Source organism: Tetrao urogallus (genome assembly GCF_951394365.1).
Source record: "Tetrao urogallus genome assembly, chromosome: 1".
NCBI lineage: Eukaryota > Metazoa > Chordata > Aves > Galliformes > Phasianidae > Tetrao > Tetrao urogallus.
This window is the reverse complement of record NC_136813.1, coordinates 58,501,502-58,732,060: the sequence shown is the minus strand read 5'-3', so window position 1 is coordinate 58,732,060 and position 230,559 is coordinate 58,501,502. Positions and strand designations below refer to the sequence as shown.

At 41.2% G+C, this 230,559-nt stretch overlaps 3 protein-coding genes across 4 annotated transcripts; 1 reads left to right on the top strand and 2 right to left on the bottom strand.

Annotated features, from left to right (window-relative positions):
• Nucleotides 1-678: 678 nt before the first annotated feature.
• On the bottom strand, nt 679-18,853 carry CDC16 (cell division cycle 16; the record flags this gene model as incomplete). 2 transcript variants are annotated; one of them, XM_079542430.1, is made up of 18 exons in its annotated part: nt 679-944; nt 1,421-1,511; nt 2,542-2,677; nt 4,658-4,719; nt 6,233-6,296; nt 6,735-6,887; nt 6,979-7,104; nt 8,677-8,750; nt 9,375-9,424; nt 10,908-10,987; nt 12,858-12,991; nt 13,593-13,687; nt 14,363-14,522; nt 16,412-16,552; nt 17,037-17,075; nt 17,731-17,828; nt 18,403-18,457; nt 18,806-18,853. In XM_079542430.1, 18 exons carry the CDS (start codon nt 18,851-18,853, stop codon nt 679-681), a joined length of 1,872 nt encoding a protein of 623 aa, XP_079398556.1. The 2 variants fall into 2 exon arrangements, with proteins under 2 accessions (XP_079398556.1, XP_079398557.1); XM_079542431.1 differs by lacking the exon at nt 6,735-6,887.
• Nucleotides 18,854-28,311: 9,458 nt separating this feature from the next.
• On the bottom strand, nt 28,312-59,123 carry LOC306950889 (uncharacterized protein; the record flags this gene model as incomplete). The annotated part of the gene is given in 6 exon segments (XM_079541287.1): nt 28,312-28,383; nt 45,219-45,386; nt 47,241-47,262; nt 47,264-47,306; nt 51,918-52,046; nt 59,084-59,123. Coding segments are annotated over 6 exon segments (474 nt in total).
• A 5,613-nt stretch (nt 59,124-64,736) lies between these two features.
• On the top strand, nt 64,737-191,287 carry RASA3 (RAS p21 protein activator 3; the record flags this gene model as incomplete). The annotated part of the gene is made up of 24 exons (XM_079549311.1): nt 64,737-64,791; nt 99,577-99,694; nt 111,478-111,581; nt 123,506-123,600; nt 136,550-136,626; nt 157,870-157,950; nt 160,733-160,805; nt 164,813-164,892; nt 168,736-168,840; nt 169,365-169,521; nt 170,359-170,507; nt 174,356-174,470; nt 175,376-175,450; nt 175,851-175,974; nt 177,270-177,376; nt 177,975-178,052; nt 178,869-178,946; nt 179,516-179,589; nt 183,371-183,477; nt 184,436-184,518; nt 187,757-187,968; nt 188,740-188,843; nt 190,620-190,803; nt 191,212-191,287. 24 exons carry the CDS (start codon nt 64,737-64,739, stop codon nt 191,285-191,287), a joined length of 2,511 nt encoding a protein of 836 aa, XP_079405437.1.
• Between the last annotated feature and the right edge of the window lie 39,272 nt (nt 191,288-230,559).

Sequence of the window (230,559 nt, the reverse complement as noted above, 5' to 3'; positions counted from 1 at the left end):
TATTTTCGCCATTCATATTGTTGTCCCATCAGCTTACCAGAAACAGTTCTCACACGACCTCTCAGTAGCACAATATAGAATAACAACAAAGAAGCCAACAATAATTCAGACAAGGCATAACAAAGTAACATGCTTTGTCATCAATTTAATGCACGTCCAATTAGAGTCAAGTGATGGGAATCCACTGAAATCACTCTGTGAAGAAATATATGAAGTAGCAAGTGTAAAACCTCATGGATTTTTTGGTCTATTTACTAAGAAAGCATTCCTCACAGACGGGATGAAAACTCAGAAGCTACAATAATACTGTGTTAGACCTTGGCTAATCCATTTGGCAATACTGTAAACTCTTCCATGTTAGGTATTATTTTTAAACCTTCACAGTCTTACTGATGGCAGACACAAGGATCAGTAAACAGTTTTAAAAACATAATGTGCATTTATTTATTTGTTTTTACTTTATCACATATGATTAACTTTGTAGAAATAATAAAATTGGAAATAGTCCCTCATGTATTTTTTTAATCATCCTTAAGGCAAGCATTATTTCTGTGGTGTTAAATACAGCATAGTAGTATGAATTCATATAAAAATAGCAAATTCCTGAAAGTATAACACCATAACAAAAACACTAAAACAAATACTTAGACAAAATGTGCCCACTATCAGAATTTATGGTCACGTACTGTGGTCTGACATTGATGTTTCTAGCATCATATCGCTTTCATTCATTTCTATCTCAAATGTTTCTTCCAATGGACGGCTGGTATCAGTATTTGTCCTTTGATGTGATGTCTCTAACGTTACTATACCACTCTCATCCAGAGTCTGTCTTTCTATGTCAAATTCTCTGAAATCCCAGGCAGGTGAAATAATGTTCTTTAAGGTCTTCATTGTGTGTACATCAAAGTCATAACATCTTAGTTTGTCTTTGATCTCTGTTCCTAGGAAAATAGGAAAACAAACCATCAGTTTATCCCTAACAAACATTCCCAAAACATATCACGAAACAATATCCAGAAACGACTCTGGTTCTCTGTGTATTCAGACCAAGGTGTTGTCAATGCTTAATAACTAAAGTTTAAGTGTTGGTCTGACAAAAATCTAGCAGCCTACTACCTACCTACCCACCTACCTACACACACACAGTAAAATTCAGATTCAAAGTCTATTGCTAGAAGCAGCTGCCAATTCCCTTCCCAGCTTTCTATGAGGGTTTCTTCATTGTTTAAAGTTGATACAACCCATGATGCATGTAAGGTATTTAACACAGCTGCATCGTTCTTCCAGATGTATTAACTGACAATATTGAGAAGAAACATCTGCTTTAATTGTGTGAAAAATTTGCTGGAAAAGCAGGATGACAGTAGACAATCTTTTTTTGATGCAAGATCTCTCTCCAAGGATTCAATTGACTTACCAATGTAAGCTTCAGAATCACCAATATACATTTCTATGCAGTGTCCGAGCATTGTGACTGAAAACGTGTCATCCCTCCTAAGTCCAAGGGCCTATTAAAAAAAATAAAACAATAAAATAAAATCAAAACAGGAAAAAGTCTTGAGCTGCATAGAAAACCATTCGCATGTTAAGTCCGCTATTCTGAGTTTGTTGGTTGACAATGTGATCAAAGTAGTCCCTGCTGTAAAAGCAAAATACCGTGCAACCAAAATATTTTCATATGAACTGACTTAAGAAAGCAAACCACAAAAATACAACTAGAAATGGAAATGTATCCAGACAGAGAATCACTCATAAGCCATGAAGATACACTAACAAAATAATTCTAAAAGCTGCGAGAAACTTAATTTTACATAGCTAAACTACAACTGATAATGAAATAGACTGAGACATACTTAAGTAATTACAATTAAATTTACATGATACTTCTAAGTACATATAACTGCAGCTAAATTCTCAACCCTATCAACCTGAATGCTGAAAAATCTAGCACTCATTGAAATTCACTGTTACTCAGTGAAGACATGAAATATCCAAAAACTGTCCTGGAAATAATAAAATACAATCACAGAATCATAGAATTGTTTGGGTTGGAAAAGACCTTAAAGATCATGGAGTCCAACCACAAGCTAACCATCCTACCCTAACTCTAACAACCCTCTGCTAAATCATGTCCCTGAGCACCACATCCAGTTTTTAAACACATCCAGATAAAGCCATGACAACAGAAAGCAGCCTATTTTTAAAACCTACACTTAGTGCAGAATTTCTTTGAAGCATAGGTTGGAATTACTTCAAACCATTTCAGCTGTGGAAGTTGTTAATGTACACATAATGTGTAGGATAATTCAGTTGGTTTGCAAGAAGGATCCACCAACAGAGTTTAAAAAAGTGGCTTTAAAAAAATAATTATTAGACTTAACTCATAGAAAACTAGGGAAGACTTCTTAAAAATAAAATAAAATAAAATAAAATAGACAATAATTTGGGGGTTGGATAAAACATTCAATCTGTTCCAAAATCAAAACCAAATGAAATGGTAAATACAGACTCAGCGACCAGCACTTTAAGTATACATACCGTATGAAAATAGTCAATTGCACTTTCAAAATTGCCCATTAGACTGTGTATGTAGCCAATGGCAGAGTAAGTTGAAGCATTTTGAGGAATCAGTACTAGAGCCTGGCGATGGTATTCCAGTGCTTCTTCGTACTTCCTGATGGGGTTAAATACAGAATATCTATTAGCAAGCTTCAGAGTGGAAGATGTTGTTATAGTATTCTGTTGATAATTTCCTTACCTCTGAGACAGACAATCCTGTCAAGAACTTTGAAGTTTTTGATTTGTTTTCTTAACATAAAAAGCACACAAGAGTCACAGATGTTGATAATTTTCTTCCTCGGCATAATTGAGAAATCACTGTTCCCTTTATGTAGCGCAATAGCTGTCTGCAGGTAGGTCCCATTTGGAGAAAATTCTAGTCATTAGATATGGTAAATTTCTTTAGATATTTAATGCTGCTCACTGCAAAATTAGGTTTCTTTCTGTAGCTCTCATTTTTCTTCCCAGGGGAGTAAAGGAGCAATGAGACTGAATCACTCATTGTTCAAAATGAGAGAAGCTCTCCAAGCAGAAATTTCACAACCCTTTAGTGCTGCATACAGGACTTTTCTTACTTCCACTTTGACACTGTTTTCATTAGAACAGCAAGATTCACACCTAGTCACAATTTCTTTCAAGTGAGCCATGCTTTCTTTGAAAATTCTCTCTTACATAGACTGCTTATTGCATTTGCTTTTTTACAAACTAAGGATTAAGTGTACGTTATTGGTGCTACTCTGCAAAATTTCAAGTGTCACATTTAGCATCCTATGGTACCAAGCTGGCAAAAATAAAGACAGCAATTGTCTATTCGAAAGAAATTTTAATGTCTCTAGCTGTAATGAAATTAAGCAAACATCAATACATAATGTTGTTAAAGACATAAATCAAGGCATAAAAATTTGCAGCTGCTTTCCTGTTGCACAAAACTTTCACATAGCTTCAAATGTTAGTTTCAGTACACTATTGACCTGTCTGACTACCTACCACTCTATTTTAATGTGCTGTTTTCAAATTTCAACTACACAGACCAGTCAGATTTTCAGACACGGACATTCTACCTTGTCAAAATGTACGTGCAGCTGCCTAAACTCTCATCTTACTGAAAGGCAGTTTACAAGGATGCGGAAATACACTGGATTGGCTTTCTGAACCTGAACAAATAGTAAAATGCAAGTCGCCCTGAATAGGATGTAATCAGTAACTAAGTTACTGCAAGAAATTAAAAAAGACAAAAGGAATTATAACTGAATTATTTGAAAAACCAAAACACATTTTTTCTTTGATTTTGTGAGAGCAGGTAACTATTATACATCAGTATTTCCCAACAAAAATGACGAATAATTGCAGTTCTAACACAAAACCATTACTATCAAAGCTAAAGCAGACATACAGCTTATATCTAACTGGAATCTTCTCATTGGCATCTTACTAACACGAACTGCAGTTAAAACCACAGCATTAAAAAATATATGGTGCTGGTTAAACATAAGACAACACTTGTTAAAATTAAAGTAAGAGAAAACATTTATCAGCGTTAAAACCACTAAAGCTTTCATATGTACTTCGCACTTCCTTTTTCTCTTCTCAGAGATGCAGATATGAAATGAAACATGAAGCAGTGCTGTCCTTAAAAGCCATAGAATAACATTTTATTGTTAAGGTCACTGAACACTGAGCTAAAGTAATAAAATAGAAGCTTAAGCACTGATCCAAGCAATGAATAGCATAAAAGGTGGTTTTGTGCTGAATTAATTCACTGGACATAGTCAAGCATGTCAGGATTGTGACAGTAGCTCATTTGCTTTCAGACCCATCTGAAGAGCTAAAAGCCTATGACCAGCTTTCTATTTAAGAACCAACAGCTCAGGAAAGGCTTTCACATTAAGTACTTTAACTTGCACGTGAAAGACTGTCCATAAGGAGCAATCTGCGTATTTATTTTACACACGGATCTAGGGAACCTGGCTTTTCTTATAAGGTGCTTCTACATTGCCCTCATGTGGTATAAAATCCTGATGAAAACAAGGAGGCCCAGAAAAACACATTTTCTGTAGTATTAGAGATAGTTGAAGCTCCTGTGATATCTACTTACTTCAGTTTTCGGCAGACGTGTCCTAAGTTGTTCAGTAAAGGCTCCCACTTATCAACTGTTATCTGCAAAATAATCAACAATTCAAGTAACTGCAGCTTGCTAGATTGTAAATAAATCTTACAGGACTACTTAAACAACACACAAAAAACCCACACCCCATAACAAATGAAACAATTCAATCACAACCAAGAAGAACTTCACAAAAATATTCAGTTGTTTCAATAATGTATTTAAACTCAAAATAAACCTGTTTTCAACTACTGACTCCCCAAACCCAATTACATTTCTTTCAAGTTTTAGTATCGCTGACACTTTAATACAAACTAAACAAAGTTTGTTTTCTACTTAACAAGAAGTCATACTTCAAGGTCTCAAAGCCTAGGAGAATTAAGACTCACAAATTAGATATTCATATTAAAAAAAAAAAAAAATCATAAGTGCTGCAGGTCTTTCTACTCTCTTCTCCATAGTCTAACTTCATCTGCTCTAAATAAATGAGCTCATTTATAAAACACACAGAAAAATATCCAATACAACAAAATCCTTAAAACAATCTTCACTGAAATTGAAAAGTCATTTATTTGACTTGATCACATTAAGAATTTTCAATTTAATAGAATAGTATCTCTAGTTCTTTTAGGTGCTTCCTACTCTAATTCTAAAATTCTGAAATTCCATGTGTGTGCTTCTGCACATAACATTTAGTACTTCTATAAAGAAGAAAAAATGCCACACAAAAGAATTGAGGCTTCTGCATAAATTTAAGCCTGATCTACAGTCTGTGGCTTTTGCACGTACAACAGTACAACCATAACTAAAATAAAACAAATCTATTTACACATTAGAGAGTTTATAAGTTAGCATTTGTCCGGTTTGTTTTAATAAATCCACGTCTTGTCCACATAGATAGGACTGTGGTTTTTCAGTGCTTTCTAATTGTCAGAGGTTCGCTGTTCTCCAGAAGCAAGGTTGTTATCTTGGTAGGAGATACACTGCTAACAAGTACTGCAGCATGAGGTAGTGTCCTCGTTAAATAAATTTCAGCTAAAAATCATTAGAAAGCTATCTGTAAGTTCACAGCTCAGCTAACTTTCAGGAAGTTAGTTAAGCATCCCTGGACCCACTCCCACACTGTCTCCATCTGGTAGAAAGAAAAAAAAATCCACACCTACAGACTTCCAAACAAAAGTGGAAGTGATTCAAGAACGCAGTTCCACATGGTAGAAGCTATCTTCCACACACGTACCCAATTCTACCTTCAGGCCAAAAACCATTCATTTACTAATACCTAAGACTAAGAATGCAACCTGGGTTCCATGCTTCCCAATCAACACTTACAGTTTTGTTCTGCTTTTGTTATCATTTGTTTTTAATTTCAAATTAAAACATACTTTTGGCCATTTCCAGTAGCATTGAAAATAACACATGATGACTTTCATCTGTAAAACTGAACACATAATTACAGTGAGTTGGTCCAGACTTTGAAGTCATTCTATTGCATTGCTTTTGCCTTAATAAAAAAAACTTCCTGGAGTTGCATGGATTTATGATCACGTGTATTACGAGGAAAAATACCTCATTTCCAATAGCTTTGATTTTTTCCAGTGCATCGAGAAACCACTTTTCTGCAGTTTTCCAGCTAAATAATAGGGGAGAAGAGAAAAGTGAATTAGCAAAGAGTTCTAATTACCAGTATGAGAAAACTGTATTACAATCAACAGTTCTTTGATCGTATTTGGTTGTATGAATGCAATTATCATTAAAAATGAAGCGATTTTGCCAAACGATCTTAATGGCTGACGAGACAAAGTTAAAAAACAAAACAAATCAGAAGCAAACCAAGGATGTTCAACGAACGACTTCTATCCGTTATATTTTTTTCAGAATATATTTGAAATCTCAAAAAGCCTTTACATTACCTAAACGAGGTAAACTTAGGTAAACATAAATATCACCTAACCAGGTGATACTTTACACTGTAGAATACAAAGTAAGAACTTTAATAGATATATCAGCACATCACATTTCAGAATAATCCTTCCTTAAAATTATATTTTATCTCGTTTTGTAAGCTTACTCTCCATTTTGAAATGCAACCACTCCAACTTCATGCATCACAAAAGGATCTTCAGGTGCAATACTTAAAGCTTGGCTAAAAAACCTTTCAGCTAGCTTCGAGTTGTTGGTCAAACCATATTCCAGTCCAATATACAGCATTGGCAAATGACACCTAGAAAGAAAAATTCATAAGACACAGGTCAATTTTCTCTACTACTTAGGGACCAGCTTCAACTTTTCTGAATATGGCATTTGTGACATACCCCTTCATGAGCTGTGCAGCTGTGAAGTATGCAGCCATTGCTTGGTCATGTTCACTCTCAACAGCAAACGAATGCCCGTACGCTATCCAGGCAGGTCCGTAGGTCCTCTCAAGCGTAGTAGCTTTGCTAAAAACAAGAGCAGATTACAAGCAGACATTTGAAATTGAATTTCATCTGCTTCAGACAGTACTTACAAAGCAACATCATATGACATTAGGTATCTATTAGGATAATCTTTCATGACTGGATGTAAATAAAGGTCATTTTAAAAGTTTGAACTGTTCAACACTTACTAGTATCAAACATTTTCAAGAATTGCCTGTATTATTTCTATTGCTGTTCATGGACACCAGAAATTACTTGACACTACTGAAAAGAAACAATTACATTAGGCAAACCGGGTAAAATATAGGAAAAGTCAGTAGTGACACACGGCGTATAAAATATACGTAAATTAACAATTAATGACAGACATGTCATATCCTTTTTTAAAAGTTTCCGATGTATTTCAGAAGTAATCTATTTGGTTACTTAGCCATCCTTAACAACCACTCCGTCTAAATCTTGCTTTGTCACAGTTAAACTTATTATCTTGAAGATCCTGGAGAAGAGTTCTCGGTCTTCTGGGACAAAACCTGACACAAAACATTGGCATCTTTCCATCCTACATCTTAGGCAGCCTAAATCACTTCAAAAAACTTGCCCCATGAACCACTTCATCCAAAACTCTTGTTTGCTGCATTCTCTTAAATTCAATTCAAATGCCTCATATTCCTCCCAAGTTCTTTACATACATTGACTTGTTGACATTACAATACAGCTTTGCTACGTTCTGACAAAACCTTGTTTTCTTACTTGGTGCTGAGCCCTTTCGCAAATCTGTAGGAATAGATGAGCATGCAGATACCTCCATCTAGAGCAGTTGGAACAATCCTTTCCTTACATATTGCTGGCATAGTGCAGATCTGCCTTCTACCCTGTTCTGTGATGTCCCGTGACTCCAAAACAATGGTATGGGATGGCAGCCTGTGTTTTTATCCATGGTATCTCCAGATACTTTTCTAATGAACTACTGCCTAGCCTACAGTTAAGGCTAGCCTTGTAGTAGTACACTACCAAACCAATCCACTGCAGGTTGGTTCAAGGCATCTCAATTAAGCTTACACTATCAAAACAAATGCTGTAACTTCACAGCTCTCCAACCAGTGTTGACAATCAACACACATCTATCACAGGAAAGAGCAGTGGTCTGGCTGACCAGCCTACAAGTACAAGCCTGTTAGTGCAAAGAGAGAAGCAGATAGCCAAATGGCAGGATTTTCTGTTTAACTCTTCAATTTTAGATTTGAAATCCGGACCTGGGAGAATGCCCAAGTGTCCTTAAGCTAAAAGCTGAGGCTGGATTACCTAGCCATAGTTAGCTAGGTGGCATGAATGAATGTGAGGACTGCACCTGCTCATAATAGGAAGGTGACTGACAAGAGATTCCATGTAAGCCTGTAAATAATTATTTTATCATCTGGAAGGTTCAGGTCTAAATTGTTTATACCCTGTTTCTGGTATAGCAAAAGAAATATTGCAGTATTGACCACCATATGAAACCTTCTGCTTACTCTGAGTTATAATAACAACTGTGAACACTAAATATTTACTTAGCGAATAAGAAACAGATATGCAAGTGAGAAAAACAAGTTTTACCTGAGGTATCTTCTGGCATGTTCATTTTTGTGGCCAACCATGAGATAGTAGCAACCTACTGCAAACCACGACACCTACAGATTACAAATCAAGATAATTATTAGATACATAACACTGATTTCAGTGAAACATCATAGCAGGTTATACTTCACAGGGGAACAGTGTATAGCAGATAGAATGCTGGCACGTGTACATCATTAAATGGGTTTGTTCAGCCTCAAGAAGAGAAAGTTAAGTGCAGAGCTAACTGCTGCCTTCAATTTTAGCTAATGATAGGGAATACAAAAGACAAAAGCCAGCCTCTTCTCACAAGGAGCACAGTGACAGGATGGGAGGCAGCACGGACAAGCTGCAATATGGGGAATTCAGACTAAATAAAAGGAAAACAATTTTCACAATGAAGCCAAACACTGAAACAGACTGCCCAGAAAGGCTTAATTTATTATTATTATACACTTTGAATGATTATTCAAAGTGAAATCCTCACACTGAATGTTTTACAACTACTCTTACACCAAGAAATCTCTATATAAGAAAATTACAACGCAGAGAAAAAGGTGTGAACAATTTTACTCAGTTCTGATCATTATTTATTTATATTTATATTTACACACACACACCTCAAACTGACCATTACCACTTTTGCTTGCTTCTATTTAAGGAAAACTACCTGGTAATGGAGGCTTAGAACAACTTACAGGATTATTTGGGTACAAATCCACCAGTTTATGAGAAAGATAGAAGAGTTCTGCAAAGTAGAAGAAACAAGAAAATTAAAATATGCTAAAACATTCAGATGTTTCTTGCCTCTTAGCTTCCTACATGAATATGCAGCATGTCTAGTGCTATTAATACACCATGTACAAAAATGTTTTAGTGGTCGTGCTTCACATTGCCTCGATACAGAGGCACTTCTGCAACTAGATAAACCAAACAAAATGTATATTTGCAGTACACAAACAAGCAGCTACACATCTCGCTCCTTAAGAACCCTGCAACAACTTTGGTAACTACCATACATCAAAGTAAATGCCTGCAGAACTACACTTAAATCTATTGTGTGAAGGTAAAACACAGTTCAGCTTTCTGCATCTAAAAAGGTATAATGTATCGGCCAGATCAATTTCAAAATGAGTGTTCTATGCACTAACATGCCAAAGACATGACAAAACCAACTTAAATATTCCATGCAATTACTTCTTTGAATAACTACAATTATTTCTATTAGAAAACTGACCGCAGGTTACAGGAAGTAATCAGACACAGGATAACAATTTCAATGCCTTTTGAAATTGCATTACAGTACATAAACCAAGTGTTTCCTCAGAGCGTGGTGTTTTTAAATTGATGAGTTCTGTACTTGAGTGCTCTGCATCAATTCCTCTGTTTCAGAAAAATATGAAATCATATTCATATCAAATATGAAAAAAAAAAGGCTTAAAAAATACCAGCTTATTTACGAAAAGTTCTCAATGCAGACTTCAAATAACTGAACACTGGAAATAACAGTACACCTACTGACCTATTTGTGTACTACAATGCACTATCCTCAGAGAGACTGCGAAACACACGAGCTCCTTATTCTATCTTCCAATTGGCATTGAAGACTTTCAAGGCCTTCACTTGATTTGCACGTTTATATGCAGTTTGAAGTGAGCAGAATCATCCCAACTGCAAGTGAGCTATTCTCATAATTTCAAAGGTGTTTTCTGGTTATAGATTTATTTCAACTAAAAACAAACCTTCACAATAACAAAAGCAAGAAGAGAACAGAGGCTTTTTAATATGGAAAAAGCACCACCACCTAAGCATACACACTGCTGAAGATTTCCTCCTACTTTAAATTAACGTATTTTGTTGCTGGAGAAAATTACACCTAGATACTCTAGAAGAACAACTGAAAACAAGATAAAACAGTTAAAGTGGAACAGTAGAGTTCACAAACTTTTTGGGTACGTAGCCCAGGAATTGAAAGACAGTGACACTTGTGATCACAAGTGAGTACAGATTCTTTGCCCCGTCCTTCACCATTAGCTCTAGAACTCCATTCTTTTCCACTTAAGCATTATCACAAATAAGAAGAGAAATACCCGTTATTTTTCACATCATATTTTAGAAGTGGCTATTTTTAAAATGGCTTTTAAGGGAATTTCTTGACATCTTTAAATCTTTTTTTAAAATTGAAGCCTGGCAGTGTTCTTTTAACTGTCATTAAACGTTGTGGTTCTTACCATTTGCTTTATTAAGTTCCACAAGTGTCCCTATATGGACAGGTAAACAGTTTGCATGGAAAGGATCCTTTTCCATCACTCTAAAATAAACAAACAAACAAATTGAAATGCACATTTCAAAAGCTTTAACGTGTTTGAAATAGGCTGCTTTTATATTGTGTAATGTTCCAGTTAATTACCCCTTTCAGCATTAGACTACCATTTGTAACTAGACTGTGCCTATTACCAGCACAATAAAGGTTTAAGACCACAAAAATAACCATTCATTTAACTTAACAAGACTAACACAACATCTTGGCAAGCTGAATATACAATTAGAATAACTACAACAACAAGAGAACACAGTATGTGTTTGCTTGCAGGTCACCTGTGATTTAATTAGCAGACAACAATATTACTGTTCTCTGTCCTATAAATTCCACGGGCTTGTCAGCAACTTTCCTGTAACGCTACTGTATTTTCTGAGCTTATGGAAATAGGCTCTACAACGTTAAGCAGCATGCCAGAGGAAACACAGTTAGCTCAGTTTTAATATTTTTATTTATAGTGACATTCAGAAATGGATTAGGTGCAGGACGCAGCTTGTGGGCTTGCACCCTTTTTCTAAGCACTGCCATTTGGTAAAGTAAGCAGAGGGAAGCAAATGCCTTGAAATCTGCAGAATCTCTTCTATCAGAAGTACAAGAGCTGCGACTCCGTTTTCCAAGACGTACACCTTCAGATAGTTAAGAGTTCTGTTGACATTTAAAAATAATTCAAAGTATTTCAAATTAAAACAAAAAAGTATAAAGGTTCCCTGTAAGATTCAAGCCATTTTTATTCTACAGACTTCTGAGATTCCCATTTGCAAGCTCTAGAATGTGTGATGGTCTCCTCTTTGACAGTCACGTGCTCCTGCCACTTTCTGCTAGAGGAGTGGCAATAATGAAGTTTCAGAGGAAAAAAAAAAAAAGATTTAAGTGACTTCATTGGAGTCATTTATTTCAGCAGAAATAAATTTTTCTCAGTTGTTTAAGCTCACTAAAGCCGTCAGCATTCTCTGCAGCCTTTCCAGAAATCTTGCCTCTACTGGCTTCTAAAGGACACTCTATGCGGTGATGGTTTGAGATAAGAAAAAACTGTTCTGTAAACTGAACCTTTACAAGACTCATATTCTGAGACTATGCAGTACACACACAAAACTAGTTTTCTTATGAGGTCAGCAGACGAAATAGCTCCAGAAGTAAGTATTGAGCGTTATGTTAGTTGAGAAGCAATCCATGTTGTTCTGACCCATCTGACAACCCAACAGTTGTGCACACCCTGGCTATGTAACAACTGACAGGCAATTTCACCACCAGAGAAATCATACTCTTTAACTAATCAACTGAACCAGATCTGTTTGTTCTGCAGGCCAGATCAAAAGCAGGCAGATAACATGAAAGAACAGAATGAACAGAAGAAAACAGCACAACGCTGATAAACTGGAGTTTTGCTCTGGATAATTTTGCTACAGATTACAGAAGAAGCACGTACTACTGGGCACAAACTACCCATTTTAACTGTCTGAAATTCTGTATCAAACTTATGCATGAAAGGGACAGAATAGCAAGGTCTGTTGTGCTAGGACAAGGGGAAATGGTTTCAAACTAGAAGAGAAGAGATTTAGATTGGATGTAAGAAAAAATGATGTTTTTTATGATTAGGGTGGTGAAGCACTGGCACAGGTTGCCCAGAGGGGTGGTGAATGTCCCACCCCTGGAGATACTCAAGGTCCGACTGGACAGGGCTCTGCACACTCCAATCCAGCTGCAGATGTCCTTGTTCACTGCAGGGGAGTTAGACTGTCCCTTGGCCTTTAAGGGCCCAACTCAAACGATCCTATGATGAATTGAACAGTCGCTCCAGTTATAATTACTATTCCACAAGACATTGCAAAAACACTCTTAAAAAATTACTTTGTATACTTACAGTGAAGTACGCTTATAACACATCTTGAAGTCACAGTTATAATAATGTCTTTCAGCTAAAGACACTACTACATCCAGGTTTTCCTGAAGACCATTTACTGATTCAGGAATCAGTGTTTCACTGGGTTTATTATACTGCAAGACAAAAGAAACACAACTTGCAAATCCAATCTAATATCAGATATTTATTTAGTTCTAAAAGAACGTAGCTACATAAAGCTTACCATTCTTCGTTTTAAACTGAAAGTGAGTCAAATCTGTATTGGATAAAATGGTTCTTTATAATGTACTTTAAAAGCTCATTTGGAGCACAATAGATGCTTGATAATGTCCATATATGAAGTATGAGCTGTACAAATGAATATTGACTTGGATAAAGCTGGCTTCCAGTACTCTCACTTTCTCTTCAGAAAAAAAAGATTTTGGAAGGCTGTTGTTATGACCTGTTATTTTTAGGTAATGGACATTTTGCCTACATTGTTGATGTACTTTTCCTCACCTAACCATTTCTCAGGAAATAAAGCTAAACCAGATGGGATTATATAAAACTATCATACCATCTTCCATCAAATGATATCTACTGCATCATAAATCATAAAACAACAAAATAATGACCAATACTACAAAGCACTCGTATTTCTGAAGTTCAGAGTAAAAACACTAACAACGAACATTTTCACCTGGAGTCAAGATTTAAACACAACTGAACAGCTTTTTAGTCAGCTTATGGTTTTACCTTTTTCAATTTATTCTCGAATAAAAAGTGCAGCAATTCTTGTTCTTCTTCTGTACATTGTTTATTAAGAGGTAGAGATTCAAGAAGTTCCTTTTCTATAGAAATTAAAGAATAATTTAAAACAGTCACATTAGGGAAAAAATGACAAGAACAAACATAGTAAGAACTCAGATGCAAAAAAAACCAAAAAACCAGTACAGATGCATTAAAAAGAGAATATTAGTTATGGAAATTAATTATCAAATTCTCACTTCCTTCTAGACTTTTAAATGAAACTTAATGACATAGCACACCATTACTGTAACTCATTTTATATGTCAGTTTACCTCTCAGAATGCTCTATTAAATAACACCTACTAACAGACAAGCAAAAACTAGTAGGATTTTGTGAATTCAAAGGCTGTGAAGTTGAAAACAAGAAAAAGCATTGGTCAGGCTGAACAAAAAGCATGGGAGCTTCTGCAGCTAACAAATGAGACAGCTGGGTGACTCTGTTCCTTTTAATTCTTAGAACTGCAAGACTAAAAACTAATGTTCAAATATAATCTGCTCAAACTTATAATTTTCATTCGTTTCAAAACAAAAACTTTTAATACGATCATCACCTAGTACTTTCCTAGCAACTGAGGACAACTTTTACTTCAGCTTTTAAACTCTGTACTGCCTTTTTTTTTTTTTTTTTTTTTTTTTTTTTTTTTTAATGCAGGAAAATGGCATATTAAGAAAGCAGATAAATTTTACTTGTATTTGAGAAATACTGCCATCCAGACCTTCTTGTGCAGTCAGCATATGGTGCGATGTTAAAAGATCAAATGCTTCAAAGCAGTAAACGTCAAGCTTCAAGGCTTCTTTGTAGCTGTGTGTTGCTAGGGTTCTATTATCCAAAGCATCATAGATCTTCCCTCTCAAAAGGCATATAGAGCTCTTGATCTGGTGGAAAAGCAGGGCTGGAGGTCAAAGACTGAATCAATGTTTGCAATTTGCTTTTGAGCACAAATCAAATGGGCTCCCTGAAAAGTAAAAAGCATTCATGTATGATGGAACCTGGTATTCTAGCACTGTTTTCAAATATAAAAGTTTCTATGAGTTTAAGAATCAAATTAATACATTTTGAGGTTATTTACAGCCAAATACACACTTGAAACAAGTAGAGGGAGGACAGGAGTCTGTATTTCCTAATTTGAGCATCCAACCTCTGCCACTGAATTGTAAAATAGATAAAATACATTCCTGTTACACTTCAAAGGGAAATGGACACTTCCACACCTCTTTCTTTTATACAACACACTTCTCATAAGACAAGAATGTCTTCAGTGAAGATGAAAAAGACCAACTCAGCAAACTCAGCTACTCTGGGTAAACGTATTTTTCTTTTCAATCTAAGACACAGACAGTAGTGAAAAGATAATTATTACCAAATAAGTGCTAGGGCATCTAATAACTAACGTGTTCTTTCAAAACTCCAACCTTCAGCTCAATTAGAAGGCCACAGAACTGTCATCAAGTTACTTACAAAAAGGTTGTGAATTATGCATATATGTTGTCACACTAACCAGGCAAATCAGCTTAGAAGTCTGCATACTAGAAAGAGTACAGCTGTTTTGACAACAATAAAACCTGGGAGGCTGGTAAAGAAAGGGTAATATTGTTCCCAGCTCACTCTCAGTCCAGAACAAGCATTGGTGCACATCAATCAAATAAGTACCTTTTGAAAAAGCTACAATCCTAGTGAGGAGTTTGATGTAAATTCCTTGTAACAGTTTCAACCTCACTAGTTCCCTCCTTTGGCAAACCAAACCTACTCACGAATGTGGGGAGAACTAAATTGTCCTAAGTATTCACGAAGAGAAGGGCTGAGGAAGTTGAGTTTTTTGACTGCATTATTTTTCAGACAAAATAATTGCTCAACTTAGTTCAAGAATCAGTCAACTAGATGCTAGGGCAGAAGTACCACGAAATGGGGAAAACACCAAAGGATGAAGAATGAACACTCAAAGCTGGGTTTTTTTGTTTGTTTGGTTTTTTAAACTTTGTTAGCCTGGCTAGCTTAAATGTATCCATTAGGGTGCAACAGAGTAATTCAGTCTAATCCTCCTCTGGTTAAGTCAATAAATATAATGTTTACATAACGCAGTATTAGAAAAGGGAAGAAAAAAAATCAGTTCACATTGACAATTTAACTCATTTTGCTGCTCCTGTTTTTCAGGGAAAAAATCTGTTTGTCAGCCCCCCTGCTGTAGTTTCAGTTAATGAACTTCATTTCACATCTGCACAAACAAACTCTTCAACTCTAAATACACACAGAGAATCCCCTCTGTGTGCCTACACAGAATTTTGTCCACTTAACTTCAAAAAACTTCACTCAATTGCCACATCATTTCCAAGTGTGACAACGTGGAAGAAATTCTTTCATTAAAACAAATACCTACAGGAGAGGAAAACCTGCATTATCATCATCTTAGAACCTGAAGCACAACTGAAAGAAATGTTATTTTACATTACCAAGACAGAAACTGCACTACAGAGCTAAAAGACTCTAAAAATCAATGCCAGATTGAGAACACCCTTCTGTAAATTACTGGCAGGCACTTTGCAGGATGTTTCTGTAAAATGAAGATTTAAAGTTTTTTTCATACATGCAAGTCAACACCTGACTTTGGGTTGAAAGAGGAATGATTCAGCATTTCTGAAAGCCACCTTACGCAGAAAGGAGTGCTTAGACACCTACAGCTTCAAAATTCGTACAGCTGCAAAATCACTTTCTGACTTCACACACACTTTTTAGTTATAAAAGTAGTTATTTTTAAAATGTCACTTACGGAAGATTGTGACATCTCCCAGTCTGTGGTAAAGTCTTTCAATCCACTTTCATCCTTCATGTACTTCTCAAAGAGTCTTTTGTTGATTGGCTCTTCCATATCAAGGATATCCAAGGCCTGTTGATGTTCTTTGGCAGCATACTAGCCACAAATATGTGTGTGCAAAAAACAAGGTTGGGATATGAAACATCTGTACATTATGTGTCAATATACCTAGTGCTACATTTCAAAGGCACAGATTATAACAACTAGTATTTGCCAGTAGGGTTTATGTCCAAATTTGAATTTACATGCATACATCATTTTACTGTTACTATCTATTAAATAAAACCATTTCACCAGCCACTTATAATACAGGACTTATATTAAAAATCATTCACATGCTTTTCCCACAAAATATTAGAGAAATATTTTCTTTTCTGTACAAAGGGTCAATTGGATTTCAGCACTACAGTACTACAATGGATACTCCAACAACCATACTGAAGGCTAAAAGTTGAAATCAACTGTCCCAAAATTTAAACTTGGTATTCCAATGAATGTTGAGCCTCAAACACATTTAATCTTCCCAAGACACAGCTATTATTTAGTTTGCTTCCAATAAAGGCAAAAAATGTGTACTCACATGACATCTAGCCGCAAGGTAGCGACATGCTTCATATAACTGAAAGAGAAGTTGCATTCATGTTAGTAATAAAGAAAGAGAACTCTCTCATTTTTCAATTGTACAGCTTCTCCTGCCCTCCCACCCAAGGAAAATCTTCCTGTTCAAAATGACTACTTAAGTCTGTAACTTCTCATACTCAAAGGACACTGTGTTCACTCTTGACCACACTCATTCGCAGAGCAGAGGACAACTGAAATAACTACACTTTAAGCGACACCCCATCCCTCCGCATCTGCTGCTGTTCCATCCTTGGACCCCTACCTTATCTGCGACCCACCTTGGGCCAATACATGGAACAGTTATGTTGGGAGAGATCTATGAAGATCACTGACCAACTGCCTGACAACTTCACGGCTAAGCAGAAGTTACAGCATGTTACTGAGGGCATTGCCCAAATGCTCCAGGAACACTGACAGGCACAGGTCATCACCCATGTTGCTAGGAAGCCTTCCAGCACTTTATCTCCCTCATGGTAATGTTTCCTTATATCTAGTCTGAAATGTATTGCTGTATTTGGTGCAGGTAAACTGCATTATGTAGGTTTTATAATCAATATTCCTGGGGACCTTAACCTCTGACAGCAAAGAAGCTGCTGTGGTTAACAACATTAGTTTGTAAGTGGAACAGCAGTAATTCGTCTAAAACGACTTACCTTATCCAATTTACGAGATCGAAGGGCATGTGCTGCCCTATGATATTGAGCTGTTAGGTAAAGACACTGGGCTAACCAGTAGATATCTTGAGGTTCCTCTTAAAAATAAAAAGGAAATTATAAACCATCAATTGACACAGTATCTTTAAACATTTTCATACAGAATATTTACTAGAAGAATATCGGTTTTCCACTATTCCAGCACACCACGATGTAAAGGATAATATGTATATAAAAACAACTTTCTATCACTGCAAGGTTAAAATGGAAAAAGTTTAGATTTCAAAACTAAAGACATGAGTGCATAAAAGAGCGAATACAATGAACTACCAGAAGTGCACGAGAAGGAGATAACAGTGATATAGATTTGAGAAAAAAACATCAATAAACAGCTGTCTATTGGAGCTGTAAGCTACCCTGCCCTTGGAAATAGCTGGAACACAAAACACAACTCAAAACTGTCTCCTACTGAAAAGATCAATGGAAAACTGAAGTGAAAGCTGATCAGACTTCTGCACTTCTATCCATGCTGGCTGAAGCAAAGCGTAATAATATAAAATACTAGTAGCCTAGGCTTTTTTGTGATGAAAGCCCTATCGCCATTCAAAGAAACGTAAGTAGACTTAACCAGAAAGAGGCGACTGAAGAACAAGGCAACACGCTAATGCTTACCATGAGACAATGAAGCCACTTTGTCTGCCCAGAACAGGGCACTCTGATACTGCTGCTGTAAAGGAATGATAGAAATTACTATGATGATTTACTGGAAATTTGTTTACCTAGCTTACCTTGAAATCTATTACACGTTGCTTGCATTTAATGTCGGATTACGTATGCAATGCCTAATGAATGGTGAATGCCATCTGAGCTCCTCACAAGTTCAAAAATCAGCGTGAAAGGGGCAGTCCCACAGCATCGAAGGACACCAAGGTCAGCAACGTGAGACGGGGCAGTTCTGCAGTCGGTCCCCGCTGCCCCAGCTCAGCTCAGCTGAGGGCCGAGTGCTCAGCCTGGGGTTATCCCGCGCCGGGCCTCAGCGAGGCCCCAGCCCAACTGCCGCCGCCCCGCGCCTCACCTGGTCGATGTAGTGCCGCACCCGCTTCCTCAGCCGCTCCAGGTTCATCCTCCCGCGGACCGTGTGAGAGCGCGGAGCCCGCCTCGATGGCAGCGCTCACCGCTCCGCCCGGCCGGGCGCGCTCCTGCCGTACCGTGCCGTGCCGCGCGGAGCCGCCCCTTCCGGCCCCGCTCGGCGCCGACCGTCCCCTTCCTGACGGAAGCCGCACCCCGAACGCCGCGTTCCGGGAGCGAGGCGGCTGCTATAGGGTTGAGGACACGAAAGACAGCCAGCTTCCTTTAAACTCGGTTAAGTCGTTTCTGCCTTACACGTGCCGGTCTGCTGACCTCTCACACGTGTACAGCTTCTAAGCAGGACCCCAGAGGTCCGTCGTGGGTCCGGTAGTGTTTAACATCTTTATCGGTGATGCGGATGATGGGATGGAGTGCATCCTCAGCAAGTGTGCTGATGGCACCAAGCTGAGAGGAGTGGTTGGTAAAGCAGGAGCGAGGGATGGCGTCAATAGGGAGATTTAGATTGGATGTCAGAGAGAAGATTTTTACTGAGAAAGTGTTGGAGAGGGTCCAAAGGAGAGCCATGAAGATGATCAGAAGGCTGGAGCACCTCCCCTACAAAGACAGGCTGAGGGAGCTGGGCTTGTTCAGCCTGGAGAAAGGAAGGCTGCGGGGTGACTTCATTGCAGCCTTTCAGTACCTAAAGGGAGCCTACAAACAGGAGGGGAATCAACTCTTGGAAAGGGTTGATAACAGCAGGACAAGGGGAAATGGTTTGAAGTTGAGGGAGGGAAGATGTAGGTTGGATGTCGGAGGGAAGATTTATGTGGGATGTCAGGGGGAAGTTCTTTACAGAGAGAGTGGTGAGGTGCTGGAACAGGCTGCTCAGAGAGGCTGTGGATGCCCCGTCCATCCCTGGAGGTGTTCAAGGCCAGGTTGGATGGGGCCCTGGGCAGACTGGTTTAATATGTGATCCAATGGCTGGCAGCCCTGCCTGTGGCAGGGGGTGGAACTTGACAGTCCTTGAGATCCCTTCCAACCGAAGCTGTTCTGTAATTCTGTAATTCAGTGAAAAGAAGCTCAGCTGGGATTTTTGTACTGTTTACAAACGAGTGGTGGAGCCCACAGTTTGCTTAAAAACATCACATCCTCCTCACAGATCAAATGTAGTGGTAGCTTCCCAGAGCTCAGTATTTTCTAGTAGACCAGTGAGCTGGTGAACCTGAGGAAAGAGCAAGGGATGCTTAACTATCTCAGCAGGACAGAAAGAGATAGGAGCTGGTGCTCATCTCTAAGGTAGAAGACTTGGTTGGGGAAGGAAAAAAAGATACACAGGAAGTGTGGGGGTTGGAAGAGAAGAGTTTGCTCTTGTTGGGGTGGGTGAAGATGCTGATCATCTCAAGAGGAGCTGGTGTGACCTGTGTAGAAGATCTGCAACCTACAGCACGCCGGGCAGTCCCAAGAAGTGCTCTGCTTAGGTGAGAAAACTGAGACGCAGAAATGCATACAGGATATGTTATTCTTTTATCTCTATAGCTCTTATGTTGTCATATCAGAGTCCATTATCCCAGGTTGCTCTGCAATGCTTGTGTGTCATGTGCTGCTTTCTTGTGTTCTCATGAGAGCTTGGCTCATCCAAGTGAGTCACTGCACGGGTGGGAGCTGTGACATGGATGCCTGAACTGCGTGAGGAGGCTCAAGCATGGCTGCTCTACAGGGCTCTGGCAGTTGGGATCCAGGCCCCTTTCTGCAAAGGAGAGCCTTTGCCTTGCTGATCATGAAGTACCTTGTTGTTCAAAGAGCATCCATAGGCAGGCTAGTCCTTCTCTGGAAGTGATGGAGGAGTGTGGTCAAAGCAGGCTGAGCCATGGCACTGAGAACAACAAGCTGTGAGACGGTGATTGTGAGGTATTGGTTGAGAGGGGAAAATTGAATTTTAAGTTTTCTCACAACTATTTCAGTTTCTCTTTCAAATTCCAAAATAGTGTTGTGCTATTGTGGGTAGAGCTCATGGATTGAGATAAAAACTCTCTACTTAGACAAAAAAAAGAAGGGGGAAAAAGAGTAATAGTAATGATAATATAATGTATATCTATACATCTCTCTCTCTCTCTATATATATATACAACAAACGATGCGCAACACAATTGCTCACCACCCTCTGACCAATGCCCAGTGAGTCCCCAAGCAGCACCTGCTGGTCCATCCAACTCTCCTCTTTTATAGTTTTTTTTCACATGATGTCATATGATGTAGAATATCCCTTTGGTCAGTTTATGTCATCTGTCCTGATTCTGTCTGCTCCCAGCTCCATGTACCCAACCCCCCTCCACCCCCAGACTTGCTGGCAGGATACCATGAGAAGCTGGGAAAACAAAATGTCCTTGGCTCTGCATGGCTCTGCTCAGCAGCAACTGAAACATTGGTGTGTTCTCAACATTGTTTTTCTCTGCAAGCCAAAACATGACACCACAAAGGAAAAATCAGCTCTGTCCTAATGGAAACCATGATGTGCTAAACTATTCTGATGGTGAAGTGGCATTGATATACATACTGCTTTGCTAGTAGTACTCAGAGACGTGAAGGCAGAGAGAATCAGCTTAAAAATGCTTTAAAAATTTGCATTCTAGTATCTCAAATCTTGAGAGGAGGGGGAAGGATGCACAGTCATATTAAAACTTTCTCACTCTTGGAACTTACTGTATTTTATCTGCACTGAGAACCTTCTTGCTTTTCTTTTTCTTTTGATCTAAAAATATCTTTAGGTGCTGTGTTCTCATAGCACACAGCAGCACACAGCTTCCTGCTGATGCTTTCTTTTTTTCTTTTTCTTTTTTTTTTTTCCTGAATCAGTTGCATGCTTGTTCATGTAAACTGGTTCCAGTTAAGGTGTGAATGTTCACTTTGGGTTTTTATGTAAAAAAGTTTTATATTGGAAAAATAAGTTCTTTTTCAGACTTGGGTATTGTAACTGAAGTGAGGTGGTACATCAGGGCTTTGGAATAGTGGACTATGTTGTGGTGAGAGAGATTTCTCAAATGCTCCAGCAGCAGATTGTCTTTCTGTGATGGTTTCAGAAACAGTTCCAACTCAGCTGTTTTGTGCAGATAAGAGGAAAATTTCCATCTGAACATCAGGAAGCACTTCTGTGCTGTGCAGGTGACAGAGCTCTGTGTTGTCACAGGAATTGGCAAATATATTTCACCTAGTTATGTTCAGCAGTGATCTAAGATTTTTTCATTAATATGAGACAGATCAAACGATTGAATTTTGTTGGCATTAATCATTAATTAATTTAGAAATTAATAAGGTCATTTATTGAAATATGTAACGATTAAACTGCGACTTGATTACAGTTTTATGGATGACAAGATTTGCACTAACTTACTAACAGGATATCCTGTTAAATCAGTGTAGAAATGTGAAACAGATACTCACAGGAGCACACATGGATAACCAGAGATATGTGGATCCAATAAAATATCTCAGCATCCACACTTGTGAAACAAGCATGTATCATTAAAGAACATATATGAATCGGGAGGTGGATGGAAGAAGAGTAAGCTAGCCTATCCTTAGCATTTCTCTCTAGTCGAGTTCAGAACAATACTCACAATGCATTGGCATTCCTCTGTGGGTGATGACTGAGGCTGACTCAAGTGAGACAACTTTGCCCTGGCCACTGTTGATAGAGAGCCCTGAGGATTTGGTAACACGTGGGAGGCATGTATCTCAGGGAGATACCGTTCACTGCCTGTTGTGATCCATGAGAGCTCAAAGGGTCTCCCTTAGAATCGCTATTTATAGGAGTATTGACTTTTGATAGGTGCTTTTTCGTACCAGCCCCTTTGGATGGCAAAGTGTTCTGTTATTTGTCACAAGTTGCATCAACCCCAGAACTTGTTGGACTCACAAATTCCTACTGCTTCCTTGGGTCACAGTCTGGGTACAGATGTACTAGTCTGTCAAGAGATGATTGATTGATTCCACAACTGTTCCCAGGCAATGAGATGAGAAGCAGGAGGCAGATGCAATGAGAGGGTGCCTTAGTGTTCCAATCCTTTGCCCCTCCCAACCCATGGGCAAGCAGGGGCCAGGCACAAGGAGTCCCTTCACATACTCATCCTCCACATTCCATCCAAGGAGTTGTGTCGCACCAAGCACCAAGAAGTCTAATAGAAGGGGGAGAGTCGTTGCTCTACCACATGCTGGCACAGGCTGCCCAGAGGCTGTGGAGTCTCCTCCCTGGAGGACTCCAAAAGCCACCTGGCTGTGGTCCTGTGTACCCTGCTCTGGATGGGCCTGCTGGGAAGGAGTTGGGCCAGAGGGACCAAACTAATTCCAGCCATCCTGTGTGATTCTGGTGTATGTGAGTGACCTTTTACTGCCCTGATTTTGAAGGCAGCGCTTGTCAAATAACTTGTGGGGATGCATGACTCTGTTCCTAGGAAATAAGTCTTTGTTGGGTCATCTGCTGCTTGCTGTTTATGGTTATCTGAATGATGTAAACCTAATTATATATATATTTTTTTTCCCTAAAATAATAATTTTAATAGTTTTGATATTTAGATTTGTTCTCTGCAGCAGGTTTTGATTTGTTGCGGTGGTGGTGAGTGCAGAGTGATTCCATTGAGTCCTGTGGTTGGTATCAGAAGTAACCAAAATCACATTTGGATTCAGTTTTTTTTCCAAGAGTTTAATTTTAGAAGACTTTTCTCTTTAAAACATGCACCAGTATGGTTACCAGAGGTGCCAGAGATGCTTAAGGATGCTGTATGGGAAGTGCTGAACCATGGCCTGAACCTCTGATTGATCACCTGAGATGAGCAATGAGTCAGCCACGGAAGCACAGGTGAAGGCAATTCACCCATTTAAGACCCATTTAAGAGCTGACTACCAGTGAGAAAGGATCTCTTCTGGAGTTCCCTCCTCTGGAGTTTTGTAGTGAGCCCAGGATGGGGGCAAGCCTTCTATCTGTTTTCTTTTTGTTATTATAACCTGCTTTGCCAAACTCTTTTGTTTATTTTATAATTATAGCATCTTTATATTCATTGAGTATACAGGTGCTTAATCTTCCTTGCTCAAAAGTCTTCAGAGAAACTTGTTTTAAGTCAATAAAGAAAACAGAATTTCCTTTTGCTTCTTGCTACTCATAATAAAATATGAAGCTGTCTAAGTTGAATTTTAACCCTACAAAAAGTATTTTGCACTGTAAAAGGCACCATTTATTACAAAGCTCTACTACTCTCTACAGATAGGCTCCTCCATATGTAGAAGCTGTGGCATAGAAGTAAGACTTGCTCCTAAGAGATAATTTCTGCTTTGTTTAGATTTTCTTTTGGATTCTGTGTTGCTCAGATTTCTTCTGAGAAGCATATGAACTGGTTATGTTGGCTAGTATGCAAAGTAATATGGTTCCATAGGGGCTACTGAAGTAGAGGTAAAATCCGGAAAAAGTAGAGGTGATGAGCCAAGCTGGGTGTGCTGGGAGACTGAAATGCTCCTGGCTTCCTTTGCCACCAGTCTAGATTATATCAGTGGCCTTGGTTCAGGAGGCCAAAGGAGTCCACAGTAGCCCCTGCACTGACCCTAGGAGGCTGTGTTTGAGGAGTGTGTGTACACAGGCTAGAAGGTATCTCAGTTAGAAGAGGATTCTGTGAAGTCCTCCCTGTAGGGACCCAGCAGCCTGACCTTTTCAAAATAGTGACTGCTCCTAAACCCTCCATTACTCAGAACTGAAAATTCTTTGTGCATGTTTTCATACACAGAGCTACAGCACTGAAACAAACAAAAAAAACCCCGCAACTATTTCGTATGCCATAATGGTAGCGCTTACTATTTAGTACAGTAAAGGTACAGGAACAAAGAACAGTGGGATAACTGGATGAAGAGCGAAGGAAGGAAGCAGACCATACTTGTGAATCATAACATATGCATGGTCTGATATTTTAAGATTATAAGATTTTTGATGCTTGGGGCATGGGTCTGAATGGAAGCGTTTAAGTAAAAAAAAACCTGTTGTTCAGTTGAAATGTGCATGTAATTGTGTGTGACAGGACTGTGTCTGCTTGATTAATTTGGAAAATTTGCTTTCTAAATTCACTAAAATAGTGAATAATATGAGAACTTTATCTCTTGACTATGAGATTGAGTCCCTATTGCAGGGAGTGCAGCTGGAGCAGATGCACACTTGATATTCATCTCCCTTGGCTTTGATGAGTACTGCTTGCTACTGCAGGTAGCAGCATGGACAAAAAGTAATCCATGGCACTCTTTCTGGTTAGCTGATATGAAATCCTATTTGTTGACATTTCTTTTGAAGAAGTAAGTGTTTTGATTGTTCTATTGTTAAGGTGCAAAATTTGAAACAATTGTATACAGAAAATAACTTGTACTTCTCTCAGGTCACTGTCTCAGAGATGCAACCTGCTTACAAGGTGTTATACCTTGCCATTTCACAGAATCACAGAATTGTAGGGGTTGGAAGGGACCTCCAGAAATCATCGAATCCAACCCCCCTGCCAAAGCAGGTTCCCTACAGCAGGTCGCACAGGTAGGCATCCAGGCAGGTCTTGAACATCTCCAGAGAAGGAGACTCCACCACCTCCCTGGGCAGCCTGTTCCAGTGCTCCGTCACCTCACTGTAAAGAAGTTCCTTTGTATCCTTCAGTTCCACAAAGAAAATGAATCAATGACTGAGTGAGGTGCAATGTATGCAAAGCAGAAATGTCCACAATTGACTAATGTAAGCTTATCTACTTCAACTTTTGGCTTCCTTTGAAAGCGATTTTGTGGCATCTTTGGAATCATTTTTCTCCCCCTGTCTTTATTGGTGTGATTATCATCACCCTCTGAATGTTCTCTCTTTACTGATAGAGCTGCTTTAATGAATGTGTGGTCCATATCTGACCCTTGCATATGTCAACATGTATGTCAGAGAAGCACTTTTCTATTCATAGTTAAAAAAAATATTGCCATGAGCAGTAGATTAAAATCTCACATTAGCTAAGTGTTAGAGACATCACAATCACTGGACTGGCAGGTGCACTGAGTATTTTGCTTAATCACATTTGCATTTGGGCAGAGTTGTGCTCACAAGGTGAATCCCCTCTTATGACATCCCTCAGTGCATGTTTAAGAGTGAGAACTGAGCATGCTTTTTCTCCAGACAGATGGCTGAGTCTGTGATTCATTCACTGGGGGCTCTGCTGACTCCTGTGTTAAGACAGCACTGACTACTGCAGACATTAACCTGAAGTTCCAAACTGTTTTTTGCTTCTTTGCTTTAGTTCCAATTTGCTGGTTTAAAGATGGTCTGATGTGACAAATAGGCATGGCTCTGCATCCTATAAATAAATGAGTACTCTGATGTTCTGTCAAAGACACAACTTCTCACCGAGGCTGAGTTAGATCACATCTTTACTGTACAGCAGAGAGAGATGCTTGTGAGCCAGGAAAGGCTGTCAGTCCTTGATACATATCAGTCCCAGCCATGTGTATCAAGGAGATCAGTAGTGAGAGGAGAACCTGATGATCCTCTGCATGAGGAAGGAAGTTCAGTAAATAGGATAAATACAGATCTCTCTGCAGTTGGCTACAATATATTATGTTATGTATATACACTTTTTATATACAATATATAACAATATATAAAAATCCTTTTCAGGAGAAGCCTAACTAAACATTAACTAGATCTGCCAGTAGTGATTACGTAAATTACATAGGTGACTGGAGGTGTGCTAGCGTATGTTCTAAAACAGCATGTTGTAGTGAAAGGAGACTTTATTGTTCATTTTATTCAGCTTCAACTGGCATTGCTTTGCTTGCACTAACAAGTAGGAGTAGGAAACATGATAATTTTACTAGATGTAAGTAGTCCTTAAGAATAGAAATACTATTTCTATTTTCTTACCAGACCAAAGAGGAGTTCTGCTGGTGAAGGTTAACTGCTGGAACTGCAATACTTTGATTTAAAGGATGCTCTCCTGCCCTCTAGTGTTGAAGTCATTCCAGATTACTGTGCAATGCAATTCCCTGAGTTTGTGTGTGTGAGAGAGAGAATTTCTGTTGTCTCTGGGAAAGCTGAAAACTTACAAATTGATCCTTAGTCTAAGTGGAAAATGACATGGGGAGATGAAGAGGTTTTGAGCTTTCAGTAGTTGTCTGAGGTATTTCCTTTCTCATAATTATTACTGCATTCTCTCTCTCTCCCCTGATCTTTCAAGAGGATGACACAGTAGGTTGAAAAAATGTGTGAAGATGTTTATTAGGCAGTGATTTAGAAAAAAACCCAACACATTTAATAACATTCAGTTTTCTGTTGATCCAAATTGCTATGTAAGTGTCAAAAGAAAATACAAGTAGAATAGTTCTGTCTTTAAGAAATCTGTATAGAAATAAAAGAATGAACTTTGGTGTTCTTAGCCAAGAATAACTGTGAGTGTGTTATTTATACTTATTGACTAAGCTTGCCTTTGGAACACAGAAGGAAACTTGGAAATCTGATTGATGGCACCATCAGCAATGAGAAAACTTGCAGAGAGTTTCTGAGGGAAGAATAATAACTGGTTTGCAGGAACTGAGTATACTTTTAACATGGATAATCTCATCCTTTTCAAATAAAGATTAGTAAGATTAGGAATTACATATTTTTAATGCATGGAATAACAAAATGTATATTCAAACTCAGCTCAGTGAACTCGAGCTGATCTGGCGAAGGCAACACAAATTTAAGCATCTGTGAAACACATGCTGTGAAGCATGTCTTCCTTCATTTGCCCTGGAGTCAGTCTGACTGCAGTGCTGCACCTTTTACAAGTTCAGGCTCTTAATTAGCCACTTCTTTTGCTGTGTTTTTATTTGTTCATTCTTTCTTTATTTGTGGTTTGCTAATGGAAGTCCTCATTAAGTGCAAGTCAAACCAGATACTTTACATGAGGTTTTGGCTACATATGGTTTGTTTAATCTGGATTTGCAGTGGCAATTGTAGTCTTTGGAGAACTGTACCTATTGTCTTGAATGTTTCATAAAATCATCATAGAAGATTTGGGTTGAAAGGGAACTTTAAAATCACCTGGTTTCAACCCCCTGCTATAGGCAGGGACACCTCCCTCTAGACCAGGTTGCTCACAGCCCCATCCAGCCTGGCCTTGAATGCTTCCAGGGAGGGGGCATCCACAGCCTCACTGGGCGACCTGTTCCAGTGTCTCACCACCCTCACAGTAAAGAATTTATTGCTAATATCTGGTCTAAATCTACCCTCTTCCAGTTTAAAACCGTTTCCCCTTGTCCTGTCACTACATGCCCTTATAAAATGTCCCTCTTCAGCTTTCCCGTAGGCCTGGTTATCCTCATAGATAACAAAAATATTGTAGAGCTGATGATGTTGTCAAGCTTCGTTTTGCTATGTAAGTATGTTTATTTATGCAGCCATTATGCCTAAGATCTGAAGTTTCTCTTCCACTTACTTTCCAGATTCTTCTGCCCTTGCTTTTTACTCTCCTGTACCATACTTTAGATGCAGTTCAGTCTCTTCCTTTTTGGTTTTCCTAAACGGTTGTCATCATAAAGAGCTGACATGTTGCACTATACAAGTGATGTAAAAACGTGAGCAGTAAGATCATGTATTGGTCACATTTGTAGCAATAGGCCCGGCTGGGGAAAAAAGAAATTGTATAGAGACTCTTTGTTCAAATAAAATGTCATCAACAAATCTGTCATCTGGATCTCGTTTAGATATCCATATTATGTGCCAATAGCAGATTTTGCTAGTGGGTTCTTTTTTTTATTTCTGTTTTCATTTTTTATAAGCTGTAGAATAATCCTCCAGCAAAAAGCAAAGGTGCTGCTAAAGAACACTAGGGGTCACTGTTAAACGCCATTTATTGAGCCTCGGGGCAACTTAGAAACGGAACCTGTGTTCCTCACATCGATATATTGAGAATTTCAAGAGCTGGATATATTTTGTTTCACCCGAAGGAAGATAAGCAAACAGAAAGCAAGGCTGAGCTAGGAAGACAAAGTCTCTCTTCTGTTCTGTGAGCTGTCTTTACAAGGGCAGAACTTCTGTTTGCCATCTTCTGTTTGCTTGTTTGACACTGCTTCCAGTGACTGTACAAATAATTCTTGTCCTCTTGTGGTGAGCAAACAGAGAAGGACCCTGCCTCCTGCTGGGTGCATGGAACCAAATGGGACCTGGAGTGCCATGGAGTGATATCAGCCAGCAGGTGCTGAGAAGTCTCCCAGCAGTGGTACCTTTAGCTCTTGTTCAGCATGGCCTCGCAGGCAGAGCCCCGTTCCCTGGGCATTTCATTTTCTAACAGTGATTAATGAATTCTTCACAAGTATTTTAGGTTTGGAAATAATCACCTCTATTTTTTTTAGGCTAACAAGAAATGGGAGTTGCATCAGCCCCAAGTGTTTGTCCTGAGTACCATGGGAAATTAGAAAGCTTTCTGTAGCCTTCATTACTTTCATCTTGTGCAGTGTGGGAAGCTGCAGGCGCTGGCTTGCACTGCAAGGGCACACCTCTTTGGGTCATATGTCTTTCCTCAGCAATATCACCTTGTGCGATCAAGATGTACTGCAGGGGAGAACTGCAACCCCAGAAAGTGTCTCTGCCAGTGTGGGTCCTTTTGGCTTGTGTGCTAAGTGGAGGGAGGGGGGAGATCTGGTGAGAGGGATGGACAGTGCTGTGCTGGGGTAAAATCCCCTCTCTTCTTCTCCAGATGGATGAAGGAGCAGCTCTGTGTATAAATGCTGGTATCGGAAGTTTCAAGTGCTCCTGGTGTTTTGCAACTGTTGAGTAGCTGGCGATCTTTTGTGATTTTAGAGATCTTTAAGCTGAAAGTGAGATGAGCAGAGAAATAGTGGAGCCCTGCCCAACAGTGCCTACAATATGTGGTTGCTTCCTGAGGAAAGCCAAAGCTGTAGTGAGCTCTTACAGCAAGGCTTTACAGTAATGCCTCTGTTTTACTTGCTGCTCATGCTTGTGAGGCCCCACAGTATTATCCCTCTGTCAGCTTGGATTTATTAGATTTAAAAGCTATGCCCAATCAATGCAAATATTTTAGGGAATATTTTAGGGAATGTTTTAGGCATCAGTGGGTAGAACTGCAGTGGTTTGGTCATTAGGCAGGAAACGAGACAATTGTTGCTCCAAGCATTTCCACAGATGTCTATAGGGAAAAACCTGGTTTTGATGGACAGCTTATAGGATCCTTAACTCATCTGTTCTTGAAATTTTACATGGTAACCCTGTGATTAAATTATCTTCAGACAGGAGATAATAAATTTGAGAGAAATAAATATGACAAGTTGGAAGAAAAACACAGAGCTCTCAACATAGGCATGAAGGAGATGGAAGTGTTGCTCAGGGAGCTTCTGGAGGCAACAGAGGTGTGTGTAATAAATACAGTCCTAGAAACGTTGCTGGTCTGTAAGCCCTTAGCAGTTCAATTCATTGCACTCTGAGACGCTGAGGATATATTTTTTGCTGCTTTTAGAAAGCAGAGGAATAATGTTATTGGTGCTATGATTGCTCCTGCAGTAAAGGCAGTCAGTAATACAAGTTGTTATATCTGGTTCTGTTTGTGAGCTGGTAAAGAAAATGCAAGCATACTTTACTACTCATACTGATCACAAAATGTAAAGCAGGTGACTTTTCACCTGGGCTGAGAGTAAGTTCCATGCTTTACTCTTTCAAAGCAAGACTCGTGAGCTTTATGTTAACATGCACTTGAAACTGCTTCATTTCATTTCTGCTAGTGGTATTTCTCAAAGCACCATGGCTGCCAGTGCTTGCAAGACCTGTGTGAGTATGGGACCTGCCTATGTTTTGGATTGCACTGTGCAACAGTTAGATACATTTTACAAAAAGCAACAAATTCCATTGAAGAATCTGCCTTAAAACACATCTCACCAAAATCATAAGGCAGCAACTGGAATGTTGTTTGTCGAGTTCAGGCTTCATATCTCATTTGTTCCTATTGGGTTCATTAGTAGATTCTGCACTTGCCTCAGGCAATAGCAACATGTTTCTTCGTGATGAAATGTGATCAGTTATTTGGATGTTGGTAGTAAGAATATAGGTGGCGTTTCTGTTGGTTTGGCATGAGTCTTAAGAGTTGCTTTTTTTCTAACTATGGACTTGGTTGTTTTAGCTTCTAGAATAATGCACTGGAAGCCCAGTACACCAGCCTTGTGTGCTCTTGTTGTATGCTTTATGATCTTTGTGAAGTGACTCACTTTTAGCATGTGTTCTCCTGCCCAACGGTTCTGGCAAAGCCTTCACCTGTTAACTTGATTGGACTTCACTCTTGTGATGCATGCAGATCTTCATTTCTGTATGGACTTTGCTTAAAATCTGCTTGGAGATCTTGCAGATCTAGTATCACAGAACGACCCGGGTTGGAAGGGACCTCAAGGATCATGAAGCTCCAACCCCCCTGCTGCAGGCAGGGCCACCAACCTCCCCATTTAATACTAGACCAGGTTGCCCAGGGCCCCATCCAGCCTGGCCTTGAACACCTCCAGGGATGGGGCATCCACAACCTCTCTGTGCAGCCTGTTCCAGCGCCTCACCACACTCATAATAAAGAACTTAAAGGTTAAGCTGACACCTCAGCACTATCATACTAAAGAACAGCAGATTACACCTGGAGGACCTGGTGTGTGCATCTGAGGAGGGACCTGCAGAGAGATCCCAGGTTCTGTCTCTCATAACCAGCTTTCTCTCAAAATCACCAGATTTCACTTTTTTTTTTTTTTTTTTTTTTTTTTTTTTTTTTTCAGCAGATGCAGGGATTGTTTTGTGTTTGCAAATAGCCAGAAGGGAATTCCTCTGGAGGAGGAAAACTTCTGTTGCCATAGAGCCAGATTCTGCATGATGCTCTGTCATTTTCCCTCCTCTTGCGTGGAAGCAGATGATAGGAAAGGACTGAGGCTTGACGTATCTCAAGGTCATTGCATGTGTGTGGCCATGCTAGGTTAACCACAACAGCAGTGGGGTGGGAGGTAGAAGGAACATATCTGGCAGGCCTTTCCGAGCACAGAACCATGCACAAGGGGCAGCTTTCTCCAACTTTTTGTCCCAGTCTCTACAACCTAAGCAGCCCTATGCGGTCTTCTGAATGAGCTCATTCTGATATTCAGGCTTTTCATTCTCATGAACTCAGCTAAGTTGAATTGTTTAGTCTTGCAGAAACTGTGAATTTGAAAACCACTTCCTAGAGCTTCACATGTTGGCCACAATCAAATTAACAGGGTCATTCTGTACAAGTGAATCACAAGTAGCAAGGCTTTAAATGAAGTGGGCGTTTCACCTCCCTGGAACACAAGTTCCTCATTTGGAATCTAGACGGAACGTATTTTTCTTGTGTGAAGAGAAAACTGTCATTTCCTTTTCTATTTATGAGATTTGCTCAATATGTATTACAGGAGACACATGGCATTCAGCAGCGATCTCGGTCACCTCTGTAGAAAATATGGCTATACTTAGTAACTTCCCAGTCCCTCTAAGGACATTCAAATGTGTTTCCAGAATTGTAAGCTGTCTATTGCACTCTTTACAAATTTATTTCTCCATTTGCATAAATGAGCTTATATTTCAAGTTATATTTCAAGTTAAACAGAATGCTGCTTTGAGAGGACAGGGAGCTGAAAGGGAGTTTAGCGAATTGAAGTAATCAAGAGAAATCCAAAGCTTTTTACTGCTTACCACATTTATGTTGACCAGTCAGTGCATGGTTTAAGGGAAAAAGTTAAAGGTGTAACACAAAAAATGTGCCTGGGAGCAGTGAAGTGGCTGAAGCCTCCTCCCATCCACAAAGGTCGAAGAATAAAGCTGAAAGGTGGGACATGACATGCTTAGAGATGCAGACTCCCCATGAGCTTTTGTTAGGTCAATTGAAATGCAGTACTTCTCCCTCTTAATTGTTAGTCACACCTGTCCCCGTATGTTTGCTCAAGTTTATTTTGTGCAGCTGCTGCAAGCCCATGCCAGATGGTAACCTAGCTCCTGGAGTGTGCAAAAAAGAAGTGAAGGAACGTGAAGGTCCCAGGTCCTCTGCAACTGCCTCTTCTTCTCCAAGGCCCTGATCCTTGAACTCAAGGGGACTTCTCTACTGGAAGAGATAGTAAAGTCAACTTTGCCTGCTTTAACCCAATGTGATTCCCTGCCCTTCGATTTTCGTGGCTTCAGCTTCTTGTGGTTGAGAGTGTGGTCAGATAAGGAATGTTTTGAAAATAGAAGCAAACATTTTGATTTGAATTTGATTACCTAATTAAGATGCAGAACCATATTTAGCCAGCCGACAAAAGCTAGTTTGATGTTTTGCTTTTGGTCTGACAGCACAGTGTGCTTTGAAACAGTGCATTTTACTTGGGCACCTGATTTTAAACTTCCAGATTGCTTTTTCCTTTAACTCCCATATGGTTTGTCATATAAGCCAAGTATGTTGTGGTGAGAATGTTTGTTGCACAGGATATGCAGACCAAATGCATCTAATTCTAATATCGGAGGTAACAGCATGCAAAGTAAAACTTAGAAGACCTAATTACCAGCAGGATTTTTACAAAGGGTATATGTTTACAAACTCAGCTGGAGAAGATATTTATCATTCTGAGAAATGATGAACATAAAGTCATGTTTACAGTGTAATAATTAGTTGCATCAGGATAATATGTTATGTAATGGAAAAAATGTGCAAGTGTGTACCTATACCAGCCTTGGTCCTTTTCTCAGAAAGGTCAGAGGATGAAAGTGTTGTGCCCTGTCAGGCAGCCAGCACCATTTTACAGCTGTTACTAGCTGCACTTGGCACAGAGGAAATAGGCCCTTGCCTACAGCTCACAAAATCGAAGTCTGAAACGAGTTGCACAAAGCATTCAGCTCAGATCCCTAGCATACTTACATCAGTCTAGGTTCGAGTCTAGGCTGGCTCTGTTTGCCAGCACCTGTCTTCTGGAATTTCGTTTGATGTTCAGCAAAGTTTTGTATGGATCTTTTTTTTTTTTTAACCCATATCTGAAGACTTACAAACTTTTGCAGGTTTTCATTACTGGCATTATAATATGATCTATGTTTTATACTTTTTTTTTTTTTTTTGGCTGGTGTATTTAAGGGTTTGCAAATACTAGTTTTTATTTCTCACAGTTGAGGTGAGGCTTGCTTTGGCTGATGTTCCAACATAATCTGAGGGACAGGGAGCTGACTTCATTGTTAGTGCAGATACACCTGAATGTTACCAATTACATGGTCTGGACTGCTTCCATCTGCCAGCCTGTGCATCTTCTCATGCTGTTACATTAATTAATTGATCATGCTTTGTCTAGCCTAGGATATAGCTGTGGAAATAAAATACTTTAACTATTGGCTGCTAATATCTCCAGAAGCGCAATTTAGGTTGTAAGAGTACTGCGAAGCACCATTAGAGGTCTGAGCTTTATCTTAAATCAGCTATTCAAAGTTCACTAACTCAGGTCAAAACAGCAGCAAAGATGAACTAATATGAACTTTAATTTCACATAAGAAGATTACTTTAAAGACTGTATGAACGTGCTTAGCAACATGGAGATCAAACCGTTGCAAAAGACATAAGCTAGCAAAGCTGCAGAGACTCTGTCTGGTGGGTAACCAGTATTTCCTGAAGGTTATACCCTCTTTGCTTGCCTTTCACAGTGGGTTTTCACAGGTGTTTCAGCTACAGCTGCATGCAGTTTGTTATGTACGTGTCCCCAGCAGCTGGCCCCAAATTCAGTTCCCATTGTCTCTGGGAATGGAGCTATGTGTGGTGAAGACTCAGTGTTTTGCGCTGTTAGCTTCTTGTATGTGTTCTGGTTTGTGTTAAGCCTCGTGGTAAGGAGTCTAGAAGTGAAATGAAGCTTGTGCTGTGCAGCCAGCCAGCATTGCTGTGCATGAGAATCCTGGCAGAGATGGAGATGTGAAATTAAAGTAATTATCGGTAACATGCTGTTCAGCAAATCCCACTTTCTGTTTCTGACACAGCAGCGGGATCAAATCAAAGGCCGCAGCCCCCACAACAAAGAGCTGGCAGCGCACAAAGGATGCAGCAAGCAGAGCCACGAAGGACAGCTCCGGGGAGGGGGAGGTGGGGGCCAGGAGCAATCGTCTGTCTCCTGATAATGACACCGATTTTCAGTGCAGCTATGCCAGCTGAGCTCCAGAAAGGCACCGGGGAATCCAGCTCAATGGCCTTTAATTTGTGCATATGTGTATAGATTATATATGACAGGCACAATTCCAAATGCTTTCCAAATCATGCCCCTGTGCTTAAACCCTAATACATAGATAATGCAGTTACGTGATAATCAAAGCAATCTTTCTCATATGGAAAACTGAAGCTCTTGGGGGGCAGAGTTTAATCAATGCATTATTGAAATGAAAATTCCAGCCTTGCTGCAGTGATTATATTACTAGGTGCCATATTTAATTCATGAAGAAAACTGAGTTTAAAATTGAAATGCTACTCAAAATTTGCTGGTTGATGCAGAATGAAAGATTAATTTGATGCAGGTTATGGGTGTCGCTGAAATAGATAAGAACAAAAATCTTTCTCATCTTTCTTGCTTTCTCATCTTTCTTATCTACGTTGTGATTCTTTTTAATCAGATTCTTAAAAGGCTCAACAGTTACAAGAAAACACTACAGAAAAGTAGCTGTGATTTACTGCATAGGCTCCATCTCTGTTTTTACTGAAGAAGGTGAAGGTTTTCCTTCCTTTACCAGCATGTGTAAATCTCAAACTTCTATTTGTTGAAGAAAAATGTCAACATTATTTATATGTATATATTTATTAAAAATGATTACTAGTTTGTGATATTCCCCCGTTTTCAGACGGGTGAATTGCCAGGAGATGGTACTGTGATACATTGCTTCTACATATATATTTCATGGCAGTAACCCTGCCTCTTGAGTTTCTGTGTTTTCCTACAGATTTGGCATGATTTATTTTAATTGAACAACAAAGAATCTGCTGATTCAAAAGAAAATACCACAGTGAAACAAATCTGAGTTATATTTGGCTAGTAAGGAAACGGGGGATGATGCCGGATGTGGAGGTGACCAGGACGTTCCATCCCAGCTTTCCTTCCTCATTTAACATTTCTTTGGCTGCTGTGGGTAGAATGATGCATGAGGGCTGAAACAACAGTAGGCATAGAGGTTTTGTCATTGCCTGTGCCTCTGGCACAGTAGCAGAGGAGTTACAGCACCTCCATCTTCCTTCCTGTAGGCTTCTTCTTTCTCAGCCTGGCAACATTCTTTCTCCCCCTTGCCTGTTCTTTGCCCAGATTTCTGCTTTTGCCCTGCACTGTGGGGCTGAAGCTGAAATCTGCCGCTGTCACCATGTGCTGCATCACCTGCACATAGCATTGCTCTGCTCCTGCCTGTTGCACTGTGCACACAACTGTGAATGCGACTGTGTGCTGCCCTATTAATATTTTCAGCCTTGCTCTGCAAGAGCAGCCTCCTCTGCTTGTGGGAAGGAAAATGCTGCAGTGGGAATAAAAGCAGTATGGTTTTATAGATACCATGTGCAAAATCCCAGTAGAAGTTGGCTTGTAATTTGGAGAGCTGTAACAATGCTCCAGGATGACAAATTACGTAGTGTCTTCCTGTAGCCCAGTGAGATCTAGTGCTTCCCCACATTGTGGTTCATATGTTTGCTCAGACTCTAGATTTTCATCTGCAGAAGAGAATAATTGGACCTCTTGTTGGCAAGGAAGTGGCGTCCACAGATGGTATTCTGAGCACCAAACTCTCACTGACTTGTGAATGTGGGCCTTGAACTCTGTGGATGTCTGCCTGCAGATTTAAGTAAACGTGCCTGAATTTGCAGAATGAAGTGTCTGGGGACAGCTGAATTGGTTTCATAGTTAAGAATAGAGTTTGAATTCTTATAGCAGAGCTCCTTGCTTGGAGCTGGATTGTTCTGAAATGTAAACTGACCTTCAGGAAGCAGATGTGAATGGGGTGTTGGGAGTCAGGTGCATGTGTGACCCTCAGATTAATATGACAGCCGTTATGCTGGAGTTCCTCTTATCAATGATAGAGATAACATTTCTATCCTTTATGGTAGGCTTCATGAAGGGATAAGCACGTTTTAATGCTGAAGGGCTAAATCAACAGCATAAACTCCAGGTCTTAACAAATTGCCATGCTGTTCTCTGTCTTAGAAAGCTCTGGATGACTCTGCTGCTTTCTTTACATTACCTTTTTGCAGCTGAAGTTTTAAAATACATCTAAGTTAACCTGTGTTAGTGTAGGTACATGCACATGTACTGTGTCCCTACTAAACAAACTGCCACATCTAAAACATAGGGTAATTAAGCTGACTTCAGCAAGGTTGGCCATGAGAGTCGAACGTCCGTGTTGGGAAGGAAGAAAGATCCTTATCATTACAGCTTTATTGCTACATTGGTGATGTTTTCTTCACTCTGTCTTTCCAATTCTCTGGATTCTGGGGCATCAAGTGAAAATCCTTCCAAAGAAGATTTCTTAGCTTCATAAGAGCAAACTGGAAAACATGAACTCTACCTATTCTATACAGATTAACAATTCGGTTTTCAGTGTCACAATGTTGTATTTTAATACAATAATACAATTGCAACAGCTCTTGAAAGCTTGGTTAATTTTTTTTGAAACCACAAGCAATATGTTCACAGTTTGTTGTTTTTCCTTAAATCCAGGGCGTGGAAGTCCAGGTGAATGATATTCTCCAGAAATCATGAAAACTGTGTTTAAAACACAAGCAAGTGGACAGGAACTAGCAGTTCAGGAATATTTAAGTAATATCCTCTTCTGTATTGTGATAAATTTAAAGAAATAATAATGAATATACTTGTATTTGGTGTTTGTCCAGATAAAAGAGGGGCGGTGGTGGTGAATATGAGATTACTCATTCCTAACTTGGACAAGCTCTGATTGTGTCCATAGTCATAGTTTTCCATGGTAACCGGTAGGGATTATTGAGTGGTGACAGTTTTTGCTGTGCTCCATGTGTTTCTATTGACCCTTAAAAGAGCTATTTTGGTGTTAAATACTGCCAGGCAGTGAGTAACCATTTTCCACTTTACTGAAGGAGTATGTGGCTTTACTCCTTCTTGCATCAGCTGTGGCCTGATCTTAAGATGAATCTTTAAGATGAATCTTAAATTCATCTTCAATGAACTGGTTCAGCTCACTAACACAGTGAAAACTATTTTCCCCTCCTATTTTATTTACATTTCTTTTGATGTGATTTCTTAATGTAAGGTTTTTATATCTACATTAATTGCAATAGTGGCTGTTTGCCTGGATTTATAGTAGTGAAAACAGATGCAGAATTTGACACCCAGCTTAACGTTTCTGGTAACTCAACACCTTTATTTTTTTAAATAGTGGAACTTTAGTTCTAAGTATTTGGCTTATAATCATGTCAGTGTTTCAGCAGTAAAGTGTTTCAACTTTGAAGACAGGGATTTGAAGAGAGTAACATACCTGCTTAATTATAAGGCAGTTGCATGCAGACAAACTTATTATCCTCTAGTTTGAAGCTTTTAAAGAATTTAGCTTGCTTCAATCCATAGAACTTGCTAAGGAGAGCCAGCCCCTCACAGAATGCCCTGACGATTCAACCTGGAACCATTCAGAGCATGGGACTTTGTGACTGTTTGACTATAGCCATAAAGGCATAGGACATAAGAAGGAAAAAAAGTATTTTCTGTTGAAGCCAAGCCAGCCTCTTCCTTCTGCTAGTGAAGCTTTGATTCACTAGATTACTGTCTCATGGGCTCTTGCTTAAAGGGTGCATGACCCTTCTCTTAAGAAACAAAGTGCAGTTGGATGGAACAGCTGGCTTGTGCTTGCCTGATGTGACTGCTGGAACAGGCAAGCCCCACAGCAGATGAGCCTGCCTGCCCTGCCACCCTCCCATTGCAGCTGGTGGCTTGAGATGAGCCCTAACCGGCTGGATGTGGGATCACCCCACCTGCACTGAGTCTGGGCGTACTCAATATGTTGCCACAGTGTGTCCTACTATTGCTTTGAGCAAACAGGGATCCTCTCTCCCTCTTGGCCCATGCACTAAGGTGAGATGAAGTTTTTCTGTCAAAGTGTGATCCTGCCATTGGAAGCTGCAAACTTTCTGAAGTCTGGAGTTCCCGGTTATACGGCACATTCACTGGCTGTGATAGCTGTTATTCCTGTCACAGGTTCAGTGCAACAGACTTGTATTTCAGAGGTTCTGTGCTTCAGGGAATGGGTGGTCATCATTAGTGCTTTGGACATTGTTAATTGAACTGAAGTTAAAATGAGGAAGGAGAAAATGTCTTAAAAAGCATTCTCAAGTTCCAGGAGGCAAACAGTTATTGCTGGGATGTCTGTTTCAAGAGTTGGCAGCCTCCAAAATGATTAGAGATGAAATCCTACTTAAAGCAAGAGCTGCCATTTATTCCTTCCTGCTTTGTTTCATTTCGTACTTCATCTGAAAGAACTGATGCTTCCTTGCTTTGCTAAGCTGAGATCGTTTTGTGATTTTTTTAATATACATTTTCTTTTGAAGAATTAAAAAAAAGTGAGTAATATGCATTTAAGAACATGAGTTTCTGTGCCCTGAGCACTGAATCAGTGATGGTCTAGAAGTGGTAGACTGTAACATGCAGAGAGCTTATGGGTCACGTGGTTCTGTTCCTCTTTCTTTCAAGCTGCTAAATCCCATTAAAAGGGAAACTAGAAACAAATCTTCTGTATTTTTAGTATTTTCTCTTAGGGAATGCAATCACCGTGACTGACACAAAATTGCATAAAATCATGAGTAAAGAAGGAAGTGGTCTCTGTAGCTGTGCTGGGAGAATGTTGGTCCACTGAGCACTGTTCCTTGTAGGAAGAGGCTCACTGAGCCTCTGAAGGCATTTCAAAGCGCTCACTCTAAAGTATTTATCATCTTTCAGCTGGGTTTTCACTGGCAAGTTTTTCATACTGAGATGAAAACCATCACAAGGAGAAAAAAAGCCCTAATCTTACTTTATTAGTAATGCTACAGTTCTTCAGTGATGGTCCTTTTCCCAGTAAGGCTCCTTCGTTGTCATCTTTTATAAATGCGAAGTAGTTTCGTTAGTGATTATAAAAGGAAATGGCTTTTATACCATCTTGCTTTATGCTTTTTTCACTGTAATGAAAACATGGTGCATTTAATATCTACACTCCTATAGGACACTTAAAACTACAGTATTCTAAACCATATGGCCCCTTCTACCTGCTTCCCCCAGACAGCCCAGCTCATGCTGGAATTTCTCTCACAATTTTTGCTGCAAATAACAGTGTAGAGGAAAGGTTACCACTCTCACAAGACCAAGGAATCAAATAATGCTAATGCAATGTATGTTGATTTGCAATCCCAAAAGCAACTAATGAATCCCTGATCTACTGGACAACTACGCCAGAAAAGGAGAGACTTCCAGAATAAGTCAAAGCAGAAGGCTGAGGACAGCAACATTTCCAAATGCCATAGTTACCCAAGGGAGACTTTGAGTAAGAGCCCTTTGCTACTTCCTAAATTTTCACAGGAGACAGCTGGAATAATGCTATTTCTGGAACTCTCTTATTGTAGTTGATCTTTTCCATTTCAGTGGTGGACATAGAATCATAGAATGATTCGCGTTGGAAGGGACCTTTAAAACCACCTGGTTCCAACCCCCTGCTATAGGCAGGGACACCTCCCTCTAGACCAGGTTGCTCACAGCCCCATCCAGCCTGGCCTTGAATGCTTCCAGGGAGGGGGCATCCACAGCCTCACTGGCAACCTATTCCAGTGTCTCACCACTCTCACTCCTTTCTAATATCTAGTCTAAATCTACCCTCTTCCAGTTTAAAACCATTTCCCCTTGTTCTGTTGCTACATGTCCTTATAAAACATCTCTCCCAGCTTCCTATAGGCCCCCTCCAGGTACTGGAAGGCTGCTTTGGAGTCTCCCAGAACCAACTCTTCTCCAGGCTGGAGAACCCCAGCTCTCTCATCCTGCCCTCATAGGGGAGGTGCTCCAGTCCTCTGATCATCTTTGTGGCCATTTTCTGGACTCCAGCAGCTGCATGTCCTTCTTGTGCTGGGGGCCCCAGAACTGGATGCTGTACTCCAGGTGGAGTCTTACAAGAGCAAGTAGAGGGGCAGAATCACCTCCCTTGACCTGCTGGTCACATTTCTCTTGATGCAATCCAGGATGTGGTTGGCCTTCTGGGCTGTAAGCACACATTGCTGTCTCATGTTGAATCTTTCATCCCCAAATCCTTCTCCTCAGGGCTGCTCTCAAGCCATTCTCTGCCCAACCTGTATCTGTGCTTGGAATTACTCTGACCTAGATGCAGGACCTTACACTTGGCCTTGCTGAACTTCATGAAGTTGGCATGGTTCCACCTCTCAAGGCTGTCCATGTCCCACTAGATAGCATCCCTTCCCTCTAGCAGGTTGACTGCACCACTCAGCTTGGTGTCATCTGCAAACTTGCTGAGGGTGCACTTAGTCTCTCTGTCCATGTCATCTACAAAGATGTAAAATAATACCAGCCCCAGCACTAATCCCTGAGGAAAGCCACTCATCACCTGTCTCCACTTGACCATTTTGCTGCTGACCGCAACTCTCTGTGTACAACCATCCAGCCAATTCCTTATTCTCCTTTCCTTATCCAGCTAGTGGTCCATCCATCAAATCCATTTTTCTCCAGGATGATCCCATTCTTTTTCTCTCATTTTCTCTTTTTTTTTTTGTCTTGTTTCTTTTTAAATTGTTCCTTCTGCCAGAAAAGAAAGAAATCAGTATAAATTTAGGTAAAATAAAGAACATGACGATACCTTGATTTCATAAGCCTCTATGATTTACTTTAAATTTATATCTTTATTTAAAATTTATTTATGAAAAATATTTATGTATTTAAATTGTAACAGAGAGAATGGTTGATGAGGAGAAGCATAACGTCATTTATTAGTGATTGACCATGGAGTGGTGAACTATAAAAGCAAAAAGAAATCACTCAGTAGCACCATTGCAGATCTTGCCAAATACTTCCAGTGATCCTATGCTCAGCTCTAACTTCACTGCATTTCTCTGTTTAGCTGAAGAAATCTGTGGTAGATATTTCCAGCCTTCAAAAGTTCTTACTGGACTGGAGCACAAAGGGTGGTGGTGAATGGAGTTAAATCTAGCTGGCAACAGGTCACAGGAAGTGTTCCCCACATGTTGGTACTGGGGCTATCCTGTTTAATATTTTTATTGGTGACTGGGACAAGGGGACTGAGTGCACTCTCAGTAAGTTTGTAGATTACACCAGGTTGGAGAGAAGTGTTGATGTGCCTGAGGGTAGGAAGGCTCTACAGAGGAACCTGTTCAGGTTGGATTGCTGGGCTGAGGCCAATGGGATGAAGTTCAACAAGACAAAGTGCTGGGTCCTGCACTTTCTTCACAAGAATTCCATGTATCGTTACTGGCTTGGAGAGGCTGGAGGGCTGCATGGAGGAAAGGTATCTAAAAGTGTTAGTAAATACTCAGCTAAACATGAGCCAGCAGTGTCCCCAGGTAAGCAAGAAAGCCAATGGCATCTGGGCTTTCATCAAAAATAGTGTTGCCAGCAGGAGCAAGGTGATTGTTATCCTGGACCTCAAGTACTGTGTTCAGTTCTGGGCTTCTCACTACAAGAAAGACATTGAGGCCCTGGAGCATATCAAGAGAAGAGCAATGAAGCTGTGAGGGGTCTGGGGCACAAGTCTTGTGGGGGATGGCTGAAGGAATGTTCAATCTGGAGAAGACGAGGGTTGGTGGACATCCTCCTCTCTACAACAACCTGAAAGGAGGGGGTCAGCCTCTTCTCCCAGGTAACAGTGACAGGACAAGATGTTGTGCCGGGGAGGTTCAAGTTGGATATTAGGAAGAATTTCTTGTCATAAGGAGTGGTGATGCACTGGCACAGGCTGCCCATAGAGCTGGTGGAGTTACCATCCCTAGAGATGTTCAAGAACCATGTGGATGTGGCAGTGAGGGACATGATTTAATGAGCAATATTGATGTAGGTGGACAGTTGCACTAGATATTCTTAGTTGTCATTTCCAGCGTTAATTTTTCTGTGATTCTTCACAATTGCTCAGCCATTTCTGAAGTGGAGTTTAGTAAAAGGATTTACTAGTGATAACTTTTTACAGATGTTCCAGTACCTACTGTTTATGGAGCACAGTCAACGTGGGGAAGGTTGCAGGTTGTGTTTACTTCTTTATAAGAATTTATTTAAGCACTTGTTAAAATCTGCAAAAATGAAAATATGGTCAAAATATAAATCCCTGGGGAAAAAATGTACTACCATAATTTTAGTACTTTCTCACTATGGAGCACCTGGCTTTACAACAAACTGTTTTTGTATAATTCTTCAGTTTGTAATGATAGTAATTAAAGCTGCTTAATATTTTGTAAAATAGAAGTCTCTCTTAATAGTTTCTTATTTCTCTGTCAAGTCTTACCTGTTTGGGTTGAAGCCTCCTATACTTTCTTTCTGCCTCATACTGAATAATTTTGGGAAGTGTTAGTAAAAGAGATATAGCTGCATTCAAGAATGGTCTCAGAATAAAGTTGGTGAGAAGTTCTGTGTCTTGTTTGCAATGCTAAACATTTTTTTATTGCTTCAAGTGCCTTGCGTCTCCTGAGAAAATCCTTAGGAACTCGAATTGGGACCAAATCCTATGGCAGAAGGATAGTCCTGGGATAAAAGAAATACCATTTACTGTCCTCAGGAAGCCTCAAGTAGATTTGGATGAGCTGCATCTTTGAAAAATCTATTTGCATATGTTTGGAAGGAACCGGCTTCAGGAAGATTGAATTCAGTGTCCTCAGGCTAGTGGTAAAGGGTAATGTAGGGTGGAAGGGGTCTGTACCACACCCGTGTAGACTGAGTCATACTCTCATGACAGAGGACGCATCCCAAAAATCAGCACATACCACCCGGAGGCCCAGCAGGACTGGGTGATGCAGAGGGTGAGTAAAGGCAGAGGTGATTTCAGCTCTCTGCCTAGTGGGCAGTGCTGCCCACCTCTGTTTCCCTCTGGTTTTCAAGGAAATCTGGGAGTCTGAGTCGGCAGGCTCAAAGCCAGAGAGTTTGGTCGTGGAAAGTTAAAGACTGTCAATATTCTGTTTCTGGGAAAGCCTGCTAATACCACATACAGTGGTTTTGTGTTGGTTTTTATTGTTGTTAAACTTATTTCCGTTAGTAATGAAAGTAAGAAGTGGATTACTTTGTGCAGAGTGGTCAATGTAGGTTTTGGAACCCTCAGTGATGGCCAAATTCCATTTGGTCACTGCAGACATTGCTGCAGTGTTTGGCTGTTTCTCTCAGGGAATTGTTAAGCCACTGCTTTAATGAATTAAACATTTTCTATTTAACCCATTTAACAAATGAGTTCAATGTTTTCTGTTTCTAAGAGCTGTCTTTCTGTGGAAGATAGCCTGACTGTAGAAAGCACAGCACTTAAAATCTAAAACTAAATGAAGTCTGAAAAGCACTCACGGATTCACGGTATCATAAAATCACTTGAGTTGGAAGAGGCTTCTCAGGATTATTCAGTCCAACTTTCAGCTCTATACAGTACCACCCAAAATCCAAACTGTGTCTGAGAACAGTGTCTGAATGCTCCTTGCACTCTGGCACTGGGCTCCGTGCCCACAGCCCTGTGCATCCCGCTCCATGCCCACCGCCCTGCGGTGCAGCCCCTTTCCCTGACCCCCAGCTGCCCTCCCCTGACAGCCCCATGCCGTTCCCTCGGGCCCTGTCGCTGTCACACAGAGCAGAGCTCAGCGCTGCCCCTCCGCTCCCTGTGAGGAGCTGCAGCACGCTGCTGGCTCACATTCAACTTGCTGTCATCCAGAACTCCCAGATCCCTTTCCATGGAGCTGGTCTCCAGCTTCTCATCCCCCAGTCTGTACATAGATCCAGGGTTGCCCCATCCCAGGTGCGGAAGGTCACACTTGCTCTTGTTAAATTTCATACAATTGGTGATTTCCAAGCCTTTTAATTTGTCAAGCTCTTTTTGCAAGGCCTCTCTACCCTCAAGGGAATCAAGGGCTCCTCCCATCTTAATGTTGTCCACAGAATCAGTACACCTGTCCCCAGCTCATAGATGAGACCATTAAGGAGAACTGGTCCTAAAATGGAGCCCTGCGCAACCCCACTAGTGAGTGGCCACCAGCCTAACGTGACCCCATTTTCTGCAACATGTTGGCCAGAGGTGAGGCTCTCTGAGCCCAACCTTTCAGCCAGTTGTGAGCCCATTATGTTTTCGTCTGCTGGATGTTTTGAAAGAGACTATATAAAGCCAAAAGCACAGCAAAATGCTCTGTGTGCACTTCCCATCCAGAAATAAACGGGAAGGAAAAACAGAAGCTCAGGATTACCTTTTGGCTCTGTGATTTACACCGCCCACAAAGATATCTTACAACGTTGGCCGTGTATTTTTCAGCCCGTTGCCAATCCTCATGCCATCTCTGAACTCGATACTGCGGCTTAGAGTTTGTAACTCTATCCAGTATGGCACAGTTCTCTAGGTTCACTCTTTGCAGCTCCTGGTTTCATTGGTCTCTGTTTAAACTAGAGGGGAAAAACATATAAGCAGAATCAAACTTCTCAACAGTTACTCATGTTCCCACGCCTAGGAAGCCAGAATATGAAACATCTGTCAATCCTCTGTCATAGGAACGTTTGCCTAAGCTTTTCTACTTCTCCTACGGGGACTTTCTCCTCTATGATCTGCATTAACCAACATTTACAACCCAATCCTTTTGTCCTCCTTAAAAGGACAGGTTTTGTTCATGGTCTTCCAAACAGAGAAGAGATTCGGTACATTTTACAAGAGGAAAAACTGTGGGTTTAATCTTTTATCTCGAATTAGCGCCTGCCCTCCAGCCTGGAAATTGCTTTATTGCTGCAATGTAGGTGAGGACATGACTGGTGTCTGAGTTGCTCAATAAATCTGTTTCAGTTGCTTTGGTTTATGCCTTTATTTTGTTTACAAACCTGATGAACTGAGATGGGAAATACGAAGATAATCGAGATAAGCATATTACCGCAAACTTCTCGGAGTCCTCATCCTTCTGTGACTTCTTACACTGAAATTTCCCAGGCAGCTAAGCTGATCTCATAGCAGTTTCCTATTACCAGAAAAGGAAGGACTTGGCTCTTTCCATTTCTCTCCCTGCTCCTTTCCCCATTGCTGCCAGCTTTGTGGTCTTCTCTATCCCTGGAATTCATCAGAACCTTTGTGGAAAGTGGCAGAAGAGCTGACCAGGGTTGTTTGGTTTTATCTGGTAGTTTTGTGCTGCTTTCTCAAGTTTTGTTAGGTTGAGGAGAGATTTGATAAAACCAGAATTGATCCAGTGTGAGTTTGCCACTTGAATTAGGAAAGGAGAGAGGGACTGGAAAGAAGGAGGATGCTCTTCTTCCATAACCTATGGAATCATACCTTCAGCAGCATATTTTACTGATGCTTACTGATGCCTATGCTGATCTGGGCATTTGTCACTAGTGACAAGCGTGTAATGTCCAAGACATGATGTGGATTTACATGATATGGACATGACAAACTCTATCTCAGATCATTCCTGTCTTTCCAAGGAGCCGTTCAACTGTCAGGATGACAGCACTGAGTTGTACCTGAGTCAGTGGCGCCTGAGCTGCATTTTGCTGTCTGGAAACACTTTAGGGCCTGATGAGCAGTCAGTCTGTGATGAAGTAGTCTGTAAACGAATAACCAGAGATAACAACTATAACCTAAGCTATATAAACTATTCTCTGCTGTACAACCTGGGTTTTACCTTCACTTCAGAAGCCCATCCCCTTACTGCACACTTCTAGTGATATGAATTTCCTCATGAATCAAAAGTCTGTGAGGTGGTTCTCTCGTAATAAATTTTCAAGGGATACTTTGCGTAGTCTCCTTTGAGGAGTAAATTATACCCTGAATTCTGCAAGTTTCCCGTTCCTGTTTTTTTAATTATTTTTAATTTCATCTCATCTGTAAGCTTTGGACCTCCTTCTTTCCAGTCATGTCTGTAGGAACAACTGGCAAAGTCAGTAGCGATGACTCACTTAGCAGTAACAACAGCTTTGCTACGTAATAGATTTGCTTCATTTATTTCTCTGAAAGTAGGGCAATGTTCTCTTTCTTTTTTTTCTTTCTTTTCTTTTTCCTTTTTTTTTTTTTTTTTTCACTCCCTTACTTGTTAAATTGAGAAACTAATTTAAAGGCATTGGATCTTGTGTGACAGGGCAAACAAGTGACTTGCTGAATTGCTGATTATACCTAAGGCTGCCTTTTAAAGTAGGTGTCCTCACAAGGCAGGTTGTGTTATCTACACTTGTCACTGAAAAGGTAACTTGATCATTAGATAGAAATAGTGCTGCTGATGTTACCGTTTTGCCTCATAGTCATTTTTGTTGTCCTTTTGTCCTCATGATGCAGGACACCTCCAGCAGCGAGCGGTTGTCTCTTCAGATGGCTGCCAGTTGATCTTTCTTCAACTGTGTGTACAGAAGGAATAAGAAATGCTTCTGTTTTTACAAGACCACAATAAACAGCAGTGATGTATTGTGTGTACCTAAGTGTTCACCCCATCACCTTTACACACAGTGTGACAGACAGTGGTTAGATCAAACTCTGTGCTAGCGTTGAGAGAACCTTTCTTTCACCACTGCACTGGTGACCTACTGAGAGCAAACACTTTGCAGTGCAGTGAATTTGACCCTAAACCACCCCCCTGTAGTCACAGCAAATGCATTTCATAAGTATAAGCAGAATTTCTATAAATATTTGTCAATGTATATTCTAAGCTCATCATTATTCTTTATTCTATAGCAGCGTATATAGGCACTCATCAAAATGTGGGATTGTGATGAACACTGTACAGACAAGTGATGGGACTCATCCAGGCTCCTTTGAAATCAATAAGAGTCCTTCTGTTCGCTTGGGTGAGCTTAGGATCAAATTGTAATTTTTCCATTGACTTAAGTGAGGTTTGGATTCGGCCCAGTTGCAGCTCATTTTTGTCTTGGAGGAGCTGCAAGCAACCACTGGGTGTTAAAAACAAATGGAAAGAGATGTATGAGGCAGTACAAGCTAGTTCTGTTCATCATTAGAAGGATTTCCTTGATTAGCCTTTTTCACTTTAGTTTTAAAACAGACACTGTTCATAACCTCAATTATTCCTGTAATTAATTATAATGGGTAAAATTGTGTCAAAAGTGAGAGTTGGAAGTTACTGCAGGGCATCTACTGCACCTGCCTTGTTTGCTAGGGTTTGTAACCAAAGCAGGTCAGACACTGGCCACACCATAGTACAAATGTACTTAAATACTGGTGCATTAAGTAATCCCTTCAGACTCTGAATTAACCTGTAAAGAAGAGCCTTTGGAAGTGATTTCTTTCTTTCTGGAGCACATTGATAAGAAGGAAGATGAGAAGGAGAGTAGGAGTGTAGTCTCACTTCCAAGTAATAGGACCTGTACTTCAAAGGAACTAATTGGAGAGCAGCAAGTTCCTGTTTGGTTTGGTTTAGTTTTGTTAACATGTAGGGGGTTTGCCATTTCCATGTTAACATGTAGCAGTTTTCCATTTTCAGAGGAATTTTACCGGTGCTATTTTTACAGTAATAGAAAAACGTAACAACAGCAATTGAATCCTCATCCTAATATAGCATATGATTTTATGCATGGGGAAGAAATGAGTTGTTTTGATAGTGAAATGATTTTAGAGTGCCTGGGGATTATTATGTCACATGGTTTGATGATAAACAATTTTAAGGAAATTAATTCCCAAGTCCTTATATGGGCAATGCTCCCACTGCCTGAGGGGCACCGTGTTATAAATTAAGTCTTTAAAAGGGTTGAGGTGCTCATATTTTTTACTGGTTTTTTTTAACTATTTTTTAAAATTGTTGTTGTTTCCTTTTTGTGAGCACTTAATTAGGTAACAACTGATTTTCCACTCTCATCTTTTAATAAAAATTTACCTCTTGGGAGCAGTAAGATATTGAAGGATAACTGCCAGTCAAGGCTACCCATTGTTATTTCTTGTGCACTGAATCTGTTCACATCCTATTATTTAGCTCATTGCTCCATGTGCATCTTGATGATCGTGTTATTTATTCCTGATACATGAAAAAAATGTGTCATTTTTTTCCATGATTGTGCAGAAGTACCTTTTAAAAGGATACTTGAATGCTTTATTGCTTGTCAGTCTGAATGGATTAAATCAGTAATCAAAAAAGTAGAATAATGTATAGCTGAGAGTGTGCTACCCATGGTTCCTGGTAGTCCTGTCACAGCAGTCCCTGGCAGAGGGAAAATAATGAAATTTTTGGCCATCTGGTAGTCTCTTTGTTTTCCTTGAGAGGAGATAATGAAGGTAAGCCTGATAGCACTAAGTGAAACACCCGACAAACACTTTCAGCTTCCCCAGCTTCAGATAAAGGTGGCTGTAAGCTGCACGGGCACTTGTGTCTACTAAGGGTTTTGCTGCCTGGATCTGCAAGAGAAAAGGAATGTTTATCCATTTTTGTTGGAAATACCCTTGCATATCATTACAGGAAATCTTTTAATTGTCATGTTCTGTTTTGCTAGCCAGCAGTAACCCTACTAAACATATGATTCATTGTATCAGCAAAGCCAGACTTGCTCAGAAGAAGAGTAGTGGGAAATTAAAATGTTAAAGGCAGCTGTTTCAAGTCTGCTGGTGCAGTCAGGTTACTGTGGTGGTGATAGAGGAGTCTCTAAGAGAAGGCAGACAGTTTTCATTATAGAACCACAAAGTTGTAGGAGTTGGAAGGGACCTCTGGAGATCAGCCAGTCAAAAAATCAGCCTGCCTAAAGCAGGTTCCCTACAGTAAGTTACACAGGAAAGAGTCCAGGCGGGTCTTGAGTTATCTTCAGAGAAGGCAGCCTGTTCTGATGCTCTGTCACCTTCAAAGGAAAGATTCTTTTCCTTGTGTTTGCATGAACTTCGTGTGTTCCAGTGTGTGCCTGTTGCCCCTTATCCTGTTGCTGGGCACTGCCAAAAAGAGCCTGGCCCCATCCACTTGACACCTGCCCTTTAGATATTTATATGCATTGATAAGATTCCCTCTTATCTTTCTCTTCCCCAGGCTGAACAGCCCCAGGTCTCTCAGCCTTCTAACTAGTGTAAGAAAGCCCCGGGTTTCCTGAGCTGTGCCAGGTTTTCCAGAGGGATGCAAATTCAGGATGCTGCCAGAAAGAAGTAAGCAACACTAGAAGCAACTTGTGTTGAAATTATTCCCAGGCCTCTTCTTATTAGCATTTTAAAAAGATTGTTAAAAACAAATTCTGGATCTAATTATTTTAATGAAGTTAAAACAATAGCAGTACCTGGGCAGGAGGAATAAATTTTGAGTTGTCTTGAGCCGAAGAAACCACATGGAATAAATGGTGGCAATGGGGAGTAGAGTAGGAGGATTTAGAGAGATCTTCCTCTGGCTGGGCTTCTGCGGGGACTGCAACAATGCCATGATTTTTGTCACGAGATGCATGTGATAAAGAAGGTGCGTAATTTACAAAATTAATTGTGACTGCTGCAGTTTTCATCTTTGTCCAAAAACTTCTCAGCTTCTTGTGAAAACATTCAGCTGCTTGCTTGTGGCAGTGGTCTGCAAGAAAGTGAATCTGCAAAGTAACTCATTTCTGCTGGGTGGCGGAATTGAATTCAGCAAGTCTGAGGGTTACAGTGAGTCTGGTTTCTGGCCCTGCTATCTCCTCTGCTTCTTCAGGCAGTATTTACTCTACTGATATATTTTTTTTAAAAGAAGTAATTTTAATAAGACATGGAGTTTGTAAAAGAAGATTGTTATTGTAACAATCAGTGGAAATCAGCAGAGTGAAGAGGAAAATGTTATAATTATGCAAGATGTGATTTTAATGTACAGATATGCAATTTGTTACAACCTTGGAAAGCAAAAAGTGGCTTTAGAAACAAGACTTCTTTGGAGTTCATATCAGTATAATTTTACTTTCTGTGAAAGTGATATGATTAATTCCCCTTCTGTCCATTGGTGCTGTGGAACTTCAGGGCAGCCAGGTGAGACCTGAGGTGTCCACACTGTCTACCTGGAGAGCCTACTCCTTGGCCAATCCCATTGGGCACTTCTTGATCCAGGTGAGAACCCCACAGTAAAGAGCACAACTCTACCCTTGGTAGGCCACCCTGTGCCTGACATTACAGTCACTTGCTTTTCTTGAAGAAAAAATTCAGAAATGATCACTTGTGTTTACTCCAAGAGCAGTTGAGCTGTGGGAAATGTTTTGTTCCCTTTAAATACATTTCTTTGCTATATAGCAGTGGGATATCTAACCTCTATTCTTGGCCTCTGAATGCCCTTGTGTGCGCACTCAGTGCTCTGTATGCCAAACAAAGGAGAGTTCTGTAAGCATGATGGCTGCAGGGAGCATTTCTGCTGCGCTTCAACCAGTGCCCTGGTTTAAAAGAGAGGCTGTTCAGGCGACCATACCGGTGTCCTAGCAAGCCTCTCAAGGTTAATTCACGCAGAAGGAAATGTAATTATTTATTTCAATATTGCCCATTTGATTAGGAAAATATCTCAAATTCAGTTCTCTACCTCATCTTTAACTTTTTCCCACCTGCAAGTCAAATTATGGGAACAATGCAAGGAAGGAAGGAAGGAAGATATTTTTATACAGTTAATGAAACAGACCCGGTTTGGAAATAATGAAGAACTACTTCTTCATATTAAAGCTAATTTTATTGTGATACAATCTTCCTAAGGTAGCAATACAGTTGAATCATCACTGATTGTATTCACTGCTTATGTATTTTCAAAAGGAAGCAGTAATGTGTTATGGAGCAGATGACTGACCATCTTTTTCACTTCTGGTGAACATCACTGTGATAATTTTAGACGGACACAAAAGGCATACCTACATTTGTGGGATATTCTCTAAACACGTCTCTTGTAACTTAGCACTGATTGTTCGCTTCCATAACAGTACTAAGAATGAGCAGAGATGAGCTGGAGCTTTTAGGTAAGCTTATTATTTCATGAAGGCTTTCGTTCTTTATCAGACAATTGTACCTCCCCTTTTCCTGTGCTCTTTGTATTTTGCTTTGTCCCATTTTAGCTGAAGATATTTACTGCCACAAGGTAAAACTGGCTGGTGGGCTCGATGCGTCTTGCACAAAGTGAAGCATCTCTGAGTCTGGGCTTTGGGGGGGAAAAAAAAAAGAAAAAAAAAGCATGAGTAATATCAGCCTAAGCCTTCCTAAAGCAAAGCCCTGGAGACTTGTGGTATGTTTGTAGCCAGTCACGTGATGGTTGTCATGGTATTCTGCTAAGAAAAAGAATGAATAGCTGTGGTAGCATTTCAAACAATACATTTAACAACTAGCAAATGAGAACTGAACCTTGCAGCAAAGCATTCCAATGAGTATTTTATTCGTATATAAAATAGATCACCAATTATGCTTCACTAGGCAGACCTGCCTCCTGCCAGTTAAGGAAAAACAAGGTGTAAACTATTAATAATGCTTCATACATCTCTGTAAATAAGCAGAGTACTGTATAGGAGACTATCTTTTCTGAGTTATTAATTGGAAGGTATGCCTCAGTTAATGCAATGAACAAATCCACAGTGTGAGGTGTCATTTTTGCACTGCAATAACTTGTTTAAAACATTCTTTTTTTTCATCTGTATGTATGCACATTGCAAAAGCCACAGCAAAAAAAAGCTGCAGTGTTTATAGCAAAACATTTCTGTTTTTTAATAGCCTCTTCAACTTTCTTTGTCCATGTCCATGTACTGTCTGATGGCTGTTGAGTTACTGAAAGCTCAAACAGGCCTGCAAAAGTCAGTTATTTACAAAAGTGACCAGTGGCTCTCGTGCAAGGCTGTCTTGAATTTCAGGCTTCACTGGTGATGTTCAGCAGGGAGCCAAGAGGGCAAAGATGTTTCCTTGGGCCCACACAAAAATGGAAAAGCTGATTCTACTCCTTCAGCTCAGCTTGGTCTCCCCAGAACTGGACCTCAGCAGACAGTTTGCTAGAGGTTTGATTGAGAGCTCCAAACTTCCCTCACCAGAGCTGCTCTGTGCCAGGAAGGAGAAGGAACAGCCCACTTGAGCACAGGGTTCTTTGTACTGATCATCTTACACACAGTGTTTTATGTAGATGCAGGGGAATGGCAACACCTCCATCATCTTGCTGTCCAAGGCAGCTATTGCTGTGGAATTGAGCTTAGCACTCCCTTGAACCTGTATCTTGATTAACTTATCATAGAATCGTAGAGTCATGGAATCACAGAATGGCTTGGGGTGGAAAGGACGTAAAAATCATCTACTTGCCATAAGCAGGGCTGCCCCCCCCCCCAGCTCAGGCTGCCCAGGGCCCCATCCAACCTGGCCTTGAGCACCTGCAGGGATGGGGCACCACAGCTTCTCTGGGCAACTTCTGTGTTTATTTCTTAAACGTATTGTGAAATGGTGCTTAAACAACAGGAGCAGACATAAAATTAAAATTTTGATGTATACTAATTTTGATTTGTAAAACAATTATTTTCAGACAAATGATGAGAGAATGTAAAGAGTGTTTTCTTCCAGCTGCTGGGGCTTTTATTGTTTTCTTGTTAATGTAACAGAAAGATATGGAGACTATCAATACAAATACCAAGGTATAGAAAGCTGAAATGCATCTCTTCAAATGTATATGAAATCTAATGCACAATAATACAATGCTGTATTTTCTTCTTGGATGAGTAGGAGTGCTTAGACCCTCATCTGCTTGGCAGGGTCTCAGACTCTGTCTTTTAAATGCTGCATGTGTTATTGAGAGATGCAAAGGACACTAAATCCAAAAGAATTCAAAGGATTATCTTAACTGATGGTGATGAATCCCTTAAAAAAATAAGGAAACATCCCTAATGTTGATGGCAGTGTGGCCTGCCAAGAACTCCCTACTGCTTCAGAGCTATGGTTCGTGACAGAAGGTATCATGAACAAACCAAAGGACTGGAGCTGCTATCTCTACAAGATGAAGCAGATATTCATGAAACATTTGTTCTTTAGATTTTACAAGTGTATTAAGTAATATTCATGGTAATTTCTGTGGTATGTGCAAACAGACTTGCATATGATTTCTCAGAACAGGTAAAGAATAAGTAAATATTGAACATAAGATTTTTGAAGAAAAAAAATTGTTTTCCAGTACATAAAAGGTATGCATATGTGCAGCTTTCACACAAAGCAGAAATAATTGTGTATCCTGTAGCATAAAAGAGGTGTGTCAATAGCACTGCTTCTTTAATACATTAAGCTCAGAATGTGCTAAGCTCCCTTCCTGATACCTCAGCACCTAAGGCTCTCATAGGTTTCTTTTTTGATTTCTTTTTTAATTATTTTTTCTGATTTTTGTTCATACAAAACATAGGGCTGTAAGTTCTGCAGGGTGGTGCTGGTGCTAGGAACTGGAAGCGTGAGGTTAGCTCCCTCTTGGATTCTGCTGCAAGGTTAATGAATTGCTGGCCCTTCCACCTTCTTTGCTGAAGAAATAACCTGGCTCTGGTGCTGCCAGTTCAGCACCTGCTTATGTTTATGGCCAGGTACTAAAAAGGTCTTTGGAGATAATGTTGTTTACTATGAACAAAATCCCATTTCATGCTATCTGCTTTTGCTTTTAACTTTGTATATATAGTAAGAAAATATAAGAAGCTGAATATACATTTTCTGAAGTTTAAATGTTTTCTGTATGTTTGAAGAGGGCAATAATATTTTTTGTTAGTAGCTTTCCTGGTTGTTTCACAGTCATGACAATTCCTCGCTTTACTTTATGAAGCATCTTAATGTGACCAACTCTGAGCACTTGAACAGACTGAGCTGCATGACTGAAGCCACTTGTGGGTGTGCTTGAGGATCATACCCAGTCTCCTTTCATTCACTGCCTTTCCCTGGATGAGCATTTGGAGATGCTGAGAGAAGCCAAAACGTTCTTCTGCCAGTTCAGTATGTTACATGATAGGATCCAAAGCTGTGACTTTGACCCTGCAAAGGCGCATACTTATCATATAACTCAAAAGCAAACCACCCGGCCGAGGGGTTGAGGAGTCTGTCTATAGTCAGGGGGATAAAAAAAGCAACTGGAAAAAGCTGCTGGGGTGAGAGGGCATGCTCTGTCCCTGTGTGCAGTATACCTGGACACTTCTATCTAAGGGCTGAGTGCTGTCACGATGAAGGAGGGAGGGCTGGGCACCTGCTACTGTACTAAAGCAGATTGCCAGATGCTCCCTTTATGCTTGACCCTTTATGGAAGCTTTGAGCAGGCATTAATTTTTGGTTGGGAAGAAAAAACTTGTTACCCACTTGTCAGAGAAATTGAGCGGAGGGACAGGGGGTGGGAATGGAAAAACATTGCTGTAATTAAGTTTTATATATATGTATGTATCCATCAATCTTATATATATGATTTTAACTCTTTTGGACAATATTCAAGACCTACATACAAAATGCCAGATAGCCTGGTGCTGACAGCTGGAGACTGATTTTTTACACGGTCTGGTAGTGATAGGACAAGAGGATATGGCTTTAAACCAAAAGAAGGAAGACAGATTAGGTTTTTTTTTTCATTGAGAGGGCATTGAGGCGCTGACACAGTCTGCATAGAGAGGCTGTGGTGCCCCATCACTGGAAGGACTCAAGGCCAGGTTGGATGGGGCTCTGGGCAGCCTGAGCTGGTGGGGGGCAGCCCTGCCCATGGCAGGGAGTTGGAATTGGATGGGCTTTCAACCCTTGCAGTGCAAATAATTCTGTGATTCTGGCTAGAAACCAATGCCAACAGAAACACTGCTTGGTATGTGTGCAGGTGGGTGCGTGCTGGCATGCAGCAATGGGCTGTGGTTAGTGCTCACTGTGTGAGTATTGCTGCTCTGGAGCAGCCTGCTCAAGAAGCGTGTGTTGCTCTGCCCAGTGGTGTGTGCAGAAGAGCAGATGCCAGCATTAATCCTTACTAATGTGTGTTGCACTGCATTTCAGATTTTGCTGTAAATTGCTAAGTAGTGCTTTCAGGGCTTATACTACTTCTTCCTGCTCTAAACATCTAACTGCTTTAGTTAGTGGAGAAAGTTAGAAATTATAAATGTATTAGATGCCTGGATGTGAGCATTATCAGAGAGAGTGTTTTTCTTGCCTTTCCTTCTCTGCTCCATCCCACAGACCCAGATAACCTTCAAAAATCACATGCATGACCAGAACTGCTGGACTCACCTGCATGTCTTGCCAGCCTCATCCATGCAAGGCAGAGGGGAAAGCAGGTCCTGCAATGCTGCTTTAGATTCACCCTCTGGCTTACTTGGATTCTTTGCCCTGGTTTACTGGCACCGAAGTAGCAAGTTGCAAGGCTCTGACGTTCTAAGAAATACCGCATCCAGATCCAAACCTCCCTCTTTTATTTTTATTTTTGAGTAAGAGCAGATGTTTTGGACAGGCGGGTTTTGTTCCTCTGAAGGGTTTTGAGGGACAGCCATAATGGCAGAATGGCCCATCTCTCTTCAAATGAAGCTCAAAGCCGGTGTGGTTAAGGGAATAAATTCCCTGTGATCCCCTATGGCAGCACTATGCCAGTTTGGCAGTAGTTGGATGCTTTAATTTCAGTTTATATATCTTGTTTTCTGGTCAAATACAAGCAAATGACATTGTTCTCTGCAGATTCAGTTCCTATTTGCTTAAACAATGTCACAATAGTCCTTTTCAACCCAGGTCATTCTATGATTCTATGAATATGGGCTTTGTGTGAATGCACTAACAGCCCCTCATGTGCAAATCAACCTTCCCCCTGCGTGCAAGAGGAATATACTCTTGTCTTTAAGGAGGATATTCTGCTCTTTGGCATCTGTGCTTGCTTGATGAGTGACCAGAGCTCGCATCTGTGGAACTAAGTTGAGATATCACAGCTATTTCCAGCAGGTGGCGGATGATAATCGTGCTAGTAACCAAATCTGGGTACAAATGATGTGTTTTCCAGACTGTTTGCTCAGATATTTACTTAAATATACACATTATATAGTAGCCATAAATGTGTTTCCAACATCAATAAAATAAGATTGCATAATTGGAGCAGATTAGTAGTTACCCATGATAGTATGTAATTAAATGCTTGGGAATCAAGTGTGATATGATTTTTTTTTTTTTTTTTTAATTCAGCTTTGATTTTACTTTTTATCTCACAGATCAGAGAAATTGCTTCTATTCCAAAAACTTCCAAATAACCATCTGGCTAATTGTGTTTCATGCTATAAGATTATCTTTGCTCATGCACTGTGATGGGAGAGAGCTCCTCCATGCAGTCATTCCTGGATAATTAGCCTCTGCTAGAAAAAAATCAGCCTTAAAGCACCGGTGCCAAATTGTGCTGCATTGTCTTTCTTAGGTAGCACCTTGCCAACAGAGTTCCCTGCGCAAGTGGTCCTACTGACTGAGTGAGGTATGTTTCCATTTAGCAGTCCCTAATGAGGACCGGATTTTGCTCCTTTTGCCCTTGTTGGATGTTACTCATGCCCATGACTAATCCCAGAGAGCTGAATGGAAGCTATTCACCAAGGAGAGCGAGCCTGGCTTTCACATGCTGACCCGCCACTGTTGACTTCAGTGGGAAATGGGATTTTTGACCAAATCGAAGACAACAGGATCTGACCCACAGTAAATGTGTGACTACATGGAAAAGTCTATTAAAAGCTTAGAGCCTCGTGTGGGATAGCTGTGTTACTCACAGTGCTGGTTGTGCATAAATCATGCAGAGCTTCTCCAAATTGATGTAAACTTTATAGCATCTGTCATATATCTTTCTTATGCCACAAAACTGGGTCATAGCTGAGAGCTGAGAAGTGTTTGCTTTATGGGTGTTTTCAGGTAGGGGCTGGTAGTGTAATCCCTATGGCTTCCCCCTGGGCACTGTACCGCTCCCTGATGGTGATGGGAGGGAGAAGCTGCAGTATCAGCTATCCTAAGGGTCCCCTTGGAAGAGATACTGCTGGCTCTGCTAAATTAAGGCAATCTGAAGCTTTGCCTTACAGTTGGAGAATAAGGATAGAGTCTTGCGTTGTCCAATTAATTCTCATCCAGAACAGGAAAGAGCGTAAGTGAAGCAATGACATTAAAAAAAAACAACAAAAAAGGAAAGTGCTGATTATGGCTACCCATATGCAATGACTTGTGAAATTGGAACATTTATATGCCTGTTTGCTTAACCACGTATTTATTGTAAACAGCAGTATCCAATATTTTAAGAAAAGGCAGGAAGTCCCATTGCTGCTCAGTTTTTCCTTCTTAGGATTATCTGCTGCTGCTTTTGCGTGCTTACAGCAGGTCCACAAAAAGCTGATGTGGGAGAGATGAGAATGGGTGCACATCTACTAAACTGCAGTAAAATTTACCACATTTCATTCTTGTATGTGATCACTGTGGGGTTGGTTTTTTTTTTCTTTCCCTGTAAGATTTTAATGCAATTTCATTACATTATAATCTTTTATGGAAGAATAAAGGGATTTGTTCCTTAATAGGAAATAAAAGCCAATGGGCTCAAGTAAAGCAGATATAAGCCAGGACACAGTGCTTCTACAAGTTTAACTTGAAGATATTTCATGTTGGTAAATTTCATCAGGATACTGAATGTTCTGTGCTAGCTGGCTGTAGTGACTTGGATTTTAACACAGTTTCAGTTTTTAGAAGGACATCAGGCTGACAGATTTTTAGAAGTGCTGAAGAAAGAGCAAATTGTTCTTTTAAAAAATAATTTAAAAGCATACAACATGAAAATAAATTGTCCTATCTCGGCTATTGTAACAACCAGTTCTCACTGGCCCCTTTTTCCTGTAATTAAAGTCATTTTCTTTCTCTCTCCTGGCCTCTTCCTGGCCCAGCATTGCAGCAACAACCAGCAAAAATGCGAGATTTTTTGCAAAGGCAAGTGGTAGGAACAATAGGTAGACTTCTCTTCAGCATCCAGGGACCACAGTGGAGATCTTTGCTTTCTTCAAGTGTAGTAACCACAGTGTGAACCCCAGTTGTCCTCTTTCTAATGCATAGATGTACTATACTTTTATCCTGGGTGTATACACTGTATGCGTGTATCTATGGCGTGCACACAGAGCTCAGTAACAGCCATCGCAGTAATGCCTGCTCTTTTCTGCATTTCCTCTTCAATTAAACTTTGTCCCTTCTGTATTTGTGTGAAATCTGTATTTTCTTGTTGTCACTTACTTGCTCCCTTGGCCACATTTTGCTGACAAAACCTTTTCATCGTTCTCTTCCTTTCCCTCTTTCATTCCGTGTAATGGCTGAAGTGCTTCTCTTTGCCAGACTGAACATACAGGCTGTTTCTTTAGTCTTTCTTCATTCCTCTGTAGTTATGTCAGATGCAGGCTCCTAATTTGCAGAGACACAGGTAATCCCAGGCTAATTCTTCATTTCCTCCTTTTGTAGGTTCATTATACTTCTGCCATACTTCAGTATGCATGAGGTCTGGGGGAGGGCTGGAGCGCTTTCCTGACCAGTTGATTCTAAGGCTTCTGGAGCAGATTTTTATTGTATTTTTTAACTTTTATTCTGAAGCCAGGCATCTGTGTGCTAAATTGGATATTCCCATATAGTCACACTTCTCTAAAGGCCACTGTTTTAGTAGTATCTTACTATTAAGAGATTTTGACCAAAAGTGTAAAGAATCTTTTGATTATTTTATTTTTTTTCCCTTTCCTGGTAGCATTCTGGAAATGTGGGTCTTCACTGTAACAGTATGGCAACAAAAGCAACTCTTTCAAAACAAACAAAAAAAACAAACACCCAAAAATCAATGTTCAATGTTATTAACATGGTCAGTAGAATGTTAGAAATTGCTAGAAAAGGAAAACAGACCAAAGAAAAGAAAAATCGTCATTTCATTACATCCATTGGTGGTATCCTCATATTTGAATACTTGTTTCTTTCCTGTTCTCTGCACCTTCAGGAATGTTAAGTGTTGCGAAAGAAACAGAAGATGATCAGAGGCTTTTGTACAAGAAAAATAAGTGGGCTTTCAGGTCAGGGAAGAAGTGTTGGGGATGGAAAGGAAGTATAAAAATGGCCTACAAGTTCATAACTGCTGCAGGCAATTATAAACAGTTTGGTTATTGGCCAACACTTAAACACACAGAGAAGAATATTTTCATGCAGTTCATAGCTAAAGCTTGTATTAGGAAGGAGAAAACTATGAACGGATTAAAAAAGTGATCATATACAGTCACTAGAAAAGCTCTCTCGAGATAAATGCACAGCAACAAGCTGTAGATGAAGAAATGGCTTATCTGGAGGTTACTGCAAGCTAGGTAATTATGTTGAAAGAAATTACTTGTTCAGTTCCTATACCACGTTACGAAGTATCTGCTAATGCACACTTGAAGACTGAGGACACTGATCTAGGCAACAGTCTTCCGGTACAGCTCCTTACGTGACGTGGTCCTTGCAAAGCAGCCTGGCTGTCTATAGTTAGGTGTCTGGCAGAATGGAGCACTGTGGTCAGCGCTGCACAGAATTGCAATGGTTTCTCCAGCTTTCTCCAATATCACAGAATCATAGAATTGTAGGAGCTGGAAGGGACCTCAGAGATCATTGAGTCCAGCTCCCCTGCAAAGCAGGCCCCTACAGCAGGCTGCATAGGTAGGCATCCAAGTGGGTCTTGAATATCTCCAGAGCAGGAGAATCCACAACCCCCCTGGGCAGCTTGTTGCAGTGCTCCCTCACCCTCACTGTGAAGAAGTATGCTTGCAGTATGCTTGCCATGCTGGCAACACTTTAGTCTTTGAAATGTTTAGTTGTGGGTTTGGTTGCTTTTTTTTCAGATTAAAACAATCTGTAGCGATTTTTCAGATTAAAATGATTTCTATAGCATAACACAGATGTACAGCATAAAACATTTCACAAAAGCAAGGGAGTTGCCACTTCACTTATGGGAAATCATTTGTGGGAAAATGAATAGCACATACATTTCCCTAAGATTGTTTAGCAACTCAGGGGCATAATTGAGAGTAGATTCATGATATCTCCATTAGCCTCTCTATTAATTGTGCACTTTATTTTCTCTCAATTTCCTGAGCACTTCATCTTTTCCCTTACAGGACAATGTCCCTGGTGTGGTTTGCCTGTTTGTTTGTTTTAATCTCTCATTCCCTCCTCTCTCCCCCCCTCCCCCCCCTTCTTTTTTTTCCCATTTCATCTTGTTTTGAATGAAAGTTTGCTCATGCACACTACAGGCAGATCTGCTATGGACCTTTTGCTTTCTGGGGCTCATGATAAGAACCTGCGAAAATGCTAAGAAGCAGTAATACCACATAGATATAGGTAGCAACTCTGTAGTACCCAGAGGACAGTGGGCTCATATTTTGTTGGTTCCTTGCATAATGCAAAAGGAGATTAGAAAGCTTCTTATATTCTCTTTCCTCCCGAGAGAAAGCTATCACGGAGATCAAGAGAGGAAATGATTTTCTTGCCTGGCACAAATGAGTCACAGAAAATGACCTTCTTTGTAGTCTAATTTAGACCGAAGAATCCTCTGAAGGGCTGGTAATATAAGCCCATATGGCCTGGATGAACAGAAGTTGGAAGAGATATTGTCATTAACAGACTCATTCATGTCTTAAAAAGCAGCATTTCACTTCGCCTGGATTTTTTGATCAGAATGCCAGCAGCTGCAAACCTCATGTTGCATGCACATGTTATCTGTAATACACATATATATGTGATATGTTGGTGCTGAGGTTTCATTTCAACAATGGAGATATTGAAAAAGCAATGCGCGTTCCTCGGCTGCTTCTTATAATGCATTTAACATCTTTAAAAATACATATTCATGCAGTTTGGGAGCATTGATTTCATTTACATTGTTGGACTGCACAGCACGTAGATTTGGAGACAGATGTTTGTTACTGAGGAAGCAAAGAGCTTTTAGCTTCATGTCAAGAAACTAGAGACAACACAAAATAAACTAATACACTGATACACAGAAGGACTCCCAGAGATCTTCAGCAGAAAAGGGCTGGTAGGAAACCTGAAGAGTAGCAGGGCAGCACAATGAACTAGAAGTAACAATTTGGAGATTCTTATATGAGGAAGCTAGATTATTCCATGGTGAAGAGGGTAAGAAGGCACCAGCCTTTTTTTCCTTCTCTTTTTTTCTTTTCTTTTTAACTTTCTGTACTTTTTGAGCAGTGTTTTGTTTCCAGTGTTGATCTACTCTGACTGTTGGTAATCGATTTCATAGGCATCTTCAGCGTTTCTTTTATGGTGAGGCACTGAAGTTGGTGGCGCTGGACTGTTTTAAAGCAAAGTCTGTCTTTACTGTATTTATTTTTGCCACAGCCTCCCCAGACATATCCATGGTAAAGCCAGGTCATTCTGAAAACCAGCCTTTATGCTGTCCCTGCAGTGAGCCTGGAGGCATAGCCTCAGGTAAGCACTAAAGCTCCCTAGACTGCTACTGAGACCCAGGCACACTTTTGGAGTGGGAAGCTTTCTTTTCAGGTTGCATATAGTTATATTTATGAGCAAAGCATTTCAAAGTGTTTGAAGGACCTTTTGTTGTACATAATAAACAAATGGGAGTCATGACAGCTTTTTTTAACCAACACCACACACCCATAAGAACACATAAGGTTGGAACATGAAGGGACAACTGTCACAGCAGCAGGGTGAACTTTTCCTGGGCCAAATTTTGAGAGTAATAGGTTCTGACTGAAAGTTGGGGTGCATAGATAGGAGTGCCATGGCTAACTGAGAAGAGCACAGCTGCAAATTGGGAAGGATAGTCTGCTGAGTGTCTGCTGAGAGTAACTCTTACAGCAGCCAATGCTGGGAACAGAATTGATTTTTTTTTAATGACTATTTTGGGGTCAACTTTCAGCAGATGAGAAAAGCTTTGACTGGGAAACAAGGTCAATTGAAGTCTTTATGTCCCAAAGGCAAACACAGAAATCAGAGAGAAGTAAAATATTATGAAATATCTGTAGTATTTACAACAAGGAAACAGGTTTCTCCCTGGTCTTTTTGGGGAAGATTTATCAGTTCCCAGTATCAGCATGTAGAAGTTTCATTACTGAATCACCATAAGGATACCTTCTTATTTATTTATTTATTTATTTATTTATTTATTTATTTATTTATTTATTTATGTAAGCTCAATTTGTGAGCTTGAATGGGGTTGGCTTATAGGGATCCTGATAACAGAAGGAGGGAGTGCATCCATTTGTCCATTTGCTTATAGCTGAAAGTCCTTATTTCTGCCCGTGTACAGCATGGTGCACAACACTTGTTTGCCATTCATCTTCAGTGAGGTGACTCAGTGGGCCTGCATTTATTTTGTGTAAATATGTTCAAGGTGGTGGCACATGTGTGGTGAAGGAGCAAAATCAACAACCACTGTATATCCCCCTTCTTTTTTTCTTTTTCTTTCTTTTTTTTTTCTTTTTCTTTTTTTTTTTTTTTCTGTGAGCATGTACAGAGTGTTACAGTGTGCATCCTCAAAAACTGTTTGACATACCCAGCATCTGAGAAGCTCAAATGGGCTGGCCGGTCTGGCTCAGCATCCTTCTTAAGCATCTTTGCCCAAGGAGGCTGTGGATGCCCCATGCCTGGAGGCATTCAAGGCCAGGCTGGATGTGGCTCTGGGCAGCCTGGTCTGGTGGTTGGCGACCCTGCACACAGCAGAGGGTTGAAACCAGATGATCATTGTGGTCCTGTTCAACCCAGGCCATTCTATGATGGCTCTGATCAGCATCCTTGTAGCTTCTGTTCAGGGCGTTGCTTGCGCTGGTTCTTGTCCAGCTAGAAAGTGAGGCAAAAATAGAGGAGTTAGGGTGACTGTGAGAGGTGAAATTGGGGCTATGGTGGGAAAATGGCAGAGGTTGTCAGGAGTGGGAGAACTGGGGGTATCACAGATAGAGACTCAGCAGGCAGAGGTGCTCTGGTGCTTCCAGTGAGCTGGAAGCGTGAGGGGGAACAGGCTGTATGTACAGGGTGGGTAAGACTGGGATATGTCACGGAGAGCACATTGCTGCGAGGAGGGAGTTGTGGAAGGGATACTGGCAAGTGGAAACCTGTGCTTTATAAAACCCCTTCGGTAACGTGCACAGAATCTGCTGTCCTCTGTGGAACTTTGTGCCACAGTCTGGCAACGAGTTCGTGCGCTCCTCAGCCCCAGCAACCTGGGGACTTCTGGGGACTTCGTGGTGCCGATTTAAGGACTTGGACTGGCAGCGCCGTCCGGCTGAACATGCGGGCTGCCCTGCCGCGGCTGCGTCCCGCCGGGACTGCAACACGGCCTTCTCCGCTAAGGAGCGGCTCCCAGACAGAGGCCGCCTTCAGAGCGGCTCTCCCTCGGCTCTGCGGGGAGAAGAGTTCCAACACCGCTGCGACTCTCCTTCCCCTCACGCTGAAGCGCGGCCGCTCGCAACGGTCGCTCCGCGCCGCAGCCTTTGCCAACCTCCGGGCGCCGCGGGGCGGTTCCTCGCCCCCCTAAAACCCGGCGGGATGGAGGGGGGGGCTGGAGGGACGGCTGAGGCGCGGCGCTCCAGCTGTTGCGGAGCACCGCAGCTCTCCCAACAGTTCCCCCCCCCCCCCCCCCCGTCAGGCAGCGGCCGCCGCCGGGTGCCCTCTGACCAATGAGGGGGCGGCGGCGGGGCGGGCGCTGCCAGCGCGAGGGGCGGGAGGCGGGCGCTGCGCCGCTCTCCGCTCTGTTCCGTTCCGTTCCGTTCGGTGCTGGCTGGCGGCTCCGCTGCGAGCCGCGCGCTGCCTGCTCGTCCGCAGCGAGCAGCCCGCTGCCCCGGCACGGCACGGCCCAACGAGCGTCCGCGGCGAAGGAGCCCGAGCGCTGCCGAGCGGCGGCACCATGGCGGTGGAGGAAGAGGGGCTGCGGGTCTTCCAGAGCGTCAGGATTAAAATCGGTGAGGGCCGGGGGGCGGCTTCCGCGCTCCCTTCGCTCGGAAGTTTGAAGGCGGGCGCGGGGCTCCTCGGGCGGCAGAGGAGATGGGAGATGCTGGTAGCAGCGAGGGGTTGGGGAGTGCTCCGATGACTGCTTGAAGTTGTCCTGCTGCTGACTCCAGTTACCGGAGTTCCTGCACAACGGCAGCGAGGGCTTTCGCTGCCTTGGATCGTGGGCAGCGGGTAGAAAAGCGACGTGCTTCGCTCGTGCGCGCTGCCTCGCTTGCACTCCCAGGCTGAAGGTCCGGGTGCGGGAGCGGCGCGGCGCTAAGAGGGCTGCAGCCGGTGCTGTATTGGCAGCCAGCAGGGGGCGGCGCTGAGCCCGCGCGGAGGGGACCGCTGTGCTCGGGGGATCGCGGCTGAAAGCTTCTGCGGGCTGGTGTTGGAAAGTTCAATGCTTCTCTGTCGCTGATCGCCTCTGCTGAAATCTGTCAGAAGAACGGAGGTGGCGGGAGTGGTTTGCGGTGGGTCGAGGGGGTGATTCTCACGGGCAAACCTTGTGAAGCGATTGTCATCTTGGAGCCTCCACCTGCAATTCCTTTTAGGCTTGTAGGCTTATTGCAGAAGACACCAGTGGGGGGGTAAGGAAGGTGTCCTGGGACGCTGCCTTGGCCAGCTATTCCCAGCAGCAAATCCGTTTGTCTTCTAGCAGTTCCCATTCTTGTGTTCTTCAGTTCTTTACAGAGAGAGTGGTGAGGTGCTGGAACAGGCTGCCCAGAGAGGCTGTGGATGCCCCATCCTGGAGGTGTTCAAGGCCAGGTTGGATGGGGCCCTAGGCAGCCTGGTCTAGTATTAAATGGGGAGGTTGGTGGCCCTGCATGTGGCAGGGGGGTTGGAGATTCATAATCCTTCCAACCCGGGCCATTCTGTGATCTGTGTACCCCTCAGATTGCTCTTTTCTTTAATGAGAGGAGGCTTTGATAGGTCTTGTGACAGCTAAAGGGTAAGTCTTTGAGGGGTGAAGGATACATTACTTTTCGATTTGCTTTGATTTATCACACTCTAGAGGTGGTCAAGCTTACAGTCAGTTCTGCCCTTTGGAAGACTGTTTCATGACTGATCTGACCAACTTCCAGATGTTCTCGGCTTGATTCTCCATTGCCTGTAGCCTGTTTGTTGCAAATCGGGACTGGGGCACTGGTACACAAGTGTGCTTGGTGTGAATCTGGTGAAACACGGGGCTGATGCTTAGAAGAATCAGTGAAAATGCACTGCTAGGTCAGCATGGAGCACCTGTGGCTGCATCCCTTTCTTAACATAGGGGCCAGTGCAGGGTGCGGGCCCTGAGCTGTGCACCGATTGGTAGCCTGAAAATGTTCATGTGTCCAAATGTAACGTATTGCTATGGCTGGATCTTGTGTTGTTTCCAAGGAGCTGCAGATAAATGAAGCTGTTTTCTGTGGCTGCTGCTGTTATCAGTTCTTCTGGAACTGATTTAGATGGGGAATGATATCCCCAGATTTTCTAAACATTTCCCTGTTGTGAATAGTGCCGTTTTTAGTCTTGCTTGGATTTGTCCTCAGCCATCTGTTTGATCTATTGAAAATGTGAACCCCTGAGCTGCTTAGGACCCCGTGTTCCCTCATTTGGTTGTGTTACCACCAATGTGCCATTTCCAAAAACATTCTCCTTGAGATACTGAAGTCATGGACCAACACCTTGAATGCTGTCAGTCGCTGTGGGTAGCACTGGTAGGGGGAATTGTTACTGTGCTGTCCTTTGTCCAATTTCTGGTTTATTCCGTGGTTTGTTGAATTGAAAGAACTCTGTGCCCCGCTACTTCTGCTCACGTCTGCTGCAAGTAAGTGATGTACATTGAAATGAAAAATGAAATGCATGTGCTAATGACTCCACTTTTCAAATGTCTATTCGAAATTGATTTATTCTGGCTTTCCTTAGCTGAAACTGTTGTCCTCTTGTCTTTTTTTTTTTTCTTTCTCCTTAATAGAAAATTATTTTTACCGGAATCCCTTATGCATAAACAAAACAATGTGTCATGTAAGACTAAACAAACACTTCCTATAAGATTGCCACTTTGAGGAAGTGTGCAGTGCTGATATTTCCATGAGTCAGTGTTTCAAAACCTGAAAGGAAACAACAGAAGACTGTGGCTGACGATTGGCTGGAAAAACTACAAAGAGCGTGCTTCTGCTTGACAACATGACTTGTGTTGTGCTGTTAATAGTATTTAGTAAACATACTGTACCTAATTGCTCCTTTTTTCTCCTTAAATGGCATCAAATATTAAACATTCAGCTGAAAAAATAGAAGCTCATATTCATCATTTCTGCATTGGAAGGCTGCATCCTGGTTAGCGGAGAACTTTCTGGCAAGTTTTCCTTTGTGAAATTATTGAGCATCTAACAAAACCACTCACTTGTCTCCCTGTAAAGAAACAAGTGTTCCATGATTCCTAAAATCTAGTATTTGTGTCTCTAAGAGTATTAGGCTCCACTCTAAGATTGTGTTTTCTAGCTGTAACTAAGCTTGTTGTATAGGTTAAACTGTTCCATGGCTTTGGAACAATAATTGGGGTGGGGGAGTGCTGTATGTGACAGGAGCCCCAGGGGCCCCAGTTTACACAGTAGGACACCTTTGCTCATCGTTTGACCTCAGAGGTCACAGTGGGCCGCTCTCACAGTGCCAATGCTGCTAAGAGTGTAAGGCATTCGTGAACTTCTGAAGCTCGTTTGAAATGGCCAGAGATGGACCTTGTGTAGTTACAGTTGTCAGGGATGTGGTCTAACATGTGGGACTGCAGGCAGCATAGTTTCTCCTGAGTGCTGTGTGGGATCAGAGATGCAAAACTGTACAATTTTCATGATAGAGGTTGGGTGCTACCTCATGTGAGTTGGCACTGCATTCACAGCTTATCCCATTCTAAGGATAAAACCACTGCTTTTGAGGCTTCTGAAATCCCATTTATGTTGTGCTGATCCAGTCGACTGTTGGTCTATAGACTGTGCTGTCTGTTTGACCCCTAACTTTGCTGTGCCTTCTTTGCTAACTCATAGAGAGCAACGTAGCTTCAGATATTGTGAAAGGAATTGAACTTTTCTTTGGAAGCTGAGTTGTAGGTGAAACCAGGGTATGAGTATTTACTGAAGTGCTTGTATCCTAGTGCTTAAACAGGTTGGTTGCCAAGAGAAGGTATTTGTTGCCCCTCGATCATGAAACTTGATCTGGAATAAATCAATGAGAGGAACATCTCTCTGCATTTCTGTGAGGGTATGGAAAACCTGTCTTGACTCTGACAAACTTTAGGTTCCCATCAGTCTAATAATCCTAAGATTGATCAGGGAAATCCACTTTGCCTTGAGAAGATGTCCCTCGTAATGTTGTCTGTTGGGATTTACTGCCTTGTCTTAAGTGGTTACTCATGGAAGCAAGTAAGTGTGACTAAATATGCTCACTGCATAATACTGTAAAAGGATTTATTCCCATTTAAGTGGGGGGTGAAGTTGTTTGGTAGATATTTTTAGAAAAAGAGAATTTTTGCACGAATGCCCTGTATATAGATTTATCTCATAGTAGACGATTATTTAGGAAACGGAAAATCATTGACATCTTTATAATGTTTCAAAGTTAGTGGACCAACAGGTTAAGAAAGGAAGAAGAGTTATTTGCATCTCACCCTGAAAATATTCAAATCTTCTCAAGACTGTTTCTGCACGTCGGAAGGTTATCGAGTGCAATTCAAACTCACGCTGCATTAAAATAAAGCGGTAACTTATGCTATTATTAATTGTCACTCTGAAAGCTATTCAAGGCTTGAGTCTGACGGGCCGTGGAGGGTGCAGAATACATTATGCAGATTTTTCACCTCTGGCTTAATAGTTCAAACTGTGTGGAGTTTGGTAGCTGTTGTGTTGGGTGTGCTGAATGGCGTGGGGTTGGGAGCGGTGATGTTTTAGAGAAGGGGATGTGGGGCTGCCTGCAGGCTGTGAGGGACAGCTGGGGCTGGAGCGAGTGTGGGGAACAAGGTGCAGTTTCTCCAAGTAAGAGAAAGAAACTAAAGTGGCACTGGAAAATACATCAGTGAACTTATTTTGTGCAGAAATAAAGGATGCTTGTCTTTGGGGCAGCCAGCCTGACATCAGGTTATTCACAAATTAACTAATTAACTCTTTTTTTTTTTAAGGAAGAAATGATTCTGGGCGAGAATGGAAGGCAGTGTGATTTGGCTTGTAGGCTATGTAGAGTTAAATTCCAGTGAATGGAACCAACCATTAAACATCTGCTCAGAGCCTCTGATACCAGGAAGCACATTTTTTTTTTTTTTTTTTCTTTTGGAATTAATAAATTTGGAAAAAGTAATCTCTGCTGTGAGAGCTAATGGTGTTTTCTTGTGTTCTCATTGCGGTGATTATCTGCTGGTCTGAGTACCAAATGCTCTTACATGGGGACGTTATGTAAGTGCTGGATATCTTGGGTTCCTGGTTTTCCAGCAAACGCTTTTGAAAACTTTTCATTGCATTGGAATATTCTCCAAGTTCTTTTGTTCTGCTTTGTTTTCTTTTAAAAATGGATTAAAAACATATTCCTTAAATTATTGGGTTAAGTAGGTCCCAACATTAGCTTCTGTGTTACCTCTTCTTTGGTCTCTGATGCCTGATGCTCATCTGTGTTTGGCACATGGCTTTGTGATATGCTAACATGAGTCAGTGGTTTGTGAAAAGTCATTCACTGCACTCGTGCTCCCATTTAAGGGATGCTTTCCCATGCCTGAAAGGTGTTTCATCCCAAAGCAAGATTAGAAAGCAGATTTAAAAGAGCAGCCCGCTGCTAAAGTACCCTTGATCTCATGCATTGGGTTTAAATTCTCAAAGGAGTTAGGTAGAGCAGACTGCAAATGGGCCATCAGATATTCTCCCTGTACTTTCTCAATCTGTGATTGATGAGGGACTGACAGATCTCTGTTGTAGGAGCCTGAATTGTGAATAATTGTGTTGGAGGCAGTAGTTACATTTCTCTGAGAGCTGAATTAAATCTCTGAGTAGCTCATGTAGCAGTTTGTCTCTTGGGGAGGAGCAGAAGGATGAGGCAAAATCCACTTAAAGTTGTTACGGAGTACTTAATACCTTTAATTTTGTCACAATTCACTTGTGGGTAAGTGCTCTGCAAACTGGCGTTGGGAGAATAAATCTTTGGGCTTTCATGAGCGGAGGAAGAAGCTCAGAGTAAAAGATGAAAGATTGTAGTTTGCTGGATATGCGGAAAGATGTAAATAGCAGACGTCATTTCAGCCCAGCAAAAGCTTAGCCACAGATATATAAAAGAAAAACAAATGTTTGCATGGCGGTGGGCTATCAGTGCATCTGAGGAGAAAGTCAAGCAAGGGATATATTAACAATAGTTACAACGTGTGCTGTTGTGTCTTACTGTTATGCCTTCAAACCTGCTAGCAGCAGGACTTTGGCTGTTTTGTGGTTGAATCACAGAGTTTGAGATACAGTCGAAGGTACTAACGGATTGTATTTTATTAAATGGTAAAGCTGGTCACACTCTTGCACATTCTGAATGGATATCTCAGCTTCTGCTTTTATCAACATCTGTTAAAACTTATGGAGAGGCAGTTCTTTCACCGGGCCTTTTTCATTTCTTCAGCATGGTGGACTGGTGACTGAATTTAGGATGCAACTAAAAGCTTTGTTTTGGAATAAAAACAAAACAAATCTAACTTCCTTCCTCCCTCTTCCTAACCTCTACCAAGGGAAAGCAACTTCCCTGAAACTTCATGTGTTGTTTTCCTCCTATAGAAGAACTTTCTAGGTGAAAGTTTTTGCAAGATGAAATGTGAATCTTTAAGATTATAAAGAACTGGATTTATTTTTTTCTGTTTTCATTTCTCAGAATTGTGAATGGGTCATTACCAAGTGTTAGATGTGTTACAGATTCACTGGAGATTGTGGGGGATTTGAGGCTTTTGTTTTTTTTTCTCTCTTTTTTTACTATATGAGAAGAGAAGAAAGTGTTTGGATATCTGGGTTTTTTTTTGAGGTCTTATGAGGAAAGAACAAAACCGTTGAAGCCTTACAGCCTAGTTTGACCTCCTTTCCTTCTAGGTTTGGTTGGGAGTGCTGCTCTTCAGTTGTACATTCCAAACCTCAAATGTTTTACCTTCTTCTTTCTGGCTGGAGACTGCACTGCTGGTCGTTCCCTCTCCCACTGAGAGCACCAGGGCGAAATGAAGAGCTCTTCATTAGCCCAATAGCTGTATCTTGCTGTTCCCTACTTGCTGCGGTGTCTGTGTGACTGCCTGCAATACGTCGAAAGCAGGAGTAGTGTGTAATGGGGAATTGCAGCAGTGGGAAAGGGGAGGCAGGTTCACGTGTGTGTCAATGACTGTGGATTTGGGCAGGTAGCACTTGATGCATGTGTGTGTTATTGTACCTTACTTGTATATGCCTGCAGCAGGGGGATGAACAGTAGATGAAGCTTCTCGGATGAGCCATCTGTGACAAATTTGAGAAAAGCCTTGAAGATCATTTGAAAAGAAGAAATAATTTTCCCAGTAGTGATAGGAGGACTCTTTTGATAACGTAGGTCTGCGTCCCATAAGATGTAACCTTCAGCTTTCTTTTCATCTTTTACGGTGTCTTTGGGAGGAAACAGAATCGTCTGTTTGTCACTGTAGTTGTTACTCAAAAAGATTTCAAAATCCAGTTAGAAGAAATCTGCCTTGCAAGGGCTGAGTTCGTGTTTCGAAAAAGGAACTTACAGCTCTGGAGACATGGGGTTACACAGGGAGCAGAAAGATGCTTGAGCTTGCAAAGGAGCTCTTTTTCCCAGGGTTCTACTGCTCTTTTTATTTTAATTTGTAAACTGAGGGAATAAAGTTGGAGTGATTGATGACTGCTTTTTTTTTAATTATTTTTTCAGTTTATAAATGTAAATACCCATTCAGTTCCAATTCTGCAGAAGATGCATAATAGAAATGAACTGTGTGGTTCTTGGTTGTCCTTGCTTTCAAGTTTCAGTCGGCTTTGGTGTTCCAAGAACTGGAAAACTGGCAGCTTGAAATACTTTTACTTACAGTTGTGCTTCTGTTATGGCTGCTTATATAGAAATCCTGTGTTTAAAGAATCAGCTCCAAAAAAACAGATGCTCTGACACTTAAGTTTCAAACTCTTTAGGCGAGAGGGGAAGAAGTTTATTTTTACTTCTGTTTCCAATTTCTTCCAAAAATATTTCTATTTACAAATTGTTTACAGCTACTTAGTTTTGTTCAAGAAGTCTAGCAGAAAACAGTGAGTGGTAGCCTCTGACAAGGCTGCAGTTGATTCTTGCTTGTGTTTCCCAGCTGGTGTTGGAGTACATCTGGAATCTATGAAATTCCTTTCTTTGTTCCTCATTTCCTGTTCCATTCAGGACTGCACTGCAGCTTTCTGAAAGCTGTTTCTCTCGGTATCTTCTTCTGAGTTGTGTGTTTTAAAGCATTTAGCAAGGTCCTAGAAGCGGTTACTCGTTCCTTGTGTTTAACAGTGGAATTGAAGCATATCAGGCAACTTCGAAAGTGCTTTGTTTCATAATTTCAACGGAAAACAGTCTCAGTGATTTCTCTGGCAGTCATTCAGCTTCCAAAATTGTAGGCAGGAGGGTGGTAGGAAGAGAAGAAAAATCTGCTCTGTAGTATAAAAGCTCCCTTTCTTCCCCCCTCTCTCTTTCCCCTCTAGAACAATCGCCGGTTTGTGATACAAAATTAGATCTATTTTGCAGGCGACACAGAGTGTGACATTTTACAGTTGCTCTTAGATTTTGGCTCGAGAAGCTGGTGAGTGCTGCTGGGCTCAAGAACGCAGCCTTGGAAAACTGAGCTGGGGGTGTGTGGCAAGGTGTGTGAGCGGCGCGCTGAGCCGTCCCTCAGCCCCACAGTGCTTAAAGAAAAGATTCACTGGCATGAATTGTGTTGTTGCACATATCTAATAGTGACTGAGAGGGAATGCAGAACAGAATTGAGCTTACTTTTGGCAAGGCCGTTTTGTTCTACCAACAAAACACCTACCAGCAACAACAAAACAGGTGCTTTTATGACTGCTTTACATCCTGAAAATATCCGAGTGGCTGGCCTGAGTCTTCCAGAGCAAATCATGGAATCCTAGAATGGCTTGGGTTGGAAGGGACCTCAAGGATCATCAAGCTCCAACCCCCCAGCGGCTGCTTCTTTGCTTGTTGTCACCTGACAGCTGTGAGTGCTGCTGCTGAGATGGAGAGCCAAGCTGCTGCGTGCTGGCTGTACCCATGAAGATGTGCGGTGGCATCATGCCAGATCAGAACCTTCATGAGACACCTGCTATCGAATCTGGTTTGCATTAGGAGCATTGTTTCTCCTCTTCACACTGGCTCTTTTCCCTTCCATTTCTGAATTGCACAATCTCTCTGAAGTGGCAGCATTTTCTTTCTCATGAAGAACTTCACTATCACAGAAATATTTGTCTTATTTTTAGCTGCCTCTTCTAATGCAATCTAGCAGAGAGAAGCGAGGATTGCTGGCACTGTGAGACCTGTCAGGTCTCTGGAGATTGCATTTTCATATCTGCTGACTCCAGTTGCTTTTTGGCTTCTCTTGATTCTTTTTTTTTTTTTTCAGAAACTATATCATTGATTACAGGAAAAAGCTTGTAAAGGCAGGTAGTTGTGCATTATGTTTATTCCTTGTTCTTATAAGAAAATTGGGGCTAGTGCTACTTGTTTCCCCTGAGAAATGCAAAAATAGTGGAAGAGCTGTGAATCCAGCAGTTGTCTGAAATGCATCCTTCAACAGAGCATGTGGGGTACAGTATAAAATAACATATCTCCTATTTTTAGGGTCCTTAAACCTTCTGCAATTATACAGAAGTAACGGTACTGCTCAGCATGGCTGAGAATTGGATAAAACCAAAGTTACTTTGCTCTGTAGGTACTGATTGTCCCTCCCAGGTTGTGTTGAGCTTTGTTTCAGGGAGGCAGCATACATCCTAGCAAACGTGCACCTGCTCTACTTAAGTTGTAGAAGAGTTGTTCTCCCCTAAGGTTTATGTCCTGCTCTGACCGTCAGCGAGGTCCTTCTCTTGATGTCTGCAGATTCCCAGTAGCCTATGCCCAGTCTGGGTGTAGAGGCCTTCTTCAGGCCTCCAGCTGTACTTGGAATGTGCCTCTGCCCTTGCTTGCCTCCCAAGATCCAAGGAGTTGCGTTTTGCCTCCGTGCACCTAGTGCTTAATTTCTACTGGTTGTGTAAGCATTCCCTAGTAGGTAAGCAGAAGGTACCCATTAGCTGTTGCTGCAAACCCTCTGAGATATGTTCCTCTTTGGAAAACTGTAGTTTTATAGTGTAGTTATTTGACATTTAGGGCTTTGGCTGATATTGCGGTGTCATGTTGTTAAGCCATGAAGAAGCACGTTTGTGTTCTGTTAGCATCTGTTGGCCCAAAGTTAAGGTAGGATTTGACCCCAGCAGGTTTTTATTTCTGCAAACATTAGTCGTGCCCTCTGTAGATTGTTCCAAGCAGTTACATTTGCTACATGCTCTTAACCAACAGCTCTTGGCTATTCCACCTGACTGCTGAGAACACCAAAGTGCCACTAGCAGCAGCGTAGGCCAATGTGGCCACGATACTGTAGAAGAGGAGCTCCAGGGAATTCCTGCACACCAGGTCTTGCTGTCAGTGAGGAGAAAGGAGGTTGTGGTCACAGATCCAGTTTTGACCAGAGCCAGGTCTGGTCCCACTCATTAGGAAGCAGAGAGCCAGGCTGGAGTGGTACCTGGAAATTGGGGTTGGTGCAGGGTTGGAGGGAAGTGCAAGACAGTGTAAGTGATATTCTATATTTGATTCCCCTTCCTACCATTATATGTTTTTTGTTGTTTTTTTTTTTTTCTTTTTTTTAGACCTACTAAGCAAAATTGCTCCAGGTGGAGAAAAACCCGACGAATGTCACATTTTTTTATTCAGACCCGCTCCTGCCTATCTGTTTTTAGAGTATTGAGGCAGGAGCTTTTGACAGGGAATTAAGAAGTGCTTGGGGGAATTGGGATGTTGGGATGTAGCAAAATAACTTCAGTAAAAATGAAGCTCTAACAGGCTGATAATTAGTGTGTTTTGACACCTGCTTTTGTGACAGTGTTCCAGAAAGCTGTGGGTTTGAAAGTAAAAAATATTCAAGTGAATGACTGTATTAAATCAACTTCAGGACTGAATGTAACTGATCTCTGTGATAGTCTAGCTGGAAATGTTGCATATGCTGTCATTACTGGAGTTTCATAGTGACGCCTACAGAATTTTTTCTATGCATCTGGTAATGGGAGTCAGTAATCCTTCAGGTAACAAAAAATTTGTACCTCATTCTCTTGAATGTAGACTTTTCTTTATAGTGCGAAGCGAATCTCTGGAATTGAGAGTGTAGTTTGTGCTCATGGGCCCTAATTTGGTGTGCTGGAAACTGAGTGTGCTGGGCCTCTGTATCTGGAGGAGTAGCAGGGTGTGGGAAGGATGGGCTGAAGCCCAGTCACTGTGTGCTACATTTTTTATTTTGTGGTGCTTTGTTTGCTTGAATGATAGCTTTCTGTAGAGAACATGAGATTAATGTTAAAATAGGCCAGCATAGGATGAGGGTGATGGGAGTATAAAGCTGCAAAATGTCACTTTGAGCCCGTGGGTTGGCTTTATTTTAATCAGGATTTCTATTTATTTATTTTTAACAGGCGTTAAAGTAAAATTATTGCACAAAAAAAAAAAAAAGCTTATTATCAAGAGCATGCTGAAGTATTTTTTGGGGGAGTGGAATGCTTAGTTGGTAATGTGAATTGTGTTGTAGGGCTGTGAATTGAGAGTGCCTAGGGGAGAGAGGGGAGGAGGTTGAGGCTTTACCTAAATTAAAAGTAACTCAAGAATATGCTGTTCCAAGTCTTCTGTGGTATTGATGGCGTCTCTAAATAGTCTTTACTTATGCATGGACTTCAGGATCTGATCAGCACTTTCTAGGCTTAGCTATAAACATTGTATTCACACTGATGTGGGTTTGTAATCCTTTGAGCTGTCCAGATGGTTTGGCTCCAGACGCTCAAGGCAATTGACGGTAAGTTTGACCTGGCCTATTTTACATTCTTCTCAGGTGGTTTTTATTTATTTTTTTTCCCCCTAAGATCATCAATTCCTTAATTAACCTTAATGAGTCTTTGTAATAATTATTTGAAAGACAGCCTGATGTAGGATAGTCACTGAAACACATAGGTGCTGTTCTGCCTGTAAGACAGCATGGATACTTGACTTATGTGCAGTCACAGCATGGTTTGGGCTGGAAGGGACCTCACAGCCCAGTCATCCCCAACCCCTGCCATGGGCAGGGCTGCCCCCCACCAGCTCAGGCTGCCCAGGGCCCCATCCAACCTGGCCTTGAGCACCTGCAGGGATGGGGCACCACAGCTTCTCTGGGCAGCTGTGCCAGCGCCTCATTGTCCTTTGAGTATATGACCTTATGACATAGATCATCATTCAGGCTTATGAGCCAATCTGAGGCCAGTATACAGAAAGGAGTTTGCACTTCTGCTAAGCACTGGTGAGCTTCCAAAGTGAAACATTTGAAATTGAGTGGTACCAGCATGAGGGTGGTCTAGTGGCCTCTTAGTCTGATGTCTATGTGAACATGAAACTCCAGCTATATGGGAATATATCTTACAAATGAAAAAAAACCACTGTGCTTCTTAAAGTCCATGCGATGGAAGGTACTTCATGAGCAGTTCTGAACTCTGCTCCTGCACTGAAACACGCGGCTTACGGCACATCTATCCAGTTCAAAACCTGCTCTGAAAACACTCGTGATGAACTCTTTTGTTGTCCTGCTTGGCATGCTGTGGAGTTGTTTGAGTTCTGTTTCTGCCTTTTTTGAGTTTGAAGTGACTATCTTAAGTGGGAAACAGGGTTGAAATCTACCAGGCATAGTGACAATTGAGGGCTAATTCTGGATTTTTCTACATGCTTCTTTTCTCCCCTCATCCTAAGCTTGGCACAAGCTCCCTGCACAGCTTACTTCAGCTACCACAGTGACTGACTGGTATTTTTGCAAGCTGGACTTGGGGTTTCACCTCACGTTCTTCAAGAAGAAAAGTGCTGACTCTACAAACACGTGAGACTGGGACATCACTGTTGTGCTTGGTGGTCCTATTTCTGCTTTGTCTGCTCCCTGTGCGCCTTTCCCCTGAGAAAAGAAGTGAGGGGCAGGTAATTCCCAGAAGGGGCTTCCAGCTGCAGGGGGAATGGAGCTGCTCTGGTCAAGCAGTGCATAGGGCAACAAGAGCCCTGCTAGGGGACAGTGTGGCAGAGCACAAGGAGGATCCTATTTCTCTGCCTGGCCAAGTCTTGTTTCCTTCCTTTTGAGATCCTGTTCTTGTCAATCTGCATTTTAATGCCTTCTGCGCCCTCCTGGACATCATAGGGTTCTTGCAGTGAAAGCCCTGCCTGGCATATTCACTGCTGGGAGAATTAAATGCAATACAAGAACAAATAGATCTCCCAAGGATCAGAGAAGACCCCCAATTTCTGTTTTCTGGCATTTATTTTTTCTGTTTTAATGAAATCCCTATTTTAAAGCCTTTTTGAAGCAAGGGGCTGCCTAGTAGCTTTAACATCTCCAGGAGGAGCTGACTTCTCCTGAGTCGATGCGACTGCTTTAGTTGAAATTCTTAAGGAGGGCAGGAGTTCAGCAGAAAACAGCTGTAGTGACTGTTCGGGTCTGGAGAATAGAAAGTAGGGAGGAAGCTATTATTAGGAAACCAGTACTAAATTGTTCCTTTCCCTTTCCTTCCCCTTGCGTACCTCTCTCCCTCCTGCACCAGGACGTGTTCAGATGTTTCCCATCCTTCTGCAAGTTTTCACTGCAGTTATCGCCTTATGTAAGCTGACAGCAATGGGAATCCTAGCACTGCGCTACCACATGGAGGTGCCCATCCAGGTGTAGGGCATTGTTTTGTATGAGGGTAAGACCTGTGCTGCGGCTTCTCTTCTACTTTGTGGAGTCTGAATGGTGCAGAAAAGCCTGCCATAGCCTTAATAACAAATCTGACTTCTAGATGCTTACCTTTCTGAAGAGCCCCTGGTCACTTAGGGACTAGGGGCCCAGTGAGACTTCTAGCAGTGCTTTGTCGCACAGCTCCTTTTTCCCATCGGACTGCTCTGAGCTCAGGAGCTGTGGATCACAGCTGGCCTCAAGCTGAAGCTTTGGAGCCTGAGGACTGGGGGAGAACTGGTGCTCAGGGCCCTGGGACCTCTGATGTGTTGCCGTAAGGGCTTGTCTGGACCAGCGTTTCTCTAATAAAACTTTGCAGTTCCTCATCCTGGGGTAGCTGTGGTGGGAATCCTAAAGGGTGAAAAGAAGAAGTGCAGCTGCAATAACAGAAAACGGGGCTGCCTGTTTTGTAATGCTGACTGTGGCAATAAATCGCATCCTGTGTGCTGGGAGAGCCAACCTCCAACTGTGATTCTTGAAGTCACTGTGACTTGCTTTGTGAGGAGAGCATTTCCACAGCTATTTGTGGTTAACAGGGGGTGTGGGAGGCACTAGCTATTAGGTAGCTATTGCTACAGTATATAACGATGATTGCTAATTGGACTGTTGGGATGGAAAGAAAATAAATTCTCATGAAGCCCCCCTAACCTTTTGCAGCTGTGTTTTGTCCCTTTATTCATTTATTTGGCTAATAGCAAGCTCTCATTCTGTGACATTTTTAGTGATTTATTCTTCTTCCCTTTCTCTGCGGTTTGAAAACCATGTCCGATTTTGTGAAGTTTCTGGTGCGCATTCTTAACTTCTCCCTGGGCTGTGGCAAGCCTTCTCTTACATCATGTCAGCACCGTTCTGTCGATGAGCTGAAGGGAACTATTAGCGTCATGGCTTTTTTCTTTCCTTTCTCTTTTCCTCTCCCCTGTCCCAAACAGAAAGTCATAAGGACTTTTTAGACTTTCAGTGATACATCAGTAGGAGCTGTATTGAAGGAGTTCTTGCAAAAGGCAGAAGGGCTGTATAGAGCTGCAAAAAATAAGCTTCTCAGCTTGACCTGTGGTTCTGCTAGGCTTGAGGTGAGAAGTTTCTCTCTGCATTTGAGTTTCCTTCTGCTTGAGGGGTCAGCAGTTTGTCTTGGTCCTAGTAATGCTCTGCTGCCATACAAGGGTGAGCAATGACTGGTGCTTTATAGATAGACATGCAGTGCCACAGTCTTCCTCTTCCAGTTGAAAGTGTTAGAAGAATTAAGAATTTCAGTGTGAATCTTTTTTAAATAAGATGAACAGTAACTCATTCAAAATGTTTTAAGTTGTAGTCTGAATGCCCATCGTGGAAGGTTCACCTGTCTCTTTAACATGCACACGAAGTCTGCACTATGCAAGTTCAGTAATTCCTTGCAGCAAGCATTGCTGTGTATCTAAAGTTATCTTGCTTGTGTAAGAGCAGAGTGATGACAGAGAATCAAGTTAAGCAGAGAAGTAAAAAGACAGAGCACTTGTGGGGGAAAGCTTTTCACAGTCACAGTACGAAGAATGTGGAAGAGGATCTCACTAAACCAAGGAGCAGGGAGAGCGAATTCCAAGTGTACAGTCAGTTATCACACATTCCTACCCACAGCGGCTTTCCTGTTAGTGCTGGGGTTTATGAGAGTGTTTTCACTAAAGTGTAGCGCTGCTTCTGGCACTGCCTGGGTTGGATTAGGTGCCCTGAGCTGGAGGATGCATCAAGGAGGTGGCAGCGGAGAGAAGTTGAAAGGACACGCTTATCTGGTTAAGTGGCTTCTTCCTTCCTGCTGGGAAGACCACAGAGCCGTGCTATCTATTCAGCAGACATCTTCTGTTGGGTGTGAACTGTTTGTAATTTGCACTTCTGAGCGATAAGTGAGAGAGCTTTATTAGAGATAGCCCATATGATACAGGTAGTTGTCATCAGGCATCTCTAATGGGGATGTCAGGGGAGCAAAGGAATGAGGAAGGAAGCTTGTTGCACCCTGTGTCTTTTCTTTTGAATGTAGGCTTGATTTACAACATTACCTCTGCTTCTAGAAGAAAACGAGGCTGAGTCTGTGCTTAAAATTAGAAAGACAGCTTCTAATTTACAGCGCAGATCTTGGATGGAGGTGTTTACATCTACTTTGCATTTACAACAAGCTGAAGGAAGAGGTACCATTTAAACTGGTCTCAAAGTGGGACTAGAATAGAAGTCAGAACACCCCTTTGAGTTCTTCAGCTGGCAAATGAATAATGATTTGTCGGTTTTTAAATCTGTAATGTGGAATTGAGTCAACTTTGGCTAGGCATGCCAGCAGCAGTTACACAACTCTGTTGGAATGGCAGCCTGTGCTGGACAGAGGATATCCCGTGAATTTGAGAATGAAGCCTGTGGATGATAAATGCCAAGGGAAGAGTTAATTTAATACGGGCTTTCCATAAATAGAAGAAATTGATTCATACAGTCACAGCTAGGGAATACATGAGCATGTCTGTCTGAGACTTCAATGTCTTAGTTGAGATCACAAACACTGAATAAAATGCTGATCAGGTTGCAAAATCTGATTATCTTTTGCCTGTAGAATGCAGGTCAGAAAGACTAAGTTGTGCAGGAGGAAATGTCTTTGTTTCTGCCATTCTTCTCTTCACTGCTTGGATTTTAAAGCTTCAGAAACTTAGGCTATTCTAGACACTTCATTTTGTTATGATCTAGTGCAAAAAGTGAGGATTACCATCATATGATATTTGATGTTGTTGGTAGAAGGAAAAACCTTCTGTTCTGTAGCTCAGTTAAAGCCGTATGAAAAAGCAGCAAAATAAATTCTGTCAAAAATGAAATTGAAGTTGTTGAAGTGTTAGCTGAACGAAGCTTCAGAGTTTAAAGTTGCTTGAAAGTTCTTTGGGATTTTTATGTATTGCTGTATAATTTATACAATATATAAATACATATCCTACATTATAATTACATAATTGTAGTATATAATCATGTAGGTAATTATACATGTGTAGTACATCTTGCTATTATATGCTATGTATAATAAAATATATGTGCAGATTCATATATTTATCTCCCTACCAGAAGCTTTGCACTTTTGAGGCGTACTGGCTAAAAATTACTGCAGTTAAGCATTGTGTGGAAGAATCACAGAAATTCTAGCTTGAGTTGTAGTAATGGTATGGTCAAGTTTTCCCGGAGAAGGGTTTCAAATGATCACTGTTTCTAAATGTGCTAGCCATCTGGAATGATATGTATGGTGGGTTTTGTTTTGTTTTCTTTTCTCCTTAGGGTTGACTAGTTATGTGCACACACACACACCAGACGTTATCTTCTGGGTGAATTTTGTTGTCACAGTAAAGCTAGTGTCTGATAGCTCTGGTTATTTAATTCTTGGTTTTCTTTAGGGAGGGTGCTAGGACAGGCAGTGAAGACCCAGCTGCTGCGTTGATGGAGAAGGAGAATCGTAGAATCGTAGAATTGCTCAGGTTAAGAAGACCTTCAAGATCATCAAGTATGGCAGCCTGACCACACTACCCTAACTCTAACAACCCAGATGCAGGAGTAGCTCTGCACATCTTCACTGGGGTTCGAGAAGTGCTGGAACTGACAGATCCCATTTTGTTTGCACAGATGAATTCCTCTGCCTGCTTGAGGAAGAAAAAAAAAAAAATGAAGGCACAAGTTGTAAGTTCTTCAGTGTGTACCAAACCAAGTAGTTATTTCTGAGACATCCTGTACCTACAAAATGGTGAACTGCAGTAGTGTTTCCTTTTCTACTCTCCAGCTACCAAGGCTTACAAACTGGGCTGGCAGTACTGGGCTCCACTAAAACCATACCTAAGAGTGTCTGAGGGGGGAAAAAACAAGGAAGGGAAATCTTTCACGCTCCCTTAAACTTCGTGTTTCTTTAAAGCGTGTGCTGAGAAGCACAGCTTCTGTTGTGTTTAAAGTTTTTTGCCTTACTCCTCAGTTGGTCCAGTGCAAGGAGCAACCAGTTGGGTTTATTCACGGCTGCCTGTCAAGAAATACTGCTGTTTGCTAGGAATTTTTAGAAACTTTTAAACAGTTGTTTCGACATGTGGTAGCTCAGTAATATGTGGTCTCCCTCAGCCTAAGTTTAAAATATAATAGCGGTGTATTTATAGTTTCTTCTGCTCTTAAGGAACGCGTGTGAAATGCAGTTGTTGGGCTGCCAGACCGATGCAAATAAAATCCCCTCGTTATGTTCACAAGGATAATTAGTATGGCTTACAATGTTTTTCATGCTGTTTTCCATTCTTATGAATCTTGATTGAAGTTGCAAATAAATGCAGAAAAGAACACACCCATCTTTTCCACACCCATCTTAATGCTCCATAGGTGTTTGAGAGGTGATAAACCACATTCAGAGTGTTTTTGTAGGGAATCTAGAGCGGCAGCTTTGTGATCTAGGGTTCTGTGCAACCTGCAATCTTTTTATTTTTCTGTGCAATTTAATGTGTTCTTTGTTCTGCCCTTGTTTTTAGTATGTTAATTATGCTATCAAGCTGTTATATATTCTACTAGCAAAATAACATTTGGCAGCAGTTTTTGGTGTTTTTTTTTTTTTTTTTTTTTTTTTTTAACTATCCCATTTGGAGATGCACAAGTGAAAGAAATCCTGTACAAGTGCCATGTTTTAGAGTTAATTTTTTTAAATTATCTAGCTCTTGTTATGTTGCCATCTGTTTTCCTCTAGCCTGAAGAGGAAACAGCTGTTGTGAATAATCTCAAGACAGTATTTTTAATAAAGTCTAATAGGTCTTCAGCTACCTTCAGCTTGCGTGTGTACCAGAATGAATAAGTGCTCCATTTAGGAAAAAAATATGGTTTAACGGTAGGAACTGTTCTGAGTTTTGGTTTTGCAGAGCAGTGATTCTGGTCTGTATCTCCAGAGTTCGGTTTGAGCATAGCTGGAGAGCTCTGGGAAAAGGGAGCACCCTGAGCTTGCTGCAGCTGCGTGCATGCAGAGGGCTGCTCTGCTGCTTCCGCCCCTTGGGTGCTGTGGTGGGAGCAGCTGGAGAGAAACTCAGAGCAAATACCATTCTGGGCACAATGCTTCGTTCTCAGACAGAGAATGAGTGCTGCTGGCAGTGAGTAGGATATGAGCGTGCTTGATGTGGCCAGCCGACGATTCCCTTGTGGGTTTTCTGGTTGTATTTTAGTCTTCATTTTAGTAAGGAGTGAAGGATCTGAGGAAAGAGATGTTACACAGCATAATGTACAGTCAAAGTGATGATTGTGATTCAGCTGAATTAAAGGGAAGACCGAATGAATGTAGACAAGTTGACTGTGAAAGTCTTGTGAAATCATATTTAAATCAGCTTGTTTGAGCTTGAGCACTGCAGTATGAACAAGACTCAGAACTGTTTTGCACAGATAGGTTTCCTTCAATGCTTCCTTTTGGAATATATAACTAGACTTGGGGACCTTTGCTAGGTAATTAGTTACTTGAAGTAAGAGGGCTCAGCAGTGAAGTGAGCAGTGGGGACTGGCAGAGAGCATCAAGTGGTGGCCAGGTAGCGTACAGCTGAAGTAAGAATGGGTGCTGGTTGAATTGGACCTGTTTATAAGTAGAGAGGCTTCTTGTTTTAGTGCTAACTTGAATAGGCAAGAGGCTTTGCTGTTTTTGAGTCTTTAGGTGACGGCATTATGGAACAATGCTAGTAAGAATAGCCTTGAAAGTGAGCCTGTAGTCTTAAGTTGCTGTGAGACAGCAGCCTCGCATTTTTTTCAAGAGCACGCATACCATAAACCTGTTAGAAATGCATGTCTAATACTGTGTGGTCACACAAGCTCTTTATGTTTTGTCCCGTGTGCTGTCACTGCAGCCCTCCTCGTGTGACAAGGCAAATATCTGTGGCGTGATTTCATTAGGAACCTCTCCTGTGCTAGAGCTAATGGGTACAGCAGTTCTGTTTGGCCAAATCTGCTCTGCAGCATGAGGTCATCTAGCACACGTGAGGGTGTGAGGGGAAGATGAAACAGGTGTGGAACTGCCTGCTGGATAACCCCCTTTTAGCTTTTTTGTCTTTTGGGGTGGAATGAGGGTTGGAATTCTAGCATGTAAGAGACTGCAATGCAATCTGATTTGCAGATTAGTTAATATTAAAAATTAGGTATAATACTTGCCTTTGAGATTTCCTGCCAATTTGGTGCTGTTAGATAGCATTTGCTATCTTTCTCCAGAGGAATATCCTGTATGTGCCAAGAACATACTATTACACAAACCTGTTCTGTTTTATTTGGCTTTCAAAGGAGAGAAGTTCAAATTAATGGCTATGAAAACTCTCAAGGAAATGCATAAATATCAATGATCCAGAATGCTATCACCTAAGTGAATATACATAGTTTTTAGAGAGTGTTATTTTTGCTTATCTTTCTTATCTTTGGTCAAATAGCAAATCTGGGTTTGTTCTCCCACATAGAGGGGTATCCTCTGCTTCACTTGGGAGCTTGCAGTGGGAGTGCTTCAGTTTCAGAACAAGTTAGATCTGGAGCCAGGAAAAAATAAAGTTTTCCTGTGCTGCAGGTTTTTAATATTCATATTCACAAACAGGTTGCCTTCTGGAAGGGCAGTGGCTTGCTTCGCATCTGCTGACAACAGAGTGGGAGTTATGGCTATTTCAGATATTACAGTGCTGGAGCGTTTAGAGGTGAACTTAGACATTGATGGGAGCTGTTGGGATTGTGGCTGCACTGTCCTGTGCTTCTGTTCTTTGTGCCCATGGCCATTAGCTTAGAGTCTCTCTGCCCCAGTGTTTTGGTGCAACATGCTCTGGGCACCTTCCCATGAGGGGAAAGACAAAAGCTGTTAAAGTGGTTGCTGTCATGAAGCCTTTCTGGGCAATTTGCTTTCTAGCTCCTATGGTACCTTTCTCATAACCGAGTGTGCTTTGTGCAGTAAAGCCTTTGGGAGCTATTTTACCTCTCTGCACATGTAGCAGTGCTGCTAGGAGGTGTATCCTGCCAGCAATAAGATATTTCCTCTCTTGGTTACTGGGAGCCATTTGTCTGCCTTGCTCTTTTGTTCAGAGTGTCCAAATGCTTTGTCTCCTCCTACTCTGTGTTGGTAAATCCTAAGTTGTGTCTGATTTTTCTCCTCATGCGCTGTCACATAAGTAGGCAGGAGGCTTCTGAGCCCCAGCGGGTATAGTTGATCCTTTCTTGCTGTGCAGCAGCATCTGTTTCGCTGGGTTATCTTCACAAGCCTCTTTGTAGCTAGCCCTCACCTGCAGTTTCTGCAACATGTTGTGCAGTTGCATTAGCAGATGCTGTAATGCAGTTTTCCAGAGCAGTTTTTCATCTGAGGAACTCAAGTTGTGTTTCGAATATGAAGTGTTACAGAGGGAGGTATTTTGAGTACAGGAGTTAGCTGTCTGCCTTATTATGCACAAGCACAGATGGAGTCTACAGCAGAACTGGGATAGAGTCCAGATCTTTAACTGAAAGAGCTAACGTCTTGCTTGGGAATACAAACTTCTTGCACAGAGGAGCTCTGCTATGTGGTATTGCTTTTCAAAGACAAGTAGGATCATTCCTGAAACTATGTGGGCATGAGTAAGGGGTTAACTGACGTTGAACAGCTTTTAACTCTTAGTGATTTTTCTAAAGAATCATTGATCTTTTCTGTTAGCCAAATACTGGGTGTATGCATCCCCATCCCCCAGCATTAAAAATACTTACTATGCATGTCCGTGGGTTTGTGTCTATAGCTCCTAAGTCTGTTCTACCCTAAAAGGTAAAAATGGCATCTTTTTATCCAGCAAGTAGCTTTTGGTTATGTATGCCTATTTGCATGCTTTAAGTTTTACAGCTGCTTATTGTAAATGTCGGTGAGAAACTATCCTACTGTCAGTGGAAGTGTGTGATATAATCCAGAAGTCAACTTCATCTTGCATGTGACTATCAGAAGTATGCCCTGACTGCAGTCTGTGATTCTTTCATGAGCTGTGAATTCACATAGGGCTTTTGGGAAGTTGTTTAAAGTTAAGTGGATATTGCACAGGTATAACTTGACCAACAGATGCTTATTAACACTGACTGTGTGAGTTCACTCTTGGAATAAGCGTGAAGGGCTGGTTGCTTTCGATTTTTAAGTCGATGATAGAGCTAGTACATGCTGCATCTGCAAGCAGCACGTGGCAGGCAATGTTAGTGGTCAAACCATTGCCACTGAACAGCTGTGTCACCTTGCAACTGTGAAGTTGGATCTCGGTTTGATTGAGAAATGCTTTTGGTGTTAGATTTATTAACTGAGGTTAACAGCACATTTCTCTATCTGTTTTGCGTTTATATTTCCACCCTATCCAGTATCCTTTGCTTCCTCTCCCTTTTTTTTTTTTGAAGCTTACTCCTGCCTTTTCATGGATGGACGTTTCTTTGGGCTTAGTCATTTTGAGAAGGAGTGTCATCTGCATCCGTACAGATCTGGCTACGGTTGGACCTTTGCTATTGAAACTGTCAGAGCAGGTTTGTGCTGTGTGAGGCAGAGTTAGGAGCTCATGGTGTAAAAACAGAAGTTTGACCACATGTTTCAGAGCAGTTGCCAGTTGCCCCTCTTGTACATACTTTTCAATTCCCTCATTCTACACAAGTAGCTGAACGCTGCTCTGTCACTAGCTGTAAGTATGCAATGCACTGAGCAGTTCCACAGTGCTTTACAGCGGCTCATACGAGTAACTGATAAGCTGAAACTATGAGAAAATTAGGAAACTAACATTCATTGAGTTTCATTATGTTAATACTTTGCACAACTTAGAAAAAGAAAGTCACTTTCCATTTTTAATATCCTGCTTTATACTTTGCATTAAAAAAAAAACCAGCCGGATCCTGGGCATTCAATGGAAAGTTATAAATTTCCATGTAAGTATGGATTTTAATCATATGAGCGTTTTTAGAAATTATAGGGGAAAACTGTATTTTTGGCTGAGGTGTTTCTTAAAACTCTCAACAGCTTATACCAGTAACGTATTTATGTGCACACATATGCACTAAGTAACTCCAGAACCCTGTGGTTTTGATCACTATTTTTAAAATAAATGATCATGCTCAACTCAGCTTCTTCTTGCTTGTTTTTCTTCACTGTTGTGCCTGTGTTATCTGTCCTCGAGGCTGAGGAGAGAAGAAGTAAACACTTTTTTCCTCTTCCCGCAGTTACTGAAGTTGGACAGTCTTGCATTTGGTTCTCATCACATTGCCTGCACAATGAGTCATTCGTTCTTGGTTTTGTTCCTTTGACCGAGATTCATGTGATGCTGCTGCTCTCAGGGAGATCAGATTAGTCACAGAAATCTTGTTTAAAAAGTAAATTGTACCGCAGGTTGATGCCTTGCTGACCAGTTATGTGGTGGTTGGTTTTTTTTTTCCTTGCCTCTACTTGCTAGTTGAGATCAGCAGCATCGTTCTATTGAGAAATGTATTTTAGTCCTGGTAACTGATACATGATTGGAGTCCCACTGAAATTAGTGTATTGTTAAATTTGGGACTCTTGGAATCGACGGTAATGCAGGTGAGTTTCTAGCAGTCCAGTGTGCTAAAATAAATCAAGCTGAAAATAGAACTTGCTTCACTATAGTGCTGAGGAGAACAAAAAATATATTGCAGTTGTGGCAGTGGCAATGAACTTTGTGCAACATACATAATTTTCTTATTTTTAATGATAACAATATGAGATTTTTATCAAGCTTGTAGTGGTGTTTGAGAATTCCTGGTACCTGGAAATGTTTGATGGAGCTGAAATCAGGTGGACATTTCAAATGATGCTAGGATGGTGTTGGCAGCTTCCAGTCCCTATTGTGAAACGTGTTATTATGAAGGCTCTGGAAGTTCTCTGTTTTGGTACAGTAAGATTTTATGGGTGCTGATTCAGAAATAGGAGCCTGAAAGAGTAGCCGTGCAAAAAACGTGAGGTGGCTGATCAAAGAAGATCCAGGAGAACATGTGTGCTATGTGGCTGCAAGCCCTCAGCCTGGGCAGGGCCGGCAGCTGGCTGTGCTCTCTGTCTAGTCAATGGCCAGCAAGAGGAACTTCTTCAAATAGTAATTCAGAAAAACAAAACTGTGTTTGTGCTTTGAACCCTCTTAGGTGGAAGCCTGCACGAACCGTAGATGTTAATGCAGGCACCTAAATTGTGTGTCGTGTCGAACTGGGAGCAGTGTCTGTTTTGTGCCTTGAAAGGCAGTAGGGGAGTATTGGAAGTTGCTGAAATGAAATAAACACTGTCACAGTTCATAGATGAAAGCCTGAGTGGAAGGGAAGATGAATTAATGTACCGCATTAAACTTTGATTATGGCTCTTTTGAACAGCAGTATTTTCCATTTTTAAGTTGTTAACAGTGTTTTGATAAGAAAATGCTCATAAATCAGGCAGAGGTGCAGACCGATGAGGTAGAAAATGAGATTATGTACAGGAAGTTCAAACAGGGATTCTTTTGTGTACGTAGCTTTTTGTAGAGTTCTGCTTCTGCCCTCAGTTTTCAGTTGATTTTTGCAGCTATTGGACACTCAGAACTGTTGGAAGCATTCATTCACGTTGCTAGTTTTTCTGTCATGCATCTGCTTCACAGAGAATGTAGTGGCTAAACAGACATTAAAAAATTCAACTTTGGATGAACTTTGTAGGTATGCATGAGCAGCTCATGGGGAATGCCCAGCTTCCAAAAATCATTGGCAGTTTTGAAGAATGCTCACCCTCCGGATGAGTCCCAACGAGCTCTGCTTCTTCAAGTTCTCTTTGACTCTTGCTCCCTTTTCTGTATAACTGCCGAAATGAAATGAACCTGTATTTCTTTGAAATTCACTTGCCTCTGTTACATTTGCTTATTCTGGAAGAGAATTGATCCTGTATTTTGGCAGTTATTTTTTAGTGCGGGGCGAGGATGTTGAGATGAAGCTTCAGCTGCAGTGAATTGCTTTGTATGTTTTGAGATGGAGCTCTGACCCTGTGACTTCAGGTCAAACAAGAACAACTGACTGCTTAGCTGATATTCTTTTGCACGTTCACGTAATTTACCTGAAATGTTCTCCCATAAGGCACTACCACCCAGGAGACTGGGACCTTAGAGTAGGCCCTAGGGTTTCTGTTTTTTTTCCACAGTTTTGCTTGATACCAATCAGCCAGTCCCACACACTGCAAGAGTCTTGTGGGTGGAACTGTACAGCTCATACTGAAAAGGAAGCAGGTACTCTATGAGCTTGCAAGTCTGACATTTTCAAAAGCTTCAACTCAGGTTGATTCATACACATGTATTTTAGACTTGTATGGACTTCAGGGTTGTGAACAATGGGTGATGCTGGAAAAAGGGAAACAAATTGCTCCAGTACGTAACTTAAAAGCATGGAGCATTAATAATACTTTTCAATTTGCATGAATCTGAAATAAACTATTTGAATATTTTTGAGAGTAGGTTGCAAAAATACAGATAAAAAATAAAATACATCCAAATTAGCTGGATGTTATATGTATTATTCTTGTAAGGTGGGATGGTGTCGCTGATCTATGAAAGAAAAGGTACTTTATTGAAGTCATGCCAAAATATACTCATTTTTTTCAAGTATACTTAAGCTGGCAAAGCACTCTGAAAGCAAGAAACGGTTAGGAAATGAGGGGATAGAATTACTCAGAAATGTTTGCCCTTTGGAGATGAGTTACTGCATGAAGTTCTGTCAGAGTGCTTGATCTTCATGCAGAAGAACTCCCAGTGTGTCCCTGGGCCCCATTAGACCTGATGGAATGTGGTGGTGGGCTTGCGAGGTGACAAAGGGCAGGTGACAGCTCTGCCTGGCAGAAGAGGGCAAACACATTGGACAAGTAGCTGGCACGGTGATTTGCTTCCTTACGTCTAAGTCACTTTCTTTCTCTTCAACTGTATCTTCTTATTGAAAATTCTGTTTCAGCAACAAGTTAGGAATCTTACTGTTTAAAAATAAATCTCTGCTGAGTCTGCTGACATGCCAAATTGAACGTTTGGGATCTTGGATGGCCACAGCCCAGTTCTGTCAGTGTGTGGCTGTTCTGTATCTAGCTGTTTTTAGAAGTGTGTGTGGCGAATGCGTGGTGGCAGTAGCTAAAGCAGCCTGGGCTTTTGAGCGGAGCCACGTCGTCCGTTTTCTCTCCACAATTAGATCAGTAGGTCTGCAAAGCAGCTGCAATAATTCCTTGCTAATTTGCAGTCTTGAAGTGTAATTGTACAGCATTTCAAACCGGCAAGTGATCAATTTGTTCGTCAAGCTCAAATGCTTGTATGCAGCTTAAAATGTAGTGAGGAGAGTTGGGGCTGCAAACTAGCAGGAAGAAATTAGCAGCATCTACATAAAATCTTGTGCATTGTCAGCATGCATCTGTGCAATACAGGCTGCTCAACAGTGAAATAAATCTTTGCTTTACTGGAAAAAGTGCTTGTAAATGAGGATCCAGCAAAACGAAAATTGTGAGTGATTTATGTAATACCTTCATCTGAGCATTGTGTTCAGTACCTGGGTGTCTTTGCAATATAGTGCTTGTCAGCCAGAATGAAATTCTAAATTGTTCTTGAATTATTATTATTTTTCGTTCAGCTCCCCACAATAAGCGTACAATCTGAGAACTGTTGATGACCTCATTTTTTTTCTTATAATGAAGGATTTGTTGTTAATTTTTTCTTTGGTACATAAAATGCTCATTGTGTACAAGGGAGTGCATGATGTGTAGGTGGACTAGCACAGTACTGAAACCATGTAAAGCTTTAATGAGTTGTAGACTTGCCTGTTCTTGGCTTTACAGGAACTTGCTAATTACTGCAGGTTTGGAGGAGATTTCTGGGTTTGGATCTTTATGTGGAGAAGTGCAGACCTTCTTGCAGGAGAGCAAGTTTTCACTCTAAAGAAGGGCCAGATCAAAGAAAGCTGAGGAGGTTTCAAAGCCTTTCTTCTTCATGGTGAGAAATATTGTACGAGGAAGTATTCTGTGTACGAAGGAAGATGCTCTTTGTGCAGTTATTCCTAACTTTTGGGGACTTTTCAATATTGCTTCGAGCTGCTGTGCTCTGAGTCACCCTGTTTCTCAGTAGCAAGGTTTTGTTTAGAATGCTGTGGGGTCAGATGACCAAAATGAACTTGACCTAAACTTGATGCTGTGAAACTTTGGTTAGAGAAGGCAGTTCTAAAAGAGTAGCTCTGAAGCATGAGCAATTATGGACAACGGAGTCATTCATTGGATGAAAGTTACAGTTTCTTAACAGTGCTGGTAAAGCTTCAACTTTCCAGCAATTACTTCTTTTGTTATTAGCTTTTTATGTAAGCAAAAGACAGCCATTGACAGATTCGTATTTTTCATGTTACTGTAAAAGCTTTTAGTTGCTTGCTGTTGGTGATAGAAGTGATTAATGTCCTGGAAGAGAGGGGGCATTATTCCTTTTTCACTGCTTGCTTTTATTCCCACACAGCTGTGGCTTTTTGATCTACACTAAAAAAAAAGGGGGGGGTGGGGGGGGGCATATGTATAAAATTACCTGTTTTTTGGTCATCTGGATTCTGGTTTTGTGTGTGACAGGTGAAAACAGATACTTACTTTCACATAAACTTTCACTTACACCGATATACTTGAGAACATTACTTTTGGTTTCCAGTGATGACGAGGCGCCTAAAGGTAGTTGTAAGCAGAGCACAGAAACTCTCAGAAGGGAGCAGTTGAACTGATGTTGGATTTTGGTCACGTTTTGTTTGATGTTGTAAATCATTTGCTTGTGTTTCCTGCCTCATACTGTTCTTCCAAAAATAGCTGAAACTGCTAGCGGTTTGCCTGTGATGAAGTGGCCTGTTTAAAGTTACTTCCTCTGCCCCTCGCTCTCTCCCTCATGGCCTCCCACAGCAGATGTTCAGTGACTTCAGCTTTGCTGAGAGATGATCTTTAGAAATGCGAGGAAACCAATTTTTTTTTTTTTTAAATTAAAAAAATTTAACTAATTAAAAAAAAAAAAATCCAACGTGAAGGTCACGATGCAGAGGCACAGAACAACCTGTGTCCAATCCCTACATTACTGCAGTCAGTAGGAAAAACCTCAAGAGCCTCTGTTGAATGCAGCTGGGAAGTCACATGAGATGCATTCTGATCCAAAGTGTCATCTTCAGAATACAAGCTGGGTTGAAAAGCAGTGCATGTAAACTGCCTTTAATATTGTATCAACACTGATAAAGAGGCAGTTTGGTTAATTTATTGGTTCTTCTGCAGGAATACAAGAAAGTCACATCAAAGAAACCTCGAATGCTTACCTCAGCATGCAGCAGGAAAGCTGTGAATTCAGATCAAAACTCCTTGAGATCACCTCTTTCCTGGCAATATCCTCATTTAAAGTGATCTCTTCAAGTGTTCTTTTACACAGAATAGCTTCTATTTTCTAAAGAACGCAGCTGGACTTGAACAATTTCTGTTTTGTGGAGTTAAGTTACTATCCTAAGGGAATCTTTAGAGAAACTTGATTCCCCATGCTAAACATATATTGGCGAGTAGCTTGCAACCAGTTACATTAATCACTTGAGGAGAGTTGTTCTTCTCTTGTACAAAATCAAATTATCTTGCAGCTCTTCATTTTGAGAGCAGCTCTCATGGAGCTTGCTGTATAGATCTTTCCTACCAAGCTCTGGGATTTGATTAACAGCCCTTGTGCTATGAGCACTTACCATTACATATCATTGCAGGATCTTTTGAGCCTCCTCTGTATTTGCTGCCTCTTACAGGAAAAATAAGAATGCTAGTTTGGAGCTTCTTATTGCTCTCCAGTGATAAGATCCTCAGCTGCCTCTATTAGATCTGGAACAGTACAGGAAAGCAGTTTGGATGGTGTGTGATAGATTTTCAGGAACGTAGAAGGCCTGGAAATCAGTGATGCAGGACAACTGGAATATTTACTTGCATGCAGGAAAAAGGGAATGCAGCCATTCAGAGTCATAGGTCCAAGTCTATCCATAGCGTGGGCTGTAGTTGATTAGGTTTAGCTTTTGTTGCAGATTACAGAAAGACCTGTAATCTTTTGTCTCAGTACGTTTTGGATCAGAGGAAGACTGAGATGAAGATTCGTAACTGCTATAGAGTAAGTTCAGGAAAGTGATTGCCCCCTCGTATGTGGTACCGGTACATCTCAAGTATTGTGTTCAGTTTTGGGTCCATCACTACAAGAAGGGCATTGAGCTGATTGCATATGTGCAGCAACAAAGCTGTTGAAAGGACTGGGAAATGAGTTACGGGGAGCAGCTGCAGGAACTGGGACTGTTCAGCCTGGAGGAGAGGAGGCTCAGGGGAGACCTTGTCACTCTCTACATCTGCCTGAAGAGAGTCTCTTACATGACGGGTGACAGCACAGGAGGAATTGGCCTCAAGTTGTGCTGGGGAGAATCTAGATTGCATAAAGGGAAGAATTTCTTCACGGGGAAAGTGCTGAGGTCGTGGAGTGGGCTGCCTAGGGAGGTGGTGGGCTCACCATCCCCAGAGCTATTTAAGAGACTTGTGTTTGTGGTGCTCAGGGACATGGCTTAGTGGTGGGGTTTGTTCGGTCACAGTAACTGTTGGACTTGGTGATCTTGTGAGTCTTTTCCAACTGAATTATTCCATGATTACTGAGTTTACAGAGTGTCAGTTTAGCACTACAACACTGCGTGTAATGCTGAAGTGCATCGTGCAAAAGGGATCTTAATGGATGCCAAATGTTTCTGTGTCTGATCTGTGAAGGAGCTAAAATCCCCCTATATAAACGCTACATCTAAGTGGGTGTAAGAAGCTTGTGATGTTGAGGTATCATCTGGCATCGGTACTACAGTGGTCTTCAGTTTAGTTCCAAAGGGTTTGGGGTTGATGCTGCTTATTTCTGCCAAGCTCAGAGGGTTTTCACGTGATGCTCTTGCCTAAAACCTAGTAATTAATATGTCGTGGATTGTCTCCTTGCTGGTTACTTGTTGAAGCAGTGCTGTGCTATCATGTTGTTGTGGGGTAGCTGTAAAGGCCCAGCTCATCAATACTGTTTCGCTGAGAAAGTGTTTTTTCCTGAGAGTTGTACATAATAATCGTTTCATGTGGAAAGAGGCTGGCAGGCCTGGGCTTACATTAAGAACAGGTCATCTAAAAATCTCATTTTCCAGATCATCAAAATCTGTTCACAGATGGCTATTTTTGACCTGGTTTAGAAATCTAGTGCAATCTGTCTCTTTGTGAGAGCAAAGTGTACGCCTGCGTAAATGTCCGCAGTTGGAGCAAAGAGGGATTGCTGTGCAGATAGAGTGTTTCTAATCGCATCTGTTCTAAAGCAAATCTCTCTCTTTTTTTTTTTTTTTTAATGCAAATATCAGAGCAAAGTGATGAATTCTCTGGGTTTATTGTAATTGCAGGCTGAGTGACCCATATAGTTATGTGGAGAGAACATTTTTTGACACCTAGCACATACTGCCTAAAAAGCATATAGTGATTTTTAACGTATTACAGAAGTACACTAGAGAATACTTACGTAACTCTATGGTAACACTGTAGTCTTTCAGGCTTCAGATTATTTTTTTCTCATTGCATTTTCCTCTTTGCAAAGGCAGAAATAAATTGAACATTTCCCCTTTGAGTTATACACACTTTACCTACGTATTGGAATTACGTGCAAATATAATTGCATACTCTGCTTTCAAACATTATGTTAATTTCAGGTAATTACCACATTGACTATTCATGTGGTAAAGTGGTTTCCCCATGCAAATAGAAGTTTTCCATCTATGGTCATTTTTGATTTCCCAGGCGACAAACAGGAACTGAGGAAATGGCCGCAAGTTGTACCAGAGGAGGTTTAGATTAGGCATAAGAAAAAGCTTTTGCTCTCAGAGAGTGGTCAGGCACAGGAATGGCTGCCCAGGGAGGTGGTGGAGTCGCCGTCCCTGGCAGTGTTCAAGAGGTGAATGGATGAGGAGCTGTGAGATATGGTTTAGTGCTTGTGGTAGCAGTGGCAATGGGAGGCAGGTTGGACTGGATGATCTTGTAGGTCCTTTCCAACCTTGTGATTCTGTGATTCTATGATATTAAAACGAATTAGTTTTAACTGTGTTCTTATTGTGCTGTTGCAGTTACAAATGCATCTTGCCACCCACCTCACACCAAAAAAGCACATTTTGTAATTAAATGTTTGACTGCTTTCTCAGCGTTCAAAATTAAAGCAACAGCTTCTGATCATTTGGAATCCTTACACAGTCCCAAATTGAAGTGCATCCAGGTATTTCTACATGTTTTAATTGCTGTTGAGTGGTACTGTATTTTCCATTTTAATGAAACTTAATGTAAACATTAATTATGATTTTTCTAGTATCCTAATTTTTATGTGTATGCTGGTTTTTGTACATGAGGAATTGTTTAGGCATAAATTCTGATAGAGAATCAGATCTGTTGGTGTGTACATGTATTTTCCTTTTTTGTTTTTGCTTGATTTCTGGCTGTTGAAGGAATAAGGCTTTTCCAGAAGAGAGAAAACATTAAAGAAGCTTGAGATACTGATATGGGTTTTTGTTGTTGTTGTTTTTCAAATACCAATATCTGTATCGCTATAGAGAGTCTGGCAAAAGATAGGAGCAGCATTTCATTCTTGGTGTAAATCATTGCTCTGTTTTTGTTCTTGACATGCTTACCCAAGAGCTTGTTTGGAGAGAGCTTCCCAAACACACGGCAGCAGCAGAATGAATTGTTGTTTCTGGTTTGGATATCTTGCCCTTTTCAGATTCCAAGTCTTTCTGCATATTCCCTGAAGTCAAATGCAGTACTAGGGGAAGCTCGGTTGCTTTTATTGAATGTATGTATTGGATGTGGGGTTTTTTTGTTTGTTTGTTTGATTGCTGTATATTTAAAATCATTTTGGAAGTGATGCTCTTCTGATAAAATCAAGTATATTGCTGCTAGAGACAGCAAGGTAAATTTGTTGACACAAACTTTTTGTGAATGTGTTTAGATTGGCAGGTACGTGGAGCTGACCTAATGCTTAGAAGCGTGGGAGCAGCAAATTTCATTCCAGAAGGGTAGGAATGTTGTCTGGCAGTTGGGCATTCTGTGCTCTCCAGAAAACTGCACCTGGGGAAATATTTAAAATCAAAGATGACACAGTGCCACGTATCTGCATTCAGTGAAAAATACCTGGTGCTTCCAGTTTAAGGTTGCAAAACCATAAGGATATGCATGCATGTGTGTGTATGTATATGTGTATGTAGAAACATATATATATATATGTTTCTTTGCATGAATATCTTCAGAGCTTTTCTTGTTTTCATTGGTTATGCTCACAAGCATGCAAGCAGTGCTCTTTTCTGCTATATTTGCAGGAGAGCCTTTTTTTTTTCTTTTTATTGACAGTGTCTTACTAGAGCGGGAATGTGTGGCATTGGGAAAAACAAGGAAGTTCTGAGGTTTTATCTTCCTCTTGTTACAGCCTGTTGCGTGCTCTCTGCCTAGCTCAGTGTGAGCTGTCTCTGCTGCCACAGCAGTCCATTTTTAGGCTGTAGTAACCCATTCATGAGAGAAAATAGCAGGTCAGTGAAGTATTCAGAATTGGATAGTCTATTAGTTTAGAGACTTAGCCAAAATACCTAATGAGAACTATTTGTATAGCTGAACTTAGTTTTGCTAAGTTTAGCTACTCGGTGCTAAGCTGAGTGCATTACACAGATCAGTTAGGATCATCTGTATTAAAAGTGTGCAATAGCAGGGATAGAGGGGAAAAGCATTGCAAACTTATATTGATTACTCTACTTTCAGGGCTTCCAAATGGAAGCCTTACACTTCAAAACAAACTGCATCCATGTTAAACTGTCAAAGTCCTAGATATCTTAAGAAACACTCCTGTTTCTTATTCAGAAGATCTTAAAGGTGAGTGGACCTTTTGTCTGCAGACTCTCTCTAAAGTCTCTGGCATGCTACTGCCTCACAAATGCGGAAAGGAAAAGAGTGGAGCTGTGTCTTGAAAACATTACTGATGAAAAGTGCCTACCCTATACAGATAGGTTAAATTATGAAATTCTTGCTCAAATCACTTGATCTCATTAGATCTGGAATATAGAAGTGTTGTGTGACTGTATGACTGTACCTAGTGATTTGTGCTTTCTTTCTTTTTTTCTGAAGAAATACTGTCCAAACTGTTCAGCTTCATTGTGGATAGCAAAGCAGTGCTGTAGAGGAACGTTTTTTTTCTTGGAGGAATCTAAAGAGCAACTGAGGCTCTAACAGAGTGCATTTGTTGACATAAAATGTCTGGCTGGAGAGTTGAATTTTTAGCTGTGCTTGAAAGCTTGACAGATTTTTCTTTCTCAGCTAGTCAGTGCTAGAGGAATCTAAACAGCCCTTGGTTGCTGGCAGTGTTGGGAATAAACTGCATTTCTTTTTTTGCAAGCTCCTTCTCAAGTCAGTAACATGATTAATATGTGAGGTTGGTCAATTAATCCCTTGTTCTGGCCTCAGTGGCTTTTTGGTGCCTTTTAAAGTAATTTCTTTCTTCCAATATTTGTAGGGAGTGTATAAACAGGAGGGAAACTGACTGTTTATGAGGGTGGATAGTGATAGGACAAGGGGGAATGGTTTTAAACTGAGATGGGGGAGGTTTAAGTTAGATATTAGGAGGAAGTTTTTCACACAGAGGGCGGTGACACACTGGAACAGGTTGCCCAAGGAGGCTGTGGATGCCCCATTCCTGGAGGCATTCAAGGCCAGGCTGGATGTGGCTCTGGGCAGCCTGGTCTGGTGGCTGGCGACCCTGCACATAGCAGGGGGTGGGTGAAACTAGGTGATCATTGTGGTCCTTTTCAACCCAGGCCATTCTATGATTCTGTGAAATGGGAAAAATATCTCCTTCCCTGTGTGTCTTGTTTTCTAACGTTGTGATGGTGATCTTTCCTTTGCAGACTGCAGGTATTGGCTGATGCCACTGGTTATTCTCATTTGCATTGCATTAGGTTTTAATATTGGCGGGTTTTCTTCTCTAAGTCTACTAAAAAGGAGAATTGAGTTTTAAAATACAATTCCTACAGTCTTACAGTCCTACAGATGAAGTCTTAGCCTAAAGCCCTTAAATGACTGTCGTGCACCTCAGAAAGCTGCCTAGGAATCAAGCACATGGAATCCAAAAGTAGTTTCTGTGTACGGTTGAGTTGGAGTGGGAAGTGGGAAAAGTGCAGAAAAAGAGGAATTGCTTTTATTTTCCCTCTTTAGTTTTGAGCATGACAAGTTTTGTCTCGTCCTCTTGGAAGAGCTGTGGGAGTAGCATGGCAGCCCCAGGGGAAGACCTCCTGATTGTGCATCAATTGAAACTCGTCACCACGTGCTCTCCCTGGGGATCTTCACTCAATAATCCAGAGAAGAGGCTGGTTTCACGTGGTTTTAGTGTGAGAGCACAGAACTTGGCATCTATGAGTTTAGTGCGTTTGATGCTTGACCTCAGGTGGATAAGAGTTGGAGTTTTATCACAGCAGAACAGAATTCAGTGCAGGTTGTACCAGTCCTCAGTAATCCTCAATATATTTTTGGCCAGAGCTGCTGTAGTTAAACCATTGCTAGCACTGTGGCTTAATTCAGAGCCACACTAAGTGCACTAACAGATGTTGTAGTCACACCTGTGAATTACTGTGCAGCCAGCTTTTTTAATATCATGTCTCACATCTCTAGAGGAGGTTGGAAGAAAGCTAGCAAGTTGTGTCAGCTGAGTTGGGAGTGAACTTATGCAGAGGAACACTGAAGTGAGGAATTGATACATGAAATATGTGTTAATTCATGCTTTTCTTGCACCAGCTGAAGGTGAAGTTATAATAGTTACTGTCATTTAGAGTTTCTTTCCCTACTAGCAAACAAACTTTTGTTCCCTTGGACTGTGCTTCTGTGCTTTATCTAGCAAAAGCAATCTAGTTACCGCATGCACTGTGGACTTACCTCTAGGCTTCATCCTTTGAGTTTAAAATACTCATTCAGGTAGTGCTAAGGTGCTTTAGCAAAGCCTTAGGGAGCAATGCCCACTTTCCTGATTGAGAGTTTTGATCTCATCACTCTGTCAAGGAGATTTAACACCCAGCTTTATTTTTAATGGATACATGAGAGACAAACTTGTTTTACTCTTAATTTTTGCTCATCTGTTTTGTAGCTTCTTGCTTCTCCTCCTTTTGTTGTTTTTGTTTGTTGTTCTGTAGGATGCACATGTTTCTTGTTGCAGTTTTGAAACAAACATTCAATATGAAGAGTATTAGTGACTCGCATGGTACCTTTGTGTGAGGATATTAGGCAGCTTAGTGCTGGTTACTTCATCCAAGTGCTTGAAAGCCCAGTGTGTGGCATAAGGCACCGACTGAAGTGACTTGTTTCCATCTCAGCATCTGGGCAAGCAAAAGAGCTGAGGGTCAGTCCTCATTTGCCAGGTTCTAAAAATGTCTTCAAGATCAAATCAGCAGGCTGTATTGGAAAGCTTTATTACCATGTTGTTTTGTATTCCTGGCATCTTATGGGTGGACTGATGAAAACAAAAGTTTGGAAGGAAGCAATGTGCTCTCAGATACATGCTGACAGATCAGAGGCAATAAACTGAGCTGTTGCTGAACCTGGCTGCTGCTGAACTCTGAACTTGGGGGCTGTCAGGAGCTGCTGTACTGGAAACAGAATGCTGCTGCTCGACTTAATAAAGACTTATCACTTAGGAAGCATTTCACTTCAGCCTTTTTCCTGATGCTGCATTAGATAGCTGACTAATTTGTAGGTAACTTCCTAATATATAATCCTCCTGTCTTTTTTTTTCTTTCTTGACTTCAGGTGAAGCCAAAAATCTTCCAACATACCCGGGGCCAAACAAGATGAGGGATTGCTACTGTACTGTAAACCTGGACCAGGAGGAGGTTTTCAGGACCAAAATTGTGGAAAAGTCATTATGGTAACAAATACTCTATGCATGTGTTCTGTTAACTCTTCTCAATACTCTGAACTTTTCTGCTTACTGTGTTTGTGTAATGTTCCATAAACACTTTTTTGGGGGGGTAAAGGATGTGCATGATTCTCTTTCCAGTTTTAAGAACACTGTATTGATAAAAGTGTTAGTGCTGTGATTCTTATTTGTATATATGGGAAGGCATCTCCACCATGGCAAGCCACATAAACTGTTCTCCAAAGAGTGTGCAGCCAGTGCTCCTTTCTTTTTGCAGTGTTATTTGGAGCTTCCCTAAACTTTTTAGTTCTGAGCTCCATTTTGCAGCTATCTATGAGGAGTTTTGCATTGCTAGTATCTGGAATTCAGGATTCATGTATTCTTTTTATCATGGAGCTGCAGCTAATTGAGACAGGCGTCTGATGGTCAGACCTTTCGTTTATCTTGTATGCTTCCTGTGAGGTTATAGTAGCCAAATGTGGAAGGAAACAGAACAAGAAGCATGTAACAAAAGTTAGAACACTTTCTCCTGGAAATCCCCAAATATCAGCAATTGAAAGAAGGCTGGGCATAGATGTATACTCTGGCAAGTGAAGTCTTTTTTATATTTTCTTACATATTGTCAGCAAAGGAAAGTCAAACATAAAACTTTTATCTTCAGGTATAAAGTGGGAAAAGAGAGTAATATAGTTAGGAATCTGGTGTTTGCCTTGTTGCAAATAACTTGCTCTGAGAAAAAGCTCTAATTCACTTCCCCACCCCCAAGTACCATGCACACAATAAAAAGGAGAGTTTGAGTAGCTTGAAGTGGGATTTAGTGCCTTAAGTCGCTTTAATTGTTCTCTTGTAATTTTTTAAGTCTTTGTTCCTCAACTTATCTTCTGATGGGATGCACTGGGGTCCATAACGAAGACTGTTGATTTTTGAGGCATTTAGATTGGCTAAACGCAATGAGAGGAAGTGTTTTTCTATGACCGTGTTTGGAGTGTATCTAGCTTCATTTAATCAGTATGCTTTTTTACAATAGCTGATGAGAAGTGTCCCTGGACCAGTTCTTTCTCTAGAAGAGACTTTGTCATTTATTTAAATGCAGTCTTACATCAACCAGCTGCAGCCCTATTGCTCACAACCAGACAGTGCACAGTTGGTGTTTTTGCTAGATGATCATTAAAGTCCTTCACAGGGAGGATGAAGTGGGGGAACGAGGGGTGTATGATAATAGTTGATGTCATTTCCTTGAACTAATCCAATTATTTTTTCTTTTGAGAAAATAACTGTATGTAGAAGGCATGAGCAACAAGTGTTGCTCTTTTAGTGAGGAAAATTTCCTCTGTCCTTAGGTGTCATTATAAAGCTGAAGAGACTGTGCAGAAACTGGAAGGTTTCTCGTTTCCTGTAGGGCTGAATTCTTTTTATCTTTTGAGGTAAATTCAGAGCAGAGGAACACAATGGTCAGAGACCAGGAAAACATAACTGGGTGATGAAAGGTTAAAAGATAGGAATTGTTTAGTATGGAAAAGAGGGCTGACCATACACAAATCTGTAAACATATTTTTAAAAAATTGTGAGAGAGGGAATTGTTCTGTATGTCTAGTATGGATACTGCAAGTAATAGATTTAAATTGCAGCGGAGAAGGAAATTTATTAGGTTTGTTATGAAGGAAATCTTACTGTTCTTAAAGATTCTGAAGCATTGCAGTAGATTCCCATCTTTAGCACTGATAGATTATATATAACTGGTCCTGACCAACATATTGAAAACTTCCTGCTTTGAGACAGTGGTAGACCAGATGACCTCTCAAAATCCTTTGCAGTCCTATTTTCCCTGCTGTAAGAATTGACTAAAGATGATCTTTATGTTTATTCTCCCAGTGAATTTACCTCTTCCATGGTTGTCTTGACTGTCTTTCTGTCTGTAGGCTTCTATTTGCAAGCACTATTTTTTAAAAACTTGCTTCTTCATCCCTGAAAATCCACTTAAACACAGTATTAACACGTGGATTTTGCCTTGATCCAGGTAGATGTTTCTCTGGCCTTGTTTTTCTTCCATGAAAACAAACAGCAAACAAAAGTGCAGACAAAAATCCCAAATACATCAGTGGTAGAATTGGGATGTACTCCCAATCTGTTGATCGTGATTGCTTTTATTTAGTGAGGAACACTCAAACAGCTGTATAATCTTTCATATGATTATGTTTAAATATATTTAAACAAGTGCATAGACTTCTAGAGGAGGACGTTTTTGAAATCAGACAGTGCAGTGCTAGCCTATTGTTCTTTCTAAGACTCAGATGAGCACATAACTGAGAAGCCAGTAATGTTGTTACATTCTTTAATGCTTGTTTGTAAACTGATTGAACTCATTGACTAACCGTAAATTACTGAGCAGGTAGATTTCTGTGCCCTAAAGCCTGTGTAATTTGTATGCAGCAGAGAAATCTTTGCTTTCATATATAGCGTTTGCCAGGCACTCGCCAACGTAGTAGGGAAGTATGTGCTGGGTGCCTTTTTCTGAGGTATCACTGCTGTAATCCATGACGTTACGTGGAAGGTGGGACATAGAGCTGGGCCACAGCATGGCTAAAATAGCAGAGTTCTGCCTGACCATCCATGTGGCTGGCATAGAAGGCTGTGCTGTTCAGGCCCATTTTCTGTTCCCTACCACTTCACTGATGACATGAGGTTGGGTTACTGGTCACAGCTAGCGAAAAAGTAATAAGAATTGTCTGCATTTTCACTTCTACTGGTTATTCCTCTATCTTTGATTCACTTTTTTTTCATAGTTGATGAAATAGTTTTTCATGTAGTTCATGAAAAAATCTTCTGTGCAAATCTCTGAACTGAGGGGTGTTTCATATGCAGCTCTACCAATTTTGAAATGGTGTCTTCTCATACAAAACTGTGTGTCCTGGAGAATCCTATCTTTTCCAGCATGCCTGCATAAAATGACTTTTTTTAATGTGCATGAAAGGATTTGTAATTACAAGTTGCACTGAAACACTACCTTGTGTACTTGGAAATCCAATGAGTGCATGATAATGGTTATTCTGTTTTTTGTGTGTGTGTGTGTTGTTTTTTAACTTCATTAATTTTCTGTTAAGCAGTTTAAAACAAACAAAGAAACACCAAAACAACATATATTTCTCCAGGCAGGCCTTCTGATGTAAAATTCAAGTAGGACCAGTGAATGGAGAGGAAGGATGCTGTTCCTTGTCTTTCCCAGAAGGACTTGCATGAGGGACCAGTTCTGGCTTGTTTTGGGTGTCTGTGACAGAGCCTTCACACTCTGACTCATGATCTCCTGTGTTTTGCATTGAGACTCTAAGAAGTTATCTCCCTGAGCTCTGCTCTAATCTTCTGCAACAGATTTGTATTTTATCAGGCTGTGGCAGAGGCATAGGAAGACAACTGAGATCAGTAACCTCTTAAACAACAGAAAATAAATCATTCAGAGTGTTAAGAACTGAACCAGGTCATCCTGTTGCCCATTCCAGTGCTCTTACCACTGCTCTTGAGAGATTTTCCGTGAGCATGGTGCCCTTTATCTAAGTTTGCATCATAAAAACTGAGAGCAGCCAGCATGGTGAACCTTAACACCCCTGTTCAGCAGTCAGGTGGGACTCATAAATTACAAGCAGGAATTTAAGTTATTCCTGCCATCTTGTTTCTCTTGGCTCTAGGTAAGCTGAATGATGGCACTGGTGCCTTGTGAGGGCTGCTATGGGGATTACTTGGTAGTATCTGACCAAATACACTAAGTTCTTTACAGAGAGAGTGGTGAGGTGCTGGAACAGGCTGCCCAGGCAGGTTGTGGATGCCCCGTCCCTGAAGGTGTTCCAGGCCAGGTTGGATGGGGCCCTGGGCAGCCTGGTCTAGTATTAAATGGGGAGGTTGGTGGCCCTGCATGTGGCAGGGGGGTTGGAGATTCATGATCCTTGAGGTCCCTTCCAACCCTGGCCATTCTGTGATTCTGTGACATGGGATGGTCCTTCTCTGAAATTGCAGGGAAGTGTGAAAGTCCTGTTTATGTGGGGTGGCTCAGAGTCATTTAACTTCTCTGGGGGTCCGTGGACAAGCAGGATTAGTGTGCATGTTGATCAGAGGAAGCTTTCCAGGTTCCCAGGAAGAGAACCTTGAACTATGCGAGTAGATGGAAGCGATTCTTGAAACAGTGCTTTTTTCATAAATTCCTTGGCATGAGCATTTAGTAAATTCTGAGTGGGTCACGTGCTAGTCGAAAGAGAGAGGACAGTTAGAGTGGGGATCTAATAAACTTTTCTTTTTAAGAGTTTGTTTTTCAGTATTTATACTACTATCACAGAGAATGGCCCTGAATATAATTGGATCTACTCATGAAACCTAGTAGAGATGGATGTGAAGCCCCTTATGTATTTTGTGTCTAAAGAAATGAGTGAGGTTGTTGTGTTTGTTATTTTTTTTTCAGTGCATAGATTTACAACATTTTTTTAGGTCTGAGCTACAAATAAGCAACCTGACAGTTGTTTTGCCTGTAAATCTCTTTTGCTGAACCAACTCTTACCTTCCCCCATGAGCAGCTCCAGACTTCAGGCACTACTGTCAGGGGCTTGTTCTAGCAGCAGAGCTTCCCGAAGGATAAACTTTCTTGGCTTGTTGGCATTAAGACTGACTTTGCCTTGGCTGTTTCCATCAGATGTTTCCATTCACTTAAAGGGCAGTGTCAGCTGCAACAGGAAATCAAGGCAGCTTCTCAAATCATAGGTGAAGAATGGAAGGAATGTGACATCTCTAAATTTGTTTCAAGGATATGAATAAAAGCAAAAACTGTCACACATTAAGAATCAAATGGCTGACGCTGTGTGCTTTAGAGAGATGAGCCAAGCATCTTGAGTCTGTCATTATTTAGTTCTCCACTATTTCACTGAGGAATTTTTCACGTGCTAAACATAGTGATCAAAGCCTGAATGAAAAAGAAAATGAAGCCAGAAGCACTTTCTCCACCCACAGTCTTTTTTTTTTTTTTTTTCCCTTCGTAGTTTCCAGTGAAAGAAACAGTGTGCTTGTGAGTGTGTAGTGAAATGTGCTGTAAGTTCAGTTATGGCCGCATTCCCTTCCACAGGAGGTAGTTATGTTTGTTTTACTATCAGGTCTGGTAACAAATTCAGTTGATAGCTTGCAGAACTTACTCTAAATAATTCTGGTATTGTATTTTATGTTTTGTGTTGGTTTTTTTTTTTGTTTGTTTGTTTTTAAATTCTGGGCTTGCTCAGACACTGTTTTCCAGTGTGTGGAGTTCACGGCTGCATGGCTAAACTTCTCTTGCGTTCTGATAACATCTTGGATGCAGGCCAGTTCTCAAATTTTAAACACATAGTTGTTTCCCTTAGTTGGACTGTTGCCAAAATCAGCTCAGCTAGCTGCTTCCACGTTCTTAGGTTGCCAGCTCACCTCTTTGAAGTAGCAGCTTTCCCCAGACCAGAGGTCTTGAGTACAGAGGCTGAACTGGACGCTGCAGCATGTCTTCTGCTGTCTGCATGTTCCGTAGCTTCTCTCTCATCTGCTCCCAACTCTCAGCATGCTGTTAGTTTCTGGGATCTGCCATCTTCTGCATTTGACTGTAGCTGACCATGGCTTTAATTCCTATTAAAAGTAGATTTCAATTCTGACGCATCCCAGGCCTTTAAAGGAAAGGATAAGATGGCTGTGGATACAACTTTGGCCTGGTCAGGGTTATTGTTGAAGGCAAGGACTGCATGGTCATGTAGGGAAGTAATACAGCTGGGAAGGGTGCCAGGAAAGGAAGCAGGACTTAATGGAAGGAGGAGAATGAAGTGAGCCTTGAGACCAAGGCAGGGTTTATGAATGAGAGCATTTATTCACACAAAAAGCCACCCATATGAGTAACAATTGTTGGTGCTGTAAGCTGCTTTGAGCCATTAAAAAAAAAACAAAAAACAATAATAATTAAAAAAAAAAAACCAACAGTGCAGCTGTAATGTGACTTCTGTTTGTGTGTGTCGTCTTACAGAATATTTTGGGAGGTGACTAGGGGCCAAACGGCTGCTACTTAAAGTTATCATAATCCCTGTAAGCCTCATTGAGCCAAACCAGCAACTGTCAAGTGAGGACGGTAACTATAGCTCATGTGTCTGTCTCCGTGTTCTGATATTAGGGAAGAGAAAATGCACACCACTTTATTTTTTTCTCTGTGTGGTAGGGGTGCTTGTGGCTCTAACGCAGCGCTGCCATTTGGGTGCCTGCACAGCGACGTGAGGAAAAAAAAATTGCTTGGGCTTAGCGGATGTCTGGAAGACTGCAGTCTGCACTCTAACAATGGGCATAGGTGGTATGTTTGGATTTGGATGTTGCCTCGTGTGCCATGTACTTCCTGCTGTGTGTACTCTGCCAAATGTGTGCTTCAAATATAATACTGGGTATTTTTAATAAGCTGTGTAAGGAAGCGACCATGACATCTGCCAACTTTGGCTTCTAAAGATCCTGTCTTATTTGCCTGTCTTCTTGTAGCTCTGAGTCTAGTAGGAGACTGAAGTGTATTCACATTTTATTTGGCTGGCTGTTCCTGCTTTGAATAAACCTTCTCTTCTCTTCTTCCCCTCCTCACCCCCATCCCTTTACATATGCTGCTAAGCATAGCATAAAACATATTAGCCAAGCGATAGAAGAGGCTTAGTAGTAGAAACAAGCAAGCGTACTCCTTTGTACAGACTGATTTTGCTTCCAGCTCACATTGAGATGTGAACTCTGGTCTTCAGTTCATGCAGCAGGATGAATCCAGTATTTCTAAACCATTTGAAATAGTCAGAGGATGTGGAGTTGTCTGTGGCATGTTAATAGTCTTTACTTCCAAGCAAAAGAAGCACTTTAAAAAAAATCGATACACAAAGAATTTTGGTTTCAGGGGTTTCATTATTATTCATCATGCAACTCTTTCACTTCATCCACTGAACTGCTAGTGCCGAAACAAAAACAAAACTGATTTAGTGAGTCTTAAGATATTGAGAAATGAACACGGGGTGGTTTTGCAGCACAGACTAAAACTAAATAAATGTATCTGTTCTGAGATTAACTGAGAAGAAGAGATTTCATCAAGTCAATACCGGTTCCAGTGATTTTGGTAGATAGCCTAGGGTATGGAATTCAAGTTGCAAGTCTGCCTGTGGAGTTTAGTAGAACATGTAAAAGTGAACAAACTTGAATTATTTTTTTTTAAGACCCTGTTCATCATGTTTGTAATGAAGATTCTCTTCCTTATTTGCTTTCGTTCTACTTGCACAGTAATATGTTTCTCCTCCTCCCTGTCTTCTCCTGAGAAAATCCATCGCCAGAGCATTAGAGGAGATTCAGAAATAAATACCTTTAAATGGGAAGGGCTTCAGGATGAGTAAAACAACACATGGAGGGAACTTTCTGGATTTGATTTCTTGGTATTCTTGCTCCCTCCATTGCACCCGTCTTGATGTTTTTACTTCACTGCTTTTTCTCAACAAAGCTTTGCATATCTTCTGTCACAGCAGGTGCAGAAGCTCCTAGGGAAAACCTCGTAAGGAGAGATCATGTGGCATCTGTGTCTGTGAGTGTACTTGCACTGTATAAAAGCTGCCCAGGAAGGTGATTGGGTCACCGTCCCTGGAGATGTTAAAGGAACATTTAGGTTTGGTACTGAGGGACGTAGTTTAGCTGGGAAGTATTGGTGGTAGGTGGATAGTTGGACTGGATAATCTTGGAGATCTTTTCCAAGAGATCTTAGTGATTATGTAATTCTGAGCTGGATGGTAAGACAGCCCTGCACTTTTGGAGAAAAGCGCTGCTTCCCTCCTTCAGAGGATAGCAAGGTGTGATGGAAAGCCTGAAGGTTTTCATTCTAAACACTGGTGATCTTTCTCCGTGGTCTCAGATCCTGTGAGGAACATAAGAGCTGGTGACTTAGGAACAGCCCATTTCCTAAGTAAGTAGTAACTGATATTTGCACTGCCACTCTTTTCATCACTATGATGACAGAACTAAAAAGAAATGAGTAATACTTTAAAGCTTAAAGAAGGTAGATTTGGCTTAGACATAAGGAAGAAGGCTTTTATGGTGAGAGTGCCAAGGCACGGGTACAGGTTGTTCAGAGAGATGCTTGATGCCCCATCCCTGGAGACATTCAAGGCCAGGCTGCATCAATCCCTGAGCAACCTGATCGATCTGTGGTGTCCCTGTTTATGACAGGGGAGTTGGACTGGATGACTTTTAAAGGTCTTTCCAACTCTAAGGATTCTATGATTCCATAAATAGTGTTTGTTTTTAAATGTAGTGGTCTTGAGCGAAGAAGCTGTTTTTGCAAATGCTTCTGTGTTCAGCGTGGAAGGAGACTGATTAGCCCCTTATAGTGGACATCCTTTACTGCAGTCCTTGTGAAATCCTGTCACTAGCATGCTCCCTTTATCTACTGTTTGAAGTCTGTAAGGTCCTGAAATGATGGCAGTGCTAGTCTTCTCCTTCAGCTGTGACCATACCAATGTGCAACCCATGCTGTGAGGTTAAGGGAAGGGTATCCTTGTTGTTTCTCCTCCTCGAATGAATACTGTTTCTTATGAGCATACCTTTAGTCTCCAATGAAATCTGAGCTCAGAACTTGGAGGTTGGATCTGAACTCACTGGATTCTGCAAGATTCCTGAGTTTTCAGCAGGGTTAGTTCTAGTATTTGTTTTGGAGGATCTTGTCAGACTCTTGAGGGCTGTGTAAGCAGATGCTGCTGTTTTTTATTAATTGCCATGTCAAAATAAAAGTACTCACTGAAGCTGTCTGACTAACTAGCTGTTGGGGGACAGAGGGAGTCATCTATCTGTTCTCTTGGGGAAAAAAAAAACCACAAACCATTCTGGAGCCCTGGGGCTCATGCTCACAGTAATATGGCTTGGGAAATAAATCATGGAATTTGCCTGCTGCAACCTCTTACTCTTCAGGTCTGGGTGGGAGATAGCGATGGCACTGTTCTGAGGGAATGCACAGAGGATAAGCACACAGTGAACTGGAAGCTCAAAGCGTTTGTGTGGTTACTTTAGATTCCCTCAAAACGAAGATACTATTTCTATACGAAATAAACGAAGATACTATTACAAAGTTTCACAAATTGAGGTGGGTGAGGATCAGATTTATCTTAATGTTTCCTCACAGTCAAAACTTTGCTGGGTAATTATCCGAGGGAGAGTGAGACCTGGAGTGACCGGGCTGGAGACCTGCTTGGTTTTATTAGGAATGCAGCGTGACTCAGGCGTGTTACCTGAGTGGTGGAAGGCTATGAAGGGCTATGAGATCTTGGAGGGGTTAAGCCAAGTGACGAGATGTGATCTGCGCACGGCTAGCTCAGTCTTCATAGCATTTCTTCTATTAGTTAATTAGTCTCTTTCAGTTACCATGATTAGATTAGATTAGAATTAATTAGAATAGGATTAGATACTTCCTGTTGTCCATTCTGCTTTTCTGAACATTGTGTGTGTTTTGCTTCGGTATGGTCTTAGATATCTTCTGCCTCTGAGCAGCACTCGTGATAATGATTAATACAGGACTTGCCAAAGAAGCCATTTGTTGTCTGTTTTCTGCTCTTTCTCCCCAGAATCAGCTGAGCTGAATTAAAGTAAGCTTTATGGTGTGTGTGTATTTCCAGTAAACTGAAGCTTCTCTAATATTCTTGATAGAGAAATGGGTATATAATCCACACTTCATTAACTATCATTTCATGCTAAGATCATTAGCGAATAAGTTCATCTGTCATATTCTTCCAGTGGAAAGGGCAATTTTATGGATGAACTGAGTATTAGAGCTCAGAACGATGCAAGTGTTTTGCATACACAGTGCCCTAAATATCTGGGTGATGCTTGTGCATTTCTGTCACCCCTTTGCGGGTTAAGCCTGAGCATAAAAACGTGTACCATATGCATAGAACGGGAATTTGGAGCTGCCCGAAGCATGGCTTCTGGGATAGTTGGGTAGCAGTCAGTTTAGTAGAAAGCTCTTGTTTCAAAGAGTCTGGGTATTTTGTACCTGGAACAGTGGCTGCTGAATTCTTGGTTCCGATTGAAATCTCTGAGCAGAATGAGTGAAGATGATTTAACTGAGAGCACTGAATTGGACGCAGTAGATGGGATGGATATAGCATTCAGCTGCCATCTCCAACCCTTTGATTTTCTCCTGTCTTCACAGCAGGGATGATTAAGTGGGTCACAGTGCCTTGATTTATGGCTGGGTGCGTTTATTTCAAGGAATGGGAGACTGTTTCAGTGGGGAAATTTTGACTTGTGTGTGCACCGTTGGCTTCGCTGTTTATCTAGTGTGTTTTTCCTTGTGGCTGATGGACTAGTAACTCCACCAAAATGTTGTTACTGTGTTTTGAGAGATGCCTCTGGATGGTATGACGTGCATCTATTTCCTCAAACACAGTGATGAACTTGTTTGTGTTGTGATGCTCAGTGCATTGAATGATATTTGCCAACTAGCTTGTGAGACAATTAGAGGATTTTGGGGTAGTGTATTTTCAGAAATAGCAGAAATACAAGCAGAAGTATTTGAGTGATATATATATTTATATAAATTTGAGTAATATACGTGTGCTTTGGTGACCTGAAAGACATTGAGGGAATAACATCTGCTGACAAACAGGAGGCTGAAAAATCAAAAGTTAATGCTATGACATTTTGTAACATAAAAAAGCTTTCAGTAATGATTAAATCTACAGTATGGTTCTATCTCCTATCTTCGTGCTTAGCCAAGCCAATAAAGAGGTCTGTATTTAAAAGGGAAAGAAAAAGCCTACTGGCTTTGAGCTTGTTAGGATGTGAGATTTATATTGAAGTTTACCTCTGCCATACTTGCTGTATTTGTCTGTATGACTCAAATTGCATCCACCAATTTAGATTTGCTGAAGCATGAGTGACTTGGAATTAAAAATCTGTGGTAAAATGGTAGACCTGTCAATGAATAAATAATGTTGATAAATGCTTATAGTTCTTAGAAATGATTCCTCAACCGTATAATTGGATAGACAGGAACTGAAAAGATTGCTTTTAGGGGGTTTGAGATTTTTTTTCCCCCATTTAAATAGGTACAGTCTAAAGAAAGCCCATAAGTCTCTGAAAGATTTTCATGCTGAGATTGGGCTTTTTATTTCTATGTTTTCAAAATATTGTCTTACTATAAAAGAACTTATTCTATAAAACCTTACAAGCAGTAATAGATCTGCAGGGCTACCAGGTAACAAGCATCAAGTCAGCTGCCAGGCTTAGCTAGTACCAGTTGACTGAACTCGTCTTTAAATTGGAAACTTTGGAAGGTTTGAAAAGAAGGCTGCAGACATTTCAGTAAACAAAATCCTTTAAAAAGTATGTATGCATTCCTTAATCCATGCTGTATTTTGCATATCCAGTTCATCTGTGTGCTTTTGTGATCTCTGTTGTATAGTCTGTTGTAAGCCTTGTGTGGCAGTAGGGACCTCCATATTCAACAAACTATATGTAAACAAATCATAAGGTCTCTGCCCTCCTTCTGTTAAGGGCTCTTGTTTTTCCAAATAGAAACAAATACTTGCTCTTTTTTTCACATTAGGAAATCTTGTTCTGTGGGCATTTAAGGTAGGTGGGAAGAGTAACGTTGGAATGGTGCTTGAAGGTGTACTTTCATGGGTGGGAGTGATCACTGCAGTCCAGCGTGATGTCCTTAGTGTGAAATGTAAGGATGCTGGCTCCTCCAGGATACCAACACTAATTTCTTTCTCTTTGTGTGTGTGTATCTGTATGTTGTTTTTTTCCTTACCCAGCCCCTTCTATGGAGAAGACTTTTACTGTGAAATTCCTCGGACCTTTCGCCATCTGTCATTTTATATTTTTGACAGAGATGTTTTTCGAAGGGATTCCATCATAGGTATGTGATCATATAAATTATTATTTTATTATAGCTTCTCTTGGACTTTTAACTACTAGATCATATATAGTCTTAAGAGTTGGGATCTTGCTATGTCTGACCATGACAGTGGTAAGTAGTGCTCAGTATTCTTCTTTTTGTCAGATGACAAAAGTGCCTTGGATATCACATATAGAGAAAGCTGGGAGATAAGTGCTGTTTAATCAAAATAGTCAATAAAGCATCACCTAAATGTCACATTATTTTTTACTGTAAATTTTTTAAATGCAGTGTCTTCAGTCTTGCAGTACTGTAGGGCTCACTATAGTTACCTGCATGAAATGTTGTTAAACTGTGACCACAGTAATGAGATGGAGAGTAATAGATACAGGTCATAGGTACAGCACAATGGTGACAGATTTTTATAACCAGTGTTAGAGCAAACTGTTGCTTATTTTGGGCAGGATGTCTGCCAGATATTATGTGCCTTGCATGTCACATGCAGCAAACTAGATAAGACCAAATTTATCTCTGTAATAAAGGTCTTGTAAAAACCTCTAGAAGTTTAATAATTACCTCTGAGAGGAACAGTTTCCATTTAAAGTCATTTTAGCTGTTTTTCATAGAATCATAGAATGGCCTGGCTTGAAAAGGACCACAATGATCATCTAGTTTCAACCCCCCTGCTATGTGCAGGGTTGCCAACCACCAGACCAGGCTGCTCACATCCAGCCTGGCCTTGAAAGCCTCCAGGGATGGGGCATCATTTTTGCTTGCTTGTTTTTTGTGGTTTTTTTTTTTTTTTTTTTTTTCCTTTCTTTTTAATTTCAGTTTCTCATTTTTAACTTTGAAGTCATGCCTGACTGTCATTTAAAAAAAAATTATAGTATGGCTGTAGCTATCAGTAATATGTATATGTTTTGTCAGAATTCCTAGTGAGGAAATTGTCTGATGCTGAGCAACAGTGTGTATAATGCTATGAAAAGCAGTAATGTTAATATGCCTAAAGTAGTGATGCTGATCTCTGTATATGTCTTCACATTACACTAGTTTGTCATGCAGTTGCTAGCTTCTTTTTGTTTAAATTGTTGTTTTACATTTTACATACCCACTAAGGAATTCTTTGTCACTAATTGGGATTATCTGTGTGTAGAACCTAGCAATTCTCTTTTTCTACTTTTTTTCTTTTTCCTTTGACCTGCCTGGTCAAAAACATGGATTTTGAGAAGTCAGTAAGAGCCTGAGCTTTGCATTCTTCTTTTTGCGGATTTTGCATTTTACACCGCGGTGAGACTTCTGGTGATATTCATTGTGCCATGTCAGGGATTTTTAAAGCTCAGTAAAGTTAGTGGAAATTCAACTTTGAATTAACCTTCATTAAAGAAGTTCTTAGGCAAGATCTCTGTTTCGTACGACATGTTAACCTACTGCTGAGTGTTCTGTAATTTTCAGATAAAGCAGCTCACTTTAAACTGAAGCTTTCTGTTAGCTGTGTGCTGTTGATGCGTGAATGTATTTAAAACAGGTAAATATGCATTTCCCTCAGTCACAAACAAGTATCGACTATCGTGAATTAAGGACTTTCTTGTTTCTCCAGCTGTTTAGATTCTGCTGAATTTCCAAAGTAAAACTTGATAGTTAAACCAAATTTCATGGAAGTGTAGAATATCCTGAGTAGGAAGGGACCTACGAGGACCATTGAGTCCGACTCCACAAGGACCATCCAAAAATCAGTCTGTATGACCGAGAGATCTGTCAGAATGTTCTGTGAAGTCCTGCATTCAGGCCGTGCCCACAGCCCTGTGCATCCCGCTCCATGCCCACGGCGCTGTGGTGCAGCCCCTTTCCCCGACCCCCAGCTGCCCTCCCCTGACAGCTCCATGCCGTTCCCTCGGGCCCTGTCGCTGTCACACAGAGCAGAGCTCAGCGCTGCCCCTCCGCTCCCTGTGAGGAGCTGCAGCCGCCATCAGGCCTCCCCTCAGCTCCTCTGCTCTGCGCTGAGCACACCCAGGGGACTCAGCCGCTTCTCATGAGTCTTTCCCCTCCAAACCCTTCAGCCTTCTCATAGTCCTCCTTTGGACACTCTGGATAATGCTGGATGTTTTGTCCAGAAGGATGCTGTGAGAAATAGTATTAAAGGCTTTACTGAAATAAATTCAAAATATAAGCTAAATCCAGGTTCCCTTGGCAGGAGGGTTTGCAGCTGGCAGAGCATATTACCTAAGCACTAGAATGCCTTTTGCTTTTAATATGAAAATTACAAATTCTTAGTATGATTCTTGGTGCTTGTAACTTCTTGAGGCAGGGAGTTATGTTTGCTATTTTAGTATGCTAGATTGCAAATGTTTAGAAATCTATTTAGGTAAAATTCATGTTTGTTTCGGAGGAAGAGCACGGTGAGAGACCTTAGTGAGAGTACCAAGTAAACACAGTGCAGTAACAGACAAAGCTGTGGGCGCTTCCCTAAAGAAGCAAGAATTCCATCTTCCAGACTTACCATGAAATAAGTCAGTTTTACTCTTCTGAACTGTGTGGTAGCAACTTAAACTACCCGTTCCTGAGAAAATGCTTTTGCACAGGAAGAATTCCTAGTAGTGTCCAGACACACGTGTGTACTTTGCATAAAAAGCATTAGGTAAAGCATTAGGGTGGAGGTGGGGTAACTGAAAATGAATGTTTAGCTCTGGCGTATGCATCCTGGGGAGAAAGGAGGTCAGTTTATGATTTGTGAGTGAGTTTTGGGAAAGCTTTTTGGTCTTTCTGATCTCCAGTTTTCTTCTTGTAACATGGAGGCAATACTGCCTTTCTTTCAACTTCTCAGTTTCTCACTGTTGAAATCATCTCATCTCCTATGTGTCACTGGTTTTCTGCAGCTGCAGTGGCCCATAAGTTGGCAGGCCGTGGGCTGGTATTTTTCTTGCTAAGGGCTTTACTTTCTCTCAAAACAAGGATTTTTGAACACTTGACACAAACCAGACCCATGAAATTGCCAACAGAGAAGTGCAAATTGTCTCCTTTTCTCCATGTTTCCTTAGTTCCTGTTTTAATAATCAAGCTCTGACATTGGAGGGCAATTCTTCAGGAGCTTCTGGAGTAATCTTCTCTGAAAGCTGCCAAGAGCAGCTTGTGAAAAGAAAAACTTGCAGATGATGCAGACAGACCTTTTTTGGATTCTTGAAAGATTGATCAGGTTAGAATTATTTTTTTAAAATCTGATTTTTAATACCTCTTCAGAGAAGTGAGGTACTGTTCCTGCAATGTGTAACTTGTTTTTGTGTTGGTCTTTTTTTATGCATTTGAATGCAAAATCCATATGTAGGCAGACTGATGCCTTTCCCTACTCATCTAGCACCAAAAAGCAAAATTCCAGTGATGCTGATTTACACTGAAATTTTACAGTGCATATTAAGCTATTCTAGTCTGAGTTTCCCTCTTCTCCATCTTTTCTCCTCCTTCCTTATCATAAGCATGTTGTAAAGAACATTTCAAAGATGTGGACATGTTGCAAATATCTAAAAGGCACTGGAGAGAAGAGAAATCCAGAATTACTGTCATCTTCTGATACTAATTATGTAACTTTTGCTTGTAATTGGAAAATATTCTGGAAGGAGAACATTGCTCTGAAGTAAGTGCATGGGAGTATTTTCTGGTTATTTATTGAACAGGAATCATCAACAACAAAACTAAGTAGTGGAGGTTTTGGTGGGCTTTTTTTGTTTTGGATGACAATTATTTTATAGGAACAAACTGTGTGGTATTTAAAAGGAAAAGCTACTCTGAACTTTCAACTTCATCTTAAGAGACATTTTGCTGAGGAGACTTGAGGAAGGGAGGTTAGGAAGAAGTCTCTACTGAAAATGGTTGGTTAGCTTAAAGCTGGAATAAGCTCGTCTCCACTGAAATGCTGAATCCCATGAATAGGGGCCCTTTGTTTGCATTACAGAGATTGATTGTTGTATTATGTCACTGTGAGACATTTCTGCTGAAGAACATGTGGTTACCCATGCTCATCCAGCAGTGAACTTTCTCAAAGAAGGGAATCGTGGGTTGTGTTCTTCCATCTAGGGAGACTGGTTTTAAGTTCAGATGTTTCTTAGCTTGTGAATTTGCCTTTGTTTCCTGTGTGATATGGCATGTACCAGACATCTGCTTGTATTGTTTGTTTGGCTGGTTTTGAGTGGGTTTCAAGAGGGAAAGAGAATGTCTGTGTGTGTTACAGTGGGTGAGAATTTGTTAAGTAGTGATTTTTATTTTTATTTTTTAAGGTGGCTGGCTAGTAAAGTGCCTTTTGAATCACTATTTAATTTTGCTAGAACTTTCTCTTGATGCTGCAGTGCTGCTTTCCAGGGTGACTAGAACTTAGAGTAGGCATGCTCTTATTTATTTAAATATGAAGTACAAGTCTGTGATGATAAGCTCTCTGACATTCAAAATGTGAGTCTGTGTGTGACAGATGGGAATGCTTAAGCTACCAAAACCGGAAGGAGTGGGGGCAAGAAAATGAAAAACAAGAACCCCCTGAAACCTCTGATAGAAACTTCCGAGGAGAAGCAGGCATATTCAGAAACTGGAACACGTGTAGCAGATATGTTTGTGGAACATACTGAAGTGTTTTGGCATTCAGGATGGGAGGGTTGTTGAGATACAAGATATCTTTGAGTTTGCATGTTTGTTTATTACGTTTGTGTTTCCCTAATGATAATTTGCTAAGTCGTGTAGGATTTTGTTAGCTAAAAATACGGATCTGGAAGAACTGTGTCTTGGAAGAATTTTGGATACCAGTTGAGATGCAAATATAAAGAAGAAATGCACATCTCAGAGGACATGGAATATGATTTGGCTTTTCTTGATAAAATGTGAAGTGTACAGTTACTGTGCAGATAAAATAGCCTTAAGTTGTCCTTTGATAATGTATGCCTTGATTGTTAATGGCTGAAGTTTGGTATGCGTATAGATGTGTATAGAATGTTGGGATGCCTTGAGTAGGAAATGCACTACTGAAAGTAAAGGTAAATTCTGTTTAAATTTAGATACTTTTTTGGTTGGTTTTCAAATCATAAAGTAGGAACAGCAGCTCCCTGCTCCCCAGCACTTCATTTATTTTGGTAACAAATGCATGTAACTGACTTGCTAACATCTGTATAATGCATGATCCTGAACAGAATAAAATGGAGTTACTGTGAAGCTCTGAGGGAAAGAAAGAAATGTACTGGATCAAATCATGTCCCTGTTACTGCACTGGGGAGTATGAACTTTCTTTCACATGCCTGAGTTACTCCTGACTGAGGGGAAGGTTTGGTTGCAGTCCTAGTGGGTGTGAAATTTTACTGAAGAAAAAACAATGCAACCATGGATGTCACACGCCTCAGCTCTTCAGTGCAAGGACAGAAGGCTAACAGAGAGAAGATTAATAAGTCATTCTGCTATGTACATTTACTACAACTCGCTGCTCTAAGCCACTTTTATAGAGGTTATTAGGTGTGCTGTACACCAAATTGAAAGTCTCTGGGCCTCTGTATTCTGGCAGGCTGTAACTGTTTTCCTTGCTTAATACTGGATGAGGTGAAGCAAGTAAGGCAATAGGAAAAAAAAAAGTACCTGCAGACGTAATTAAACTTAGATGCTCTAGGCTAAATTAGATGAAACCAAAATGTAGCTGATAGGCATTCTCACAGAATAAGAGCACCCTGGAACTGAAAATTGGTTGAGGTTTGCACATTACAGGTGACTGTGCCTTTGTTAATAAGTACTTCAGGGCTGAGGAGGTGTGTTTGTAGAGTTGCCGCTACAAGCAAGCTGTCTATTGCTTTTGGGTAATTGTTGCCAAATGTAGCTGAAATGTCACCATTTGAGTATTTTTTTGGATTTTAAGGAAAGTTGAAAAAGAATCTTCTTGCTAACCTATGCTTTTTGATAGATAAGAAGGGAAAGATCTCCAAATACAACATAAAGTAGAGATCTGTATTGTAGTAGAAAACTGTTCTCTTTGTCCTCTGCTTAGGCAGAAGTCAAAACTTGGTTTACTGTTTCTGTGGTGCACTGGTGGATGACATGGGAGTGATATCTACTCGATGTGGTGTAAATATAGCTACTAATGAAATAAAGGAAACAGATGACTGTGTCCCACAGTGACAAGTCTTAGAAAACTGTAAACTGGAATTTTCCTCAGAAGATTCTCTACAGTTGTGTAGAAAGCCTAAAATAAACACTTTCTGCAGAGAATAATTTGTTAGGGTGCACTCACAGTATGTTTTAGCATAACAGATGATCATAAAAGCAGGAAAACAAAATTGAGCTTTCAAAAATGCACATTTTTCCTTTATGCTTCTACAAGTGCATATTACAAACAAAGCTTAGAACCTGAAATGTCCTTTTACACAGTCCCCCATTCTTACCAGTGACAGTGTTCATAATGCCTGCATTGAGATATCATAGATTTATCCTTCCATCACAAACATACCTCTAGCTAGCATAGATCGAGCTGGGCTTACTGTATTTTCTTGAGTACTTATCTCAGAACGAGGAGTTGTTAAGTAGCCTCTTTTGGACTTATGTCTTGCTTGTACTAAGACTGAACCTGTGAAGACAACTCAGTAGCAGTGACTGCTGGTGGGAGTACCTGTAAGAGGCTGATGCTGGTGGACTTGGTTGTCCAGTGCAAGCAACATGCTGAAGGGCATGAGTGCCTGCTGGAGGCAAAGCAAATGACAGTGACTGCACTTCAAGGGGGATAAGCCATGGACTAGCCATTTCTCAGGTGTAGATTCGTTTAAATGACCCAGACAGCAGTTGGCAGAGAGCTTATCCCAGTGTGGTTATGCTGCTAGTTCTTCAAGGAGGTGAAGGGGAGGGTAGAAATTGTCATATAAGACAGGAGAGCTAACATGGTAGAGGGTAGTCTGTGCAGTGCAGCACCTTTCTTCTTTTAATGTTAGAAGCTATGTTTTAATCGCAAGCCTACTCCTCTCTGCCTTATTAAGACAAATCTTAAGAAGGGTAAAAATGGGTATCTGAAGTCTTTTTATATTTGCACTAATTATTCAAAAAACAGATGAAAATGGGGTTATGAGTGTAGTCTACCTCAGTCCTCTTTGTAGGCTATACTGCTGCTATGCTGGAATGTCACCACTATGCCATTGTCACCACTAATTCTTAGCAATGGTGGCAGGTGGTCTGGCAGTACTTGCTCTTCATGGTGCACAGCACAGGAGCCAGTAAGGAGTCATTCTGGTGCTTCTAAGGCTGTTTGACCTTCTGCTGCCTCTAATTCCTGTTATTATCTTTCTAATCCTCAACTAGAGAGATGACTTATATCAATATTTTTCCATGCCTCGGGAGGGGTAAGCAGATTTGTAGAGTTCCTAAGCAGTGAAAGCATCTGCCCCTTTTTGTCTTGCAGATTTTTTTTATTTCACGACAAATAATCGTTTATGAGGATAATTATAAAATTTTACATAGTCTGAAATAGTTAGCACTGCTTTTTGGCTGGAGATTTCAAGGTTATAGAAGCCTTTCACAGCCTAAAATGCTGATTAAAATCAATTCTGATTTGTCCTTAGTCTTCCCAGCTGATGAAAGTGATTCTCCTTGTGCACCATCAGATCAATTATTTTAAATGAATTCAATGATATAGTGGGTCTGTGTACTTAGCAGAAAACAACTTCTGAACTGGCCCCCATGACCTCTTACTGCCTGATATTGCTGGACATAGGAGGCGAAGTAGTCTCTACTCAGACCCTAGAGAAGACTGAATTAATTAGTCATTTGGTACCTCTTAACATGTGACTGAGACCTAAGCCTTTGCTATAAATTATATATAATATATGTAATTAACAATGCTACAGATAATGTCAATGGAGAATAGAAGGTTGCTATGACTATTTGGAGCTGAGTTTCAAACTCCATGCTAAGTCTTAGTATGGAAATGTTAAGCCCTTACTGAAGCTCAGAGATGTGCAAGGGCAAGCTCTTGGCCTGCCAGTAGCAAAGGCAAAGGCATTGACTTGCCTGGGAAGACCATCTGGAACTCCAGTGAGGGACAAGCATGGAAGGTGCACCGTACTCACAACACTTTCTCAGGAGGTGAGGCCAGAAATCTGTACCTATCTCTGCTGCATATTTTTGCCACTAACCTTCTCCCACCTCCTGTCTTCCCACTGTGTCAGTATGCCTTGAGTTGTCAAGCAAGTCAGTTGAAATGATCTATGTGTCAGCCCACACATGACCCCTGAAGCTTATCTGTTCCTACTTTCTCCTCCTCCAATATGTTTATTTTTGTTGTTTGGTGTTTTTGAAGTTGAATTGGCTTCTTCAGCAATTTAAGTCCGGCATGCTGCAAGGTCAAAAGTGCACGGTAGTGAAAGTCTTTGCACCCTTAGGACTATAAAGGCCCTGAGTCGTGCCTTCAGTCGCCACGTGCTGGCTGTGTGTTTGGAAGAACAAGTTGCTGGTGCTTTGTTTTTTCTGCTGAAGAGATTCCCAGGTGGGCATCAAGTGTGGAATGTCACATCTTTGTTTTGAGTGCAAGGCTTAGGATTTAAACGTGCCAGATCTGTTGTGTGAATTTGGGCAATATAGAAAAAGTGACTGCCATGTGGATGAGGAACATGCAAAAGAGTGTGTGGATTGCCCCCATGCATCTCCAGCCTGAGGTCCTGACGAATACTGGACACTGGGAAATGAATTAGTTCAGATTAGAAGAATGCTTTTACCTAATCTCTGTTGGTTGAGAAGATTATTTACTTTTAAAACCTTGTAACTGAAGTGACTAAATATCACTCAGCATGCTCTTCTGTCTCCTGCCTCCTCCCATGCAGTGTCTAAAAGCATGAGCTAACACAGGCAGGCTTTCTGCAGCCCTGGGTGGCTTGAGGAAACCAGCATAAATGATGAGTTGCCTCAGAGACGAGATTTGGAGTCTGTCACTGCTGTCTGGCAGCAGCCCAGGTTTTGAGGAGGAGTGCTGTGCGATAGGGTTAAGTTTGGGAGCATGCTGAGGAATCTCAAAGAGAAAAAGCCCTTTAAGTGAGCGGCAGTAAACCTTTTGGACTTCTGGCGTCACATTTATCTTCAAGGAGAACCATAGGCCTTTACTACATGGTGTCAGTGCAAATGACAGATGCCGACAGCTTGTGCTTGTTCACCTAGAGTTAACCCAGTTCTTCTGAGCCCAGAAGTTGTTCGTGCTGCTGCATTGGCCAACTGGAGACCGAGCAAGGCTATAAGGAATGGGGCGAGACCAAACTGTCCTCAGTGCTGGCACTGGGCCTTAGAGAGCCTTGTGGTGCCAAAGCATGGCTTTGGTAGGCGTGTGGACATGGCCCCTACAGACTGGGAGTTATTAATAGACATTCTGTAGGCTGCTGCTGTACATAGAACTATTAAACAGGGCAGGTTAAACAATCCACCCTGTCAGTAATATACTTTTATGTATGTTTAGACTCGCTAAAGTATAGGTCCTTTCTTTACTCTCCACCAACCCCCACCAACACACACACATTTTCCCACTAGATTTTTCTTCTTTGTGGATCACTTGGTATACAGAGAAAAGCCCTGGATTCCATCCAGCCTGGCCAATAAGTTTCACTCGTTAATAAGAACTGCTTGTGTGCAGAGCAAACAGTCCTCTTCGGTTTCCTAATCAAAACAGTTGTGCTGCCATGTTAACCCTTTTGGAGCTGGAGGCACAGATTGCTGTGCTACCTACCTGCTGATCAGGCAGTTGGACCTGCATGGGTTGGCTTTGCCGTGCCAAATTCAGGGAGCCCATACTAAAAGAGAAGACAGTCACACCTTTTCAGCTCTGTACTGGTGCTGATATTGCTGAAATAATCCCTGAGCTTTCCACAAGGAGTGTCCTTTTGGGGGAGGAGATGGGTGAAAGAGATCCAAAGATACTGGCAACACACACCTGTGAAATGTGTGTTACCCTGCAGTCAGATGAGGGATTTCTGCAAGAGACTGAAGAGTATGGCAAGGATAGCAAGCACGGAAAGTAAACAATCTCAGATGAAGACCACAGCAATTATTGAAAAGTCACGCCTTTAAACATGTTCCTCTGACCAAGTGTTTTAGAGAAACTAGGTTACACACATACTGCTGTAGTCACAGAATACAAGCAATAGCTGTGAAAATACGCAGCCATCAGTACAGAGGTTCTCAGCAGCATACCTTCATATCTTCTCTTCAGCACATTTCACGTTTAACCTTTCTGCCGTATTGCTTTGTAGGTCTATGTAATTTACTGTTTTTCTAAGTAATTTCAATCACTAGTCCTGCATTTGCGGTGCACTTAATCTGCTGTGGTAATCTCTAGTGTAAAGCTTACTAGGAGATGGATCTGGTAATCTGCAAAGGATGAGCAAGGGAGGAGCGTGCCGGGGGCAGAGGAAGCAAGGTGTGGGAGAAGTGGGGCAGAAGCTTTGTGGAAGCAAGAGCAGAAACCATGTCAGATGCTGAGGAGGGCAGCTGTGGTAGGGTGGCCGAGCTGTTTAGAGACTGGGACTGAAAGTCTCGAAGCTGTCACCAAAAGTAGCTTGAGCGTGCCAGAAGAATGCCACAGCAGCTGCCACACAGTGTAGGGAAGCAGCCGAGCAGATGGGGGGACCAGGAGGAACTCCATAAGGCAAAGGCCAAAATTTGAGGGAATGGAGAAGCATAATATCATGGTTACTTTGAGACTTACAGAAACTTCTAGATTTCAGACTCTCAATCAAGCTGCATAGATTTAGGGAGCCTTGGAAACCTGTTTTTTACTGTGACTTGTGTCACTTGGCTTATTTTGTCTTGCAGGGTTTGATTGAAGTCTCTATTTCTGCAGCAGAGCAGTGGTTGCAAACTGTATGCAACTGACTCGCTCTAGCAGAAAGGTCTGTTACCAAACCATGCTGCCAAAAAGTGGCTTTCTTGATCCCCATGAGCATCTGTTGCTGTCCTGGATTCTTTCATTTTGAACATGGTTCCTCAGGCACTGAGTATGCAGCACCCAACCCAAAGCTGCTTCCAGAGGGCATGTGATCGTCAGGCATGCCATGCTCCGCTTCATATATACAAAGAAAGAAACTTGGAAAAAGTTTTGTTATCCCTCTGAGAGTGCTTTACATAATGCCTGAGAGGCTGGACGAGATGAAAGTTCCAGCTTTACATATGTGTTAGCCCCTAGCTTGCGTATACATTAGTTCACTGCATGGAACTGGCTTCTGTTGCCATAACTTCCAAAAAAGCAAATTGGGTGGCAGTAAGGGGGGGTTGCAAAAGGTATGGGGAAAAGCTCCACTGTGTTTTCTCTCTCAGCAGTCAGAATTAGTGTGTGAGTGGTAGTACTTGGGTGGCCCTGGGCTGTGGGATATGAGTCCTGCAAGGCTGGAGTGCAGTTGATACGTCTTTTACTGCTTAGAGTGGCAAACTGACTGGGCCTCATGTGCAGATCTGGGAGTCAGCCCTGACGTGGTGTTCCTAGTTGCTGTGCCTCTCCTATGAAAATACAGTAAAATGTTCTTTTCAATAACTGCATGCTTGGAAATTTATTTTGGGATTCTTACAGGTATCTGCATCAAAAGTCTCAAACAAACACCTTCCCCATCAACCTCCAACCATTTTTGATCTATTTCCACCACATGTTTAATTGTCATGTCAAAGTAGTAACATTTTTACTGCAAGCATGCTTGTAAACCCATCCACACAGCACTGTGCTTCCTTTGGTCTGTGATGCGAGTATGATGTTATGAATTTTAAAGTCTTTCACAATATGAACTGGAAAAAAGTGTTAATCAGAAAGAATTATGTATTGTGCTTAAAAAAAAATGCCCTGAAGAAGTCTTGCCTTGTTCTGAAGCATTTTTTGAGTAGTCCATTAATCAGTGTTTTAAACCCATTTTTGATGGAAACGTACTTTAGGGGAGCTATAGCGTATCTTAAACTGTGCTTCTGGTTTGTTTTATTTACAGGAAAGGTAGCTATTCAGAAAGAAGATCTGCAGAAGTATCATAACAGAGACACCTGGTTTCAACTCCAGCATGTTGATGCCGATTCGGAAGTACAGGTGAGGTGATCTTGACAAAGGAGTGTTTGTAACAGGGCAATGTAATTGCTTCACGGGCTCCATGGCCCAAGGACAGGTGTGTTGCATCACTGCAAAAGAGAAGTATTGCTTATTGGTATGGTCTGTGTTTCATTGTTATTTGCAGCTTGTATGGGGTGTCTGTGCATAGGCAGAATTATGAGTGTGCTTAAGTCAATGGGGCCAGGATTCTGCTCACAGAAATAATTAAAACTTAGTGAACTACCAGGATTACTAATACAAGGAAGAGCGTGATTATCTGCTAGGTATCAAATAACTTCAAGACTTTATAAATAACTGTTGTAACTGTTGATTCCTTGGGGAGTTGAGCCAGCTTGAAGATAGTGCCTGCACAGATACTATCTTAAAGGATTATATGGGCAGGTTGTCACAGGAATGGCAACAAGTACATCTCAGACAAAACAAAAAAAACAAACAACATAAAACAAAAAACCTATTCCTTGCCAGATTTCTGGGCCCTGCTCCAAGCTGTTGGAGTGCTGAAGATAATATCGCTTTACCTCTGCTTCTACTTCTCCCTCTACCTCTACTGAGTTTGGTACTTGCAGACAGTGGTGCACAAAACAACTCCTTTTTTCATTGTAAAAGTTTCTGATTTCTATTACAGTGTTAGGTCTTGTGAATACAGTCATGGTAACAGAACAAAAAATTAAAGTGCTGTAGCAGAATATTAAGTGTATATAATTCAGTTACTTTACTAATTTTTTTCTATTTAAAAACAACAACAGCAACAACGAAACAATAAAAACCAAACCCACTTTTGAACCACAGTGTTCACTTAGGAGCTGAGATATTGTCTGACTTGTGTAACAGTCTCCAGTAAATTTAATGGGAAATGCTGCTGAGGTAAGCGTGCACTAGGGTTAGAAATAACATAATAGTTTTCAGTTTGCACACTGGTCTGCCCATACTAAGTCAAAAAATGGCATACTGAAAATCACTGCAAAATGTAGCGTGGTTATGTATAGTGGAGCATATGCAATAGCATATTCAAGGATAGGTTTTCTGTTTATTTGGAGTGACAGATCATAAGCTGTTGTACACATGATGCAAAGAAAGCCTCATAACAGCCTGTTCAGTTTGTAACATTCTCCTGTAGAATATCGATCCTCTTTAATGCCACATTTCGATGCTGATGGTGATGGAAAGGCTTTTAATAGCCTTTTAACATTGAAGTCTATTTCGTTTACCCTTGCCTCCCTTTCTTCTTACCCCAGAACCTCTTGTGACAGTGACTTTAGAACAATAGGTTTAGTGTTTATTTCCTGCTGGATACAAAAACTTTCCCTTCATAATGTATCAGTTGAAAAACACTGATATTTGGATAATCTTCTGCATAGTTTATTTTGGTGTAATGTTTATGCAGGATGAGCTTGAGGAATCTTTTTAGACCCAGGGTACTTTCTAGGACAGCACAGGTAATTTAGACTGTGAGCTGAAATGTTTGCAGCCAGTTTTTGGAGAGAAGAGGAACACGATGTTTGCTGGAAAGCATATGCCCTGTTTTTAATTGCACAGTTTATCACTTCCCCTGTTTCTTTACAAGAGCCCAAGGGTTAAAAGCAATTTCTGCACTCTGTAATAAACATTTATTACAACTAGCTTAAAAATGAATAGCACTCTGATGGTTTTATCTATTTACTTAATTTTTCCACAGTCTTTTTATTAAGTATTATATTAAGTCTTAATATTAAGTCTTTATATTATATGAGGGCTTTGTGCTTTACGAAACAGTGGGAGCAAATTTGTAAATATTTTGTAGAAATTTTTATGTATGGGAAGATAGCCAAATGATTGAGTATTTTTGTTTGTGTTTTTTATAGTTGCGGTATGTCAGTATACAACCTTCTCCTAAACACTTTTGCATTTATAAGAGAAAAGAGTGTTTGTAATGTTAAATATGCAATGTTTTCAGTTTTTCTCCCATTTTAAGGAAAATCATTTAAGACATTCTAGGTGATTAACACTTGTAATGACTCATACTAATACTAAAAATCAGAAAGTTATTTTAGTGCGGCAGCTGTAGGTTTATCATTCTAGCAGTTGTCCCCATTGGCCACATATGTAGGGGATAAACACTGAAACGTGCCAGGAAGTGCCTGAATCTTACTTCTCTTTTAGTCAGTCAGCGGCCTTAATACTATTTTCCATGTCATAGAGCATTTTATGGCTATTTAGTTATGCATCAGAGCACTGCATTGAGGCAAGCTACTGTCACTCCCACACTCTGAATAGAGTGAGAACTAAGTGTCAATGAGAGTGTGACCTGCTTGAGGTCATACAAGTCATAGTGATGAATTTAAAACAAACAGAACAAAACAAAAAGACTGGTTTCTAATTTTCTCTAATCATTGGGCCATGATATGACAAAAAACCTAAGTGTTCGTGTACAATTGTTGTTTGCCAAGCCTGAAAATATCCAGGTTTTAAGCACACCAAATAGCAGAATCAGAAATTGCAAACCAGCTTAGAATCAGTGGATTATTAAAATATTAATGACATATTAATGATCTTGGGTGCCTTGGTTCTCAGATGCCCTGCTCTGGGATATGTCCAGCCTTATTTTTGAGAACGGAAGGATTGACTTGAAATTGTGGATAACAGCATTTCTGATGTAAAACTGGTATTTTTAGCTGGCTATCTGCAGTGTGCATAATGAAAATTTTGTTATTGACATGGTTTGGACTTCTGTGAGTTATGGAAGTGATACAAATTTTGAAACGGAAATACTTCTCTCTGTTTTCAAATATAGGGATTGATATGGGGTAGGAAAATCAATTTCATTTTTTTGCAAATGGAAATGAATGTTGAATTCCAGTGTAATGGAAGTGGAGTGCATTTTTTAAGAGTCACTATCCCTGGAGACGTTCAAGATCCATGCAGATATGGCCCTACGGGACATGGTTAGTGGGCAAGGTGGTGATGGTGTTGGAGTAGATAATCTTAGTGGTCTTTTCCAACCTTAACAATTCTATGGTACTATTTCCACAATTTTTTTCTCAGAATCTACTGCTTCAATTATTCTGATGCTGTAATCAAAATGTTGGTGATAACGTATAACAGCATCAGACACAGTTGCTGAGATATTTAGCTCAGGGCTTTGTGATTAGTCTTACGGTTTTCCAACTCTGCTAATTCTTACTGTCTTACAAAGATGTTTTGTATTGTCAGGAGTCAAGCTAAGACTGATAAGCTTTATGGTAGATGAGAGTGTTACTGACAATTGGACTGCTTAATCATCAGTCTACACAGTTATGAGCACTGCTGTCAGATGCTTTAATGCCACAGCCATTCCTTGCTTGACAGGAAGACGTACCTAAGTTCTGCATGATTGCTCATCTTGAAGGAAAAAAGTGGGCATTGTCCATCTGGGCAAAGAGTGGCTAAAAGGCAGGTTGTCTTACAGCCTGCTGCTGTTCCGTGTGCTGCACACTCCCGTGCCAAGTGGTAGAGATGCTCTGCAGCAACTCAGTCCATAGGTGCAGATTAGGCTTTACCAGCCCACATGTCTTTTGTGGCTTTGGTTCATCGTTTGTTTCAACATTCACCATGCTGTCAGCAAACTAGCTAGTTCACTGTGGGCAACATAGTCAGATGCACCTGAATTTCCCTTAATTTGAGAAAGTATCTAGCAGCAGCCTTAGAACAAAGTGCTGTGTATTTCAGCAATGGACAGTAATTGCTTTTTGAGGTCAACAGGTTTTTATTCTAGTGGCGAATTGGTGCCCTACAGCTTACTAGCTGTTTTAGCTTCTTATAGCTTTTTAATATCATATTGCATTTCCTTCTGCAGTCCTGTTAGTACGTGCTCCAACTGCAGTTCAGATATAACCTGCATGATAAGACTGTTGTGCTGTAGGGAGTTTAAGTTTAAGCTCCTCTGTGAGACAGATTATTGAAGTTAACCAAAATTATAATTGTTTGTCGTATGAGTATGAAATCACATCTTCTGATGGAGCCTGCTAGCTCCTCATTGGGACACTACAGTGCCTACAGCTAAATGTGTCTCACAGTGCAAGTGCTTGAATGTTTCAATGGAAATAAAGCAGGACTTGGACCATTACTGGAAACATTAATATTCTATCTCAGTGCAATAATTAAACCAATGGGGCAGCCTCAGCTGAGAGTGGAAGGATTGACAGCAGAGGACAGAAGTTGGTAAGCTGTTTGCACTCAGTAAAAGCATGGTCTTGCACACTTCCCATACAGTGTGTCTCTGCTAGCTGTTTGTCTTTCAGGACTTGCCGTTTTCTCATTCTCATGCATTTTGATAACTGGAAGCAAAAATTTGCTATGCTGCTGTGTGTACGTGTCTCCTGATCCATAAATGATTGCCTTTCCTCCACATGCAGAAGTTTACTTGACAATAACTGATTCACCATTTGCCTGGGGCAGTAGATGACAGGTTCTCCCAGTGGTCCATATGCTCTCAGTAAAGTCTGATCCCAAGCACACATCTGACCTTTCAAAACCAGAAAAGGTCTCTTAGCAGTTTTCTTTTTTTTTTTTTTTTCCCCTCCATGGTAACTTCAGCCCTTCACAGTTCAATCTGTTTTGTGAAGCTTGAACTCTGCAACCCAAATACCCTTTGTGCATATGTAATCAGTGAAATGATTACCCTGCCTGTGGCAGTTGGGTTGAAACTAGATAGATGATCTTTGAAGTCCCTTCCAACCCAAGCCATTCTATGATATGTTTGTATGATAGGAACCAGAGACATTCTGACTAATATCAGAATGCACTAGTGTGTTCCAAACAATATAGTCAGTGTATGTAAGAGGGAGAGAAATACAGGGGAAGTTGCATTCTGACATGTTTTCCTATGCACGCTCTTGCTTTAAAAAGATCCCATTTTCAAGTGTTCTTTGAGTTGCTTCCTCCACAGCAGTGACAAATGTAGAATGGTCATGTTCTCTTGCAATAGGGTTCTCAGTATTAAATGGCAGTGTTTTTTCAAAGCCAGTCATGCTCAAGGTCTTACGTAAAATTAGAAGAGGACTTAAAAAAAATAACACAAGTAAAACCTGACATGAAAACTTAAAAATTGCTCATTTCCCTTTCCTTCTCATAAGAGCTTTGATGTGTCTGAAATGTATCTACTGAGTTATTAAAAGTACGTAAGAGGCAGAAAACCAACACTGAGGAAGCAAATTGTCTCGCGTTTTAACCTTCTGGTATTCAAGACCTTGTGTGAAAAATTTAGTGATGTTAAGAAATAATTTCTTCAAACACCAAAAGTCCTTTCCTTGGCTACTACATTAGCATTTTGCTTATCCAGGCCTTTCATTCTGTTGAACTGTGCCTGTTCTTGAGTGTGAAGTAATATAACTATCGGTCAGTGGGCTGTACATTATGAGTGGAAAACATTGGGTATAGGTATAACTGAAGAATACGTATATAATCCTTTTGTAGGTAGAAATCTGTGGAAATCACTTTTGTTGCTGAAAATCACTACTGGCTCTGTAATGCTTGCTGTATTTTAGATGGAAGAATATATTCAGGGCACAGTGTGCTGCTCAGAAAAACTCTACTCCTTTGTCAGCACCTTCCCATTGAAAGCAGCATCTGTATTCCACACATCAAGCTTCATGAATGAAATCCTGGCCTTGCCAGGGTGGGAGGCTTGCCACTATTTCATCAGAGCCAGAATTTCACCACAAGCTTTTGAATTAGCTCTACTAAATTCAGTCCTGTTTGACAGTTGAAGAAGTTGATCCCAGATCATCAGAGGAGGTTGGGAATGTGTTACTGTTGCTTTCTTTTGCCCTACTTTCATAATATTGTGGAAGTTGCCATGGTCTTTCCCTGTGTCTGTCTGTTTCCTGTTCTATAAAAAGCATTAATTTATATATGCAGAGAGCAAAACTGTACTGAACTTGAATGGTTCCAATGTTAATTGTTACTTTTCTGGAGTATATGGGCTCGAAGATAAATGAGGTTAAGCAAATTGTCTTTAGGAGCAACTGTATTGGGGTGATAGCACTCCAGTGACTGATAGAAATGTCTGCTCTGTTGAACAGTGAAGAGCATTGCATTCCTACTGTCCAACTCTGAAATTAACAGTGTTTGTGTAGATATTTAAATTCTTCTGGCATGAAGATGAGTCACCGACACATTCTGTGCAACCCCACTGTAAGCATGACTGTATGCAAATCTAAAAAGAAGAAGCTGCTTCCAGATTTGGTATCGGCTTTCCACCACAGGCAGGAAATAAATGGGTGTTACCCTCTTTTTAAATGAACAGTGGGTTTTAGATTTCCCCTCTTTCAGTTGTTTTGAAAAGATGTGAAATCTCTGTTTTGATAAAGTGGGAAGATTCTCAAGGCTGCATGCCTACCAGTATAATTATTTCAGAGAACTGAATTGCTTACTGTTGTTTAAATGTTTCATAAGAATGTCCATGTTAATAAAAAGGAATGTTTATTAACCTGATCCTGCTTTGTTGCTGTATTGAGTTTACATGTTAGGGGTTTTGAAGCTGTGAGCAGAGCCCAGCAGTGCCCCATGGCTGTCACAGCCAGCTCCAGCTGCTGCAAAGGGAGCCTCCACTGCCAGAGCTGAGCCACGAGCAATGCTGGGTGTGCTCTGGGAGAGCAGAGTAAGGAAGGGAGAACTGCTTTTCTACAGCAGCTGGGAGAGGAGTGAGAAATGTGAGGGAAATGGCCCTGTAGGCACCAGGGTGAGGGCAGGAGGTGCTTTGTCAGTTACTGAGTGGTTGTGACGTGCTTGCATTTGTTTGCACATACAGAGACTGACCAGACATCAGTTCTGCTCTGCATAGCAGTTACAAATCCATTCAGTGTTCATTAGGTCTGTTATACTTTCAACAGTAACAGTCTGGATTTTATTCCAGATCTTTGTGTGCAGCACTGTGGTCCAACAACCCATCTGAGGTGATCTGGAGCCTGACCCTTACACCTTTCCCAGCTGCCTGCTGTCCTCTGCTAAAGGAGAAGTTTTTACAGCAGCAGATGCAGGCAGCAAAGCAGACAAGCTCACCCTTCTGACCCAGGCGTGCCGTTGTGTTGTGACCTTAGATGGGGCTGCTCTTCGTATTGCAGAGCTGGATTTACCGAAAGCACAAACTGCACCCTTACTCTTTCTTCCATTACCTCACAGACAGCATTTAATGAGCCGTTAGAAATTGGTAGGTTTTATTGTTTGTTTCTAAGCTTTACCAGTGCCAGAAAATGACATCTCAGAAAGCTGCCCAAGAGGGTGTCAAAATGGACTGGATCTAGTTACTTTTGCCTGAAAAAAAATTTGGAAAGACAGATACAGCAATAGTACAGCTCATCCCATCGTTTCCAATGGACTCTGTACAAAAGCAAGTTTTTCCAAGGCTCCTTTCTGCAGACTGCTTTCAGTGAAATGCCTAGCAGTGATTTTCCTGTAGCAAGGGAAAGTAAACCAACGTCACAGGGGATGTTACAGTCCTCAATTTACCAGATTCCAAAATAATGAGATGCTGGTATTGGCCACGGGCCAGTTCGTGTCATCTGCTTTGCCTAGCCCTCTCCCACAACCCATTCCTGTTCCATCTCTTCCCTTCTTCTTCATCTTTCAGAGTTGGAGTGATACTGCTTGCAGCCATTCTGTACCAGCAGGAGGAAGAGTGAAGAGCCAAAGGAGGGTCCCAGTCCCTCTTCCTGTACTTCTGAGCAATGAGCAGGGTTGAGCTGAGCTGCAGAGCTGATCCGATTGAGCTGTGCTGGAATAAGGGTCCCCATGTGAGATAAAGCTTTGAAAACTTCCATGCACACATGCTCTCACTTTAGAGGTGAAAAGTGTGCAACAAAGGTAGACTAGTGAGAACTGGAATGATGGGTGACCATCAGTTGTCCAGCAGCCTTGATTGGTACATTTTTTACCAGTCTTCTGGTATCTTCTATTGTTATTTTGCATATGATCCTCATATGTGACGATATTTGTCTCGGTATTTTATATTCATCCAAGCAAATTTGGATATTTTGTATATTGTTGTTTAGAGTTAACGATATATATGTTGTTAACATCTTCACTTTTTAACAGTGAAGTATTTTTGAAAAGTGTCCCACAGTACAAAAAGAATGTACTTAGTGGAGATGTAGTTGATACTTCCTTGAAGATATGACTTAATGTATCAGGTTAACTCCTGTTTTTCAAACTTCAGCAGATTGTCAAGCTGGAGCTTAGGAAGCAGCTTAGAGATTCCTAGTATTTGTCAGTGCTGTTGTTTTTTTTTTTTTTTTAACTTTTTCCCTGGATCACAAAGATCAGACCCAGGGAAAAATTGAATTAACTCTCAATCACAGAGCTGTGGGGTGTGAGTTAAATTTCAGCTTAAAATGTGTGCTCATTACTGCACTAAGAAACGTGGTGTGCCAAGCGGTGTGTCCCTCCATCTCCTGCACTGTGGGGATGCTGCCTCTAAGGCCCAGCCTTTGCTAAAAATGTTAGAAGTGACTCGTACCAGCGTGGCAGAACTCTGTCAAAACAATAACCATAGGATAATTTGTAGTTACGTGTTTTCTTTCCTCACTCGACATACTGTGTTTAAATTAAACCAGAAATTTGCAACTGCTGGAAATGTGATACAGGTAAGTAGTGTCTGTATGCTTCTACTTTCTGTACAGCTGTCTTCTGGTGTTTCCGTCTTTGGTAACTTACAGTTACATTCCAAGGAGAAATGAAATGGTGTAGACAAGCTTTTCCTGTAACGGTAAAAACAGAACTTGGATTCTGTTTTTCTTTCCTTTGCAAGGTTATGATTAGCTTCAGTTTGTTTTTTAGTCATTTGTGTGGTGTATTTCTTGATGCTTGGTAGCATTAACATGACTTGTTAACAAGACTAGAACTTAATTCTGTTATTTTCTTAGGAAAGGCAATCTTTAACAAGCGTGTATTTTTTCTTAGGATGGCCTTTTGAATGTTTTGTTCATTACTGATTTCCTTTTGAGTGTTCTTTACTTGCCTGCAAGAAATTCAATCTACTGATGACTTCTTTAATCAGGGACTGAAAAATGGAACCTGGCTGGTCCCATTATGTAGTTTTGGATGTGAGTAGGAAGGACACTTGACCTATCAACCCACCCATCTATATCATCTTGAGATTATGAATAATGAAGCGTTGTTCAGCAATTGAGTTGATACTCCTTCAGCAGCTCGTTCCTTGAAAAAAATCCTACTCTTCCGAATGTGAAGTGTATGCTAATGAATGTAGTCATTTCTAGGAACATCCTGATGTATTTTCTACGTAAATGTTTTAGTTATTAACACATTCTACTTCAAAGTTGTCAAACCTTCAGATTCTTTTCTGAGTTTGTTTGCTGTAATGAAGGAAAACAAACAAACAAACAAACCCTCTTTCTGATAGGACACAGGCTTGGGACTGATCCTGGCTGTAGTCCTTGGATCCATAACAAAGATTTTCTCAGAACCAAGGCATGATGCTTCAGGTGCAGAACAGGGGCTCCATACTTTGTATTCTGCTTCATTGTCTGATTGTTCCTGCTTACAAATGCTGTCATCAGCTGTGGGCACCTACTACAGTTGAAGGTTCTACCTGTTATTATAGTAGTTCTTATAGTAATAAAAAATACAGATATATTTGATATTGTAACTGTTGATGTTCTGTTGAGTTAAATTGTATGTAAATATATAATCTTTCTGTTTGTTACATTGAGTTCAGTATAGATGATTAGCTGACCTTCTGTTAAGTCTTGATTTTTATAGTACTGACTTATTGCATGGTTTTCTGTCCTCTCTTGGAAAAACATGCTATCTTTGTAAACCAACAACTAGCATTGTGAGGAAGTAAACTTACTTATGTTTTGTCTAACAGCACTAGTGATTTGAGAAAAAGCATGCTGTTTACATAGAAGTAACATTTTCTATGAATTAAGCCTGCAAGAAAGTTACGTATTTAAATATATAAAATAAGCCTTATTTAAATATACTTACATATTTGAGTTTTTAATTGGAAGTAAGGAAGTTGTCTGGGAATAGTCACAAGGCTGCCAGGCTGAGTGATCTTGTGACCTTCATTTTGCTATTTGAAGCTTTGAGTCACTTTCTCAGCAGCTGGCCATTTTCTGAGTCTTCTCCAGAGAAAAATGAGAGCTAAAAGAAACACTGGCTTTCAGCCTGGAGGAGGTTGCACTGTATTTTTTCTTAATGTAGTTGGGAAAATGTGTGAAGTGCTGCTTACTCGAGAGCATTTTTGGAGCTTAATTTTGGAAGTAGGCAGCTTCTGTTATAATTACTTAATTTGAGCTGCATCTAGCAAACTGGCACTGTAAACAAGTTTACATTCAGGCTCACTTAAGTGTATGAAAGCATTCTTTATTTCCTGAGAGAGATCAGTCTTGCCTTTAAGTCAGCAGATGTATCTCTGTAAAAACACTTTACCTTCTTGGCGTTTTTCTACAAGAGGATGTTTTCTCTAGAGTTCCTAAATCTCTTTCCCTGTCTCTTAACTCCTTCAAAGCTCATTGCTGGTTTCTCTGATAAAGATAATATGGAGGACATCAACAAAGGTGGCAGCAGTGGTTATACAGGTTCATAATCTAAATTTGTTCTCTAGAGCCCCATAGTTTAGCTCTAGTGATAAAAAATGTGGAAGAGAGAGCAGTGAAGAACATTGAAGAACACTGGAAAATAAAGCCAGAAAGCTGTCCTGCGTACTCCAAGCACTCAGCCAGCTCTTCTTAGTTCCTGGTACCTGTATGTATGATTGTCTCTGTAGCAGGAAAAAGTTTTAAACAGGTGGATCTAGAAGTGGCCTTATGCATTTGTGCAGGAAATGCTTCCCTTGTTCATGAGGACAGGCTCAGTTTGGGAACGAAATGACATAGGTTGAAGTTTGTGTGCAGTGTAAGGATAAAGGAGGGGATTGATTTCTTCGTTAAAATGGACATGAAAAATCAGGAGTATGAGACACAAGCTCCATGGGATTTCATTTATATAGCTTGGAGGGACCTTGTTTTCTTGGTTTCTGTACAAACAGCAGTGTCATTTGCCATAGGAAAACAAGGAAGCATGAAGTGAATTCAGCATTGTGCAGTAAAACTAGTCTCTAGTAGGGAGTGTATCGAAGGAAGGAAGAAGAGACTACTGCAGTAATAAATGCTGTTATTTACTGATTTCCTCTGGACAAGCCTTCAGGCACTGGCTTCACAGAGGGAGTGTGAGGCATTGGCACAGGCTGCCCTGGGACGTGGTGGAGACAGGATACCTGGAGGTGTTCAAAAGACATGGAGATATGGCACTGAGTAATATGGTAGCAAGCATGGTGGTGGTGGGCTGACAATTGAACTAGATGAGCTGAGAGGTCTTTTCCAGCCTTTATGATTCTATGATTCAGAGTTTGTTTGTACTGCTAAACGTAGGAGGGCTGGGAAATGAGCTTGAGCTGAACTTCTGAGTGTCTGTGCCATTTGTTAGTGCACTCCCCGCTCTACTTCCATCTGCTTTCACCAGCTTTCTTCCAGACGAATTTGCTGCAAAGGAGGTGGATCTTAACAACATAATACAAGTAGGGGTCAGGGTTTGATCTTCAGTCCCTTCTGTTTCGCAGGATAGGCATCCTTTGGCTGGAGTTCTGGTGAAGTGAAAAAAGAGGAGAAGTCAGATCTGGAAGATATTACAAAAGGGTTGGCAATGTGAATCGAGATAACATTGAGTCAACAATTCCACCTACATTAGAGCTAGTGGGGTACATTTTAGGGTGCTTTGGTAACAAGGGTGGAGTGGAAGTAGTTTTAAAGATGAATGACTCAATTTTGGCCATCATGATAGAAAAAAAGATGATTGGACAACACTGGCATGTCAGAACAGATTAACAACAAAATTTATTTTCTGTTTACTCTATCCATATATGGTAATAGTTTCTGCCAGTGGAACCAGATGCACGTGTTTTGAAATGTAATAGACCTAATGAGGGTAGTGCAGTCTGTATTTGTGATTTGACTTTATTTTCTTGGCATGTTAGAGCATCAGATTTTGGCCCAAGTTGTAATAAATTCAGTGTGACAATTTGGAGTTGAAGACTATATAGCAAGTTGATGCTATGAATGCTAGTGATGTGTTTGACTTTTTTTTTTCTCTTTAGTTGCCCTCTGTAATTTTACTGGAACTTGTATCACAATTTTATCTTATTTCTTAATTTTTGGCCCCTTCAGTTTTCCAATGTTTTAATCACAGAATCACAGAATGGCCTGGATTGGAAGAGAGCTCAAGGATCATGAATCTCCAACCCCCCTGCTACGTGCAGGGCCACCAACCTCCCCATTTAATGCTAGACCAGGCTGCCCAGGGCCCCATCCAACCTGGCCTTGAACACCTCCAGGGACAGGGCATCCACAACCTGCCTGGGCAGCCTGTTCCAGCACCTCACCACTCTCTCTGTAAAGAATTTCCCCCTGACATCCAACCTAAATCTTCCCTCCCTCAACTTAAAAATAATTTCCCCTTGTCCTGCAGTTATCTACCCTTTGAAAGAGTTGACTCCCCTCCTGTTCATAGGCTCCATTTAGGTACTGAAAGACTGCAATTTATAACACACTGGTGTGATACCTTTTCAGTGATTGTGCTGGAGATCTTTGTTTGATATTTAAAATGCTAAATACAAATAAAGCTGCGACAAAATATTTTGTCTCCCGATCGCAGACACACCATTTCCCTCAGTTAGTAAAACACACAGAAATAAAAAAGGGTGGGGTGGAAATGAAGGATGATGCACTGAAATCAAGTGAAGTGGCTGTAGAACTGGATTCCTTAAGAAATAAAATATGTCAGCTGCACAACTCTTAACTAATCTTTAAACTTCTCCTGGAATTGCTTGTGTTAACCAACTCGTTTTGTTTCCAGTTGGAATGGTGTGGCTGGGTATGCACATGATTTTTCATGCGTCATTTTTTGTCGGTTTCAGGGAAAGGTCCACCTGGAGCTGAGACTGAGCGAAGTCATAACAGACACCGGTGTCATCTGCCATAAGCTCGCAACACGGTAGGACTTAAAGCCATGAGGAAATACAGTTACATACAGTATGCAGAGGTTCATTTTAGAATCGTTTGGGGAATCGTGGCATTGACTGGAAATTCGACGTTCTTAGGGTCAGATCTTAGTTACGGCTTTGTTAATCTGCGATATTCATATGAATTTTTTTACAGGATGAGATTTTTTTTGTTCTCCTTTTCTGCATGTAATTGACATTATTTTCTTCCTAACACTTTAAATGTTAATAAATCAGTTAGTCATTTTAGAAATCGTAAAAACACATCCAAGGCTAATATCCTTCTGATTTGCATTTTAAGGGCGTTACTAGTTAAATGAAGTTGTAGCGTAGCTTATGTGGTAACAGGGTGTTACAAAGCTGACTCAACAATCAAAAGTCTGCCGTCAGTTATTAAAGCAGTCTCAGAATCTCGCTTAAATTACGTGAAACCTAGGACTCAAATAGACATCAAGATTTTGCCTTCATACGAGGAGTCAGAAGGCCATTGCCCAATGACCGTAAGAGACCTTTCAGACGGTTACTTCAGGAGCAGTGGCAGTACTGGTTGGCTTCTGTCAGAAATCTACCTTGTGTTCTGTGTGTGGCAGAATGTCATCAAAATTGAAGTGTTAGTATCATACATTTCCAGCTGCTTGGTAATTATTTCAATAGAGAAATGCTCTGCTAGTGAAATTGTGACCAACCTTATTTTCAGACCAATATTTGACATTTCTTTGTTGTTGCCTCTGCAAAGGCTTTGCTTAAAAAGATACAGTAGTCTTTGCAGCTGGGATCTATTAACAAATGCAAGTGTTCCAGGAGGTTGATCTCCATCCTTCTAGGCTCACGTGAACATGTGGAGTTTGTGATCTTGTATGCCTGTGTATGTCTTTTCTAGACACATAGTCCCTACCAAACCTCTGTGAGTAGGCATCTTTGAAATCTAGTGCTCTGTAGTCTGCCAGTTAAAAAAAAAAACAACATAAAAATCTGATGAAGCATGGTGAAATTTGCTGTGTAGGCACTGATCTCCAGGGCTTTTGCTAACACAAACCACTTGAACAGAGCTGTACCTCTTTGAGGTCTAAAGTTGCCATGTCGGTATAGCTGTACATCATGTTGAAGGCCCCAGCCTTCATTTAACTACTGCTTGAGGACTCTTTTTTGTGTCTTTTGCCATTTTATAATTTGAATATGACCAAGTCATAGTGTTTCTGAGAAACTGGTTTTCAAACCTGAAACTATTGTGTCCTAGGCTGGCATCTTTTGCAGAAGCATTATTTCTGTTGTCATAGATCCTAGGGCTTTGCAGGAGAGGGGGAAATGAAAAGTGGAAAAGGATGGTTTGTTGTCCTACTCCACTGTCTGTCAACTATGTGAGGGCAGATGTGTATATGGGGTGTTTGGACCAGTGAGCTTATCACTACACTTGGACTGTTCCTCGCAGCAGGCCCAGAGGATAGTGCCTAGAGAGGGAAAAGGAGCAGAATTGTTCCAATTATCAGTTTCATTTGCTTTAGTCTTTCTGGAAGTGAGCAGAGCACTCTTACGTGGTGCAGTGCAGCAGGAAAGGCCTCTGTCTTTATCCTTTGAACTCCAGCTGTGAGGTAACACCATGGGGAGTCTGGCTCTTTGCCAGCAGAGATTACATGGAGCATCCTTTCACTCTCACCATGATCTGTTTTGAATAGTTAGGTGATATACTGAAGGACTTTCAGAAGTGTTTTTCTCACTTTGTTTTTGTTTTGAGGGAGTATGCCATACCACAGCCAGATTTTGTCTTCAGTTAAATCAGATCTTGGTAACACTGCAATCCCAGTCCTTTTTTCCAGTGATATTCCTGAAATGCTAGAAATACAAGTCTGAAATGGTCCTTCTGAAAGTCTTAAATGTACAGTTTTTTGCTTCATGGAGAGCAATAAGGCAGTATCAACTTCTGATGCAGCATTTTTTTCTACCTTTCTATTCATCTGACCAGCCAGATTTTAAATCAAATTCTTGCCTTTGTGGCCTTGCTTTAAAGACTATTCCTTTTACTCTGTTCAGTACAAAGAAAATACTTTGAATGGCTTACACAGCATTCTGTAATTTTGGTTTTGAATGTATTGTTCAGTAAAAACAACGTATTAACTGAAATGTGTGTAAAAATTCCAAGGTTTTAGCCACCGGCCTGTAATGCTCAGAGGTGTTTGTTTGTTTTTAAACTTAGATCAAGCTATTGGTCTTAAAAACAAAACCTGAAAATCAGATCCCATGCAGTCTTTTGTCTGCTGAAAGTATCTTTCCTGGAATCTTCCTGCAACCCAAGCACTCTGTTTGGCTCTGGCTAGTTTCCACAGCTATTTGTTATTTGGGTGGTAGATCGGAGGGAATTCAGAAATAAAAATCTTTCTAGACTATGTAGTTCTATTGGTGCAGGTTTTTATGGCAGTCTGTCTTAAGAATGTCTTACGAATGAGAAAGACACGGGGAATAGTATGGAAAAGGAAAGGGGAATGATTACATCAGGAAGAAAAGCACAGAATGTCATTTGGCATTTTCTTCAAGGTGCACGTTTTTGTTAGGGAGGTATACAGCAAACTGCAGCTTTATAATGCTTTTCAACACTGTCTGAAGTGTATTTCAGGTTTGTTCATAGGTATTTTGGTTGTAGTGCATAGACATGCAAGAAAGAAGAGCAGTAATTAAGCAGTGCTTCACGAGATCGATATGGAACCAGAAGCTGCCAAGTGAGAAGAATGGCAAAGATGGGAGGCAGAACCTTTGTTATAGGTGATTCATGAAGTAAAAGTAGAGACTGGGTGAGTTAGAGGAGTGCAGCTACCAGATGAATGTGGTGAAAATAACTGTTGATTTATTTTTCTATTTTTTTATTTTTTGAACAGCTCATGCGTTTGTTGCAGTGCAGAAACAAGACAAAGGTGTAAAACTGTGACAACTGAGAGCTTGTCATCCCGTGAACTTCCTTGACTTCCTATACTTTTTTCCTTTTTTTTTCTTTTTTTTTCTTTTTTTTCCTCCTTAGATGAATTTTGGGACTCTTGGAGGCAGGAAATGATTATTCTGCAAGCTACACATAGATAAAGCTGATTAAACAATCCAGGAGAACAAAACACTGCTTCCAGTGAGCAACTATTTAAAAATACCTTGAAGACTTTTGCCTTTTTAAGCACTGGCATAATGCTTGTATTTTACAGACACATATGTAGTCTGAATAAAAGCTAGGACTAATTGGAAAACTTATTTTTGCCTATCTATTAAATGAATAAATATGAGTTGTCTTACCAGCTCACCCACAGGTCGTATCTTCAGTACTGAGCCCTGTGTGCCTGTGTGCATTGCCACCACCACTATTTTCTGGAATATCTTGACAGCAGCTGGGGCCTTTGCTCAGCAGTCTGCAGCCCTGTGGAGCGTGCTGTGAACAATTAGCTCAATGAGAGGATGGCAAAATTCATCTGAATGGAAAAGCAAATTAAAATTGCTAAGTACTGAGCTCTTGAGCATTAAGTAGTAGATTATTTAAAACGTGAAAGGTATGTGAGATTCCTTAGCCTCCGCAGAGGAAGCAAAAAAAAAAATGAGTTCAAAACTGTTACCTAATAGCTTCTCCCTAGGAAGCATTCAGTGCTTTCATTTAGCCCTAAACCACTAAGCTGTTGTGCTTCATTAGAACCCTTCCCAGGCCCTAGTTTCTGCCAGCTGCTACAGCACAATCTCTTGGACTGAATCTCTGTAAAAGAGATTATAAGGAGAAGCTTAGTGGATTTAAAAGTTACACTGACAATACAGATGCAGGCACCACACTCAGACTTCTTGTGTCCCCAGGCGGCTCCTGCTGTCATCTTCAGTGAAAACCAGAGCTCTCACTTCTTGCGTGCTTCATCAGGGAGTTCTTTGCTACTCTTGGGTTTCCCTCTGTGGAATTGCTGTGAAACTTGGTGGTCCTAGTCACTGAGTTGGGTAAAGTATCAGCTGAGACTCTTTGGGTCCCTCATGTCCTTGTTAAAAGATTTGGAATGAAGTGTTTTGTTAGAATAGTTTGGTTGGAACGTGCAGTCAAAGATCATCCAGTTCAACTGATGTATGTTCATGCCATACAGAGAGAGAATGCCTTCAGCGTAATGAGCACAGACTCAGCCTAATGAGCACAGAGCTCCAGTGCTTGTCAAGTAAAAGAAGACATGTATGGGCTTCACAGCCTGGTATCTTTGTGTAACTGCATTTATACTAACTACAGGTGTGCCGTGAAATGAGCCATCATGAGTACAAAGTATGCTAAGAAAAGGTCTTAATCTGTAGGTTCTGGTTTCTTCCTCTGTAGGTTCTGGTTTCTTCACTCGCAGGTCATCTCAGGTTGTCTTTTCCCACGCTGTTTAGAACAACAGCCTTCCTGGACCTCTGCACAGTCAGCTGCTGCTTTTTATTGCTACCAGCATCTAGCTTTACCTTTAACTAGCTGTTAAATGAAGGCCATCTCTTACCTGTTAAGTGCTTTGTCATATGCCAGGGATGTATATCTTTGTGAATGTTTTAAGATAATGAGGCTATGGAATTAAGTGCTCAGAACTCCTATGCCTCCTTGCTTGTGTCCGTACCTATCGTTTGTGGTGACACAAGGTTCTTGGCTGCTGCTTGAGCAGTGGTATATTTTATTTTTTAGCCTTCACGTTTTTTAAGTTGAATCAGGCCTTAGTTCTGTACATCCAAGAAACTACACCATTCTCCGCTGCAAAAGACAGAAAATGAGCAGCGAGTAACAGGGAAGGATGCTCCCACAGCCATGCCAGTTTTAAACATTTGGACTAAGTCATGAGCAGTTTGTGTGTATCTGTATTCCATGGCTGCCTTTGGAAAACAATGGATTGTGCTTCTCCCTTTGATTTTTTCAGTCTCCACTTTCCATATGCAGATATCCTTCCATCTTCACAACACTAGTGCTCAGAAAGGAGCCCTGGACCTTTTGTAGAACGTTGCCTACCATCTTTAAAGCAGAACCTGTGCAGTCTGTTTGTGTTCAGCACAGAAGGGTGGTCTGTCAGAGGCTTAAGACCTCTGAGCTGTTCCAGCTGTCTGTCATCTTGCAGAAGAGTGTAGGTTATGATCAGTAGATGTGTGCATTTTTATTTATTTAACAAACAGAAGGGCTCAATATTTAATAAAGGAAAGGGTTCCTGCAGATAACTTTGTAGAAAGTCTGTAGGCTTTGCTTTGATTATACTACCAGAGGCAACATTTAGAAGCGGCGTTCTGTATTTAGCAAGATGACGTCTGACTTCCAGAATGCCTAGAGGGACAGGCCACTGAGCTCCTGTTGAAAGTCAGCGTGAGCTGGGAGTCTGGCTCCCTGATATTCCTCTGAGAATTCCAGCATGTGTATGTAATTAGTCACATTTAAATGTCTGTATTTATTCAGTGTCCCCAGCTGCTCCTTCAAGTGTTGTCTTATGTCTTGTCTCTCTCTTAGGTTTAAAAAAGCTTGGAAACATCTACTTTGGAGAACTTTCCACCCCTCTGCTCTTACTTTTGTTCTTTCTCTCTGTCATGGTAAATCTATGCAGTTGAAGCAGCCACCGTCTTCCATATGTAGGGACACAGTTTTCCAGTGAGTGGTTCACAAGTCTGCAAATACACAAGCAATGCCAAAGTTTTATTTGATAAATGAAGCATTTGTAGTGAGTGTGTAGTGAGTGTAGTCATGGTGTGGAGGATTTGGCTGCTCTACGTTAAGTTATGAATTGAATTTAAATGCAGTGCAATTCTTTAGAACTGTCTGAGATACATTCTGACCATATGGGACACAGTTAAACGGGCTGTGCTTGCAAGGGCACGCAGGAAAGGAAACAATAAGTAGATACAACATCTCTAAAATAAACACTTCAGAGGTCATTAAGAGAATAGTGACTGATCTGTGGGTGTTGAGGAGCTTTAAAAGCTCTTCTGAAGAGGAAAGGGGGAAAGTAAGGAGAGAGTCATTTGTCAAGTGCCTTTAAAGCTGGTCTCTGCTTAGCATTGCATGTGCTGAGACACAGTGACTGTAGCCCAGCCTTGGCTGCCATGTGGGTAGAGCACAGGCTGTGCAGTAGGCAGCATCTGCTTTCTAACTGCTCACATGAGCTTTGCTGGAAAGTGGTGTGGGCAGCATGTTGCTTACAGGTTAGCAGCCAGTGACCTAAAAACAGCCTGGCTTTCTGTAACTTAAAATTCTCTTATCACAACAACATGGCATTTCTTAGGTTAAGAGAAATGATACTCTGTTTTGAAAATTTTAAGTGGTCAACCTCTGTGTACCAAGTCTAGTTGGAAGAGCTGAGATAAAGGCTATTCCTGTTCATGGATTAGCAGTCTGAATTCTAACTTAAGAATTAGGGGAAAACATGATCCCATCTTGACTAGTGAAGGTTTGCTATTGTCACCAGTGATTGTATCTGGAGGTGCCTTGAAAAACTACAGGAGTGCAGCTTGTCTTTCATCAATGGAATATATTTAAATGTATAAAATAAAAACAAATAGGCATAATCTTTGAGTCAGCTTTGAGCTGGAAACTTTTCTTTACTAATTAGGTTCCTTCCTGTTTTTCTCATTTATGATGGAACAAGTTTTCTTTCCTCTAGATAACGATCTTCATCAGATCCCAGGAATTGGTTAAGAAAGCGTCAAAAAAGGGTTGGATTAGCAAGAGAACTTTGAAATGCGGGACTGTATTGTGTCTGTGACACAGAAGAGCAAAATGTATCTGCTTTTTTTGTCGTGGCTGTATCTGTGATGCTGATAAGAGCGGAAAACAGGAGTTCAGAAAGGGTAGAAAAGTTTTAGATATGCTTTTCTGTGCTGTTTTTGTTGTTTTGTTGTTGTTTGTTTTGTTTTGTTTGCTTGCTTTGCATGCCATTTCAGTGCAGAAAACTCTGGGGCCCTTTATTGCCACAAGACGATTCAGTCTTTCCCAGTACTCCAGTTTGCTGTAGTAGGGTAGATGTGAATCCATTTTGAAATGGAGAGCTCTAGTTATTTGTCGGCGCAGGGTTTGACCCTCTCTTGAGGGTGCTGCACCATCCAGTATTTCTCTTTTCCAAATTGGAAGTTGCATTCCATTCACATTCAGTCCATGAACCACCTTGCCACATGGGTTTGCTGTTTCTGTGTTTAAGGAACATAATGTTTGTATGCTGCTTTAGATAAATTTCTACTCCACTGCACAGAAAGGCAGCCTACAGCCAGGTTTGAACTTGCTTCAGGGTCAAATGAAGCTTATGTTCCTGTCCAAAATATGAGCTGAATCAGTTAGGGAAGAAATGGTATTGCTGACTACAAGCAGGGAGGTTTAAAGTAATGCATTGATTGAACGCAGTTTATATCACAGGATTTTGAAAAAATCAACTTTTGTTTGCTGCTGGTAAGGAATGCTAATAAGGGCATAAAGTAGTTTCAAGGCTTAATTTTCAATAAATGTATGCATCCATTAAAATGCATCACAGCCTCCTCTCTCTAGAGAGCAAACCCTGCATCTTGTTATGCTTTTTCTTGCAGGGTGGCATCCTAGTTGTGCTTTTATTCTTGCAGTGTTTCATAACAAATTCATGGAGGAAAATTGCTCACAGATGAAATCACACAGTATCTGGTATTTTATTATGAAGTGCTGCAGTGCTGTCGGTATTGGGGAATAGGGAAGGTAATGAAGAAGGAATGGATATGACTCTCTGTTCAAGGTTTTAGCACAGTACATAGGTTTTCCTTTCTCCCAGCTCTGGTGCTGTTGAGGATAAAATGCCTGCCATCTAAGGAGATCTCTCCCCTTTGCTTCTCTATTACCACCAAAACTTTTCTGGACTTCTTGTGGTCTCCATCAAAACTCCCTGTGACTATAAATATCACCTTTTCCTGCTGCCTAATTCCCCACTAACTGAAGTATCTGTTTCACCCTTTGTTTTTGTATTCAGTATTTCTTCAGTGCTTCTCCTCTGTTTCTGAAATTCTTTCTGTTCATTCAAGTCACAAGCAAGTATCTGGTTATTTGTAGCACTAATTAAGAGCATCTTTTTTGATTAGGCCTTTTGGCAGCAGACCAAGCATTAAAAAACAAAACAAAACCTTAACCATTTTGAGATTGAATCGAAGCCTGACTGTGGAATAAATATAAGGCTTATTTTGTAATGCAAGACTGGAATGCAGCTTTTCTAGGCCAGTCTATTTCAACAATAGGTGCCACTGTTTAAATAACGTGACGGCACTTCCTGTTTTAGCCAGAGTAAACATCGTCTGGGATTATACATTGAAGCAAAGTATTCAAGCATAAATCCTTCTAATAAATGATTTTTAACTTCCAACTCTACTTGAGGTCACAGTGTTAGAGGCGGTTGAGAGCATTAAAGAGCATTCCTGTTGGATCTGTATTTGTAAGAGGCACGTGAATTTTGAGATCTGTGAGTTGTTAGCGCCTTGAGATACTGGCAGTACCCCAGGTGTCAGCCTTTCCCATTTCAGCGATGTCCTCCGATGGCAATCATCTGGAGCAGCCAGTTGTTTTTGAGGTGAGTCCCTAGGAGAAAACAGTGGCCTGTGTCAAAAAGCTCTTTGACGTACATAGTATGAAATGTAACGTAAAGACTGTTTCATTCTGAATGGTTGCTGGAATTCCTGTAGCTTTCATGACAGTTACCAACCAAAACCAGTGTTAGTGAAGCTTCTGAAGCGACAGTGCAATGGGATGCGATGGAAGTTAAAATCACACTTCTCTTTGAAATTGTTATCTGTTGCTGCAGGAGCAGTGCTTGACAAGGTGATGTTTAGATAGCAGCAAAGGAAGCTGCTCCTGATAGAGGAAACTGCAGGGTAAAGGGGAAGTCAAAGTGCCCCAGGTGTTGAAGTTGGGCTTTTTATTTCCATTTTTTTAAATTCTTTTTTTTCAAGTATAAGGAAAGCTGAGACATGGTACACAATGCATAGGAAACACTCTTCATTAACTCTATTGTTTGCAGAACTATTTGTTGAGAGGAAGCGATGGCAAAAAGTCTGCCTGTGTATGTGACAATAATGAGAAAATTTTCCAACACCATCTTTCCCAACACCATCCTGATGACCTAGAAATCATGTTCTCATTGCTGGGTATGTCGTTGTACTGGAGCTTAGCTAGTTATGAGCCAATGCTTTGCACAGTCACATAGCTAAAATCATCAGATGTCTCCTTTTTATTTTGTTATTTTCTTTTTCTTGGTGTAGACATTTGACTTGGTACAATGTATGTACCTGTCACTGTGTGTACTGATGGGTTTCAGGCTACAAAGGTTCACCAAGCCACTATCACGTGCAGCCCTTCCTTCCCTGGGGATGCTCTCTTCACAGCTAGTGGATTTACCAAAATGTAGGGCCAGAGCATCTTTTGACATCTCTACCACTTTTTCAAGTTTTGTGAAAATCACAGACTGATTCTAAAAATCACCTGGGGAGATTGGCAAAATGCAAATAGGATTTCCTCAGAGCCTTTATCTTGAGAAGGTCAGGCTGTAAGGATGCTGTTAGACTTGAAAACATTCACAGAAAAGCTACAGGAGGAACTGAAGACCTGGCAAATGTGTCTTAGGGTGACAGTGTTTGATTTATGCATGAAAAACCTCACAGTGATGAAACCTTAGTGTGTATTGTACTCAGAGAAGGGACCTTCTGATTGCATGATTACTTATTCTTAACCACAGTGACACCCGATGATTGGAAGCTGAAGGCTGATCTAGTGGGAAACAAGTAGTGAAGCACTTTTTTTGTTGCTATTCATTATCATTAATCAGTGAACAATTTCCTGTAGAATGCTGTGAGGATGTTTTTATCATTCTGAGTCCTTTGGGCTTGGTCTTGATTTCTTTCAAGAAAGTGCTCTGAGGATGTAATGAATATTACGAGCTCAGGCACAACTTGACTAGTTGGCAGATTTGATCACCATAATGAAGGAGGTCAGACTTTGCAGTTCTCATGGTTTCTTTTGGTCCCCAAATGCAAGTATGAACTGTCTGTGTAATAAGTGGAATTATAAAGTTGATGTGGGCTACTAATTACATCTGGTTGTACCAGAATGCCCACCTGACCATGTCCTCATTTGCATCTCGTTTTTCACTAAGAAGTTCTAAAGTGACAGTACACTAAGCATTTGTTTAAAGAGAGCATGCTTTGTGTTGTTTCTCATCACTAAAGATCTTAGTGTTGTATAGAACAACTGTGTAACTGCACTTTGTGAAGTTGCCTTCTTTGGAATGGATTACCATGGGTTTTTAGCTGAGCACAGGACTCATGACTGGGCTTCCAAGGTAGAGTGCAAAATGGGACAGTGTGCAATTGGAAACTGTCAACAACGTGCTTGCTGCTTTATTCCTTCTAGGGTACCAGGTTGGCCATTTCAGTGTGCTCTGAGTGTGCAGGAAGCTTCACCTGGTGCTTTATCCCATCCAGTTACTCAAAGTATTTTGTCTTCCATTAAAATCCTGTACCTTCCTCTCCAGTCATCTTCTGGGGATTATTCTGTGGTGATTCAGGTGTAGGGCCTCAGTTGGAAAAATCTAGATCATTGAACTCTTTGAAAGGCTATCTATAAAAGCAATAAATGTATGCGTTTTTAAAGGAGAACACGCCAGGCAGAATCATTGCAGGTGGGTATTTTCCTTATGTCTTAAAAATACTGGAGAGTCTGAGAAGTCTGTTGCTTCACAGCTGTGTTATTTCAGAGGAAAGTGCTAAAGTTACAGTATGTCTGCATGAACCATTTGTGTTTCTGCAGAAGGACCCAAAATGTTGTTCCTGTGTTGTACGCAGCATGTGATCCTCTGGGCACAAAACGCTATGGCTCATCTCCAGGAGAGATGGTCCCCATTTCTGCTGAGGCCTATAAAGGGATAGGCGATATAAAGGGATATAAAGGGATATAAAGGGATAGGCTATGGCAGGAACCAGGAGCACCAACAGCCATGCCTATGTATCATGCCTATGTATCAAAAGAAAGAACAGCAGTTGGGCTAGAAAAGTGTTACAGCAGCTCTGAAAGGCTGCACATGTATTGCCTACATGTGTGCTGTTTCAGTGCATCTGAATTTTAGTAATTTTAGCATAATCAAGTGTGAGTAAGTGGCCCTGTAGGACCAGGGGAGAAATCCATACATATTAAGTCAACATTCTGTGACAGCTGTTTTTTACATGAATGGTTTATGAATTCTATTTAATCTCTCCTCTTGCCAAATCAGAGACATCAAGGAATGTATATTTTTAGTTAATTTCCTAGGAAAGTTTATTATAAACTTTGTCTGTTGATGGCTGTGATGTTTGTGCATCTTGGAATGAATAGCTCTATGTGCCCTGCTGGAAAAGTTGAGATAAATTGAACTTAGCAAGCCTGATCTGTCTTTCTGTTTGGATAATGAGAAAAGACTCCTACAGCTGTGTTTCTTGGCTGCCCCTCACAAACTTGGTGTACCTGAATACTGATCTAAATTTCACATATTTAATGTGTTTTATCTTTTAATAAAAAGTAGATTTTCAGAATTGAATGCTGTGATTTCAGTTAGATGTATGATACCATATGAGTTGTGTGTAGGTTTTGTTGTTGTTTTTGTTCTCTGTTTGGTTACTGTGCTGTCTATAATCACAATGGGATAAGTTAAGGGTGGTTTTTTTTTTTTTTTGCTGACTAAATCTGGACAGCATCAAGTTATCAGTAATATATCTAGAATTCTACATACAAGAGAGCATTTCCATGAGAGCTGTGACGTAAATCACGTAACCTTAGTCCATTTCTCTTATCAAAATTAATTCAGTGCATCAGCATTACTTTGGGACTTGGTTGACAGCTTAACTGACGTTAGGTTTCAGTAGAGGTGATGAATCAGCTTAATTTCAACTCCCCAATGCAAGTACTGCATCTGGAAGAAAGATTAAAACCCTTTCATTATAAGTACTGTTAATCAAGACCACATATCATCTGATTATTCATATAAATAAAGTCAAAGGTTATTCTGACCTGTTTCAAAGTTATGTTTTTAAAGTATTAAAAGTTGTACCTACCTGTGGTGAGCTAAGGCATGCCAAATACAGAAGGTTGTAGCCTCCATGTAGATTGAACAACTACCGCTTAATTTCTTTTGACCTCTGAGTTTATTTGATCATTTAGGAAGGTGTATTTGCTGCTATGAGTATATACATTTAATTAGGTAGAGCAATGATACAAGAATCTGTATGAAAGAGTTGTCAAAGATTACTCAGTAGAAAAAAACATTATATTTGGACCAGATCATACTGAGAGGAAACTTGCTGGGCATTCAGGCTGTCAGTGCCTTTGCTGAAGTCTCATTCCCATCCCTCACCTTCCTGTTCTTCCTTGTGCCCCACTGTCACTTTAAGAGTTGTTGAGATTTGATCCAGTAGGATTACTGCACCCCGTGGTCAAAGGGTGTTGGCAAGAAATTTCAATGCTTTTCTCCTACATATGCTCTCTTCAGGCCCTCTTAACTGGGAGAGACAGAGGTTTGTCCATGAAGGTTGTGTACCAGTGTGTCAGATCTTTTATTCTTTTTATTTATGTTACCATCTGTGGCCAACCTGGGATAGCTGTTTGACTTGACTATGCTTGTCACCTAGGAAGAAATCCTTACTCAATAATTAGACAGAAAACCTTTATGAAGTCAGGGATATGCTCCTTCTGTTGTGCCTTTTTCTTTGTTTCTTCTAGTTGAATACTTCCCTTCTTGTCTCCTCTAGGGTATCTTATTTTCTTCTCTCTGCCTTAAATTCTATAAGGCTTCTGGTCTTAGTCTCTCATCTCATAACTTTTTTACTTATCACATAATCAGATCCCTGTCAGTAGACTCAAAAGCTCTTTCTTTGAGTGATTCCTGAATTGCTTTTTTTTGTAATTTTTGCCCTGCTGTGTATCACAGCCTCTGAATGAATTTCAGTCATTCCAAGACTAGCTTCTTCATTTTGTCATCCATCTTTTTGTATCATTATCAATCTGTCAAATGTTTGGAGATGTTTGTGGCCTCAGATGACTGGCGGGAGGGAAAATCAGGACGTGCTCATGCAGCTTATTTTGTTTGCCTTTGTGTTCAAGCATGTACTCAGGGACATCCACAAGTGTCCTGGAAGGTTTATGCCAAATGCAAGTAGTTCCTTCCTGGATGCAGATGAAACTTGAGCAGACATCAAGTCAAAGATTACTGCAGTTTGCTTTCCATAAAACCTGCATATCCCATACAGCACACAGTGCACTGTCTTGAGGCCAGCTGGTATTACCAAGCAGAAGAAAAGGAGATGGGAGACTTTAGTGTCACTAGCCAGCTTCATTAAGCAGGCTATAGCTGCCTTGCTGTGTCTCAGACTTGCATACTGTGTTTTGGTCTTTGGGTTTTTTTTCTTCCTTATCTGCTGTACAGACAGTATCTCACTTCTTCCATTTCGTGTTGCCTTAGGCTACAGTCAGCTGAGCTAAAGCTGTTGTTGAGGCATTAATCGTTGTCAAGGCTGCATATCATAATTGTAATCATTCTGTGCTTTCCTCTTTTTACATTCCTCACCATGCTGCTTTCACACAAATGCTTCTGCAGCTGCCTTGATGTATTGACCTGTTCTTTGGCTTCCTGCCGTACTGTATCAAATTGGATTTTTTTTTTCTTTCCTTACAAGAATCAATGTAGTTCTGCCATTAGGCAAATTCATCCTTTCCTGTTAGCACCTACTCTTCTGTATTGCTCTTCCCTTATAATTTTTACATACTAACTGCTTTGCTGCAACTTATATTTGAATCTTCTGTCTCCTCTGAAAATCAACATGTGCTACAAAATTCTCCTCCTCCTCACCATTTCTCTTTACTCTCCCATAGCTCAGCTCTTGCTCTCTGTTAATAATTGAGGCTGCAAGTCAGGGAACAAGGCAGGAGGAAATGCTGATGTCAGTGCCAGTAACAGTCACTAAATCAGTGCAATTCAGAATTTTGGCAAGCTTGTGTCTTTGCTGAAGCCCTCAGGGCACTGTCACTGAAGATATTTTTTATTTTTATTTTTAAATATATTAACCTAACTAAAAATGTTTCTGAAGTGGCTTTTAGGGAACTTGCAGCTCTTCTGTAATTGTCTCATAAACCGGATGAACTGCTAATGAATTAACTCCTTGTCCTGTGAGAACTGTAGGGCTAACACCCACTTTTTATTCTGTTTTCTTTATTTAGTACAGAGTACAGATGGTGCTCTGCAAATGTAGGGTTTCAGGAGTCATTCTAGAAATGATATTGGGAAGCAGTTTTGATGGTTCAAATTGTAGAACAGCTCCCATATTAATAGCAGAGAAGAGTCCATGTGATTTTAAACTGTCAAGAAATGTTTAGATTTATACTGACATGGTACTTTTTTTGCAGTTTATCTGAAGCGATCATGGTTTGAGCAATACATATATATCAACAATATTTCTTCTTCTTTATGTTTACTAAAATGATTTTTTGCAGTGCCTGTAGTTTTCCTGTAGTATCTCTAGTATTATTCACTTCAGCTTGTGAAACAAGGGCTGCCCTCACTACTTTTTCTTAGCATTCTAGATATTATTAGTTGGCCGTGTATGAATATTTGTTCCTGTTCTGCTTCAAAATGTCCCCAGTAAATATCTTGGAAATGAATCGTTGCTCAAACCCAAACAATTAAATCCTCTTCCTCTGCTCTGCCTGAAGGAAATCACCATTAACAGTCCTGTGTTAGCAAGAGTTATGTGTGCATGGCAGAAATGCTGTCACATGAATGGCAAAAAGTGACTCCAATTAAGCTCCTATTAACTCTCTAAGAGTTTAAGGGGATGGCATGTGGTTTATTGTTTGTAAGCCAGAACACGGTTGTTCATTGAAAAATGCAAACAACAAAACTCCCTAAAGGAGAGTGGTTTTCTGTAGAAGCAGTAAAAAGAAATGGAGGGGCATGCTTAAGAGAAGCAGCGTGGCTGAGGATTCATTAAAGGCTCTGGCTTCTTTACTGGAGAGATGGAGAAATGTAGTGCAGAAGTGGCTTGAAAAATTACAATGATAAAAATGAATAATGATGTGTTTTATTCAGGATTGCTGTATCTATTGGGACTTTGTCCCATCCTTTCCCAAATTCACTCTAGCAAGCACTGCCAATGGTCATCAGACACCATGTAACATACTGTGTTAGAGCAGGAACATAAGATGAGGGTGAGCCAGAACACATCACTGTGGGTTGTAGATAATTTCTGGTATGTTGGAACCACATCCAAAGGCAGCTGGTTGATTCCCAGGGGGAAAAGCAGACAGGTGAAAAGCATACTACTAAGAAACTGATGTTTGAAACTCACTTTGGTAGAAGCAGATAACTTCCAGAAGAATAGGTACTTTTGAAATCATCTCTTACTGGTGTTAACTTAGCAGGAATGGACATTACCTTTTGGCTTCAAATGTTCTTCCAGAGGATATAAGGCTGGACTCATACACTGATGCTGTATACCATCCTAATTCCCCAGGAACGTGGTCAAAGCATTGCCCGTGTATGGGTTGGTATGGAAACTTTCAGGACATTGAGGCATAATTGCTATAGTGTTTTAGATGGTGGATGCAGAGTGTAATTTATCACCAGCATGGAGTAAATTGTGAAAATGTATGCCTTGTTCCAGAAACCACAGGTCTCTCAGCTAGCATAATGTCAAAAATGTTGAGTGTTCTGTCCTGAATGCAGATCCAACAGATTACTATTCAGAAGTGAACAGTTCAAGATAGAGCAATTGGCCAGACCAAAAACCCAGGAAGCTCTGAATATGTCTGATAAAGAATTACAAGTGCAGTCATGCTGTAATACACTCTCCTGGCCTCCTGAAATTTATGATTCAGGGAATTCCTGAGCTAGACATAGTATCTTTTTGCATAGTAGTTGTGGAGGCAGACGCATCTAGGTAAAACCACTTTAAAGCACATGAATATGACTGGCTTAGCAAGGTCTTGGTCCCATGCAGATCAAGAGAGTAAGGAGAACGCATTGGAACGGTTCCTGCTTGCAGTGCAAGAAGAAGAGTGATTCACAGACCTAAGAGCAGCAGCCATATACCAGCATGGCTATGAGATTGGCCAAGTCATGCTTGGAAGTCTGTCATGCAGCGATAACCTCAAAGTCATCATGCATGTCTGTGCTGGAAGAGAAAAGACATTCAAAAATGAACTGAATGTGACATGTTTGATTATCCCTGAGAAAGCACTCTGAGTGGTTTATATGTTTTAAGATGATCCTATGGTCAGTAGGAAAAAAAAAAAAAGAAACTAAGAAAGTAAGTCACATACCCTGAACTTTGGAATGTCCCTAGTATGTAAATACCTAACCATAAGCCAAAAATGCATTCTTTGGATCACAGTCATGACAGATGTGCCACAAAGTTGTATTTAAGTTGATAATTCTCAGTCTAGTCAGACTTGCTGCACAAAGCACTGAATATTCAAGCTGTGACTAGGTGACTAGAGCAAGCAATGAGAGGGGAGTCTCTTGACTTCAAAAAGATTTGGGGAAGAATGTGACTATAACCAAAACAAACTCAGATGAGACAAGGCCTTCAGATAAAGGAACTCTTAATCTCACTCACATGAAATGGTGGAACAAGCAGATGCTCCAAATGAAAAATAATAAAATTTGCTGAGCATTAAGATTTATCTTAGGCACCTTGTACGTATGTGAAAACAGTTACAATACATGGATTATGTTCACTGATAGGTTGTGTAGGAAAAGTGTATTTTCTGTTGAGGAATCAGTGAGAAAACAGCCAGATTTGAGATAAGGGAATGGGAATGCTGTAGTGTTCCTAGGTTGAAGCTGAGGGAAGAGCTGAGCTGACTAGCTACTCTGGAAGTACCTTAGGCTGCCATTTCCTGGGGAAGTGGTTTGATCTGGAAAGCTGTAAGTGCAGCTGTATCTCCTCTCATTCCTCTTGTCCATGTCTGCCTTTGCATCGGTTGCACATCCTGGCTCCCGAAGATGCTGATGACACATGTGCATCCCTGACTAATCAGAAAACCTATAATTTTCAAATAATTTTTGTGATTCCAAGAAAGGGGTGTGGAACTCCCACAGACTTGGATCGCTCTGATGTTGCTTGCCTGTGCTAGGCCTGATCTTGAGGTATGATCGTTTTAGAGGCTCTCAGAGACTACAGCCTACAGCTCTTGGTTGGCAGCCCAGAGGCAGAAATGCCTGAGCGTTCAGCTGTGAGCTGCTTAGTCTTTGATGAAAAATCTTCCCTTTTCTCAAAATTTCTGCCCCTGCCTCTCTCTTGACTTCTGTAATCAAGCAATTCAAAGGCAAGGGGACATGCTCATGTTGTGTTTGGGTTTGAGGTTTTCTCTTACCCTCTGGGAATTTTCCAAAGCATATTTAGTTTTGTGAAGGTTTGGTCATAAACCACATCGAAAACTGAAATCTCTTGTTCCTTGAAACCTGTTAATTTTATAAACCACAAGTAAAATATAGCAGGCAGCTGTGTTAAGAGTTTTCCCATATGACCTGCCAGTAACCTTAGCCCAGCCCAAGCATGTACTGGCTGCAGGGGATTGCTAACCATTTCCCAGCTGGGCTGTAGACAGCTAATGAGCAGAAACTACCAGTTGGACGGAAGAGGGTCTAGCAGCTACCAGACATTTTCGCTCTGGGGGCTGATGAGTCAACTTGTAATTTGTGAATAAGCTTGATTGCCTAGACTTTTTTTCATTATCTTGCTACATCTATATTAAATTAATTCTGCAGATGATTTGAGCAAGAGCTCTAATCATTTTTACTGTCTTTTTTCACTGCTTCCTACTCCACTTTCCACTGCTTTAGTAGGGAAAGTATTATGCATCTTTTTTCCTCATAATCCAGATATCAACATTAATAATATGATACCAGTGTGGGAGAATTGGGGCTTTGTTTTATTTTATCTCTGAGTAGTGTCATTTTGTTCTAGCTCTTTTCTGTCTTATACATTAAAGCAAGTATTTTGGTAACAGATTGGGAGAGAAGGAATGTTAATTTACCTAACAACTTTCCCATGACTGAAGAAAATGGCCATAACGAAAGCAGGTCTAGAATTACAACTACTAGTTTCTTACAACTAGAGCGTGTTTGTGTTTTGCTGACTTCTTCTGCCTATTCTCACAGTACTTAGTAAGAGACAAGAACCAAAACGGACCTTTCTCCAGACATTGCCTTCCTTCCTCAATGTCCTGTCTTCAGTCTTTTGCCTGCTTTCTCCAACATCCTTAAACAATAACTCTCTTAAAAATTACCTGAAAGGCTTTAAATACCATTCATGTCAGTGTCTGTTTCCTGTTTTTCCACACTTTGTTTCTTTCAAGGTTGTTTTTGCTTTTTCTTATTCCCACTGCAGGCAGAAAAACATCTTCCTTAAGTCATCATGGCTTTAAGAGAATATCTGTGTATTCTGATTTATTTGGTTGGTTGGTTTGGTTGCTGTTTCTTGGTGTTTTGTGTTGTTGTCTTTTTTTTTTTTTTTCCCAGAGAACACAAAACACTACCCTACTATTTTAAACACATCTCTGGTCTAGCCCAGAGCTGTTTCTAATATTTGCTGCTGAATGATGCTTCAAATATGGCACGGTAGTTCCAGTGTTACACCCTTCTTGATCAGCAGTTTAGGCATTCCTGAGCAGGAGGAGACTTCTGGACCATTATACTTTCATAGCTCCCTGCAAACCTGCAGTTCATTATCTGTATAATCTCTCTTCGAAGCCCTGTGTTCTTTTGGCCTCTGTGACATCCTGTGACAATATGTTTTGCAATCTCATTATGCATTGTGTGGAAAAAGAACTTCCTTTTGTTTATTTTAAACCTGCTGCCTGCTCATTTCATTGTTTGCCCCCTAATTCTTGTTTCGTGAGGAAATGTTCTTCACATCATTCATGATTTTATGAGCTGTTCATGAATGGATAACTTCTGTCTTCTGAGATGAGCCGCACAAACATGGAGAGCACACGAAATCAAGAGGCATTTTGCTTGCTGCTTAGTTTTTTAGAGCACACTTGATTCAAGATGCCAGAGCCCAGTGTTACTGTGTTCCCTCTGACCAGCTAATGATACTGCTTGTTGATGGAACCATCAGTGACAGCTGAAGTGATGGTGTCAGAGTACTATCCGCAAAAACCATCAGGCTTTTTTATAGGTGGTGGTACGAGAGTAAACCCTATTGCTATGCATGTGTGTACTTAGAGTATGCTTGTGTGTATGGATAACTTCATGCTTTCCAGCATTCAAATGCATCTTTGATTTTATTTTGTAGTGCTCTATGTGTCCTCAAGTTTAGATCACGCTCTCTGGGATCCTTTTCTATTGTCCACATATTCTGAAAGGACTGCTTTTATTAAAACAGGAATAACTCTGTCTCTGAACATGCTTTCATTGTGTAACTTTCAAATAACTCTTCCTGTATGGATGAGAGCTGACTTGGAAACCATTCACGAACAGCAGAAAATTGGCTGACTGCTAGAAAGCCATTGAGCTAATGTTTCATTTCAATGAACTTAAAGGCTGCCTTAAGGAAGCAGTGGAAGGGGGTTGGGGGTTGACACTGACACATAGTGTGCCGTTCTTCTGTTCACATACGAAACCATCCAAAAGAATGACCAGCAGGCACACTCACAGAGTGTTTCTCTGTGAATATAGTGTCGTTAGGATAAAGAGTGCTGGCAAAGAAGTGACCTCTCCTGCACTCACAAGAAAAATCTAGCTGGACCTGACTCTTCTTAAAGGCTTTCTGCTCGTACTTCCAGGTTTTCCACCTCTACTTCTTGCTACTGTGACTGAAGGCTGTAGCGTGGAGTTCCCTGTAAATCTTTCTATTCATGCTTACCTTTTTTGAATGTAAAAAGTAGCGTTTTCCTTTCAAATTGGAATAATTGGGGACCGTTTGTATTAAGCCAATTATTTAGCCTTTATCCTAGGTCAGGGAATCCAACTGTAAATACAATGTACTACTTCCTCTGCCTGTGTGTGGCGCCTTAGAGTGATCTTCGGGTTTTTTCTACTTGCTGCGTGAACTTATCTAGATTGGATTAGGGCAGAACTTCCTCTGGTAAAAGTAGGTGTCTGTATCGGATCCATCACTGTAGTCATCCCTTTATGTGGAGTAAGTAAAAGTTCTGTGGTTAAGCTGCCTATGAAGTCCACACCATATGTTACAAAATATTTCCTTTGTGGATAAAATTGTGGAACACTGTTAACTGACTTTTGTCTACTGATTTATTTATTTATTTTTCTGAATCAAAGTTGCTGTCATTGAAAGCAGTACAATGGATCTCACCCAGGTACCTTTTATACCGTGCCGGGGGAGTATCACTCTTTGAGAGTAGTGCTACTCCCCTGTTTAAAGCAGAGCTTGTTTCAGAAGGGAGAGCCCTGGCACTAACCTCTCTCCTTTTATTTTCATTTTGTGCTGCGTTCCTCAGCAGGTTTTAGCTTTATGGAATATTTTTTCATTGGTTGTGGCTTTTTTTTTTTTTTTTTTTTTTTTTTTTTTTTTTTGGTTTGTTGTTGTTGTTGTTGTTGTTGTTTTTTCCAAAGAGATGTTGAAATCAGAGTGCGAAAGTACAGATTTCTCACCTTGGCTTGCAAGAGAAACCCATTTGTTACGTTTTGTCCCTGCAGTGTCAGTTCTCTGACTTTTTCAGTGGAAAGCTGCTGGAAGTGTTTCTTTTTTCTAATTTGTTTTTTAAAAGTATAATGGAGAAAGATGGATAAGACATGCGGTCTGTGGGGCTGCAGTTAACACAGCCTGTGCCAAATCTTGTCCAAAGAGCAGAGGCCTTTGTAGACGTGATTCTGATAAATTACTTGACTACTGCAGGGATGTGTGTGTGTGATTTTTCTTTTTAATCCTTTGTTACAGAAATAAACTCTGGTTGTCACTGTCTGCTGAATAAATTGTTAGAGACTTTTCAGGAGTTGACTGTTCCCATCTTGACAGCATGCTCTTTTTTCCATGAACCTTAAGCTGTTCTAGTTGAACAGTAAGAGTCCTTCAAGTTAAGGTTTCTCTGCAATTTAACTTTAATTTTGTCCATGTTAAAATTATTATTTAAGACCATACATTCTCAAGTTTTAGTTACATATTAGATCCTTGTGCTTAGCTACATTTTAATTCTCTAGTAAAAGATATTGTGAAAACGGAGCAGGATAAAGATGCATAGCTTGTATTTTCTTTCCAGTCTCTTCCTACTTTATTGACCTGCTTGTCTGCTATTTTTTTTCTTCTTTTTACAGAGTTCTAGAATGCCAAGGCCTTCCCATTGTGAATGGGCAGTGTGATCCCTATGCCACTGTTACCTTAGCAGGACCTTCCAGGCAAGTATTTGCTCCTTCAAAAACTTCCATTTCATAAGGATATTTTCTATTTCCTTGGTCTAGAAAACTCTATTCTCAGGTAGACAGAATATTTAGACAGCAGTGAAATAAAGTATTTATGTGTCTATGTATGAACTACTAGGGTATACTCAAGTAAGTAATTTGATGCTTACTTCAGTTTTGCTTTATATAAAGGTCTGAATAATTTTACTATCTTGGAGTATGTAATTTGTGGTTAGGTTTAATTTGTGCATCTTCTCACCTCATAGTTGGAGGCCATTTTTCTTTAACAAATTTATTGCCTAATTTTGGGCAAGGACAGAAGAGAAAGCTGAATACATCAACATCATGGAGAACTTGCATTTGTATGTGAATATTTAGAGTCTTTTATGCTTTTGGGGTGTGACAGATTAAGGTATATATAGAAAACCTTAGGTAGCTCAATCCTGTAATTTGATATGTGTGGATGTAATAGCATGGATAAAATTTTAGATTCTGCATAATCATATTTAGCTTAAATACCAGATTAAATTTTCCTGTTCTTTTCCAGAATTGATCATGCTGTTGGATGTCACAGTTTTGTTTCTGTTTATGTAGAGGGTCACCTTTCATGGCTGTGACATATTAGAAAAAAATCACAGCTCTCTTCTGAACTCCCAAGTATTTTGTAGCATAGGCTACAACATATAACGTATAATATTTTACAATAATTTATTAAAATCAGCATAAGTGAGATGCATTCTTGACAAATACCTTGCATGCAGAAGTCTTTGAGGCTGGTCTGTATTCCTCATTTTTCCTAGGTGTCCTATGTCATTTGTATCTTAATGAGCTGTGTATTTGAATTGTACACTTTGTCTCTTTAAGCATATAATTTCTTTCAGATGGCACTGGGTGTTAATAACTGAAACTGTATGGAGATCTCTTGACTAACTCTAGTACCCTTGAATGTCTAAACTTGCCTCTCTTCATCTGTTCCCCCTCCCCTGCCTTTGGATAACGTACAACAGCTGATAACATACTTTCCTTTAAAATAAGGAGCACAGCTCCATCTTGTTCCTATCTGTTTTTGTTTCATTTTCTGTTCGGGAGAGAAGGCTTGCCTCCTGTCTTCAGCAAGCAGCATGCAGCTTATTCCTATCCAGTGCTTTAATTGCCCAATAATTGTGCCTGCCTTAATCGTCTCCCGTTCTACATCCTGCTTCCCAGTCCCCTCCCTGATGGGCTTATCAGTAAAGAGGTTGATTGGCAAGTGTGACTGATGAGATGGGATAGGCAATCAGCCCCATGTCCTGCAGGCGATTAGTCTCTTATCTCTCATCTCCTCCTAGGAGCAGTGAGGTATTTTTAATCTGTGTATCTTCTCTTCTCTGTTTTTTTCATTGCCTCCCCTTTTAGGAGAGGGAAAGCTGCTTTTGCTGCTGTATTTTATGCAGTGCCGAGCATAAAAACATCAACAAATGCTCTGTTGTTTATTCTGTAGTTTATACGTACAGAGCCAACAGATCTCTCAGCTGGAGCTGGTTCAGGAAAAGTACTGTATACTTCTGGGCTGGACCTTTCAAATCACATCAGAAACATGTAGTGGCAATAGAAATTTAACCCAGCTTTGCTTGCCCACTGTGTATGTATATGTCCAGTTAATAAAAACAGATACAAGCTACCTAAGCAGCTTTGCTGCACGAGAAATGAGGAATAGATTCTGGAATAAAATAATTAGTAGGTCAGTTTTCCTCTTGGTAGGTGCAGCTCTCTATCTCTGTCTGTTTTATCTGTGCTTTGTTGCTGGGGAGCTTTAGGGGAAGATGTGACACAGGACAATACAGTTTCTCACTTGTATGTAACTAGAAGATACAAGCATAGGTTTGTAGCAATTATCCGTGATGTGGAATACATTGGCTGGCTGTAGCCCATTAGCAAACAGTTAGATGTCTGTATTCTAAAATGCAGATACAGGTGGATGATGCTGCCTAGAGACAAATGAATGAGCAGTGCTAAACTTTGTCAGGCCTGTTCCCCAGTGGTTTAAGGGATCATAGAATAGAATCACGTAGGATCACAGAATCTGGATAAAATGGAGGTCTGCCATGTGTTGTTCCTACAGAGCAGTAGAAATTAGAGACTTCTGCTCAGCACTGCTCACTGTAGTTCAACAACATACCATTTACTAGGGGCTGTTGTGGCTGCAGGGAAGAGAGTGGTATATACCAATTAAAATCTGACTTTTTAAGAAAAGTGAGGCTTTAAAAAGAAACCTGAAGACCTTCCGTGCTCTACTGCTCCTTTGAAAAACTTCTTCGTTCTTGTGAGAAAAGTGTTTTTTTGATTGTTTAACACCTCTGAAAAGCATTCATTGATTCCTCAGGCTAAGGTTATAAAATATAAAATACAGAAATATCTATATCAGTCCTCCTGACTCCTGTGCTCTTAGGGTATGAGAATATCTTGAGCAGACTCTCCCCTCAAATATTGTTATTCAAAGCTTCATTCCTGCAAGTCATTTTGTTCAGATACAAGATGCTGCTGGATCAAGAAAGTAGGAAATCAGAACTCAAGGACTTAGTTTAAGAAAGGATAGCAAAATGTAATTACTGCCACTTGAGACAAATAGGCTGCAGTGAATCCTCTCTTAAGTGTGTGTGTGTTTGCATGCCTTGCGTGCTGCAGCCACATGGCATGCCAGTTTTACCAAATGAGTGACTGTTTGTTCTTCAGTGGCTGTGTTCTAAGATCATGGGTTCTGCTGATGCTTTCTTACACTTTTTTTCTTTTCTTTATTCAGATCGGAAGCCAAAAAGACTAAAGTTAAAAAGAAGACCAACAATCCACATTTTGATGAAGTGTTTTATTTTGAGGTTGGTATTTCAAAGGAATGGGTGATAAGCTGAAATACTATACTGTAGATAGTTGGCACAGCATCCTGCCCCATGTTGTGCCAGCTGTCTTCTTTGAAGGCTGTTTCAAAGCAGTGCTGGGGAAAGAAGTATCCAGGGTCAGACTAGATGTCTGCTGAGGCAGTATGTTGCTTCAGCCCAGGTGCTCTGAGGCAGATGCTTCCACACGGGCACTTCTCCTGAGTAGCAGGCTTTACTCAACCCAGGTATAACTCAATCCAGACGAGTTTTGAGAGAGTTAAGAATGAGCTTTTATATATGCGTATTTTTTCTGGCTTGTGGTTTTACGGCAGCTCCACCCTTCTTTTCCAGGCAATGGGGGGAAGGTTGTCTCAGAGGAGCAGTGAAAACCATAGTGGAAAGATACTTTTTAAAAAGAATGTTTCAGCAGTCTACCAGTCTCCTGTAATACTAGCACATGAAGCCCCTACAACTTTATCTAACACAGAACATTTTCAACAAGTGCAGTTAAGACAACGTGTAACTCTTGAAGTGCTAGTTTTGTTTCTTTTTGGCAAAAGTACACTTAATTGTGGTGTGTCCTTACCTACACGTGCATGTGTTTATAATATGGATGCCCCTTGAAACTTTTCGTTCTGTCTGTGAAGTATGTGAATCTTTCTCTTTTATTTCTCTCTTGGACATTTTAGTCTTGGTCTGCACTGAATTGTTCTATTTCAGTAGATACCTCAAAATCCAATCTGGTGTAATTTAATCAGTGAAAAGCCAGAATAGTAATACCGTGCAGTTGGCATATCACTGGTAAGCCCTGCTTATTCCTATGTCATGCATTATCCAGGTTGCATCTGCATCAGCAGCTGCTGGCATGGTACTGGGGATGTGATTTTGAGAGTTAGTCCTAGGGCACAGGCAGCTGACTGTGTTAGGAGATGCAAGGAGAGAGGAACCAGACAAGCACTGTTGCACAAAGTGCACGCATCCTGCATGCAGTGCCTGTGAGTGGCCTTACTGCTGTCATCCACCCAGTCTGCTCACTGCTGTCTTTGCTTAGAAGCTGACAGTTGAACCAACTGATCTGAAGTCAGTCATACCAATAGCAATGCACTCTTGTTGATATATTTGAGGAACAGATACTCAAGTTCTTAATTGGCACTTTCTTGCTGCCCAAATAAGTGGAAGCCCTGAGGCTTGGTCAGGGTAATCTTTCCTTCAGTAATCCATCAAATCTCTTCCTAGGGTGTATTCACTGCAGCTTTACCTTTGACTAGCCCTGAGCCCTTATGGGGCTGACCTGACTCATATAATTGTGCTGCACTGAGTGGGGAGGAGAGATCCCATGGTACTGAATACTGAAACTGCACTGCGGTGTCTGTATTCAGGATTTCGGTCTGTCAGCTGTTCCAGAGCTGCAGCCTTTGGCAGTGAAACAGAAGTAACGTTCTGTGTTAATAAACTAGAATGGACTTCCTGATTCTTAACATCATTCTTAACATCAAGGAATTCAGCTTGTATATCACAAAGCTTTACCTGTCTCTTTCCTCTGCCTTCTGTGTGCTGCAGAAATAGTGAACATTTGGTATTTAAACACTGAGCTTGGCAGGTGGTGCCAGGTGGGGAGAGGAAAGAGAGGAGCAGAATGCACCTTCCAACTGGAGCTGTGGAAGGGGGCTGGTGGTTTTCTTTGCCTGCCTTTATGCTAAGAGCTGAGTTGCTTGCAAGTATCTATAAAAGCAAAACTTGAACTGGAACCCATACCCTCACTGTTCTGCTAACTCAAAGTAAAGGGTTTTCTGTGTGGGTAAGGACAATGCTTGGACAGTATGTGAAACAGCCCTCAGTGCCAACAGAGCCATCATAAATTTATGTCATTTTGAGTAGTTGGTATATACCAGGCTAAATGTCTCCAAGGAATAAGGTTCAGTAGCACTGCTAGGGCTGGAAAATACATTCACTAATGAGACGTGGGCAGACCTGTAGCTAACCTGATTCCTGTGGAGCTGCACAGATTCATGCTGTTGACAGACGTATCATTTACTGCTTCCGAACAGTTTCATCAGCTTTCCTGCAGTCTGCTAGCACAGCAATTGGCCATGGCTCTAAGGAAGAAGAAAATCTGTAGAAGTCAGTGAAGACATGCATTTCTTTCTGCAGCAAAATAGATTTAATTAGCTAAATGGAAAACAGCTTATCATTGATTTGGAAGATTTAAGGGCTTGCTTAAGGATGCTACAAGTGAAACTTGCACCTGATGATTTGGAGCCATTTTCACCACCACTTCAGCTGCAGCAGTGAAGAAGCTTAGATGTACAAAGCTACAGGGAAATCTCCCACTCATGAAGGAGGTAGTGCTGGGAGCCTGTTTGCAAACCCAATTGTGCTAAAAATTGAGCAACTGATAAATAAACTTGTCAGTTTGCCATCTGAGCTGAAAGTTCCCTAATATCTAATTCCATCCTTGAAACTGATGGGCTTATTAGGACGCTCTTTTTAGCATTTTGATTGATCTGCATACTAAGCAGTCATGCAGATGAACAGAGGAACCTCATGCATGCAGACTCCAGCAAAGCTTCTCAGAAGTGTTTACTTGAAAGGGGTGTGCCATAAGTTACATGTCTGTTGTAACTTTTTGTAACTCATGTCTTTCAGGTAATAAACACTACAGTTTGCTTTCTTATTCAGAACTACACCATTATCTTTACAATGCTAATACAAAATATGTAATTTTCAGTTATATAGGATGATTTCTTGAAGCCATAATGAAGATGGTTGCAAGCGTAGGGGGGAGAAAAATTGTTCTGAGCTGCTGATATTGTAGGATGCATTTAAATTACCATGATATTGGGCTTACTGGTGCGTTTCATTTGGTTTTGGGCTAGAACATTTGGTACCCAGTGCTGCTATGGTACCTTTGTATTCAGGTGTATCACCTTGAAAATGGAGCCTTCTCTTAAGCACACAAAAGACTGTTGGGTGTCAATCTGAAGATTCTTTTCTAATTTCTCTCTATCTGTGCAGCTACATCTTTGGCTCTCTTGTTTGTTCTGTCTGCATCTGATGTAACAAGAAGTCAAGTTTACAATAAAAGCCAGTTTTTGTGAGTGGGAAGCATTAAGCCACATGAGTATTTAAACATTCAATAAAGCTGAGCTTCTGTGTGCAACCAAGAGCTGAACCCACACATCATACGCACTTGTGTTTGGTTGGTTCCTGCTGTGGTTTCAGCTGGGTGGGGTAGCCTTTTTCTCAAGTTTCTGACACACTATGAAAAAAACAAAACTATCAAAGGCTTTTTTAGATCATACTAGAAAAGAGATTTTAAGAAATGTTTGTACAAAAGCTTTCTTTTGCTAATGCTCTACACCTGCAGCTTATCTTCCCATTCTTTTCTACCCATGCTTTCCTTTATCAGTGTTGCAAATGTGGTTGCAGTGCACCTGATTCTAAATTCTGACATACGTAGCACAGTGTAGCATCTCTTAGACAGTTGATCTGCTTGGTACATTTTGTGGGGGTGTGATAAATCGAATTCCAGGATACCATGACAGGCTGAACTTCCCAATTTTAATTGGATCCATTGTGAACTGTTTTTAGTGGTGGTTTTGCTTTTCACCTCTCTCTTCTTCAGAATGCCTTAGGCATCTGTTGCACAGCTGTACTTAAGGCATGGGTATTAATTGCCCTTTATTTCTTTTGATAGTGGTATTCATTTGCATGTTTTTTTTTCTTTTGACAATGTAAATTCAAAGTACTGTAGTAATATTAAAGACATTCTTTCTCTGGTAAATAAAGTGTGAAGTGTTTAATTACCTTTGAATAAGATTCTTACCACATCTCTATAGTGGGGAATCTGCAGTCTACAGGTTTATTACCATGCTTGAATGTTTTCATAATCAGGGATGGATTCCTTGCTGATAGTCAAATGCCACAATGTTCCAGAGCTTTGTAGAAGTAACAGGGAAATGCTTTTGTATCAGTTTAATTTGTTACAGGTTCCTCCTTTTTTTTAGGTTACAAGACCGAGTAGCTACAACAAGAAATCCCAATTTGATATTGAAGATGTTGATGAAGTTGACAAAATGGAGATTAGGTAATACAAAATAGCTTCTACTGATAATCTTCCAAAGTTATGTGCTTTGTAGTAGACTGTTTTTTCAAAATGACAAGCATGATTTCATTGTTGGTGACTCAAAGAGGATTCTTTGTCGCTGCATCTATTCCTTTACCTGCATGATCCTGTAGATCCTATATGAATTTGTGACAGTTGTGCTGTGGGAGACATCCTCGTTATTTTCCTCAGTATCCTTTCTCTGTGTGTATAACGTGCATGTGTGTATGCTAATGTGCATTTATCATTGAGTGCAGCCTTTTATGTCTGGTCTCTCTTTCAACCCTCCTTCCCTCAGTTTCCCAGGAGAGCCCAAGAGCTCTGTGATGCTCTTTGTTAAAGGATCTGTTTTCTTTTGTCACTTAATTTTAGCAACCAAGATAAGGTCCTCCTTCCCTGAAAGGAAACTCTTGAGCTGAAATTTTCTCTGGGTCTGAGGCAGTTTCTCTTCTCTTTTTCCTGCCAGAATGTAACCCCTTCTTGTGAGGCTGGGTACGATCCATTGCACAGGAAAGAAGTAACTCTTATTTCAAAAACAAAACAACCCCACCCACCCACTTACTGCTATTTTAAAACTTGCAGAGGCCTATCAACAGTGTTTGTGGGGATGGGTGAAAGGTCAGAGTGGGGAGGAAACAGTAGGGGTTGCAAAGCCTTGTGGCATCTCATGTGTGAGGTACTGTTGCATACCTGAAACTTGAAGGTTTAGTCCATCTGGTGATCTGCACAGCAGGTGTGGAAACTGCTTTATCCACATACATGTGTGGTGTGGTATTTCTTCTTTCTCCTAGGATTTAGAGAAAGAAAAGTTGAGGAGGAAGGGCATCCCTCCTACTCCTTTCTCTCCAGGTGCTCCCACTGGAGAGTCAGTGAGGGCTCCTCTCTCAAAACATTCCCTAGTCCCTTCAGAAGCATTACTGGCAGTAAGGAAAAGAGGAGGACCAGGCAAGGGGAACATTCCCACCAAGCAAGATGTTTGTGTTAATGAATGAATGAGAGCTGCCATGTTACCTTCTACTTTGCCTGTCAACTGCTTGTTCATGTAGCCCGTTACTGTAATATCACAGTACTGCATGGCCATTAATAGACGTGTGTTTGCCAGGACTCTGTGAGACAGGAAAGGGAGATTATTTGTATGCAAGAGACACAAGAGATGTAAATGAGTTTCAAAAAAGCATTCCATTCCTTAACAACAAAACATCACGATGTGACGCAGAAGACTAGTAAAGTAGCTGGGAAAGACTAAGCACTTAAATAATAAGTGAAAGTAGGTAAAGAATTAGTTTTGGTTGGGCAAACTGTTTGCTCAGACAGTTTGTCCCATATAAGACAGAGTGGTTTTGTTTCCATCTCGGGTTCTTCTCCCAGCCCCCTCATTTCCTCCCCTCTGTTTTCTAAGAGTGAGATTGCCCCCATGCCCTCTGGATGGATCATACAATTAATGGGTTTGGGGGTTTGTTTTCTTTTTCTCTCCTGAGAAAATACCATTCCACAGAGTACAGAGGCAACTCAGTCTCTCATGGTTTTTCTCTAAAGCTATGAAAGTTTCTCTTTTTGAGTGGGTGTAGGAAGTTGCAGGCAGAGCATATCAGCACTAAAGGACCAGATGTTCTGGTGAAATTCATTGTTTCTCCTCCTCCTCTCTGTTGTTCTTTCTTCCTCTCTGTCAGCAGTGTCTGACCATTTTAGAATAAAGCTTTAGACTCCAGGGTCTTGTGTATAGTATTTTCTTTTAATTTTACTTACGCTTTATGCCTCAAGCACACAAAACAATAATGTCAGAATTTGAATGCCTGCTTTGCTTATTGTACAGCATGAGATCTGCCTTGAGTTTTGAATTCCTCTCCTGCTGAAACATTTTACTGTTCTTACATTTACTTTTTTTTCTATAACTTCAGTTGCTGTAGGGCATGCCCTTCGGAAGTGTGTGAGGCTGTGTATGTTTCAAAGTGTTACTGCCAGTGAGCATCTAGAAGGCATTTACATAAACTAGAAACCCGTTGCCTGTAAATACTTTGTAAATGCAGAGTTGGACTATGTGTAAATAACCTTCTCAAAATCCCTTCCTGAAGCTGCACTTAGCCATTTGAATTAGTTTGTAAGATTGCAATCAACTGAATATGGAGAAAAAATAGAGAAGATAGGATTTTTCAAAGACTTTTCCTGTTGGGTCATTTTTGCACTGCAGGAAAAAAAAAGTTAAAATATTAGAGTTTGAAGAACTTAAACTAGCAGGCACGTAACATGAGCTTTTGACATGTCTGGCATATGAAACTTGATGCATGAGACAGAGAGGCAAGACTCAGGGGATTTAAAAGTGACATTCTCTGCACTTGCATAAGGTAGGAAAAACCTCTAACAGGACTAGCAGTCCTCATTCTTTGACAGCCTACTGTGACTTGCTTGAGACTAGGAAGGTGGTGTAAGTATGTCCATAATGTTTCCAGCGGAGGGCCACGAAGATGGTGAAGGGCCTGGAGCATCTCTCCTATGAGGAAAGGCTGAGTGAACTGGGTCTGTTCAGCCTTGAGAAGAGAAGACTGAGAGGGGACCTGATCCAGGTCTATAAATATCTAAGGTGTGGGGGGCAGAATGGCGAGGCCGGACTGTTTTCAGTGGTGAGTGGAGACAGGACAAGGGGAAACGGCTGGAAACTGCAGCATAGGAAGTTCCGCACAAACATGTGCAAGAACTTCTTTACAGTGAGGTGACGGAGCACTGGAACAGGCTGCCCAGGGAGGTGGTGGAGTCTCCTTCTCTGGAGATGTTCAAGACCTGCCTGGATGCCGACCTGTGCGACCTGCTGTAGGGAACCTGCTTTGGCAGGGGGGTTGGACTCGATGATCTCTGGAGGTCCCTTCCAACCCCTACAATTCTGTGATTCTGTGATAATGATTTTGCACCTTATCCAGATTACAGTTATAGTTCTCCTGGAAATCTTCATTATTCAAGAACCTGCATTTTTCCCCATGCAGTCTTTTTTCCCCAGAGTTTAAGGCATATTGAGACTGTCACTGAGCTGAGAAGTTCTTAGCTGTGATTGTTGTAAAATGAAAATGCCTCTTTGAGAAAGCCTTAAAATGTGTACAGAAATATCTGTCCTAGAGTTTGAAACCCTCACTCTGAGATGTAGCATTTATCCACAAATGCCAGGTTAGACACCAGTACTTCTACTTTGAATCTAAGAGCAATTGTTTTACATCCTGAATGTTAAAGAGTGTATGAAAGGCAAGGAACCATCATCTAACAGAATTTCAATGTATGAGGAACTAAGCAACAGAAATTGCATAGATTACAGATAATACACATGTGATACTGTGTGGTAGAACAGTCCTATTATTTGTACAGAAGAACTTTAGGTGCAACAAATATGTAAGCTTGACATGGTGAATCTTCCCAGAAGCTAGAGCATTGGGAAAGGCTGAGTACTAATTCAGCCTCACTCTTCAAACTTTCATTACACTGCTGGTAATGAAATCAGCCCGAGACTGAAGGTCTCTGGACATTTTTTTGCCATGGTATTCATTTTGTCTGTATTTTTTCCTTTATCTGGGATATGCAGAGAGCCCCTGGATGTTTATCAATAGGGACTGTGGAAACAATACAGATGAGGAAAAGGTATTCTAGATGATTTTTCACTGGTGTTTCATGGAGATGAGCTGTAAGGCTCCAGAAGTCAACCTTAGCCTCTTAACTGTTTGAAAACCAGCACTGTACATTTTGGAACTTTCTAACTCCTGGGCTTGAGGAGAAAAACCAACAAAATTCAAATAAAAGAAATCTTATTTATTCCTTATCTTTTAAAATGACTTCTTTTTGTTGCAGAGTTGATCTCTGGAATGCCAGTAACTTGAAGTTTGGAGATGAGTTTCTAGGAGAACTGAGACTTCCTTTGAAATTTCTGCGACAGTCTAGTTCTTATGAAGCATGGTACTTGACGTTTTTCTTTCAGAGTATGAGTAGAAACATATATTTGCTGTGAAGTCTTTGAATAATTACTTCTATGTGATAAAGTTTAAATGGATTTAATTTGTATCTGTAATTAAGTAAGCAAACCAAAATGATCTTAGCAGATGTAAGAGCAAGAAGTTTTGATAATCTGACTAGAGATTTGAGTATGTCTCTGTGTAGCATGTGCGAATTTTAATACCTTGAGTTTTTGATATTATTTACTGCAATTCAATAGCAATGCCATAATTTTATGAAAATGTGGGGTTTTTTTTGATATGTTACATCAGCACAAATCGTAACGATCAGAACTTTCCATGTTGGAGTTGGTGCTAAATACACTAACATTAACAAATGATTAAATTTTTTGATTCAGAACTCTCAAGAAATTTAATAAGTTTGTAGAGATTGTTTGTATCACTAATCTATAGCTTTTCTATATGCTTATGTGTAGGCTGAGATAATCTTGTGTTTCAGCACAAACATTATCTATTTTTGCATTACAGGTATTTCCTGCAGCCCAGAGATAATGGTAACAAGTCACTGAAACCTGATGACCTTGGTTCCTTAAGGTTAAATGTGGTTTACACTGAGGACCATGTTTTTTCCTCAGACTATTACAGTCCACTTAGAGACCTCCTGCTAAAATCTGCAGATGTTGAGGTAATTTGCTTGCGCTGTTTGTTGTTTACCTGTAATTCATCCTCACAGGGTTCCCCCTGAATGTTAGGCACAGTCTTGTTGGCACCATAGGTGAATAATTACCAGAATCTTCAACTTCTTTCTTCTTACACCCAAGGATCTTGTTAAGCTCTGCATATCCTTCATGGTTGTTTTCTGTCCTTACAGAAAAGATCTTTATCTGCATATAGTACGGTGGGTGGAGGCACACCCAGGAACACCAGTGGTTTTAACAGCAGCATATTCTCTGTGGCTTTCTAATTTTACGTGTGAAAATGCAAAGTAAACTTCAGTTTGATCAATTTGTTTTCCTTTATTGGAGAGGAACTAGTTTACTTGCATAATTTAAAAACAAAACAAAATGAGAAAACAAAACAATCCCAAACAGAGAACCAACTCTAAAATGTCAGAAGGATGGACTTCATCTGCCATTGTGTATAGTTTTAGCGTTTGACTTGGACCTGAGGTTTGAGTGTTGATTTTTTCAGTTCCAGAACTGGTTTCTGTTGTTACTATAGTCTGAAAATGGGGAGGTTTATAGTTCTTCAGTTGCTTCCCAGGCAACGGTCACATTCAGTGAAAAGTCAACTGTTAAAAATGCAGGAAAAAGACTGCACTGCAATAGTTTTTAAATTGCTGCCCTCTTCTGATCAAAACTTAAAGCCAACTAAAACTGGAATGTGAGGCCCAACCATGTTATGTTTAGACACGTTTAGGTAACTGACCACTGCAATTGTTATGTGGGTTTGTGCACTAAGGAATTAATTATGCTTGTGCTATAAAGATCTCTCAAAGTTTTTATTCCTTTTTACTCTTCAGCCTGTCTCAGCATCAGCTGCACACATTTTGGGTGAAGTTTGCAGAGAAAAACAGGAAGCAGCCATACCTCTCGTCAGGCTTTTCCTACACTATGGCAGAATTGTGCCTTTCATAAGTGCCATTGCAAGTGCTGAAGTGAAGAGGACTCAGTAAGTATCAACAAACTAATTGCTGTCAAGCTCTGTGTTGGCTTGTGGTAGGATCCTACACTCAGTTTCTAAAACTAAATGCAATTTCAAAATAAACTGTTGAAGTTGCTCCTTTTCCTCCCAGCTAAGCCAGGAAGCCATTGTGCAGCAGGCAAACTATGATTTAGTTGTCATTATGGAAAGATGGTGATGATTATAAGCTCTTCAGAAGGGATAGGCAAGGAGTGAGGGGTGGTGGTGTGGCTCTCTCTATATTTGAAAGTGTTTTGATGTTGTTGAGCTTGGGGCTGGGAATGATAAGGTTGAATCTCTGTGGGTAAGGATCAGGGAGACACCAGCAATGTGGCCATCCTGGTGGAGGACTGTTATAGACAACCTAACCAGGATGAAGAGACAGATGAGGTGTACTATGAACAGCTGGCAGAAGTTGCACAATCGCTAGCCGTTGTTCTCATGAGGGACTTCAGCTTCAGACTAGTTGACTACCCTTGGGGTACCATCCCCTCTGACCTGGATGTATCAAATGGGGAACAGAATAAACCCTTGATGATTCAGGTGTAAACAGTTACAGACCTACTGCTCCATCTGGACTGCCACAAGTCCATGGGGTTGGTGGTATCCACCCAAGAGTGCTGAGGGAGCTGGCGGAGATGATAGCCAAGCCACTTTGCGTCATCCAGCATTCCTGGTTGACCAGATGGGTCCCAGAGGACTGGAGGCTTGCCAGTGTGACTCCTATCTACAAAAAGGGTTGTGAGAAGGATCCAGGGAGCTACAGGCCTGTCAGTCTGACCTCTGTACCAAGTAAGATTATGGAGCAGATCATCTTGAGGGAGATCACACGGCATGTGCGGGATCAGGCCTGGCCAGCATAGGTTCATGAAAGACAGGTCCTGCTTGACCAATCTGATCTCCTTCTATGATCAAGTGACTTGCCTGGTGGATGAAGGAAAGGCTGTTGACAGTCTACCTAGACTTCAGCAAAGCCTTCAACACTGTTTCCCACAGTATTCTCCTTGAGATACTGATACCTATAGCTTAGATCGATAACACTCTTTGCTGGGTAAAGAACAGGATGGGTGGCTGGGCCCAGAAGGTGGTTGGTGAGTGGAGTTAAATCCAGCTAGCAATCGGTAACAAGTGGTGTTCCCCGGGGGTTGATACTGGGGCCTGTCCAATATCTCTGTTGATGACCTGGATGAGAGAATTGAGTGCACTCGGTAAGCTTGCAGATGACTGCAGTTTGGGGGCAAGTGTTGATCTGCCTCAGAGTAGGAAGAATCTACAGAGGGACCTATTCAGATTAGATTGACAGACTGAGGCCAATGGGATCAAGTTCAGCAAGACAAAGTACTGGGACCTGCACTTTGGCCTCAACAACCCTAGGCAACACTACAGGCTTGGGGCAGAGTGGTTGGAAGACTATGTAGAGGAAACAGACCTGGTGGTATTGTTTGATGCTTGCCTGAACATGAGCCGGCAGTCTGCTCAGGTGGCCAAAAAGGCCAATGGCATTCTGGCTTGTATCAGAAATAGTGTTGCCAGCAAGAGCAGGGAAATGATCGTCCCTTTGTACTCAGCTCCAGTGAGGCCACAGCTCGAGTACTGTGTTCAGTTTTGGGTGCCTCACTACAAGGAAGGCATTGAGACGCTGGAGCTTGTTCAAAGAAGGACAACAAAGCTGTGAGAGGTCCAGCACAAGTCTTACGGGGAGCATCTGAGGGAGCTGAGGTTGTTTAGTCTGGAGAAGAGGAGTCTTGGGGTGACCTTATTACTCTCTACACTTACCTGAAAGGAGGTTGTGGCAAGGTGGGGGTCAGCCACTTCTCCCATGTAACTGGTAATAAGACCAGAGGGAATGGCTTTAAGTTGCCCCAGGGGAGATTCAGGTTGGATGTTAGGAAATACTTCTCTGAGAGAGCAGTCAGGCACTGGCACAGGCTGCTCAGGAAGGTGGTGAAGTCACCGTCCCTGGAAGTGTTCAAGAAACATTTAGATGTTGTACTGAGGGACATGGTTTAGTGGGAAATCTTGGTGATGGGTGGATGGTTGGACTGGATGATCTTAGAGGTCTTTTCCAGCCTTGGTGATTCTGTCATTCTAATGTCAGTGTTGTTTATAAAATTTCTGAAGAACTGGCAAGTTTCATTTGAGGAGGAATTCCCATCATGTTTTACAAAATTTACTTGGAAAACTGTTGTAAGGTCCGAGAGCAGGGAATTTCACTCTGTTCTCTGCATTGGTAGCTTGATAATAACTGTAAAAATCTTCAGCTGTTCATGTGAAATAATTTCAGCTTCAGAGTATGTTAATAAGTCATTTTGCACTGAGTAAAAGTGTTTGCTGGACTTTTCTAAACAAAAAGCAAATTTCTTCCTAAATATGAATATTTAAGGCAAGCTGTGTGTCTAATCTTTCAAATTAGAGGGCTGAGAAACAAAGACAGGGTTGGATCGGGCATTGGATAACAGAAAACAGAATCTTTTTTTCTGCTCACTCTTTGTAAGTAATTTATGTGACTTACAGATGTTCTGGCAATGTAGTGGTGTAAGAGTATTTACACCAGACTAGTCTCAAAGAGCAGATACTGCTGCAAGCCTTGTGCCTACATAATCATGCCATTGGCTGACAATAGAAGAGCCAACAGGTAGTGAAGGAGAATGACAGACTTGGGTTCTGAAGTACAACTCCTCAGTACAAAATAAAGACGTGTGAGTTGCCTTTCTTTCAGTGTGCCTGGGGGTTAGGGCGTTTTTCTTCCTGTAGGTGTGTGTTTTTCTGTGCTTCAGGTTGGCTGGAACTGCTTGGTTGATGCAGCATGAGGTAATTTGCTGCTCCCTAGTCAGTCATGTTCCTGAGATAAAATGGCAAAGATGTTTGTTTTCATGACTTTTTGGGCATTGTAGCAGGCAGGGAGCTTACTTTTTTAATTAAAAAAAAAAGAAAAAAAAGAATCCTGTTATTCATTGCTTGAATGAGTACAGCTGTGGTAAGCTATAAGCAGCAGAGAAGATGTTAGTGTGTATACAAGAATTAACAAACTTGATCTGATATCTGTAGTCAATTTTTGATCATATATGTGTAAAAGACAGTTGCTTATATATGGATCTACATAACTAAAATTAATATACAACTTTTAGTTGAGTTTTCAAAATGTGACAACAAAAAAAGTCTAGTGATAGTGCAGAGAGATAATTTTTAGCAGATTGCCATGGCCATATATCTAGTACGAGAAGAATTCTGTGGAGGTGATGTTTCAGAAAAATGTGAGAATATGTGAGAGTACACACAGTTCTGTTTAGAATTGGAATCTGTGTTGCATTTAATAGTGTTATTGCAGGGCAGTGCTGTGGGTCACTTAAAAGAGATGCCTGTGTCACTGGAGCTGGTGTTTTCATCTCCCTCCCAGTTTACAACCATTTATTTGGAAGAAGGTCATTTGTGATGTCCAGTGTTGTTACAAGACTGATATTGCTCCCTTCCTTCCCTTACTCAAATAAATGCTGTTCAGTAGCGTGTGAAAACAGGTGCAGTTTCCCTTGTTTGTATTGTAAACCCTTTTGAGCCTACATTGTTCCCTTGTGTTTGGATGGTGTAGAGAGGCTTCTGCAGACTGTGTGAACACACCAAAAAATCTTTAGTCCCTCAGGATTTAACCTGATTGCTGCTTTTCTGTTACAGCCTGGAAGTGACTACATAACTGCATCTAATGGCAGGCTTATGTCAAAAGGAATTTTTGTTTATGTGTTCAGAAGCGTATTTTCATCACCTTTAAGTGCTGCTTGTATTTCCATATGTTAGCAGTTTATTACAAAGAGACTAAATTACAGAAAATTGTTCACTTCTAGAGATCCAAACACCATTTTCAGAGGAAACTCATTAACTTCCAAGTGCATCGACGAGACAATGAAACTGGCAGGGATGCATTATCTGCAAGTTACACTAAAGCCAATTATAGATGAGGTAAGATCATTTAAGACTTTTTTTTTTAATTAAAATGTCACTTCAAAAGGCCTTGAGGGAGCAGGTACTGTTTTTCCTTCTAATTTTAAGTGATTTGTAGGAAAAAGAGTTAAGAACCTGTTTCTACGTACATTGAAATCTTTTTTGTTAGTTTAGCTTAGCCACAACTGAGTCACCCAGTTCTAAAACAATTAGATTGTATTAAAGGAAATAGAAAGTTTCCACCTGTCTAACAAAATTAAATTATTCCATTTTAAAACATCTACCACATATTGTTTCTGAGAAATTAATAAAGTAGTAACTGCGAGGGATAAAGGACATATACAGCAGAAAGCTGCTGGAAGCTGTAGCTGAGACGTCTCATCTTTAAAGAAATTAAATTATTCTTAGATAACTGTGTATGTGATGTATATATTGTAGGAATGGTTTATTATCTGTCCAGTCCAGAGTGGTGGGTGTGGGGTTCTTAGTGCAATAATTGAGCAATACTCTCAGACCACAGACTTCCTTCAAATGATTTGACAGTTTCTTCAGCAGTTGGTTTACTGTTTCATCAAAAACATGTTCAGTTGTTAAAGAATATAGATATACTTTGAAAATTGACTCTTTTAGCAAAATAGGGCTTTTCCTGAGCAGTCTTGCATGAGAGCATCTGAATGATTTTCATCTCAGCTGAAAGAAAGAATAGAACAAATTAATGACTCCTTTTGGAAAAAATGAAGGTTGCTGGTAATTTACCTTTGGTGCTTTGTCAAGAAAGAAGTACAAATTATGCGCTTGGCTTTTTACACAAAAAGTAGGTGAGGATTTTTGCAAAATCCTCTTCTTGAATCCTTTGTTCTTCTTGAAAAGTTTATTCGAAAGTAAACTAATATATTAATTGTGTACTGTATCTTTTTTTCTAGATCTGCCAGGTACATAAACCTTGTGAAATCGATCCTGTGAAATTAAAAGATGGTGAAAACCTGGAAAATAACAGGGTATGCATTAGATTTTGAAGATAGAGTATCTGTTACCTTGTGTAACTTAGGCTCTCAGATAGCATTATCATTGGTTGCGAGGATAACAGCCTGTGTCTCTTATGTCTCTAGCAGTGTCACATAAAAAAAGTGCTGTGAAAAGATGGAATATGTCATACTAGTGTATATGTTGAGGTTTGTTTTTTATATGGATAACATTATTACATATAATACATATGTACATATAATATATGTACATTCATTGAAGGGAGTATCACTGAATGTGAGACTGTTTTACAAGTATATAATGTTAAAACTGAGGATTTCTTACCAATGATCCCATTATGAATAAACCCAGTAATAATACTGCTTTCCACAACAACAACAACAAAAAAATTGTTATAATTGTTGTTTTTTTCAGGAAAATCTGAGGCAGTATGTTGATCGCATTTTTACTGTCATTACAAAATCTGGTGTAAGCTGTCCTACAGTGATGTGTGATATTTTCTTTTCTTTGAGAGAATCAGCTGCTAAACGTTTTCAAGGTGAGTTTCAATATATTATTCTACTTTATATCTCTGATAGGTGTAGTGTAGGTGCAGTCTAGAAGCCTCTGTGATTCATGATACTTTTACTAATTGGACAACGTATTATCCCAAATATGATTTGAATTCTGTTTTTTCCCTGATCATTCATTTTGCAAAAAACATGACTTTAGGTGATCATGAGCTTTCCTTAAACATCATTCAAAGGAAGACAGCATTTTAAGTGAGCATTTTGTTGGTACATGTTTATGGTTCCTATTTACAATTTACCCTGAGTTTTCAAATGTTCACGTTTCTATGATGGCTCATTCTGCAGATTCATAGAATCGTGTGTTGAAAAGGCCTGTGTTGAAAAGGACCACAATGATCATCTAGTTTCACCCACCCCCTGCTACATGCAGGGTCGCCAGCCACCAGACCAGGCTGCCCAGAGCCACATCCAGCCTGGCCTTGAATGCCTCCAGGGATGGGGCATCCACAGCCTCCTTGGGCAACCTGTTCCAATGCATCACCGCCCTCTGTGTGAAAAACTTGCTCCTAATATCTAACCTAAACCTCCCCTGTCTCAATTTAAGACCATTCCCCCTTGTCCTGTCACTGTCCACCCTTGTAAACAGCCTTTCCCCCTCCTGTTTATACACTCCCTTCAAGTATAGGAAGGCCACAATGAGGTCTCCCCGAAGATTTCTCTTCTCCAAGCTAAGCAAGCCCGGTTTCCTCAACAGGTCCTCATCTGGACCTGTTCCAAGAGTTCCACATCTTTCCTGTGCTGGAGGCCCCACGCCTGTAGTCCAGATGGGCCGAGTAGAGGGGGAGATCACCTCCTTCTCCCTGCTGGCCACTTATCTTTGAATGCATCCCAGAATATAGTTGGCCTTTTGGGCTGCAAGCACACACTGCTGGCTCCTTCCATGCAGCTGAATTATTTTCTGCTCATACATCAGCTTGTAATAATGACCAATCTATAAATTAGAGGAGTTGTTGTGATTTCATTGTCCTAGGAGAACCATGTGCTGCAGAAGTTTTCTCACTGTCATGAAAGCACTTTTCCACTCCCTAATAGTTGTTTTAGTTTGTGAGAATAAGCAGGCAATGCCAAACCAGAATCAAGCAAAACAGCTAACATGTATTTTCGTGAAGGGCAGCAAATTATAATAATGAAGATTGAAGTTGTAGATCATATGTATTTCCAGCAAATGTTTAACTTTATGAAAGCATTCTGGTAATTTCAGAAGGTTTTGAAGGAAGTATTATTGAAATATTGAGTAGAGGTATTTTTGTTTTGTTTCGTATAGGTGACCCAGATGTGAGGTATACAGCTGTCAGCAGCTTTATTTTCTTGAGATTCTTTGCTCCTGCCATTCTTTCTCCAAACCTCTTTCAGCTTACACCACACCATCCAGTAAGTACTGCATCACTATTTCTAGCTATGCCTATAGTTCTACCATATTCTGTCTAGCAAGATTCTTTTCTACATTATTTCAGTAGTCCCTAGGATAAATAGCTTTGTTAGTTCAAAGATCTGCTAGGTCTGTCTCACATATGGGAACCTATGTTGAATGGCAGTTATGTGAAGAACGTGGGAAGTATGGAAGGAACAGTGAACTTTAAGGTCAGACAAGGTAGATAATCTTAGTTACTCTGGAAAATACGATCATTGCTTCATTTATACTGTCTTAAATCAATGCTAGATTGATCGCCAGCAACAATCGGAGGTATTTTGACTGTTAAGCAACTTATCCAAACTTTTCATGGAAGACCTGAGCAGTTTTCAAGACAGGTGTCTCTTTAGTTTTGCATGTCATTACTCTACAGAGAACCCAGGGCAATAGCTGTGATGCATGGTGACAAGAGTCAAAAACGTTTGAAAGAAACAACTATTTTTCTGTAGTGTTTTATTGAATCTTTTTCAATTTTATGTTAATTTTCTACAAGAGGAGAAAAAAATAAGAAATATTTTAAGTCTTCAATCTGTATAATGCTACTGTTATCTTTCCTAGGATCCACAGACTTCTCGAACTTTGACGCTTATCTCTAAAACTATTCAAACATTGGGCAGCCTATCAAAATCTAAATCTGTAAGTTTATCATTTTCATTTAAAGGTTTAATTTGAGAAAGTGATTTTTTTAAGCTTTTATCACCCATTCTAATTAAGCCTTGAAAATTCTTGAGTTGCACTAGTCTTAAACAAAACTCTTTTTGTCTGTTGTGATTATCAGCCTCACACTCGTGGCAGAATTAAGCTTGTCTTAATCTGAACTGCATTTTAGTAAAGCAAAATTGTATGACCAACCTAGAAGACTGTTCCAGGGCATTGCGTTCCTTAATTGAGAAGAATCTCCCATTAAGGAAAATGACTGTGCTTTCCTTTTCATACTAATTTAGTTTCCAGTCAGTCAGTGCTGAAATTAGATTCAGTTGTCCATGCGCTGGATTTCTAATTGAAGTAAAACTTGTATGCTTAAGGCACCAAATGACTATATCTGGTGGAAGTTTGGGCTTCCTGGTGGTGTAGTTACCATTCACATGGGCGACGACAGATGAATCTGTACCTTAACTATGAATCCTTTTAGTCTACAGAATTCCTTGCCCTATAGTTTTTCAGAGGACCAGGATCAAAAGCCAAAGCAGAGGCTTGAAGCTTTTGAACAGTACATTAATTGTAGTAAGCAAGAATTTGGAATGTGTTCTACTACCTTTTTGAAGTAGAAATTTGGTAATACTTTTTTGAATGTGTGCTGTACAATAGGAAAGTCTATTTTCATTTATTTTACCTCTGGACAGGGAAAAAAAACCTCTTTGGTGATTTTTGTCATGGTCTACTGCTATTGAGAATAATAATTTGAGGTACAAACTGTATTATGACATGCATGATTTTGATTTTGTATTTCAGGCAAATTTCAAGGAATCCTACATGGCTACTTTTTATGACTATTTTAATGAACAGAAATACGCAGATGCAGTAAAAAACGTACGTAATGCTTGTGAATTGTGAATGTTCTGAATAATCCTTAGGGGCTGTTGAGATTGAAGCTCGGAATCCTATTATGTACTGTTTGTAAACCAGGAAGTGTGTGCTAGAAAAAGCAGACTCCTGATAATTGTGATAGTTTTTGGGAAACTTGTATCAAATTATGTGCATGTAAGATTAGAATCTCTTTAGATCTGCTTGTATTTAGTAATTAGGTTGGATCAGTAAGGCTGCTGAATTGAGCTCAAGTCACGTGCATACTTCACAGAGTGTTGCAGATCTGTGATGAAAATTGCTTAGTACAAAAGTAATTGAAAGATATGTTTTACAAAGAAAATGCTTGGAGAAGAAGCACTGGTCATCTGCAGTTTTTGCACTTAGTGACATTTGTGCTATTTTTAGTTTACAACACAGGAAAGCTCCCAAATTCCTCAAATATCTGCCAGTACCCTTCTGTTTAAATACTTCTACAGTATTTCCTTGCAGTGCTATATTGTACAGATGTTTAAGATTTTAATTTTTTTACTGCTGTACTGTCATTTTATCTATGGTTTTTGTTCACCTTCTAGTTTCTAGATTTAATTTCATCTTCAGGAAGGAGAGATCACAAGAGCATAGAGCAACCTATACTACTTAAGGAAGGGTAAGCATGCATGTGCAACAACACCTTCTAAATATGTGCTTGCTACTATTCTAAGGCAGCTATCTTTTTCTCCACCCCTATTCCATCTGTATGTTCAGAAAAGAGTGTAGGAAGATTGTTGCACTGCTGTTTCTACTCTCTCTGGCTGCTATAATTGATTTCAACATCCTTTCACTTAATTTAAACATCTTAAATTTAAGTGTACTTTGGAATATATGGAGGAAAAAGAAGCCTGTAGACCTTAATCAGCACAGCTAAAGCAGAATGAATTTAAATCAGCACTATATTAAGATCAAGTTCAATTTCCTTTTTTAAACGACTGTGAACAAAAGCTGTAAAATGCAGATACTGCGTATCTTAGTGAGGGCAAAGAATTTGCTTCTGCTGCCCTATTAAATCCATATGCTAATCAATTTCAGGGCCATTTTGAGGGAAACTTGTCATGCATTTGGAACAGGTTCCTGTAATAGTATCTTTCTGTTTCATGGAACCATGTTATGTGTACCATATTAGTTTTAGAGACTAATTATTGGCAATTTTTTTGTGTTTGAAAAACGAGTTTTGAAGGTCGTCTGTGTGCACTGTGAGAACAGCTTATTTGGACTAAGAGGAAGAAAGTAAAAATCCAAATTCTTCCTGTCAGACCTTAGTAAGCTGAGCTGCTGCTGCTGAAAGTAAGCTGTCATGGTAGTTCCACATCATGCAAAAGTCAGGTTTTCAGTGAAAGCGTAACCCCTTCCAGTTAGTCTCTGCAGTTCACTTCTCTGATGAGGGTCTGTCCCTAGAAGCAAGTTTCTCTGTTTTAATTCTGTACATTTATCATTCTTTTGTTTTTGAAAGTAAATGTATAGTTTGTAACATTTTCCCTCTAACTCTAAAACATGATTTTTTTCTGCCTCTGTCTTTCTTTTGCTCCTGTCTGATTTTTTTCTGTCTTTTCTTGCTCGGCCTGTGGCTGCTGTTGTAAGGACTCTTAAACTAACAGTAAAGAAAGTTGATGGTAATAGTTCATGCAGGTAAGATGGTAGGGGCAGTTGGTGCTTTGCTGTAGCTACTGGCTGACAGCATGTCCTTCCTTCACAGCAGTAGTCTTGTCTGACTTAACTTTGGGAAGGAAGTAGTCTGTTTAACAATCCTGAAACGCCTGTGTAAAAGTAGCAGAGATCATTCTGTTATTTATTTCTTAACGCTGACCAAATCCTTTTTTTTCCTTTCTTCCTTAAAACAAAAACCTGCTGAAAGTAGAGATTATGGACTTCTATCTATAGGCAGAGGCTCCAAGAAGCACTGAGATTTGCTTAATATTCATTGTATATATCCTGATGAACTCACTGAAAGTAGTTAAGAGGTTGCACTTCAAGGCACTTCTTGAGCAGCATTCATGTAAATTGTTCTCAAGGTTATAGAGTGGGCTTCAGCTGTCTGTTTTTCCCAGTGTTTTGCATTATTGCCATACTGTGTCGTGGAAGATGGGTGGGAATTTTTTTCCAGATTGATTGGCTGGTTAGTGGGGTTTCTGCTTGTCTTTGCAATGTTTTTATTTCATTTCCTTTTCTTTTCTTTTCTTTTCTTTTTTTTTTTTTTTCCTTTTTAAAAAATCTATCCTTCTATTAAGAATATCTAAATGGAAAGCTATAGCGTATGTACTCTTGTACTTGAATGCACAGTACCAAAAATTTTAGTCACTGGCACTTGGTTTGCTGGCATGGATCATGCCATCACTGCTTGATAGCTGTCTGCCTGGCTCTTCCCAAAAGGAGGAAAACGAAAAGGAGAATTAGTCTTACCCTTCTTGTGGGTAAAAGTTGCATGCTGACGCTTCTAAGTAAAGCTAAGGCAGATCCAAACTCGGGTCTACCATAACCACAAGAAGAAAAGGTTTCTCCAGCCACACAGCACTGGAATGGATTTTATCTTAGACTGTGGTTTTTTTTCCTTTGTGCTGCTGACTATTTGCTCAGATTTCTCACACATTCTGCAAATATTGGAAACAAATCCTATTAAGTTGACCTTGAAACTTAAGTGGTTTTGAACACTGCTCACCTATCCGTGAGAAATAAAAGCATGTTCTTCCCTCAGCTATGTCAGCAAAGAAGAATTAAATTAGAAATGTGCTCTTAGCTCTGCAGTATGGAATTTGCTTTTCTTAAACAGGGAGGCTCAGTAGGCATATACGGTTTTGAGTAACCTTTTAAGTGTTGGCATGATAAGAAAGAGAAACTGACCTGAAGAGCATATTGTCCAGCCCAAGGATATTTGCTCTTCCCTTGAAATTTGCCTCAACCTTGAAATACGAAGTCTGCCACCAATCCGGTCAGTCTGGTGATGACTTCAATCACATGGTTGAGTTAAATCTTTCTTAAGGAATCCTAGTACTGAGACAGTAACTGACCATTTAAAAAATGGAACTGAGTGTGACTAAGAATGATTAATGAAGAATATATGTATCTTTTGCTGTGTACAGTGTTGTCAGCTTTTGCCCATACAGCTTTGAATGAGCAGAGGGCACCAGCCCAGCTGGTCACAAAATAGTTAAAGTCTGAAGGAGCTTGGGCTTCTGTTGGATCTTTAAAGAGCCCTACAGTTCAGTTGGATGCAATGTAATTGTTTCTGACTGAAGATACCAGAAGCAAGAAATAGGATTGCCTGGTCTAAGCATTTTATCTCTGCTATTGAAAATCTTCAGCCAAATCACCCCCTATTCTCTCTGTATGCTCTTTCTGCTCTATAGTGCCTTCTTACGAGATAAGAAAAGGTGCTCTGTACTGAATAGTTTTTAATGGCTCTACTGTGCAATTATTTATTTTGCACAATGGTTAATGTAATGTAATGTGTAAAGTAGCTGTTAACAGCTCCCAGCTGCACACACATCTTACACCAGAAATGAGGCTGAGCAATATGAAGTTACCAGGCTTTCCAAAGTCACCTTGAAGCTTTTGGATTGATTTAGTGGTTAGGAATTTGGTGGATGCATCACAGTTCCTTGTAAGCTAATTCAAGTTTGAAATTAATTAAAACTGACGACTCAATAAATGAACGCCCTTCATCTGAAAAAGAAAAAAAAGAAGAAGAAAAAAAAAAGGAGGGAGTTCTAGCTTTCAATCATCAAATTGCTTTGTATGTGACTGAATATCCATTTCTAACTGCAGCATCAATATGCAATTGCAAATGGCATTGTGGAACGTGGTGATTTTTTCTAGAGCATGAGAGTGACTAAAGCATGTAAGCACAGACCCTGTGCTCCAGAAGCTTTATACCTGCTTTTTAATTGTTAAATTTACTTAAAAAAAATTGAGCTTAAAAAAAAAAAAAAAAAAGAAAGAAAAAAAAAAGAAAAAAAGAAAGAAGACTTACAGAGTCTTGTGTTGTCACGCTTAACAGGTCCTTTTTCTGCTGCATTAGGAAATCTTTTAGCTGCATTTGTAACTGCAGAAAGAGCACATGCTGCAGTTCAGCTAATCAACTAGAATCCCTGTGTACACTACAAATCAATCTATGTGTCTTGCCCCGTACTGAGATCTGGAAAAAGGACAAGTTTAACTAACAGATGCACTAAACCTATCCAAATGTGACTTTCCTTTTCTTGTCAAGAGAAGGCCTCAATAATGAGAAAACACCGTGTCCCTTCCTAAAGCTTTGCAAGTGCCATTGTGTGTGTGTATATATATGTATATATGTGTATACCTATATACATAAATACATATTTTATATGTATGCATATATATCTATGTAAGTGTAAGATCTGGTATATTGTTGTAACAGCTGTTGTCCTGTTTACTAGGTTCATGATTAAGAGAGCACAGGGAAGAAAACGATTTGGTATGAAGAACTTCAAGAAGAGATGGTTCCGCCTGACAAATCATGAGTTTACATATCAGAAAAGCAAAGGTAACAGAGGTTTGCTAGTCTCTTTTTAGAAGACATTGAAGCAAAGATTAAATCTACTATAAGAACTGAGGACTGAGATTTAAGTCTGTAACTATAGAAGGCACAGTACAGAGAAGTCTTGTCAGTCTGTATGTTCTTGCCCTTTCTTTGATAATCCTGTACTGATAGCTAGAGAAAGTTCTTCAATAACATAGGACTATATAAATAAGCAGAAATTTTCATAGTATTTGTTTAATATTAGATACTAAGCATCATCTCTAGGTTTCAGTTACCTAGTAAATAGTCTGGAAACAAAATAGTCAAGGAAACAAAACTCAGGAGCTCAAATTCCTTGCACTGTTGTGTGGTTTTTTTTACTGGACGTTGTCAAATGCATTTCTCATGATTTTTATAAATTCTGTAGAATTGACATAACTGACTGCAGTCTGCTTGGGGTTTGACTGCAAGCTTTGAGCCTGCAAACATTTGTTCCCTTAATGCTGCCTAATATCAAGAATTTTGCTTTTGATAGTTTAATTCCAGTAGTTCAGTAGTACACAACAAATATCACTCCCATCTATCAAATAAATAAATGTGGAGTGAGAAAGATGAAAAAAGATGTCCAGATAATGACAGTTGTCATTTCACACTCAACTTTGAGATCTTACGTCACCTCCATAAGCCTGGTTCAGCTGAGAGGACAGTAATGATTTCTTTCACCTCCTCAGGAAATATAGTGTGTCTTGCTGCAGTAGTCAATTTCTCAGAGATTTGCTAGCATAACGTAATGCTGCTGAAAGCAGAAATGAAATTAAGGTAATGCTTCAAGACTGTCCTGGTAAATCCCTGCTGAGTGAAAGGTTTTTTTCTATGCAGTCAAAATGATCTTCATAGGAACTGAATCAGCCGTCAGAATAAGGGCATAGGGTGAAGTTGAGTTTTGAATAAGTTGCTGAGCCTCTGTGTATGTACTCTGCAGGTGATCACCCTCTGTGTAGCATTCCTATTGAAAACATTCTGGCAGTGGAAAGACTGGAGGAGGAATCCTTTAAAATGAAAAATGTAAGTAGGTCATCTTTGTTAACTTCCTTGTTAGGTTGGTCTGGATCCACCAGACTAATCACCTTTTTCCCTTTTGTAACTCGGATTGGGTTTCTATTGAAAGATGTACAACCACAGCTGCTTACTCTATATATAGTAGCAGGAGTTTCCAAAAGTACAGCCCATTCAGATTCTTACCAGCACAGTCAGCAGTCCTTGGGTTTCGTGATCCACAGCACACTCAGTACTGATCACTGCTGATCAGCTGTCTGGGCTCCATAGTGTTGGACACAGGTATGGTAATCACGTCTCTGCCCTTTCTGTCGGACCTCTCTGTTGTGAAGGAACTGACTGCTTCTGTTTGTGGAGGATCACAGACATACAGCTGAGATAAAACTTTCTGGGTATTGAGAGGAGCTGAGCTGTAATTCCGATTAACTCTTCAGTCAAGGCAGTCTTTAGCTTACGCTGAGTTTGCTGGGCTGAAATGCATTCAGAATATCTCTTTTTTTAAAAGATTTATTATAGGAAAAAATATCCTTTTATTGTTAACGATAGAAGATATTACTGTGAGCATGAACAGAAACCATGAATTGCTTTGGATTCTGAAATACCTTATGAAAATAAAGGTAACTACATCTGTTCAAGAAAGTAAGATTCAGAGTGTTTCCAAGAGCAGTAGAAAACACCATTATCACCTTCCCATAGTGACATTTGTATTCCCATGCTGCGGAATACTGCAGTGAGAGCAGAATCCTCAAAAAATCCACATCAGGTGTATTTGCAACACACAGTCCGTCATGGGTGCTAACTGTGATTAAAGATGCATATTTTCTATAAGTATTCTGTATGTACTTGTGCTCTGAGTTATACCAAATTTATTTCCATCACTCCTGATAAAGCAACATGTCTGGCAGTAAAGCCAGGAAGTCTGTATTGCCTTTCACGTAGTCTTCATTTTCCTTACACACACTGCAGGGCATAGAGTGTGGATCTAAGTATTCAGATTTTCTGTGTTGTGTGAGAATCTGCTGGTGTTTTTGACAGTTTAAAGGTCTTGGCAACCACTTGAAATTCTTGACTTAGTTGTTGGCTTCTCGGTAACATTTGCCATATGCTAGTTCACTTAGGTTGGTATCCCCTTACATAAAGCCATACCCCTTAAATTTTTTCATTTGTTCAAATGCAGAAGGATCCATTTACCCCTGCAGGACAATGAAATTCTCTTTCCTGTCGTCATGTGTCGATAGAAGTTGAGCTACACACTCGTCTTTCCTTCCATCTTCCTCTTCCCTTTTGTCCCCATTATCCAAACCTTGATTGCCAGTTATGGTCTGAAAAGTTTTATTTAAAAGACTCTCTTCTCCAGTATTTTGACAATGCTGGACTGACTTTAGCAACTCCTCTATTTCTGATATGTTAGTCTTTGTGACTTTACTGATGACATCAAGCTGATTGGTACAGTTGACACAATAAAAGGGAGTGATACTGTCCAGAGGGAACTGGACACACTCGAAAAGTGGGATCACAACAGTCAAATGAGATTTAACAAGACCAGAGTATATGGTGTTGCCCTTGGGTCAAGGAAATCCTGGATATGAGTACAAAGAAGAACTCATTGTGAGCAGCCCTGCAGAGAAGAAGTGGGGGATCCTGGTGGATGGAAAGCTGGGCATGAGCCAGCAGTGTGCTCGTGCAGCCCAGAAGGCCAACAGTATCCTGGGCTGCATGAAGAGAGGGGTGGCCAGCAGGGAGAGGGAGGTGATTGTCTTCCTCTGCCCTGCCCTTGTGAAGCCCCAGGTGAAGTACTTCATCCAAGACTGGTACCCCCAGTACAGGAAATGTGGAGCTGTTGGAGAGGGTCCAGAGGAGGAGCACAAGGGCCACTGAAAGAGGTTTCAATTAGATTTTAGGAGGAACTATTTTACTTGGAGGGTGGGAAGGATCTGGAACAGGTTGCCCAGATAAGTTGTGAATGCCGTATCCTTGAAAGCATTCAGGGCCAGGTTGGATGGAATTCTTCGCAAACTGATCTAGCAGTTGGCAACCTTGCCCTTGGCAGAGTGTTGCAACTAGATGATCTTTAAAGTCTCCTCCAACCTAAGCCATTCTTTTATTCTACAACCTGCCAGGTGCAAAATTCAGACCAATATTTTGAATCTTTGTAACACACAAGGATGAATTTCTGTTTTCTTAGAAAAACAGAATATCCTGAGTAGGAAGGAGACCCACAAGGATCATTGACTCCATCTCCTGGCTCCACACAGGACCACCACAAATATATGTCTCTATATATATACATATATATAGAGAGAGAGACATATATTTGTGTATGTACACATATTTTTGTGTTGCATCTTTGTTTCTTTGGAAGGACCAAAGAGAAATCAGCTGTTTGGAAAATAATATTCAACATGATCTGGACAGTGCAGTGTCTAGCCATTTGAATAATTGAATGGAAAAGTAGAGTAGGAAAAGGATAGTTTAGGAATACCTGATAAGGAAAACCCATTAAAGTGAAGTTTTTGCAGAAGATAGAGGAAATGATCAGTGTGTGAGGTTGGATCAGTGTAATCAAGCAATAAGTCTTGAAACCTGTGTCTTCAAGGGGAAGAAAATAGAGGCAATTTTGCCATCTTGGAGCAGAAGCTATTTTGGACAGGCAAGGGAGCTCTCATTTAGATACTAAGTGCCCAAACTGTAATGCAGAATTAATGTGTGGTTATTTGAACCAGGCAATTAAAGAGAAACAGAGAAAACTGCAGCTACAGTTGGGTGCAGAACTGTGGAAGTTAGTAACAGCAAAAAATCATGTTGAAGTAAGCGTTAAAAAGACTAGAGATATGGCAGTTAGAGCAAAGCTGCCCCAAAGGCTGGATCTAGACTCTCATTATTTCTCTTAACGTTTCTGTTCAGCTCTGTGTTGGTTCCTTCTTCCAGCCATCCAAAACTTGAAGCTGCAGCATTACTAAAATTGCATCCCTGAGGCTGACAACAAATCTTGCTGAGGCCCAACAAGCAAGTTGATACTAGCTGCTTGTAAATCACCTCCTTCAGGAACAGTATCTTATTCCTTGTACCAGATGGAAAGTCTTGTTTCAAGGGCACATTTGTTTCTTCATTTTGTGTTGAAATATATTTATTTGTACATTCTTTTAGTATGCCTGCTTTTTACTGTAACAAATTGATCAGTCTAAGTCTTCTAAAGTCAGCGTGTCATTCTGGTAGTTTATTCTGTGGTTTACTTCCGTGTTTGCAGATGTTCCAGGTGATCCAGCCTGAAAGAAGAGTCTTGTATATTCAAGCAAACAACTGTGTGGAGGCCAAGGACTGGATTGATATACTCACCAAAGTTAGCCAGTGCAACAAGAAGCGCCTCACAGTCTACCATCCCTCTGCCTATCTTAATGGCCACTGGCTTTGCTGTAAAGCTACTGCAGATAATACTCCTGGCTGCACACCTTGCACAGGGTAAGGATTGGTAACAAGCAGATCTGTATATTGCCAGGAAAAGGTGGATTGCTGCAGTGTGGCAGGAATGCAGGTACCAAGATGAGTCTGATATGCAGGTGTTGCGGTGTTTTAAGAGGTCATCTTTGCTGACACTTCTGATGCTGTCAGTATCTGCATATTCTAATCAAACAGCTGAAATTTTTAGAGTTCAGAACCTTGATAGGAGTTGACTGTGGGATAAAATATTTTGATTCTGATCATCTGCAATTAGAAAATAAGCCAGAAATCCATTCAGTGTTCTGTTTGTAAATTTCTGAAACAGATAAGCATCTCCTTCTGGGTTTAATTCTAAACCAGTCTTTTCTGAGCAGGTTACTCATGGTCTCTGTTAATGCAGAGATACTGTCTTGTTTCTAGGAAACTTATTTTCATCTAAACTGAGGAAAGCAGCAATTCTGTAGTGGTAGTTCTTCTCAGAATATAAAACCCAGATAGCTGGGAAAATACAGTGCTTTGGCTCCTCCATCTGGTTATAACAGATGGATTCATCAAAATGTCTGGATTCTGAGTCTACTCTTTCAAGTCACAGTGAAAACATGCTGGATAAATCCAGGCATAGAGAAGTTTGAATCTGTCTTCCTTTTCTCTTGGGAAAATCTGGAGGTTTTGTGCTCTGTTTCATACAGTTTGTCATCTTTCAGGAATACTGCTTTCATCCTTGTTGAGCTTTTCACACCATAACACGCTGTTTAACATCTAACTCCTACTTCTCTTCCTGATGTCTTGCAGAGGCCTACCAGCTAATATACAACTGGATATAGATGGAGATAGAGAAACTGAGCGCATCTACTCTCTTTTCAACTTATATATGCCAAAATTGGAGAAAATGCAAGGTGAGGCTGAAACATCTTTGCAACTCTGACACACTTAGCAAGGCGAAAATATCTTTGAAAAATGGTGTGTGTTAGTTACACCAGCCTAGCAGATCAAATCCTCTTCAGCCATTATTTGTTTCCCCTTCTGCTATCTAGACGCAGTTGTATGAATTATTTTTGGTGCAATGTGCAGTCTCATAGTCTGTGCAGAGTTTTTTTATATAATAAAAAGTTATTTGAAATATGGTCTTAATGATCCTGAAATACCGTAGGCACAGAGCATAGTCTGGATGTTCTGAATTGACAAATCACTGTGTGGCCTAAGCCAGAAGTTTCCTGATCCTGAAAAGAAGCACCAGCAAAGTTGAGGTTTCAGTGCAACATGGTTATGTATTACCAGGAGCCATGTGCACATTCCCTGGTTCAGATCCCCAGAACATGCTGGATCCAAACGGATTTCCTAGGCAGGCTCTTTCAGAATTGTCAACAAAAGCTCAGCGTTGGGTGTCTGTGGAATGATGAGAAGTGGTGTTTGGGCTGAGAAGCCCTTAAGAGCTGTGGGGAACAAAGATGTGACATGAAGGACAAAAGAAAGAAGAAACAGCAGAGGAAGTACTGGTAGACATGCCAAGGAAAGTATCCGGTATACACGGTGCCAGACTTAAAATCCCAGTTTAGCACAGGGAGTGGCAGGGAAGCCTTCACTGTGGCACTGATCTTATAATAGCACTTGATTTTATAATATGAGATAAGCTGGTGGTGTCAAACACACAGATTGGAAAGCACTTTAATCCAGTCCTGGATGCCATGCAATTGCGAACTTAAGATCCTCCACCACTTCCGAGCTGTCTGAACCAATGCCCAGCCTTCCCCTGTTCCGAATCCCCGCTGCCAGCGCCAGCATTGAGTTTCAGTGTCAGGGAAAAGGACGCAGGTTTGGCACAGGCAGCGCAGCAAGGGGAAGGTAACTGGACAGCTGAGACTGAAAGAGCAGTAGAGCTGGAAAGCTGAGGAAAAAGAGCGAAATACTCTCTCCCTTCTGATGTGCTCCCCTTTGATGATGAAGTAGATCACATGATAGATGTGATGCACATGTCCATGTAAGCGGTGTCTTGATGTAGCCAGGAAGGCTTCCTGCATAGGATAAAATGTGATATTACATATGACTTATGCTTGGTGTATTTCCTTGAAAAGGCAGCAGTCATGACACACTCTGCTTGTGCTTGTTGTATGTATCTTTTGCAGAGCAATGTTGTAAAACATCTTCCACGACTAGTGCAACCTGTAAGTGTTCAGAATTCAGTCTGTTGTGAAGCTCTGTACTTAATGCTGTGTATGACAGTAACCCGTCCTTCTGACAAATAAACATTTGATTTCACAAAGCCCAATCCTGCAGCAAGCAGATAGTTCCCAAGTTCTGTCAGAGTTCCCAAAATGTCTGTGTAGTAGTGCTAGTGGTAATGTAGGTGGAAGCATTGCCTGTACAGCAATGGGACAGAGTTGTGCAAAGCCAGGAGCAGCTGCCAAGCTTGCTGCCCTTTCTTTATAAGACTAAGAGGAGGGAGTGGGCATAAGCCAGCTGCTGTGCCTTCAAACAGCCCAGCAAAGGGCAGGGAACTGCTCCTTCTGCTGTTGATGTTGGCCACAGTTCTGTGGTAGTTATGATGATAAAAAGCAAGGACAACTGCTGGCCTGTATGAATCCTAAACCGAGTACTTTTAGTCTGCTTGTCCCACTTTTTCTTTTCTCCTACCTATCTGATACCTATTTGTGTACTTTTATTTTTTTCTGCAGAGGCCTGCGGCAGCAAATCTGTGTACGATGGACCTGAGGAGGAGGAATATTCTACATTCATCATTGATGACCCTAAAGAGACATATAAAACACTAAAGCTGATTATTGAAGGTGTTGGAACTTTAGAGCAAGAGCATGCTCAGTATAAGAGGGATAAGTTTAAGAAGACAAAATATGGAAGCCAGTAAGTATGAGTTGTCCCAACAGGCCAACATTTCTGGAAATGGTATTTCCCTTCCTTGTGTTCTGGCCTTTACCACATTCATATTGCTATCACAACTTGTCAAATATTTAAAGCACTAGGAAATTCTAAATGTTTGGTTTTAATTCATGAAAATAATTCATAAAAATAAAATATGCCTGATTAATTTTTAGCCTATGCACATGAAGTGAGCAATAAAGACAGTAAACACCAGGATCAATTCAGCAGTCCATCAGTTCCTCCGCTTCTAAGGAAGATGCAATATATAATTACAATTTTAATTTTGAAAATCAAACTTAGGCAAAACATTGTGTATGTTCACTTTCTGTTCTGACGTTGCGATGTCCTGGCAGAAAATTCTACATGTAATACTTCTTTTTTTAATTCTAGAGAACATCCTATTGGTGACAAGAGCTTCCAGACGTACATTAGGCAGCAGTCAGAGATCTCAGCACATTCCATATGAAGTGTGAAGGATGTCACAGACAGTGCTGAAGAGTCGATCGGTGACGCTAAACAGCAAAGTAAAGGGAAGCCACACATGTAGCAAAATGTATGGATAAGTGTCAAGCTTACAAACTTTGAGACTTGCTAAACGTATCGTCTTTTCAAGAAACTGTTCTAATAGTTGCTATGCACTTTATTCATCTGGTTATTGACAGATGATAAAACTCTGCCTTCTAGGCAGTTGTTGTCTTGTGTATTTTTAAATTTGCTTTGGTTTCTTGGAATCTAGTGATCAGTTCAATGATCAAGGTGTGTGGACTTCATCTTGACGACTCCCATGCAGTTCCTTACGTTTCAGAAACCAGGCGTGCTGCCAATGTGCAGCATTTTCTAGAGTTGTTGTTTGTAACTGTTTTTGTTCCTGATTAATGTATATTATGCCACACCCCTGCGTGCTCTCTTAGGAAAAGCTTAGTAACACTTTGCTTTTAATGCCTGCATTTAGTTAAGCAGCAGAGAAAAAAGCTCTTAGAGTAATAATCTCTTTTGTTGTAGCGTGTATTATGAGTAGGCCGAGGTGCAGGCCTTTTGTTTTTACAGCAGCATAATTTTTTGCTAAACGTGCACAGTTTTTAATAGAAATTCAGATCTGAATGGTACTTTTGATATTTTTGAGATACAAAGTCATTTCTCCGGACACATTCACCAGACTTTGGTTTTGAGGATGAAATCTCAGTGGTGTAACGAAGCTGACTCTCACAGATGTGAGTAAGAAAGAAATGAACTGAGGTCAAAGCTACGTGTCCCTTTTTATACAGACTGGTGATTATAATGTTTGAAAGTCTGCCAGCTGAAAGGCAAAGTAAGCTGGTTTTCATGACCTTGTAGCACCGCAGCAAGGAGGATGAATAGAACACGTCTGGCAGATGAGACACGCTGAGTCCCAGGCACAAAAGCCGCCGAGATGACTTTTATGTGAGAGGATGTTTAAGCACTGGAGTCTGCGCTGTCCTTATACTGCTTGCTTTTCTGGAAAATAGATTTCTACTTTTCCAAAACCGTTTTTAAATACTTTTTTTTTTTTTTAAAGAGACCTGCTAAAGGGTGTTTAGTATATTAACACATATATGGTAACTTGTTAATGTTCTGAGTGTAGTAAAAAATGGAATGAGCTGCGTATCTCACTAATACCAACAAAAGTCATTAAGGAGGGGAATAAAGATCTGCTAAATATTAGATATATATTTATGTATGCTATTTAGTTGTACTCGGTAACTTTCCTCTGTATAAGGGTCTGATTTACAGAACATCTAGCTTTGATGGCACAGAAGCCTGCATGATGGACTTTATGCTTCTGTGGGGTAGAAGCTAGTTTTGGTGTTCAGCTGAATTGGAACAGAAAACATTGAACTATCAGTTTAATGTGAAGGTGTCTGTATCTTTGCTTAAAGTGTTACAGAGTAACTCTCAACTGTGTCCTCCTTGCATCCCATATGAGTTAAGATGGCTGAATTACTTTGAATGCCTCTGTTTCTTAGTGATGCTCTTAGGAATGAGGTTTTCTTCTTGTTTGACTATATAGTAGACCACCTCCTAGTAGACAGTAGATGATCTTTTATTCATTCATCTTCACCCAGCAGACTGGGGAAAGGGAAATAATGTCGCGTTGCAGAGATGCATTTTGGACTCCAAGCTTTTAGCTGCCATGAACTGCAATTTTTAACATGTATTTGTAACTTAATATTGTTTATAAAATACTAATGACCTGTTATGTGTGTTCTACTTGCCAATTAAAAGAAATGTTTTATTTCTGAAAACTGAGTCTGTTTAGATTCACCGTGGTCACCAGGGGTGACTGTTGGCAGAGCATCAGCTGATCAAGTTGGCCTGTGGATGGAGATCCTTGTGAGTGCCAACCAGAACCAGTCTGTGCAGGGGCTGCTGTGTCTCAGACTCACTCTTTTTTCTATATCCGCTCCTTTCCTTGGGTCAGCACAGCCCCTGTGGGATTCTGTATTGAGCCAAACTGAGCACCTGAGCCAGCCATAATCTAATGCAGCAAAGAAAGCAGCTACTGCTCAACTATAGATCAACTTGGTTCTTTGTGTTACTATGTAGTTGCTGTTGCTGTCAGGGACCCTGAAAGGACAGGAGTGAAGAGTGGGAGTGCAGCACCCTGCATTTAGATTAGCCCACCACCTGTCTGAACAGGACTTGTTCTATAACAAAACATGGGCACACCTTGGTTTTTGCAAGTCATCCTGTTCTGTGGTCATTTTCTTCAGTATCTATGGAGAGTTTATAGAGTTTATTAGTCCTCCCTGGAGACTCGTGAATGAAGCTTTGGCTCTGAGATGTTCTGGGACAAGCTGCACTCATTGTTCTGTTGGGGATATTTGCAGGAAGGCTTGTCGGCAGCACTGCTGGGAGAGAAAGCTGTGTGAACTGACTCATTCAGGAGCGTGTGTTAATGTAGCTCCTGTTCAAGGTAACCCCTGCTGCTGTATAGGATATCTCCAGCTGTCACTGCAACAGAGATGTGCATTTGGTGAGAAATGTCTGGAGAAGTACTTCTGCAGATGCACTCTAGCTGAATGACAGGAGTGGTTTAAAAGGTAGGCAGCTGGGAAAGAAAAGCAAAATGATTGTGGACGACACACCACCAGTTATCATCTTGAAGATGAACACAATATGCACGTGCGTGTTTCTGCTGAGGAATTGTATACCTTTCTGTATAAACAAGGTTTAAAGTGGTAGTAAACTGATGCAGGATTTGTAGGAAATAAGAAGATGCCATGGGTGTGGCATGCAATTAAGGAAAAGGGCAGCCAGGGCCTCTCTGACCCTCACTGAGGCTCTCAGAAGTCAGCACCAGTGACTGCTGCCTAATAAATGAAAAATCAGTGGGAAATTCTGTCTGTACGAGACACTGATTTGTGGCCAAGAGGACTGGCTGTATGATGAGGCTATCAGAGACCCCTTTTAAGATGTGATTCTTAGCTCCATCCCTTCTCTGCAATACTTCACACTGTTTCGAGGTCATTTCAACTTCTAATTCTGTAAGCATGCTTAGTATAATGGGCTGTGTAAGAAGACTGCAGTGGGATATGTAGGACTATGTGCCACCAGAGGCTGGGATGCCATGCAACGCTTGGAGATAAAGAACAGCGTCTTTCCAAGAGCCACCACCTTGTATTCATTTCTGCTGGAGAAAGAGATTAGCAAGCTGTCTGGCAAAGGTTTGCTTCGGACTCTGAGCTAATGTCATTAAACAGTAAATGAGTTATTTCAAAGCTCAAGTGGGCATTGAGGGAAAAACAGGGTTTTAAGACAGAAGCACAGTATTCCCAGATGTGCAAGATTCTGAATCTGGGCTGTGTAAGAAAAGACTGGAAGAAGCCATTATAGAGCAAAGAATTGTTTCAGGTTCCTAAAATAACACAAGATAAAACAGGATTCTTGGAGACTCATTGTGAGTCTAGAGACCAACCCTCCTGACTGAACAATGAGAATGGGAGCTATTCACTTTAACACAGAAGCTGCAAAAAAAGGCCACTTTTTGAAATGCCTCATGTTTTGCTTTCTTCACAAAGGTTTTCTGTTTCACAGCTCAGCTGCAAGTCCTACTTCTCATCCTGTCCAGAAGCCATGTGTCAGGCATTGCATTAAAAGGAGGAAGGCGTGGAAGTCTGCATGGGCATAGATGAAGACCCCGCAGGAAACAAAGTCTGTGTTCCCAGTCAACTCCAGAACAACCATTTTGGGTTGTATTTCACCCTCCTTGGATAGGAAGCAGCCAGCCCCCTCTGAAGGGTGACTCGCAATTTTAGGCGACATCCTGAGGACGAAATTAATCAAACTAAAAGTTTTCAATTCCCTTCCACTGCAGTGAGGAACCTAGTGTGATTGCTTTCAGGGTTTGAGTTGATGGTAAAGACATCTAAAGCCAGTGAGGCAAAATCCACCCAAGGGTGATAGGAGAGAAGCCCCGCTGCCGCGATGGGCACTGTTACTCTTTCCTCACTCTCATTTTGCAGCCGTGACCCCCTTGCAAGCCCCTGTTCTCACATCGCTCTTTCCCTGCTGCCCGTGGTGTCACAGGGAAGGCTCAGACCGCTAGGTGGGAGTGCTCTCACGCAGGAGCCGTCCCACAGCACTGCTCAACGCTGCACTCTTTTGCTACGAATCCAACCTGGAGAATGCTGTGAGTGCTCTTCTGTCAGCATTCGTTCACGCTGGGTCTGCGCATTCCAGCTCACGTGGCACAACAGCGTGGACCTGAACGGGGTGTGAGCACTCACTGCCTTCCCCTTTCTGCTCTGCTCCCTCATGCTGGCTCTTAATACTTGTGCTGCTGCGTGCTGTGTTGGGCACGAAGCTGGAGCTGCTCCAACAGCACCTGGTGTGCCGTGAAGCAGGCCAGGACAAGGCATCCCCCCAACAGCTCCTGAGCAGACAGATTCATGTGTCCAATGTGTTTTTATCTAATACCTGCAATGTAAAAGGATGTTTCTTCTTGGCAGAGGCCTAAATCCTTCCCTTTCTTAGTGAAGAGGGACAAGAGATTCCCTTGCTGCAGCTCATGGCCTGGGGTTGTTGGCCATGCATTTATTTCCAGGGCAGCCGGGAGGAAAACTGAAGGCCACACAGCCTTAAAGCATTGGGAGCACAGCAACCATCACACCTGTGATAGAGCTGACCCACGGGACTTATCTTCTGAAAACAGGGCTGGAAAAAGATTTAAAGAAGAAACATGTCAAGGGTAGTAGCATTCTTTAATTAAAAAGAATGTTTTTCTGAGCATTAGCAAAAGGAGAGTAGTATGCTGTTGGTGCTGCACCGTGTGGCTGCAGAGCATCTCTCAAGGGCACGGCATGGAAGAGGCAGCATAAATCTCTTCTGTTGTGTGGCTTCACCCCCAACTACCCCAGCTCAGTGCAGATCAGATTTTTTTCTGTTTGTGCTGCCTGCTTTTCCCTGGAAGGCACGTGATGGTTGAGCTGCACATATCCCTTCCTAAGAAATATTTTCCCGAGTTTGGAGCCAGCACTGGGCCTTGAGGTTGCAGTGCTTCTCAGCTAGCCCCTCTTCTGCCATGCCACTACTGAAGCACAGTGTCCTGTGTCACCCTGGGAACACTCATGCCAGGCAGGGCTCTGCTGATGGCGCTGGGGCCCATGCCAGGGGCTGAGCCTACTGCACACTGGCTGGCTTCCGGCTCTGGATCACCCAACGTTGGCTGTGAGGGCTAACGAGGACCAGCAGATGCTAATTAAAACAGAAAAGCCAGAGCTTCAGCTTGGTTTGTTCTTATGGGTTGCCTGCATGACCTGGAGGAGTTACACCTGTTATATGATGTGGTGCTCAGTGGGAAGAGAGGAACTCTTGTCTATAATGGTTATTCCCATAGGGTCACCATTCTCCTCTTCTTCACACTTGTGTTATAACCTACCTTGCTCCAATCTGCTATGTGGGTTCCTGCTCCTGCTCTGTCTTATAGGACCTGGTGGGCAACAGTGTGCTCTGGTGTCCAAGAAAGCCAGTGGTATCCTGGGGCAGATTAGAAAGAATGTGGCCATCGGACTGAGGGAGTTGATCCTCCCACCCTACACAGCCCTGATGAGACCACATCCAGAACATTGTATCTAGTTTTGGGCTCCTCAGTTCAAAAAAGACAGGGAACTGCTGGAGGGAGAGTCCAGCACAGGGCCATGAAGATGATTGGAGGCCTGGAGCATCTCCCGTACAAGGAAAGGCTGAGAGACCTGGGGCTATTCTGTGTATTCTGTGTATTCATTGTTACCAGAGCAAATATGTCATTTACAGCATTGGGCTTGCAGGGGGCCAGCCAGGCGTCTCTACAAGCTGGATTTCTTCACTGTATCTGACCAACTGATGTGCTTGGCAACAGAGTACAAAAACAATGCTAGAGGCTGCCATGGAGAAACATGGATGTGCTGTAGGCCTTAATCTGATGTTTTCCAGACAAAGCCTCTGTCTGGCAGCAGATTGCACTCTTCTCAGATTATTCAGCATCTTCAAAAGACAGCTAATGCATTCAAATCCAGCTGTCCAGGGATAGATTTGCCAGTTCTTCCCTGTTTCTGACTATTTCTTCATTCACCTAACAAAAAAACACATTAACTCTTTTGGCTACAGCCTTGAGCTAGAATCTCCTGTTCTGTTTCAATTCAAACTTGTAAATTTGTTTAGAACCCTGCTTTCCACTCCCTTTGTTCTAGCAGGGGGTTGGAGGTGCCTTTCATCCCTGATGAAAGGGGTGTTCATGTTCTCATGTTCTGTGAGCATCACCATCTTTCCATGTCTACCCTCTGTGCTCAGGGTGTTGTGTGTACTTGAGCCCTGCTCAGCCCAGGTAGGATCAGTGCTCACCAGCACTTGCCAGGGCCTAGAGGCACTGTAATCTGATTGATCTAATGATTCTAATTCATAGAATCATTAAGTTTGGAAAAGATCTTTAAGATCACCTACACCAACCACCAGTCCATCCCCACCATGCCCATTAACCACGTTCTTCAGTGCCACATCCCCACAGTTTTTGAACACCTCCAGAGACAGTGACTCCATCACCTTTCTGGGCAGCATGAGCCAGTGCATCGCCACTCAGATGAAAGGAACAATATGAGCATCAGCACTGAAAGACTGTGTTTTGTATCAGGAACCGGGAAGCCTGAAAGGAAAAAAAAAGACCAAGAAACTCAGACATGACCTGACTCATGAAGCACAACTTACTTAGCGTGGTGGTTCACCTAATCTCTTATTCTAGTCAACATGAAATGACAGATGACTTGTGCCTTCAGAAGTGCTACTTGAGAAACTGAAGCAAATTAGCATTGGACTGTGCTGTATATAGCTCAATGGTGCTGCCTCATGGCCAGTGAGAAAACTGCTTTGTCCTCCTATTTCTCCTTTTCAAAATTTTGTTAGAACAGGCTGTAGAGAAATCACTCAGGACCTCTCAATATACTGTTACTGGACACCTGTTTACTGTCTTTTTTCCTCCATTTGGTGCCTCCTGACCTCTTTTCCTTTCAACACAACCTAAAAAAACGTCATAAAACCCGGTAAAAGAGAGTCTTGTGTCTCAGAAACTTGGTTTGGACTGGAAACCTCTGATTCTCATTCACTGGCATGTTTACAGTTCCCCTGCAGGCCATTTCTATGCTGCTCAATAAAAGATGGCCAGAAACCCATACTGAGGTGGGGCTTCTTTGGCCCCAAGACATATTTTTGTTCCTGCCTGCTTTCAGCACAAAGGGCCACAATCAATGCGAGGCCCCGAGGTGCAGCCCACCAGCCAAGTGCTGTACAGAAACCAAAGAGTCGTGGAAGCATTAAGATTGCAGAAGACCACTAAAACCATCGTGTCCACTACGTGGGCACCATCATGCCCATCCCCACCATGCCCAGTAAACATGTCCTTCAGTGCCACATCTCCACATTACTTCAACACCTCCAGGGGCAGTGACTCCACCACCTTCCTAAGCAGCCTGTGCCACTGCCTCATCACTCTTTCTGAGAAGAAATTTTTCCTAGTATCCATCATGAATCTCCCCTGGAGCAACTTGAAGCCATTCCCTCTCATCCTATCGCTGTCACCTGGGAGAAGAGGCTGACTCCCACCTCACCACCACCTCCTTTTAGGTCATTGTAGAGAGCAATAAGGTCTACCCTGAGCCTCCTCTTCTCCAGACTAAACAATTCCAGTTCCCTCAGCTGCTCTGCATAAGACTCGTATAAGACTGCATAAGACTTAGCTCCAGACCCCTCACAGCTCCATTGCCTTTCTCTGTACAAGCTCCAGAGCCTCAATGTCGTTCTTGTAGTAAGGGGCCCGGAACTGAAAGGAATGCATGCCCCCTGTTCAATGTCTTTATGACCTAGCTGGGGTTGCTGCAAAGAAAAGAAAGCCTGCGGCCATTGGGGAGCTTAAACCTGCAGAGCAAAACCTGTTGTGGCTGCCCATCCACTGGGGCTCACTCCTCTTGGAGCAACCATCATCTCTCCTCCACCCAACTGCCTGGTGTGAGACCCCTGTCAAGAGAGCTTCTCCCATGGTGGCAGACAGTCATTGTTCCCCTTGCGCACAAAAATTGGCTCTGATGGCTGGAAGCCACCTCAGAGGGTCCTGTAAAAAAGCAGAGCAGCATACTGTGAAACCAGCTTGGAACACCCAACACTGGGTCTGAAGCAATGTGAGATTTTGGGTGGCAGAGCCAAGTCAGTGCCAAAAGGCAAGAGCTGTGGAGGAGAGGGATGGGATTACTGCTGGCTAAACTTGAATGGAGGCTTTATTCAGCCAGGCAGCTCCTCCCTGCCCTCCTCGTGGGACCTCGAAGAAGTGCTCAGTGAGCTACAGGAAAATTTACACAACGTCCCAGCGCTGTTTACTTCCTGCTGGTGGGGACACAGGGTTTCCAAGAATCCCATGAGTGTGTGACATGTGCTGAGCTGCCAGGCAGCAGAGTGCTGGCTATGCAAGTCTGCAGGCAGCGGGATGGAGGAGCCTGGCCAAAGTGCTTTATTGGCACTTTGTTCTTTCAAAAAACATTCTGAAACTTAAAACAAGAAGTTTAAGTCACTAGCAAGCCCCATGGAACATCAGTATTGCTTGTGTGGACTAATATTTATATGGAGGACTCTGTTAGCTTGACTTCTTTTTTTAAGGTGTTGATATATAGAGACGACATGTTAATTGTAATGCTTTGTCACAAGTGCAAAATTCTGACAGCTTCAGCTTGAGGAAATAAAACATTAAACTTCAGCTTGCAAAATGGGATCCAGCTGCTGTTAATATAAAGTAACTCTCAAGATAATAAAATCGAGAAAGGACCTTTCCTGTTTTCTTTGTTCATCTACATCTATGTATTCATGGCTACTGAAAGAACTGAGAGAACAAGGAATAACAAAACTGAATAACATAGAAGTAAGTGTAAGTCCATTGTCAGTGGTGACATTTCTCTGATATCTCTGCACTTTGTGGTAAGTTGGGGTCTCCAAGGATTACACAGTTGTAAACCATACACAGAAAGCCATGACTGTGTGTCAGCAAGCTGCTCAGGGGTGCACACTCCTCTCTGTCCCACAGGATGCCAGCAGGTGCTGGCACAATCTCAGCCAAGTTGTAGTCAAAGCAAGGTAGGTGCAATATTGCATGCAAAAAGAGAAAAAAGAAGCCATCAGGATAAGCCACACAGCACAAGCATCCAGAAATACAAGTCGTATGTTCTCCAGCACTGCTTGCCAAGGTTTTCAATATCTCCGACTCCTAAAGTGTGGGTTCTCTGTGCTTATTTCCACTTCTTTTATTACATCCCTTCCTTTTTTAGTTGTCTTTCATGGATCCTTTAAAGTTGGACATCATCTGAAACCATCATCCTCTGGAAGACACGAACTTTGGCAAGAACAGCTCACAGTATGTGCCAGGCACGTGAGCTGCAGTACTGCAGAATGAGGCTCTCACCCATTTTTCAAGAGTCTCCCAGCTATGACATGAAGCAGCAACTTCCACAGAAGGAAGAAAATAGCTTTTATATATTTTCCTTGAATTCTTTTGTGTGTCAGAAAAGGTGCACATGGTCCAGCCTGTGTGAGATAGTCACCAGTTAAAGAGACTTCCCTTATCATATTCCCTGTGTTGTGATGTGTTTGTGCACAGTGCTGCTCAAGGACAGATTTGATCAAAGGCTCCTGGATGCATTTCTGTAAGCATACAGTGCTGTCCCAGTAGGGACAGCCTTTGGAGGCTCTTGGGCACTTTGTATAGGGATCACTGGGTGACAGTTCAACATTTCTCCTTTGGGCTTGGACATCAGCAAATCTCCCTTTTCAAACTGCTGATGTGAGGATGGCTCTTTGGGTTGCTGCTCCTGCATTCCCAAATGAGGAAAACCCCTTTCAGAGCCTCCAGTCTACTTTATAGACCCATCCGTTGTGCTTTGGTGAGCAGTGCTTTCACCAGAGCATTAGTATAAAGTCCAAAACACTCTCTACCACAGGCAGCTGCATCAGACACCCTGCCAAACTTCTCGTTTTAATGTATTTTCATTTATCATCCACCACTGCTTTAATTTTTTATCCTTTTACCAGATGTGCTTTGCATACCTTACAGACACTCACAGTACTGTGATCCACCCCTTGCTCTCCTCTTGCAAGTCTCAATCCTGCCTGTGCATTCCATTGGTTTCACATTTCCAGAAGTTTCTGGTCCTCCAGTCCTGCTGGCTTGGCACTTAGTTTTGGTCCTCAGCTTCAGCCTTAGGCTAGGAAGCTCCTTGGCTCTGCATGCATTTTTATATGAGTTGGGGGGCACTAACAGTGAGTAGGAGATCCAAAACTTAAGGATTGTACTTCACAAACCATGTGTGTACATCAGGCCCTTGCTTCTTGGAGCACCGTCCTTACTGGAAGTTCATATGAATTCAGAAACAGACTGGGGAAATCCATGATCAAGAAGAAATGTGTGAACAGAAAGACCTCCACCTCAGCAAACTGTTCGCCAAATGCTGCAGGAAGTGCGTTCACCTGTTTCTATGCTCTTTCCCTGCATCTGCTTGCGGCTGAGTTGGAAATGGAATTGGAATTTGGCATGTTTCAACCATTCTGACATGCCCAAGATCAATGTGTATATCCAGACCCCTTTTGTCCATGTCAATTCCAGTATATCTTCCCCAGAGACACAGTACATGGCTTCTCCTTCTGATTGCTTTGAAGTTTCAAACCACTTCTTCGGGTATTTTGCATTTGAATATTTTCAAATTACTGCCTAGTTTGAAAGCTATTGATTCACTCACTCTTTGAAATACTGTGAGAGTTAAGGAAATATAAATGATGCATAGGAGTTTCTGAGCCAGAGCCACTTCAGTTATAGACAAAGCTCACAAAATCTTCAAGTCTGATGGCAAAAAGTGCTCCATGCAAAGCTCTCCACTTCCTCCCTGTGCCGGGATCCTCACCGCTGTAAGGGGTTGTCTAACGTCCATCCTGGACACATCTGGATCTGCTCTTTTACTCGGTCTCCTGGTTCCATGGTCTTGAGAAGCTCTGGCTTTAGGAACATTTCCAGTATGGTGTACTCTGAAGAAGGCCTCCAGGACACCTCTGGACAACCTTTAGCAGAGCTGTGTTCCCAACTTCAGCCCTTTTGGAGAGATCAAGCAGGAAAATTGATTCTCTGCATTGCAGACAGGCGACTGCTCTAGGTTCAATGTTGGTGGTAACAGAAATTTAAACCACTTATTAAAGCTGAGAGCACTTTTCAAGTTATTGTTCTACTATGGCACAGAAGATAGGCTTCCCAAAGTTTTCCATGAGATTTCCTTGTTCCCAGCAGAGATAACACCAAAGTTAAAACGGACTCAAACCAGTTCAAAGATGTAAATCATTTCCGTGTAGAGGAACTGACCTCTGGATGAAAAATTCAGTGGTTGTAGGAGCAAGGACTCCACACTGCCCACATCTAATTGACAGGCTTGAGTGGTTTCCTTCAGGTCATCACAGGAAACCGCGTTTCTGCAACTGTGTTCAGTGCTGGTCTTTTACCTGTGAGACTTCCTGATGGTTGGTCAAGTGAAAGTCAGCTTTCAGAAAGAACAGATTCATCACATGTACATCAAGCATAAAAAAAACACTGAAAATAAGGACGTGTTCAACTGCAGCATGTATTTGTATCTTCAGCAACTGTTTTGAGTAATGTCATTAATCTTCAGTAGATTTTATCAGAAGTAAGCTGTCTTCTATGAAAAATTTTGTTTGCCTTTCCCCTGTTCAGTTACTACATGCAATATGTGGCAAAATTCCCTCCATACCTGTGGGTTGGCAGCTCCAGTGGACTCTGCTTCCCTCCATCTGCGCAACTTCTGGGTCATTTGGCAGATTTTAAGCTGTGGCCCTTAGTTTGGGAGAACTGATGCCCTCTCTAGTTGGCTATTTTGGTACTTTTGGTAAGATTACAGCTGTTCACCAGCTTGTAAGATACAGTTTCATTATAAGCTCAAGCAGGTTTTCATGGCTGCTGAAGGCATAAATTATTGAATTGCTGGGCAGTTTTACTTTTGGCACTGACAAGCAGGACTGATCACAACCCACAGTTCAGGCTGTATTTTGAAACGTCCTTGAAGGGTCAGTCACTCCCTTTTTCTTCTTGTTTTCTTCTTCTTCAAGTTTTCTTCTTGTCCTAGGGCTTTTGAGCCTGAACATCAAAGTCAGGCACAATGGGAAGTGATTATTTAGGAATCTTTAGAAATGTAGGAATTATTTAGGTCCTGAGGGCACCCAAAATCAGGTAATGCTCAGCCATCATCTCTAATGGGGGTTAGTGCCTTCACGTGCCTTCACCTTCACATTGTACACCTGTGCTTCTTCACAGAATCACTCAGTGGCAGGAGCTGGAAGGGACCTTTGGGGATCATCTGGTCCAATGCCCTGCTAAAGCGAGTTCCCTACAGCAGGTTGCAGGCAGGTCCTCTGTGTTGACACACTTGAAGAGCCACCTTTGAGTGTGCAAGGTACTTTCACACACTGCTGGAGAACAGTTTTTTGGCACCTAAAATGCATATGGGAGCTCACTATTTAAAATCAGGCAGTATGGGTTCCACCCCTGCCCCTGTGCTTTCTTCAGCAGATGTTTTCTTTACAGCAGCCTCAGAGCACTGAGAGACAGTGACGTGGCTTGTGTGTCTCTCTTTGCTGGAAACCATAAGATTAAATACTGTAAACTGTTGGACAAAGCAGGCCAGAGTGTCCTGTGGGATCAATCCTGCCCTCACTGAAGTCAATGGAACTTCAATTTTGCTGGCTGTTGTGAATTATTGTTTAAATTATTGCATCATTCTGGGACTGAATTTACCAAACCCATAAGAGTTTATTATCCTGTGCTGGCATGACAGCAATCATATTTTCTATTCCCTTTATCATGCACCTCTAGGCTTTCAAAATTATAACCTGTCATCTCTTGTGTGCAGGAACATCTTGCCATTTATTACAGTAAATTCATGATCTCGGTTGTTTTTGAGCACTGAGATTTGGAAGGACTGACCTCAAACTGCAGTTCAATTCTTACTGTTTAAGACTCTACCAGCTTGGACTTTGTATACACACTTGGAAAACCTGAGATGTGTGTACGACTAACTCACTCCATCAGAATAATATTCCCTATTATAAAGGAAATAAAAAATATGATTTATTAAAGTGGGACCCAAATGGGAAAGGTACTACTTATGGGGAAGGTATCTGCCTAGTCTGACCCGATTCTGTGAGTGGTGTTCAGTGTTTATCTTATCTTCACTGTTTTCCAGAAGTGAAACATAGTGACTTGGAAGGGTTCATCCCTGAACTGTATGTGTCTGCATATATAAAAATGCTATGGAAAATGAGATACAGGCACTTGGTCCTCTCATGAGCTCTTGTTGAAAATTATCCCATCCACACTTCTTTAAACTCTGACACTGAATGGCCTGATCCAAAAACCTCACTGGGACTATTCAGAGGGATTTCACTGGGCTTTGAAAAAAAGCTTCTAGCAAAAGTGTAACCTTCTTGAAAGACTGAATGGTAATCCAGCATTTTATCTAGACGAGGGTTGTCCCACCAGGCACTCTGAGCTAGCAACCCACATTGGGCAGGATTCAAAACCAGAGCACCTCCTGAGGGTGTGGTTCTCCCATACAGTACCTCTGTCTTGTGGGTGTTTAATTTTTGTGGTATTTGCTCATATTTTGGCATTGATGCAAGCTTCTCTATCCTTTGAAACATGAAGATTTTTACCACACAGAAGAATAAATCAATAATCTGAGTTGAGACTCGTCATGGACTAGGCTTGTCTGGAGCTGCCTCCTGGCAACCATTGAAATTAACTTCTTTTAGCACTTCTGTTGTTTCACTTTACAGAGGCCAGAAAACCATATGCAAACAGAATGAGGCGCAGCCTTCAGCTACTTCATACCAGGCACTTCCTCTGAGTGTCAAGAAAACTTGTCACGAGCAGCAGATGCTGCTTCCCAACATTGCTTGGAAGCGTTTTGTGGCTGCAGAGGTAAGGCTTTGGAATGGAGAGAAACAACCTGGGTGGGTTATTCTGAGACTCCTGCTTAGGAAGAAAGGCACACAGAAACATGGCAGCAATGGTAGGCCTTCTGGGAGATGTCATTCCTCACCTGCGTGTCCAGGACATCAATCCCTAATCAAGGAGGACAACACCAGGCATTTGCCATTTGCCTCTTCCCTTGCAGATCAGTGCTCACAATATCAGGAGTGGCACAGCTGAGAAGCAGCAAGCACCCACACCTAGCAGAAAGAGATGTTTCCTGATAGAATTATAGCTTAAGCTCAGCAAATGTATTCAGATTTTTGGTTTCTGTGGTTACAGGCAAAGTTTCTTCACATGATCACATCAGCTGAAGCATACAAGTCCTGCCAGGAAGGATTTCATGCTGAATTTTTTTGCTTCCTCAAAGAGAAAATTGATTTCACTTAAGCTCCCCAGGGATGCTTTGAAAAAACCTTCTAGCAGTTAATTCTGGCAGAGATCTACCAGATCTTCAGCCTCCTGTGCTTTGTTTCTTTAAAAATCAAGCACATCATGGTCAAGCAAGTGCTCATGTGAACTGAACTTTGATGAGTTCCAAAAGAAGTGAAGCTATGGAAGGAAAACCTCGAGAAGAAAGAGTACAAGATATAGTTTCCAAGAGTTAACTACAACTGCTGTGCTTCTGGAGACTATTGCAGCAGTATGTGCTCCAAGCTCAGCATTGTTTGGGCCACAGCTTTTAGTCTTGCCCATCTTCACTTACAACTCTTGAAAAATACAATGAAATGCTCCAAGATAGTTTTAAAATAAGTCAAGCGTGACTCCAATTCAACAAAAGTGTGTCATTTTTAGGCTTAGAGTGTTTCACCCTTTATTGGCTCTGTAAAGTTCAAATCTGCAAAATGTGGTGCTATTTGTACCACCAGCCCTGCGTGCCCCTCCTGGGCAGCAGTCAGGAGCAGATCTAGGTTTCCAGGGGCAGGGGCAGGGACCAGCACTTCATTTCTTCAGCACTTGCTCTGAGGCCAAGCCACAGTGCAAAGGAAGCAATGTGTGGCTGGAAAAGACGTGCAACCCTGTCACCACATTTCAGCAATCTGCAATGCCATTTTCAGCCATGCCCCTGAATGCTAATGAAAGCCAAAGGCTATCATATACCCAAAGCTCTCAACTCGACAAGGGCTTGGTGGCAGCCATGGGTAGCTTAGCCAGACCTCTTGCCTCCAACACTTTGTTTTCCACATCACTGTAAACCAGGCTTTGAGTAGAGCTTGGTCTCCTCTTATTCTGGACCTGCATATGGGCTGCCCTTTGTTGCATCAGACCAAACCACCAAGTCACCATCCCTGGAGGTGTTCAAGAACTCTGTGGATATGGCACTAAAGGATATGGTTAATGGGCATGGTGGGGATGGACTGCTGGTTGGAATAGATGATCTTAGAGGTCTTCTCCAGCCTTAATGATTCTATGATTCTAAGCCATTGCAGCACAGCTGTTTGAAAATGGGACATCTGCAGTCCACAATCAGAAGATTGGATGAAGTGTTAATTTTGGAAACAGAAGAGCAGTTTAATGAACTATGGCTCTTTCTCCTCCTGAGAAGTTACCAGCATTCAGAACAGCTGAGAGGAGGCGATTTGTAAACACATCCCAAGCAGATTGGCACAAGCTGGGCACAGGGGCATAGGGGCGATCACTGTGACACTGGTTAGCAAATGTGACTAATCGCTCTCATATGTTTCCTCCAGGCAGCCCAGAGATTTCCATGAAGAGTCTGTTTTACAGTTTCCCTAAAGGGTAATTAGCAGCAATAAAAATGTTTTTGAAATTACTGCCTGGTTTATAGCATGCACAACAGAAGAGCTTTGAATTCCAGCATCAGCTATGATGATGAGGCATGAAATGCCTCGCAACCCATGAGTAGTCCAAAACAAAGGAGTGTTTTGCCTCGGCATCATACAGCAGCAGCAGCAGCCTGGGACATGCCGTGGAGGCATTGCTGCAGGCAGAACAGGAACATAAAAACAAATACTGTCTTTAACCACTATTCAAAATAAAAGAAACAGGAATATCTCTTATGGGAACTACATTCAGAGCTGTGCTCCCACATGGAATCAGCAGGAGATAGTGATTCTGTACCTTTGCTTATTTGAGGAAATTGGCAAGGGGAAGAAGTTCACTGCAATGGTGTCTATTGATCAGGCTTGTGTCCTCTCCTGAACCCCTCAGTTACCTCTTCATGTTCACATTTCAAAATGTTTCTGGGCAGCTTGTAGGCTCCTTTCATAAGCCAGAAGGGAAAAGCTTGGAAGGGATGCAAGCTGGTGGGCATGCAGTGGGCTCTTTGCTGAGCCTTGAGGGTTATGGAGCTCTGTGCTCGTGCCGCTGGGGACTTCAGCTCATGGAGACAGAGTGCTTTTCCTTCCAGGTGGATCAAAAGAAAGAGCAATAGGAAATCCCATCAACTATATTGCAACCAGAGATGGATGGCAAGCAGTAGTGAACATGCGAGAGTTAGCATAGCTATGGTAAGTAGTGATCCCAGTTGAACTCCAGGTGTTCCTTTTTCCTTCCTCTTTCCAGTGGATTTTGGGCTTTGCACGACACCTCACTGCAGACATCTTCCATTTTGCCTCCTGCATGGTACAGGCAGCACATTGCTGCTGCCACCTCATCAGTGAAGATAAATGTAATCTGCAAGAGTGCTGTGACTGACAGTGAAATAGACTTTGTTTTTAAAGGGATACACCAAGATCTTTTCCCTTTATTGTAGCTTTAAACTGCACAGTGTTTAACAGTAGGTACGTGAGCAGTCTGACATGGCCATTACATTAACACTGATGAATGAGGAGTTGGTTAGACTGCTCATTTGTTTGTTGTCAGGAATCTAAGTCTATGTGAGAAATCACTAGAATGGTACGGTAATAATCTTCACCTATAAATCAATTAGAGCACTAGAAAATACCACGCTTAAAGACTTCTTCTCTAGATTACCACATTGCTCTTCACATCTGTTAATGTGGAGAGAAGTAGTGAGTGGAAGAAGTAAAGCAAAAAGTAGGATTGCTATCCTGGACTTTAGGAGAGCCAACTTCGATCTCTTCCGGGACCTACTTGGAGCTGTCTCATGGGCTAGGGTGTTGGAAGACAAGGGGGCCTGTGAGAGCTGGTGGGCATTTAAGCAGCTCTTCTTCCAAGCTCAGGATCGGTGTGTCCCTGTGAGGAAGAAATCGGGAAAGGGTGGCAGGAGACCTGTGTGGATGAGCAAGGAGCTCGTGCACAAACTCAAAGGAAAGAAGAAGGCCCATGAAATGTGGAAAAAGGGTCTGACTACTTGGGAAGAATACAGGAATGTTGTCAGGGCCTGCAGGGATGCGACAAGGAAGGCTAAAGCCCGCCTGGAATTAAATCTGGCAAAGGGGATAAAGGATAATAAAAAAGGTTTTTTCAAGTACATTAACAGTAAAAGGAAGACTAGGGAGAATGTGGCTCCCCTGCTAAGTGACGGGGGTGTTCTGGTAACGGGGGATGTGGAGATACTGAATGCCTTCTTTGCTTCTGTTTTCAGTGAAAAAGCTCCCACTCGGGAATCCGAGACCCTGGAGGTGAGTGAGAGGATCTGGGGAATGGAAGACCTCCCTTCTGTCAGGGAAGAGGTGGTCCAGGAGCGCCTAGGCAACACCAATGTTCACAAATCCATGGGACCCGATGGGATTCATCCACGGGTGCTGAGGGAGCTGGCAGAGGTGATTGCTGAACCGCTTTCTGTCATCTTTGAGAAGTCTTGGAGGACGGGGGAGGTGCCTGAAGACTGGAAGATAGCCAACGTCACCCCGGTCTTCAAAAAAGGCAAGAAGGAAGACCCAGGCAATTATAGGCCAGTCAGCCTCACCTCTGTCCCTGGAAAGGTGATGGAACAGCTTGTACTGGATGTCATCTCCAGACAACTGGAAGAAGAGGAGGTTATCAGGAATAGTCAGCACGGGTTCACAAGGGGGAGGTCGTGCTTGGCCAACCTGGTAGCCTTCTATGATGTTGTCTCTGGCTGGGTGGACAGGGGGAGAGCAGTGGATGTAGTCTACCTTGATTTCAGCAAGGCATTTGATACTGTCCCCCACGACATCCTTATAACAAAGCTGAGGAAGTGTGGGATAGATGAGTGGACAGTGAGGTGGGTTGAGAACTGGCTGACTGGCAGAGCACAGAGGGTCGTTGTTGGTGGTGCAGAGTCCGGTTGGAGACCTGTAACCAGCGGTGTTCCTCAGGGGTCTATGCTGGGTCCGGTCTTGTTCAACATCTTCATCAATGACCTTGATGAGGGGATAAGGGCCACCCTCAGCAAGTTTGCCGATGATACGAAGTTGGGAGGATTGGCTGACACGCCTGAAGGCTGTGTTGCCATTCAGCGAGACCTGGATAGGCTGGAGAGCTGGGCAGAAAAAAACCAGATGAGGTTTAACAAAAGCAAGTGTAGAGTCTTGCATCTGGGGAGGAATAATTCCATGCACCAGTACAGGTTGGGGGATGAGCTGCTGGAGGGGAGCTCTGCGGAGAGGGACCTGGGTGTCCTGGTGGATGACAGGTTGGCCATGAGCCAGCAGTGTGCCCTTGTAGCCAAAAAGGCCAATGGCTTACTGGGGTGCATTAAAAAGAGCGTTTCCAGCAGGTCGAGGGAGGTGATCCTCCCCCTCTACTCTGCCCTGGTGAGGCCTCATCTGGAGTACTGCGTCCAGTTCTGGGCTCCCCAGTACAAAAAAGACAAGGATCTCTTGGAAAGAGTCCAGCGGAGGGCCACGAAGATGGTGCAGGGCCTGGAGCATCTCCCCTATGAGGAAAGGCTGAGTGAACTGGGTCTTTTCAGCCTTGAGAAAAGGAGACTGAGAGGGGACCTGATCCAGGTCTATAAATATCTAAGGTGTGGGGGGCAGAATGGTGAGGCCAGACTGTTTTCAGTGGTGAGTGGAGACAGGACAAGGGGAAACGGCCGGAAACTGCAGCATAGGAAGTTCCGCACAAACATGCGCAAGAACTTCTTTACAGTGAGGTGACGGAGCACTGGAACAGGCTGCCCAGGGAGGTGGTGGAGTCTCCTTCTCTGGAGATGTTCAAGACCTGCCTGGATGCCTACCTGTGCGACCTGCTGTAGGGAACCTGCTTTGGCAGGGGGGTTGGACTCGATGATCTCTGGAGGTCCCTTCCAACCCCTACAATTCTGTGATTCTGTGATTCTGTGATTCTGTGATTCTGTAATGCCATAGATGGAAAAGAGCATCTCATTAGAAAACCAACTACTGGTTTGGCCCAGAGGATGTAGTAAATCTTGTAATCAAATGCATAAACATAGAGTTATGAGACCCTGCATGTGTTATGAATGAATAAAAGACTTATATTCCTTCAATTAGTGGATAGAGTCAGTTTTTAAAAAGGGCTTTTTTTTTTTTAAACTGTTATATTAGTAGTAATCAATAATAAATTTTACACTCAAAGACTAAAAATTGTAGAGGGAGTATTTTTCAGAATAGAGTGCTGTGGATGAAAATAAATTTCCGCAAGGAAAATATTTAGGCAAATGAGCTGGTCCATGTTACTTGGCTTAAACTCCAAAATAATATTCAAGTTCTCTAAGAGCTTTGATGGGTTCCTGGTTGGCATTATAAGTTAAGCATCAACTGGGTTGTGAATGAAACTGTATGGTTTTGATGTTGATTGCAAAGATACAACCTCTCTTTGTCTCGTTATTGGCAAAACGTAGTTCTATAGAGATGGTTAGGATAGCAGATTAATCCTTGCTTTACTGCAGTGATGCTTTATCATCTAACTATAGTGACATTTAACAAGATTAGATTTAAATTGTCTCTAGCTCTACCCTGTGCTGACACTGGAAGAGGCAGGACCTGACACCAAAGAGAAAGCATTTTCCTCAGGATCACAAGAAGCATGTCCACTACTGTCCTTTCATAGCACATAACCACAGAAGCTGCAAGAATATGGGGAATGTAAGGACCTGAGGAATACTCAGCATCTGGAAAGCTTTGAACAGACCTCTACTGCTTTCCAGTCAAGCGTGCATGCATGGAGCTAATGCAGCACGCAAGAGCTTCAGGGAAATCGTACCTTTGTCTGTTTGATGAGAGATTAAGATACAATAAGTGAAAGTAGGTCAAGAAGTGTTGCCAGAAAGACCCAAGAGCACACTGTTATTAAATACAAACCGCCACCAAAGCACTACAATGTTTGGTATGCACGAACGATGAGAAAGTCGTTGCTGCTTGGCTGTATCAGAGTTTGGAAGCTATCAGATGATGGTATGTTTTTCCAAAGGCATTTCTCATCAAGGGATGCAAGCCATTCTCATAAAGTTAATAGCTGCAGGCCAGCTCAGAGTCCTGGGAGCCAGATCCCACTCATTTTCCTCATGATTATAACGTGAAGGAACAAAGGGCTATATCCTGCCATTGATACTTTTTCATGGCCAAAGCTTGAGGCCCCAGATACAGATCAATGGCAGGATACAGCCACAATGTCCTGAACTGAGCTAAAATAATGGTGTCTTCCTCTTTCAACTTGATATGAGGTAGCGTGTAATGAAGACCAGATTTTTCTTTTGAACAAGTTGTCAAAGTATCTGTTGAGTCCTGATAAAGGAATTATTGAAATAGCATATCCACACCTCAGCACTTCAACAAAACTAGCAAATGAGTTATATTACACCACACCACTATGAGAAGCCTTTGCAGATCCTTTTAGCTCAGCCTTTACAGGTCTAAAATCTTGATGGAGACCACAACTGGAGTCATTACCAATAAAATGAGCCAACTTAGAAGATGATCATAGAATCACAGAGACGCTAAGGCTGGAAAGGACCATTAAGACCATCTAATTTAACCAATCTATTCAATGATAGAGAATACTTCTCCATAGCACTCAGTAGAAGCTTTGCCTTGTCTTTCAGTTTATGCAGACTGGAATCTGTGCAATAAAACTGTATTTTGGAGCTTGCTGGCTATCTACTGAGTCACTGAATGTCTTCCTTTCTTTATAGTGTGTACATTACCCCATGGATCAGTAAAAATATCAGCCACAGAGATCTCAGATGAACAATATTTTTGGAAGTTGGCTTATTCTTCTACCAGTGGTTATCAGTCCAAACAACTAACAGCAGCTCCATTTCTCTTTAAACTTTTCTTGCCTCGCAGTTGGAGGTAACATTTCAAAACATCTGGAAGGGTGCTATTTGTTTTTCTTCCCAAAGTCTCCGCAAAGATGTTGTGGATAGCCACAAAAGGATCATCCACATTCCTTTATGGTAGTACATGGGGAGATGGTTTATTCAAAACCAGAGCATACTTTAAACACACGCCAAGCCAAAGTGCATTGAGTCCCAGAATGGAGCTCTGGAGAATCCACTCTGACTGTTGACAACCCTGGCTCTGAAAAGCAATGTCTGCACTGTCCAATACTAACAGGGTCTGTGACAGTGCTGCAAGAAGCCACCAAGGTTGAGGCAAAACAACCGGGCCATCTGGGGCTGTTTAGCTGTTCTTGCTGTGTGATACCATATCTTGGCACGAGGGTCTGGAGCTCCAGCAAAATCAGCCATGACAAAGTTTTCTGAGCTTAGTCAGAAGCAACCATTATTTTTTTCTCTGCAAAGAAGCGGAATTCACTCACTTTTGCATATCTGAGAGCAACTTGACTGATAGGTGCAGCTGGAGAGCAGTGCCTTTTGCTGCTGATCACCTGGACAATGTGAAATGCTGAGAAAGGCAGAGCTTGTTAGGCTTTATTGCACTGCAGATGTTTACAGCTACAGTGTTAGTTCTTGTCCCTATAACAGAGGACATGCCTACATCCAGGGCCAGCTATTGGCACAGCCATCAGTCAGGATCACCCTGGCCCTCACCTCCAGTGCCACGTGGCTTTTTTTTCACACAGACTTGCCTTCTCCCAGGAGGAGCTGGCATATGTTAGCACATAATATCACAGTGGTCAGACTTTTCCCTTCATGGAGGCAAACTGGAGAGTCTGTCAGTTGACATTTCGGAGAGAGATATTCCTCTCGCTTACTGGGATGAGCTTGCTCCTGGTGCTGTTGCTAATGTCATACGAACAAATGGGAGTAGGAGCCCAGCAGCCACATCCACAACCTGGTGGAGAACAGCTGGGCAGCTCCCCACACTAACAGCACTGCAGAGATATTGGTGCCTTTCACAAGGGAGGAAAAATGGGGGCCAGCTGCTCTGCATGATGCAATCTGCAGAGCATGAAATGACAGTCCCTGCAAACTAAGCCTGCTGCATTTGCCTGTGCCTGAGCAATGTTTGAGTTGCACTGTGAGGTTGCCTGAGGTAGAGCTGAACATATGTTTTCCTGGTTCACTGAAGGATAAAAGTCTGGGGACCTCAGGAGAAAGCTGAATAGAGCTGAACTCCTGCAAGTTTGGCTGTGCATCCTTGGCAGCTGCCAGATGCACGCATTGTCTTCAGGGTTGCGGTTGTGTTCTGGTTTGCTTACATTTTTGCCCTCACTCTGTCAGATGCACACCAGCTACCCACAACGTAAGATAATGATGCCCCAGGCAGCGCTTTTTTTCCCAGCTGTTGCCCTCATGGAAGAGAGCCTCTGACTTGAGCACACTGAACTGTGGAAATATAAAACTTGGTAACCTGAGACTGCTTGTTTGCATTGAAGAACGTGTGAATCTGCAATTGCTGAGATTAATATGTTCCTGTAACCACAGTTTGACTTTGAATTTGAAAAGTTTTGCAGAATTTTAGTCAGCCTGAAAATTAATGGGAAGGGAAAAGACCCCCAGAAGGACGTCAATGTGTCCTGGGAGAAGGAGAATGGACAAGGTCTCGTTTCTAGTGGTCTTTTTCTGTTTGGTGACTTCTGCAACCTATTGTAGTAACTCAGCAGCCATCCCAACCTCTGCACTCTCTGTTCTTTGCTTTTATTTTATAGACTGCACTAACTACCTCTCCAATATATGGAAGACTGGAGCATCTCTCTCACGAAGCAGGCTGAGTCAGTTGAGCTTGTTCAGCCTGGAGAAGAGACACATGGCCTGCCAGTGGCCTGCCAGCACTTAACGGGAGCTCATAAGCAGGAAGAAAATCAACCTTTTACATGAGTAGATAGGGATAGGACAAAGCGGAAGGGTTTTAAACGAAAAGAGGGGAGACTCAGATTAAACGTCAGGGGGAAATTTTTCACAGAGAGGGCGGTGAGGCGCTAATAACAACTGCTCAGAGAAGCTGTGGTGCCCCATCCCTGCAGGTGCTCAAGGCCAGGTTGAATGGGGCCTTGGGCAGCCTGAGCTGGTGGGGGGCAGCCCTGCCCATGGCAGGGGTTGGGGATGGCTGGACTGTGAGGTCGCCTCCAACCCATACCATTCTGTGATTCTATGAATATACAATTGAATTCATATGTCATTAATGACAGAAAAGAAAATCAGAAAGTCTAAGAAGAGGGAAGACACAACTCTAAAACAACAGTGGCCAAAGAAATATCCTCATGACTTTCCCAAGATTCCTGGCCTCCTCCCATATCATCTCCAGTTCCTTCCCATGTACCCGCTTGTGTCACCCACCATCTCTGATGCAATGTGGAGCCAGTAAGGATGGAGCTTTCTTTCCTTTCCCTCTCATAATGGTTTTGATTTTTTCCTTTTATCCTACGTGGCTGCTTATCTTATAAGCATGCAGTGTCTTAGAAACTGCTGCCTGCAACCATATTAAACCCAGCTAGCAAGGGCTGCGTGTGTGTCAAAATTGGTTTGAAATGAGATTACAGACAGATGGGCACTTGGCTGCACAGGCCACATTGCATGTGGAAATCAAGCTAATATGTACTTCAGTAGTTGTGTATGTGAGAGAGCTTTTGTCTTTAATTAGCTGCTATTCTAGAATTTTATATTCTTTGGCTGCTTTAATTATAGCATTGAAGATTTTTCTTCACCTGTCAAACTCTTTTGCTTACTCTACTTCATTGGATCCCTCATGTATGTAGAATAGCATGTATGCTTTAGCTGCAAAAAGACTGCCCTCTGAATGAACTGTTATCCTTGATTTGTAAACTTGTCTGATCATTAAGAACTGATCTGCTGGATTTATGGAGAGCTGGGCTGATGGCAGAAAAGGTCTCCATCTTATCATCACGAAATCTGATGAATACCTTGTGAGATCAAAACCTGTGCTCAGCCTTAAAGGCCAGAAGTTAACACAAGCAGAAGTCCCAGTCTATGCATACAGTAGAGCTCTTTGTTCTCTTAAAAAAGCCATATTAAAGCATTCAAAGGAAATTAAGGATATTTGGATCCCTAACTGCCATGAATATGCCATGAAAGATGCATGTAGATGTACAGCTTTTCCAGAGGAGTAGAACTTGCAAAGTAGTTCTTTGCAGCTCAACAAAAGAGAGCCATGCCTCGACCTCATGAAGTATTGCAGAGCTCACATTTGTGCTGCTTATGTCAGACTCTAGCTGACTCCCCAGCAATTTTCTGTCCCCATTCCATTCTTTCTTCTCTGTTGAACAGAATAGATACCATTTCTATAGCATCTCAAGATGAAGACTCTACAAGTGATAGGATAAAATCATAAGAAAAAAGATTTGATGCTTGGAGTTATTAATAGTGTAGGAGTCTTTCCACTTGGCAGCAGAGATATTGATAAGAAATTTGTGACTTTGAAGCTGCCATGTACTTCATTTGTGGACATGCCTTTGCATTCAAATTGAATTTGGACAATGTTTTGCACTGAGTGATTTCCAGAAAATCTTCTTCACCCTGTTGGAATTTTTAATGAGCTACTTGCCCAGCCATCCACATGAGTAACATTTGATCCTTTGGAGAACAACCATGGATGAAATCACACAAAATGTTGTGCAACTCTATTCTTCTCAATTAGGAGCTTGGAAGTAACAAATACACTGCGATGCGATTCCTTTCTTTCTTTGACTTCCCATCAAGAAGAAAAAAATATATTCCTCTTCTGGAAAGCAGAAGCTTTTTCAGCCAGTATATTGGCACATCTGTGAAACATACAGGATTGCTTCAAAACAGCAACTTCCTTCAGAAAGGAAATGGCAGTAAGTTTCTTCTTAAGTCATTGGACAGTCATGTAATGATGGGAGCTCATCCTGCTTTTCAGCAGATCTCTGCCGTCCTCAGCTGACTGGAGCCCTTAATGCTGCACTCCCTTTCAGTGGCTACGTGGGCACTCAAGCTCCTGAGTGCCTGATTCCTCCTATTCCCCCCATGGCTTTGTGTGCATCTGCTGCCTGTCTTAGCCCAGACATCTGTACCCCAACATGTGGATCTGACAACCTATCCCTCTCTCTGCCAGAAATAATTCCCACACCCAGGCTCTGGCAAAGCCAGTCTCGACACATCTCCACCCCAGCTACTTCACATGACCTTCTTGAGCACCAAGAGCCCTGAACCTCATGGTGGCCCTGGAAGGAACACACTGCCCACTAGCCCTGGGACTCCTTGGAGAGCCAAATCTCCCCCAGCGTGCACCATCCCTCCATCTGCGACCTGCTGAGAACCAAGAGCCCATGTGGCCAAAGAGTATCTATATGGCTGTTTGCATCCTCTCCTAGGAGGTATTTTGAACTTCCCATGAGATGTCCCTCCATATGGAAGCACTGCTTGAAGCAACAACAGGTCCACCTTTGAGTGCTGAGCAAGATCACCAGCCTGCGGCACCCCACACCATGGCCACGCAGACAGCAGCCCCCTCAGCTCTGAAGAAAGTACCTCCAGCTCCTCTTTTCTTCTGTTGTTACAAGTAGCACTTCATTTCAGATGTGCGCTCCTCCTCCCTTCCATTTTGTAGCCGTGGAAGCCTGCTACCTGAGTCAAACGGCACGAAGAAATGAATGGCTGGGACATTTGGAGCATTGCTTGAAGATTCCTTGCCCATCTGAAATGGATGCACAGGCAGTCACTGCTAAGGCATGTCAGGAATGGAGATGAATGAAGACTGAGGAAGAGACGGGAGAACTATGTCTAGACAAACAACTGATGATGATGTTTGGCTTGCTGATTTTGCAGTTGTCTTCGTAATGAACTGGCCAGGCTCTGCACTGGGGTTTTTTAAAGCTCATGGAGGCCATATTTACTCTATGGCTGTTTTTTTCTTTTTTTTTTCTTTTTTTTTTTCCAATGCTCAGCTTGCTTATAAAACAACATCACATTAAAAACCATTTAATCTTTTGTGAGGTCTCCTCCTCCTTCCATTTAAAACACATTCTCCAGGAGCCACAGTCTGCTTCTTAATGATCACACTGGGAAAATGTTTGTGTTGCTAATATCTTACTTTGTCTGCTGAATAATAAAATAGAAATTGTGCCTGCATAAGGTAAGAATTTAAAATAAATTCAAATAGATAAGCCACATATGTAGCCAAGATGTTAATTGACTCCTAGATTCCTGGGGAAGGGGATTTCATCACCAGCCTGATTGTGAGCAGAAAAATCTGCCTACAGCTCATTACAAGGCTAATTTGAAGCACCAGCTTCTTTAAAAGCCTGTGTGCTAGCATAAGAAAACTGAGAGGAGATAACCAAGAGAAGAAACACAACTGCCTGTGTACACAATTCCTGCACCCCAACCAGCCTCTCTGCTTGACCAGCACATAGGAGCTGATGTAATTGTCCTGTAATCTACTGTGGATATAATTGAAACCTGCTGCAAAACTGGGCTTTTCTTATTAAGTGCTTGGGGATTGTAACTGTGAAGTTTCACAGTTTTACAGTACTTTCTATTGCTTGTCCTGTATAGTAAATAAAATCTTCAAAAACTGGCTTTCTTCTCAAGTTTATTGTTTTTGTAATGATTCCAGTAACTAACTACCACATCACTGAATATCTTTTAAAACACTTGAACAGGCATAAAAATTTATGATAAACAGTTGAATTTGGAGGGAAAAGTACAACTGCAGTAACTCACAGCCTTGTCTTTCCATGTTCAGCTGTAAAATTTTTTCTTATTTTCCTCAATGTACTTATTTTCCAACAGTCTGACTACCTGCTCCAAAAGAAACACACATTTTTTTTTAACTTGGAATCATGCAAGCATTGCAAGTAATCTAATAGGAACATATAGTCACAATACTACAAAACTTACTGTGCTCTGATTCCGTGATTTATGCTCTTTTTTTGGTTACTTCATTACCATTAGATGTTGTTGAAAGAGACAAAATGAATACAAATGATTATGGTTTGAAATAACAAAAAGGAAAGGCATTTTTCATGCCTTAAACATCTATTTTTGATTCATTTCTTAAGATATTATTGCCATTTATTTTCAGAAGGAAAATATTATGTTTGTTTTACTTTTGTTAAGTGAAATAAATGAGCTATGCTCACTTGCTACCAAGGGGAGTATTTCATATTATCAGTTCTCTTCAAGTCAGAAATGGCCTTGCAGTGACCTCACAGAAGGGGGCATTTTGCTGTACAACAAAATGCAGTACTTCTTCCAGCTTTGATGAACGTAGGCAAAATACATACATCTTCAGAGATGATCCACGCAATAGCAAAAGCCCTTTCTCTCAAGAGTTCCACCTTGAGGTCCAGTGAAGGAGCATCATTCCAGGTAGTATAATCTGGGTTCTCTTCCAGCCCAAGATACTTTAGATCTACTCAAAGCAACTTCATTAATGACCGAAGGAGCTTGGCCTCTGTGTTGAGAGAGACATTAAAATAAGGAAGGACTGGTTTAAAGCTGCTCATATCCCATTCTTGCTGTTTCTCCCCTTCATCCAACTTTATAATTCAACCATCAGTGACGTGAGGCTGCTCAAAATGGAAACATATTTGATCTAAATATTTATCACTCACTTCAACCCTTCCTACCATGTCAGGCAGGAAGGACAAAGTTATTTATGTAGAGGTCCAATGTGAGATACACACTTGTCTAGTGGAAAGTGCCTTGAGACCATCTTGCTGATTTTGCATGGTTTGCTCAATTCACCTATTTAAGAACTTTCCTTTTACTTCTGAATGGCTTTGAATTGGCAATTTCATTGATTCTTGGAAGGCTTTATTGCCAGATGCAAACCAACCTCTTGTAAATCTCAGGGAAAAACAAACAAAACCAAAGCAAGGACAGAAGTATCACTTATCACAAATTTAGCAAGAACAGCTCATACCAAATTAAGGCAATATCTTTCCATGAGATGGAAAAAGATTTATTCATTTTTTACAACAGATTTGTAGATAGGGTTGGAGCAATATCTCTTCAATTTAGCAAGACCTTGCTACCAGTTCACACGATGTTCTCATGCAGGTCACATACAAAGAAGAGAATTAAGTAAGTGGATGGAAAACTGTAGTCAGAATGTTGTTATCAGTAACTCATGATCAGAATAGAAGGATGTATGAACTAGGCATTTCAAAGATTGGAGTCTTGGGCTATTCAATACTTGTAAGAATAACTTCAACAATGTACTGAAAAGTGTACTTAGTACTTCCTATTTTGTAAACCAGGGAATGAAGGCAAGCCCTCTGGTGAACAGGATGGACATTCAAAAAGATCTTGAGAAATGAACAGTATAATTTGAAAAAATAATTCAGTGAAGGGAATGTTGAGTATCACAGTCAGGTTTGCAGCTTGTAGTGTCTGTTAAGGTGCAGTGATTCAATATTGTCAAGCTGCTGTGAAAAACAGCAAAGTTATGCTGCTGTATGTATCTCCTCTGTAGGACAGATGACAGACTCCTCCTCAATCACTGGAGATCCACTGTGAGTGAAGAAAAATTAAAACATAGGCAGAAAGGAAAAGTGAAAAGTAATATGCTGTTTGCACATTACAGATAGAAAAGAGGAAAAGAGAAGACAACACAGTCAAACAAGTTCCAAGAGAGAATTAAGTAAGGAAGAAAATCGAGTTCCTTGGAAAGAAATCAGAAGCATGATGTTTTGTGGTAATGGACAGATTTTCCAATGAAGGGTTGAAAAATATTTCACTTTTAGTTTTTCATTTGCTCTGGGAGGATGTAGAAAAGCCTTGATTAGTGCAGTCTGAGCCTGATTATTTCTATCAGCTTTGATGGAATAACAGTGCAAAGGCTGTCAGAGAGGGGAAAACACAACATTGAAGACATTATCTCAGTTTTGCTGCTGTCACTAAACACCGTATGTGTAGTAGAAACATATTCCTCTCTTTCTTCTTTTCTTTATTATTGAAGAATATGTTTTTATAATGTTTTTTATAATCCACATTTCTGTCACTTTACTTGTTTTTGGATAGCATGTCAGAAACAAACAAACAAAAAACCCCAAATTTACCCAACAGTTCAAAATGAAGTGCTAGATCTAATCTCTTTGACTACTCTAAGATGTTCCAGAGTTCCCTTATTACTGCCATAGAGGCAACAGACTTGTGGTATCCTGTCTGAAAAATAGAATGCTTTCAAAATTTTACGACATGACCATGGCATTGACATGCAACTTCCATACTGATACAAAGCCTCACAATAAAGTACACATGTCTGTGATGGAATGGGGAACTGGAAATCAGTCACTGTAAATGAGTGTTCAGGAGACTCTGAAGACACAAACAGATGTTGGCAATGTCCCAAACATTACCATTTCCCCCAACAACAACAAACTGCTTAATCAGTAGGGAGCTTCCTGGAGGACTTAAGGATTTCCCCTTTATATCATTCTTCATCTGTAGGAAAGAAAATTCTCCAAGTAATCCCAGTCACACTCATCTTCTCTAGCCATAGATGACATTTCAGTTGTTGGTTTGGTTTGGGTTTGTGGTTGTTTTTTTTGTTTTGTTTTGTTTTGTTTTTTTCAGATGTTCTGCAGTCACAAAGACAAAACAAAAAGGACTCACAAAAACAAAAGAAACAGCTTTCAACCAGACAGGAATGTATAAATATAAACAGTGCTGCTGAACAGCTCAGTCAGTCGCATTTGCAGCTGCAGGGACCTATTCGGTCTTTTGAAACAAGATAGGCTGCAGAAGTCTTAAGCCTGCATGTAAAAACAACTGGACGTGCTACTATTACTGATAGTAGGAATGTCTCCCCTAGATGCTGGAATTCTGGTCAGTGTATATCTTCCCATGGTTGTCCCATGAGCCTTTCCTCTTTAAGATATTTCCTTTCTAACTGTAATCCCAAAGTCCCCGATAATGAGGAAAAAGGAAAAATGAGTGGGTGTAAACAAAGCTGAAGTCTTTGGAACTGGTCAGCTTCCCTCCTTACAGTCCTCACTGCAAACCCTCTGATTCCAATTGCAATCCTTTGTGGACTTCCCACAGATGGATAAACAAAATAAAGATTGCCCCAGTTTGGGTTGTCTACTGCCATCACCCAAAGCAGCATTAAGCCAATGGATGAGAGCAGTCATGAGAGCAGGCATGAGAGCAGTGCAAGCATGCTTGTGTGGGGATTGGTGTTCAGAAGTTTTTTGTATGAACATCTACAAGCACTCAAGGAAAACTGCCACACAGCTATCCATTCATTGTCTATCCTACCTTGTCCTATTCTGATGAGCCCCATCACAGCCTACCGCACAAACACTAACAAATTCCTGTGAGACTTGGAGCCTTTTATGCTGTAAGAATTTATTCTAACTTAAATTCTATGCTAGCTAAAGAAATCGCCCAATTGCTTAAACTAAGCTTTTATGTTGCCAACTTCATTTCTGAATGAGATGTAAGAAATTTAGGCACGTGGGCACTTTATAGGTTTCACCATACTTTCTGTTCCTTGATGAAAGAAGTGTTTGCTGTAGACTCCAAGTTCAGGAGACTGCACCTAGGTTAATAGTTTGTTTCATATTTTTTTTTTCTTTTTATGCTTTAGGTGTGGTCTAGAATAAACTATCCAGGACTTCTCAGAGAAGATTAATTTCAGGAAGGAATAGAATTCCTCAGTTCTTATTTAGGATCTGGATCCTATGTAGGAATCCAGAGTTTTAGCTCCATAGAACATAAAAGAAAGAACATAAGCAACTTGACTCAAATCACAAAGGACTTCTTACCTGCCGTAAGTAACATACACTTGAGAGCTTTTATGGAATGATCTTACTTCAGAAAACCTGATAAGGTGTAACTCAATACCCCTGTAGGACAGTGTAATGAAATGCAAAGCACTGTGTCCATATGAATGCTTATATACGTATATTCCTTATAATGTTCCCTTAGACTTATATATAGACCATCAAGATTGTGTGTTGATTTTCAGTCTCAACACACAAATATCTGCATGTGCTTCTCCTGCTAATTCTCCATTCCAATTGAACTGGACTTGAGGAGCCACCAGCAATCCTGGATGATGTCCAGGGACTGCTGGTAGGGAATGCGATGCCTCTGTCACCCTCTGTTCAGCCCTGTGGTCTCTTGGGACCATCTGTAGAATGTCTGATTGCTATCAGCACTTGTTTGGTGTGGAGAAAGATCAGCAAACATAGTTTTTTGCTGCTGTGGTAGTGAATGTGATAGCTTATTGGCCACTATTGGATGGGGCTATTTCTCACTCTTCCCAACATAAATGGAAAGGTACAGGCAGGAGTTAGGACATATGCCAAAATACATTTTTATGGGCAAACAAGGCCCTAGGCATGGGGAGGAAGGAACATCTCGGGTCCTGTCTCAGTCTGCAGGCAGTACAATGGATGGGAGAGTGCTACCATGGCCTAATGGAGCCAATCCTGAGGTCAACTGAGCCTTCGGTCTTCTATGCACAAACAGCCCAGATCTGGTTCCAGATATTCAGCCAAAGATTTTCTTTCATAACCCCACATAATCCACCATCCACACATTGCACTGAACCATAAGGAACAACAAGCAGTGTCAAGACATCATAATCAAATGATATTGGTCACAGCCTCCCTGGTGGGGAGGACAAGGGTCTTCTCACATCAAAGCACACTTCCTACCTGCTACGGGTAATTCCTGTCACTCTTCATGTTGCAGGACAGCTTTACACTCTTGTTTTGGAGAGTTAGCATCTTGAACATGGGAAGGAAGTCTTTTGGTTTCCATCTCTCCCATTGCCAAATGCTATAGTTCCCAGTGGCCAAAGATGACAGCTGACAGAATTGCCATAGGGAGCTCTCATGCTGACCTGTGGGCTTCTGTGATGAAATGTTGATGTTTATACCATAGACATCTGCCATGCAGCAATCTCTTTTTAGTTGATGAATGTGTATTCAAGAAGTGAGTACTTGCATTCCAAAGCAGACACTTGACATATCTCAGATGAACTGTGCCACTAAAGATGTCTACAACCCTCAATGTGCCATAGAAAAAAACAGAGGTGAGGGGCTTAGACACAAGCATCTGCCCCAAACACATCTGAAGCCAGTGGATTGCTTTCCCATGGATGTGTCTCTCTGAGCTACCATCCCAGCCTTCAGAAGGTGCCCACTTTGCAACAAACCTGGCTTCTTTGCGGGCTTTGTGCTTTCTTCTTTGCTTTAGGAAATCCCGTCACAGAAAGCATTAGTTGGGCATTTTGAGGAATGCTTAATTCTGTCTCTTCCTCCCAACCCCTTTCTCCCCATCACCATGGTAGGCAAAAATAGTTAAATGTTGGGAGTTAGGTTGCACGCATTGTTTATCCACACTTGCTCCTGCTTCTATGTCTAGCAGAGGAAATAACTTGCTACAATAAAGCATCACCCCATGAGGTAACATCAGATAAGCAAAGCTGGACAAAAATGTTTGCTTTGGCAATTCTCCACTTTCTTTAAGTTGGCTGGAGAGCCTGCTTTGCTCTTAGAAATGTGAAGGCCCTGGTTGCACTCAACTGTAACACAGAGCTTCATGGTTTTCTTGGTGAGGTCCCTGTAAGACAAGGAGAACAATCTCACCATATCTGCCCCTCATGCACAACTGGGCTAATAAGCATCAAGCCAAACACACATCAAAAAACCACATCCAATGTTATTTGCATTAATTTTCTGCCCTTCCAGAAAAATTAGCCTTTGCAACCTGCTTATCCTCTGCAATCGGGAGCTGCACAATGCCACAGCCATATGCAATTCTGATCTAACACAGGGAGAACATTTGGGGTCAGAGGCAGCCTCCTCTCCACCAGTGCCCCGTGCAGTCAATGCCAGGGAATGGGGGCAGAGCCAAGAAAATCAGTTGCCACACCAGTGGCACTGCCATGGCCTTTTACTTTGCACCTAACAGAAACTTTTCTAGTTCAGCTTCATTTCCAGGCAGAAAGTGCATCTGTCACAGCACGAGCATTGCACCTCATATGCAGCCTGGAAGCCCTAAATAGGCTGGGCTTACTTGTTGGTTTATTCTCTGACCCTCCTTTTCCTCCTTCAACAACAACATGTGTGCAGTAACAATATTTCTAGAGCACAGTGTTAAAACAATGCACACCTGATGACAATAGAAATACCAGCTGGAAAACTTCAGTACGAAACGTTAAACCTAACTTTCTAACCAAGTAATAACTGAAGGGAATTTCTCAGATTTTGAGGTGTTTTCACTTGTGTTAAATTGGCTTACGTGGGAGCTTTCTGTTTAACACTGAGTACTTTGATAGGACAACGGGGAATGGTTCTAAATTGAGACAGAGGAGGTTTAGGTTAAATGTTAGGAGGAAGTTTTTCACACGGAGGGCGATGACACACTGGAACAGGTTGCCCAAGGAGGCTGTGGATGCCCCATCCCTGGAGGCATTCAAGGCCAGGCTGGATGTGGCTCTGGGCAGCCTGGTCTGGTGGTTGGCGACCCTGCACACAGCAGGGGGTTGAAACTAGATGATCATTGTGGTCCTTTTCAACCCAGGCCATTCTATGATTCCATGATTTTATGATTCTATGATTCTATGATACTTAACAGGATACTTGACATTTACACTTAGCAATAACCAGTGTGTAATCTCTGGGACTTAAGATCTGAATTTCTGGTTAAACAACATAGAAACAAACGATAATTTCACACAGTCATATATTTTTTGTGGTGCCGTGGGTGCCAAATCAGGGATGAAAGCAAACTGATGACAGACAAAGGGAACCCACTGACTCGCTGGGTGGCTGGTTTCATCTGGAGAGAGTCGATACAAGCCATGTGTCAGCAAATGGAGAGCAGAACTGCAGCAATGTCCAGTATGGTTCTACACACAAGGCTTGGGGGTGAACCTGCCCACACACTGCAGCACTGCCATCCCCATCGCTGACAGACCCAGCTGCACAGGCGTAGGGAGCAGAAAGAATCTGTCTCAAAAGGAAAGCACAATTCCATCTTTTTTTGTGTGCGTGTTGTTCTACCCATCATTCCTCCTCTTCACCAGAGAATTTGGAGATCAAGTCAAACGTTTATAAGAAGCAAACGTTTATAAGACAGCATTGTAAACCTTGGACTGAAAAGACCAACAGACTTAAAAGAAAAAAAAAAAGAAAGCCAACTTTAGCTCTTCCTGCATCTTATGTCTGAACTTCTTCATTTCCAGGCTTCAGTTTTCTAGTCTGTAAACAGGAATAATCTTTTCCTGTCTCAGAGCAGTACTGTAATAAGATCCGTGATTCGTGGTTGTAGGGTGCTGTGACATGGCAATATGGAGATACATAGACACTCATATTTGTATGTAGTCAAAGGTGGACACATGGACTTTTTACGTTTTATTTTTTGCACACCTGCTGTTTTTCTCTTAGCCATATTACTGCCTTCCTAAACACAAAGCTTTCTGGTAGGCAAGAGGGTCTTGATATGTTTAAGTGAATACAGGCTTGCACAGGAATGAAATAGTGCACTTCCTTGATATATAAGCTTCATGCATCTTGCAAATGACAATGGCAGAAAGTTTTGACATTTGATAACAAAGGCAGAACATGGGCTCAGAACAGGCTTTCATTTGCAACATACAGTCACATTATCGGGTCTTTCTGAGCAATCTAGAACTGAAAAGTGAGGCAATGCATCATCTAGATCTGCCTCCCATAACTTTGCTGGTTCAAATAACACACTACTGAACTATATTTTGAATTTAGGCAAAAAAGGAATTTCTCTCTTTCTGCTGCCAGTGCCCTCAGACACAGGTCACACAAGCTCCATGAGAAGCTCTTTGTTTGCCTGACTCCCACATCACAGCCCATATCAATAACACCTTTTGTTCCATGTTCTTGTGAGCCCTTCTGTATACCCCAGACCTGTTTTGTTTGCCTTTGCTGTAGTTTTTTTGTTTGGTTTGGTTTTTTAATAGAATCATAGAATCATTTGAGATGGAAGGGATTTTTAAAGATCACTTAGTCCAAATCCCCTGCAATGAACAAGGACACCTGCAGCCCGATCAGGGTTCTCATGTTGGGCCCTCCTTTCCTTGAGCTTTAGGAGATGGGAATCTCACAGTAGTCAGACTGATCAACAACATCACATCTATAAAACACTTTCCTCACTGATGACAAGCTAGCAGCACGATAGCTCTGACCTAACCTCCACTTTTACGTCACTATTAGTGGCACAATTCACTTTTTATTTCCTCCCAACCTGGACAGCAAGGATTTCCCTTGTAGAAGCACAACAAACCAAACCAAAACACAACACACCACCATCTATTTTAGAACTAAACTCAGAACTCCTGCTTTACTTAGCCTACAGAAATCTTCATTTTGTTGTTATAACAAAACAGTAATCAGTTTCTTGGTCACATCCATGGTTTGCCTTGCTCTGGTGCACTCCCCTCCAATGTTTCCCTTTCTCCATCCTTTGCTGCAGCACCATGCAGACAAACCTTGCTGGAGCATGTAATTCATTGACAAAAGGCCACAGGAAGCCCTGCTGTCATTTTGCAATGTGGATCTAATGCAACTGCACTGCAAATACAAAGTAATAAAGATTTCGACTGGAGGGCAAAATGCCTTCCTTGTTGTATTTAACAAATACACATTCAGACACAGAATGTGCGTCTGTGTGTATACAAAAACAGGATGGTAGCAGTCTGTGCTTCACATTTGTGGAATTTCATTTAGGCTACCCCTTTTGTTCACCTTTTCGTAAGGGACAAATAACAAATGGACACATTTGGCTGCAAGAAGGAGAGAAGTATTTCCTGCTGCCATTAGGAAAAATATGAGAGACAAAAATAAAGCGTTACAGCATGGAGCTGCACAGGAGATGACTTATCGGCATTTTTACCTGCTTAAAATAAAACACATCCACATGAGAAATGTTAATTATGGCAAAAGATTGAACAGTTTTTGCTTACTTTGCCAGTAAAGAACATTTAGAGTTGCCATTAAAGGACTGCTATTTTGTTACATTCAACCCAACAACATTAAGCTGCATTTCTGCCCTGGTGATATTTGGCTCATTCAGAATATTTCGGCAGCCAGAGAGAAGGAGGCAGCTCTGAGAGTTCAGAGCATTTGCACTGCCACATCTCAGGGAAACAACAAACTCACCTCTCACCACCCCTTCACACCGTGTCACAGCCTGAAGGTTAGCCAATGCCTTCCAATAAGCAAATCTTATTTCCATCTACAAGCCATTTTTAAGTTATGTCCTTATTGCTTCGTGTTGATGAGCGCAATAAGGAAAGCATCATGCTCTTCTGATAAGAAGCCCACTTCAAAGGCAGTCCTGGACATATCAGCACACTCCCTCCTGCCTCAGGGACCATTTGCACACGTGTTATCTCTCAGCTTGTCCATTCGCCCGCTTAGTGCTCATGTCATCCCTGCTGATATTTTGCAGGGCATAATGCACTGTGCAGGCTTGTATTTGTTCTGACAACTTGGCTGTAATTTTCTTTGTCTCTCCCTGTCACATTTGAATTTATTTGTATTTATTTTCAGCTTTATTCAATCAATTAAGGGTCCCCTAGAAAACAAGTGCTTGTGGACTTCTTAAGACTAGAAATCATGATGAACTCATATGGGACTTTACACTTCAATATACAATTGATGATAAAATGACAGACAAATCACTTCTACTCACAGGGTCTATGAAATACTTTACACCACTCACAAGTTCATTCACATTTGGGGAGCCTGGCTCGGAATTCAGGCTTGCTGAACTCTTGTCCTCGCCTTAGGTCAGGAATGGGTCCATATGCTCACACCACTTTTCCTCTTCCCTCTTGATTTTGATCAATTTTTGAAGAGAGATACCAACTGAGGATTCGATTATGAAGTTTACTTCTGAGCAAATTATATGTGGAAGGTAATTCACTCACCTCCCATATCTTTCTCCACACATCCAACTCTATTTCTTTATCCCAAGGTTCTTCTTTCACTTGAACCTATACTTGCTTTGTTTTCTCACCTGTTTCTTCCTCTAGTGAAATTATGTCCATTTTGAAAATCAACATGCTATTTGCTTAAAGAGTTAAGTAGTGTAATGAAACCTTCCCAGCGTTCAGGGAGCCGGGCTTGTTCAGCCTGGAGAAAAGAAGGCTGTGGGGTGACCTCATTGCAGCCTTTCAGTACCTAAAGGGAACCTACAAACAGGAGGGGAGTCAATTCTTTGAAAGGGAAGATAACAGCAGGACAAGGGAAAATGGTTTGAAGTTGAGGGAGGGAAGATTTAGGTTGGATGTCAGAGGGAAGTTCTTTACAGAGAGAGTGGTGAGGGGCTGGAACAGGCTGCCCAGAGAAGTTGTGGATGCCCATCTCTTGATGGGCGTTCCAGGCCAGGTTGGATGGAGCCCTGGGCAGCCTGGTCTAGTATTAAATGAGAAGGTTGGTGGCCCTGCATGTGGTGGGGGGGGTGGAGATCCATGATCCTTGAGGTCCCTTCCAACTTGGGCCATTCTATGATTCTGTGGTTCTGTTTGTTTTTCTTAGGAAATATTTGATTCTAGCATGCTGAATAAGAGGTATTTTACAACATCATTAGAGATCTCCTGAAATTTCACATCCTCCCACAAAAACATTGGCTTAATCTGAACGAACATACATGGGTGTGTGGTGCCAGGAAAGATTCATATTTGGAAGAGGAGAGATGAGATCATTTTTTCATATTGATCCAGGCAGAGGCTCCAGCCTCATCTACCACATGGCCTTCCCAGACAGGAGGAGATGCACTGCTACCATGAAGGATTCCCGTATTGCAGTCTGGGTTTCATTCCCATTAGATGACAGGAAGAAATCTTCATTACTTAGAATTTCTTAAAAATTCAGGTCTGTCTGGGGAAGCTCCATGTACTGCTACAGGAGATCCTATCTTTGGGTGAAGATGAAATGCTCAGCTGCTTCAGTAAGGATTTTGTACATTATTTTTCCACATAATTAAAGATAATTTGGTGGTGCGTTAAGACAGCAGAATATTTGAGATGCTTTAATGCAAAGTCATTGTCAGGCATCTCCATGATAACCTTTCTGCCCCCTGTGTTTTCAGTCTGTGGGCTCCCCTCCCAGCCTGCTCACATGTGGGTAAAAATTGACATGTTTCTCAACCTCTACAGAATTCTTGTGCCCAGAGCAACAAAAGGAGATGTGACAGGAGCATGGTATGATGGGCATGTCATCCTCAAGAAATAAATAGTTTAGGCCTTAATTTAATATCCTTAACTGGAAAGCACACTTGCAAAGGCCGGTTTGTGGAGCTTGGAGCAGGAGGTTGACTGCTTTAGCTCAGTGTTGTTTAGCATGGTGAACAGCAGTTTGCAGATTTCCTCACTCGCAGCAGACAGAATGCCACTGTCCAGGTTAGCATTTGGGTTTGCTGGTGCCTGAAGACATTTTTCTGAGGTCAGTTCACTATTCTGACCTCTAACAATGGGAAATCCTATTGAGGTGGCACCAAGAGTGACACGGGGGGGATGACAGTGCAGAGCTTCCTGTCCTTGAAAATTCCAGTTTATTTTCTGCATCAGGCTGCAAATTATAGTTCACACAATTAAGGAGAAACTCCTGTGTCTTAATGTGCTGAGTTTGGCACATGTCCAGCCTGCAACACATTCTAGTCAAATAACGTGGAATCAGCTTTCTCACTCCCATAGATGTTGCATTGCCTCCTACACATAGAGATTTGCTGGTTAAGCCTTCCACAACCATCTTTTTTTTTTTTTTTTTTAATGTTCTCATGTGATCCCACATCCCTTTACTCCTCCTACCTTGCAGAAAAGTAAAGAAAAAAACAAAACAAAACAGAATGTCATCTTGGCAGCACTTTTGAAGGAAAAAAAAGCAAGAAATAAATGTGGAATGAGTATGTCACACCATCATTTACCTCTAAAATCAGAGATAACCTTGTCATTGTGAGAAAATTTACAGTACATAGGTCTGAGCAATATGTCCTTAGGGTCAAGGTA